Source organism: Schistosoma haematobium, chromosome 1 (assembly GCF_000699445.3).
Source record: "Schistosoma haematobium chromosome 1, whole genome shotgun sequence".
Lineage (NCBI taxonomy): Eukaryota > Metazoa > Platyhelminthes > Trematoda > Strigeidida > Schistosomatidae > Schistosoma > Schistosoma haematobium.
In genome coordinates, this window is record NC_067196.1 from 83,673,015 (window position 1) to 83,961,372 (window position 288,358).

At 34.6% G+C, this 288,358-nt stretch overlaps 3 protein-coding genes across 4 annotated transcripts; 1 reads left to right on the forward strand and 2 right to left on the reverse strand.

Annotated features, from left to right (window-relative positions):
• Positions 1-18,740: 18,740 nt before the first annotated feature.
• On the reverse strand, positions 18,741-86,355 carry MS3_00002301 (uncharacterized protein). 2 transcript variants are annotated; one of them, XM_051209879.1, is made up of 9 exons: positions 86,137-86,355; positions 70,543-70,834; positions 56,952-57,561; positions 44,504-44,607; positions 33,384-33,659; positions 30,140-30,547; positions 23,799-23,873; positions 21,458-21,517; positions 18,741-20,129 (listed from the first exon to the last, which is right to left on the reverse strand). In XM_051209879.1, the coding sequence occupies exons 2-9, from the start codon at positions 70,819-70,821 to the stop codon at positions 20,007-20,009; spliced, it is 1,935 nt and encodes a 644-aa protein (XP_051075350.1). In that variant the 5' UTR covers positions 70,822-70,834; positions 86,137-86,355; the 3' UTR covers positions 18,741-20,006. The 2 variants fall into 2 exon arrangements, with proteins under 2 accessions (XP_051075350.1, XP_051075351.1); XM_051209880.1 differs by lacking the exons at positions 44,504-44,607; positions 70,543-70,834; positions 86,137-86,355 and having other exon boundaries at positions 19,274-20,129; positions 56,952-58,014.
• A 21,545-nt stretch (positions 86,356-107,900) lies between these two features.
• On the forward strand, positions 107,901-166,232 carry RASA1 (Ras GTPase-activating protein 1). Its single transcript, XM_051209881.1, has 20 exons — positions 107,901-108,016; positions 109,225-109,395; positions 109,433-109,565; positions 115,855-115,931; positions 116,328-116,442; positions 118,266-118,347; positions 131,410-132,050; positions 135,256-135,364; positions 137,172-137,322; positions 139,986-140,215; positions 144,794-145,086; positions 148,397-148,530; positions 150,239-150,303; positions 153,895-154,136; positions 155,368-155,551; positions 155,988-156,353; positions 156,833-156,963; positions 158,187-158,465; positions 159,442-159,585; positions 163,480-166,232. The coding sequence occupies exons 1-20, from the start codon at positions 107,958-107,960 to the stop codon at positions 163,876-163,878; spliced, it is 4,005 nt and encodes a 1,334-aa protein (XP_051075352.1). The 5' UTR covers positions 107,901-107,957; the 3' UTR covers positions 163,879-166,232.
• Positions 166,233-236,224: 69,992 nt separating this feature from the next.
• MS3_00002304 (uncharacterized protein) lies at positions 236,225-248,173 on the reverse strand (the record flags this gene model as incomplete). The annotated part of the gene is made up of 2 exons (XM_012937334.1): positions 236,225-236,623; positions 246,860-248,173. 2 exons carry the CDS (start codon positions 248,171-248,173, stop codon positions 236,225-236,227), a joined length of 1,713 nt encoding a protein of 570 aa, XP_012792788.1.
• Positions 248,174-288,358: the final 40,185 nt, after the last annotated feature.

Here is a 288,358-nt window from a genome sequence, read left to right on the forward strand (position 1 = left end):
ATTACAAAAAATAAGGTATTTAACAAGAGAGTTCTGGAGATCTAACATCTCCAACATTGACTTGATCATTTATAGAAGATCAGAAGTGAAAGTTGTTTATCTACACAACATGAGAATTATTATTACATATCCCAGTTACCAAACTATCTTACTTTTCTTTTTTCGTTACATACTACTATCCTCTTCATTGTTCGAAAAACTTGTTCACTAATAGCTTATAAAAATCTATTCTTTTTTTAACTATGCAATTTATAGTTTATATGTGTCTTTATTTGTAAAACGATTTCATGTTTTTAATAAATATAGTGTGGTGTGTGCTACTGATGTCGACAGATATAAGTAGTATGTATCATCAACCGAAAGTGAAATCGCTGGAGGCAGAAAGTTAGAAAGATCGAAGAAATGAGGACGGAAACGGAGAATGATTGATGTGGAAACGAAAGAACAATGAAGTCTGGGATTATTGATTTGCATTTTGCAAATGAAGTATTTACTGTATGGTTCTCAGATTACAATAGGCTGTTCTATAATTTTGTGTTTAAATACAATCGATTTCCCCCACTTGTGTTCTCATTTACTACAATAGACTTTTGAAAAATTTCACTATAGATCGTAGAAATATACGAAATATAATTTTTGCTAAATCTCTTTACCAGATATTATACAATACAATGAAAACTCATAAATAAAGATTACTTTACTTACTTACTCCTGTTACTCCTAGTCCAGGAGCCGCCCACCAGCATTCTCCATCCAGTCCTGTCATGAACAATCCTTCCCAGCTCTTTCCAGTTGTTATTCATTCTTTTCATATCGGCTTCTATTTCCTGACGTAATGTGTTCTTTGGCATTCTTTTTTCGGCTGCCCTTCAGGATTCCAAGTTAGGGCTTGCCTCGTGATACAGTTTGATGATTTCCGTGATGCATGTCATATCCACTTCCAACGTCATTTCTTATTTGCTCTTCAGCTGGAAGTTGGTTTGTTCTGTCCCATTGTAGGCTGTTGCTGACGGTATTTGGCCAATGGATTTTGAGTATCTTGCGTAGACAACTATTTATAAATACTTGTACCTTCCTGATAAATGAATCTAATAGGAATGTCCAGTTTGAAATGTTAAACTATTTATAAACATTCTAAGTAGACAATAATAATAATGATAATTTCTCAGCATGGAAAGTTTTGTTTGAGTTTTAGTTAAACAGTAAATTAAACATTGAATAAGGTTTTAGTGAACGAGAATACAATTAAAGGCAATCAAAAATTACAGAACGTCTTAATAAAATCTCGGGAGCACACAGTAAATACTTTAATTGTAAAATGTCAATCAATCATCCTAGACTTCATTGTTCCTTCGTTTCCACATCAATCATTCTTTGTTCTCGTTCTCGTTTCTTCGATCTTTATAACCTTCTGCCTCCAGGCCTTTCACTTTCGATTGATAATACATAATACTTATATCTGTTGACATCAGTAGCATACACTACAAAGTGGTTGAGTAGTAGTACAATTTTGTTAAGTGTGAACATTCTAATATCATTACACTAATACTTCCTTCACATAGTATTGCCAAAATTCTAACTCCATGAATAATATGATTGATTCAAGAAAGAATTTATTTCTCCTTGATATATTGACTGTATGGTCATTCACTTAAAGTGTGAATAAGGAAAAAATTAGGATAAAAAAATACATCTTGATGCTGACTTCTCCACCATTTCATGATAGTAGGAATTTCCATTTGGATTAGTATACTAATAATATTAAAACTTTCAATTTCATTGTAATACAGATTGATTATCACAAGGCATTCACTTACTTGAAAGTGTACTTCGTTTAAGTAACTTTGCGAATTGTCAGAATGACGACATCTTTCATTGCTACATTTTTGATGATGTTATGTCCAATTTCAAACGAATTTAGAATTTTGTTGTTATTACCGGCTAACATATATAAACTCAAGTAAGAAGCGATAGATTCCTGAGTATTAAAGTTGGATAAATTTCTGGGAATAACAGAAGTTTCAATCGTTGAGATTGAAAGTCAACTGAAGCTAGACCACCATAGAAAACCTATTGTGGGATTCCTCAACAGTGTGCATTGACGATCCCGCCTCGTGAGATTCGAACTCAGGACCTATCAAACTCTCTCTCGAGCACCTGACCTCTAGACCACTGAGCCGACCGGCATCCAACGGTGTTAATAACTAACTTCAACCAATCCAGGAAATTTAGTGACAAAATAACAGTAGGCACGTTGGAAAATATACAAAAATGTTAGTAACCCAATTTTGAGAATAATAAATTCAGAATGGTATTTCGACAAAAGCTTTTAGTATATGTGTCACCAAAGACGTTATCATTCATATCGTACATCAAAATATTTGATTAACTACACTCAAATAGTCTGTTTTATTCACCACAGTCTCAATAAATAGCATACTTCAGCCGATATGCTTACTTACGGCTGTTAGCCCCAATCGAGTATAGACCGCTGACCAGCATTCTCCAAAACACTCTGTTCTGGGCCTTCTTTTATAGTTCTATCCAATTGTTGTTAATTCTTATCACGTTTATCTCCATTTCTCAAAGTAATGTGTTCTTCGGTCTTTCTCTTCTCCTTTAGCCTTCAGGATTCCATGTGAGAGCTTGTTTTTTGACACAGTTGGGCGCTTCCTCAATGAGTGTCCCATCCACTTCCAGCACTTCTTCCTGATTTCTTCCTGCTCTGGAATCCACTTTCTTCTCTCTCATAGTAGGTTGTTTTTGTTAGTGTCTGTTCAACGGATCTGAAGTATTTAGCGTAGACATCTGTTAATCAACACCTGTATCTTCTGGATGATGATTTTCGTAGTTCTCTATGTTTCTGCCCCATACAGTAGAACTGTGTTGACATTTGTATTGAAAATTGTGACTTTGGTGTTTGTTGAGAGTTGTTTTGAGTTCCAGATGTTCTTCGTATCTGCATCGGACCCACCGTGTTCATCAATGATGATGCCCAAATATGTAAAGGTTTTCACATTCTCTTAAGCTTCTCCGTCAATTGTGACTGGATTGGTTCATGTTGTGTTGTATCGGAGAATCTCGCTTTTCCTCTTGCTGTCGATACACTGGTCGTCTTCTCCTGCATTTGTTGTTGCGTGTGCGATAGAAAAGCCAGATCGTTTGCAAAGTCTAGATCGTTCAGCTACATCCTAACTGTTCACTGTGTCTTGTGCTTTCCCCCGAGTGTTGATGTTCTCATGGTCCAGTCGATGACTAGGAGAAAGAGAATGGGCGAAAGTAAAACTTCGGCCAATATACTTCTCATCAATCATTCTATTATAGTAAATTTTATTGGAAATTCCATCAAAGCATTTACATTTCAAAATGCTTCAGTTATTCGTCATTTAACACAAGTTTTATAAATATCATAGCCTCACTATAGCCTAAGGTTTAGAAGAAATCTCATTAGGAACAACCTAAAGAGATTAAAAAGAATGAGATATTTCGTCAGCCAATCAATAAGAAAATAGTCGAAATATGTTAGCCATATGATCAGTTCAACAGGTGTTAAAGATATGATGTATGTTAAGGCTAACACATGCAAATATTTCTCTATATACACAGGATAAGTGATTTTTTAATGAATACTTCATCCATTCATGTAACTGATTTCTTAAAGTAAAGCGAAAATATTTGGGTTATAAATTATGGTAAGGAATTAATATTAGGCTTTGGGATAAAGAAATTAGATTATGGTTATTATCATGAACTGAGATCATCTTCCACTTTGGAAGAAAAATGGTACACCAAATGATAACGTATGCACACTGCAGGATCCGCAAATACCAACACGTCATAGAGGACCAAAAGATGAAGCTACAAAGGACACTCATGTCAGAACATTTGGAAATCTTGACAACATCCATCGAGATATCATGCAAACGACACAGAGAACAAAGAAGAAACACCTTAAAGAAAAAGCCAATCAAGATCTTACAACCACCCATGGAGGAAAACACAAACAACTACGTGATCAACCTGTCAAAACAAGCACTAACAAATACGGAAGAACACCTACTTCTAAAGGAAGTAAACTACAATACAAGCGACGCCTCAAAGCTGGAATTCTTCGCAGCACTAGAGTCATCACTCAAAACTTCCGGAATCAGTGAAGAAACACAACAATAAATATGGCAAACTATAGTACTGCTAACTCAACAGGTGAAGGAAAACAACCAACTGACCCCACAAGAACTAAAAGCTTCGAAGAAACTCAGAACTAGAAAGGATATTGTCATAGTCCCAGAGGACAAAGGAAGCACCACAGTAAATATGTACAAAGAAGAATACGCCAAAAGGTCGAGAAACTACTTGAAGATAAGAGCACATAGAAACTGATGGATATAAATCCCATCGAAATATTAGACAAGCGAATCTCAAAGATCTCAAACAAGCTAGTCAAATCAGGAGAAATAACAGAACAAGACCAATAGAGAATGAAATCCAATGGACCAGTACTCCCTCGATTCTAAGGTAGACCAAAAATACGCAAACCAAACATTCCACTACGTCCAATTGTACAACTCCCCGGAATGCCAACGTACAATTTGTCAAAAGAAATTTCATGAATACTGAGACATCTAGTAGATTCAGCCAACCACTCCATCAAATCCCCCACACAATTCTTGGACCAAAATAAGGACATTCAAATCAACAACGACGAACTGATGATATCCTTCGATGTAGCAGCGTTATTCACTTCAATGAGCCAAGGTTAGCAAAAGAAAATAGATCCCTGCTCCTCATCAACGACACAAATCTCGCTAAGTACACGAAGCTTCGAATTCAAAGTCTACCAGAACTCATCGATGTATGCCTAACAACATATTTTCAATTCAACAAGAAAATCTACGAACAAACGAAAGGGACACCAATGGGATCACCAATATCAGGACTGATCGCAGAAGCAGTGATGCAAAGACTAGAAGCCACTGTATTACCAGTGATCAAGCCGAGAATTTGGATTGGCTATGTAGACGGCACATTCGTTGTCGTCAAAAAGAATGAGCTGGAAAACACTTACAAGTTGATCAACAACGTTTACGATGACATCAAGTTCCCAATGGAACAGGATAGCTCGGAATCAGTCAGACGATTTAGACTTCGTTGGTGACCTGGCCCTTCTATCCCATACACACGAACAAATGAAGACGAAGACAACTAGTGTAGCAGCAGCCTCTGCATCATTAGGTCTCAACATACACAAGAGAAAAATCAAGATCCTCAAATACAACACAAAGAACAACAACAAAAGCACACTTGATGCCGAAAATCTGAAAAATGTGGAATCATTCACATACCTGAGAAGCATCATCGATTACCAAGGAAGATCGAATGCAGACATAAAGGTGAGGATTGGCAGAGCAAGGATAGTATTCATACAATTGAAGAACAATCAATTCTGTTGTACGAAGAGGAAAATTCCACAACTATCACAACCATCATCAAAATAGTACAAGTATTTACAAATAGTTGTCTACGCGAGATATTCAGTATCCATTAACCAGATACCATCAGCAACAACCTACTGTGAGACAGAACAAACCAGCTTCCAACTGAAGAGGAGATTACGAAATGATGATGTAAGTTGATATGACTTACATTACGGAAATCATCAAACTGCATCACGAGGCAAGCCAAAACTTATAATCCTGAAGGGAAGCGGAAAAACGGAAGGCCAAAGAACAAACTGCGTCGAGAAATAGAAGTAGATATGAAAATGATTGATAACAACTGGAATGAATTGTAAAGGATTGTCCATGACAAGGGTGAATGGAGCGTGTTGCTGGACGGCCTGTGCTCCTCCACGAGGGCTAATAGGCGTAAGTAATATATATATGAAAATAGTCAATAATATGTTGATCTTCGTTAAGTAGACTCACCAAGTTAAATCATTGTGATGTAAACATTTTATTCTTTATAACATTCTCTTTGTAGAAGCGTCAGAACTTAACACAGAGAGTATAAGTTTTTTGAAATTTCTTGATCCTGTTTATCATAAAAAGGTAGATTTAAGATGGATTTATTGAAATCCAAATATTCCAGTTATACATGATTCATATCACAGGCTCGGATAGGTGTTCTGGACTTAACTGGCTGGGCTAGGCAGCAAGCAGGGCCAATCATAACTCTAGGCTGCTCGCACGTGTTTTACGCGTCCTTGGTCCGATCGATAATTCACTGCTTCTGATTGGCGGTTTTGGGCTATAACAACCTGCATTGTGGTGTAGGTTATACTGAATGTACAAACCTGCACTTGGTAAACGAATATGTGAGCACTATCCTAGTTAGTTATCCAGAAAAGAATGCAAATCTATCAACAGCTCAATCTTTGAACACATGATCAACTCTAGTTACATGCCATCACAAGAATAGTTGTTCATGATCACCTAGAAATTTCAAAGAACTGTCTCAAAAAAAAAGATTTAGATGATCAATTTATTCGGAGTTGAAGCTACAGGCATTCAAACCTGACCTCTGTGTACAAAAGAGTAATGTTCAATCCCCAATTCGTCTATAGTTTTAGCACCTCTTCCAATTTAATAAGTCGTTTGCGCTAATCATTGTCTTATTCTTTGTTTTCTACTCTAATGTAGCATAAATAATCGTTTTCTGATTCATTTTATATTGGTTGTTTGAATCATCCCATTGATGTTGACAACTGCAATTGATAAATCTCTTATTAGTATATAAACATCCTGTACGAACTGACTCAATATTTCCTTAAGTAACAAGTATTATAAGCATAGATGAATGGTGGCTAGCAGTGGAATACAGGACGCGAGTTTTGTCCTATTTGGGACTCGTCAGCTGGACACATCTGTATCCCAATGTTGATGTTCACTTTGAGACTCGGATCAAATGCCATTCCCTACAAACATCATCGCGTTATCCACTTGTTTTCGAATTTTTCTATCCTTATTATTATTACTTCTGAAACTATTACACAACTTAAGCTCTTTATAAATTTTGATAAACTTGTTAAATGATATAACATCTATTTGTATTCAATCGTTATATACTTTTACAAACCTTAATTACGTTGAAATATCACCCTTCTATTTATAGACTATTACATTCATTTTCACAAGACTTTTTATTCACTACTTAAATAAGCATAACTATCTTTGATAATTTTTTTCTAACATACCCCTATTTTATAATAAAAAAAGTTATATTGTCAATAAGAAAGCATTCCTTATTGTAACAATTTCATTCTTCTAATAGATAACTGATTATTTCATTGAAATTGTACTGGCAAAAAATATGAATTTACTACTTACATCAATATAAATACTACTACAAAAACCCTTTTTTTCTTTCATTCCTAATGTTTGTTTTTTAATGTAAATATTCGTTAATACTATGAGAAAAGATGGATAGTAGCTAGCAGTGGAATCTAGGACCTAGGTCCTATTTGAGATTCGTCAACAGGATGTACCTGCATCTCAGATTTAATATCCACTCTAGGGCTCGAGCCCAGTACCGTTCGCTTCAAACGTCATCGTGTTATCCACTTAGCTACTGAGACCTGATGACCACTTGCTTGTGCAATGGAGTGAAGTTTTAAATCCACTTGGTACTACGCGTTCTGGATTCCACTGCTAGACACTATCCATCTTTACTTATAATGCTTGTGAATTAAGGTAATATCGGAACAATACGCACAGAATGTACATATGTCAATAAAAAAAATTTCACTGATTGAAATCATGAGTCAATTGAAGCTAGACCACCATGGAAAACCTGAAAGCACTGCACGGCCATTTCATTCTAGTGTGGGACTGCTCAGCAGTGCGCATCCACGATCCTGCACCCCGCGAGAACCGAACCCAGGACCTAACGGCCTCGCGCAAGGCGTTTAACGAACTAGACTACTGAGCCGGCCGGCATCCAACGGTGTTAATGTCTAACCTCAACCAATCCACGATGTTGCGCCATCGTACACCATTGTCTTCAGTGAGTTGATTTCTCACAAGAGACCTAGTTGAGGAGTCTCGTACTAGTCCCGTACGGCCGTTCAGTGCTTCCAGGTTTTCCATGGTGGTCTAGCTTCAATTGACTCATGATTTCAATCTGTGAAATTTCCAAAATCTCCACAAAACCCCTTTTGATAAAAAAAGATTGTTTTTTTAAAAAAAATCTATAATAAATGTGATTTAATATTTTGAAAACAGTTAAAGGGTATATGAATAATTTTCACACATTTACATCAAATTAGTTTGGTTTATTTCAATTCGATGCATATATTCATTATGAATATTTATAATAGGGAAATTACTAAGAGCCAATAAACGTTATTCTTTCTGTTTGAAACTATTGAAAGGTTTAAGATAAAATGAAAAAAAATTTGGTAAATTTAGGTTTGAAGGGTAAACGATTTTGATGACCACTAGAGTATACTTACTTACTTACTTACTTACTTACTTACTTACTTACTTACTTACTTACTTACTTACTTACTTACTTACTTACTTACTTACTTACTTACTCACTCACTCACTCACTCACTCACTCACTACTCACTCACTCACTCACTCACTCACTCACTCACTCACTCACTCACTCACCTCACTCACTCACTCACTCACTACCACTCACTTACTTACTTACTTACTTACTTACTTACTTACTTACTTACTTACTTACTTACTTACTTAATTGCTTACTGACTTACTCATGCAGGAGCATAGGCCGTCCAGCAACACGCTCCATTCACCCTTGTCATGGACAATCCTTTACAATTCATTCCAGTTGTTATCAATCATTTTCATATCTACTTCTATTTCTCGACGCAGTTTGTTCTTTGGCCTTCCGTTTTTCCGCTTCCCTTCAGGATTATAAGTTTTGGCTTGCCTCGTGATGCAGTTTGATGATTTCCGTAATGTAAGTCATATCAACTTACATCATCATTTCGTAATCTCCTCTTCAGTTGGAAGCTGGTTTGTTCTGTCTCACAGTAGGTTGTTGCTGATGGTATCTGGTTAATGGATACTGAATATCTCGCGTAGACAACTATTTGTAAATACTTGTACTATTTTGATGATGGTTGTGATAGTTGTGGAATTTTCCTCTTCGTACAACAGAATTGATTGTTCTTCAATTGTATGAATACTATCCTTGCTCTGCCAATCCTCACCTTTATGTCTGCATTCGATCTTCCTTGGTAATCGATGATGCTTCTCAGGTATGTGAATGATTCCACATTTTTCAGATTTTCGGCATCAAGTGTGCTTTTGTTGTTGTTCTTTGTGTTGTATTTGAGGATCTTGATTTTTCTCTTGTGTATGTTGAGACCTAATGATGCAGAGGCTGCTGCTACACTAGTTGTCTTCGTCTTCATTTGTTCGTGTGTATGGGATAGAAGGGCCAGGTCACCAACGAAGTCTAAATCGTCTGACTGATTCCGAGCTATCCATGTTATTCCGTACTCTCCCTCATTTGACGAGGTCTTCATAATCCAATCAACCACCAAAAGAAAGATAAAGGGGGAGAGTTGGCAGCCTTGTCTGATTCCGGTCCTTACTTAGAATGCATCTGTCAGCTGTCCTCCATGCATGGCTTTGCACTGTAGTACGTCGTATGAATTCCGGATAATGTTGACAATCTTCTCAGGAACTCCATAGAATATATATATATATATATATATGCACTGACTTATGGATAGGCAGTAATGCCCACCTAGGTTTGCCCTATATAACATTATATCGGAAATATATATATAACCTAAATGTTAATGATTGTTCTAAGGCGAATAACTTTTATCACAGAAAATGATGTCTATACAAGTATTTTACCTTCATATATAAATATTCTACCGGATATTATGAATAAGAATTCATTTCATAACATATCAATATCATATTCTCTTCTATTATATTCTTATACATATTGTATAGTTGTTGTTATGAATAAGAAAAGTTTATTCTAAATAGACAGACCATTTTAATTATTACAATTATGTAATAGAAATGTTATTTAGTCATCATTTATTACAATATTCAAATTGAACTACTACTACTACTACTACTAATAATAATAATAATAATAATAATAATAATAATAATAATAATAATAATGGTTTCTTTTTATAGAAACCTATTGGTAGACTCACTTTAATCGACCTTATCATATAAATAGAATAAAGATGTTAGGGGGGAAAAAGATTTTTGTATTTTTATTGTACTCATCGAAATGTGTTTTTGGTTTGTTTGTTTGTTTTGTTGTTGATGTTTGCATTTATGACTCTTTTGAATTCTAATAGCTTACCATCTTCATTCATTCAGCTAGTATTAATATTAATATATTTCTTAATATTATTTTTATGCTAATATTGTTACTATTAAAATGTTAAATAAATGATTTTAAGATACTTTTAAGAACTAAAATTTCAGTTAACCCTTATTTCAATAATTGAGATCATAAGTTGAATTAAAGCTAGACCATCATGGAAAATTGCCTCAGAAGATAGTCAATATCATAAAGAATTCCTATGAGGGATTAAAATGGAAAATCATGCATGGGGACAGCTGACTAACTCGTTTCAAGTAAAGACCAATGTAAGGCAAGGTTGCTTACTCGCACCCTTTCTCTTTCTCCTGGTGATCGACTAGATCATGAAGAGGTCAACATCTGAGGAGAAGAATGGGATGCAATCGACAGCTAGGATACAGCCTGACTATCTAGACTTCACAGATAATCTGGCTATTCTATCGCGAACGCAACAACAAATGCAAGAGTAAACGACCAGTGTAGCAGCAGCCTCAGCAGCAGTAGGTCTCAACATTCACAAAATGGAAAGGCAAGAATCTCCGATACAACATAGCATGTACCAATCCAATCACAATTGACGGAGAAGATTTGGAAGATGTAAAAACCTTTACATATTTGGGCAGCATCATTGATGAACATGGTGGATCTGGTGCAGATGTGAAGCCGCGAATCTGCAAAGCAAGAGCAGCATATTTACAACTGAAGAACATCTGGAACTCAAAACAACTGTCAACCAACACCAAGGTCAGGATTTCCAATACAAATGTCAACATAGTTCTACTATATGGGGCGAAAACATGGAGAACAACGAAAGCCATCATCCAGAAGATACAAGTGTTTGTTAACAGTTGTCTACGCAAAATACTTCAGATCCGTTGAACAGACACTATCAACAACAACATACTATGAAAGAGAAGAAAGTGGATTCCAAAGAAGGAAGAAATCCTGAAGAAGTGTTGGAAGTGGATAGGACATACATTGAAGAAGCACTCAACTGTGTCACATGGCGAGTCCTCACTTGGAATCCTCAAGCTCAAAGGAGGAGAGGAACACCAAAGAACACATTACTTTGAGAAATGGAGATAGACGTGAGAAAAAGTAAACAAGAATTGGATGGAACTAGAAAGGAAGGCCCAGAACAGAGTGTGTTGGAGAATGCTGGTCGGCGGCCTATGCACCACTAGGAGTAAAAAGCGTAAGTAAGTAAGTACGTATTCATGGAAATTAGGAAGTACCGGACAGCCATTTCGTCCTACTGTAGGACTCCTCATGTAGTACGCTTCCAAGTTATCCATATTGGTCTAGCTTCAACTGACTTATCATCTCAACTATTGAAATTACTATAATATCTACAAAAACCCCTTGTGATATAAACTTAATTGTTGACTTAATTATTATTTTACTATAAACAGAAAAACTACTTAAAAATAATTATGCATAATTTTTTTATATTTGCATAATCCTTTTTTCGCTAATAGTTTGTAGGGATTTATTTCATTGAACTAAGACTCATGTCATTGAAATTACCTTCTATATGAATTACCATAAAGAACTAAGGAGCACTGAACAGACAATCTGTACAATTAAAGACTTTTATAAAAGAAAATACGTTTCATCCAGGTTCTGTATTTTTTTCCAAAGAGATATAATTTCAAGTTGATAGAAGAGATAATTAGTGTAGTTTCATGGAGTGAATTACGTATGGACTGAGTTTTTCAGTGATGTAAGACTATTGTTATTATTAATTTCAATGGACTTTAATTTGTTGAATTCTGACACTAAACTCTTTATTCAGCTTCAATTTGTCAATCATTGAATTCTGTATTTAGATGTAAGTGATAAAATTACAAATCATTTCGGAACTTATTGGTGAAATTTTCAAGTGTAATGGCAAATCATGCATTCCCTGTCTTTTTAAATTCCCCTATAGTCGACGAGTCCCAAACAGAACGTTACGTGCGTCCTGGATTCTGCAGGTAGCCACCATCCGTCTTTGCTTATGAAAAAATAAATCATTCTTATTTGTTTAACTACTCATGAGTAGCGTGAAACATATGTTTAATTTCTTCAGTGAATACAGAATTGGAATTAAATTTGGGATGAAATATTTTAATGCGAAACTATAGAAATAAATGATGGATAGTGGCTAGCAGTGGAATCCAAGATGCGCGTTTCGTCCACTGCTAGCCCATATACATCATTGCTTACAAAAAGCTTGTGAATTAAATCAATATCAAAGTACATATGCCAATAACAGACTGATCAGTTACAGTCTTAAACCTCAATGGGAAGATACAAGCCAAACAAAACTAAGTGAATATAAAAAGAAATGTTAGTTGATACTAATAACTCCAATCAAAAAATGTTGGACAGCGACCAAACAGTTTATTTTAGAATTTCAAATGTCACACAGTAATCATGTTCCTAAAAACTTTATTTACACAACAAACCGCCTGTTTGTACAGAACTGTTGTGTATTTTATAGAGATCATTGTAAATCATATTAACACATTCTGTAGAATAATTAAATTTAATTGAATATACGTAACTGAATATCACTGTACATTTTTGTTACCGTTAATTCAAGACTTTGTTGGTTCATAATAATAATAATCTACTCGTATTACTTCACTCGTTAAATATTGTACAGATGTTGTTTTCTATTTTTATGGTACGATGTGGTCTGTTTGGTTGGTATATTCCCCTACATCCCTAACAGTTACCCTTAATTATTGTCATTAATAATGTCATTATACTTCGAATATTGACATATTATAATTCGGTTTAACATTCTGTTCTCTATTATGCCTTCTTTGACGCTGCAAAAGTTTTTTTTATTATTCAGTGCTAATTACGCATTCTGCAAATATTTATATTTTGGAATGACGACTAATTATTTACTTACACCTGTTACCCCTCATGGAGGAGCATAGACCGCTCACCAGAATTCTCCATCCAAATATGTCCTCTCTTCTTCTTTACAGTTCTCTTTAGTTCCTATTCATCCTTTTGACGTCTGCTTCTGTTTCCCGACACATTATTTTCCTTGGTTTTCCACTTTTCCGTTTCCATTTATTCGTCAGTCTTCGTTTATCAATCACTCTGATAACCGTTATTAAACAAATCTCAACGGTGTATGAATTCAGAAGAAAACAAGAAGCACCGACTACAGTTTTTTTATTGGATAACACAGATAACAAAATTACAAACACACCGAGCAACTTTGTGCGCAAGCGAGCAAATTCAGAGGCGGATTCAGAGCCAAATCGAATCAATTAATAAGAATCAAGCACATATATATATGGGAAAGTGATTGATTCAGCGTGCGAATAACATTTAAGCTAGGGATATATATATGTGTAGGCTGTTACATACGATCAAGCATACATGCTTATACAGATAAGATAACAGCAATAATAATAATACAAAAAAATAGACAAATTGTTACTGTTTAAATAACACTATCTAGTAAATAAGTTAATAAAATGACTTGACAAAATTGACCGTAAGCGAAATTAATTGTAGGAGAGATGCTATTATACATATGTATATACAAAATTTTTGGGGGTCTCATCTTCAAATAATATTTAAATCAGCTAAAAGTAATGTTGAAATGAGTTTAACGATATTCTTTTTAACTATTTACATTTATAGATTGATGTTTCGAATGAACAGAGATACCGGAATCACTAATTAAGAATATATTCGAATTCTTTGAGTTATTTAACAATCTTGTAACCATATGTATGGTGTTTTCGAAGATTTTTGGATTACATTGAAGTCATGAACTGATCTAATTTAGGATATCGGCGAAAATTTGAAAGCGCTAGATAGCTGTTTGGTCTTAGCACGTGACTCCTCAGAATGTCCATTCATGTCCCCTATACGAGAATCGAACTCAAGACCTTCGGTCTCGTATGCAAATTTTTAAATTCCAAAACACTGATTCATCATCCCACTTGATCTTTTCCATTTTTCTGGATATCGTTTTTATGTAGATATTATTAATGTTTCTTGCTAAATCTATACAGTTAATTCTTCAAATATCTTCCATTTTATTGAATTTTTTTAACGATTATTTCTTTAGTTAATTTTCAACTATAGCTGTATGTGTTATTTATATCTTTTCCTTGTAAACATTTAGATCTATCCTATTCAGTAATATAAGTTGCACTCTTACCCTATTGGTAAATATATTTTACAAGTTATTTAAGGAAATGTTATGGTATTGAATTGATTCATTTCATTTTGTAAATCTAGTTCTTTATTATTATTATTATTATTATTATTAGTAGTAGTAGTAGTAGTAGTAGTAGTAATAGTAGTAGTGTTTTGTATGACCTGAAATGTAACATCTAAATACAAAACAAAGTAACATAACACTAGTAATTTGAAATCCGTAGAATTGTTCATTGTTGTTGTTTTTTGTTCGGTGAAAATACCTTCTAATATTGATGTATACGAAGGATTTGAACTCAATAAAGAAAATGTAAACAGAAAACTAAAATGTACATAGTAAACTACAGTAAAGCATGAACTTTACAATTTAAGTTAAAAGAGACATTTTGTATTCAATAGGAATGTTATTTTAATCTAATGAAATAGTTAATAATTAACTTTGTTTCCCGGTTATTTATTTACTCTGAAGAAGTGGCTGAAATTAAGTGACGAAACGTCAGAAATATAATTTTTCTACTTATTAGGATATAAATTTGTTTTGGATGCAAAGGTTAGGTTTTTGAACATGGATTGCGATGGCTTCAGCAACATGCAAAAGGCCATGTGGCAAATTCGGTGAAATATGATAGATAACCTTAAAAGCTTTATTCAGTTCAACTTGATGACCTGTGTCAACCAAGTAAGCAAGAATAAAACTCTTAATCACTCTTACCTGTCCTCTGCTCAACCACGACGGATGGTGCTCTGTTATACGATGATGAACTTGCTGAATTGTATGCCCTATATAACTGGCTTTAAAAAGAGGGTTACACAGAAAGTTTGCAACAGGACAATACATTCATTTCTAAAGTGCTGTATCAATCAGATACAAAAGGAACTTGATAAATATCCCGAATCATCGAGCTAGAATGGTTTGTTCGAATGACACTATAGTAGATGAATTGGTTAATATTCGTAACTTACTTAGTAAGAATGGGTACCCAATGAAATTCATCGACAAACACATGAAGGAGATGAAAAGAAGGACAAAGATGCCTACCATTCTTAAGAAAGTATTGTTCATAAAATTATAATTCATAAATGACACTACTGAAGAAATTGTGACGCAGAGACTAAGAAAAGCGGTACAAAAAACATTTAATGCAACCAGATTAAATGCTGTCTTCTACAATCGCCCCACAATAAGAACGGTCAATAAAGACAGATTACCTGAATTCGCCAAATCCATGTGTATTTATCGATTCAACTGCTCCTGTGGAGCCAGTTATATAGGAAGTACAATTCGGCAAGTTCGTCTTCATATTATTAGGATATAACAAAAAATCAATTTTTTATCCAATGCTTAATTTATTTGAAACTATCAAGTCTAATGTTGACATTAATATCTATGATGAAATCGTTGTTGTTATAGTACTAGGGTGAATAATTTTTTTTATCGATTTTTAACATTGATACACTTGATGAGATTGGATGATTAATATAAAAAAGAAATGATAGGTGAAACTATAATTTATGAACGTTCATTGAGCGATGCTAAAGTGACCTTGAGAGTGTTCACCTAATAACTAGAATAAAATGAGGGTTATAAATTAGTGTAAGGAATTTGAATTATGATTTACAATTGATAGTTAAGGTTAGGAATTAGATTAAGGGTTTTCATCACGAATTGACATCAGATATAATGCTAAAACACTAGTTAACAAAGTGGATGAATGAATTCCAAGTCAAAATTTAAGATCTGTTATCTTATACCTGATTAGTTCGTCCATAAATGATAGTTTTGCCAACTATATCATGTCATTAAATAACTCATTTTTTGATTCTTTTTAAATTGAACTCTTGCAAATCTGGATAATCCGAAACCTGAAGTATTAAATGTGAAAAAGGTTAGATAAGTGCTGAAAGCCAGGAAACACTGGACAGATGTTTCGTTTTAGTATGAGACTCCTCATCAGAAATAAAATCCCAAGAGTTCTGGTAAGAATATATGACCTGTGGAGTCTGATCATGTCGAATGTGACACAGTTATGCATTTCAGGCAAATGAAATTAGTCACCTTATATTGAGGTTGAATTTGTACACGACTGGATAAGTGAGTTTTTAAACCGAATACTTGGTAGGTATTTTCAATTTTTATTCTGACTGTGTTTTTAATTACCCTGTTAATAAAATAAATAAGATAATATTAAAGTGTACCGCTTTAATAACAGAATATGCATTTCCTTGAAACTGTTGTCTCTTAAAATATTTTATGAGGTGCTTATTTACAACGAAGCCTAAAAAAGTCATTTAATTGTCGCTAACAGATCCTCTATCATTGGTAACTGTAATGCTATCCGATATACTGTTTATATGTTCTTAACCCATCTAAATGAAATTCATTGAATAACATTAAAGTAACTGTGATAAAGATTTATTATTTACTCCCTTCATCGTGTTAGTGAAAAAATTCTAACCACATTTTCCTTTCTTTAAACCTGTCCCTAGTAGTTTATTTGAAAATTACTATTTTGATAGCAATGAACTGTAATAATCACGCTGTCATTTGTTCACATTCATGTTTGAAAGTGGTTAAAACCAAAGATTTATTTTCAAAAGGCCATATCTTTAGGTCTGCATTCCTACAGTTGAAGAAAATATGGAATATAAAACAACTATCAACCAATATCAAAGTCAGAATCTTCAACACGAACGTCAAAACAGTCAGTTCTATTGTATGGAGATGAAACTTCCAGAACTACCACAACCATCATCAAAATAGTACAAGTATTTATAAATAGTTGTCTACGCGAGATATTCAATATCCATTAGTCGGATACCACCAGCAACAGCCTACTGTGAGAGAGAACAAACCAACTTCCATCTGAGGTAATCAGGAGACGTTGGAAGCGGATTGGACATACATTATGAATATTATAGTAATTTAATAGTTGAATTCATGAGTCAATTAAGGCTAAACCACCATGAAAAACCTGAAAGCACATGATGCCTGTTTCGTCCTAGTATGAAACTCATCAGCAGTGCACATCTTTTTATTTTTTGGCCTCATTAGACTGCTCTTTCAGTAGTACAAATGTAATTCATTGATGATTCCCGTGATCAAGGATATATATTTATCATGAAATGGGATCAAGTGTACAGTCATCTACAATTATGGAACACTGGTCATATGTTCGGTCTTACTTGGAGACTTCATGTACGTGATAAATCACATACATTCAAAGACTAGAAAGAATAGTATATGTCCCAATTCCCGAGCACGTCTCTAATAACTTAAGACTGAGAGGCGCGACGGCTCTAAACAGTGTAATAGCTCGATATTTAGTTGACACCAGGCATACCACTGACATTCCACAAGCCTTCAAAAGTATTAGCAGACAAGAAAATGCAGAGTCTCTTCAGTTTGCTGAAACCATAGTAATAAAAATACTCAAAACTTGTTTATGTATCCAGAAGGAGTCAGTATTAAATGGACTTATTCCTACCTTGGTAAATTATTCTAGTCATTATCATTATTTTATTAGTGTTTATTTTGTTATATCGTCTTCGCTAAACTAATTCTTATTCCATGTTCACTAAAACCATCCTTTCACTCAAAAGTTTCAATTTACTTAAATCCCTTAACTTATGTAAAATTTTCAAATCCTGTTCAGTTATTATGTAACCCATTTTATCAATTTCTAATCCTAGTAATGTTATATAAACGCTTTACAACGTCTAAAATTATCTTATCTGTCTCTTGACCTCATTTAATTATTGCATCTCCTGTCCTGCTGTGTTTTTGAACTCCATCTCCAAATAACCTTCAACCAATATATATACATACATATAGTTATTATTGATAACTTTTGTCATTCTAATTCTTTTCGTCATCAATCTTAATTGTTTTACATTATAGCATGTCTTCCAATACATATATGATTGTAAGTAGCAGGTGAATAACCACGAAACATACCGTGAATTCATATTATTCTGAATTAATTATTGTTCTGGCTTTATCTAAATTACTTTTCAGAACTGTGAACTCATGAGCTACACTTACTTACTTACTTGCTTACTCACTTACTTACTTACTTACGCCTATTACTCCGAGTGGAGCATAGGCCGCCGACTAGCATTCTCCAACACACTCTGTCCGGGGCCTTCCTTTCTAATTCTATCCTATTTTTTGTTCATTTTTCTCATGTCTCTCTCCATTTCTCGGCATAATCATGAGCCACACTATACTCAGCTAAAAGCCTTCATTATACACGATAATTTTAGAACATTAAGAAAAATCATAGTGGAACGAGATAGTTATCCAATTACACATAAAACCTTCAGACTTTACAATCATCATCATTAATAATAATAAAAACCACATAATAATCTCCACAACCCCTATACTAGTAACCAACATGTGCTCACTAGTGACTAGCTTCCTGAGGGAATTCTCGGAGTTCTAGTTAGAAGCCGTGACCAGTGGAGCTAATCCGTGTCGGGTAGAGACAGTTATCTGCCTCAGTACAATAGAAGGCGGTCGCGCAATTTCGTGGATTGGTTGATGTTAGACACTATCACCATTAGATGCCGGCTCAGTGGTCCAGTAGGTTAAGCATTCGCACGCAAAATCGAAGGCCCTGGGTTCGAATCCCGGGATGCGTGGATGCGCGCTGATGAGGAGTCCCACAACACGACGAAACGGCCGTCCAGTGCTTCCAGGTTTCGAAAGGTGGTGGTCTAACATCAATCGGTTCATGATCTCAATCAAAAACCCACATAATTAATACAAACATCAATTAGTAAATCCAAATCATAGTTGTCTATTTACTTTTTCTTTCTGATTATAACATATTTCTAATGACACCAATAATAAGAGAGAGACACAGAGAGAGAGAGGGAGACGGTTAAACAGAGAGAAATAAAGATTAACAAACAAACAAAAAGGAACAACAATCATATTTGGAAAAGAAATGAAAGTATGCACAGTATACACGTACAACGTATTATAACAAGATTAACTAATTGATATTAACATAAATAAGAAGATTGCATATTACAATTAGACAACATATCATATAAAAAGAAAGATACTACTTTATTTCTATCCAGTTCACTTCAAATCATAATAATAATAATGTGTAAAGATAATTTGTAGACAGGGTATAAAGTTAATAATAATAAACATGTTGAGTAGAAATGCATCGCACACATACATCATTGTTAGTTACTATAATATCATTATCAGTAGTGTTAGTAGTAGTATTGAATGCCTAAATGATATTAAATAATGTTGCATAGAATAATCCGAACATATATATATAAATATGATTCTATTGGTTTTCAATGTATAATAATCCATAAACAAAAAAGAATTTCAGAAAAAAAAGAGGCACATTTTGATTAATACCAACAAGAAGAATCGTAATGTAAAAGAAAATGGTGGTTTGTTTTCGTTTTTCTTTTTCTTTTTCCTTTTTCATCTTTTTCTCATTTCACTAATAATTAAAACCTTATTTTTTTTAAATTGTCATTTAACGCCACGGTTCATATAATCGTATATCACCTTCTAATTGGGCAATTTGTAAATCTTTTTCTGCTATTTGTTTACGAAGACGTTGAATTTCTCTTCTTTGTTCAATAAATGCTTCACGTAACTAATAAGTAAAATGAATGATTAGAATATATAGAATAAAGAAATTATGGTATTTAAAAGATTTGATTGGATTTGTAATGTATCAAAATACAATAATTGAGATCATGAACTGATTGATGTTAGATCATCAGTGAAAACCTGAAAGCACTGAACGGCTGTTTCGTCCTGTTGCGGGACTCCTCAGCAGTGAGCATTCACGATCCCTCTCGCGGGATTCCAACCCAAGGCATTCAGTCTTGCGCACGAACGCCTAACATCTAGACCACTGAGTCAGCATCCAACGGTTTTAATGTCTAATCTCAACCAATTCACGAAATTGCGCGGCCACCTTCCATTGTACCTGTCTCTACTCGACACGGATTAGCTCCACTAGTTATGGCTTCTCACCAGTACTCCGAGAACTCCCTCAATCAAAAACTTAATAATCTCCACAACTCTATACTAAAGTACAATTATGTTTATAATAAATGATCGCTGGGATAAGTAGTGAGCAAATTAGTAAGTCTGTTTAAGTATGTTATAAAGATATTGTAAGAGTAAGAGTAATGATGAAAAGATTGATTCAACATAGAGCCTATACTTTAAACCATGTTTTATCATTATTATCTTCTATTGATGCTGTCTCAAATAATCTAGCTCTAAAGTTTGGTGTATGTGATGTTGAGCCATTTAGACTGTGATGTGTGCTGCGTATGTCGATATAAGTAGTATATAACGCTAGTCAGGAATAGAAGATCGAAGAGGTAAGAATGGGAACAGAAAGCAATTTGTATGGAAATGCAGGAACAATGAAGTTTGAGACAATTAATGAACATTTTGCAAATGAAGTATAGGAGTATGGTTTTTCTGCTTTTATCAATTAACTCTGCAATTTTATGTTAAATATAATCGGTTGTCTTCACCTATGTTCTCCTTCACTACAAGACTAGCGGTAACTTTGCAACTTGATCGGTAGAACTCAATGAAGACAAATAATTGATCAACTTAGTAATTCCTAACTTTTTATTGATTGATCATCGATTACTACTAGTGATTCAGTCGATCTATTTAGACCGTAGATATAGAGGACAATGGAATTTGTAAATCTTTCAGCAATATTCAAAAATCTTGCTAAATAATAATATTCCTAATTAGCTCTTTCAAATATAGAGCTCAAGAGCTGTACTAAAGTGATTGTAATATTTTCACCGTACAAACATTAACTGATTGGCTCCATACAATGTTATTGTTGGTTGTAAATTGTATTATGTCTAACCAAACATTCAATGTTACACATTATACATTAAAGTAGCTGAAATAATCTATTCAAATTTTCATATTAATTTATACCTTTTGATAATCCGTAGGTAGATGGCTTAATAGTTCAGACTTTTTCGGTGCACTAGTTACCTATGGAATAACAAAAAAAATAATTTGACCAAATAAATTACATTGTAAGTGTTATTCACATATTCTAACTACTTAATAATTCACTTATATGCAGTAATTTGAATATGATCTATGAGTGAACTTAAAGTATTTTGTGAAGAAATAAATAAGGGAAGAGCACTATAATTAGCAATTGGATACTGACATAATTTGTTGAATTTTTATAGTCTACTTCATGAACTTATCTGAATTAGATAATCATTGACAATCAGGAGGCATTGAGATGTTCTTATCCAAGTAAAAGATGTCTTATTGATGAACATCCACTATTCTACCACAGGGGATTGAAATTGTCTAACTAAAATCGGTCCCATTATACAAACTTTGCAAAGAATATTGTAAGTCGAACACATGTTTGTGTTAGAAATGCATATTATGAGATAAATGGTGTAGAAAATTACCTTAAATTTCATTTTACTAAATGTTGTTTACTTATGTGCACTTGTTCGAAATGACTTTAGATTATTGTCTTTTACTATGATTTATAAAGTTCGATGTTTCAGTTAATAGTTCATAAAAAAGAACTAGTTGATTTAAATAAGGCATTTGATAATAATAGAAATACAATTTTTCAATGGTTGAATTCATGAGTCGATATAAGCTAGACCACCATCGAAAGCCTACAAGCACTGGATGACCGTTTCGTTCTAGTATGAGACTCCACAGTGGTGCGTATCCACGATCTCGAACATAGGACTCTAAACTAGGAACTTCCTAGCAAACGCTTAGCCTCTAGACCACTGAGCCGTGACCTAAAGTTGTTAACGTCTAACTTTAATCGATCCACGATCTTCCACCACACTTCATCTATTGTTTGAGGTTGATAACTGTCTTCACTTGACACAGATTGGACTCCACTGGTCACGGCATCCCACTAGAACTCTAGGAAATCCATCTTGAAGCTAGTCACTAGTGAGCACATGATTGTTATCAGTATGGAGGATTTTTGGAGTTCGTAGTATTTTCAAGGTTGAATTCACTGGTCGATCTAAGCTAGATATCAGGTAGAGATTAAGCGTTTGCGCACGATACTGAAGGTCTTGTGTTCGAGTCCAGCATGAGGGATCGTGGGTGCGTATGCTGAAGATTCTTATACTAGAACGAAACGGGCGTTCAATGTTTCCAGATTTTCTCTGTTGGTCTAGCTTAGATTGACTTATGAATTTGACTATTAAAATTACTACAATCTCTGCAAACCCCCTATTTAGTTAAATATTAGTTAGTTTTATTTCAATTTTCAATTAACTATCCATTAGCATTACCAACTATTACAAATTGATTATCATATCAGTCATCATAATTAGAAAATATCTTCTTTCAGAAGGAAATAAAAGAAATCAAGTATTTGCACTAATTCATTGTTGATATCATGAAGAAGAAAAATAAGTCATAATTTATTCAATAGATTTAAAATCAATTTATTTTAATTGCCTAACAGAAGGATATCTATCAATTAAGGGACAAGTATACTGTGCGGCAGTTTGTTTTGTTCTTCTTTACAGCAGCAAAACGTGGTCATTAATAGTAGAAGATACTCGTATGCTACTAGTATTTAATCACAGATGTCTTAGAAATATTGCTGGCATCTGATGGGATCACCTAGTAAGTAAGGTTAGATACAGGGTATTAAGGAATGATGGCGAATCAGTTGATGTGGCTGTAAATCTTCATCGGCTGAGATGGTTGGGCCGCATGTTCGGTATGCCTGAACACCGATTACCACTATCCACAATGCTGACTAGTTTTGGAGATGGTTGGAAGAAAGTTAGGTACGGCCAAACCAAAACATGGCATCAGTGATTGAAGTCACTATCTTCTAGACTGAGCCATGTTGATAGATGCAGATTACTTTGTTGGGGTTCTCGTGACTATCGTGACCAACGGTTGGAGACTCTTGGTAACATTGCTCGGAATCGATCACGATGGCGTAGGTGTATACACTCTTTGTCTTCCCTTAAACTATGATATTAAGATCGCTTTATATCATTCTTTCTATGAACTAGTTCTTTTTTTTCCGTACTATGTCATTATATGCAATCTTTCTTTAATATATTACCACCACTGAATTAACTACTTCTATGAATTCGTTATTCATCTTGTTGTGGTAATGAGGTATGGCAACTTGGACCGATGCACATATATGCCCGGTCTTACGTTATAGCTGACTGATTGACTGACTAAGTAACTGAACAAAAATGTAATTTGTTTATACCTTATATTTATGTTTAAAAATTTAACTTACATTTGTAAAATCTGTTTGTTTATTTGAATCATTAGTTAATGGTTCAATTCTTCTGGTAAATGATCCAATGATTGGCTTAAAATATCAAAGGAAAATTATTAAAACAAAATAAATTATTAGTTCATTACAAAAATTCTATTATATTAATCATTAAAATTTATTTAATTTTCACTGATTGAAATCATGAGTCAATTGAAGCTAGATCACCATAGAAAACCTGGAAGCACTAGACGGCCGTTCCGTCCTAGAATGGGACTCCTCAGCAGCGCGCACCCACGATCCCACATCTCGCGAGATTCGAACCCAGGACCTGTCAGTCTCGCGCCAGGCGCTTAACCAACTAGACCACTGTGCTGGAGCGAGACTGATAGATCCTGAGTTTGAATCTCGCGGGGTGCGGAATTTATTGAATTATTCAATTATATAATGACAATAATCGATATTCATAGGATTAATAGAAATAATAATTAACGATTCATTTGTTTCAGAAGGAGTTTTGTTGAGATTGTAGTGATTTCAGTATTTGAGATCATAAGTTAATTGAAGCTCGATAACTATGGATAACCTGGAAGTAATGGACGGCCGTTTCGTTGTATTGTGGAACTCCTCATCTGTTATTGAGAAGACTGATCATGTACTTAATACTAGAAGTTATCCATGATAGATGTATATAATCTAATAGATAATTATATTTTGTATAAGGAATTGTATTACATTGAGGCAATCTATTACATTGTGTGTATCGTTTACAAGTAAATATATAAAAAAAATTTGTGAATGGGATAGATTTGTGCATATCCATTTTTCTCCATTAAACAGAACAAATTCCTATGCCATTTTTTTCTAGTTAGAAATGTGAATAAACTAGGAACAATCAACGTGGTAGAATAATAGGAAGTCAATTGTTTAGTGGATTTAATTGTTTATATTCTTTCAGTCATTAAAAATGTAGTATAAGTATACATAATTCATTTTTTGCATTGTTTGTTTGGATTTTCCCATTGTTATTTAGGACTACCATTGGTCAGTCACTTATTGACATATGTGTATACTGTGTGTATTGCCTCGATATTGCCACTTGCACAAGTAAGTGATTATCAGGACTCAGTGGTTAAGTGAATAACGCGATGGCATTTGAGGTGAACGGTAATGGATTCGAGTTCTAGAGTGAACATCAATTCTGAGATGCAAGTACATCCACTTGACGAGTCCCAAATACGATGAAACGCGAATCCTGGATTTCACTGCTAGCCACTATCCATTTTTGCTTAAAGATAGATGATGGCTAGCAACGAAATCCAGGACACGCGTTTTATCCTGTTTGAGACTCATCAACTGGATGTATCTGCATCTCAGAATTGATGTTCACCTCAGGACTTTATTCAGGAAAAAGTAGGGTTAAACATTCAAATGTAGAATCATAATGTAATACATGCCAAAGAATTAAACTGGTCATTTATTTATAGGTCGAGTGTATGAATATTCTAGAAGATAAAACTGAGAAAAGTATAGAAATAGGATTTTTCACAATTCCGGTCCAAGTAATGTCTATATTAATTGAATAAATCAGTCAGGTACAGATAAGAAACAACACATTCCGCGGGAAACCCATTGAAATTTAGTATACACTGATAACTTGCTTTACCTAGTATTAGATCATAAAATGTCAAGACTCTCAATTAACTGCATCTTTGAAATTATATCACTTTTGAAGTCATTAAGCTCTACTAGACACAGACATAAGTTGAAATTCGGTAATTCTTTCAAAGTCACTGATAAATAGTCATGAGATTATTACTTAGTCGTTAGATAATTAAATCATTATTAGACCTGAAGGTCTAAAAGTTAACAGTATTTATTGGTGTAGATTTATGAACCGAGACAAACTTCTTAATACTCATCTGGGAAAGACTTTCATCCACTAGGCAAAAGATGTGAATTATTATTCACTTAGTTCGATTTTAAGAGACTGAGTAGTTTATAATTAGCTCTCACACGATGGGATACAAGATCGAGTATACGAATCCCTAAGTAACAAGACAATCACATTAATTACTATTAATATATGTCAATTAACGTATGCAATTTTAATCACTACATATCCGTATTAACAAATAATTTGATTTAGTATTGAAAATCAAACATGATGCCTCATTATTTGCTAATGATAGTGAAAGGTTTTATCATTTTCAACAAAATAAACACATATTGCAATTTTAATAGTTGAGATCATTAGTTAATTGAAGCTAGACTACCATGGAAAACCTGGAAGCAATGGAGAGCCGTTTCATCCTATTGTGGAACTCCTCAGCAGTACGCACATATTTCGATCGGTACAAACTACTCACATTTAGTCTGAATTCTTTTTATCTAAACGTATGTCTTAATTGCTTTATGATAACAATATTACACATACTCCATTTGGATATAGAATAGTGAAAAAATATTCACTCGCCTTCACTGTTCATATTTTGAATAGTCTATATCATTACACGTTATACTGCAGAATTATGGTCTACTTCTTTAGTAATACATTTATCTTTGCTACTATGATAATAAGCTTAATCCCAAAATTGTAGATATGTCACAACGTGACTACCTAATCTATAAGATCTTACGTGGAAGTCACATCATAGTCTACACTGACTTTTCATATCATGATAATCAGAAATATAGCGTGTAATACTTCTGAAGAACATATTTTGTTCTAGGTAGAGAATAATATATTCAGCACAAAAACAAAAGATTACATGGGGCGATCATGCCTGTATGGCCGAACTCCGCCATACCGATCGATTATTGCCGTGTTCACTATTGCTGACCTTCTTTCCATGTTATATGTTAAATATGAATTTCCTCAGTTATCTCATATTCAGTTTCAAGGATTGTATGATTAGAACAAATACCACTACAATACTAACATATTTGGTTCATTATAGGTAGTAATACACAAACACTGAATAGTAAAATGTATGCCTATTACTTTAGTTAATTCATATATAATATCTGCTTTAATGGAGTGTTTACTAAAAAGCTTTCTTAAAAATGAAATAACGAATTTGTATTGCATTTTATTGTTTATTGAAAATCATTCCATTTGACCAAATTTACTTTCATCAACAAACATTAAAATATACATTTAGAAGTTGAATATTTTATGGGTTGAACAAAAGTAAATAACAGTTGGTGTTTATTTATTTTTCATGATAAACAAAAAGTAATAACAGCTGATAGAAGAGAAAAAGGAATTTCATTTTTGATTGAGATCGTGAACTGATTGATATTAAACCACTATTGAAAACCTGGAAGCACTGGACGGTCGTTTCGTCCTATTGTGGGACTCCTCAGCAGTGCGCGTCCACGATCCTGCTTGCACTTCTGAGGAGTCCCACAATAAAACGAAACGACTGTCCAGTGCTTTCAGGTTTCCAACGGTGGTCTAACATCAATCAGTTCATGATCTCAGTCTACAACTTTAGAATTGAGATTAATGCAATTAAATAATTCTTGAAAATTGCAAAGTGCTAGTCAATTGTTTTCTTCAGGTTTAATAAATTTTCTTACAGGGTACACTGAATAAATGTTATGAATAGAAGTTAAAATAAATCTCTTATACTTCGATTCTCTTTGAACTTTTGTTAACTCTTGACTATTAGCTAAAAAAAGTTACTGAAATCTGTTTTAGACTACTTAAATGTATTGATATACTACCGTGAAATAAATTGAATATTGTGTGTTGTCCAAAAACTTCCTAATAGAATTACAATTTGTAAAGACGACTCCGGGTGAACTGTAGGAAGCTCTAAGAAGCTCAGAAAGAGCCGAAGACATAACATCCAGATATCTTTTCGGAAGAACATTCCAAAATCTTGACGTGTAGCTTCCCGATTGGACAAAAACCACTGAACTTATATGAAGCTGTTACCAAGAAGGCACTGTGAATAATCTTTAAGCTTACTTGGTACACAGAAAGTGAAGTGTTTAGAAGTGGATTTTGTTCTTAAACCTTTCACATCACCCTTACAGTATCACTTTAATAAAATATATGAAGCAATCAACAGTTTGAACAACACTAAAGTGAGTCATTTACACTGAAAGAAGTGTCTAATAATAAATGTATTGCATATATTAGAGCTTATAAAATGATGAATTATATTCAACAGTCTGCTTCTTGAGTAAATGCAGCGCTGTGATGAAGCAAAGCTTTCATACCATATCCCGGGTCAGTGATATAGAGGGTACGCGTTGGCGCATGAAACCGAAGGTCCTGAGTTCGATCCCCGTGTGAGGACTCACAGATGCGTACTTCTGAAGAGTCCCGTACTAGAACGAAAGGGCTATCCAGTGCTTCTAGGTTTCCAATGTCGATATAACTTTTAAAATACACACAGGTGTTCTCTTTTGGATGACCTAAATTAATCCACTAATACCTCTTAAAATTATTTATAGTTGATTGATCACTGAGTTGCAATTTGACTACTAGTTTAGGTGACTCACCATCGTGTGCACAATCTTGAGACATAAGGTGATGGATGAATATATCTGGATGACATAGAATCGAATCCACCATAGAGTCCCAGTTCCCTCGAAAATACAAGTATATCTTGATGATGAGTGTCAAATGTTACGAAATCTAGGTTCAAGGTTTCTTGTCGACTTACTCCAAAAACCAATCAAATATTAAGTATTTCTTTTGAAGTAATAATGCTATCATGACGATGCTCCTTGTTAAATTATCATAGCAAAAGTATTTTAAGCATAATCTACAATCCCTACAGAAAATTTCATCACAAATTTTCCATATATGGATATTATAGTAATTTTTTTAATAGTTGAATTCATGAGTTCATTGAAGCTAGGTCATCATGGAAAACCTGAAAGCACTGAACGACGGTTTCGTCCTAGTGTAGGACTCCTCAGCAGTGAGTATCCATGATCCAGTTCCATGAGATTCGAACTCTGGAGGTATTGTTATTTGTTTTCAGAAGGGGTTTTATGGAGATTTTAGAAATTTCACTGGTTGAAATCATGAATCAATTGAAGCTAGACCACCATAGAAAACCTGCAAGCACTGGATGGCCGTTTCGTCCTAGTAGGGGACTCCTCAGCAGTGAGCATCCACGATCGAACACAGGACATATCAGTCTCGCGCAAGGCGCTTACCCAACTAGACCACTGAGCCGGCCGGCATTCAACAGTGTTAATGTCCAACTTCAACCAATCCACGAAGTTGCGCCACCGTATACCATTTCCTCCAGTGAGTTGATGTCTCACAACAGACCTGGTTGAACTCCACTGGTCACGGCTTCTCACCAGAACTCCAGGAGTATCTCTTGAAGTCAGTCACTAGTGAGCAGATGATTATTATCAGAAGGGGTTTTGTGGAGATTTTAGAAATTTCACTGGTTGAAATCATGAGTCAATTGAAGCTAGAACACCATGGAAAACCTGAAAGTACTGGACGGCCGTTTCGTTCTAGTATGGAGTTGGTTGAAGTTTGACATTAACACCGTTGGATTTCGGCTCAGTGATCTAGTTGGTTTGGCGCCTGGTGCGAGACCGATAGGTCCTGGGCTCGAATCCCGCGCGGTGCGGGGTCGTGGGTGCTCACTGCTGATGAGTCCCATATTATTTATTTAGTTATTTATTCAGTATCATAGTTTAGCACATGTCAATAACTGTGGATTTTTTTCTCTTGTAATTTCTACTATAAATTTATTTAAATCAATCAACTGATCCTTCTTATACGATTATTAACATACAAACATTTAGTCACATAATTATTGTCCCCAATTTATCTTATGAGATTAAAATGTACATACAATGTTAGTGTGTACTTCACAAATTATGTACAACGTACATAACATTCTACTGTTATTTACTGTTTTCACTACAACAACATCAAAAAAATACATGATTTGTAACTTTAAGTGGATAATGCATGGATTTACGAAGCTAAACAATTCTCTTACTAATTACTGTAATCGATTATTAGTCCCACATGTTTCTAGGACTATATATATATTCTTATTTTCAGACTAACCAATTGTGTATATATAACATAACAAGGGAATGTCTTTTTCTTTTTGCTTAATGTTTCCATCAGGATATCACAAGAATAATAACATAATGGCTACCTTTAAACTATTTTAGTTCCATGATATTATGATTTATGGATACATTAGAAAAAGAAAAAGAAAACACGATCACAACTGAACTATACAGTTGTAAATTTCTAAATATACTAAACAACTATTATCACATAATTGAACCAGTTTTAGTAAATAACAAAATATATATAGTAACTTAGAGTTAAGTAATGTCAATATCATTTAACTTACTTTATTACGTGCAATTCCATGAGGTGGAACAGGAGGAGCTGTAGTATTTTGTGAATTTGAAGCGACAGCTGCATTGAATTTTGCTTGAATAGGTGTATACTTTTGTGAATTACCATAATTAGCTGTTCTAAGCTGTGGTGCACTTGGTGTTCGTTGACTACTACCACATTGTCTAAGTATACCAGTTCGTGCAAATTGATTATCATTAGTTGAATTTACTTTACGTTGTTTTGATAATTGTGATTGTTGATTATTTTCTTTTTGAATGGAATGATTCCCTGTTGTTCCATTATTAAGACCAAGAGTAAATATATCTGTAGTTGATGTGGCAGCATTTGATTGTGTCATAGCTTCAACTTGACGTATAATTTCTCTAACTGACGGTAAAATGTGAGCTTCATTGTCTTCCTTTATTTTTATAATGAAATTAAAAGTTTTAAATATACTACTGATATGTATTCGATGTAAATACCTGTCATTTTTGCTCTGTTTAAAACAACAACGAGTATTTGACAAAAAACTAACTAAGCTATCGAGTAGTTAGGTTTCATTTCTAATTTAGGTTTCTAAAATCATTGAGTTTAAGGTGTAAGGGAAGTAATTTTATCACAAAAAATATCAATCTGAAGACTTATTTCCAGTATAAACTAATCAGGCGATACTGTAATTTGTGGATGCCCTTTGAGTAAGGCTAAAGTAACCCTGAGAATGTCCACCTACTAACTAGGACTATATGAAGGTTATAAGCCAGTGTAACGAATCAGAATTATAATTTACACTTGATGGTTAGCGTTAGGAATTAGACTTAGAGCTTTCATCACGAACTGACATAGGCTAAAATGCCGAAACACTATTTAGCCAAATGGATCAAGGAATTTCAATGACAAAATCCAAGACCTGTTATATCATATCTGATAGGTTCGTCCATAAATTATAGTCTCACCACTAATCAATACATCTAAATCCTCATATGATAAAATAAAAGACGAATATACAACATTTGTAACAGAACTTCAAATACTGTTTAAAACTGAGATTCAGAAAAATGTTGAAGTATATTTAAATCCTCATGATTAGTTCGATTATCAGTAACAACAAGTAAATCTCTTTAGGCAAAGTTAGATAAATATTGATAGAATTCATTTCGTTATTTCAGTCTCATTGACTAGATAATGAAAGTTCAGTAAATAGGACCTTAGTTGTATTTAACGATCCAGAATTTTGTATTACATCTAATCTAAAATAAACGTTAAATGAGTCCTCTAACAAGGAATCTAACATTATAAGATTGAATACTAATGAATAATATCGTGACCAATAGGTATTGACTGAGGCTATAGGCTTTTGATACAAAAATTTGACTTGAAGAAATCTAAAATAGATAGTTTGTCTTAATGTTCAGAAAGAACTAGAAGTGTAGTAAGAAACTTTCCACGTATTGTGATTTATTTGATAGTATTAAACAGATATTATTTGAAGCAATTAGTCCCTTTGATAAATTTCGATAGTGTAATATGAAGACGAAGATTATCAGATTATCTTATTTGCAAAAATGATGCCATTGACGATGTTAGGTTGCTAAATATAACATTATTGGAAAACAGCTATCTCCTTAAATTCACAAATAGATGTAAAGTTCATGGTACAGTGAGACCTACTATAGCCTTGACGGAAAAAATGTCTGTCTACATTACCTGACCATTTAAAGGTGATTCAAATAGCATTTTATTGAAATAAAGGCTTAAATCAGTTATTAGCAAGACATATTATGCAACAAATGTTATTATCATGGAAACATCAAGGTTCAAGCTCCATTGAAAACTTAAAAGACAGAAAAAATGATCGCGTCATATTCCACTGTGCTTATTAATTTTAGTGTGTGGTAACATGCATAGGGAGTAGTAATCGTGATCTCAGAATTGGGGTGTGTGAACATGTACGTAATTGGTTGCAGAAACAAATAGAATCGAATGACCCAATAAGAGTAGAGGATAAACATATATCATCTATTGCCAAACACATAATTGAAACAGGTCATAAGATTGATTTGAAGTCAGCTTTTGTGGCGTTGTACGAAAGTGTAAAAGGGCGTATACTAAGGTTTGCTGAAGCCTTAGCCATACGAAAATTCAAACCCCCTTAATGTATTCAAAGACATTTTATTTTTACCTTGAATCTATCCTGGTAATATTAGCTTATTATCCAAAGTGATGAAGTTTCAAATTGTTTTCACATTATTTTCTTTATTATCCTTGTCTCCTCTTACCCTCTATTTCTAGTCTAGTCGACCTTTTTATTTTTATATGTAAATGTTCTTAACAAGTACATAATGTGTGATCAGATTGTTCGAAATATATTGTGCTAATATGTATAAAATATTTCAACATTTGAGATCATGGGTCAATTGAAGCTGGACCACCATGGAAAACCTGGAAGCACTGAACAATGGTGAGTGTGTCGCTCAATTTCATGGATTAGTTGAAGTTAGACATTAACACCGTTGGATGCCGGCTCAGTGGTCTACTTTGTTAAGCCCCTGGCACGAGACTGACAGGTCCTGGGTTCGAATCTTGCGAGGGGCGGGATCGTGGATGCTCACTGCTGAGGAGTCCCACAATGGGACGAAACGGCCGTCCAGTGCTTCCAGGCTTCCCGTGGTGGTCTAGCTTCAGATGACTCATGATCTCAACTGTTGAAATTACTACAATCTCCGCAAAACCCCTTTCTGATAATATATAACATAGTTCTGATAATTTTTGTCTTTTTATTACACTATCGAGATATTACCTGGTTTTCTAATTTCGTTATAAAGGTTTAAAATTAAGCCGATAGGTACTAAACTGTATTTTCATTTTCTGCATAAACGTTAAAATAGAAATGTGAAAAAAGTGTGTAATACTTCTCTACGTGATAAATGATCGCATAACTGAAAGGATAATTAGTCATGAAACTAAATTATTGGACATACTGAAGATTTGTCACTCTACCAACGGTGAACGAAAGTGTAGTATATATATATTTGGTATTTTTAACCATTGGATTTTAAATATGTTATTGATAAGTAACTAAATAACTAAACGCTGGAAACCATGGCAACCTTATAGTTCTGTCTAGTTGTATCAATTACTGAATCCAATTGGTATTATGTAAATGACTGTTCATTATCATTCTGATTATCATAAATTTTAGAAAAAAAGTTGAAAAACTACAGTAACCTTTACAAAAAATTTAAACTTTTTATTACCTCTGGTGCATCAGAAGAAAACGAATTTACATTGTTATGTTCAACTCTAGAAGGTGAAGAACCACGTCGTTGTACATTTGTAACATTTAAATTAATTTTTTGTGATGTTGCTGTATATGAATTCTTCTCTCCTCCAGAACCTGGTATCAAATTATTTTCAGAAGCTCGAAAACATGTTACAGGACTGATGGTTGGACTTGGACCTGGACTAGGCTGTGCACTTCTGCTTCGAGCAGGGATTGTCACTGGGCCAGGGCGACTGCCTGATGTATATATCTATATAAAAAGAAAGAAAATCGTTCACAGATTATTTTATTGATAGAACACTAGAGATATGAAATAATAGATATGTTCATATTATAGGCCTTTCAATTTCTAACAATGATAACTAATCTTATCTTTTGTGATACTTTGTTAGAGTCTTGTCTAATTAAAAACTAGAGCATACCTTATACTCTATAAAGTTTCCTAAAGTATATTAAATGTATATACTGTGGACATGTACCATAGTAACCCTAATCCATGTAAATATTGAAAAATAGATCAGTTTTATAAAGTGCACAAAAATGAGTGTAGTGTTAAATTTCTTGAACCTATTTTTCAATCTGGGATCTGATAAGGTTCAAAAAACAAAAAAGGCTAAACCTAGTTGAAATAGTGAATTGAATATATTGAAATTTTATTGCTTTCAATACAATATTTTTGTTAATAAGAATCATAAAATTACAGCATACAGTAATATTATTAGATAATGATATAGGGCCAGTGAAATTCAACTGAGCCCTAGCCGAATTATCCGGCAGTTGGGTCATTGAATATCGAACAAATCATCGATCCTCGTCAAGGTCGAGGACGACCAACGCGCATCAGTTAATCGTACGCCATCGACTGGCCCATGCGGCAGTGATCTTACCTTCGCTTGTATCTACTTTAACTAATATATATCTCTGTAATAATGTCCTTTGTGTTGTACAGTCTTCAAAGCACCTATAGTACCTTGATACGTCAATGGGGTAATCCACGTAAGATGCTGACCGCAAAGTATGTCTTCGACGTTAGTTGGTTCGTCACACCATTCCCGTCTAACTCGAGTAGGCCTCTAGTCATTTCGACATAGATCATCTAGGCTGGTGATTTATAATGATATGGTCATATAGATATGAACCTTGGGGAGTATTACCAATTATTTAACGATGTCAACTATCATCTAACTGAGTAAATTTTGAAGGTTAGTTGATATTAGAAACAGTTTTTGTCATCAACTTAACATATTGATGAACTATTAGCAGTTGCTAAGACATTAAAAGGTAAAATAAAATAAGCCTATTATTATTTCTATACTTATTAACAACTCTTAGATAGTGTTTTTATATTCTGAAGGGAAATTGTTATTGATGGAGTTTAATTATATCTGACAAGAATCCCTTATCAGTCATCGAAAAAGTTAATCATCGTTAGTAAATTGACAAAAATAAAAAGTATGGATCACTGAATTTGAACTGATTGACAAAGTATGTTATTCTTGCATTGAGATCTGAAATTCTTGAACTGGCATTATAAAGTCAGGAAAAAAATTTAACAAGAATTATTCAATGTTTTCGGGTTTCACACTGTACTTTATTGTTACTATCTTATTGGCTGAATTACGAATCAACATCATAGGCCATTAGTCAGTGAGTTCGAGATTTTGTTACGCTACATTTTTATTTAATACTGATCCTTAGTTGAAGCATTATCATTAGACAATCTATTCGAGTGTTGAGCGATTCACAAAAATATTATTTGATTACTTTGTCAAAGTAACTTTATGTTACTCGAAAGTGTAATAATTTTCCGAAATATTAATTTATTGCATCTAGAAGTGTTACATCCTTGATCTGTCTACCCACTTTTGGTGCTGAGGATAACTTGTCTAATCCAGATTAAGACCTTCACGCAATAGGCTGACCGGCCTAGCCTTGAGGCTAGTACGCGTGAGTTAAAAGTGGAGTAAAGAGAAGAAAACTATTCTATCACTGGCTGACAAGCACGCGAGTGAGAGGAGACAATTCAACTGGAACACTAATCGATTTACTCTCAATTGAGATTTCCCGATTTCAGATCAGTGTAAAAGATACATGAATAAATAGATGACTATCCCGACCACAACGTACAATAATTAGGAAAATACAATTATGTCCAGAGCTGTGAATTAGAGTAGAAAATAGAGTACAAAATATTATGTTTAAATTACAATAGCTTTGGAACAAAAAGGGCTATGGTAGTGAACCATACATCAAACGAAAACCTATGATCTGTTGAATAGACTAGAGACAAAAATGAATGTTAAATTTTTAAAAGCTTTGAATTAACTGAAATAACGTCTCGAAAAACAGCTTCCGTAGTTTGTCAAGCATTTTTGTTTCTCTACTCACATCAACAAGCCAGGTTTTATCATCAATGAACAATGAGGATCCGATACAGACATAAAGGCAAGGATTGGTAATATAATGGAAACATTCCTACAGTTAAACAAGATATATGGAACTCAAAACAACTGTCTTCAAGCCAGCGCCAAAGTCATAATCTTCAATACGAACGTCAAGACAGTTCTATTACATAGAGCTGAAATTTGGAGAACCACTACAACCATCATCGAAAATGTACAAGTATTTATAAATAGTTGTCTACACAAGATATTCAATGTCCATTGACCGCATACCGTCAGCAACGACCTACTATGCGAGAGGAAAGACCAGCTGTCATCTGAAGAGGGAATCAGGAAAAGATGCTGGAAGTGGATGGGACACATATTTCGAAAATCATCAAACTGCATCACGGAGCAAGCACTAACTTGGAATCGTGAATAGAAACGGAAAAGTGGAAGACTAAGGAACACATTCCATCGGGAACTGGAAGTGGACATGAAAAGAATGAATAGCAACTGTAAAGGAGAGTGGAGGACAGAGTTAGATGGGGAATTCTTGTGAGTGACCTATGCTCGTTCACAAGGGGTAACAGACATAAATCAGTAAGTAGGAAGCTAGGTTTTACCTTTTGATATTTGCTGATTCAATATGGTACATTGTTCAGGGGGCAACGATCGTATTTATTGGCAATTCGTTTATCATTACTATAAATCCGTTTTGATTACTGTATACAAATCCCTTCGATCTTATTGTAGTAGGTGGCTACCTACTACAATGCTCCTTTCAACATTCTTCTGGTTTATTCACTTTTATTATGTTATAAACAATGAAATTAAATCAATTTCCAATTCTTTATATCTTTAATGATATTTATTGTGTAGGTTACATTTTGAATATTTATCTCAACTTCCACTAACTGGACAATTTATATCGACCACATAACAACAATAATAAAAAACCAAATATTTTTCCGTTCAAAGCTAAAGTAACGAACATACGCTTACTTTCTAACATTCTGCATACTTCTATTCATATGTAATTCACCAGCTGGTAACAGACATCGTTAGTAGCTTATAATCTTAAAAAAAACATCTTGTTCTTAAGATTTTTTTTCATAATAGCTAGTAAATTCCCTTTATTGTATTTGACGTTTCTATATCTGTATCAGAAGGGGTTTTGTGAATATTATAGTAATTTTTTAATGGTTGAGATCATGAGTCAATTGAAGCTAAACCACCATAGTAAACCTGCAAGCACAGGACGGCCGTTTCGACCTAGTATTGAGTGACACATCCACCATTATCTTCAGTGAGTTACTATATCTCGCAAGGCGGGATCTTGGATGCTCACTGCTTGTGAGTCCCACAACAGGACAAAACAGTCATCCAGTGCTTCCAGATTTTCTATGGTGGCCTAGCTTTAATTGATTTATGATTTCAACTATTAACGTTTCTATATCTGTTATATTCATAATGACAGCACATTCTACAGAAGCATTATTTGTCTATCTATATTTATGGTTTTCAACAAGTTGAAGTTATATTCTATGTTAACATTATACAAACAATGAAACTCTAACTGAAATGAAATAATTTTTCAATTATCTGTCAATTGAGATCGCTGGTTAAATACACATACAAGCACACGAAGGTATGTATTCCTTATACAATGTTAATTTACATCTTACAAATGTTATGTCAAAATGTTTACCGAACAGTAATATATTTTGCAAGCTTACTTGATGAATCATTGTCTTGTCGATTATTCATGAATTAATAATCAACTGACTAACACCTCCAGCTTTATTGTCTGTTTATTTTACTGACAATATAATACACTGTGTACTATATGACAGACAAAACAATGTACATGTATCTATATATAATGCATCATGGTCAGGGAAAGAGGAAATATACATGTCTGATTATTAATCTCATCAACATTAGTTATTTATTTTTGTTTATACTAAAGTAAAGCAAAGACCAAAGAGATTTGAAATATTATTGACGTATTTTAATGGGACTACGGTAGTAGCAGAATGGATGATAATAATCAATGTTTCTATGTTAATTATTTTGGGGAAATGTGATGTGTGATTTTCTCTTCTTATCATTATTTTTCTTTTATATACAGTGGATTGGTTGAAGCTAAACATTAACACCGTTAGATACCGGCTCAGTGGTCTAGTTGGTTGGGCGCCCGCGCGCAAAAGTGACAGATTCTAAGTTCAAATCTTGCGAGGGGCGGGATCGTGGATGCTCACTGCTGAGGAGTCCCACACTAGGTCGAAACGGCCTTCAGTACTTGCAGGTTTTCCATGGTGGTCTAGCTTCAATCGACTCATGATTTCAACTATTGATATACAGTAAAAATTAAATTTCGATAACATCATGAGAAGACAGTTCATTTGAATAATGTGATATATTTGGGCCATAATTTCGAACAATCTGGTCACACATATACTTGTCAGGGCGTTTTTATATGAAAATTAATAAAGGTCAATTAAATGAAAGTTCAAGTAAAAAGGTGACAATGGGGAGAGAAACAATTTTATATCGTATAGAAAGAATAAGAAATTATCACGTTATCCTAGGCCATAGAATGACTTAAGGATTACCAAAGTAAATTCAAGGTTACGACAAATTGTTTTTGTACACATAAAAAGGGGTTAAATTTACGAATAGCCAAAGCTTTGATAAACTTGAGAATTCGTCCTTGACAATTTCTATACAACGTTTTAAATTAAATTAAATGACAATTACCATTATAACTATATATTGTTTCATTTGATGTAGTGTAAGTAATGAAGATCAATGTATTGAACATTATGAGATGGTGGAGATTTGTAGCTCAAGTGGATGATTTTGATGAAGTTTTGTTCTCTGAGCTGGTTGATTTGGTCGTGGAACTTTCATCGTTCTTCTGGACGATGTCATATAGACAGGACAAGCTGTGAACCACGTATAGAGAAATTCAAACACTTCACTTCTACCTGAAGTTTATATTGATGATGTCGCTCAGAATAGCGATGAAAGCTTCACGACCAAATCATCCAGCCCAGAGAACAAAACTTTATCAAAAAATTGGACATTATACTGCAGAACTACTGAATCGTGTTCAAATATGACTATCGAAGATGATGATGATAATAATAATAATAATAATAATAATAATGTCAGAATTTTAAAGGTCAGTGAGAAAATTTTACTCATCGATAATGATTGAACTAGTTAATTATTTAATGATAGTAATAGCTACTATAGTCTGAACTGAGAGAGGTAGCCAATAATCAGGTTTTATTGAAATTCACTGAAACGATTGAATATTTTGACTGACAACCAAACAAAACAACTGATTACATTCATATATGACACTCAGTTTTACTTCTTGCAATGGAAAAATTGAGGTGATTTTTATCAGATGACAAATTAGTGACACGTTCTAGTAAGTGTAATATTCTAGTGTTAATAAGTTATAACTAGATAGGTTGTACATAATTAATGGGATTGTGAAATTCTGTTGACTGAGATTGTTTGAAAAGATGTCCAAAGAGTGGCAGTTTGATAAGGGAATTCTTAAAAAATAAGATGTTTTCATTTGATCTTTATTACATAATACCGCTTCCTATAATTATGTTCTTTCAAAAATAGGCGGGAATCAACTGAAAAATGAAGTTAATTATCCACATCTCAATATTTGCAGCTGATTTTAAGAATTTGTTCAGGCGAGTCTATAATTTATGGACGAACTAATTAGGTATAAGATAACAGGTCTTAGATTTTGGTGGGAAATTCACTCATTCATTTGGCTAAATAGAGTCTTGGCATTATATCTGGTGTCAGTTCGTGATGAAAACCCTAAATCTAATTTCTAACCTTAACCATCAACCGTAAATCATAATTCGAATTCCTCACGCTAATTTATAACCCTCACTTGATTCTAGTTATCAGGTGGATACTCTGAAGGTCAGCCTAGCGTCGCCCAAAGGTCGTCCATAAATTATAGTTTTACCATTTGTTCATATCTAAGTTCCTGTTACCAATTAAAATAAAATGTGTTCATGTAAAACACATATAAGATATAAGAGAAAATTATTGAAATCACTTCATTTATGTTACATAGGGTTTGTGAATATGTTTCCTGTCTTGATACACAAATGGTTAAAAAACATATCTCAGTTTGTTTTTTATTCATTTTCAACTGATAGCTTATTTACTATAGTCCACTATCGATGTTGTTTGTTTGCTTTCCACTCATCTCACTCCAGTGTATCTAAATCATTCATACTGGCGACATAATTGACATAATCCTAGTGTTATAAAATTAACTTATCTTTTTCAGGTAATAATTATCTCAGATGAATTACAATTTATTTCCATTGATAACCATAAACATTTAAGTTAATATCGGTTTCTATCACAATGTTATATCAACTGAAATAACATTTAAAAATAACGGGAGTACTGGACAACCGTTCTGTTTTATTTTGAAACTCCTTAAAATTGCCTACTCAAAACCATGCCAGAGATTAGAAACAAGACATTAAGATCTTACGGAAGGTGTGTTGCTGTAGGCCACTGACCTGAAATCCAATGATTTAGAGTGTTTAAATTACTGAAAAACTGAAGTTAGTAATTTACTGACAATATTTTATGGTTTGTAAACTGTATTTCATGAAATTATCAACCATTCTATATGGTAAAACCCTTTCCTACTTGTAATTATCTACCAATTACATTCCACCCACAAAAAAGCATGATTTTATTATTGTTATTATTATTATTATTGACATTGTGAGTAGTAGTAGTAGTAGTAATAGTATTAGTATTTCGGTATTATTATGAGCAACATACATAAAGAGAAAAGCAAGATTCTGCGATACAACACAACATGCAACAATCAAATCACACTTCACGGAGAAGATTTGGAAGATGTAAAAACCTTTACATATTTGGGTAGCATCATTGATGAACATGGTGGATCTGGTGCAGATATGAAGGCGCGAATCTGCAAAGCATGAGCACCATGTCTACAATTGAAGAACATCTGGAACTCAAAACAATTGGTAACCAACACTAAAGTCACAATTTTCAATACAAATGTCAACACAGTTCTACTATATGGCGTGGAAACTCGGAGAACAACAAAAGCCATTATCCAGAAGATACACATGTTTATTAACAGTTATCTACGCAAAATACTTCGGATTCGTTGGACAGACTCTACCAACAACAACAACCTACTATGAAAGAGAACAAACGAGAATCCAGAGGAGGAAGAAATCAAGAAGAAGTGTTGGAAGTGGATAGGATACACATTGAGGAAAGCACCCAATGTGTCACAAGGCAAGCCCTCACATGGAATCCTCAAGCTCAAAGGAGGAGAGGAAGACCAAATAACACACTACTCCGAGATAGACGTGAGAAGAATGAACAACAATTGGATAGAACTATAAAGGAAGGTCCAGAACAGAGTGGGTTGGAGAATGCTGGTCAGCTGCCAATGCTCGATTGGGAGTAACAGGCGTAAGTAAGTAAGTATTATAATGAGATGATTTTCTTCTTAGAATGACATATCTTTACATATTTGACCGAAGAAAAGTGCTCACTGATGCATAATAATCACATATTTCAATAACACTTAGACCAGCAATTGTGTTTTTATTATTTATGATCACATCAGCAAAGATTATCATAAGGAATAAGGAAAACTTACAGTCGTTTTAATGTCGGAACACGAAGTACCACATATTTAAGCTTGGGAATAGATTGCGCGATTCGTGTACTCACTGGTACCAGAACCATTACTGGCAGTTTATATACACTAAATCCAGTTAGGTTGGTCGACAGTCTAATCGCTAAATTATGCAACTCAACATAGATACATACATTTTCCACTTCTAGATGGTTATAGTTAGGCGATTGGCAAGTTTCAATCAGATTTTACTATTAACATTTAATCGGTTTGATTTTAGAAGTTCTAATTCTGATGGTATGTATCTGAATTAAACCAGTATAAATGTATTTGTCAACATACTCAGTTGTGTAGCGTTACTTTGTAAAGTGTACAAGAGTAACCTCATGGATTTCTTAATGTCTTAACTAGTAATGAATGTAAGGAGAATTAGTTAATATGAGTAATTCATTGTTTCTATTAACGAAATTTATTTATCTTTGATAGTGATGAAGTAAAGAACGAAATTAAATAAGTCAAATACGATAATGAAGTCTTGAATACGTATATTTTGTACAATCGTTATTCAAAATAGACAATCAGAGAATCGCATCGAAATAAACGAAACGAAACGACGCTCAGTAAAATGGGCATGCAAATCAACTCCCTTTAATTAAGCGTTAGTCAATAGTTATAGCCAAATCGATTCGAAGTAAAGCAAGGCAAAGGAAAGGCTAAGCAAGGCGAATCAAATAATTAACAAAATTAAAAATGTAGTTTAAGAGAAATTGAATAGATTGGTTTGTCCAGAAACTAGAATAACCTATGTGGGCTCGACATAGGTGCTTTATCACTAAAGTATGTGTTGCAATGTTATTGTCATTCTAACTAGGCATTCAAACAGTTGGAAGTATACATGTACTTAGAAGTCAGTAAGCAATAATCTAAATTATATCGAAATTTCATGACATTCTTCTCACTCCTTATATCTTTCGAACTATCTCTCATGATAAAATATCTTGTTTTATTATGTATCTACATGGTTATTATATTGAATTCCAATACCAGTTAACTATATTTAAACTAAAAATAACATAAAAGAAAGGAATAAATATATATTTAAGGTAGTACTAATTAATTTAAGGAGTGACATTTACAGAAAGATTCCAAACTACGTCATTGGTTACCTTACATATGGATCAATAACTTATGGATCACAACAATTATGTACACATAGATAAAACTAATTATGAAAGAGGAAAAAAATAAACAACTCGAGCCAATAGACAATAAACACAATGGGGAAAAAACAGCTGTGAAATTAGACCAAGATATGTAAAAAGAAAATATATCAGTTGACATGTTAGTAACAAATTCTTGAACCACATTTTTAGAAATTATTGTTCTAATTTCTAGTGTTTAGTACTATGGTATTAAATGGATGTTTAAAGAACTAGTTGAGAAAATCGAGATTTTGTTATGTGGATAATGAATATCCTATGAATTATTGATATTTACTGTTTAAACAATACGAAGACATTTCAGTGTAGAGATTTTTGTTCTGTTAATATAATTTACTAGAACTGGGCATTTGTATCTATGGTTACTTTTTTACATATGTTGTCCAACTTTCGTCCAATGAGTTTCACTGATCCCAAGCACCTCTAGGTTGTATTTCCTCATTTCTGCAGCGATTTGGAAGACTCTCCCGGTCTTCCACATTGTAAGAGTATTACATGTACCTAAATAAATGGTTGCTCTGGTTGTCAGAAGGGGCATCGGCCTCGTGACTTCCGAAGGGACTCGGCTTTCATCATGAGGCGTCATAGCTCTTCTAAATGAAGACCTTCTGACTCCCAGGGCAGAGTTTAAAAGGGTTGAATACTTTTTTTGTTAGCGTTTTTTTAGCGAGTTAGTTTTCTACGGGTTGGGTCGTTAACCCAATGCTCAACCCTCCTCCTTTATCCGGGCTTGGGACCGGCCGTAGCCCCCGGAGGGACTCCAGGTGGGCGCGGCTTCTATTGCTTATTTTTTACATATAGTGGTCCATAAATAAGGAATAGAATTATTACGTCATTTACAGGAGTACTTAAAGTAGAAATTTAAAGTTATGTAACAATTGAGGGGTAGTAAGAAACAAGGTTTTAAAGATTATCTATTTAAGAATTATAAGAAAGATATAATTTCACTGATTGAAATCATGAGTCAATTGAAGCTAGACTACCATGGAAAACCTGCAAGTACTGAAGGCCGTTTCGACCTAGTGTGGGACTCCTCAGCAGTGAGCATCCACGATCCCGCCCCTCGCAAGATTCGAACCCAGGACCTGTCAGTCTCGCGCCAGGCGCTCAACCAACTAGACCACTGAGCCGGTATCCAATGGTGTTAATGTCAAACTTCAACCAACCCATGAAGTTGATCGACACATCCACCATTGTCTTCAGTGAGTTGATATCTCACAGCAGACCTGATTGAACTCCACTGGTAACGGATTCTCACTAGAACTCCAGGAGTATCTCTTGAAGTAAATCACTAGTGAGCAGATGTCCAGTCTGATAAAATACACATTAGTGAACTCAACAATGAATTCAAGAGATGTATAACAATAAAATTAATTATTTACCTATGAGTTCTACATATTCCGTTCAAAACCTTTTTGTATTCTTTTTATCACAATAAAGAAATATGGATACTTTTAAGGTAGTGGTTTACCTGAATTTTATAAAGGATCTAAATTGAAAAATATTTGATCTAGACTAATTCAATTGATCTAAGTTTAGTGATATTTGGTACTTTCTGATAAGATCCATAGAATTCTGTTATTTTTTTGCCAGATATATAACATCAATCAATGTAAACTACGACATTTAGTCACTTACATAAGGTAATAAACTACAATTAATTAGATAGAATTAAATTGGATTTTAGGATCAGATAGCATAATAATGATTACATAATTAAATAATAAATTGTTGTTATGTGAATATGTTGACCAATTTCAATTTTTAAGGTAAACTGAATAAAATTGTTACTTCTTACTTGAGCTCCTTCTCTTGTTGTTGAATTAAGTGTAGTATCTGATGGAAAACGTTTCTGTGTTGCATTTCCATTATGAAGAGTTTGAATTTTACGAAAGCTTGGACCTAATGAAATTGTATAAAAATAAGAATAACTCTGTATTTTTCTCTTGTTATGAATATACTTTAGCTATAACAATTTATAAAACACACATAAATGAATAGAAGTTGTAAGTAAAGATTTAATTAGAACAACATATGTAAGCGAACAATTGTTTTCAGTTAGATCGTCATCAGGCTTTACTCTAATATACATGAATATTTATACGAAAATGTTAAACCAATCAAGGTAATTTGGGTCAATAATCACATTGAAATAGAAAAAGTCACCACACATAATAGGTAAAAGTACAAGTTGATAGTAGGAAGACCGGTGTACTGATAGTAGTAAGAATAATAAAATACGATAATAAAAGTTTTATCAGAAGCGGTTTTGTGGAGATTGTAGTAATTTCAATAGTTGAGATCATTAGTCATCTGAAGCTAAACCGCCATGGAAAACCTGCAAGCTCTGGAAGGCCGTTTAGTCATATTGTGGGACTCCCCAGCAGTAAGCATCCACGATCCCGCCCTCTGCGTGACTCGAACCCGAGACCTATCAGTCTCGCGTGCGAGCGCTTAAGCACTAGACCAATGGGCCGGTATCCAACGGTGTGAATGTTTAACTTCAACTAATTCACGAAACTGAGCGACACATCGTGGATGCGCACTGCTGAGGAGTCCTACGATAGGACGAAACGGCCGTTTTCCATGTTGGTCTAGCTTCAATTGACTCATGATCTCAAATATCAAAAAGCCTCATCAATAGTCAAACATTGGAAATAGAAGGTCAAACGTGGGTAGATAGATTTAGAATAGTCATCACAAAAAATTAAATCCTTTACGTAGTAAGAAGTTTGTAAATAATTAGATAGTGAAGAGTACAAAATGGAAAGAGGCGGAAAATTTTCTTTCTTTATAAAACAGATACATAAAAATGATTGAATACTTTGAAGCAATGGGTAATTAATAAATTTATAAAGTTAAATGAAAGGAAACCTAAGTATAAGTCGTCTTGGAGATTGTTATTAACCAACAGACATAATAACGTACACCGATCAGCATTAATTGACAAACTATTCCTACATCAGGAAAGTATTGCCCACTTTATCATTTAAAAAAGCTGATTCATAATCCCAAGGTTTATTGTTTGCAGTTTGATTCATTTAAAATATTAGATATAAGCATGAACAAACATATTAGTCGTAAATGTACCGTTGTGTGTGCTACTGATATCGATAGATATAAGTAGTATATATCATCAGTTGAAAATGAAATGTCTGGCGGTAGAAAGTTAAGAAGATCGAAGAAAAGAGAATGAGAACAGAGAATGATTGGTGTGGTAACGAAAGAACAATCGAGTATGAGACAATTGATCGAGATTTTGCAAATGAAGTCTTTATAGTATGGTTCTCAGATTTTACTAGAAGAGTCTGTAATTTTGTGTTTAAATACATTTAATTGTCCCTCCCTGTGTTCTCGTTCACTACGGTACCGTTTTTTAAGTCCTTGAAAAAATATGTTAGGAAATGTGATACTAAAATAAAACTTTAACCAAAATTATTCATACTTATAACTGATATGAAAGTCAGCACTCAGAGTTAGCTAAACACAAACTAAATATATTACTGAATAAATAAATTGTGACTAGAAGTTGAATCCACGACGTTCGTTTCGTTTTATTTGAGATTTTTCAACTGGATGTACCTTTAATATTTCAACAACTAAGGCGTTACTCACTGAGCTATTGAGTTCAGTAAGTCATTAACTATTTGACTGTTTATATTATTATTACTACTATTATTATTATTAAGAACGGGTAACTTAAAACCTTTATAATAATTGTGTAATTATATCATTGTCAGAATTAAACATATATCTGAAACCACCATCATGGACTAACTTAAGCTAGACAATCAGTAAGCACTAGACAACAGTCTCGTAACGATATGAGACTTCTCAGAAGCTAGATAGTGAAGTAAATCAAGTTCCGAGTCTGATGACCAATCATCGATAATATTCCTTTAGGATAATCTCAAATGATTCACTGACTGAAGTTGAAAATGTGAGTCATTAGATTTCAGCTAAATAACCTTAAGTTATTGCCTTTTTCATTGTCTTTCACTGAATCTCGCTATTCATGAGGGTAGTAAATTTATCTTCTCGATGGTTTTCAATACTGGACTCGCTAAGATATTCATGACTTTTCTTCCAATTCTAACTAAATTGTATTCAAAGTTGAATGGTGGCTAGCAGTTGAATCCAGGATGCGCATTTCATCCCATTTAGGACTCGTCAGCCGGATCTCCCTGCATCCCAGAGATTATTTTCACTCTAATAATGAACAAAAACACGAGTGGGTACAATCGAATGTACTAGACATGAAATTACAGAGCATGTCAATAAAATCTGAGAACCATATAGTGAATAGTTAATTTGCATTATATTAATCCATCATCTCAATCTTCACTGTTCGCTTTGCAAATATCAGTCCATTGTATCAGATCTCATTGTTCATGCATTTTCATACCAATTGTGTTCCATTCTCGTTCTTTCCTTCTCGATCTTCAACAGAAATACATTATATGTCTGACCACCGTTATATACTACTTATGTGGATATAAGTAACTCACATCACAATAATATCAACTATTAATTGCAACTAAAATAAATTACTTAACATTTCAAGTATATTGCACACAGACTAAATCTTATGAAGTTTCTCTTATACTATGTATTAGACCAAATTAAACTTTACTAAATCTTAGTAAATTCTAATTTGTCTATCAAATTCTTTTCACATGTAAAGCATAATGATAGAAAACATTGAAACTTAACTAATAAGATAATCCTGTCAAAGAATTTCTTTTTGGCGCCTATCAAAATGTTCTGCTTTATTTAAACACTGATTCATTTCAATGTAATAATAGTTTAGACAGTAGTATAAATGTAATTCTATAGAATAATATTTATTTCTGAATTATTCGTCTAAGTATTCTGTTGAAAATACCAAGATAAATTAACTGTAGACAAACTGATTGTTTTGATTACTAATAGACATATAGTGTATGGATTGTGACAAGGCTGAAACTATATTTAATATTACATCACAACGCTACAACTTCTTACATTAAATTCAATTTGAAATGGTGCGAATTATCTCGTTGTTGATTTGTTTTGTTTTTTTTTACTAAAATTTGATCAGTTTTGGTTATTATATGGGCGTTCTATTCTGATTCCTTAGAGATTAACCATTATAACACAGGTTGATATAGAATAGATGGAATTCGGTTAGCAGTGGTACTGAGTTCGAGTCCCGGAGTGATCATCAACTCTGAGATTCAAGTACCTCTAGTTAACGAGTTCCAAATAGGACAAAACGCATGTACTGGTTTTGACTGCTAGCCAAGTTTCATTTATTCCATATCAATTTCTTGTGCTAAAGCTTTTCTTCCAGATTTCTGAGCTTACTCTTTTCAGAAGGAACAATACATGATGCCAAATGGTTTGAGAATAATACAAAACTATATAAATTCCATATAAAAAGAGGCTACTCATTTTTATGGTATGGAAACATGAGTAAATGATGAATATCAAGACGTTGTCTCTAGTAGATGACTATAGAGTTAGAGAAAAATTATCAACAAATTTAGAAAGTATTTTGTAGTAAAATGTATTGATATATAATTACCATTTAAACAATTAAAACAAGAATTTCAAGAAGGAATCTCTGTTCAACGAAATTATTATCCAGCTGTACAATCATATATATATTCTCTATGAAGCAGCTTGGATAGCTGTTTTCACCTCAGGTTCTTCTAAGAAATACACGTTCTTCAACTCATTCTGTACTGAATAATTGATGTATTCGGTGACATAAAGAGAGAATAAGATTCCTCTTCTTTCTTAGTGGAACCCAGATATAGAAGTTGATTAGCTAGCTGTTACATGTTTGTTTTCAGTAAATAGACCTTTTCAAAGATTCATCACTCCTCCTTACCAGACACATCGAGAAAAAAGACTGAATGACCTATCTCATGTTTCAAAGTGTGATCTATATATTCTGTGATAATGCTAAGGGTTTGCTGCGTAACTCATTAACATTCCTGATGTTAGATTTATATCCTTATTAAATTACTATAATATCCATAACCCCCTCCTTTCTGATAATGATCATCAAATGCTCACTAGTGACTGGCTTCAAGTGGTATTTCCTGGAGTTCTAGTGAGAAGCAGTGACAAGTGAAGTTCAACCAGGTCTGTTGTGAGATAGTAACTCACTAAAGACAATGGTGGACAGTGGCACAATTTCGTGGATTAATTGAAGTTGGGTACCGGCTCAGCGATCTAAAGGTTAAGCTTTCTCGCAGGTTCGAGTCCCGTGTGCGAGATTGTAGATGCACACTACTGAGGAATTCCATACTGGAACGAAACGGCCGTCCAGTGCTTTCAGGTTTTTCATGGTAGTCTAGCTTTAATTGACTCATGAATTCAACTATTAAATATTTTTCACCTTAGTTTACCGTTTCTTTTTTTACACAGAATCTGTTTTGTTTCCATTCATTCCAGCTTCTAGAGAAACTGAAGGTAATAAAGTTTGAAAATGGTACAAGCCATAAATTCCAAAATTTGCAATTTACCATATTCTTGCAAAATATTTTGTTTTCAAAAAATCGATAAGGTTTTTTAATTTACAGCAATATTTTCATGGATTTACTAATATTACACATGTACATATTAGTTTCTGAATACCAGTTATTATTCTCTATTATTTACATTCATATTAATTAGGTAGGTTAAACATGTTTTGGTTCATCTTTTTATATCCAAAACTATTTCACTATTGCGTAATTATCTAATTGTACCTACAATTGTAGGTACAATTACGGGACTAACTTGTTGATGAGTGCCAAATGCCACAAATCTAGGTCCAGCATTTCCAGTCGACTATCTTCAGTCACCTGACAAATGGGTTGCTGCAAGAGTAGAATAAAAATCCTCTTTAACTTTTATGTTCCATTTATATTTACTTATAGAAATGTCTTATTCCAATTACTGAAATTAAAACATTATGGAACATAAAAGTTAAAGAGGATTTTTATTCTACTCTTGCAGCAACCCATTTGTCAGGTGACTGAAGATAGTCGATTGGAAATGCTGGACTTAGATTTGTGCTATTTGGCACTCATCAACAAGTTAGACCCGTAACCTCAAGAGGAATTGTGTTCAATGAAGAATTCTTTCCTTTTGTCATTCAATTTCTCAATTTGAGATGTTGCCAATGAGTTATTCTGGTCACGAATTGCCTCCTTCGTAGGACTGAAATAGTTACAAGTGAATGATTACTGGTTAGTGGTGAAAGAATACTGTTGATCAACTTACAGTGTGACTACTAGTCTAATCCACCACAGAAGTACATTTCCCCCTAATTTTAAAGGCAAAAATCGATGACGAATGCTAAATGATATGAAACCTAAGCCAAACAGGGTACCCTGTTGATTATCTTCAACTACCACATATCTCATTATAATATATGTGATGTCCAGTCACTAAGACTAGTAGTCGCACTGCGGCTTGATTGATAGGATTTGACCAGCTCTAAATGACCAGGAAAATAAGAAATAAGTCATTGCTCAGAGATAAATCAATTGTAAGTATTCCTTTTTTCAACTTTTAAAATGTCTATTGAATACAAAATAAACGTCCAATAAATTAGTATTCTTATTCAGCACAATTGTTTTCAGTAAAGTGTTGTGGAAATTGTTGAGTTTTAATTGAAACGATGAACCGACTAATGTCAGACCGCCATTGAAAGCCTGAAAGCTCTGAACAGCCGTCTTGTTCTAATACAGGACTCCTCAGCAGTGCTCATCCACGATCCCGTAGGAGGGACTGGAACCCAGAACCCTCGGTCTCTCTCGCAAACGCTTAAGCCCTAGACCATTGAACCAGCTGGCATCCAACGGTGTTAATGTCTAACTTCAACCGATCCATAATAGTACGCGACCATCTTCCACTGTCTTTGTTGAGTAATTGCTTCACACCTGATACGGATAAACTCCACTGGAGTCCCATATTAATATGAGACGACCCTCCCAGGTTTTCTATGGCGGTCTAACATTTATAGGCTAATGATCTCAAATAATATTTGTTCTGGTGAACACAAATAAAATATAATTCTGGAAATACTCACTGATCAGTAAGTAGTAAGACATTCCACATCTATTAATCCTTACTAATAATCAAATTCTAACGATCAATATGTAATGTGATTACTGGTCTAAGTGACTCGATATCACAGTCCACCATGAAGTTAGCTGGTCGGAAGAGATCAGCAACAAACTTAAAATCCAGGTTTTTAGTTGGTTAATATTCTTCAGTAAGGGTATGTTTACACTTTATTATTAAATGGTTTTCTCATTTGGGACTTACTTACTTACTTACGCCTGTTACTCCTAATGGAGCATAGGCCGCTGACCAGCATTCTCCAACCCACTCTGTCCTGGGCCTTCTTTTCTAGTTCCATCCAATTCTTGTTCATTTTTCTCATGTCTATCTCCATTTCTCGGCGTAACGTATTCTTTGGTCTTCCTCTTTTTCTTTGGCCTTCAGGATTCCATGTGAGGGCTTGTCTTGTGACGCAGTTGGGTGCTTTCCTCAATGTGTGTCCTATCCACTTCCAGCGCTTCTTCCTGATTTCTTCCTCCGCTGGGATCTGGTTTGTTCTCTCCCACAGTACGTTGTTGCTAATAGTTTCCGGCCAATGGATCTGAAGTATTTTGCGTAGACAATTGTTAATAAACACCTGTATTTTCTGGATGATGGCTTTCGTAGTTCTCCAGGTTTCCACTCCATACAATAGAACTGTCTTGACATTTGTATTGAGAATCCTGACCTTGGTGTTGGTTGACAGTTGCTTTGAGTTCCAGATGTTCCTCAGTTGTAAATATGCTGCTCTTGCTTTGCAGATTCGCGGCTTCACATCTGCATCAGATCCACCCTGTTCGTCAATGATGCTGCCCAAATACGTAAAGGTTTTTAAATCTTCCAATTCTTCTCCGTCAATTGTGATTGGATTGGTGCATTCTGTGTTGCATCGGAGAATCCTGCCTTTCCCTTTGTGTATATTGAGACCTCGTTTGGGACACTGATCCATAAATTCTTTGATTATATATTCACTTTTTCAAAGGCAGCCATTGTGCTTTACTTTAAATAACTAGTCCTAGCTAGTCTCTCATTACTTCCATGGATGTTACTGTTGCATACTTAAAAGTAATTAAATATATAATTATAACTGTAACAATCAGAAAGAACACCAGTCTTTGTTGGGATATCCTCAGATTTTTACTACATACAGTTCACTAAATCTAACAATTAACTAATGATGAAAACAGCTGACATGAATTTCTTAGGTATTGAACATTAAACGTAAGCATAATTTATTGAAAATTTGAGGTAGCATTCAAACTCCATTCTAGTTTTTCTATTATAATTTACACATAAACCATCAGTTAATTATCATTTCTTTTTTTCTAACAAAAATATCCGTTAGGCGAATGGTACTGGGTTTGAGTCCCAGAGTGAACATCAACTCTGAGATGCAGGTACATCCAGCTGACGAATCCCAAATAGGACGAAACGCGCGTCCTGGATTCCGCTGCTAGCCACTATCCATCATTGCTTACGTTAATCGAAGTGTTTATTATTTGAAACTAACATAATACAAGTATAACTTATAGTAAATTAATGTGTTTATTCATTTTCATAAAATACTTTTGCATTGGACGTTACTTACAAGATTATTTGTAAATAGTGTATAGAGGAAAACGATGTCGAAGTTGCTATAATTGTCAGATGTAGAGAACAGTTTCAGTGTATTAAAAGCACAGTATTTGAACAACACTTGAAGACCAGATGACAATACAGTTTAAATGGTAGAATACATCAACAACACAATGTACATCCCAACCTATTCATACGCTAGATTTATTCGATGTTAAAAGGGTAAATTATCTTGCAAATTTTTCACTTTCTTAAACAGATTAATCTACATGTTTGTACAAGTAACAATGTTATAAAATGAACTTTTTACAGAACATAACTTTCTATGATAATTTCGGTAAAATACTAAACATTAAAATTTCTAATAATTTTTTTTGGAGATATAAATATTTTATGATCAGGTGTGAAGGCGCGAATCGGCAAAGCAAAATCATACTATGGGAGAGAACAAACGAGAATCCAGAGGAGGAAGAAATCAGGGAGAATCGCTAAAAGTGGATAGAACACACATTGAGGAAAGCACTCAACTGTGTCACAAGGCGAGTCCTCACTTGGAATCTTCAAGGTCAAAGGAAGAGAGGAAGACCAAAGAACACGTTACTCTGAGAAATGGAGATAGACGTGAGAAGAATGAACAACAAGTGGATAGAACTAGAAAGAATGGCTGAGGATAGAGTGGGTTGGAGAATGTTGGTCGGCCGTCTATGCTGTATTGAGGGTAAAAGGCGTAAGTAAATTAGTAAGTAATATTTTATGAGGTACATGTAACTTGTATCAATATTTGTTTAGCACATATAAGTTAAATATATGTTCCAATACACAATCAAATTATTCACTTCTGAAACTAATTGTTTATAATGAGTGCTTGGTAAATTGAAATGGTGAAGTATAGTTACGGAGGGTGCATACAAGTAATTAAGTTGGTTTATTTACTTCCTACTTAGTAATGATGAAAGAAGTTTCGAACCATTGGTCTTTCGAACATTTTTGTCTCAGCACATTTGACTTTATTGTTTAATACTTTCGTCGAGCAATTGGATTTTCACAATAATACTTCTTACACAGTTTAACAAAAGTTAGTTGACCAGTCATACAGGAGTATAATTACTCTATCACTAAATATTAACTAAATGTCGGCGAGACTATCATTTACGGCTGAAGCAATCAGATTTATGATAACAGGTCTTGGATTTTTGGTCACAGTTCATTCATTCATTTTGCTAAATAACATTTTGGCATTATAGCTTAAGTCAGTTCTTGATAAAAATCCTAAATCTAACACCTAACCCTAAAGTAAGTGGAAATTCTCAAGGTCAATGTAGTATCATTCAAGTTATTATAGTCTCACCCTATAGATCTGATGATATTTCCCTTTAAAAATAAAAATACGTGTTAACTTCATGATTTATAAACCAACCGCATTAGTAATAAGTCATTACACTGTGCATGTATTCATATAATTAACGAACATAAACTTATCCGTTAGTGTCAAAGTATTTCTTATCTAATGGCAGTAGCTTTATTCTGTAATACAACCAAGCGTGACACGTTTAAAACTGATCTGATCTAATATGCACCATAGAGTCTATTTACTGCTGTGGTATTTGTATTAATAAAGGATGATTCATTCCATAATTTACTCCAATCGGTAATCCATTACAACTGGCTTGAATCTTATTCATGATAAAGTATATCAAAGGACATAAAACAAGTTTTAATAGGCTACAAATATAGTGCATGTTGATAGATATAAGTAGTATGTAGCACCTACCAGAGAAAGATTATGAAGATTGAATTAAAGAGAAGAGAGAGGAAGACAGAGAGAAACTGTAATAACAAGAGAATTGAAAGAAATCATGAAGCATATAAAGGATAACTGAAGAATGATGTGTAGATAATGTATTTAATGTATGCTTTTCATATTTTATAAATCCATCCGGAATTTTGCATCAAGTTAAATTGGTTTCCACCACTTGAATTCTCGTTCATTACATATATATATAATTGATCAAGCTTCTGTTTAAGATCATTAAGTTAGTAATTCAAATTAATCCATTACGATTCTATTTTCTTAGCATATACTGGTGATATATGAAATAACAAAGAAAAATGGAGTATTTTATCTTCATCTTTAGTTATTTAAGAATCATCTGAAAAAGTATGGTGTAAGATACAATTTCGTAACTTCTTTCCTAATTCTGTTGTAAGGTAATAGTGAACTGATACACTCATTAAACAAACTATAATATCCACAAAACCCATCTGATATTAATCAACATATGCTCACTAGTGACTGGCTTCAAGAGGTATATCCTGGAGTTCTAGTGAGAAGTAATGACCAGTGGAGTCCAACCAGGTCTGTTGTGAGATACTAACTCACTGAAGACAATGGTCGATGTGTCGCTCAACTTCGTGGATTAGCGGAAGTTAGACATTAAAACCGTTGGATGTCGGCCGGCTCAGTGGTCTAGTGGTTAATTGCTCGCGCGCGAAACCAGTGGTTCCTGGGTTCGAATCCCGCGGGGTGCGGGATCGTGGATGCGCACTGCTGAGGAGTCCCATACTAGGACGAAACGGCCGTCCAGTGCTTCCAGGTTTTCCATGGTGGTCTAGCTTCAATTGACTCATGATTTCAATCGGTGAACCATTCCAATCAAAAATAGACAAGAATGTAGAATGATACTTCAAACTGTATAGTTAAATGTACTTTATGAAGACAACTGAAACTATATAATGTATATTTGATTGTAAGTTGGACACCCGGTAAATTTAAAAGTAATAACTAATCAAAATCATAGGAATATATATAGGTTACGTTCTATTTCTGTTCAAATAGATTGCAAAGGAGACTCAGTAATGTGAACTTTACTTAATACTTATTAGTAGATAGGAATGATTTCAAGCAATGATTCAGTCAAATATATTCACCAATAAAGAAACCATCATGAAATTGTTGTTTTTATGTTATACTAAGTATTAGGCTAATTGAATTAACCGATGGATAGTAAATACAGTTAAATACTTACATAAAATTGATTATGATCTTTATTCCACATGGCTAATTTTGACTTCATTCATATACCATATTATAAATTAAATGATTACTTAATATATCCAGTTTCATAAAACTATGCAGCTTTTCGTAGTTTAGATAGTACTACATAACTTACTTACATACTCCTGTTACCCTCAATAGAGCATAGGCCGCCGACCAACATTCTCCAATCCACTCTGTCCTCAGCCATTCTTTCTAGTTCTATCCAATTTTTGTTCGTTCTTCTCATGTCTTTCTCCGTTTCTCGGAGTAACATGTTCTTTGGTTTTCCTCTCCTCTTTTAGCCTTGAGGATTCCAAGTGAGGACTCGCCTTGTGATACAGTTGAGTGCTTTCCTCAATGTGTGTCCCATCCACTTCCAACACATCTTCCTGATTTCTTCCACCTATGGATTCTCTCCCATAGTGGATTGTTATTGGTATTGTCTGTCCAACGGATCCGAAGTATTTTGCATAGCCAACTGTTAACAAACATGTGTATCTTCTGAATGATAACTTTAATAGTCATACTCCAGGCGGAGTTGATACCATATAACTAGTACTAATAAAAAACCTTGCTCGATGTGTTTAATCATATTTAAAATGAAACAGTTATCCGCTTACAGTTTCGAATAATTGTGAGTATACTGAGAATTAAAATGCAAATTACAAGATTCTAACAAAGTAGTTATGAATCCTTAAAGATTTGAATTTGAACATGTATAGCGTTGTGAATGAGTACCATCGAATATTTATTGACCAGATGATATTAGTTCAATATTAAATCTAGTTTTGACTATAACTAATCATTGATGTAACATCTTGAAAGGTTTTTTTTCAAAAGTTACTATGAATTTTATATTTAAATCTATTCATTTTGTTACGTGTAAAAGATAAATCATACAGCGTTTAATTATAATTTGGAACGTCTTAGAATTCGAATTACTCTTAAGGGAAAACGTTCAGTCCGTCAGTCAGTTAGTCACAACGTAGAACATCGTACGTACGTACGGGTTGCCACACCACATTAGCACAGAGATACAATTGTCGATTAAAATCCCATAGTGGTAGAGGTGTTAAGAGTATAAGCAGTAATCGGAAACATTAGGGTTTGAAGATGTTATTCAAGGAGTATAATCCAGTGAAATAAATTTGGAAAGAGAAAAAAAGTGACAGGGGGGATTCAAAAGATTAGAATTTGGGAGAACACAAAGAGTGGACGCACCTGCTCCATTGCAAACGATTTTAAGCCATGTCATTCAGGGTCTCTAACCATCGGTTGCTATCATCTCTCGATCCCCAACCAGGTAGTCTACACCTACCAACATGAATCAGACCACTTGTCAGTGACTTCATGGATTTGTGCCATGTTTTGGTCTGGCCGCCCTTAGCTTTCTTCCAACCTACTCCTACAACATAAAACATCGCACGTCGAGGCAGTCGGTGGTTGGGAAAACGTTAGTCGATGTTATATTCCTGAAGATCAAAACAATTAATTAATCGTGAATTCAAATTATTGACCACAATGTATATAATGAGTAAATAAATAATCTTACCTGATACATAATTATTCATATAGTCTTCATTTGTAATGTTACGTTGATTTGTATTATTACCAGTGTGCAACATGGCAGAACTCACTGAATTATATTTATTAACGTATGGATTATATGAAATATTATTAGTTGTATGATTACGATTTCTATAATCAAATTCTGGTATAATAGTTATTTGTTGACTTTCAGAACGTTTATATGGTGTTATTATAGAATCAAGACTAGTATCTTCACTATTTGTTGGTAAATTTAATTCAGATTGATATAACCATATAGTACGATTACTATTTTGAATATCAAGTGTATTTGTATTCGTTGGTGAAAATACAGTTGTATTATTATCTTCAACAGTTGATGTTGGACTTGGTTGACCACAAGATAAACTTCCACCAACTGAACGACTTTGTTCACGATATACACTTGTTGGTTTTAATAAATTTCCATCACGTAATAATAATGTAGATGAAATTGAATGAGATTTTGTATGTTGTATATCAGGATATTTAATTAAATTTGTATGTATACCATTTAATTTATCATCAGATGGAGATAATAATTGATGAATACCATTAGTAGAATTCTTTGATGAATTATTTGTATCATTGTAACTCTGATAAAAAATTTAGAAAAAAAATTTTTTTAATTATAGATTAATGAATAGTATAAAACTGACGAATGTTAATTAGTACCTGTATATATGTGTGTATGTAACATTGAATTGTTGCGTTCGAAACTATTGAAACACATTCTTTAAAAAAAAATTTTTTTAGTCTTAGCTACAATGTTTCATACTGGAAAACAAAAGAGCAGCAGCAACAACAACAAAAAAAGGAACTTTCTGATCAATATGGATGTGATCCAATTGAAAACATGTGCTGTTTCTCAATGAACTGATAAATAATCTCTATCAACTGTCAATGAAATCAGTAGTATATTGAATATTGAATAAATTTCAAATTAAATTAGTAGTTTAATTGTTTGTTTGTTTAAAGAAAAAAATTTGGCAACTTGTTTAATCTGTGTATAGTTACTAATTCCAATCTTGTCAGCACAATTAAATTATGATGACTGTTAAAACAAATACCATTCATATTAAAAATCCTATTGGATTTGTGTAAAAATAGAAAAAAAAATGTGAAAGAGTGGGCAAATATCATTGATGGTTATAAATGACCTTAATTTTTATGTGTACACTTCTATCATTATAGATTGTTATGTTTTAGATATTTTACCATTATATTTCAATGATCATTTTTCAAGTTGTTCATTTTGTTGTTGCACAATTATAAACACACAATAAAGATATTCACATTTTGTGTGTATGTGTGTGTTATGTGCAGGTGTAAACAACAATTCTTATGAAACAGGGATATTTATTTGCTATGACTACTACTTCTATGTCATGTGCACATATATATATATATGTACACATATTTATGCACATATATTTATGTGGGAATGAAAATACAACCCCTAAAATGGGGATATATATAATGCAATCAAAAATATTGATTGGGAATGAATGAACTGTAAAAAGATTATTATTATTATTATTAGCAGTAGTAATAATAGCAGTATTATACCGTTATCAATTGATGGGGAGATGTTGGTAGGTGGAAAAATAACCAACTTAGGTAGCACTTTTTAACAACATAAACTCTATAATACAAATCACAGCTATCATTATTGTCACTATTAATATTATTAGTATTAGTATTGATATTATTATGTTATATGATATTTGATAGCATTTTGTTTTTGACTTAAACGATTGGAAATAATTTATAATAGTTACTATTTACAGTTTATAGCATAGAAACAATTCAAACACAAGGAAATGAACTATTAAGCACTATTTACACTTATGAGAAAAAGAGTATAAGTTAATATTTTATTTTAATAATTGAATTCATGAGTTGATATAAGCTAGATCACTATTGAAAGCCTGGAAACATTGGAAAGCCGTTTCGTCTTAGCATGGAACTCAGTAGTGCGTATTGACGAGTCCGAACGTGAGACTCGAACCTAGGACCTTCGGTTTTGAGCGCGAACGCGTAAACTACAAATCACTGGGCAGACATTCTAACTTCAGTTGATCCATGATCTTGCTCAACTCTTCATCCATTTGTCTGAGGTGAATAACTGTCTCTGTCTACTAGTCATGGCTTTTCTTAGAACTCTAGGAAGTCCATCTTGAAGACATATAGATATATATATCATAAATAATTTGATATAATTAAAAGGAGTGTCGTAGATACTGATTTCTAATGATTAAAAGCCCATCGAGAGACTCGAAAGTCCTGAGTATGATCCATGGTGAGACCTCTTGTGAGTATTGCTGATGAGCTACAAACTGGAATACAACAACTATTCAGTCCTCTCTAATTTTCAGTGGTACGTTAACTGAGGTTGGTTTTAGTAGAACAATAGCGTAAGCTGTCAAATAAAAATTGTTTTTATGACGATTTTAAAGATTATCTACTAGTTTCTAGATTTGTTAAATTCAAGTCTCATAGGAACTTATTAATTCATCTATAGATCATGAACATTTGATATCCTAATTGACTAATAAATTACTATCCTGTATGGTAATACACTTAAGAAAATAAAATATCTTGTTTGGCTTTTGCCAACTTACGTTACCTATAGCGAAGGCGACATATCCGTCTATCAATTAAGGGACAAGCATACTGCGCGGAAGTCCATTCTGTTCTTATTTACGGTTGCGAGACGTGGCCATTAAGAGTAGAAGATATTCGTAAGCTATGTCGTAAGTAGATGTCTTAGAAATATTGCTCGCATCTGATGAGATCACCTAGTAAGTAAGGTTAGATGCAGGGTATTAAGGAATGATGGTAAATCAGTTGATGGGGTTGTAAATGTTCATCGACTGAGATGTTTGGGTCACCGATTACCACTATGCACAATGCTGACTAGTTTCGGGGATGGTTGGAAGAAAGTTAGGTACGGCCAAACCAAAACATGGCATCAGTGATTGAAGTCACTATCTTCTGGTCTGAGCCATGTTAGTAGATGCAGACTACTTGGTTGGGGTCCCCGTGATTATCGTAACCAATGATTGTAGACTCTTGGTGACATTGCTCAGAATCGATCACAACGGTGTAGGTGTATACACTCTTTGTCTTCCTTTAAACTATGAAATTAAAATCGCTTTATATCATTCTTTTTACGAACTAATTCTTTCTTCCTGTACTATGTTCTTATATACAATCTTTGTTTTATATATTATCACCATTGAATTAACTACTTCTATGAATTCGGTGTTCATCTTATTGTGGTAATGAAGTATGGCAACTTGGACCGATGCACATATGTGCCTGGTCCTACGTTGTAGCTGACTGACTGAAATAACTAGTATAATAACGTACATATAAAGCTTACATATGACTAAATTTTTATTAAAACCAAACTTCTCACCACAAATGAAGGTTAAGCACCATTTATATATTGTCTTTATTCTGTTTTAAACTGATAGAAGTATGAATTTTGTGCATAATAATCACAAATAATTTCATTTGTAATGGCTTAGTTTATACATAATATTTCATAAGTACACTAATTAGTATTTCATGTTATGCCTTGAGGATTGTTTTCATAGAATTTTGGTATATTAAATAGTGGAAAGAGATCGATATCACTTTTCCAGCAAACTATCAAGTCCATATAACTTATTTAATGGAAGTACCTTCTTCATAATTGATCTCTTGGATTAAGTCATTTATTGATCTAGTTGATATTGTGATGTGAGCTACGTATATCCAGTATATAACGATAGTCAGGAATAGAATGTATTTCAGTAGAAGATCGAGAAAGAAAGAACGGGAACAGAAAACAATTGGTATGAAAATCCAAGACCCATATCATTCATTCTCTAACCGTTGGTTATGGTAACCACACGGATCTCAATCAAACAGTCTACACCTATTAAATTGGCTCAGTTCAATTGTAAGTTATTCATGAACTAATACCATGTTTTGACTTGGCCGTCTCTAGCTTTCTTTCAGCCTACCACTACACCGGAAAACATCGACCTTCTAGGTAGGCGTTTAGGATGTGTAACACATGTCCCAACCATCTCAGTTGATGAAGATTTACTACCCCATCAATCGGTTCCCCATTTTCGCCTAGTACTCTTTTCCTAACTCAGGAATCGCTTACTCCATGATCTCGAAATACACGAGCAATGTTTCAAAGACACTTATGGTCGAATACCCGTAACCTAAGGATATTTTCTATTCTTAATGGTCATGTTTCATATCCATAAGGTAGAAGTGAGCAAACTGCTGCGCAGTAAACTGACCCTTTGGTTGGAAGATGGATATCTCGACTACACCACAGGAGGCGCAAATTGACAAAAACCAATGGGTTCTACTGAATCCGTGCCGAGATTTCGACAGACACCAGACCACCAGGACTGATGAGAATCCCAAGACAAGTGAGGTGATCGATCTGTTCAACTACCTCACTCCCTATCACTAATTCAGGCACCAACGCAAGTCAACTCTGAATCGACGTTTTGCTCTTTAAGGGAGAGAGCCGCGTCTCAACTATGCTTGCATTGTTGCTTAAGGTGGTCAGAAGACTCTACATTTTGTCGGTGCCTTCATCAAACGGAACTATATCATCTGCGTAAGTCAACAAGCAAATCTCGTGGTGGAAGATCAATCTCTGAAAAGTTGGACGGTAAAAGATTTATCTCTAAAAGCATGTCCATGATGAAGTTAAATAAAACTGGGGAAAGCGAACAACCCTGACAAATTCCACTTGAAGTAACCAATTCCTATGATAGTTCGCCATTAGCAATATTCGAGTAGAGAGCCTGTACAGAGTTAATCTACTTCTTTTGGACGCCTTTGAATGACATAAACTACCACAGAACCTCACGGTCAACGGAGTTGGACGTCTAGAAGTATGTCTGTTCCAGAATCTACAATAGGGTGAATATTTGATCTATGTATCCACTTCCAAGTCTCAAACCAACTTGGTTTAATCGGGCTCACTCTTCACGAACTCTAGTTAAACATCGAAGTATTATTGAGGTTAATATTTTGGACACTATATTAGTTAAACTAGTTCCTCTGTGATTCTCACAAGGGGATTTTTATATTTTCTTCCAGATTGAAACCAGTCAGAGGATTACGTTCAGTTCCCAGATTCTAGCTAAAATCTTAGTTGACCTAACTGCTAAAGCTGGACCATCAGGCCCTGCTGCTCTCCATCACTTTAGATTACTTTTAGCCTTTTCAATATCACCAAGAGTTTGCATTTCAAGTTACATGGAGATGATGGGTAAATGAGGTGTGTCTGAAGGCTAGTTGGACTGTTTTGCCCATTGGTTCAGTCTTCTGGATTGAGAGTGAGTGATATCTTCATCTGTTACCGAGATAGTTTCGCTAACACTTGGGTTCTTAATACACGTCTTCTTGATAAGTCTGAACAATTGTAGACCGTTAACTATCACTGCTGCCTTTTCCATTTTTCCCGATCCTCCTAACCACCACTGATCACAATCATTACGTAGGCTCTTTATAAATCCACTTTTAATCTTCCTCTGCTCCTCACCATATTCGGGATGAGTTTCCGAGCAACTATCAGTTCAGTAGGCACGGCCGAAACCCACCAATTTTTGTTAACCTTTTGGTTTAGGTTACTAACAGAGATTACTGCTGTTCTCGCAGCTTTTTGGATGCCATACAAAGCTGCCTCGAGGTAAATATCACTTTCACAGTTGACTATCTCTTTCTCTAGTTGTTCTTGAAAGATATTCACAACCTTCTGATTAATGCGTTAACCCTAAGGGTTTTTTGCTGTGGCTTTTCTACGTCCAGTAAAATGCAGACAAATACGTGCTCGAACTGGAGCATGATTCGAATCTAAACATGTGCCCCAGAATGACAGTCTTTAATCAAGCCCCTCTAACGATGAACGACGGCAATGTGATCTATTTGAGTTAATCGATGAGTCAGTTGTGAGGGTCTTCACGTCAGACGATGTTTTTCCTTACATTAACAGTTGATGTTTGACAGAAATAGACGGCTATCTGAGGATAACTGCAGCAGACGCTCTCCATTATCTGTTCACAACATAAGATCCGCCTACGTGCCTTTCGGTTTGGCTTAGTTGACTTATTTGGGTGTTAAAATCACATGCCACTATTACTACGTCAGAGCTTTTATCTTTTTGAAGGAGGTTGGACAGCTTCCCATATAGTTCATCTCTAACTTAAACTGAGCTGCAACTAGTAGGAACGTAAGTAAAGACAATGAAGAGATGACGGCGTGTTCCCCTATCTTTTTGAGATCTTATTGTCCTGTTTATTTACAAAGTGTACGAGTGGCTGTCTATTTAAATCCAGACCAATAGATCCTCTTCTACCTTTGAATTTAATGCTACATCTACACCAGCGAGGCCATAAAAAGTAGCAGTGTGATCACCAGGTGCACAAAGGGTGAGTCCTACCAGTCCTTTATATTGACAAGATGAAGTTAAGTGAATGACTGCATTTGGATCCTGTATGCACGTTTCAGAGACGCAGCATACACTGATAACTCGAGATTCTAGAGTACTAGCTAAAGAAGCATACTGTCCAACCTGACAAAAGATTCGAACATAAAAATTTCCAACGTGTAGTTTAGAGCGTGCTTTTTAGAGACCAGAATTAACATAACTTGAGCTTAAATCATTAGCATTGGTGGTACGTGGCGATATGGTTATATGAGAATGGTTATTCATGGGGATAAGAGAAATATTAAGTAGTGAGAGGGGATTTGATCGTGAACAGGATGATCTCGGATACCGTTAGAGGTGTCATAGCCATTAAGTTATTATCGATTTGAACTTTTATCAACTTCTAGTTCCGATTATCCCATAATCTTGATTTCACACTTGTACCTCCTAATTTTAATGAATTACCTGGTTGAGACTGAATGAATTCTAAATGTTTGTGAGTCGTCTGTTCACTTTTCATCCTGTTTGCCTTTCCCTGTTTTATCCTCTCAAGCATAATTTAGCCCACACTTGACCAGAACACAGTATACCTCTAGGTGAGACTCAAACATACTGAAGACTGAATGTTACACGGTATTTTGAACCAATACAGAAGTACTCTAAATCGTAAGTTATATTTATCCTTCTAGTAGACTAAATAAATAGACACTGTAACGGGAAGGTATTTCTTAATGATCTCTAAAGTTAACAATATTGATATTATTTATTAGGATCATCTTATTTTTGTATCCAGAGATCATATTACACTGATTGATTGGCAGACAGACTCTACATTCATTAGCAACTATTCTATAGAAACGTTCAGGTTCATTGAATAAATAAAAAAAGATCTTCAATTAGCTCGAAAAAAAACTAACAAGTTGTCTGTATGAAAAACTCTTGAAGATCTTGAAAAAAATAAAGATTATCCATTCACTAAGTTTAATATTTATCACCTCTTTTTGTTATTATCAAATCAAAAACTAACAAATTCTAGTAACCCATCATTTAATCAGATTTGTTTTTTTCTCCTTCACTTAGGGGTACATTGATTAACACTGTGTGTGATCTATCTATACAGGTTCTTAGGTTTCATGGAAATAAATATTCAATGTATAAAAAGAACAAACTAAAAATATGTCTGACGTACTAACTAGGCTTTTAGTAAAACAAAAAGATGTATATATTATAAGCAAAGATGGATGGTTGCTAGCAGTGGAATCCAGGGATCGCGTTTCGTCCCACTTGGGACTCGTCAGATGGGTGTGCCTGCATCTCTGAGTTGATGTTCACTCCAGGACTCGAACCCGGTATCATTCGCTTCAAACATCATCGCGTTATCCACTCAGCTACTGAGTCCTGGTAGCCACTCGCTTGTGCACTGGGGTGGATTTAGATTCACTTGGCATTGTTTTGCTTGTATCTTCCCATTGAGGTTTAAGACTGCGATTGATGGCGATTGGAGCGAATGGTACTGGGTTCGAGCCCCAGAGTGAACATCAACTCAGATGCAGGTACATCCAGCTGAGAAGTCCCAAATGGGACGAAACGCGATTCCTGGATTCCACTGCTAGCCAATATCTATCTTTGCTTATCAAAGCTTGTGAAATAAGGCAATATCGAGGGATACGCACAGTACGCACATATTCCAATAACAGACTGATCAATTGCAGTCCTAAACCTCAGTGGGAAGATAAAAGCAAACAATACCAAGTGAATGTATATATTAATTACAATTTAGAAATTCCCAAAAACTAGTTTATGCCATTTATCTATCTATCTATCTATCTATCTATCTATCTATATATATATATATATATATATATATATATATATATATATATATATATATATATATATATATATATATATGTAATAGGCTAAAATCCATTATTAGAACAATAAAAATTATAGATCAACGATATTAAACGATGAATATGAAATTGAGTGTTTTGTGTGTGTGTGTGTGTGTACGTGTATGTGTTGTGTGTTTTAGAACAAAGAATATATACAAAGTATATAACGGTGGTCAGGCATAGAATGTGTTTCTGTAGAAGATCGAGAAGGAAAGAACGGCAACGGGACGCAATCGGTATGAAAATGCAGGAACAATGAAATCTGAGACAATGGACTGATATTTGCAAAGGGAACAGTGAAGTTTGAGACGATGGATTGATATTTTGCAAATTAACTATTTACTATATGGTTCTCAGATTTTATTGAGGTGCTCTGTAATGTCGTGTCTAATATGTTTGATTGTCCCCACTTATGTTCTTGTTCACTACAGTTTCAGTGAACGACTTAACTGAATGTCTTAACAGGAATGGAATTCCGGATATTAAGCTTTAGACTTATCTTTCAATAACGTTTACAATATTGTTATAACTTGTAGGTTTGCACCCTAATGATATATGACGTCATGATACCGTCAATTAAAAAACAGTAACTTATCGACCGGACCAATGACGTATAAACCCGTACGAGAAGTCTCTAGTCTTCATCGATTCTTCTCCCTTCATAGCCCTGCCTGTTGAGTCCAGAATACAAATCTCAGCCTCTGCGATATGAATCATGTATTTCAAACATACTGGGATTATATACAAATCAAACAGACCACATTACGCCGTAAGATAGACAATAACATTTGTACAAGTTCTAGCCCAAAGTGACTGTGAATGTGGGAGACTATACTTGATAGACTGGTTATAACTTGAGAATGGTAAATCATATAATAATAGTCTATAAGTCGAAATAAAGCTTATAATAAGAGGAACACAAATATGAATAGTTTAGTTATTTAATAATTATACGATAAAAATGTACGTATAGTATTGGTTCATAAATGGATCCCAAAAGTTACCATTCATTATGCTGATTCGGACATAACAGGTAGGTAAGTTTATCAGTTGATCAATAGGTTTCAATCGGAACTTCATACTCAAATAGCATGATACTGATTGCCGCTCTGTAATTAAACCGTTTAATCCTAAGACTTTAATTTTCTCTCTCTGAGATGAATTGTAAATTTATTTCAAACTTATACTACAGCCCTTTTTTTCAATTTAAGTTATAGACTTCTGTACTATAGAGCAGAACACAGGCTCTCTAATAGAGTGATCATCATTTACATCCAGTGATGTAATTCAATGTGCAGAAACTCCTAGTTACAGCATCTATAACTCCTTGTCATTAGTGAGACAAACATATTCCAAATCATCTTTCTATATGAATTAATTTACTACTAAGTTATCTAGACTTTGGAATAGTTTACCGCGATCTGTCTGTGAGATAAAATCACTCCCATCCTTTGTTCGCTGTATGGATCCTTACTAATCCTCTGAAAATGCATTAAATGTTCTAGCACCTGTAAAAGTATCTTATTCTACAGGTGAGATCATAGGAACTTTAAATGTTTAGTTATTTTTATTACTGAATCCAATTGATAAACCTACCCACCAACTGTTACTTTACATTTAAACCGTCCCTGGAAACCTTAACTAATTTGAATAATGTCTAACATCAATAGTATATCACAAAATAACCTGACATATGTATTATGGTAGACTTGGCTAACCTATCGTAGTAATTATTACCTATTTTGTTCCATATTCTCTGCATCTATTTTATTTTCTCTAGTTGTAGATGATTATGATCAATTCGTTATGGCACAGGAAGTGATCTTGAATACATCGTTCATACATCAACTGGGTGTCAAATCAAAAATAGTTAAACGTTCTCTATGGATGCCTTTTATTGCTGTAATACATGTGAAAAAATATACTACCTAAACAATTTCTGAACTATAAAACTTAAAACAGTCTTACATCACATATCTGTTCCCTACACTTGATATAACTATCTATATCAAGCTGTTCATGACTGTAAACTGGCATGAATTCTGTAATTATGATTTTCAAAATGATATTATATTGTATATATATATATATATATATATATATATATATATATACATGAGTGGTTGGGCTGGATAATCCTTCTCTTTGTAAACTGTTGTCAGAAATGAAGTGCCAGCGACATACATATCAAACATTTTAAAAACAAATTTCTAAGTAATTATACACATGGTGTTTTCAGTAAACCAGTCTTTATACATACGGATACCATTGATAAGCCATTAAAAGCTGAGCTTCATTTCAAAGAAAGTTCAGAAACGAGGTAAGAACAAAACTTATAGGTGGCTATACAAAATAGATTGAACGTCTGTTATCGTATACATATGTAAGATGACGTGAAGAGTGATTCTGATGAAGTTGATTTATTCTCGGACTTTTTTAGAAAAGTGTATAAAACAGAGTATATACATTCTTGGCACAGGAACGATCAAATTTTGATAACCGTAATATGAACACTAGAGATTTAAACTCCTTAGACTATTAAATAAACTTGTCATACTAAAACCAGAGGTATTTGATAGTGTACATCACAAATAACGTTAAACGTCACATCTTTAAATATAACATATAACTTATTTGCAACACAGAGCATGTTCTCAGGAGACTGGAAGTACATTATTGGAACTCCTATCCTAAAGACGGTTACGTGTCGTAACCCCTTTAAGTTCAGTTGGCGTAGTTATCAAGATTTAAGATGAAAACAACATAGTTCTGAAACGAATCATTCGTTCCCTACTAAATTAGTACTGACAAAAGAAATCCGGGGCTCTTTGAAAGATCAAAAGAAACCAGTGGGTGTATACTATATTGACTTCACCAGTAAATCTAGCTCTCAGTTAAGTGAAGCGAAGTTAGAATCAGTGGAAATTTAGCTTTCTGGGATGAAGAATTCATACTTCGACTCAAATAGTGTACATGTTACCTTCAGTCATTTTTTCAGTAAGAGATTTAGTTTCAGCTACTTCTGTAGACCTATTCAGAAGGTAGAATAATCTAAAAGACCCTCTACCCAAAACCAAAACATGCAATAAATATTTTCTTTGTTATATAAGATAAAATTCCATTCGAACTGGGCGATCATTAATGTGGGAATAGGACTGAATATGGCGAACAAAGATCAAGTTTTCATGAAAATGGTTTTGTTTACCAATTTAAATAGAGCCAAAACAACAACTGAGGGTGAATAACGGCTTACAAGGTAAATAAAAAAAATTATATCCATTTTTAATTACTGTCAAATTGTTAGTAGTATACTGAACAGTGTCTAAATTTTTAGATGGACTGACAAAATAGTTGAAAATTGTTTCATGAATTCGACCAAGTATTCTCAGACGTTTGAACCTTCTTTACGCTTGTGAAAAAGATCAGTTTTTGTTAATGATTTGTGGTGATAAATAAGCGATATATTTTCCTTGATGATAACGTCTGATCTTCCGTAAATTATCCAGGTTTTAGCGGACTGGCCACCAATCAAAATGCTATCTGCTGGTTACTACAAAGCCACTGGTAAATTTCGCGGTGCAAAAGTTATCAGTCTATATCTCTAGGAAAGTTTCGTTCATTATGTTTTACTTTTCTGTATTATTTGTTACTTTTATGAATTAGACTGATGCACATTTTTTCAATGTTTTAGATTGAATATAACTAAGTGAATAAGTAGCGAAGAAGATAAATTTTGGTGGAGTTTTGTTCTCTGAGCTGGATGGTTTGGTCGTGGAGCTTTCGTTGTTCTTCTGAACGACATCATCAGCACAAACTCCACCATCTCAAGAAGATAAATTATTACCACTATGATCAGATTTTGGAATTCTAAGCTAATTAGCTACTCTGAAGATACCCTTTGTCTCCTCAAACTAGACATTCATTAGGAGTAAATAATTTAAAATATTTTTACACTCCAGTTTTGTCCAAACTTTAAGGACTGTAGATTTTCAAGAGCATAGAATGAGATTGCAAAATCAAACTTGAAATCAATCACTATATCAGATCTAACACCTAATATTAATTTAATTACTTAAAGGTGCTTTTGGATGCACATGAACCTTTGAAGTTTATCAATTTGATTACATGGTAGCTTAAATAAATTAACCATTAGCCATCTTTTGAATGTTATTTAGAATAATTTTAGTCTAACTACTTACAAGTAGATTCAAGTTTCATTCATAAATATTTTTAATATTTGTACCTACTTATTATTCTGAGTTTTTTATAATGACACCGATACGGACTGAAATAGGACTAAAATAAAAACTGAGACTTCATTTATAATGTTAGATTGACATACAGGAATTCAAACTGACTGGGTAACAGGTGAGAACATTTTTCAGTTTAGCTTTCATAAGTCATGTTACAGTGAAAAAAATCAAATCAACTTCTGTACTGTACACTGTGTAACATCCACAATGTTGACACATGTATTTTATTCTATAAAGTATATCTTATACTATTACCATCATAATGTTTTAATTTTGTGTACAGTTTTTGTTAAAGATCGATTTGCATTACGATCTTTCTAGAGTTATCTTGCACAGTTTGACAATAAATCCAAATTCCCCAAGCCCAAACTTCATCCTTTCTAAAAGTATCGGCTTAAACCGAATCTAATCGTTAAAATCAAGAAACTATGTGAATATATATATATATATATATTCATTGGTTTATAAGTTACACACATAGGTAAATTGGTTGCTATGTCACTTAAAACTAGTAAGAATCAAAAACTTATCTTGTTTAATGTTAAATTTGTCTCAACAAAGAAAGAACAACAAATAAACATTTATTTTGTGGATTATCTCCAATTACTTGCAAACTAATCTGTTTCCATCATATTTAACAAGTGAAACCAACATAACTAACAACTTCAATGTAATTAGTCAGTGAGTTCTATCAAAATTTAATATTCACTGCTCCATTATACATAACGTTTTAGGTGGATACTGTACCCGGTTACAGTAATTTGGATGGAACAGTTGTCCAATGCTTATTAGTTCTCATAATGATGTTGATTTAAGAAAAAAAATAATCTTGAATTGTAAATAATCACCTCCAGACAACCATTTAAAAACGAATATCCGGACAATTCTTTATTGTAGCAACTTAGTACAATATATGAAAATCTAATATTGAAATAAATTACAATTACAACTGTATAAATCTCTGTTATCACTTACATTTATAGATCCATTAGAAATATTTGATCCTATACTTTGTTGTGAATGAGAACGTTTTGTTGTATCCAGTTGAAAATAATGACTAGCAGGATGATAAGAACCTTTATTTGTTCCATTTCTTATTGTTGTCGATTTTGATAAAATTGTATAACGTCCAGTAGAATTATTTGGTTTATCTGTATATCCATTTGTTTGATGAATTCCACTGTGATTAATATGATTTAAATCACGATCATTCATAAAATCATTCACATGATTTGATTTAATCATGTTAGGCATAGTTTGGTAGTAGCTAGGGTTAAAAGCATAAAAAAAATAGAGGGAATATCATGAATGATGTATTCTATTTGGATGTAATTATAAATTAATGGTAAATGTCACAAATTGAAATCATGAGTCGATTGAAGCTAAACCACCATGGAAAACCTGGAAGCACTGAACGGCCATTTCGTCCTAGTATAGGACTCCTCAGCAGTGCGCATCCACGATCCCGCACCACGAGGGGTTCGAATAATCAAAAGAATTATGTTCAGTAAACTATACCAGTCAAAATTATGATTCAGTTTTAATTTATATTTATCAAACTATATTGCATTATTAACTCCGCCTATAGCTCTTCTAGAGTTCCCAAGCCCGGGTAAAGGAGGAGGATTGGGCATGGGGTTAGCGACCCCATCCCCTAGAGAACTAACTCGCTAAAAAACGCTAACCAGGAAAATAATATATTCCATTATTGACTTAATCTAAATAGGTAAGCAAATTTTCTTTATATATTCTAAATACCTTAAGTTATGTAGCTTTATTTAGTAATGGGGTAACCAGTGAGTAAGTTAAAATTATATTGAAGTGATGTTTCCATTCATGAGATTTTGATTCATTTATAAATTAGTTCGAAGAACGGTTAACTATTATGACAACCGGGTCAGTTGTGAAGTAGTAACCCACTGATGATAATAGTGGATGTGTCCTCAATTTCATGGATTAGTTGAATTTACACGTTTATGGCGCGGCCTGCCGGCTCAATGGTCTAGTTGGTTAAGCGCCTGGCGTGAGACTGATGGGTCTTGGGTTCGAATCCCACGGGGCGGAGTCGTGGGCGCGCACTGCTAAGGAGTCCCACAATGGGACTTAACGGCCGTCCAGTGCTTCCAGGTTTCCCATGGTGGTCTAGCTTCAACTGACTCATGATCACAACTGTTGAAATTACTACAATCTCCACAGAACCCCTTTTGATACTATTTACCTTATTAATTTATCCATGTTCATCAGCATAAATCAAAACTTTGAATATTGGTAACTCAAAAACGATGATCCAGAGGAATGGACAATAAATTGTGGATATGAAATGCCAAGGAGTTCCATATTAGGATTAAACGACCGTCTAGTGCTTCCAGATTTTCAATAGTGGTCTAACATCAATTGATTTATAATCTCAATCAAAAACAATCTCCACAACCCCACACTGATAATAAATAATTGTTTTCTCTTGGCTTAATAAATCTTAGTATTAGGGATTCACATCTATACATTGCATTTAACCCAGGATCTACAAGCTATGCAGTATAAATCCACTGAGAAAGATTTCATCGTCAGTGTTTTAAAGTAATACGAATTCATTATGTAATTTAGTGGTCATCCATTACCACTGACGCTAACTCTATCACGACTTCTGGAATAGTCTTCAAAGAATGATTCACTGATATCCATTTTTAATGAAGTATCATATAGTTCAATACTTGTCATTTGAAATAAACAAACAAATTTGGTGATCGAAACATGAACATCTATGTAGATCATTAAGTATGTCCCTTTTATTTTTCCTCTTAATCCGTCTATTTTACTGGTGAAGAAAAAGCCATAAAAACTTAAATTTTCACTAAAGTCAAATGTTGATTTCAATGATCATGTACGATACATTCAAAATCATACCTTTTCATTAAGTCAAAAAAAGTACACTAATGACAGACAATAATAGAGAAATACCAAATAGTAGAAACAATAACTAAGGATTTTTTTAATTCAGCCAATAAACTGCTGTCAGGTTTTTCAGTTAAATCCTTGAATTCGAAATGAAAGATCCCATTTTCAGAGTCTCGATATACGTAAAGGTCTACATTAACCTATCTTTATAGCTCATAAATCCAACAATTTTATGGGAATCATTGATGTTTTCAGCTCTAATATAATAAATACGACTCAAATGTATATACTAGCTCAAGTTAAATAGTGTGACAAGTTTAGAGTCTAGATAGAAGAAATAAAAGTAACAAACACAAACCTTTACCCTCTTGGACATTAGAGTATGAAAAAGGAATAATAGGAATCTTTTACTGTTAACGGGGCCTCGATTTGTGGTAGGAGCAGAAAAAAATGATCGCAGAGAAACAAAGGAAAATTCAAAGATCAAAAGTCATTGTTTTCACATATGAATCCTGTCAACGTTTGTAATATGATAGTTGACGGAACATTGAAAAAATTCGCTCCCAGGGTGCGAGATCGTGGATCACTGTGTTGAGAAGTCCTATCCTATGATATATATATCATGGGATAGGATGGGATGGTTAGAATTATAATTTATTAAAAAAAACAGTTTTCACCATTATTTTTACTTAAGTATTAAATTTCACTTCATAAGGTGAATTCAAACAAAGCATAACAAATGACGATTACTTAACATTTACATTCATTGTACAATGAATCATAGTTACTATTACACACCTGATTTTGCCTTGACCTTATCATTCTACATATATTAGGTACTGTTCACTGTGTTTAAAAATATCCGGTCAATGCGGTTTTATTGCCTGTTTATTTATTTATGAGGTATAAAATGTTTACTTTTGTTTGATGAATCATTACCAACTGTAAACATAGTGGTCATGTAAATGCCAATAGGAGAATAATTTTGACTTGGATAAAAGAAAATAGAAGCATCATCACTAACAACAGTTTGATGAGTGATTATTTCAAGTAAAAAAGGAAACAACAAAATACCAGTAGAAGAATTATTTTCTGAATATAAAACTTAGTAGTAGTAGTAGTAGTAGTAGTAGTAGTAGTAGTAGTAGTAGTAGTAGTAGTAGTAGTAGTAATGGTCAGTGTACATCTTATCACTTTATTCAGTGAATAACTTGTCTTATGTGTAAAAATAAAAAATGAATTGAAAAATTCACCCTAGTGCACAAGTCAACGGCCACCTTGAGTTTGTATCTTAGTGGACAACGCGATGACATTTTAAGCAATCATTACCAGGTTCGAATCACGTAGTGAACATCAATTCTGGGATACTAGGATGTTCACCTAATGAATCTGAAATAGGAGAAAACTCATAACCTAGATTACGTTGTTAGCTGCCATCTAACTCTGTTTATAAAGCTTGGGGCTAGATTAATGTGTAAAGTTGTTTATTTTTAAAGAAAACTCCTTCGGAGCGATGCGTTCAGAGTTGATTAGATGATCCTGTGTTGAACTGGTAACTTTTTAACAGTCTCCTTTTAAAAGCCGCGCCGGGTAATGTTCTGAGATGCTTTATGTGGCCAATTTAACCTGCCCCACACGATGCACATTGAGGTGACCCAAAGTGAAATTTTATCGTTAACACATCCATGAACGGTAGGCCGTCTTGAGAAAACAATGCAGAGCCTAGCTGAGTAAAAGGATTTATTCAGGGATTTGGAAACTCGCCTATTCAAGATTTTGGCAGCCGTGTTTTTCTTTTGAACTGTTGGTGCCTTTTAAGCATTTTGTCTAGGTGTTAAGTTCCTATCGATGAATCTAAGTGGATAACCCCCGCGTCTTATATTCCATCTATAGACTAACGCCTCTAGGTTTGATAGACGATGCCCTCCAACAGACACACATTACCTAGAGCTGGTGTAAGCTTCACTTCTGTTGGTCGGCTGACAAACATACTTTCTTCAACTCCCCAGTCTTGACCCGAAAGCGAAGACTGCAGACAAGCTCCCATTACTACACTGAAACCATTAAGCCCGTCAGCTATTGAGAACATTCATTAGCTTATATACATGACATACTGGACCACATCATACTATAAAATAGAAAAGCATACTTCTACACAAATAGGCTAAAAAGTGTCAGGGAGACCGCAAATTAGCTAAAGAATTACACTTTTGTCAGTATGGGGTTGTGGAGACTGTTAAGATTTTGATTGAGGTCGTGAATCGATTGATGAAAGACCAATCTTGAAAACCTGGATGGCTGTTTCTTCTCAGTATGGGACTCCTCAGCAGTGAGCATCTACAATCTCTCACACAGGATTTGAACTCAGGACCTTCGTGGGTGCGTATCGCTGAGGAGTCCCGAAATAGGACGAAACGGCTGTCCAGGTTTTCAATGGTGGTCTAACATCAATCGGTTCATGATTCCAATGGAAAAAAACAACTATTTAAAACAAGAATATGACATTTTCCTATTTCCAACCACTGGTATTTCTGCTCGTATATCAGTTAATTGGTTTTTACATTATTTAACCTAAAAATGATTCATATACAAAAACACAATTTATATTGTACTAGCATATCAACATCAGATATAATGTCATTCTTTACTAATTGTTGCTTGTGGCTAACAGATTTGAATAAATTAGAAAAAATATATATAATTGGTGGGTGTTTTATTCTTCTCCCAGGGATTATCATGTGTAAATATGTTTGCTTTTTTAGAACATTGCACAGATGAATCAAATGACAAACAAACAACTAAACAGACAGATAAAAATAAATGTCTCAGGAAAGATAATGAATAAAGAAGGGATTATTAGGTAGTTGGACTAATAATTCATAAATTTCATTGAATACCGACAATAAATTATGAAAAACTCAGCCTTGTAAGCAGAACGTTTAGTAATTCTAATGAACAATGGGTATGTTGTTTATATGAAAATCATAAGTTCAAATGGGTCTTGTGGATATTATAGTAATTTCAATGGTTGAGATCATGAGTCAGTTGAAGCTAGACCACCATGGAAAACCTGCAAGCACTAGAAAACCGTCTCGTCCTATTGTGGGACTCCTCAGCAGTGCGCATCCACGACTAATCTTCGAAATTGAGCGACACATCCACCATTGTCTCCAGTGAGTTACTATCTCACAGCAGACCTGGTTGAATTCCACTGGTCACTATTTCTCACTAGAACTCCAGGATATACCTCTTGAAGCCAGTCACTAGTGAGGAAGAAACGGCCTTTCAGTGCTTCCAGGTTTTCCATGGTGGTCTAGCTTCAACTCACTCATGATCTTAACCATTGAAATCATAAGTTACTAAACTTTTCATATCATTCAAATTTTCTTTTCAGTTACGTAATGATATTACCATTTTTTTACTTGGTGAGAATCAGGTTATACTTAGTTGAAATTTGGTTATTAGTATGCAACCACAGGTTAAAATTGGGATAAAGCACAAATAACTCAAATTCTTCTTTTTATTATTAGAATGGGGATTTGTAGAGATTGTATTAATTTTAACATTTGAATTCATGAGTTATTCTAAGCTGGACCATCATTGAAAAACTGGAAGCACTGGACGGATGTTTCGTTTTAATATGGGATTCATCCACAATCGCACACTAGGGTCTCGAACCCAGGACCTTATGTCTTGCGTTTTAGCCGCTAAGAATCAGTCAGTTGGCATTTCCAACTTTATTCCGTCCAACAAACCCAGTGATATTTTTGTATTTAGGAGTTTCATCCAAGTATAAATTAAGAATAACAAGTTGTTTTCTTACAGATCATTATTTTAGGTCATATATTAAATGGTCTCCGCTTCCTAAAGAAACTATTTGAGTGTATTTATATGGTGAATATCTAACGATATGAAATGTTTGTAAGTCGAAACTCTAGACGAAATTTAAAGCTCGGATGGGCATTCTAGTAAATTTCCTTTTTCTGAGATTGAGTAAGACTCTGACATTTTCCAGAACGAGGATTCAACCATCCAACTCAGAAAATAAAACGATACCAGAAATGTGTTAGTGGGTTTCGTATCTTTAACGAGCAAATAAGAGAAAAATTACTTCAGAATGAACTAGAAACCATACGGGTCCGAATGAACACACCGGAATGTTTTCATGAGAAAATATTTTTGATAGTAAGGAAACGAAGTCAGAACTAATACATCAGTGAACCAAACAGAATTTAAAGCCCAGTGATTTATGTTTGGCTCAAGTTTTACTCCTCCACCACATTATTCATTTCATTGGTTAAACTTTTTCAATAGTAAATATGGAGCAGTTTTATACCTTTTACTTTTAAGTAAATAATTGAACAGCTTCCGAAAATATGGACTGAGAACCTGTATCATCCGTACTCGTCAAATTATTTTTACATTTCGATTATCGTTTCAAGAAATGGTAATAAGGTCATTTACTTTGAATTATCGGGTGTAAATTTCAAAGTGGGCCATGGTATAACTCAAAACACTTACTATAGTCCAGTAACTAAGATTCTGGGTGTTTATTATTATCTCTTTGTCTTCTCCAAATATATCGAAACGTAATTTATAATAAATAATTAATTTTATTAAAAATACTGTTATCCTGTAGATTGTAATTATTTACTCTGAAATATACATATTTAGAGCAATAAAAGCCATATTAATGGTGATATAACCATTCCATGGTGGTCTAACCTCAATCGACTCATGAATTCAACTATCTAAATTAATATAATATCCACAAAACCCCTCTCTGGTAATAATCGTCATTATGCTCACTAGTGACGGTTTCCAAGAGGTAGTTCCTGGAGTTCTAGTGAGAAGCAGTGACGAGTGGAGATCAACCGGGTCGGTTGTGAGATAACAACTGATTGAAGACAACGGTGGACGGTGGATTGGTTGACGCGAGACATCAACACTTTTGGACGCCAGCTCAGTGGTCTAACGGTTAAGCTCTCGCGCGCGAGACTGATAGGTCCTGGGTTGGAATCTTGCGAGGCGGGATCGTGGATGCGCACTGGTGAGGAGTCCCACAATAGGACAAAACGGCCGTCCAGTGCTTCCAGATTTTCCATGATGGTCTAGCTTCAGTTAGCTCATGAATTAAACTATTAAAAATTACTACAATCTTCACAAAACCCCATTCTAAAAATAATAACTAATTAAGTCATTTCTCAAAAGAAATTTCGGTGAGACTATAATTTATGAACGACCTTTGAGCGACGCTAAAGTGACGCTGAAAGTGTCTACCTATTTACTAGGGTTAAATGAGGGTTATAAAGCAGTTTAAAGAATAAGGACTATGATTTACACTTGATGGTTAGGTTTCAGATTTAGGGTTTTCATCACGAACTGATATCAACTACAATGCCAAGACTTTATTTAGCCAAATGGGTGAATGAATTTCGCGTCAAAATCTCAGACCTATTATCATATATCTAATTAGTTCGTCCATAAATTATAGTCTCGCCGAAATTTCTTATGAGTTGAAGTTGAATAATACCAATAAACTATTCATATATTTTGATAGCCATGGTAACAAACATTTATGATTAACAACCGTACTACTTCATGAATTGAAACTTTCTTAAAGTATGTGTATAATGTATTCATAAATCGAATTAACTAAGGAGTCAATTGACAAATTTGAATATATTGAAAATAATATTCCGTCTCTATTAACTATGATAGCCTTGGTTAAACCTTTAGTGACTTTTCTTGCCCGATAATTTATTTACTATGATATAACAGTAGTAATACTGTCGAAAAAAACAATCGTTTATTTTTTAAAAAAAATTAACCAGTCTAAAATATTTATTCGAACAATACTTGATCACATGAGATGTACTGTTAAAGATCTGTCTAGATTTCGATCAAAATTGTTATTTATATTGATTGATGTATGGTGTACGGTAGCGCAACTTCGTGGATTGGTTGAAGTTAGACATTAACACCGTTCGATGCCGGCCGGCTCAGTGGTCCGATGGTTAGGCACTCGCGCGCGAGCCAGATAGGTCCTGGGTTCGAATCCCGCTGGGGGTGGGATCGTGGATGCGCACTGCTGAGGAGTCCCATACTATGATGAAACGGCCTTGCAGTGCTTCCAGATTTCCCAGGTACAATATTACGATTATAAAACTCTTAGTGAAATTGAATTAGTTCGTTTTATTAGTATGATCTTTATCTGTACTTGACGTGTATTCTCTTATTTTAGATTTATATTTAATTCTATCATATGTTGATCAGTATAAAAAGAATCCTGTTGAATTAGGTAACTTTGATATAATCTTCTTACTGTGTTCAGAAATCATCTGTTTGTTAAAATACTCATAAATTTAACTACAGGCTAGCTACTACTTGTCATAAGAATTATAGTACAAACGTTTTGACTGTAAACTTAATAACATTGGTATAAGTCAATATTAACAGTGGATTACTGTTTAATTCTGTTAAATACTATTCAAAAGTCCCTTATAGTTAACAGGAAAGTAAAATCTACACTCCAATATCGTATTAAACTTTGTGATTTGTAACTTGAAATGTCACATTTTGTCAAAATTCATTTTCATTTTTTAAATCCCTCTATCATTCAGAGTCATGTACATACTGTATACACTATAAGTTTCGTTTATTTCATTACTTGTTTCTAAGACATATAAATTCTCTTACAAAGTCTAGCCTTCTTTTTTCTTATATCTATGCGGTTTTCGTTATTGAATGATAGTGTGCTTTGTGCTACTGATGTTGACAGATATAAGTAGTATGTTTCATCAATCAAAAGTGAAATACCTGGCAGAAGAAGATTAAGAAGATCGAAGAAAAGGGTACGAGAATAGAGAATGATTGGTATGAAAATGAAAGAACAATGAAATCTGAGACGATTGATTGGCATTTTGCAAATGAAGTATTTATTTTGTATGGTTCTCAGATTTTAATAAGATATTCTGTAATGTATTAAAATACATCCGATTTTCCCTACTTGTGTTCTCGTTCACTACAATAGTTGTATGTTAGTCTGCCAATCACTTTCTCAAGTTAGGTTCACTCATTTATTTGTAATATCTTCTTGATAGTATTACTACACCAACTACAAATTACGACTAAATGAGTTACATGGGTTTAGTAATGAACAATGTTAACAATTATTATACGACATATTATATTATAAAGCATCATATTAGCCCAGCTTTAGTTGTTTAACAAAAGATGAGAGATTTTTTAGATTTATAATATATTCGAGAGGTAATTTCATTCAAAGTGAGTATCAGACATGTTCATAAATAAATCATTTTTTATAATTCCAAAAGATTTAATAAAAAACGACTCTATAACTGTTTATACTCTATTAAACTTGTCAAGTTTTATCAAAACACTAGAATATTTGGAACCTGAAATATAAATTAATCTTGATTGAGACCATAAATCGATCAATGTTAGACCGCCATTAAAAATCCGGAAACACAGGACAGTTGTTTCGTCATAGGACGGGATTTCTCAGCAATGTGCATCCAAGGACCCGCATGCGAGATTCAAACTCAGTATCTTCAGTTTCGCGCGCGAAAGCGAGGTTGAAATCCCGCGTACGCGATCGTGGATGTGCATTGCTGAGGAATCCCATACTAGGACGATATGGCCGTCCGGTTCTTCTAGGTTTTCATTGGTGGTCTAATATTGATCACTTCATGAGCTTAATGAGAACTCAACAATCTCCACAACCTTGTACTGATAAATCAATATAAAATGGGTTTCGAAAAAAGCCACGTATTTAGAAAAATTTAATTCGAATTCAAAAATCTGAAAAATTTAAGACTAATATATATATTGAATACTTTGATTCTAAATTAATGGAATATATTCACAATACAGTCACTGTGAGAGGTAGAAACATTCACGTAGCTGGTCAGAATCATCGATAGACAAGGGGGATTTGATACAGATGTAAATGCACGGATTACAAAAAAGGGCAGCACTCCCACAACTGAAAAATATCTAAAACTCAACACAACTTTCTGAAAGTGAATAGCGAAATCAGAACCTTCAATACGAACGTCGAGACAGTTGGTTATATTGTACGGAGATGAAACTTTAAGAACTACATCAATCATCATTAAAAGAGTACAGGTATCGATAAACAATTGTCTACACGAAATACTGAATGTACGTTGACCGGGTACCATCAGCAACAACATACTGTGAGAGAAAACAAACCAGCCTCCATTTGAAGAGGAAATTAGGAAAATACGTTGGAGGTGAGTGTGACTTACATTACGGAAATCATCAAACTGCATCGCGAAGCAAGCGCTAACTTGGAATCTTGAAGGGGAATGAAAAAGTGGAAGGCTGAAGAATACACTATTCTGGGAATTAGAAACAGACATAGAAAAAGGATGAATAGGAACTGGAAAGAATTGGAAAGCAGAGTGGAGGACAGTGGTAGATGGAGAATACTGGTGGACGACCTAACAAGTGATAGTAATTAAGTAAGTAAGTATTCACAATGACTTCGGCCACATGAGGAGATAATTAAATAAAAGAAATCTAAAGAATTTTATAAATCAATCAAACTGCTTTTATCAAGCACACAAATTCAATTTATATTGGAAGAGAATAAGTGAAAGAGATGATGACACAGTCAGTCAAGCTATGACTTAATCACTTGAAATACAAATAATTAAGTAAATTGTGAAATCTTTGAGATACAGATAATCGTTTGATAAGCTTTTATTAATGTTGTCTTTTTACATCCCTTAAGGTTTGCTTGAACAAAAGCAAATATAAGTTGAGATACTTGAAATGAAATTTATAAATGAATGATTTCCAGTGAACATATCAGAACGAGAGTACGTAAGTTATCTTGTCTACCTATGTTGAATTCCATCAAAACAACAATGTTTTTCAATATCTAACTAAATGCTGTTCATATGTGATTGATTTTTCTGAGTATTGAAATTAAAAGGGAAACCAAGGTATCAAAATCGAGACATATGCACATTATCTCTATTGGCAGATAATCGTTATTGGATTTTGAAGGATTATATTTCAAACACTATGAAAATATTCAGGGGAAAATGTCCTACTAGAAAACAGATGTTTAGTTACAATAATAAACAAAGTCAAACTATGAATGTGAAAAGACTAGCTTACTATATAAAGTTAAGAGCTTTACCATGCACTCATAGAAGCTGGGACATGTGTTACGTATGCCCAACCACCGACTGCCCCAACGAGCGATTTTCTGGTGTAGGAGTAGTTTGGAAGAAGGATAGGGGCGGCCAGACCAAAACACGGCACAGATCTATGAAGTCACCGACAAGTGGACTGAGCCATGTTGGTAGGTGTGGACTACCTCGTTGGGATCCGCGAGACGATAGCAACCGATGGTTAGGGACCTTGGATGACATGGCTAAAAATCGTTTGCAATGGTGCAGGTGCATCCATTCTTTGTTTTCTCCCAAATTCTAATCTTTTGAATTCTTCATGTTCCTTCTTTTTTTCTCTTTCCAAATTTATTTCACCGGATTATACTCCTTGAATAACATCTTCAAACCCTAATGTTTCCGATTGCTGCTTATACTTTTACTACCTCTACCACTATGGGATTTGAGTCGACAACTACATCTCTGTGCTAATGTGGAATGACAACTCGAACTGATGTACATACGTAAGAAGTTCTACGTTGTTGAATAATTGACTGACTGTTCAAACTTGGCTATCTTTATGACTAGACTGAAATATACTAGCTTGAAAACTTGTTCAGAGAACACTTATTACGCCGTTGTCTATTGATAGCACTGAGATCAAAGGTACATTTCACCACCCTCGGTGGATTTTTGCTGCCAAGAATAGTGTTACAAAAATACACAAATAACATAACAGAATTCTGTTTTGATATCTTCAAAACAGTTGTCGTTCGACTTTGAAGTTCCGTTTACAAGTCAACAAAATTGTTATCAATGAGAAATTTTTTTAATGGTATAGCCTGTAAGAAATTCTCAACCATTAATATACCTATGCTATCCTTTGGATTAACGATATCCGTACAAGCAAAATGTTTACACAGACTATTCATCACAAAATATGAAAATGATCGATTATTATTATTATTATTATTAAAATCGGATCATAATTTGGTTATCGATCATAATCATGTTCACTTTTCCATAAGATGAAATCTTATCAATCAAATTTTAACATTATTAGTACAATAGCATATAGTAATATGTTATGAACATGTTAGCATATACGTAGTGATTGATGTACATAGATTTTTTCACCTTATTTATAAAAAAACCAGACATTTAAATAAATTTGTAAAGTAAAAATGTATGTTAAAGTGCACTTGAACAGTTGTTCTCTATATAATTTTATCTTTCAAAATGCATTTTGTGAATCTGTGTAAAATATTGACCATATATATATATATATCAAGAAAGTTTTATTAAGTTATTGAATTGGTTGTAGTTTGACATTAACACTGTTGGACGCCAGCTCAGTGGTTTAAAGATTAAGCGTTCGCACGCGAGACTGTTAGGTTGTATGTTCGGATCTCGCGAGGCGGGATCGTGGATGCGCACTGCTAAGGAGTCCTATGCTAAGGTGAAACGGCTGTTCAGTGTTTCCAGACTTTCTATGGTGGTCTAGCTTCAATGGACTCATGAATGCAATTATTAAATTACTACAATCTCCACAAAACCCCTCTCTGATTACTGAATAGACACTGGATACTCTTTTATTAATAAAATAAATGTTTACTTTGTTGAAAAACCCTTGTAGTTTTGACACTTATAACAGTTCACGTGCAATTGAGTTTGTTCACATTTAATTTGGTTAAGCTCTTTTGTTAAATTATTTAACGGATAGAGTCATTCGTACAATAACAACTTTTCTATACCATTGTACCTTTATTATTGTTGCACTTGTATGAATATGTATGCTTGAGCATTGCTTACTGCCTATGCATATATTCATTCTGCTAGCCTTAATATTAGTCGCTTAATTGATTCATTCACTTCACTATGTATATGTATGTACATTTTAATCCTGTTCATTGACTCGCTGATTCGACTCGCACACTCACTCGCTTGCCCGTTTGCTTTTCGGCACTATTCTTTCATGCTTGCTTAGCGTACCTGTAATTTTGGTGATCTGTGCATGATTCAATAATAAACTTGATCAACACTTTGTATTCGACTTCTGGTTTATACACCGTTGGGGCATTATCTAATGACGGTTATCAGGATGAACTGTATGCGATGGTTAAGAATTATATTGAATACCGACCACAACAGTATTGGTAAGCCCGATGTGATTCAAACACGCAGCCTTCTGATTAATACACCGTTGGGGCATTTATCTAATGACGGTTATCAGGATGAACATGAATACGACGTTTAAAGATGATATTGAATACCGACCACAACACGCTTATTTTACATTAATTTAGATGTTGTTTTCCTCCTCAGTGATTCATTTAATCTCTAGATCATTTATTTTTTACTATCAAACTTAGTGGAATCTAATAAATCACTGAAAATAATGTTGCACATTCGTCTACTATTTCAATGTACATCCGTAATTCTTATCATTTATTCAAAATCTTCTCTTCCTGTGTATAAACTCCAAATGTGGAAAGATAAATTACAATTTGATGAAATCAATATTCATTACACAAATTCTTTACAAAGTATAAACATGTACATAAAATTAAATGTAACCAAATGGTATTTTATTAAATGACTCATTCAAAGAAGAATCTAGAAACTAAATATTTCTACCTACCCTAACCATATTGATTAAACGATATGTTAGTTACCAAGTTATTTATATATTTTTTCTTCTTCATCTTAGAAACATATTCATTTTTCGATGTTGTTAACAGCCTTAGAAAATAACTAGTTTTATCTTATATGAAATAAACTTGAAGCATTTCTCATAACTTGGTTCTTTGTTTAGTTGTTCAAGATTGTAAGTGTCAGGAATTTGGTTAGATAGTTTGTATTTCACGATACATTCATAAACAAAATGTTCATGAATGCATTTGTTTACGGGGAATTAAGTGCCTAGATCATTCATATTTACAAATGTCCTTTATAGCATCTTACAAGAAAAGCTGTTATTTAACATTTTCTGCTAGCCAACTGAAGTTAACTAGTTGGATTCAAAATTATAAAGATTGAACAAGATTGAGGAAAAAACAAAAGGTGACACTACAATTGCATCACCGTGATCAATGCTGAACCATGTTATCAATCGAAACACTTAAATACATAGTTATAGTCCAATGCATAATATGCTATCTGTCTAGACATTTAAAGCATTATTAACAACATATGCTTTCGTAATCATCTATCTGTATCATTCTTTGAGACATTCCTCATTAGGTTAGCCATTCTAATCGAAATAGAATTTTCTCGTGGAAGTACTGGCTTTATTGGAAAGGAAGTAACTTAAAATTAAAGATCTATAGATTTCCTCCTCTCTAGAAAGAATTGACTTATGGGTTAAATATTTGACAATTGTCATAAATAAATGTTATAAATATGGTTACAAGACAGCCATAGAAACCATCAATTATCGTAAATATAGATTACACCTTGATTAGTAAAAGCTTGAATTACCCACTGAACAAAATAAACAAATATTAATAGACAGTTAATGTATTCAATTTTTAACTTAAATTTAAGATTTCATTGTTATTTGATCGTAATATACCAAATCATTTACATGAGTTCCGTATAAATTTTCAAATGCTATTTTCAGTTGAACAGCCCTTAAACATTGTTATTCTATAAGCAAAGATGGACAGTGGCTAGTAATGGACACGCGTTTCGTCCTATTCGGGACTCGTCAATTGGATGTACCTGTATCCCAGAGTTGATGTTCACTCCGAGATTTGAATCGAGTACTGATCGCTCCAAACACTATCGTGTTATCTACTTAGCTACTAAGTCCTGATAGCTACCTGTTTGTGCAATATGGGAAAGTTTAAATTCACTTGGTGTTGTTTACTTGTACTTTCCCATTATTATTTAGGACTACAATTGATCAATCTTTTGTTTTACAGTTTGCGTGTTATGAATAACTCGTATAATCAAATTATTGTATGAAATATATTCTACACTAATGATGATTTAAACATCAGTTTAGATATTATCTTGCATGACAGTGATTGTATAACCATAACAATTCAATTTTCAATAAATAAGTTACAAATTTCGATAGAGCAATGAGAATGTGAAGTTGATCTAAAAGAAAATGTGATGTATTGTTCAAAATGTATGATGTAAATACATCACATTTTTCCTGAGATAAACTCCATCTTCTCATTGCTCTATCGAAATATGTATAATAGACTAAATACTTTAAATTAGATTAAACTATTGAATCCTACATCAGATGTATCAGTTCAAGTAATCAAGATGATATCAGTTATTGAATGAAAGAGAAATATATAACTGTCTGTAAGGACCTTAGTAACATTTTTGAAACAAGGAATTACCAAATGTAAATGTTTAATGAATCGTCAACAGAAAATGAAATATTTTGCTTGGTAGTTTTACTATAAATATTGAACACCTTCAAAAGTTATTTTTTAACAAATCAATCCCAAATGTAACCTTATCAAAATAATTATCCAACACTTACCGAAACGATTATAGTTTTGATGAATGAATCAAAGTAATTCGTATAATTCGTATACACAGAATAAATATGGAAATTCTTTGTTTAAATTGAATTCTATTTTGTTATATAATGATTAGGATGTGCTTCCAAAAACTTCCCTCCTATATATTACAATCAAATATTGTTTTATTATCCATTTTATAAATTTTGTAATATTATAAACATGGAATTACTTTATCATATTATTACTGTGTATATTATTTGTTGAGATTTCCTATTTCAGCCCTGCTTCATTTAGTAATAACTTTTGATTGGTTCACTTACATTTCTTCCTTATTCACTATAGAATTATACACATTTATTGTGTTATTATTGTGTGCTAATACAAATATGTCCAGTCATCCATTTGGTCATTAGACCAATATCCCATTCCTCTTTTTTTGTTGTTGTTTTGTTTTACAAAGTTCCGACCAAATCAATAAAAAGTAATCGATCATGTCTGTAAAAGTCTTTATTAATAAGTTCACTGAACTGGGAAATTGATGATGTTACTAACAACAATAACAACAACGACAGCAACAATAAAAATGAGAGTGAAATCATCGAAACAGTGGAATTTAAGAAAAGGGTAAGGTTGAAATTTCGTAATCTAGTTAAAAAGAATTTTGATATTTAAAAGACAGTTGTCTAGAATTCGTTGACAATAGTTAACTTCCAAGAAGATTATTTATTGTATTTTCTAAAGAAGAAAAAAAACAAACGATTATAATGTTGCATTCTACTTAGTAAAGTGATTTGCATATATTTAAATTAGGTAATTAGAATGAAAAATTTAGATAACAAACAATAATCTATTTTCTTATTCTAGACAATAATGAATCTGTGACAAAATATCAAAACCTTTGTTTGGTACCAAAATAACAAAAAATATAGAGCATCTGTTAACAATGTATATTGTCAATGGTTGAGATCATGAGTCAGTTGAATCCAGATCACTATGGAAAACCTGGAAGCACTGGACGGCTGTTTCATCCTATTGTGGGACTCCTCAGCAGTGCGTATATTTTAGTTAGTTTCGTTATATCATTTCCTTTACAACTATGAATTATGAAAATCTAAATGGAAAAGAAACAACAATGTTCAAGCATGAAAAGTGTTATAGTCTAATCTAATCTACTGGATTAACGATATATCTATTAATTCCGTCATAATTTCTGTTACATAATTGATAAACCATTCGAAATTCAAGTCAGATGAATAAGTATAAATGCCTTTATTAGTTAAAAGTATAAATCAAGTACATAGATAAGTAAAATGTAAAATCAAAATATACCACACTTTATAAACCTAATCATATTTGTAACTAGGAGATTTTTGAAATAAATTTATTATTAACTATGTTCCTACCTCTCTGGAAGGGAACAATACACAGTTTTTGCAGGAAAGTGTTCAAAGTCTCTACCGTTTCATGAAGGTGTACCACAAGGAGCCGTCTTTCATCTCTTTTTTTCTCTTTTTTTCTGCATGATATACCATCTTCTACAGAAAACATTTTTGTGAAATATGCGGATGATCTTACTGTATGTATGCCGATTCCTACCTCTTTACATCCCATAGAAATGAATGAGTTTTTGTTTCGTATTGAATGTTGGTCTATTGTTAATGATCTCATACTTAATCCGTCTAAATGTCAAGCTGTTAACTTTAGCATGAGACATGAATGGCATCTAAACAACACTTTGAGGTCCCATAATGCTTGTGCCATTAGAGACTCTTTGATAAACACAGTGTTGAAGGTCATTTATCTTGTTGTTACTTTTTCCTCTGGTAGAAGGGGACGTAATTACATTAAAATCCATGCACGCAAGCAAAAGTATAAAGATTATATATTACCTTACTCTGTGACGAACAGGCTGTTAGAGTCAACCTAGTCAATAACCTGTATTCTTAAACATGTCTGTAATTTGGGAAATTGTAAAGTTTCAGATTTTTTTATTTTTTAAATTTTTTCTCAATTTTTTCCTCCCTTTTTTATGTAAAAGAAACTTGTTGGGATACCTTGTGCTGAGAATTCTGTATTGTATCAAAATACAATATTGAATAAAGCCATTAATAATAATAATATAAGTTCTGAACGGCAAGAAATAATTTCAAAATTAGTTCATCACGTACTAAACAACATTTAGAAATGAATGGTAATGGTGTATAAAAGATATTTAATATTACTTACTTGCGCTTGTTACTGTAGAGGCTAGTATCCTCTATATCTGACTCCAATACATAGTATCCCGTTAACGGAGTATTTAAGGCAGGCTAAATCTCCTAGTAGAATTATGGATTTACTCGAGATTATTCAAAAGCCTGAACATCAGTTATAGAGATAGTTTATTGTTAAAGATTGGTAAAATCCGCAAGCGTACAGGAAGCAAGCACACAGGGAAACCAAGAGTGTGTGTGTGTGAGTGTTAAAAATCCATATATATTTATGAGTGTTAATCAAGTATGGATAAATTATTGATTGCTTGTGTATTACAACCAATGGGAGATTAGATTAAAAATTGACATGTGCTCAGTCAGACTCACACAGAAAATTAAATGGTGGATCAAGTGTCTAAATTACAGTGGGCAGTCAAATAATACAATAGTTGAATGGGTCTTCTACATTACCCCTCGTCTAGGAGCATAGGCCGCTCACCAGCTTTCTCCATCCAACCCTGTCCTGGGCAATCCTTTTCAGTTGCTATTCAATAATATAATGAATCATCAAAGTGATGGAGTTCCCATTGATACCCCAATGAATTGAATTTTGTTTGATATATTTATGGATAACCTAAATCAAGCAAAGGTGGAACACTATCTTCGTAAATCATTATTTTAATATAGATATACTGATGATAAATTTATTGTCTGTAACAGTGAAATATTCCACATATTTACTTGATCTTCTTAATTAAACACTTATCGACATGGAGTTAACTATTTAATATGGGAAGGAAGTAAAATTCCACTTCATTTATCTCAAAATTCAATGAACCCAAAAAAGATTGTAAAAGCACATCCATCATGAAAGCACATAGAGTAGCATTTATCTAAACTAGAACAGTTTTTACTTAGTATATCATAAAATGTGATCCAAAGAGATATTAAAAGATGAATTTGCAGTCATTAAAAAAGGGGTTATACAAAAATGTTAGTCTTCAGAAAGTCTTTGATAAGTATGTTAAACTGAACGAACACATCAAGTATGGTTCAGTTAATGAGAAAGTTGTCTTCTTTTATCTATGCTTGAAAGACAAAACTGTTGTGTTAAAAAAAATTATTGAAGAAATACTTCAATGAATATTTCTTATTCAGTAGCAAGGCTAATCAACACGTACGAAATGAATTGTTCCCTGAAATAAATAAAACTCGATAGATCCTCTTTTATTTAGTTCATTGAACACCATCAATCGATTTCCAATATATGTGGCCAAGGACATACATCGAATTTATATAGTCAGAAGGAAATTGTTGTCAATTTATCACTGCCTTGGTAAATTCACAATTCTGATTAAAGTCATGTTAACTTATTATTTGTACTTTGTTAAACAGTCATAGTTTAGCTGAGTGTTATTTAATCCACTTTACAATAAGTTTTCACATAATTCTTAAACCTATGCAAACTATTAAAATCCTCAACATTTATTAGACAATGCATTTATCTATGCTCGCGATTTTAGATGAAAAACAAAATTTAAGTTACTGGAAAAAAAAAGAATATGAAATAGTAATTTATTAAATTCACTTGGTGTTGTTTTACTTGTATCTTCCGATTGTTATTAAGGACTGCAATTGATTAGTCTCATGCTTTCACATGTTCATCCTGTGCGGATTGCCCCGATATAGCCTCCAGTCATAATCTTTTTAAGCAAAGATGGACAGTGGCTAGTAATGGACACGCGTTTCGTCCTATTCGGGACTCGTCAATTGGATGTACCTGTATCCCAGAGTTGATGTTCACTCCGAGATTTGAATCGAGTACTGATCGCTCCAAACACTATCGTGTTATCTACTTAGCTACTAAGTCCTGATAGCTACCTGTTTGTGCAATATGGGAAAGTTTAAATTCACTTGGTGTTGTTTACTTTTATCTTCCCATTATTATTTAGGACTACAATTGTTCAGTCTCTTTTTGGCATATGTGTATGCAGGCACATACAGTTGACGAGTGTCAAATAGGACGAAACGCGAGTCTTGGACCACACTGTTAGCTACTATCCATCTTTGCTTAAATAGTAAATTTCTATAACTTGTTCAACTTTTATTCAAATGTCAAGAAATATGCTTTCAAAACTTATCAACATATCAATCTGTTTATATCAATTTGTTTTGTATTTATGATTTTTGATAACCTGTTTACTTTACTGTTTGTTTATTCTGTATAATAAATATATTTCTGTTCAATTTTCTGATATCATATTAAACTTTTCAATCATTAAAACTGAATAGATTACATTTTGGGCATAACTTAAACAAAATCGACTTCATCAAATAGATGTAATCACTTAACTAGGCTATACTGATATCATGACATGTCATATGTCATATGTCCAGAGTTGAATACAAAAATTGATTCATATTAATTATTAGATTCATTGCTCTCTGTTTTGTATAGAGAAAGTTTTAACATAGTACTTAACTTTTAATTAAACTTTCCAAGATGATCTTATTTATAAATTATTAGATATAATCCATCATAAGAATCTATCATTCCTAAATCTGTTTCTCATTTCAAATATAATCAACCTTATAGGTTCGTATATATTATATCCAACAGGCTAAGTCTCTGAATATAGTTTGATTCGTTTCTATTTGAGTAATACAGAAACTAAATATGAGTTGGGTTACAATAGACTTCTACTAGGGGCGCATTTCTTTTTTAATTTCTTTATTGTCGAATAGGAGGTAAGACATAACTGAAGTTATATGAAAGTAACTAATGGAGATCTTATTTAAAAATTAAGTATTATTATAATGTTCACTACTGATGTCGACAGATATAAGTAGTATGTATCACCAGTCGAAAGTAAAATGTCTGGGGGAAAAACGTCAGGAAGATCGAATAAAAGCAAACGAGAACAAAGAATGATCGGTTATGAAAACGAAAGAACAATGAAGTCTGAGACGATTGATTAACATCTGCTAAATGAATAGTCAAGTTTGAGATAAATGATTAACATTTTACAAATGAAGTATTTACTGTATGATTCTCAGAGTTTACTAAGAGATTCTGTAATTTTGCATTCAAATTTATTCGATTGTCCCCACTTGTATTCTCATTCAGTACACTATTATCTACTTTTCTATGATGAATTTACTTTCTTTATCATGTTATAAATTTATACAAAGAAAAGGAATGAAATTACATTAAGCTATGCACAATTTAGTCTTATCATTTAGAAAGGCTTTTTATTATTAACACAGTAACATCAACATTTCCACATATATTCAATACATCATAGTAATTAAAGAACTATTCATATCATATCTATTATAACAGTATGCGTTTTCATAATGGGTATATAAGGTAAACAATTGTAATCCGCATTTTCACATGCAGTTTAAAAACATTTTCGACTCATTTATATTAAAGAATATACATTAATTTTAGCTGTTGTTAGCCAACTTCTTTCTTCTTATATATATTAAATATGGGATAATCTAGTTGGTTAAACTAATATATGTAATCGCTTAGCTTATATTTCTAAATATAAACCATTGATTTTGATTCTGCTAAATGTCAGTTGGTCTAAATCTAGTTCATATTTCGATTATGAGAAATTAGATGATTTTCGTTACACATAACTGTTAATCAATTTTTGTTTTTGGCGTTTTCTTCAAATAACAGGTAAGAATTAAATTTGATTGTCAAAGCATAATTTTATTGACTAAAGAGTGATCTTAAGAGTTGAATTCATGAGTCAGTTGAAGTTAGACCACCATGGAAAACCTGGAAGCACTGGATTAGTGATGTCTTATAGAAAGGTAATCAAATCTTCACTATGAGACCACCTACATTGTAGGACACAATTGAAATAAGATCATATTCTTGAGTTGTAAATCTTATCCACTATTTCAGTTAACTGTAGTTAAATAAAAATAGTGTATATAACATTGACTGACTTCTTGATCCTCTACTGTGTTCGTTATGTGGTTGTAAAATGAAAATGATCCCTGTTCATTTAACAATTAAAAGTAATAGAAATTTTTTAGAAATAATTGTCTTTTAATTTTGTATTTGTATAAGATATGTATTGTGATTCGATATTGTTTTGTTCATCAAGATGATATATATAGGAGTGCGTTTTTGGGCTTGTGATACCATAAGATCGGCCTTAGTGTAACTTAAGGATAGGTTCCCAAAGGAAGAACAACAAAATATTTTCTATGAGATTAACTGTGATGATTGTAATGCGCCTTATGTGGGAGAAGCATCCAGGGAATTGAATGTAAGGTTGAAGGAACACAAACAGTGTTTGAAAAACGTTCCCAAATCCTCGGTTGACCTAAAGAAACTTGGGAATAAGTCTGCGATAGCGTTACATGCTCTGGAAAGAAGGCACAAGATTAATTTTGAAGGAAACAAAATACTTCAGAAAGGTTTTAACACTCATAAAGAAAGATTGACAGCAGAAGCGCTGTATATATGGGTGAACAACAACAGCCTGGACCGAAAGGATGGTAATCAACTAGTGTCTACTTGGCAAATATTCGTTAACAAGTAATTGGACCCTTTCTTTATTCAACCTGTTTATTTCACAATTATCGTTATATTGACGGAAATTAGTGTGTTATTTTTAGCAATACAATTATGTATTTGATGATTCACATTTTACATGCACATTAATGATTCAGTAACCGTTTTTCAACCTTCAACTTGCACTTTTATTTTTTCCATCGTATAAAAATATTAACAGCTAATATCAATCATTAATAACTCAATCTTCCACATGCATAAACACATACACAATTCATCCAGTCATTTAACTCTATATCGTGAACTTTTAACATGATTCCCATGTAACTGACTCGTGTTATCTTATTTACAAAAATCAACAACCAAATGTGATTGCATTAACACAGTATAGATTTGATTTGTATGTTAGAACGCTATATATTTCTTCGACGATTACCCTGAAGAAGCCCAGACAAGTTTGCTGGACGAAATGTTGGAATTTTATATATATATATTGGTTTCTCATATACGATTTACATTCTTAATTTACTCTTAATCTATTAGTTACAGTCCTCCATATTTACAGTCACTTTTGGCTTGAACTTGTATGATAATTACTTTTTTTGATTTCAAGCTGTGATGCGGTCTGGTCTGCTTGTATATAAACCATGTATTTCTGAAACATACGATTCATAAAGCGGAGCCTGATATTTGTGTTCTAGATTTAACGGTCTGGGCGAGGCGAGGAGCTGAAATACAGAAAACCAATAAGGATTAAGTGTAGACTCATGGTTGTTAGTATTGTTTTGATTCATTTTTTGGTTTAGCACAGGAAGAAGGTTATAGAAGTCGATATTCTGATTGGCAGTTTTGTCACGAGATATTTGACGGGCCATAAGACATAACAACTATGCTTCATAATACATAAGCGATAGCTGATACATTTATGTGTTTAGACCAAAACGTCGTAGGGTTGACATTGGAAAGAGCCAGTCACAGTATATGTCACCTTTACGGTGAGGATTAGCAACTTTAATGATCGTAATACTATATTTTACATTTCTAAACACCACTCTTATTTAATTAAAAAAATGATATTTAATAAACAAATTTTTATGTATTGCACTACGATACATATGTGTTAGATTGCACACAGAAAATTACGTTAGTTTTACAAAAATTATCTGCATGAATATTTCGAAATATCGAATCGATCAGCCCTACCGAACCCATCGAACATACAATCATCAAAAGGATGAATAGGAACTGGAACCAATTGGAAAGGAGTGTTTAGGACGGAGTTCAATAAAGAATGCTGGTGGGCGACCTATGTTCTTTGATGAGGGGTAACAGGCGTAAGTAAGTGTCATTTACAAAACTTCTTGGTATCTATAACATGCATCTTTTCAAAACATATGGAAAAAAATATTCCGCATAGACTTATCGAATTACAGACCTTAAGTAACAAAGTCATTATATGTGAAAATTATATTTGAAATGATCTCAACGATTGAAATTCGGATAATTCCAACGTTTCGTCCATCTAACTTGCATGGACTTCTTCAGGATAATAATCAAAATCAAAATCATCAAATATAATTTTCACATATAATGACTTCTCTTTACTCGGCGCCCAATTTCTGTCAAACTATTCGTTCTAATTTTGACGAATATTCGTATAACTTAAGTAACGAAGTTTGAAGTTAATCATAAAGACATCAATCAATTAATGTTTTTTAATTTCTTATTAATTTTCAGTCATAAAGTGATATCATAATTTTAGTTTCATTGTTTTATTTTATTCTTTCCGAACTTTATTCTTCACATTTTGATCTTCACTGAAATTGTAATTATTATGTTAACTTCTTTTGTTTTTCATCCTGTAAAAGCCCCTTCAACTGCTATTCTAACGTGAAGTAAATTGTCTTCATTTGATGTTTATAGTTACTGGGTCCTGAATTATTGAAGACTGAATTAACTTACTTTTAACTAGGAACCTACTATACTTATACGATATATATTTTAAGAACAGTATTGTGAGAAACTATAAATTAAACTCATTTTAAATAAGTATTTCATTTTATAGTTGAATTCATGAGTCAAATGAAGCTAGACCACCATGGAAAACCTGGAAACACTGGACCGCTGTTTCGTCCTAATATGAGACTCCTCAATAGCGCGTATCTACCTGTTTATTTTTCTAATGAATGGCTTTTTTTACATATTTGATAAATTTTAAAAGATTAATTAATAATACTCTTTTCTAAGGAGAGATCTCAATCAATGAAGAATTGGTCATTGAAATGTTATATAACTATGAATTGTGTACAATAAATTGCCAAATATAGAAAAAGTAAAATAGAATAAATTCTGCATATATATATATATATGAAATAAATTTACTTCAACTAAACTAATGTGGTGCGTGCTACTTATATTAATATAAGTAGTATATGACGCGAGTCAGGAATGTAATGTCTGGCAGAAGATGATGGGGAAGATCAAGAAAGGAAGAGTGGAAATAGAAAGTAATTAGTATAGAAATGCAAGAACAATGAGGTTCCAGACAATTATTGAACATTTTGCAAATTAATTATTATAGTACGGTTTTTCTATTTTACCAAGTAACTCTGTAATTTTGTGCTAAGTGTGATTCGATTGATCTCACCCGTGTCCTGTTGACTTCACTAATATTTCTAATTTATAAAAGGTATATGATGATAACATACTTATGGATATTGAATAGATAATGAATAACAAACAACCATCAAGTTCCCTCTTATACCATTACAATGTTTTCATATTCTCTTTGGATTAAAAAATATTTTGAAAAAACCAACTAAAAGTACAAATGAATTCACGTGTGTTTTTATGAATGTCAAAATTTCATGTTTATGATTTTCTTGCTGATGTTGTCGACTTCATACGTCAAACTCTTATTGACCTTTTAAAAGTTTGTAATAAACGCTATTTATAGTAATATAATACAGACTAAATAAGATAATTAATTAACTATATAGGAATTCATCATTTAGATTATTTTTACATCATTGTTATTTCTTCTTTTCATAATAAAAATTGATATTGAATAATAAATTTCTATAAGAATCAAAACCTAAATGAAAGGATGTACGTAAATAAAAGTGTAAAAACGTAAACATACACCAAAATAAAACTAAATGTAGGTTAATCAAGTTGAAAATCTAAATAGTCACAACATCTATTTCTATTATCTTAAGGTCATCCTAGAAGTGGTTGTATTATTCCAACTAAGTAATAACATGAAAATGCATCAATAAGGACTTTCTATCTGTCTTCATTTCTTGGAGCACTAGAAGTGTTGGTTCATTTGTTCAACAATTTACCTCTTAAAAGTCTATTTTAACCCGATCCGTGGTGTAGATTTCTATGTTTAGTGTTAGGTTTTTGTTTTTACTCGGGATTTCAAGTAGATATACAGAGCTTGAAATACCTCAAGACTTTGTTATTCAGTTGTTTCGCTGAACTACTGTATTTTGATAGGATGCTTGGGATTTAAACTGACAAACTGCACCCTTAGTTGTTGTATGTTCTATTTTTGGGTTTAGCACTAAATGAAAACCTTAAGTTTCTTTGTGAACCAACAAGCAGTAATACTTAGCAAGATCAGCATTTGCTGAAATTCACGAGATGAAAAATTAACTACTATTAAGGATTGATGCTGCTGTTAAAATATAGTTTTTAACCAGTTAAATTTCAATGTGTCTCAACGCTTAGTTTGGTCAAAGCTGTCTCCTTACTACAGGTATCCATAGATTGTTTTATTCCTAAATGGGGCAAAATTCATTCATCCATTTGGCTAAATAATGTTTTGGCATTACCTCTGATGTCAATTAGTGATGAAAACACTAAATCTAATTCCTAACCTAAACTATCAACTGTAAATCATGTTTCTGATTCTTCACACTGCTTTATAGTACTCATTTACTTTTAGTCGGTAGGTGGACATTCTCAAGGTCACTTTAGCGTCACTCAAAGGTCGTCCATAAATTATAATCTCATCGGAAATTTTACTGCTCTGCCTACATACTTTGTGTACAGCCTACCAACGGGGCAGAAAATTGAATAAAAGGGTTCGGTAGTGAGATGTTTATATTTTGTTTTAACAGCTTTTTTGTGGGCAGTATGTGTATTTACACTTCTCCCGTTTAGTTGGAACTTTAAGTGTGACCAAATTTCTGCGCTAAACCTGAGGTTTTATCCATACCGAGTGAATATTAAAGGTGTATGACATTATGATTATTTTCGATATTAGTAAATTTGTCTTTTCTATCATAACAGATCTAATCCCGAAACTGTAGATTTGCCATGACGTGACTACCTAACCTATAAGATATTACGTGGAAGTTACATCATTATCTTCACTGACTTGTCGTATTATGACAATCAGCAATACGATGTGTAGCACTTCTGGAGAACACATTTGGGCTGGAGATAGAATCATATATTTTATTTGGATAGCAATAAGATACATATAATGACCACATTTGCAAGGCCGAGCCATTCAATGCTTAGCAATTGTTCCCGCTTTCTGTTGGGGTGATCCAGAAAACTCGCAAAAGACAAGAAAGGTTCAGGAAACACTAAGAAACATTTCATCCAATCAGCGTTTACTTGAAGTTTTAGCCAGAAACATCAAGAAAGTGAAAAGTCACATGTAGAGTTCCTGATTGGCTGATTACTGTACTGCTACTATGTTTGGTAGCATTCTAGAATCTTCAAGAAACCCAAGAACATCTAAAATATTATAAAAACCCTATATTTTCTGTACTAAAACGGACCTTTGGAGTAAAGTGCTTCTCTCATATTTTGCGCCTTTTCTCTCGTGTTCAGGTCGCTGGATAGTTCTACCTTGGGTGCTACGAGAATAGCTAAGGAACCGAATATAGCGTTCAACTAGCAAGACTTATCACTTTCACCATTATCAACCTCGAAGTGTTACATGTTGAATGTCAATCTTTAGAGCAACTATATGTAGAGCTTCGAGGATCGTGCGGTTAGGAGCCAATACCACTAAAGGTGTTTCAAACGACGTCGGCAATGCAAAGCATGCTGCCCTACAAAGTCTTTGCTGATTCTTTAAGCGACTGAGTTGCAAAACACAGTTAGATGCTATCAGATAAACAGCCAGCAGCAGGCGAGATGGAACGTCGTAGATGATTTGCTTAATAAGCAAAATAAAGTCAATGAGTGGCTTATTGTATCACCTGAAAAATCAAGGAGACCGAGTGAGACCTGGGCGTTCGATGCAAACTGGACTGTAGGAACGGGAATAGTTCAGGAAATATCGCAGAGTGGTCAGTAATTTTTCATAAGTTATGATAGTCTTCGGTAAATGAACTAATGGCTAGGTTTAAAGTCTGTATAAGCCACACTAAGTCCTTAATAGACCGGCCTCTCCAAGAGACAGTAGCAGGAATTAAAATTGACGAGCTTCATAGAATAGAACAAAAATAAGGTTCCGAATGAACATAAACAAGCCCTCTATTAAAAGTTACTCCGCTTCTTTTGACGAAAGTAATCTGATAGTGGAAAATCAATGAGAACTGATTGGATCCGGGACATATTTCAGTGAGGATCTCTGACTGGTTGATTGAGAGAGGGACACGTAAATAAGCTCTGTCGCAATGGTGAGAAAACCTTATGCTTAAGGATTCTCAAAGTGTAACATTTTGGAGCTGAACTATTCCCAAACCACTCTAAGTGGTACGAGAATGTTCTTCAAAGAATTTAATTAAGGATCTGAAAACCGTAGTGGGAAAAGAGGACCGTGATGGCTTTGCCATTTCAGAAACATGGTTAGCGTTAGAACCGCATGATGGTGAAATTCAGTTTCTTGGTTTCTCAGCTGCAGGGCTGATCGACCAAACTGTAGAAGTGGTGAGATTGTTCTGTACACGAAAGACACCGTTAACATACTAGCTGTTGAGACAGTGATGCTCGACTAAAGGACATGTGATCTGGAGCGCTGTCGGCTGAATTACGAACTGTGAGACATCGGGTTAATACTATACCGAAGTCCTGAATGTGTAGTAAATGATGTTCCTTTAAATAAACTTATATCTTAGTCAAACAGGCGTAAAAGCCTTATAATCGGTGACGTTAACGAACCTTTATAAGTTGGCGAAACCTATAAATAGGGTCATAGGAGACGTTACTTACTTACTTACTTACTTACTTACTTACTTACTTACTTACTTACTTACTTACTTACTTACTTACTTACTTACGCCTGTTACTCCTCGTGAAGGAGCATAAGCCGTTCACCAGCATTCTCCATCCAACCCTGTCCTGGGCAATCCTTTCTAGCTCCGTCCAGTTGTGATTCATCGTTTTCATATCTGCTTCTATTATCCGACGCAATGTGTTCTTTGGCCTTCCTCTTTTTCGCTTCCCTTCAGGATTCCAAGTTAGGGCTTGCCTCGTGATGCAGTATGACGATTTGCGTAATGTATGTCCTATCCATTTCCATCGTCTTTTCCTAATTTCTTCTTCAGCTGGGAGTTGGTTTGTTCTCTCCCACAGAAGGCTATTGCTGATGGTATCCGGCCAGTGGATGTTGAGTATCTTGCGTAGACAACTATTTATAAATACTTGTACTTTCTTGATTGTGGTTGTTGTAGTTCTGGAAGTTTCAGCTCCGTACAGTAGAGCTGACTCTCTTGATGTTCGTATTGAAGATTCTCACTTTGATATTGGTTGAAAGTTGTTTTGAGTTCCATATGTTCTTCAATTGTAGGAATGCGACCCTTGCTTTGCCGATCCTCGCCTTTACGTCTGCATCTGAACGTCAACATCTGCATGCTTCCTAGGTATGTGAAGGACTCTACATCTTCCAGAATTTCGCCATCAAGGGTGATTGGATTGCTGTTCTCCGCTTTGAATTTGAGGAACTTAGTTTTCCCTTTGTGTATGCTGAGGCCTACTGATGCAGAGACTGCTGCTACATTGGCTGTCTTCATCTGCATCTGTTCGTGTGTACGTGATAGGAGGGATAGGTCATCTGCGAAGTCCAAATCGTCTAATTGGTTCTGAGTTGTCCATTGTATTCCGTGTTTTCCTTCAGATGTCGAGGTCTTCATAATCCAGTCGACCACCAGAAGAAAGAGGAAGGGAGAGAGTAAACAGCCTTGTCTGACTCCAGTCCTTACTTGGAATGCATCTGTCAGCTGTCCTCCATGCACTACTTTGCACTGTAGTCCGTCTTATGAGTTCCGGATAATATTGACAATCTCCTCAGGAACTCCGTAGTGTCGAAGATGTTTCCATAATGTCCTCCTATCTACACTGTCGAATGCCTTTTCATAATCAATGAAGTTGATGTATAGTGATGAGTTCCACTCAACTGATTGTTCGACGATGATCCGTAGTGTTGCAATTTGGTCTGTGCACGACCGATCCTTACGGAATCCAGCTTGTTGATCTCGAAGTTGGGCGTCTACTGCATCCTTCATCCGGTTCAGCAACACTCTGTTGAAGACTTTCCCTGGTATTGACAGTAGTGTAATGCCTCTGTAGTTTTCACATTTGCTCAGATCTCCTTTCTTTGGAATCTTGACGAGGTGTCCTTCTTTCCAGTCCATCGGCATTTGTTCCTCCTCCCAAATCTTTTTGAATAGAAGATAAAGCATGCTTGTGGTTGCTTCGATGTCTGATTTCAGTGCTTCAGCTGGTATATTGTCGGGTCCTGCTGCTTTCCCGTTCTTGATTTGTCTGACAGCCATTCTAATTTCTTCCGTAGTTGGTGGGTTGACATCTATAGGAAGATCTATGTGTGCTGCTTCGATGTCCGGTGGATTCATTGGAGCCGGCCTATTCAGGAGTTCCTCGAAGTATTCTACCCATCTGTTACTCTGTTGTTGAATTTCGGTGATTGGCTTGCCTTCTTTGTCTTTGACCGGCCTCTCTGGTTTACTGTATTTCCCTGCTAGTTTCTTCGTTGTATCGTGAAGCTGTTTCATATTTCCTTCTCTAGCAGCTTTTTCTGCCGTCATTGCTAGTTCTTCAACGTATTTCTTCTTGTCGGCTCTAATGCTCCTCTTCACTTGCTTGTTTGCTTCTATGTATTCAGCTTGTGCTTGGACTTTCTCTGCTCGTGTTCGGCTGTTGTTTATTGCTGCCTTCTTGTTCTTCCTTTCTTTGATCTTGTCCAGTGTTTCTGTAGAGATCCATTCCTTATGATGGTATTTCTTTAGACCGAGAACCTCTTGACACGTTGAAGTTAATGCTTCCTTGATGCCTTTCCAGTTGTCCTCCATACTAGTTTCTTCTTCTTCTTTCAGTAGATCTTGTAAGGCTTGGAACCTGTTGTTGAGAGCTATCTTGAATTCATTGAGTTTGTCAGTATCTCGAAGGAAGGCTGTATTGAACCTTTGTAGTGCTGTTTGTCCAGTTGTTCAGTTCTTTTTTAGCTTCAGTTTTAAATTGGCTACAACTAGGTGGTGATCTGAAGCTATGTCAGCACCTCTCCTGGTTCTCACATCCTCCATTGTCCTTCGGAATTTTTTGTTGATGCAAATATGATCTATTTGGTTCTCTGTAGTGTGGTCCGGTGAGATCCATGTAGCCTTGTGTATACGCTTGTGTGGAAATATTGTGCCTCCTATGACCAATTTGTTGAATGCACATAGATTTGCAAATCTTTCTCCATTTTCGTTTCTTTCTCCCAGTCCATGTCGTCCCATAATATCTTCATATCCAGTGTTGTCTATTCCGACTTTGGCATTTAGATCTCCCATCAGAATAGTTAGGTCGTTTCTTGGGCATTTCTCAATGATTGACTGCAGCCGCTCGTAGAACTGATCTTTAATGTCGTCGTTGCTATCATTGGTGGGTGCATAACATTGGATAATATTCATTAAGATCCCCTCCTTCTTTGTTTTGAATGATGCTTTGATGATTCTGGATCCGTGAGACTCCCATCCTACAAGTGCATTTCGTGCTACTTTGGACAGCATAAGAGCGACTCCCTGAGTGTGTGGAGCATTGTCCTCCTCGTGACCGGAGTATAGCAGCATCTCTCCCGTAGCTAGCCTTTTCTGTCCAGCTTGGGTCCAGTGGGTTTCGCTGATTCCCAGTACTGCTAAGTTGTATCTCCTCATTTCCATTGATATTTGACTGGTCCTCCCGGTTTCCCACATTGTTCGAACGTTCCATGTACCTATAAAAATTTTTGCTCTGGTTGTTAGAAGGGGCATCGGCCTCGTGGCTTCCGAAGGAACTCGGCTTTCACCATGAAGCGTCATAATTCTTGTAAATGAAGACCTTCTAACTCCCAGGGCAGAGTTAAAATGGTTTGGATTATTTTTTCTGGTAAGCGTTTTTTTAGCGAGTTAGTTTTCTACGGGATGGGGACGCTAACCCCATGCCCAACCCTCCTCCTTTACCCGGGCTTGGGACCGGCAGTAACCCTATAAGAGCTACAGGCGGATTTCATAGGAGACGTTGTTTGATCATAAGTGGTTGAAAACCACCATCTCGCTAGCTTCATTCCAGCACATTAGAGCTTCCATCAAATATCACCTACAAACTCCTAGTCTGTCTTGGACTTAATCTTTATATATGGTGATGATTTCAGCAGATCAAGTCCCTCACGCTTATAGGAGGAAGTGATCATGTGCTCATCATATTCAAGTTCATGGCTTAGATGGCCTGTTGAGCAGTTGCGCTGGCCAGTTCCAACATATGGAACAGAAACATGAAGAAGATCAGCTCTGCAGCCTCGACTGAAAACTGGCAAACTGACTCATTTCCGGCAGTTGAAAAACCAAATAACTCAACCATTTATACCCAGGACAGTCTCAAAGAAGGTGAAGCACACCCATCTCTTGATAGACCGGAATATTCGACGTTTGCCAAGATAAAAGAAGAAATGTTGGAAGGTCGTCATCGGCAAACACGATAGAGAGCTAGAGGTCCGTCCGAAATAAGTGTGTGAGCATATTCTGGGTAGCTCAGCAAAAATATGAATAAGAGTTTATCTAATCTTTAATCAAGCGTCCGAAGAAACTGATTTCATACGAAAGTTACAGATCAAGAATGCATCGTTGAATTCTCAACCGAAAGGAGTGAAACTAGAACTATAGAGGAAGATCGTTACAAAGCAGAAGCCAAAGCAAAATACGCCGAGGCGGCTTTTACTCGGAGGCAGCTTCTAGATGAAGGGATAGAACCAAATGCAAAGCCACGAAATTGTCTGCTCACTATAGATTTTCATCAAGAGGGCACACTTAAGGTCAAGGTGCGTTATCTACTAAACGGAATCCAATTGTCGCTTCAGTAAATAAAATTGAAACAAAACAACTTCCATCAAACTGCAAGACTGTCAGCTTCACCAGTGTTGCAGTTAAAATACCGGAAAGGACATTCAGAAAGGCCGTGATGACATTCGTTGAAACTAACAACTTGTCAGACAGAAAATAACATGGTTCCATGAAGGGATTTTCTTGCACAATAAACCTCCTTATAGCAATAGAGCAATAGACAGAGGTTCTAGATGTAGAATCCAAACTAAGGTTTGGACCGAAGAATTACTGTCTAGGTAGTTTAGGTACACTATATCACCCAGTTATTCAACCAATAATTGTTAAATTAGTAATCAAATCAAGCGCGCCAAATAAATGTTATTCTATCCTTTCTGGATTTATCACATACAGATTCGTTCGAAAGATAATATTTGGTTGAGTTATAACACAGCGTTTCCATTTCTGGATAGGTGCTTCAATTCGCAATAAAAAATACACAATCCTAGTCAATGCAAGCAACACAATCAAGGGGGAACAAGCCAATATGGCTGCCTCAAAGACTAGGTACAAACTAAAACAACGTAAATGCAATTCGTGGAGAAACATGGAAACTCAGGGAAGGCGTACGTTAAATAAATACTCATAAAATACAAATGTTACCATCTCAAGTGGAATAAAAAGGACTGACAAATTGTACAACTGAAGGAATCAATAGGAATAAATCACAAATGTATACATGAAGGGATTTTCTAACACACCTTCAAAATGGATCTTACACTAGATATTGAAAACTAGTCGGTGTTATCTACGTAGATTTCAGCAGAGTATTTGATAAGGTGTCTGTAAAAGACTAGTCTTGAAGCTGAGAGATTTACGAATTGCCTGACCTCTCGTAAAATGAATTAAAGATTTCTTGGTAGATCGTGGCCAGAAAGTAAGAGTAAATTTTAAATGCTCCTCCGGGATATCAGTAAATATTGTGATACTGCAAAGCTCCTTCCTAGGTCCTTTACTTTTTATACTGTATGCAAACGAACTCTCATGTGCGGTTGCGTCCCCAGTGCTGATATAAACTGATGATGTATAAATCTGGCGAGAAGTAATAGTAGATAGAGATGCATGTGCACTTCAGGAGGACTTAGATGTTCTGATTACCTGGTCTGAGAAATGGCTGGTGCCTATCGACGCGTCCATGTGTGTCTACATGCACTTTAGGAATACAAAAGTAAACAGGTACAGTATAAGGGAAGAATCTGTTTCCGTAATCTGGTCTCAACAACCTGACAACTCGCGAAAAGTACAGAGGCAGTTTCCCGTGTAATTTCAGAAATCCTGGGCTTGCCATACAAAGAGCGGCTTGGAAAGCTAACTCTACTGCGGATAAATAGGTGATCTGATATTAATGTACAGAATACTTAGAAATGAATTTGAACATGATATATCATCTCTTTTTCTTCCTACCAGGTCGGTATAATTCAAAGAACATAACAAGCGAGTATGAAAGCCAAGACCGAACAAAATATCGGAAGCGTACTGGTTTTCATACCGTCACCAAATCTTGGAACATGTTACCTGGAGAAATAGCGTTCGCCTCCTCAATTGACGCATTCAAAAGAAGAATAAACACTCAGTGTTAACACAGGATTAACACAGGTAGTAGGTCTTCTGACTTTAATATTTGAAATAGATAGTGATATTTTTCCTCGCTGAGTGAATTTTATTGTTTTAATCGTTTATTACGTACCAAGACTACTGTTTACACGTTAATTGAATTAATTTCAGTTAAAGTATGCTCTAAGAATATCGTTTCTGTTCCCAAAGGACTTCGTCGTCGTAACTTTTAAATACTTTGCTTTCATAGTATTTGTTGACACTTTTGGTTCTAGCAATTTACTGTTTTCTGCACATTTTGGTCATCGGTTTCCTCGTCTTTAGGTATTACTGTGCTCCACAGACACAACCAGCTTACTAACTGGTTTCATAACCAGTAGAGCTGATAGAGTAAACCGTAGGGGAGGTGGGGTTATCCTGTACATGAAAAGTACCCTAACCATAAGATTAGCTGAGACAGTAGCACATGTTTCAGGGACATGTGAACTGGTGAGATGTAAGTTGAAATGCCGACGGCAAGATATTGAAGTAGTTGTAGTATATCGCAGTCAAGAATGTGTAGCAGATGATTTCCTCCTAAGTAAACCTAAGTCCTGGTGTAACAAGGGTAAAAGCCTTGTAGTAGGCGACTTTAATGCACCATATATAAACAGGGTTAACTTAGGAGTAGGGTCATCGATAACACCATTCGATTGCAGACTGTTAGAAACCTCGATTGGATTAGCATTATTCCAACACATTAGAGATCCCACAAGATACGACTCAAGAAACTCTTCTTCTCTTTTAGAATTAGTATTCACACACGGTGATGACGTCGGCCAAATTGCCATGCAGTCATATTGTTCAAATTCATGACTGAGCTTGACTGTCAAACAGTTGCGCCGGCCCGTCCTAACATATGGAAGGCAGATATGCAGGCAATCAACTCCGCAGCATCGGCTGAGAACTGAGAAATTGACTCAAAGGCATCAGTACAAGAGGCCTGGACTCTATTCAGGCAGTTATACAATCGGTTAACTCAACCATACATACCGTGGACTGTCCCAAAGAAAAAGAAGCACGGACATCTCAGGATAGGGCGAGATATTCGACACTTACTAAGACAAAAGAAGAAATGCTGCGATGTTGCCATCCGCCCTGGCACAGCAGGTACGATGGAAACAAGTGTATAACTAAAATTCGGGAAGCTCAAAGAAAATATGAAATGCAGCTGGCACAATCTGCACTTAAGCAGCCCAAGAGAATATTCTCGTACATAATCTACAGAACAAGGATGCATCATTGGATTCCCAATCTAATTAAAGTAGGAATCTGAAATGACAGAGGAAGATCAGGAAAAAGCAGAGGTTATGGCTGACTATTTTGGGGCAGTTTTCATTTGGGAACCTCCTCTAGAGAAAGAACTAGACACAAATACAGAGTCAACAAACCAGCTGCTCACCATGGACTTCGACCAAAACGATGTGCTTAAGGCTCTTAGCATCCTAAACATGGAGAAGTCAACAGGACCAGATGAACTACACCCCAAAATCTTGAGACATATGGCCCATTATATCGCGGCCCCACTGATTGTGATATTCAATATGTCACTTGACCAAGGAGTGCTACCTATGGACTGCAAGGATGCGATCGTCACTCCCATACACAAAACAGGTCCACGATAAGTCCCATCAAATTACAGACCTGTAAGCCTCACCAGTGTTGCAATTAAAATATTGGAAAGAATAATCAAACGGACCATAACGGCATACATGGGGACCAATAACTTGCTGAACATGGCACAACATGGTTTTAGAAAGGGTCTATCCTGTACAACGAACCCCCTTTTAGCTAGGGAGCTCTGGATTAATGCGCTAAACAACGGAAACTCGGTGGATGTTGTCTACATAGATTTCAGTAAGGCTTTTGACAAGGTGCCAACTAATAGACTGCTATTGAAGTTGGCAAACCTTGGTATTGCCGGACCTCTTTTAAAATGGATTAATGATTTCTCAGTAGGTCGTAGACAGAAAGTAAGAATAAATTCCAAGTGCTCCATCTGGATACCAGTACTTAGTGGAGTACCCCAAGGTTCCGTCCTAGGTTCTTTACTTTTTATAATGTATGTTAATGATCTTCCAAGTATAGTACAGTCTCCAACGTTATTATACGCTGACGATGTAAAAATCTGGCGAGTAACAGCTGAAGACAAAAACGCATGTGCTCTTCAGGCAGACTTAAACAACATGATAAACTGGTCGTGAGAGTGGATGATGCCCATCAACTCGGAAAAGTGTGTCCACGTGCACTATGGGGAATCAAAGGTTAACAGTTACAACATAGGGGATGTGCCATTACCAGTAGTCCGGTCTCATAAGGATCTAGGGGTGACAGTGAGTAATAATCCTAAGACGACGGCCCATTGCCGGGGGGTCGCAGTTAAGGGGTTTCGAACCCTCTGGGCTTTAAAAAGGACATTCACTAAGTTTGATACTACCATGTTCACCACATTATACACATCCTTAGTGAGAACTAAGTTAGAGAACTGTGTCCAGGCTGCAAGCCCCTGTTTAAAGGGTGACTCAGACATACTAGAAAAAGTACAGAGGGCACCTACGCGTGCAACTCCGGGACTCCGGGGTTCACCATACAAAGAGCGGCTTGAAAAGCTGGCCTCTTTACTCTGTCCTATCGTAGACTAAGGGGAGATCTAATTTTGATGTACAGAATACTGAGAAATGATTTCGGACGTAACTTATTCTCTCTCTTTCTTCCCAATAGATTGTGACACCTCAAAGGACATAGCAGGCGAGTAGAAAAGCCAAGAACGAACAAAATACCCGTGGCATACAAGTTTTCACACCGAGTCATCAATACTTGGAACCTGCTGCCTGAAGCAATGGTGTCCGCACCTTCATTTGACTCTTTCAAGAAAAGAATCAAGAGAAGACACTCACAGAAGCATACCGGAAAAGGAACAACATGGGCCGTAGGCCTTCTGTCCTTACTACACAAATCTGAATCTGAAGTGTAAATCTATTAAAAATATACAGATACTGAGCCTTATCGCTTCGAAAATAGATCTGAAATGTCTAAACGTTTGTTATTTTCTGGAAATGCAAAATCGTTAAGGCCAGGGTTTTTTTTACTAAAACGATACAAAATGGACTGGGTGTTTATTTTTATAGGGGAATCACCTTGGGGAACGAGTGGGAATTACGCTTTGAAGGTTAACCACTGTGCAATCATTCGCAATGCCGGAATCAACAGTTGGAGATACTTGTGTCATTACAGACTTACCATCTCTGGAACAGTGAGCTGACAAATGTTTGATCTGGTCTTTTTTTACCTCGAAAGTAATAAGAGTTGTTTACTTGCGAACTATGAAGCTAAATATTATCCGTGACACTACTGATTTCTAATTTAATTTTTAAATAAGATGCACTTATTTACCCTGTAAATTTTACGAACAGTACTTCTTTCGTCTTGTTCATTCAGCTGTGCTGACCACATAGATGGGAGGTTTCTTCTATAGAAATGCCTCGAGTTATGTTATTCATGCACCAAATAGATGTTTTGTTTAACCGAAGGTTAATAACATGAACGGTAACATAACGATCTACGGTTTTCTAGTTCCAAACAACCAGTAGCATCTTTAATGGTGGAAGTATATTTCCAGTGCTCAGTATTTCAAGTGATTTCGTTTAAAATAATGCCAAGCCATGGACTTCGAACTTTTTCTACCTGTTACTATAAAGTGGAGTCTCATTAGAAACTGACAGGTGATCACGAACAACCAATATGGTTTGCGAAGTCAAGCTCCCTTATACGAATAGAGCCTGAAAATGATACACTTATGTTCCCGTGATTGCTACGGTGATAGGTTGTTGTTATCCACCCAAAGTAGTTACTGCGGGGTTAGAACATCAATGTAGTACCAGAAAGGGTTAGTTAACTGCAATGAAATGCTGTAGCTCATTAGAACCAGTGGCTAGAAATATGTAGTACACGATCTTGTCGGCCAACATACCATAGGGTCTATAAATTCAAAGTTGAGCGCTTTACTCAGAGCAACATCATTAACAAGATTCTCTTAGTCTCTTAGTAAGGTTTTTTATAACTCAAGTTGTTTTTGCTTCGTTTGAGAAATTTGTTTGACTAGACTTGCTTTTTGTGAACTATCCAACTGAAACATTGTGGGATAAATTCACAGATCAGGAAGCAAAATAATTTGGTGGCTCTTGATTGTTTTACTTCCTGACTGTAATATATAATACGGCTTTCAAATCACTTGGTTTCATTCTAAAGGTTTTACGTATACGCAAACAGTGAAAGTGCTGGCCTAGTGTATTCTAGTCTGATATATAGGTTTTCTAACGCCTTAATCGCTCTCTAATAATATGTTCAAAGACGGTTGCCGTACTTATCAACGACGTTCTAGCGAGTTACACTACATAGATTTGTTATCGCACTAGATCTACACGTAGATTGATTGACCGCATTTTCGAGGTCTTGTTTTAGGTATTATCATGGCTACATTGATCGAGCTGAGGCGGAAAAGCGTTTGCAGAGTTTTGGGATAGCGAACAGTTATCTTCTTCGTCTCAGTCGTGCAGCACACGGCGGTGATACATGGGAGGATATTTACGTTCTCTCATACCTCTCTTCAACCTTTGCTTGTTTTCATTTCAGGTGAGCTTAAGTTACTAATAAGTCTGACTTTATTTAGACTTATTCCTCGTTTTAACTGTTTTCAAATTGGTGGGAGATTCTTCGATAGCTTAGACGGATGTTTGTCAAGGTATTACACTCGTGACATAATGACAGGAGAGCGACTTAAGCATCCCATCCCACCTACAAGCGTAAGTCTTTGTCCAAATCTGTTTTTTTATATAACATTTAGTATACTTTACTAGCAGATTATCATCGGAAGTTATGTATTATGATAGAGATGGTAAAGACAGAGATGCTTGGATAGTATCATGTTTGATTGCGGCTTCTGTTGCAACTAAATATCTAATCGAGCTAGGTTCAAAGTTAGCTACCATCCTACCGAAAAGTATAGATGAGCATTGGTTGCGATTGCATGACACCATGAAAATGGCGGGTACAGTCAGTTGTGGGTTCGCGAAACGTCCCGCTTATAGGCACTGAGTTTCTTCAGTCTTCTTACAACTCATTGAAGTTCGTCTGTCTACTCCAGGTGACCGCGAGTTTGACCACAACTGAAGACGGTTACGTAATGAAGTTGGGCAAAGCTTGCGTAAGGATCGAGAAACCTGGTGGTCGGAGTGTGCCAATATGTTGAAAAAACGGCTGCATCTGGTGACTGCCGGAAGTTCTTTCAACTCATCCGAGCCACAGGCAGCAAAATGTCTGGTGTGAGTGAAAAAATCGGTGAAGATGACGGGAGATCAATCACTAATATCTATTGACGTCTAGGAAGATGAGCAGGTTTTTTTGAGGAGCGGTTCAACTGATCTGCTGTTCTGGCAACATTAATCAGATTGTCGTGCCCTCCGTGGTCTTGTGACGACTGATCCACTTAACGAGGCAAAAATCGGCAGGGAGCTTCAACTCTTAAAGTGCTACAAACCATCAGACCCAAACGACTTTCATCCGGCCCTTTTTAAGGATGGTGGTGACTTTCTGATTAAGGAACTGTTTAAGTTGTTTACAAAGTTTTGGCAATTAGTGTTCGAAGATGATTGAATGAGTCGATAGTTGTCCCTATCTTTAAAAAAGGGTTCACGTCGTTCCTGTAACAACTATCGGGGGATAAGTCTACTTCCGATTGTGTCCAAACTATTGGCTTCCGTCATACTTCGTAGGTTGTTCAAAACTCGAGGAAGATTGACTCGCGAGGAGCAGGCTGGTTTTCGTTCTGGTCGAGGATGTATTGATCATTTCTTCACCATCATACTTATCAAAGGCCAACAATCGTAGTGTTTCTCGACATCAGGGCTGCCTTCGATTCGTTGGACAGGACTGTTCTCTGGGATTGTCTATTGAAGAAGGGTGTGTCTGAGTTTATTAACATCTTAGAAGCCCTTTATACGAGTGCCTCAGGCAGAATGAGGGTATGCAACCGTAGTGCTATGTTAATCCCATATAGCTCATTTAGCTTCTGGATAGGCCAATCTATTCATTCTTCTCGAGTCACGTTTTGACCCTGTTAATTATTCGCTTATCAGTCTTGAATGTAAGCGTATGTGTGTTCATTTCTTATATTACCCATCACATGTCTGTAACTTATTTTTATCTGACTATAAGTATCGATTAACGCTTGATTAAATTGAATTGGCTCACACGCCTCCACTGTACGTCGTTTCATTCGCTCTCTTCGCTCCGTCACTGATTGTCTGTTCAAATCAATGAGTAAACGAAATATACGTATTCAAAAATCCATTCTTGTATTTGACTTATTTGATTCCATTATTCACTAACGCGATTCAAGTCAATGATTATATACGAGGATTGGCGGCATACATATTTCGACAGCAATCATTCATACGATCTAATTGGAGTTGGATTCAGGGCCACAAAACAAGCACCCCTTTTTTATTGTTCAATTCAAGCAGTCGGGTTAGACAGGGTTGCCCAATCTCACCATTTCTCTTCGACTTTGCTATCGATAACGTTCTGAAAACAGCTCTGATGGATGTAGTTAATGGTGGTGTGGATCCGTTGCCTGGAGAAAGACTTCTAGACCTTGAGTATGAGGATGATATTGTTCTACTGTGTGATGATACCCAAGCAATGCAATCCACACTTGATCAGTTGGCAGTCAGTGTCCGTAAGTATTACATGTGCTTTGCACCTTCGAAGTGCAAAGTACTTCTGCAAGACTGGCGGGATCCTAATCCTGTACTCACCCTGGATGGTGAGCAGATAGAAATAGTCGAGAAGTTCGTGTATCTGGGTAGCTGAATAATTGCTGGTGGGGGTGTGAGTGATGAGATCAATGCACGTATAGTGAAAGTCAGAGCGGCTTATGCCAATCTGGGCCGTCTTTGGCGCCTTCGTGATGTTAGTCTGGCTGTAAAAGGTCGGGTCTACAACACGTCGGTGAGAGCAGTTTTGCTCTATGCTTGTGAAACCTGGCCTCTCCGAGTTGAGGATGTTAGAGGACTCTCTGTGTTCGATCATCGCTGTCTCCGAAGGATTGCTGACATCTAGTGGCAACACCATGTTCGTAATGCAGAGGTTCGGCATCGTGTGTTCGGGCACAGAGATGATAATGCAATTGGTGTCACTATCTTGAAACACTGACTTCAGTGGCTTGGACATGTTCTTCCAATGTCGTCCCAGAGAATTCTACGTCGTGCATCGTTTTCCGACGCTCGGACTGGTTGGAAAAAGCGGAGAGATGGTCAGTGTATGACGTGGTGTCGTGGTATGAAAGAAAGCTACAAAGGGCTGGCTTCTGTTGTTCCTTCACGACTCCCTGGTTGCGGTCCGAGAGATGAAGCGCATATATATATGGTGCCCTCTTGTACCAATATTTATGTGTTCAAATAAATAAAATAAATAAGTCCGAGAGATTGTGCAACACAGTGGCTAGAGACGTTATCAGATATGGCTCGGACGAGAAACCAGTGGCGATCCTGCTGTAACCTTTTACTTCATAAAAATGGACGTAACGTCTTTAAGTGGAAGAATTATTTCTGGATGTACATTTGCTAACTGAACTGCCTCCCCCATTATTATCATTTCACTATCATACACTAATTTCTGTTCATTATTGTTCTCCTTTTTCTTATACTCACTTTATATTTATCTCTTCACATCCTCATTCTTATTGCGTGGCGCATATATATTTGTTGCCTCTTTGTACAAATATTTGTGTTCAAATGAATAAATAGTTTGGGATTCGCCAACCACAACTAGTTAATTACTCAATGGCTAACTTTTTACTATACCTGGATATTGGTGGGTGAACTACTTATGTAATCTATGGGATAGATGGAATTTGACTAGCATTAGAACCTAAGATTCTCATTTCGTTCTATTTGGGACTCGTCAGTTGGATTCGTCTGTATGCTAACAACATTTCACCCCCTCTATATAGACTTGTGCCATAATGGATATATCAACGCTATCCACCTATGATGCGTATGTTCAAACTAAGACTGATCAAAATCAAGCAAAAATATTATCAAAGAGATATTACAAAGCATTACAAATCAAATCAACTAAATAACCGTCTACACGATGTCGAATATCGGAAACGTTTTGTGTAGCATATAACAATCAAGTCGTGAGATAAGTTTTTTTGTCTTGTCACCTCACTTTATTTATGATCTGTTTAGGCCTTCAAGTATAATCAATATTCCTCACAAACCTACTCAAAGGCGAGTAAATATGAAGAATACTTTGGAGTTGAAACCTCAGACATTCGCTATGCAGTTGGTTTTAGCTGGATAGTTGTCATCTTTAAGTTAAGATAGGACCCTCAATGAAGTGTATTTAAACAATATATTACACCATATTTGGAGTTCGTAAACACGACCGTTGTTGTTACCTTGACTTGGTGTCCGGCCTTGCCTATCATTATGAACCAATCGGGTTATATTGGCTGGAACAATCGTTCCTCAAGGTCTTACCATGCCAGGCAGGTTGGTTAAAGGACAGTAAGAATAAAAGCAGAAAACCCAAGGTCCAAAAAGGAAGTCGTACTGCTGACCGTTCAGCGGGGTGATGGCAGTAAGGTTTTTCTTTCAGATAACCAATATGACAGCGATGCCGCCTTTTCAGAAAGAAGGAGTGAAGTTAGAAAAGGTCGGCCCAAAGAATGCACACCTCGCCTTATGCCACGGATTTTCGTTTCCGTCTGTAAGGTCTTAATAAGTACGGAGCTGACACAAAAATGACCCACAAAATGGTCGTATGTGATTGGTCGCAAGCAGTTGTTTCTTGGGCTCTACGGTCGCGCTCTCAGGTCACTAGGACCAACTCTAACCCCATTTCCTTTTTAGGCCTCTCTAAGAGAATTCTTCCACAGTGTTGGCAACTGTGAAGTGATCACCGCTCTCATGCTTCCAATAGCACTCAAGGAATTCATGGACTATTGGGATGAATAAGAAATGACTACTTAACATAATTACATTTGAAGTGCACTAGTTAAATTTTTAGCATCACTTAACAGCATGAATCCAACAGAAATAAATTTTTTTAGTTCTTGAATTTTTCAATTCACACAGGTAATGGGAAGCTTTGTTATACGTACCAAGCTACAGTTTAGTGACAGTCAGAGACTTTAGTGACATATTTCAGGATCTATCCCGTTGGAACGGATCTATTCACTTAAATTGTCCTTGTAAACCTTCAACATACTTATAATTCTTTAGTTTCCATCCCCATTCTTCACTTCATTTTTCTTATACTTAATTTTCTACCGCATTATCAGTTATTATTTTCTTCTAGCTTCGTTAACCTTCTCAGCTTGCTGATATTAGGTATAAAAATCCGGACTAAAATATATTTGTTTCAAGTCTTGTATTGTTTATATGTCTATCTGAAGCGAATAAGTGATAATGTCGTTACACACTGGTCACTGAACTGAATTGAAATTATAAGCTATTGAATAAAGAAAATCAAGGGCTTGTTGACTGAGCTCGTATGATAAGCAAGCTGTGTTAAGTCAATATTTTTTTTAGAGAACGTGTCACAATAAAATGCTTTGGTATTTATATACATAATTTCGATAACTTTGAGGTTTTTGTATTTAAAAAAAGTTTGGAATAAGTCTTTAATCAATGTCTAATAAGAGCATCGAAGAGCAGCTCTAAATTTTACAAATCACACTCAATCATGAAAGTAAATGCTAAGTGACAATTACAGTTTGCATTTTATTCTTTATTTCATGAGACATTTAACTGTTATCAATCTTACAGCTATATTTAGTAAAACAGGAACAGAATGCTTAAATATCTCTCTTTTCAATTAGTTTTTCATCATGGCTTTACACTAATGTATATATATGAGTTGCAATCAAAATGACATCGGTCGACTAGTAGTGATACATAGTGATTGTACGATTTCATCAGTGATTATGAAAATAATGTTGAATGATTAAATAGGTAATTGGAAAAGAAGGATAATAATAAAAACAATTATTTGTGAAGATTGAAAACATTTAGTTCAACGTTTAGGAAATTTTATAATGTATAATACGGAAATTAACAAAATATTTTTTTTCGGAAAGTTAGTTTAATGATATTTCCGTAAAACTAAAGACACATACTAAAATTAAGTAAAAACACTAAGGTGGGAAAAAATCTGAAAGTGTTTTAAAATAGTGAAGTAAATCAGAGTTATCTTACAACATTCTCTTGTACGACCGATGATCAAGGTAGGGAGATATTTTTATTTATTTATTTTAACACAAGGAGGCACCAAATACATATGCGCCACACAAATCTCATCCGATATGTGTGAGTGCTGTGATACTGCCCGGGTGCCCAAACCAAAGTGGGTGGTTTTCTTAGGGGGCCATTCCCCGAGCCTTCGACCTGAAGGTCTGATCCACAAGGCAGTGGAGCAGCGTAAGGAGACGCAGTCCCATGGAAGCCGGTGACCATACGCCATTTGTTCCCGCAGGATACTGGAGCCCATGTGCACTATTGGTTTGGAATCCGGTTAAAGCGCCGGACATTCGCTTTTCGTCCTCTCATTTTCGTAAACAACACCCCCGACACGAGAAGGCAGTGAGTAGGACTTCCCTGGCAGAGGCTATATACGCGTGGCCATGTGAGAGCACTTCGAGAGGGAGAGCGGAATCTCCCCACTCTCGGCCGTACCAGGGCATTTGGGGGCAAGGTATGGAGATAGGTTGTATAAACTTCTGTTAGGTAGATAGGTTATATTTTTATTTGTAGATTTCGGCAAATTTAGCTAGAATAGAATTTTTAATCACCTTTGAATGTCCTTTTGTCAATCAAACCAAATGGTAGTACGATGGCTGATTTGCTGAATCGTATACTCCATATAACTGGCCCACAGAAGCGGTTGAATTGATGAATACACATCTGTATTTATTGTCTTATTATCATTTTTGGATTTATGTGCATGTTCAGTTTTAAATTTACTACCGTGATTCGTATTTTCACTGTGTATTTGTCAAATGTGTCTCTAAAAATTCAACTTCAGCTTCCAATTGAATATCATACTCAACGTTTACGGGCCGTACAAGATTTTGAACCAGAAAATGGATACGATCGTCTGGGGTAAGTAGGGTTTTCCAATGAAGAATATTTCCCAAAGCAGATAGATTTTTCGGTATTTTTTCCAGTGTTGTCCTAATTTCCTTATCGATTGCTTTTTATACAATAACACTGTCGTGATGTCTCAGTATTAAACTACTGAGTGTTAACACACGATTTTTGTTATTACTGAGCACATATATAATTTTTCCTGGTCCACCGGAAGTTTACATCTGTAAAAAGGATTAGACTCGTATCAACACTGTTCGTGATCAAAGTTCATATTGACGTGTGTCTATGTTTTTCCAAGATATTAGTGATCTATTGTGATTTGTGTAGTACAATACGTACACTTCCTCAAAGTATTGCTTTCTCATGATTGAGAGTTTGATTGATTGTTTCGATATTTATATCTTATAGATGTGTCGTTAATGATCGTTTCTTACTAATCTATGAAGATCCAAATTCCGATTGGATCCTTGCTACTTCTTTGAAATCTCGTCACTCAGGTTATTTACCGAAATCATGTGTTGAGGTAAGTTTTACTTTTATTTGATACCTTTTGTGGGATATTTAAATGCCAATAAATTTTTTAAATGGTTGTATACCTACTATTACGATCTTTTTATTCCTTGTGTTCAAAATAATATAGTCTTTAATACATAATGTAAAAACATATACAGTCAATCGGTCAGTCAAACATAACGTAGAATTTGGGACATGTATATATTGATTCTATTTTATTCATTTTTTTAGACACATAAACATTGGTACAAGTAGGCACCGAATATGTATGCGCCACACAAATAATCGAATCTGTGTGTTAGTTGGGATACTCCCTGGGTGCCCAAACCGAAGCAGGTGGTTTTCTTAGGCGGCCAACTACCGAGTCTTTGACCTCGAGGTCTAATCTATAAAGCAGTGGAGCGACGTTGGGGGGATGCGATCTCACGGCAGCCGGCGACTAGGAATAGGTTTATACGCCCTTTGTTCTCCTAGGGCCCTGTAGCCCACTGGTTTAGAGTCACGTTTTTTTTCAAGTAGGTGGATCCTCTGGACCTGCTAACCCTGTTTGAGCGCCGAACATTCGCTTTTCGCCCTCTCGACTTCGTTAACAACACCCGTGCCGCTAGAAAGCAGTGTGTGGGACTTCCTTGTTGGTGACTGTATACGCGAGGCCATGTGAGAGCGCTTCGAGGCGAAGTGGACTCTCCCTACCCTCGTCCGTACCAGGCTATTCGGGGGCCATATTTTGGTTAAAGTTGCCATGCCCCATTGTTAAACTGTAGTAGATGTATTAACAGGATTAGTAGTCACATAAGAGATTAGGCATCTATAATGCAATTCTAAAAAAGATGAATCAGTGAAATAATAGAAAAAAATTTACGAGGAATTAAGAAACTTCGAATCTAAAGGAAGACAAATATTAAGTGCACCCATACAGTATCGCGAACGATTTTGAGCCATTTCATTCACAGTCTCTAGTCATCGGTTACGATAATCAGGCTGACCCCAACCAGGTAGTCTGTACTTACCTACCGGGTTCAGTTCAACAGTCAATGTCTTCATAGACTAATGATATGTCTCGGTTTGTCAACCCCTACGTTTCTTCCAACCTCCACTTACATCAGCCATCAGTTTACGTTTCTCACTGTAACGATTTTATTAGTATAACTGGAAATGTAATAAAATATAACTGTATGGTACATCATTATGGTTTCACTATCGAGCAAAATAAAGGTAGACTCGGTATATTTAGCGAACAGTTACTAACCATAAATGGTTGGTGTTTTATTTATCTAAAGTTTAAGATTTCACCCTAATTCAAGCTTTCGAATTAAACATTTATGTATAAGATATCAAAAATTTTATCTGACTTGAGTGAGTGTAACCACAGAGTCTAACAAATAGTTCGAAACTGGTTTAATCCACTGTTTTTGTGTTCGATCTTTCAAGGTTACATTCCAAAGACACCTAGCTGATGTTACGATGTGCTCTAGCACTAAGTTATATATGAATTAGACGTGATTCAATTCAGATAATATGACACCATCAAAAGTATTCACCTGAGCTGGAAACCTTGGCCATTAATATTTATATATTTTTGAGTTAAGTTCTTTGAAACCTGTCTCCTTCATAAAGTAAGAGTGAAATCACAAAAAGATCTTCAGTTAAAAGCCTAATTAAGCAAATAAACTTGATATTATTATGATTGTATATTCAGATGAACCACCAGTAAATGGTTTCTGCATGTTTAAATCAAGTTAAAACGTATCATGCATCTTATTGAACTATTTCTAATATTTTTAAATACTATATTCAAGGTGTCTATTTAATACTAGGCTTTTAAATTTTTAGAAAGAATATCCAGAGATTATTGAACGTTTAGACTTCTTCCACCCTGATCCAACACCTCATCCTAAAGAGTTACTAAAGAAAGGTTAGATTACGTATGAAAATTGTTTTATTTTTCCTATATAGTCCTTCTTTTACTTCTGTTATCCTTTTAGTTTGTTGATTTGAGTATTTTTAATATTTGTAGCGAGTGTTTAACATCAGTAGTATTGAAAATCTATATTATGTATTTGCGTATATACACATATATATGCATGCATGAAAATTGTTGTCTATTTTTATAACACCGAACTAAGCACTACTTTTAATAAATAAATTTCGGTCTAATCACTCGTTTCTCATTGTGTACAGTGTAAAATTTATGGTAAATATAGATTACTCTAAATGCATCATTGAATTTTCACTTGAGTGCTTAGAAATATGATACATATCGTTAAATTTGAATTTGCCTAGATTTAGTCCAGTGTAAAGTTGTTCGTGCTCATAGCTAAATAAGTGTCAAATTAGAACAAAAATATTGTCCAGGGTTTTTCTTTTTCAAGAGCTTTTCATTTAACATTATTTCATTGTGTGAATTACTATTAAACCAAGCAAAAATACATCAGAAAAACTATTTCATTTTATAAGAGCTTTGATTAATCAAGGGATGAATAACAGTACATTTTTTTATCCAGTCAATTGCTGGCGCTTCGATGAACTTCATAGCTTCTGACTATTTAACATACATGCTAGAGTCGATGAAAAAAATCCAACTGATTTCTTTATTTTCTGTCCAGTTGTCTAAAAAAGGAGCCAACCTCATCATAAACTTAGTTCTTTTCATTTTTTCCTTAACAATTTAACTGATTTTTCATCACTATAATCCTGGCTGTGGTTTAGTGGTTAGGGTGTTCGACTTTCAACCACTAAGTTCCAGGCTTGAACTCTCCATCTACTTCAATTTAAGCAACCGGGTAGTATTGTAATGAACGACAACAAAGGTGGAGACAATTAGTGTATTTTGATGCAAAATTACACAGTATCTTGGTAAAATATGAGAACTATACATTAAATACTTCAGTTGCAAATTTACATCATTTGTCTTTCACTTTCTGTATGATTCTTCCTATTCAAAATTCCTTTCTAATTCCGTTCCTGTTCTCTTCAAGTCAACCTATATGGTCTTCTGCTGCCAGGTTTTCCACTTCCGATTGGTGTTACATACTACTTACGTCGACAGACATAAGTAGCATACGCCACAGTATCATTGGTCCTCACGCTTAAAGTTTGACTCATGCCTAAGTACCTAGTGAATAAGTTAATTTTCGAATAATCCCGGGATGAATTATTAGTGTACATTACCAATCAAAACCTCGAACTAAAGATAATCGTCTGTCCAGTGTTCCCAAATTTCTGACTTCACAATTGGTAGCACTGTATATGATGGTCAACCTTATAATCGTGTATTACATCTCAGTTGTTGCCACATTGACTGTCTTCATCTGTATTTTTTTTGTGTATTCGGTAGAAGATCTCGGTCATCTGCGAAGTCCAAATCGTCTAGCTGCATCCACCGTGTGTGCGTGTTGCTTTTCTTTGTCATCACACTTGCTTCAGTCAGTCAGTAACAACGTAGAACTTCGTACGTACGTACATCAGTTCGAGTTGCCACACCACATTAGCATAGAGATGCAGTTGTCGATTCAAATCCCGTAGTGGTAGAGATAGTAAACGTATAAGTAATAATCGGAAAGATTAGGGTTTGAGGATGTTATTGAAGGAGTATAATCCAGTGAAATAAATCTGAAAAGAGAAAAAAGAGACAAGGAAGACTCAAGAGATTAGAATTTGGGAGAACACAAAAAGTAAATGCACCTGCGCCATTGCAAACGATTTTGAGCCATGTCATTCAGGGTCTCTAACCATCGGTTGCTATCATCTCGTGGTCCCCAATCAGGTAGTCTACACCTACCAACATGACTCAGTCCACTTGTCAGTGACTTCATGGACTTGTGCCATGTTTTGGTTTGGCCGCCCCTAGCTTTCTCCCAACCTACTCCTATACCACTGAACATAGCACGTCGAGGCAGTCGGTCGTTGGGCATACGTAACACGTGTCCCAGCCATCTCAACTGATGAAGTTTCACTACGTCATCAATTGATTTGCCATCCTTACCTAGTACCCGTTTCCTAACAACTGCATTACTTACTCGATGGTCCCAGGATATACGAGCAATATTTCGAAGACACCTATGATCAAATACTAGTAACCTACGAATATCCTCCACTCTTACCGGCCATGTTTCACTGCCATAAAGTAGGACGGAACGAACTGCTGCACAGTAAACCCGTCCTTTGGTTGGTAGACGGATATCTCGCCTACGCCATAAATGACGCAAGTTGGTAAAAGCTAGTCGAGCCTTCTGTATCCGTGCTGAGATTTCGTCACACACCAGACCACAAGGGCTGATGAGACTTTCAAGATAAGTGAAGCGATCGACACGCTCACTTACTTCACTCCCTATCATTAGTTCGGGTGTCAATGCAACCCAATCCTGAAGTAACATTTTGCATTTCGAGGGGGAGAATCGCATCCCGAACATGGCTGCATTGTTCGGGATGCTTTCTTTGGTATCTTGATGGGATGTCCTTCTTTCCAGTCCATCAGCCTACGCTCCCACTGACTGCAGCTCAGATGATGTGAAAGATGAATTTTACAGAAAGGTTTCTGAACTTCTTCAGAAAGCTAAACGCTCAGACATAGTACTCGTAGCAGGTGACTTTAATACTCAGATAGGTAGCTTAAACCAAACAGAAAGGCATTTAGGTGGATATTTTAGCATTCCGGCACAGCGAACAGATAATGGTGACCGTCTGCTGCAACTGTGCTCAGACAATCGCTTATTTTTAGCAAACACAAATTTTAAGCATAAGGAGAGACATCGTCTAACATGGCGACCCCCTACACCAAACCAACGATGGACTCAAATAGATTATATTGCCATCAGTCATCGTTGGAGAGGGTCGGTAGAAGATTGTCGCTCATTCTGGAGTACCTGCTTGGACTCCGACCACGCCTTAATACGGGCACGCATCTGCTTGCGCCTCACTGGACGCAAAAAAACCTCAGTAAAAAGACCCATTAGAACTGAATTGAGCAGTGAGAAAACCAAAAGTAAGTTCCAGGAACAACTGAGTTCACACTTAGGTAGTTCTGAAAACGAGGCTGACCCAGATGTTGCTTGGAAAGATATTCAAGCAGCTGTGGAAACAGCAGTGACATCTATTAGCGACTTAAACCACAGAGTTACAAAGAACCAGTGGATTTCTTCAAAGTCTATCACACTGATGGATTCTCGCAAACTCGTCCCATCAGGTTCCGAACATGATGAAGAGCGACAACAAATCAGATCTAGGTTAAGAAAAAGTCTAAGAAACGACCGTGAGCAGTGGTGGGCAATGAAAGCAAAAGAGATGGAAAAGGCGGCGACTGTAGGGAACAGAAGACAGCTCTACAGACTAATAAAAGAAACTGGAATTAGTAAGTCAAGTGTAAGTGAGATTATTTCGGAAAAAGATGACACCCTCATCTGCTCCCAGTCCAGACGTTTAGAACGATGGGCGGAACATTTCAGAGAACAGTTCAACTGGCCTTGAGCTACTCTACAACTACCCTCCATTCCCAGACAATGTGAATGGAACATTGAAGTAGGTCCCCCAACTCTTGCTGAAGTTCAAAAGGCTATAGTTAATCTGAAGCGAGGAAGGGCAGCTGGTCCAGATGGACTGGCTCCAGAGGCCTTTAAGTATGGTGGTCCAATTTTAGCGATTAGGTTGACTGATATTTTAGCTAAGATCTGGGAATTGGACGTTATTCCATCTGACTGGTCACAATCACTTATCGTCCCAATATATAAGAAAGGGTGGTGGAGAAGATTTGTAGCTCAGGTGGATGATTTTGATGGAGTTTTGTTCTCTGAGCTGGATGGTTTGGTCGTGGAGCTTTCATCGTTCTTCTGAACGACATCATCAGCACAAACTTCAGATAGAAGTGAAGTGTTCGAATTTCTCCATATGTGTTTCACAGCTTGTTCTGTGCACCTCGATGTTGATTGGTTCTTGTTGACCTTAAATTTATCATTGTTTACTTCTTTGTTTTGGTTGTGTCTCCCATTGGTTTGATTTTTGTTCCCATATTTATGCATGGTTTTCCTGATTGGTTGATAAATTGGATTGATTTCAATATGTTTGTTGATTGCTGATTGACCTGAGTGCCAGGCTTCTAGAAATTCTCTGGTGTTTTTGGAGTTTCCTCTGTCTAAGATTTCTACATTTTCCCAATCGAATGAGTGTCCGTAGTTATCCACGTGTATTGAAATAAGTGAAGAAATATCATGGCGTTTGACTGCTAATTGATGTTCATGTAGGCGTAGGTGGAGGGGACGTCCGCTTTGTCCGATGTAGTGTTTGTCGCAGTTGGTACAGTTTATTTTGTAGATAATGTTTGATTTGTTCTCCTTTGTTATTTCATCTTTTGGTTTGCATAAGATTGATTGTAGTGATTTTGTTGGTTTGTGTGCCACACCTATCCCGAAGGTTTTCAGCAGTCTCGTTGCAGTTTCTGATATTCCTTGTATGTACGGTAGGGTGATCCTTTTATTGATTTTTGTGCCTGACTTGGGTTGTGATGCTGTGTGCCGTTGGTGCTTTTTGATAAAGTTGATTGGGTAGCCGTTCTTTTGAAATATGTCCTTCAGGTATTTCTCTTCATTTTTTCGTGCTGCCAGTGTGCTGCAGTGTGTCCTCGCCCTCTTGAACAATGTGTGTACGCAGTTGATTTTGTGAGCCCTTGGGTTGTTGCTGTTGTAGTTGAGAATTTGATCTGTATGGGTTGGTTTCCTATATACTTGAGTTTCCAGTTTTCCTGTATCAGTTCTAGTGATCAATATATCCAAAAATGCTAGTTGGTTGTTTGACTCCTGTTCCATTGTAAACTTGATGTCATTGAAAACGTTGTTGATCAGTTTGTATGTGTTTTCCAGTTCATCCTTTTTGGCTTGATCACTGGTAATATCGTGGCTTCTAGTCTTTGCATCACTGCTTCTGCGATCAGTCCTGATATTGGTGATCCCATTGGTGTCCCTTTTGTTTGTTTGTAGATTTTGTTGTTGAATTGAAAATATGTTGTTAGGCATAAATCGATGAGCTCCAGTAGACTTTGAATTTGAAGCGTCGTGTATTTGGTGAGATTTGTGTCGTTGTTGAGTAGTAGGGATATAGTTTCTTTTGCTAACTGTGGTTCAATTGAGGTGAACAGTGCAGTTACGTCGAAGGATATCATGAGTTCGTCGTTGTTGATTTGAATGTCCCTAATTTGGTCCAAGAATTGTGTTGGGGATTTGATGGAGTGTTTGGCTGAATCTACTAGATGTCTCAGTATTCGTGAAATTTCTTTTGACAAATTGTACGTTGGCGTTCCGGGGAGTGCTACTATTGGACGTAGTGGAATGTTCGGTTTGTGTATTTTGGGCCTGCCGTAGAATCGAGGGAGTACTGGTCCACTGGATTTCATTCTCCATTGGTCTTGTTTTGTTATTTCTCCTGCTTTGACTAGCTTGTTTAAAGTCTTTGAGATTTGGTTGTCTAATTTTTTGACGGGATTTGTGTCCATCAGTTTGTATGTGCTCTTATCTTCGAGTAGTTCTTCGGCTTTGTTGACGTATTCTTCTTTGTCCATGATTACTGTGGTGCGTCCTTTGTCCGCTGGTATTATGACAATATCCTTTCTATTTCTGAGTTCTTTCAAGGTCTTTTGTTCTTGTGGAGTTAGTTGGTTGTTTTCTTTCACCTGTTGAGTTATCGGTACTATAGTTTGCCTTATTTCCTGTTGTGTTTCTTCACTGATTCCGGAAGTTTTGAGTGATGACTCTAGTGCTGCGAAGAACTCCAGCTTTGAGGCGTCGCTTGTATTGTAGTTTAATCCTTTTTGGAGCAGGTGTTCTTCCGTATTTGTTAGTGGTTGTTTTGACAGATTGATCACGCAGTTGTTTGTGTTCTCTTCCATGGTTGGTTTAGAGATCTTGATTAGTTTTTCTTTAAGGTGTTTCTTCTTTGTTCTCTATGTCGTTTGCATGATATCTCGATGGCTGTTGTCACGATGTCTAAATGTTCTGACGTGAGCATCCTTTGTAGCTTTATCTTTTGGTCCTCTATGACGTGCTGGTATTTGCGGATCCTGTAGTGTGCATCCGTTATCATTAGGTGTACCATTTTTCTTCCACTTTGCTCAGCTATTCTCCATCCTAATGGGCAGTTGATTGGAGGTCTATATCTTACACTTGTTGGTAGAACATGCTGGCGAAGAACGTTCAGAAGAACGATGAAAGCTCCCCGACCAAACCATCCAGCTCAGAGAACAAAACTCCATCAAAATCATCCACGTGAGCTACAAATCTTCTCCACCATCTCAAAATCATATGAGCGTAATACGCTTCTCGTTGTTCGAAAATGGGAGAATTTCGCCAAAAGGCAGGCTTCCACTCGAGAACAACTATATTTTCTCCATGAGTGTCTTCGCCAGCATGTTCTACCAACAAGTGTAAGATATAGACCTCCAATCAACTGCCCATTAGGATGGAGAATAGCTGAGCAAAGTGGAAGAAAAATGGTACACCTAATGATAACGGATGCACACTACAGGATCCGCAAATACCAGCACGTCATAGAGGACCAAAAGATAAAGCTACAAAGGATGCTCACGTCAGAACATTTAGACATCGTGACAACAGCCATCGAGATATCATGCAAACGACATAGAGAACAAAGAAGAAACACCTTAAAGAAAAAACTAATCAAGATCTCTAAACCAACCATGGAAGAGAACACAAACAACTGCGTGATCAATCTGTCAAAACAACCACTAACAAATACGGAAGAACACCTGCTCCAAAAAGGATTAAACTACAATACAAGCGACGCCTCAAAGCTGGAGTTCTTCGCAGCACTAGAGTCATCACTCAAAACTTCCGGAATCAGTGAAGAAACACAACAGGAAATAAGGCAAACTATAGTACCGATAACTCAACAGGTGAAAGAAAACAACCAACTAACTCCACAAGAACAAAAGACCTTGAAAGAACTCAGAAATAGAAAGGATATTGTCATAATACCAGCGGACAAAGGACGCACCACAGTAATCATGGACAAAGAAGAATACGTCAACAAAGCCGAAGAACTACTCGAAGATAAGAGCACATACAAACTGATGGACACAAATCCCGTCAAAAAATTAGACAATCAAATCTCAAAGACTTTAAACAAGCTAGTCAAAGCAGGAGAAATAACAAAACAAGACCAATGGAGAATGAAATCCAGTGGACCAGTACTCCCTCGATTCTACGGCAGGCCCAAAATACACAAACCGAACATTCCACTACGTCCAATAGTAGCACTCCCCGGAACGCCAACATACAATTTGTCAAAAGAAATTTCACGAATACTGAGACATCTAGTAGATTCAGCCAAACACTCCATCAAATCCCCAACACAATTCTTGGACCAAATTAGGGACATTCAAATCAACAACGACGAACTCATGATATCCTTCGACGTAACTGCACTGTTCACCTCAATTGAACCACAGTTAGCAAAAGAAACTATATCCCTACTACTCAACAACGACACAAATCTCACCAAATACACGACGCTTCAAATTCAAAGTCTACTGGAGCTCATCGATTTATGCCTAACAACATATTTTCAATTCAACAACAAAATCTACAAACAAACAAAAGGGACACCAATGGGATCACCAATATCAGGACTGATCGCAGAAGCAGTGATGCAAAGACTAGAAGCCACGATATTACCAGTGATCAAGCCAAAAAGGATGAACTGGAAAACACATACAAACTGATCAACAACGTTTTCAATGACATCAAGTTCACAATGGAACAGGAGTCAAACAACCAACTAGCATTTTTGGATATATTGATCACTAGAACTGATACAGGAAAACTGGAAACTCAAGTATATAGGAAACCAACCCATACAGATCAAATTCTCAACTACAACAGCAACAACCCAAGGGCTCACAAAATCAACTGCGTACACACATTGTTCAAGAGGGCGAGGACACACTGCAGCACACTGGCAGCACGAAAAAATGAAGAGAAATACCTGAAGGACATATTTCAAAAGAACGGCTACCCAATCAACTTTATCAAAAAGCACCAACGGCACACAGCATCACAACCCAAGTCAGGCACAAAAATCAATAAAAGGATCACCCTACCGTACATACAAGGAATATCAGAAACTGCAACGAGACTGCTGAAAACCTTCGGGATAGGTGTGGCACACAAACCAACAAAATCACTACAATCAATCTTATGCAAACCAAAAGATGAAATAACAAAGGAGAACAAATCAAACATTATCTACAAAATAAACTGTACCAACTGCGACAAACACTACATCGGACAAAGCGGACGTCCCCTCCACCTACGCCTACATGAACATCAATTAGCAGTCAAACGCCATGATATTTCTTCACTTATTTCAATACACGTGGATAACTACGGACACTCATTCGATTGGGAAAATGTAGAAATCTTAGACAGAGGAAACTCCAAAAACACCAGAGAATTTCTAGAAGCCTGGCACTCAGGTCAATCAGCAATCAACAAACATATTGAAATCAATCCAATTTATCAACCAATCAGGAAAACCATGCATAAATATGGGAACAAAAATCAAACCAATGGGAGACACAACCAAAACAAAGAAGTAAACAATGATAAATTTAAGGTCAACAAGAACCAATCAACATCGAGGTGCACAGAACAAGCTGTGAAACACATATGGAGAAATTCGAACACTTCACTTCTATCTGAAGTTTGTGCTGATGATGTCGTTCAGAAGAACGATGAAAGCTCCACGACCAAACCATCCAGCTCAGAGAACAAAACTCCATCAAAATATAAGAAAGGGTCAAAATCATCCTGTGACAACCACAGAGGGATTAGTTTAACTAATATAATATCTAAAATACTAGCTTCGATAATTATCAGACGCCTAACTAAGACTCGTGAACTGCAAACACGAGAGAAGCAAGCTGGCTTTAGACCTGGTCGTGGCTGCATCGACCACATATTCACCATTCGTCAGATTCTAGAACACAGGCATATTTATCGGCGTCCGACAATGGTGGTCTTTCTCGACTTAAAAGCAACATTTGACTCTGTAGACCGCGAGATTCTGTGGCAGTGTCTGTCATTGAAAGGCGTACCCCAGAAGTACATAAACCTTGTAAAGGCTCTTTACTCGAACACTACTAGTCGAGTCAGAGCTTATGGCGAACTGTCATCTACTTTTTCAACCTCAAGTGGTGTCCGTCAAGGATGTCCACTTTCCCCATTTTTGTTTAACTTCATCATAGATCTACTGATGGAAATAACTTTCTCGTCGACTGAGTTTTCGGGTATTGATCTCCATCCAGGAGGTCCACTTATCGACTTAGAATACGCAGATGACATAGTCCTGTTTGGTGAAGACGCTGACAAAATGCAGAGTCTTTTGGTAGCACTAAGCAACAATGCCAGAATGTTTGGAATGCGCTTCTCTCCCTCTAAACCCAAGCTGCTGCTTCAGGACTGGTCTGCGTCAACACCTGAACTAAGGATAGGGAGTGAAGTAGTGGAACGCGTTGACAACTTCACTTATCTTGGAAGTCTGATCAGCCCTAATGGGCTGGTATCGGACGAAATCTCAGCACGGATTCGAAAAGCTCGTTTAGCTTTTGCCAACTTACGTCACCTGTGGCGAAGGCGAGATATCCGTCTATCAATAAAAGGACGAGTATACTGCGTGGCAGTCCGTTCTGTTTTAATTTACGGCAGCGAAACATGGCCTTTAAGAGTAGAAGACACTCGTAAGCTATTAGTATTTGACCACAGATGCCTTAGAAATATTGCTGGCGTCTGCTGGGATCACCGGGTAAGTAATAGTGAGGTTAGACGCAGGGTATTAGGAAATGATGGTAAATCAGTTGATGAGGTTATGAATCTTCATCGACTGAGATGGTTGGGCCACGTATTACGTATGCCTGAACACCGATTACCACGACGTGCAATGCTATCCGGTATTGGAGATGGTTGGAAGAAAGTTGGGGGCGGCCAAACCAAAACGTGGCATCAGTGCTTGAAGACACTAACTTCTAGTCTGAGCCATGTTAGAAGATGCAGACTACTTGTTTGGGGTCCGCGTGACTTTCGTAACCAATGGTTGGAGACTCTTGGTGACATGTCTCAGAATCGATCACAATGGCGTCGGTGTATACACTCCCTGTCTTCCCTTAAACTAAGAGATTAAAATCACTTCATATCTTTCTTTCTACGAACCAATTCTTTCTTCTTGTACTATATCTCTATATGCAATCTTCCTCTTATTTATTACCACCTTTGACCTAACCACTGCTATGAATCCGGTGTTCATCTTGTTGTGCTGATGCGGTATGGCAACCTGGACCGATGCACATATGTGCCTGGTCCTACGTTGTAGCTGACTGACTGACTGACCAGTCCATCGGCACTTGTCCTTCCCAAATCTTCCTGAATAGAACGTGAAGCATGTTTACAATTGCTTCTATGTCTGACTTCAGAGCTTTATCTGGTATATTGTCAGGTCCTGTTGCCTTCCCGCTCTTGATTTGTCTGATGGCCATCCTGATTTCTTTGACCGTTGGTAGAGTGACATATATAGGAAAACCTGTACGTGCTACCTCGATATCCGGTGGATCTTATGGAGCTGGTCTATTCTAGAATTCCTCGAAGTATTCTACCCATCTGTTCCTCTGTTCTTGAATCTCGGTGATTGTCTTGCCTTGTTTGTCCTTTTCCGGTCTCTCTGGTTTACTATATTTCCCTGATAGTTTCTTCATTGTGTCATATAGTTGTCTCATATTTCCTTCTGTTGTAGCTTTTTCCGCTGTCGTTGCTAGCTCTTCCACGTATTTCTGCTCGTCGGATCTAACACTCCTCTTCAGTTGCTTGTTTGCTTCAGTGTATTCAGCTTGTGCATTGACTTTCTCTGTCCTTGTTCGACTGTTATTGATTGTTGTCTTGTTCTTCCTTTCTTGAATATGCCATAGGTGTTGATAGAGATCCATTCCTTATGATGATGCTTCTTGAAACTCTGAACCTTCTGAAACGTTGAACTTAATGTTTCTTTTATCCCTTTCCAGTTGTTTTTCATGGTAGTTTCTTCTTCCTTGAGTAGATCTTGTAAGTCTTGAAACATGTTGTTGAGAGCTATCTTGAATTCGTTGAGTTTGTTAGTATCTCGTAGGAAGGCTTTATTGGACTTTTGTAATACTGTTTCTCCAGTTGTTCAGCGCTTCCTTTGTTTCAATTTCGTCTTGGGAAACAACAGGTAGTGATCTGAAGCTGTGTCTACTCCTCTCCTAGTTCTCACGCTTTTCATTGACCTGAGTTTTTTAGTGATGCAAATATGATCGATATGATTCCCTGTAGTGTGATCTGATGCGACCTATGTAGCTCTGTGTATTCGTCTGTGTGTGAATATTGTGTCTCCTATAACCAATTTATTAAATGCACATAAATTTGAAAATGTCACCATTCTCGTTCCTTTCTGCTAGTCCATGTCGTCCCATGATATCTTCATATCCAATGTTGTCCATTCCGACTTTGGTGTTTAAGTCTCCCATCAGGGATTGTCAGCTCGTTTCCTGAACACTTCACTACGATTGATTCCAGCCTCTCATAAAACTTATCTTTATTGTCGTCGTTGCTATCATTGTTGGACACACAGCACTGGATAACATTCGTTGTAATTCCCTCCTTGTTTGTTTTGAAGGATGTTTTGATGATTCTGGGTTCATGAGACTCCTATTCTATAAGTGTTCTACCTACTTATTTGTACAGCTTCAGAGCGATTCCCTGAGTGTGTGGAGCATTTTCTTCCTCGTGCTCGGAGTGCAGCATCATCTTTCCCGAATCTATCCTTTTTTGTCTAATTTGGTTCCAATGGGTTTCACTTATTCGAAGCACGACCATGTTGTATCTCCTCATTTCCGTAGCTATAAGATTGGTCCCCTCGGTTTCCCACATTGTCCGAACATTCCATATACTTATAATAATAATTGTTGTCGTTGTTAGAGGGAGCATCGGTCTCGTGACTTCCGAAGAATGTCGGCTCTCTCCATGAGGCTTCATAACTCTTCTGAATGAAAATCCTTCATCTCGCAGGAAAGAGTTTAAATGCTTTAATTTGCTCATTCTGGTTAGATTTTTTTAGCAAGGTTGTTTCTTACGAGTTGGGGTCGCTGACTCCACGTCCAACTCTCCCCTTTTACTCGGGGTTGGGACACTGGCAGTAACCCCAGAAGGGTACTAACGAAATTGCTCCGTATTACTTTATAACTATGAAACAACTTTTGAACATAGAGGGCAGAGTTCAATGTCTTCAAATCGTTGTTCTCACATCCTGTAACTTGCATTTATTTAGATTAGTTGTCTCATAACCATCAATGAATCTATGCGAAATATGAAATCCATATGATAACTTCGTTTAATATTCTTTCTACTGTTCTGGTTAATAACATCATATTTGTAAACGTCGAGTAGGAGAAAGTCGTCCAGGTAAGTGTATCTCATATATTGATTTATGGAGATCGACATTGAGCGTAAATCGGTGAAATAGTAAGCTGACATGTCCTCGAAATCGCTAAATAATCTCAACTTGTCTATATTCATAGATTTTACACAATATCAGTACTTCATATATACATTCTGGCATACAAAAACATAAAAAGTAATTGCCCATTCAAGAATGAGTACATTTGGTTGATAGAATTAAGAATGACGCTTAGTTATTAGACCTGTTCAAACAAGAATTATATGCACAGGGAATGCAAAATAAGAATTGCTAGTCTTAATTTATCATCATATAGGTATATTCACTAGTGGGAAAAAATTCTGGATGTTTTTAACTTTGGTTCCATTTAATTCTGTTTGGGCAGCCAGATGAATAGCACTGTAGTTTTATTTTGAGTCTTTTATGAAGGTGATATCTCTGTTTCTTGATTATGTAGTAACATTTTATCAGGACTAAACATCATAAATTTATGTACTACATTTTCTTTTGACAGCTGGTCCATTTAGCTATTTATTACGCCCTTGTGATTCACGTCCTGGCCTATATACATTACTCTTATACGATGGAGTACGTGTTCGTAAATGTCGACTTGAATTAATTGTTCAATCGGAGCTTATACCACAAGATGATGTTACACCGACCAAGAAAACCAATCATGATAGTAATTTTGATCATAGGAATAGTGAACTGTTAGATGAACATACAAATGAATTCAATAATGAATCATTATCATGTAGTAGTAATAATGAAGATGATAAATCAGATGAATTTAATAGAAAATCTAATAAAATATTTTTAACTAATAAAAATTTAGAAGATAATCATAGTACAAATGAATTTGTAAATTTTAATAGAAATTTTCAATCTCCTCTTTATCGTACAACTACTAAAATACTGTATAGCGGTACAACTTTTCCTAATGTTGAAGCTGTAATCACAGCTATTGAATCACATCATTGGGATCTTTATCATACTGAAGAATTGAACACTTTAAATATTTCCGATGATGGATGTAATTGTCCAATTAATGATGAGGTTAATGTAAATGCAACAAATGATATTTCATCAGTAGATAGTTCAAATATTAATACAACAGTTCAACATGTATTTAAACCTCTCTACAGGAAGCGTAAAGTAGGTTTTTATTATTATTAAATAAAATTATGCTGTATAATTGCTTAATATTCGATTTTTCTTATGGTGTTTAGGTTGTAGCGGCTTGACTTCGAGACAATTCGTTAGGCTTCGTTTATTGATCACTCTGATAACTGTTATTAAATAAATCCCAACGGTGTACGAATTTAGAAGGCAATACAAAGCGTCAACTCTAGTTTGTTATTTGATAGCACAGATAAAAAAGTTGCAAGCACATCGATCGGATTCGAGCATAAAGGCTGATGCGTACGAGCAAGCGAATATGGGGAAGTGGATGATCCATCGAGCGATATTTAAAGGATTAACATTTAAGTTAGAGTAAGAATTATGTGCGTAGGCTGCCACATGTGATGAAACGCACACGTTTATACAGCTATGATAGTGATCATAATATAATACAAAGAAATAAACAAATTGTTACCACCCAAATAACACTGCCTGTTAAATGAGTTAATTAAAGGGCTTGACAAAATTAACCGTAATCAAAATTAATTGTAGAGGTGTGTTGCTATAAGATGTTTATGTTGAAAGGGTTTTTAGTCATTTTTTTTTCTTTAGAAGTGTGATGTATGAAATACTTTAGTGTCTTTTAAAGTTAATGAATAATATTGTTAGGAGTCCATATATAAATTCCCTTAACAAAAGTTTCTAGAGGCCCATATAAACACACTAAACGTTTTATCCGATTATCACTGAATAGAAGCATTTCAGAAACATCCAGAATAAATGAAGGATTATGTTTCACTCTGTGATTGGTTAATTACCCTATTTAATGCGTTTTCGGGAGTTTTTAGAAAGTGAAAGTCGTATAAAAAGCTGTGAACACACTCGATTTTCTGTACCAATGTAACCCTGGAGTAAAACATATACTCATATTTCGCGCCTTATTTTTTGTTCGTGTTGGAGTTTAGTGATAGTCTGTTGTTATGGCAAACAGGCAGGAAGACCTGTAACGAGAGCTCAGATAGCAAACTTATCAAATATACACTTGTTGTCGCCCAAACCAAAACTAGGCATCAGTCCTCGAAGTCACTAACGTCTGGTCCGAGCCACGTTAGTAAATGCGAAATACTTGGTTGGGGTCCATGTGACTGTTGTGATCAATGGTTGGAGACTGCGTGACAAAGCTCAGAATCGATCACAATAGCGTAGATGTATACACTCTTTGTCTTCCCTTTAACTGTGAGATTAAAATTACTTTGTACATTTCTTTCTACGAACTAATTCTTTCTCGCTGTATCATTTCCTCATACGCAATCTTTTTTTTACAAATTACCATTAAAGTAACTGCATCTATGTATTTGGTGACCGTCTTGTCCTGCTTATGAGGCAACTTGGACCGATGCATATGTGTGCCTGATCTTACATTGTAGCTGACTGACTGTATTCAGAAAATATTGTGAATCTGGATCTCGTTCTGCGACAGTATGTCAATTGTCATAGAATACTGTCGAAATATTCTTCCTAATAAATTACCATCAGATTCTTGTTATAAGTCCAGACTAATGATTGATAGAGAATCCAAATGTATGTTTGTAGAACGTGTTAAGAATTTATTGAGAAGAATATTGTTTGTTTGTATTGTCTTAATTTAGTGTTCATTTTTCAAGGTATTTCTATACTTTATTCATGATAAGCGGTTGAAAAAAAATTGGCAGAAAACCACAGACCTGTGTTTTGTGCTATTCGCTACTCGTCAACAAGGCGTACCTGGAATTTTGAGTGGACCGATGCTTCATTCGGGATTAAAATCGGCGATACACAGTTTCACAGTTTGAGGCATTGTCATTGAGGGCTATGATTGACTTCCTGTAAAACTAAGATATATGCGATTGACTGGTCACTGAGTGAACAATCTTACGTTTGTCTAGGCCTTAGCGCTGAGTAAATCATATTGATCAAATGGCAATCCGGCCACTAGTCTAAATGGCTCGAAATCTCGTGCACTACATTTAGATGTCAGGCATTCGGACATCGTTGAGTAAATCACATTCTAATAGTGTGAACCAGCTAAATGATTCGTAAGTACGTTTTATTCTTGACAGGTCATATCCGTCTGTAAAACAACAAAATGTTTATAAATAAATAATGTACGAGTGCATAAGAAAATCATGTTAAGTACAACAAAGGGAAGTATATCATGTCAATGATTGTCGTCATCGAACCATTTTTGACAACTTTAGTAGTCCACACATATTTTACAAAATGATGTAGATCTCTAACATTTCACAGCTTTCCATTATCTTTCTTTAATTATCTTAAAAATTATCATGCTTATTCGCATTCACATATTATAATTATCTAGATGAACATAAAGTTATGTCGTCATATGGCTTTTAATGAGTAGTCATTCGATGAATTAAGTGGGATCAACAGTGTCTAACATAAACATTTCCGTATTATGGATAGGTCATCTGAGGGAATGATCAGTCTTCATGAAGTACAATAATTGTACCATAGTTTTAGCATGCCTACTAGCCATTTATGATGGATCTTAAATATCTGGTTTTATAATTATTAGTGAGATGATATTACCGTGTAGCGCACTACCAAGGAGCCCCATATTAGGAAGAATCAAATGTGAAGTATCTTCTCGTTTACAAAGGTTGTCTAACGAAGGTCATTCTGTGATGTAAGCTGTAAAATTCCACGGAGATTGTGTAAAAGCTACCAATCTAATTTTGTACATAATAGGAATGTAATGAAAACAAGCTATATAGTCTTTTAATTTGTAGAATTTGATTTTCATGTAAATACCTACGTTTAGGAATGAACAGGTTTTAAATTCTCTTCCATTAGCCTTAGTAGTAACAACCGTTGCCTATTGTTAAAAAGATAATTTTCTAACTTCATAGCTTGATAGATTATACTTTTAATGTATCGGCCGGTCTATTCGCGTCTCAATCAATAAATTGTTACAACTTTAATAATTTTGGCTGTAATCAATTTCATACTGAAAAAATATTCACTCTTTACATTTCATTGCTAAAAATGTCATGATAATGGAACATGCCAATTTGTGAAACACTTGAACAGGTCAGTGTTTCCACTAAAACCTGACAAGTTTGTCTTGCTGATCAATCAACATTGAGTAGTAGTATGAAATTTTAACTGTGTTACTCTTATTTTCGATATGTATATGTGGATCTAATTGTTACATTTCTTTGTTTTTATTAATTGAAAGCCTCAAGTACATCCTCCCTCGTCTACTATTTATATGGATATGTGTTATGCACGTCAACCACCAACATCTCATCAATCGGTAACTGAAATTCATGGGGAATTGTCTATTTGTAAGTTGATATTTTCTGTAGATATCATTTAAGTTTTATTGAATTATTCGAACAACCTACAAGTATTTGGATGAAACAGCTTAGAAAAGAATTATTAACACCCCGTTGTATCTGTTGAGTTTGGAACAACATGTAGTTCGTTTACTACCAATGTATTTAATTTATACCTAATGAAAGTACATTATCATTGACCAGTTAACGAAGACAAATCGGACACCCAATTCTAACGTTATTCATGAACCTTCTGAACTTATTATTTTTTTCATATATATTTATCTTATTTTCTTTCATATGGTCTAGTGAAATCCATGCAGCGTGTTTGCATTTATGGGAGGGAAGGAAATAATCCCACTTATAACCATATTGTTGAAAGTACACACATTTGCGAATCTCTCACAATTCTTATTTCTTTTCCCCACTTCATGCAACCTCATAATACTTCCGTACCTGGTGTTGTCCATCCCGAACTTCGTGTTTAGGTTCCACGTCAGGATTGTTAGATTTTGTTCTGTATAGTTCTCCGTGATGGATTACGACCTTTCATAAAACTGGTCTCTATTGCTTTCACATCAACTATTGGTGGGTGCGTAAAGCTAAATGACGTCCGTTATAATCCTTCCCTTCCTTATTTTGAAGAATTGTTTGATGATCCTGGATCCATGAGTTCCCCATCCCACAAATGTCTTTTGTACGTTGCTGGAAGAGCATCAGTGAAACTTCTTATATGTGTGAGTGGTTTTCTTCTTCATGACCTGAGTCCAACAACAACTCTTCCGAAACTAATCTTTCCTGTCCATTTTACGTCCTATAAATTTCACTTATTCCAGGAACTATCAGGTTATATCTTCCCTTTTTCACAGATGTTTGACTGGTTTTTCCAGCCTCTCACATTGTTAGGACATTCCATGTACCTATATTTATTGTTGCGTTGGCTGCTAAAATGAGTGTTGCCCTCGTTACTTTCGGAGAATCTTGGCTCTCACCATGAGGCATCATAACTCTTGCGTTTGGAGTTTTTTTCAACTTCCAGGCCAGAGTTGAGTTGGTTTTCCATAGTTAGCAACTCTCTAACTGATTTTGTTTTGACGATGTACGGTCGCTAACTCCACTACCTAGTCCTCCTTTTTCTGCTATTAGGACTAGCAGTAACTCCAGATATGTTGTAGGTGAAGTTAATTTAGTTGGTGAATAATACTAATGTTTTCATTTAATTTCACATAAATATGAACATTTTAATGTAGATGAAATAGTTAGCCGAGTAATTTAATGTTCAGTGCTGCTCAAAAATTTATTGATGTAAGAGTACTAATTCTTTGAATAAAAAAAACAAAACAACTTTGTAGAAATTGTCGAAATGCTCCGATACATATATTTTAGCTTTCCCTAGTAACAACTGTCCGACGTTAGTTGTAAATAGTTACCTTTATGATCACATGAAGTTTCTATTTTGTTTGTTTTTTACACTACTATCAAAACGTTTCGTATTTTAACATTCTGTATTACTTAAAAATGTATCACGGTTACGTAGATTTATATTGCAAATGCTTTACTCATTACTATATCAGCCTTATGGATTTCAACATGATGACGCAATAATTCTAGCGTAATCATTATTCTTAGAGTACATTAAAAAGCTTTTATTAAGTACTCATTGTTTCTAACACATTGTTTAACAGTTATTTTGTCTATTACATCTCTTATTCATTAAAAACATATTAAAATATCTAAATGTATCTAACATGTTCTTATATTTAATATTTGTTATTATTTTAATCTAAACTAAATCACCTTTTCAACTGGCTACTAGGGTTACAACAAAGAAAGAAATGGAAATTATGTTATGCACATTTAGATAGAAAACAAAGTATACTAACATTGGTTGATGGAGAAAAACGTAAACCTGAACGGTTCGATCTTTCTAAATGTGATTTCTTCCCTATCCATTATACAGTATATGAGTAAGTATTAAATTTTATCATTTCTATTTTCATCATTGACTTGATATCACAAACTGATATTGGTTACCTTAACACTGAAAACCTGTAAACACTGGGTGCCGCTTTCGTCCTAATATGGTACTTAGGAGTACGTATCCATAATCGTTCCACAGGGAATCAAACCCAAGACCTTTAGGCCTAGAGATGAACGCTAACCTCGAGACCGTTGAGTTCGCACATATTGATTTGGATTTCTAGCTTTAGTCAACTAAAGTCAGTTCGTGATATAAACTACAGAATTCAACTATCTTCACAAACGTTCTTACTAGTAGATCAATTTTCGTTGATAGCTTCATTGATGAAATAGTTAAAATCTAGTTATTTAAGTTTTTTAAGCTTCATTTCTTGTCACTAGTTTTATGTTGCATGATTGTCTAATTGTTTTCGTTATTTCAACTGGTCATTTTGTGGCCCGTTGATCTGACTCCATTTAGATCGTACGAATGTTTGTTATCACCTATCCTCGTATACAATCATCGACTTAAATCACGTTAGTCATTAACGGAATTTAGATAAGTCAATTAACGAGAATGGCCTTTGAATACATATATTTTGTAAATGAAGCGAATGGAATAGAGAGAAGAGAAACGACGCAGAGCGGAGATGGCTGGTAAACCGACTCATTAAACCAAGCGTTAATCAGTAATTATAGTTACACGAAAGTAAGTTACAGACATGTGATGAGTAATGCGATAAGAAATGCACACACACCTACGCGCTCATATAAAAACAGTCAAGATTGGTAAGCAAATAAATAAAAGGGTCAGAATGTGACTCAAGTAGAATTAATAGAATGGGCTGTCCGAAAGCTAGAATAAGGTATGTGGGCTTAACATAATAACCGACACTACAGTCAGTTAGATACGTGAAATATGTATCAACTATAATATTTTATTACTAAAATTAATGTACTGATGCAGTAAAATGTTGTAATGAGTAACCTACTATTTATCACTTAACAGTAAATACCTTTATTTCCGTTATATAGGTTAACTTGTGATTAGTATGCTTGATGTTAGTTACGTATTTAATACGCTTTGCACTATGTATTTTCTAAATGAATGAATTATCCTAAAAACACGTTTTTTCTTGAGTTCACTGTTTATATATGTGTGTGGTCGTTGATGCATTCGTAGAGGTTGCATCATGGATTTTTTTTCTGACAATAACTTTTATATGACACCCTTTTTTATTACTAAAAATAGGAAAATTCAACTTTCAAGTCATATTTTGTTCAACAGCTTATAAAATCCCTTCTCAACTCTGGAACTCGAACGAACAGAAAGCATGTGGTATTCGAACTTACAACTCAATGGTTGAGAACTGATTGTTCTAACTGTTTAGATGCTATGTTCACTTAACAATAATGTTTTAAGTGACCTCAGGTATTAGGAAGGAGATCGTGTTACTAGGTTTTGTACTAGCTGTTATTCGGCAACAAGATGAAAAGAAGTACAAGTAAATTTAACAATCGCATAATATAAGGTTAGGCTATATAAGTATCTAGCACACAAACACCTGAGCAGTATCACAGCCCACACACAAATCAAGTGACTTGTGTGGCGTATATCTATTTTGTGCCCCTTCATATCCATATTTATGTGTTCAAATAAATAAATAAACACAAGCAATGATTGCAGAGTGCAATCATGATTTTAAAGTAAACAGTTATAGTTGAGAACGGTCGTTATTCTGTCAATTATGTTTCATGATAAACACGTTTATTCGGAAGCTAATTAAAAATCAAACGATGAAGAGCGATTTTTATCATATTAAATTATTGCTGTTACTACAAATGGGTTTACGGAGAATTTTTTCAAATGTCATATTTTGCATCACAAACTAATCGTAGTCAAACAGTCAATGAAAACCAGGGATAAGTGGATAACTGTTTCACATAAATCGAAACAGCTAACAGATACTGTAAACCGTTTTTTCCTATATGCATATATATGTCTCCTTAAAGTTTGCTTCATAATCCAAAAATACTTGAGTGTATACTTCGTCCACTTACTATCTGCAGAGTGAATTTGGAAATCGGAATAATAGATCAATGTCATTTTTCTGTGGTATCTAATACCTTTTCGTACAGTTTAAAATGTTTCTTTTGCTAAAAGTTTTATCATGTAATTATTTATTAAAACAGTTTAATGTTCAGCATTGTGTAAGGATGTAAATTCGATAACTAATCTTTCTTGTTTCCTTTTTATCACGTTTTATTGTTCGTTTATATAAACGAGTCAAAAGTTTCTGTATTATGATAATTTATGAAGAAAAGCTTATCTACATTTAATTAATTACCATCGCTAATGATATTGATATAATAGTTTATGTAATAACCTATATTTGTAGTGTATTAAAAATCTAAGCTTCTTCTATGCTCACTTTCTAGGATTAATCGGTTATAAAGTCTACTGATAATGAGTTCCATCTTACACTAAATCATGTTTATGACCTTTTGACTAATGCCCCAAATAATTGACTATAAATATCGAGCATCTTAACGCTTATTGGTCTACACAGGTTCTATTATATTTATTGTCAATAGTTATGTAGCTCAAATCAATCCATGAAGTATATGTAAGTTCATTATTGTTTTCTTTTATATTTTGTTTGTTCTTCAGAAAGAATTTCTGCTTTGGTTTAGTTTTATATGGTGCTTCAGCGGGAGATCGAGAAGAATTTGTTTTACGTGTAGAAGCTCCATGTTCATCAAATAAATTTCATTCAAGTGCTATTAGTTCAACAATATCTAGTCGAATTAATTTATTCAGTAATTATGATTTAGATATTAATTCGTATTCCGGTCGTCCTGAAGAACCACCGTACACACTTCAAAACTTATCACACTCATGTAAGCTTTATATATGTATAATTTTTACATTTACTTACGCCTGTTACTCCTCGTGAAGGAGCATAGGCCGCTCACCAGTATTCTCCATCCAACCCTGTCCTGGGCAATCCTTTCTAGCTCCGTCCAGTTGTAATTCATCGTTTTCATATCTGCTTCTATTATCCGACGCAATGTGTTCTTTGGCCTTCCTCTTTTTCGCTTCCCTTCAGGATTCCAAGTTAGGGCTTGCCTCGTGATGCAGTTTGATGATTTGCGTAATGTATGTCCTATCCATTTCCATCGTCTTTTCCTAATTCCTTTTTCAGCTGGGAGTTGGTTTGTTCTCTCCCACAGAAGGCTATTGCTGATGGTATCCGGCCAATGGATGTTGAGTATCTTGCGTAGACAACTATTTATAAATACTCGTACCTTCTTGGTGATGGTGGTTGTTGTAGTTCTCCAAGTTTCAGCTCCGCACAGTAGAACTGCCTTGACGTTCGTATAGAAGATTCTCACTCTGATTTTAGATGACAGTTGTTTTGAGTTCCATATGTTCTTCAATTGTAGGAATGCGACCCTTGCTTTGCCGATCCTCGCCTTTACGTCTGCATCGGATCCTTCTTGTTCATCGATGATGCTTCCCAGGTATGTGAAGGACTCTACATCTTCCAGAGTTTCGCCATCAAGTGTGATTGGATTGCTGTTCTCCGCTTTGAATTTGAGGACCTTAGTTTTCCCTTTGTGTATGCTGAGGCCTACTGATGCAGAGACTGCTGCTACATTGGCTGTCTTCATCTGCATCTGTTCGTGTGTACGTGATAGGAGGGCTAGGTCATCTGCGAAGTCCAAATCGTCTAATTGGTTCTGAGCTGTCCATTGTATGCCGTGTTTTCCTTCAGATGTTGAGGTCTTCATTATCCAGTCGACCACCAGAAGAAAGAGGAAGGGAGAGAGTAAACAGCCTTGTCTGACTCCAGTCCTTACTTGGAATGCATCTGTCAGCTGTCCTCCATGCACTACTTTGCACTGTAGTCCGTCGTATGAGTTCCGGATAATATTGACAATCTCCTCAGGAACTCCGTAGTGTCGAAGATGTTTCCATAATGTCCTCTTATCTACACTGTCGAATGCCTTTTCATAATCAATGAAGTTGATGTATAGTGATGAGTTCCACTCAACTGATTGTTCGACGATGATCCGTAGTGTTGCAATTTGGTCTGTGCACGACCGATCCTTACGGAATCCAGCTTGTTGATCTCGAAGTTGGGCGTCTACTGCATCCTTCATCCGGTTCAGCAACACTCTGTTGAAGACTTTCCCTGGTATTGACAGTAGTGTAATGCCTCTGTAGTTTTCACATTTGCTCAGATCTCCTTTCTTTGGAATCTTGACGAGGTGTCCTTCTTTCCAGTCCATCGGCATTTGTTCCTCCTCCCAAATCTTTTTGAATAGAAGATAAAGCATGCTTGTGGTTGCTTCGATGTCTGATTTCAGTGCTTCAGCTGGTATATTGTCGGGTCCTGCTGCTTTCCCGTTCTTGATTTGTCTGACAGCCATTCTAATTTCTTCCGTAGTTGGTGGGTTGACATCTATAGGAAGATCTATGTGTGCTGCTTCGATGTCCGGTGGATTCATTGGAGCCGGCCTATTCAGGAGTTCCTCGAAGTATTCTACCCATCTGTTACTCTGTTGTTGAATTTCGGTGATTGGCTTGCCTTCTTTGTCTTTGACCGGCCTCTCTGGTTTACTGTATTTCCCTGCTAGTTTCTTCGTTGTATCGTGAAGCTGTTTCATATTTCCTTCTCTAGCAGCTTTTTCTGCCGTCATTGCTAGTTCTTCCACGTATTTCTTCTTGTTGGCTCTAATGCTCCTCTTCACTTGTTTGTTTGCTTCTATGTATTCAGCTTGTGCTTGGACTTTCTCTGCTCGTGTTCGGCTGTTGTTTATTGCTGCCTTCTTGTTCTTCCTTTCTTTGATCTTGTCCAGTGTTTCTGTAGAGATCCATTCCTTATGATGGTATTTCTTTAGACCGAGAACCTCTTGACACGTTGAAGTTAATGCTTCCTTGATGCCTTTCCAGTTGTCCTCCATACTAGTTTCTTATTCTTCTTTCAGTAGATCTTGTAAGGCTTGGAACCTGTTGTTGAGAGCTATCTTGAATTCATTGAGTTTGTCAGTATCTCGAAGGAAGGCTGTATTGAACCTTTGTAGTGCTGTTTGTCCAGTTGTTCAGTTCTTTTTTAGCTTCAGTTTTAAATTGGCTACAACTAGGTGGTGATCTGAAGCTATGTCAGCACCTCTCCTGGTTCTCACATCCTCCATTGTCCTTCGGAATTTTTTGTTGATGCAAATATGATCTATTTGGTTCTCTGTAGTGTGGTCCGGTGAGATCCATGTAGCCTTGTGTATACGCTTGTGTGGAAATATTGTGCCTCCTATGACCAATTTGTTGAATGCACATAGATTTGCAAATCTTTCTCCATTTTCGTTTCTTTCTCCCAGTCCATGTCGTCCCATGATATCTTCATATCCAGTGTTGTCTATTCCGACTTTGGCATTTAGATCTCCCATCAGAATAGTTAGGTCGTTTCTTGGGCATTTCTCAATGATTGACTGCAGCCGCTCGTAGAACTGATCTTTAATGTCGTCGTTGCTATCATTGGTGGGTGCATAACATTGGATAATATTCATTGTGATCCCCTCCTTCTTTGTTTTGAATGATGCTTTGATGATTCTGGATCCGTGAGACTCCCATCCTACAAGTGCATTTCGTGCTACTTTGGACAGCATAAGAGCGACTCCCTGAGTGTGTGGAGCATTGTCCTCCTCGTGACCGGAGTATAGCAGCATCTCTCCCGTAGCTAGCCTTTTCTGTCCAGCTTGGGTCCAGTGGGTTTCGCTGATTCCCAGTACTGCTAAGTTGTATCTCCTCATTTCCATTGATATTTGACTGGTCCTCCCGGTTTCCCACATTGTTCGAACGTTCCATGTACCTATAAAAATTTTTGCTCTGGTTGTTAGAAGGGGCATCGGCCTTGTGGCTTCCGAAGGAACTCGGCTTTCACCATGAAGCGTCATAATTCTTGTAAATGAAGACCTTCTAACTCCCAGGGCAGAGTTAAAATGGTTTGGATTATTTTTTCTGGTAAGCGTTTTTTTAGCGAGTTAGTTTTCTACGGGATGGGGACGCTAACCCCATGCTCAACCCTCCTCCTTTACCCGGGCTTGGGACCGGCAGTAACCCTATAAGAGCTACAGGCGGAGTTTATATGTATAATACCGTTGAAAATTGAGTAGTACTGAACATCTCTCTCATTCTTGTACGGGACCCTGTATACACCCATAACTGAAACGACGACCTCCAGTGACCCACATCTGAAATCATTGGTGACAACTGTCTCATCACTGACAAGTGTGATCTCAATCATCCAAGTCTTCTCACTGCCGCTGCAGTAATGAATTTCTTTAGAAGTTCAAAATTTGTACGAAGGATTCCAAAGACAATCATCCAAATGACTAGCCACTGGCTGTAAATCCAAGACATCTTGGGTTCAATCCTATATGAGGTCGTAAGTATGCACTGCTAAGGAGTCCTATACTAAGACAAAATAGCTTTATATTGCTTTCTTTTTTTTAGTAGTACTCTGTGATCAGTGATTTTTGTAAATTATTGGTTTTTCTCAAAGAAACCTTAACTCTTGAAACTATATCGGTGATGATCTAAATGATCGTCATTTACAAACAGATCATCTAGAGCAGTTAAAGTATATCACTTCAGTAGCGTAATTGCATCATATCCATTCAAGTCAAGCAGGGTAACGATGTATTTTCATGACAATTTTATCATCTTTGTAGCTTACTATCTTTAACATAATCAAGACTTGGTCAGGTATTTGTCACTTTTATCGGTAAAAAGTGTTCTTTACTGATTATCTTATTGTGACAGTATACCAACTGTTTGTCATCAATTCTAACCAAGTTTTATTCTAAAGTAGTTGGCTCATTTAGTTAAAACCATTTCACTGTCTTATTGAAAAAATAACTTTCAATTATATTCATATTTATATTGTTATTCAGTTGTTCATACGTGAATTACGAATCTTTTATATAACAAATAACCTCGCGCATGTTCCACCATGAGAGACATCACCTTACTGAATTTCCTCAGTAATCCTTAAGTGTGATATGAATGAACTTTTTATAGTGGCTGAATATACCATCTGGATTCGAACTTACAATCCTCTGGAATTCATTATATTTAATAAATAAAATCAAACTTAATAGGTCTCAATAAATCTTATCTCTTTAGAGGAAATGTCTCAGTGCTTTGAGCTTAGTTTATTCACTTTCATTCCTCTTGAGTTTAAAATAACTTGTCTATGTTGTAACTGTGATTATCGGCTGTTATTTGAAATGTTTTATTCATAGTAAATATTTAGGGTTTCAGATTTTAGTATCGTCCAAACTTGTTAATCTATAATCTGTAATGAATCCAAATTCTTTCATTTTTGTAATATGTATGAAGTTACAGATGAATGTATACCTGATAGGTTTAAACAAATTATACCTGATTTTTGTATTTTGAAAATATTTATTTAGGCTGTCGTTTTGCATGTGACTGGGCTGTTCGTTCAAATGTAACCTCTGTAGATAATAAATCTTTGTTGTCATCATCAACTAATCCGAACGTGACCAATTTATCAGAAAATAATAGTTATAATAATTATCTTGTTAATTGTGATTTACCACCGGCCACTTGGGAGATTGTATACCAAAGATGGGTGACGAGTTTGAAACGACATTGTCGTAATACAAAAGCCGATTCAGCAACTGAAGACAATGTATCACTTAGGCAAACGAACTTAAGATGTTATCGCAACCTTGAGATCAAGGTAATTTGTTTCCCCCTTTCTTATGAATAATCAATATCTATTCATTGTGCTTAGTATTTTTATTCATATGATAAATATGCATGATAAATAACTGTGCAGTTTTAGGTAATTTCCTTTCCTTTAAAATTAAGTAATTTTGTGGCATTTTGAAAGCAAAGTAGTATGATGTATGGTTATGGCTATGAATAATGCATTGATCAGTCCTGAGGAAAGATGACTTGGTGATTGAAGCTGTTGGTTTTCAGTCACTTACTTTTCTTCTCAAGCTCCTCTTAACCTACTTCAGTTCTGGATAACCAAATAGTTCCATGATTCATCTAAACACCTAAACAGTATGGTTGAAAGGCATGTTCAGGTATCTATGCTCAGTAAATTGGTTGTGTTCATTGTTGAATAGTTATTTAACTATAGATATTCAGGATATATTGATATAAATTTATGTTGGTCGCTGGCATGAAATCCATCAAAGCGATTAATATCGAAAGTTACTTGATCAGAGTCAGGTTATTTCGGTAGAAGTATACCATACTTACGGCTTTAAATGAACCAATCAGAATCAAGATGGTGCTTCGTAGATTTTTGCATGGAATTAAGAGCGTATTACAGGACAGCTGCCAGGTTCTCATTAACTAAGTGAAAATTGACAATACTTGGTTCTTAAAAAAACACTTGAAACTGATAAAACTAGCTACTAAGCAACCAAATAGGGATCACAAGAAATATCTGCTCTTGATGTATCGAAGTTCTTGGTTTCATTCAGTTCATAGTCAAAGCTGTTTGTATAACAACTTTCTTGCACTCTAACTTCTGACTCTATATCTAAGTTCTATGTTTCTTAAGTCTGTAAACAGAAGGGCGACAAAACATTATTGCATCATAACTTGTGTCACTTTATGATGAAAATCCTAATTCTAATTTGTAATCCTAATACGTAGCTCTAGTTTAACTCCTAATACATAACCCTAACTGTTTTCCGTTATAGCTTATGTCAATTGGGAGTGCAAACCTTATAGTATTATCACCCTAACTCAGAACACCAGCCCAACTCTTAATATTCTAATTTAACCTTTTCCCCTAACTATCATTAATAATTAAAAATGTAAGAAATAACTAATTATTAATTAATTAATTATTCACATCGGGATATAACAGGATCAAACAATAGTTTATTTAACGTCAATACTAGTAGTTCATACACGACAAAACCTAGAAGAGAAGTGAATAGTAGAAAGCAGTCCACGATATTGAATGGTATTTCATGGATTTGTCAAAACTGATTGTCTGTTCGTCATCACTCACCGGTCAATCATATCTTGCTTTCATTGCCCACATGTTGTTTTACACAAAAATAAACATAATCATATATGATATTTCATGCATTTGTTAGTTAAGTGGTTTTGTGCATTCTGCTTTGCCATAAATCGATGACAAACAGACCACTCTTTACGGAGAAAAAAGACAACTATTTTCTCTCCGTGATCCATTGTGTATTTCAAATAACTTTTAAGTGTGTTGGTACCCTAATTCATTTGTTCTAAATTAGTATTATAATAAACGAACACTCAAGTGGATAAAAACAATCTTTTTGTTCAATACATAATCACACAATGGTTTAGTAAAATGTGAAAATCATAAATCAAATACACCGTTTGCACATCTTCGAATTATCTCTTACAAGTTTCGTAGTTCCTTCATTCCTGTTGTTATCTTCATTGCTTTCAGTTTTCTCTCTCCTCTTCATTTCAATCTTCTCAACCTTCTGCTGCCAGGCATTCTACTTCTGGTTGATGTTACATACTACATACACCACAGTACTACATAACAGACACTTTTCAACCACTAAGATTTATAACCTGTCTATAAGAGCTAAATGTTCCCTGTCAAATCACTTTCCATGCATAAAACATTTCTTTTCATACTTGTTGCATACAATGATGCAATCTTCATAATGTAAATCACGCACTGATCTTAGCTAAACAGCTATTGGAAGACCGGAATGCGATTACCAAGTAAGTAATCATCACTTGCTTAGGACAATCAGTAACCATCAGACTGCGTTATTTACGCAATTATTTCCTAAATATGAAATTTCAGTTCTGTACAACATGTCAGTCACAGAAAGCAATACAATACCAGTCTTGTGAAACTTATTCGAAGTGTTTTCTATGTATCTAATGTCTAGAGCAGATTGCCAAACACTAGCTGGTGATTTTTTTCTGTTTAAAGATGTATCGTATTGTTAAGTCAAGTGCTATCATGTTTATTGGGGTTTGTAGTTGACCTGTGGTATTTGCTAATTAAGAAATGATTGAGCTATTCTGATATGAACGGTTCTATGACGGACTCGATAACGGCAAACGGTAGCCGATGATTTAGAAATTAGCCGCTAACACTGGAAAAAAACCAAGTATAGGAAAATCCTGATATTTAACCAGGAACAAATAGAAATAGTACAACTTAGCAAATATAGTAACAAAAGCATAACCTTCAAGCATATAGGAGATTAGCGAATTAAAAGTGATTCCGACCAGTCAGAAAAGGGTAAAGATTTTGAGAAAAATTTAATTCCAATAAGAACCTTACATGTCACCATTCCTAGCGTTCTGAACAAAAACTGAGTGACTCCGTGATTACTTTAGCATTTACACAATATTTAGTCAAAAATTTGTATACTTCACTTTGGAAATTTAACTATTTAGTCAGGATGAGCTGATATGTGACAAGATAGTTTAGGAAATAACATCACTATGTTCGATGGCCAAAACCAAATGGTAAAAAGGTGTAGACCTCGACTCCGTTTTGTTTGATAATGGATGTCTGTAGTCGTAGGTAAACTATTGCTCCAGAGAATGGAATTCCTTTTTTATAACTATTTTGTTTACGGTTATGAGCCTTTTACCTCTTTGTTCCTTATATCAAATATCTCGTATACATCTGTACAGTTGCTAAGAGTTTTCGAATGAAGACGAATCTATGTGGAAAAAGTCACTGTGTTTATGATTCCGAGTAAATTATTCGAATCTATTTATACAATAAAGTAAATTTAGCGTTAAAATGGAAAGGATAATCAAATTCTTTTGGTTCATAAATCATCTTGTTTAGTCAGTGGTCCATAAAGACACGTGGAGTGATCGTGTATTTAGTTGAATGCTAGACAACTTAATCTGTCCTCATTTAATTTAATTCTTTTCTCAGTGTTCTTATTTGCTACCTTTGACGTTCTCAATGAATAAATATTTACTTTATATTTCATTTATAAACTTTCAGTTTCTGTTTGTCTGCTTATTCGATTCCACCTTTGTTTTGTTAGTTCAATAATGCCAAATTAATGCCAACGTCATCATCGAAATCTCGCCGAGATGATTCAATTTACTCTGTAAATTTAGATGGATTTGAAATTGGACGTGCCTACTCCGGGTCTTCTGTCGTTTCTATTTTTTTAGAGTAAGTCATAAATTGTCTTTTCTACATTAATAAATGTTGATAAAATTATTAGTGTGTTTTAGAAAAGGTGGTTATCTAATGTGGTTTGTGGTGTTAATGGTAGTGTAGCTGCTCAATGCACTCGTGGTGTAAACAAAGTTAAGTATACAATCATATCGTGAATTCACATAGCAGGTTATTACAAGCCCTTATGTGGACTGATATAGAACGGAATACTGATATAACCGTTATATTGATCATTGTAATCTTATTGGTTATATCATATGTATTCATATACAATTACTTTCGTCTATGTAAATTTTCTACGAATTTGTTAGTATGTATCTGTTTTTCCACCTGTCTTATTCATTGTCCTGTTGAACTACATTTAAGCTCATTTAAAGGTTCGTATTCTGAGTTGACTTATTGCCGACCTCATTTTCACCCACAGTTTGTCCGCTCAGCTAAATTTCGCAACTAACTTTTACATAATACAGTTGTATAGATTGGGTTAGGGGAAGTACGATGGTACGAAATTAATAGGATCTATATATGATGCATCATCGTCACTATTATCAACAATTGGGTTAATAAGTAACTAAAATGTGGTTATTCGTACATAGTAATAGTAAGAGTAATTTTCAGCCAGAATCATGTCTTAGGATAATTTGTATCGGACTAATGTCTTTATACTGAGATGATGCAGCATATTTGTAGCTCAAGTTGCAGCATGTTGTAAGTATTGTGTCCTCTGAGCTGAACGTTGGATTTGCGCTGCCTAATCAAAAATGAACCTCCTTTCTGTTTTACACTTATCTATAATGCATTAGCGATAAATGTACTAACGTTTATATTTCCGATTATTTGTTTCGATTCTTTCTGTGATTGATTGTGTAAGCCTCTCTTACAAGTCACGTTGATTGTGATTTGGTTCATTTTATTGTGAACTTTCTAAAGTCCGAATAAAATATAACTGTTCAGTACATATCTGTTATGGTTGGTTTACTGTTTGTAAAAGCATGAATGAGAATTGTGGCAAAATGATATAAATTATTTATCATATTTTTCGTGTCGAAATTAAGCGTTATTTCTAAGTAATGACGAACTTGGTAATGGCCTGAATACCTATCATCTCCTACATGACGTATTTTATAAATTCATAAAAGAATTTTTACGATCTTTGTTATAGATCATGTTTGAAAAATATTTATTATGTGACGATGACAGTATGATAATTATTATTTGATTTATGTATCATGTCGTGAAGGTGTTTTTCTATTTGTTGTAACCAGTGGACGTTGAATGTGGTTGACCAGTAAACGATGACGAACAGACAGTCAGTTTTGACAAATCCATGAAATACCATTCAATATCGTGAACTGCTTTCTACTATTCACTTTTATTCTGGGTTTTACCGCATATGAACTACTTGTATTGGCGTTGAATAAACTATTGTCTGGCCCATTATCGGATTCTCAATTAATGGTCGTAAATTTTGTATCTGGATATAATGTGATCCAGTCAATATTCTAGCCTATGGAGTTGTAGTAATATCTTAATATCGTCTTATAGCATGAGGACATTTTACCATTAGAACAGATTTTTCATCATTCAAAAGTTTATTATTTGTGAGTTTCTCCAAATAGTTACATTACAGGAGAACATTCAAATCTCAAATACCATTTAATGAGGATTTTTTTAACCATTCTCATTCATTATTCTTTTCTAGTGAATTTCCGTTTGGTTTCAAAAAGATTGAAGTTTTTATGAAGGAAGATAAACGTAAACGTTCACGTAAGTTGACGTTTCTATTTAACAATAATGGTCACTTGAGATTGTCTTACTTGTTTACTTACTTATGCCTCTTACTATTCGTGGAGCATAAGCTACCGACCAGTATTATTCAACCAACTCTTTCCTGGGTTCTCCTTTCTAGTTGTCTCCAAGTGTCATTCATCCTTTTGATGTCTGCCTCCAGTTTCCAACTCAATATATATTTTGTTCTTAAGCTTTTAATTTGGCCTTCAGAATTCCAAGTTAGCATTTGCTTTGTGATGCAGATCGATGATTTCTTCACTGTATGTCCTATCCACTTCCAGGATCTTTTCTTAATTTCCTCTTCAGTTGGAATCTGGTTTGTTCTCTCCCATAGTAGGTTGTTGCTGATGGTATCCGACCAACGGATATTGAGTATGTTACGTAGACAATTGTTTACAAATAATTGTACATTTTTGGTGGTTGTTGTAGTTCTTCAAGTTTCAGCTCCATGCAGTGCAACTAAATGTCTTGACGTTCATATTGAAAATTCTGATTTTGATCTTGACTGACAGTTGTTTAGAGTCCCATATGTTCTTCAACGGTAGAAATGCTTCCCTTTCTTTGCTAATTTTCGCCCTTTATGTCTAGATCCGATCCTCTTCGTTCATTGTTGATGGTGACGAGGTACCTGATGATTTCCACCTCTTCCAGAGTTTCTCCATCAAGTGTGTTTTATTTATGGATCATGCCTTTTCTTCTGTACGTTGAGGTCTACTGATGCAGAGGCTGCTTCTATACTAGTTGTCTTCATCAGCATTTGTTGGTGTATGGGACAGAAGAGCTAGGTAATCTGTTAAGTCCGAATCGTCTAGTTGCACCCAATCTGTCTCTTGTATTCCGTGCATTCTGTGAGATGTTAAGGTCTTCATAATCCAGTCAACCACCCGAAAAAAGAGAAGGGATGAGAGTTAACATCCTTGTTTGGCACCGTTCTTCACTTGAATTGCATCTGTAAGATTTTTTTGGAGCAATATCATAGCCATAGAAAACCACATCAATTATTCCATTATTTTGTAATTTTAATTTCCTGTTTTTTTCGCACTAAAACTCATCATGGAAGTTATTCTAGGTTATAATCGCGTTCGAATATTTTATTTTTTTTGTGTGTGGCTCTTCTAGTGGGTTAGAAGCTTAGTTTTATTTTTAAGGTGAGTTTAACATCTATTTATATACTTGAATCAATCTCCTTTTGCCTTAATCAATTTTTGCTGAATATCTTCAAGACTGTTTCTATGCTTCGTATATGGACCGCTGTGACAACCATAATCCTCAACCGAGTCTGCTACTCTTACGTGTTGGTCGACTTGCCTATCGTGACAGCTCATCCGAGCCATATTGGTTGGAGCGTATTATCCTTTAGAGAATGGTTAAACTAAAAGTAGCCTTCACGCGGTGGGGGCCTTTTTTTACTAAATTGAGAGGATGGAAAGCAAATGTTGGGCGCTTTAATCGGGTTGGTGGATACGGAGAGTTCACCTAAGGGAGTTGGAAAACCCTGATTCCTAACCAATCGTGCACATGGGCTCCTGTATCCTGAGGGAACAAATAGAGTATGAACCTATTGTTGTTCGCCGGTTGCTATGAGACTGCACAAACCAAACATTCCACTACGTCCAATTGTAGCACTCCATGGAACGCCAACATACAATTTGTCAAAAGAAATTTCACGAATACTGAAACATTTAGTAGATTCATCCAACCACTCCATCAAATCCCACACACAATTCCTGGACCAAAATAAGGACATTCAAATCAACAACGACGAACTGATGATATCCTTCGATGTAACAGCGTTATTCACCTCAGTTGAATCAAGGTTACCAAGAGAAACTATATCCCTGCTTCTCACCAACGACACAAATCTCACTAAGTATGCGAAGCTTTAAATTCCAAGTCTACTTGAACTCATCGGTTTATGCCTAACAATATATTTTCAATTCAATAACAAAATCCACAAACAAACGAAAGGGACACCAATTGGATCACCAATATCAAGACTGATCGCAGAAACAGTGATGCAAACACTAGAAGCCGCGATATTACCAGTGATCAAGCCAAAAATTTGGATTCGCTATGTGGACGACACATTCGTCATCGTCAGAAAGAATGAGCTGGAAAACACTTACAAGTTGATCAACAACGTCTTCGATGACATCAAGTTCACAATGGAACAGGAGTCAAACAAGAAACTATCATTGTTGTATATCTTAATCACTAGAACCGACACAGGAAAACCTGGAAGCACTGGATGGCCGTTTCGTCCTATTGTGGTACTCCCTAGCAGTGCACATCCACGACCTCGTCCCCTGCGAGGTTCGGAACCAGGACCTTCTGGTTTCTCGCGCGACCACTTATCCACTAAACCACTGAGTCGGCATTAAGCGGTGGTAATGTCTAACTTCAACTAATCCACGAAATTGAGCGACACATCCACCATTGTATTCAGTGAGTTACCATCTCAAAACAGACCTGGTTGAACTCCAACGGTCACTACTTCTCACCAGCACTCCAGGATATACCACTTCCAATGGTCAATATCGTGGATGCGCACTGCTGAGAAGTCATACAAAAGGACGGAACGGCCGTCCATTGCTTCCATGTTTTCCATGGTGGTCTAGCTTCAACTGACTCATGATCTTAACCATTGAAATTACTATAATATCCACAAAACCTATGTGATATTAAATAAATAATAAATAAAAGCAGCAACTTAAGGCCCTAAGGCAATGTTGTACTTCTGATTGTAGAGAGGTGTGATTTCAGGAAGGTGTTTTCTCCGGAAGACTGGCATGTGCAGCAATCTCGCCTCACAACGGGAGGAATGAGTGAGAAAAGGTCGACCCTAAAGATGCCACACTCCCATGATAAAATCTGAGAATTATGCAGTAAATACTTCATTTGCAAAATATCAGTCAATTGTCTCAGACTTTATTGTTCATTCGTTCTCACACTAATTCTCTGTTTTCATTCTCTTTCCGTCTATCTTCTTAACCTTTGTCTCCATGTATTCCATTTTCGAATGATGATACATACTACTTATGTCTTCGCATCAGTAGCACACACCACAATTTGAATTCACGAAAGGTTACTCCTGGTTTCTAAAAACCACTCTCTTAACTACACGTTGGAGATTTGTATGATCAAACCTTTTGTTAGATTGGACAGCATGATTCTTTAGCTAGGACTCTATAATCTAACGTCATCGATCTATGTCGCGTCACGTAAACGCCCATATAGGATCCAGTTGTAGTCATTCATTTGACCTGACCTCGTCAATATAAAGAACCTGCACGATTCACCTTTCGTGCAACGGAATGCTTACTTCAAGGTTCGGATTACTGCAAGTACAAAGTTTATTATATAAACTGCCGAGGTATCCGTACTAACGCTTCCCGTCATCACAAGCCAAGAATATAGGTTTTAAACAACCATTTTCCTCGTCGGTATTTCGTGAAGACATTCATTCAAGTAATCCAATTCAGTTAGCTGTATCTCAGTTCTTAGAGTTTTCGACAATTTTTTGTAATAATTTTTTTCATAAATTCATATTTAATGTCTTTTTTCCAGTCGCTATCGATTTTGATATAGTCCAATACAATGCTACTTCAAATTTCGGTGGTTCTACGATTGCAGATCATGATAAACAAGTTTCTGCTAGTAATTCATCATCGGCATCTCTCTCATTATCGTCAACGTCCCCTCTCCATTATTCAATATGTGATACGCAAGAACGTAGCAATGGTCAAGTATCCATTATTTATAAAGAATTACACGTAATTCCTTTTCAATATTATGAAGGTTTTCGTCAGGTAATTACAGTTTTTGCAAATTTTATTGTTTCCATTTTGTCTTACCAAGTTTACTTAGTATATATATATATATATATATATATATATATATATATATAAACTTACGCCTGTTACCCCTCATGGAGGAAGCATAGGCCGCCCACCAGGATTCTCCATCGAACTCTGTTTTATGCAATCCTTTCCAGTTGCTATTCATCCTATTAATGTCTGCTTCCCATTCCCGGCACAATATGTTTCTTCCAATTTTCTGTTTCCCTTCACGATTCCAAATTAGCGTTTACCTCATGATGCAGCTTGATGATTTCCGCTTTGTATATCCTATCCATCTGGAACGGGGGAATCAGTTAGTTGCTATAAAATAACATCGACTAAAATGTCAATTTCAAGTTTGTTTTACTGTGGTGTTAAACTGTGCGCTTGTACCATACTGATAGTGAATTAATTCCGTCTTGAATAATTTTTTATATCCGCTGTGCTACTTTCAAACTTTTATTTGGATGAGTCATTTGGTCTGGGTATCACTTAAACTTGTGTACAGTATTGTCTTCAACATTCAAATGGTGTAACGCTTGGAACCCGTGAGGTTATAGCTAAAACGCTTGACTTCAACCGATAATTTGTAAGCTACATTTCTTCTTCCTCTATTTCAGTTTGGTAAGGTGAATTGTAACATTAGACAACCAAAGTTAAACAGGCTAACTCAAAGCCGTATACGTTACAGGCAGTATTCTTTACATCAAGATTTATCAAAACAGGGTTCCTCAGGCGGCTGTGGCGCATATATATATGGTACCCTCTTGTGCCAACAAATAAAATAAATAAAAAAGGCGACTGCTTGGTCCTAGTTTAGGATCTCATCAGTGACCATCCACAAACTTATCGGGTATCAAACCCAGGGCCTCCAGGTTCATCGGTAAACGCTTTTAACCTTTAGGATACTAAGTCAGTATTCAGTCATTTAGGTTTTTAAATGCAGTCAATTCGCGTTATTCGGTTCTGTCCTCAGTGGGGTCGTAAGTAGACATTACTGACTAGTCTGATACTAAAATGAAACAGTTGTCCAATGCTTTCAGTTTTTCGATGGTTGTCTAACCTAGGTCATTTCATGACATAGTATATAATGAAACTCAACATTCTTTGCCAACCTAGTGCACTTTAAAAACAATTGACTGACTTTGTCTTTTATGGTCCCATAATGGCTGTATGTTTTTCCCTTTGTATATTTTTACAGACAATAAGAAACTATATGAATTCTGAATTCATACCTCTTTGTATTCATGTTTGGAAATCATTTGCACACAATATGAACCAAATGAATTTTGTTACCAGTCTATTATTAACAACAATCGAATTGAATTGTCATTTAGAGTTGATTGTCAATTTACTACGAATTGAAGTAAATAATGATAAGCCAAGTATGTTTCTTTTGTTAGTTACTTCGTTTTATGTTATATATTACGTTTATAATATAATAGACATTTGTGATCTGATTTGTAAATAGATATCTTACTATCCCTCGCAACATGTAACCGAAAAATGTAAATGGTAGGACGAAATGCGCGTCCTGGATTCCACTGCTAGCCACCATTCATTCATTCATTTTACTAGCCTCATCTACATTCTCTAGTTTAATTGGTCAATTCCCTGTTAGGTGAGTTATATCTAGAAAAAGAAACCTATAATAACGTTGAGCAAAATTAGCTGTCATCTGTGACGAGTGTCATATAACCCATCTACTTCAAATAACAGATCATAAGATATGAGATAAATGTATTATCCGGAGTTTAAAAAACACCAGATATTTGATTTAATAGTAGTATTCCTTTATGTACTTGCAAATTTTATTTATAGGTGCTTCTTTTCGGGGCAGTTCATTGGGAGCACAAATACTAGATATCTATAGTACTACTGTGTGTTCAGCGTGGCGTAGTCAGTGTTTTCGACGTGTATGTGAAAAAGCTCTGGAAGGTCCACCGTCAATAAAATCTAATTATTCAACTACATCTTCAAACCCATCTCTTAATGTAAGTCAAATTAATAGTGCTAGCAATATAAAATCAACATTCAATCAACGTCCTTCTGTTGATAAAAGTTCTCATCATTGTACAAATTCTACCAATTCACATTATGCACTTACAACACGTCCATATTCATTATCAACTGGTGCCACTGGTTCAGTGAAATTCGACCAAATCTCATCTACTACATCTAATCAAGGTAAGTTACGTAATTTTCAAATTAATTATATAATTAATTTTAAGTAAATATATGTCACATTGACTTTGACACTATATAAAGCTTCGATTGCTTTCTGATTGGTCGAAACGGATCAGCATTTCAAGGTCATTCGGTAGTATTCTTTGGTTTGATCATCTTTTCCGTCAGTCAGTCAGTTACAACGTAGGACCTGGCACATACATGCATCGGTCCAAGTTGTCACACCTCATTAACGCAGCAAGATGAACACCAGATTCATAGAAGCGGTTAACTCGATAGTGTAATATATAAAGGAAACATTTTATGTAAGGACATTAGTTCGTAGGAAGAAAGGTATGAAATAATTTTAATCTCTTAGTTTAAGGGAAGAAAAAGAGTGTATACACCTACGCCATTGTGGTCGATTCTGAGCCATCTTTTCCGTATAATATTTACTAAAACAATCTTAGCATATATACATATTTATATATTTGATTCAGGTTCTCTTCAACATCATCATACACGTGAACAAGAGTGGCATCACCATTTACTCTCCATTGCTGTGGATGACTTGATTACGTATGTACGCACATTTCCTTTACAAATTCGTTGGATCTATTCAGAATTACAGGTATATTTGTATTGATTCATTCACTGTGGTCATACTATAGTAATTACTGTTAACACTTAGTTGTTGGAAATGATTACTTTATCTGAGTTTTTCCTTAAACCTGTTTAAATCGTCCAAAAATTTAAGGTTATTGATGTCTTGTTTTTTTTTAGTGATGTATCATCGTTTAAGTAAATTTATGAAGTCCAAAGTGATCAGCATTTATATTTGTGGTATATCCTGAAACTACCGTTTGGAAACGTTCTGGGAAATGTAGTTGTTTAGTAGTTTCTACAAGAAAATTACGTGATTTTAAGAGGATGGATTTACGAACTCACTATGCAAACATTTTACTATTAGGTTGATTGTAAAAAGTGGTTTCGTAAGCATATGCATAAAACGTGAATGACTTATCTTCTATTATGCGGGGTTTTCATTAAATTGGATATTGAGAGTGAAAATTAGCATCTCTAATTAAGACATTCTAATACATCTTGATACGCAATCAGTCTTGATCAACATAGGATCTGACATAAATTTTTATCACTATTAGGTGGCGATACATCATATTAGCACAGCTCGATGCAAATCGACAATAAGCATTGCAGACGAGTTGAAATATTAGTGGTAATAGTAGTCGTTATGGAAGACTAAGTATATATAATATTATGGTTCGAGAAGTAGGAATGATGTAAAAGAATAATATCGCGACTCCGCATGTTTTTTGGCAGAAGTCAGTGATAAACAATAAGTACCTTTGCTGTACTACAATATATCATAAGTCATATTACCTAAGATCTTTCTTATTTTTTTTTTTACCTTAGACAATCGTATAATGTAGTTTATTGTTACATATTGCCTGCCGGTATATCAAAATGATCATTTAACTACAAAAAGTCAATGTCATATTCCTAGATATTTCCATCCTTTTTTTGTACTTCTGTGGTATGATTATACACTTAATTAAATGTTTCAATTGTTTGGATTAAAGGCAAGACTTTACTAGTTGTATAATTTTTATCATTTTGAATTATTTTGTCTTTCATTGAAATCATGAACTGATATAAGTTAGACCACTTTTGGGAACCTGGAAGCACTGGATGGCTGTTTCAGGGTACTTCTTGTTCGTCAGTGGTGATCTAACTTAGATCGGCTCATGATTTCAATGGAATTCTACAGTCTTCGTTCATCCATACTGAGAACTACTTTTTTTGTTCTCCTTTTTTCCTAAATTTTTTTTACAGGCTTTATATTCACCTAATCATAGTAATGTTGTTGTGTGTAATCTAGTTTTTCTACGTGGTCTTTGTCCAGTGTTATATTCGCTTTCATCTTTGGGTAAAACAATTTGTTCAGAATCGCTCAATGGATCTATTCACGGTATTTTATCTGGTTTTCCTAATGATGTTTTCCATCCATCATATACAAATTCAATTACTAATTCTTCTTATCATTCATGGTCTTCTTTTCCTCAATTAAATTCTGGTGCGAATTCACCAACTGTTCCATCACATGCATCTGAAGTAAGTGTACAGTATTATTCTATTTGAGGTGTTCTCCTTTGTCGGACTTTGATTGAGATAATGCTAGTCCCATGTCGTCTATTTCGGCTTTTATAACATTGTGGGATTTTGAATGAAAATTTACTTTTGTTTAAGTTTCTTATTTGATTTATCTAACAATCATTCGTTTGTAAATTTTAATTTCTGTTTGTTCTTTTAGTTGAATTTTTATCACTCTCTCCATTTTCTTATTTACTAAATCTGAACCAATATTTATGTACCAATTTAAATATATATCGAGGTTTGATTTTTGGTTATTTATAATAGAAAACATTTAAACAAAGTTGTATGATGGTGGTTAAAGGTAATCAATAGGGAACCTTGAACCTAGGTTTCGTGCTATTCGGTACTTGTCAGTTAGATTTGTCCGTAACATGATCGATCGAATTTGGTCAGCACTATGAAGGACTTGACATACACAACATAAGTCGCTACTCACAGATTAGTCAGTGGTAAATACACTTCAATGATGTAAGAGGTTAGTTGCGGTGTGAATAGCTCAGTGGTAATCTGTCTGACCGTGAAGCTGAGTGGTACGGGATCACATCCACTAGGGGACATCTTTCTTCTCTAAATTACAAGCACACCTTGGTAATGAGTGGCAAATAGCACGAAACATAAATTAAACAGGGTTTTCTGTTGACTGTCCCCAACCCCCACCTTATATTTCAACATTGTGCACGTGATGTTGATTCCCGTAGACTAGTAGCCGCGTTGCGATTAGTCCAATGAAATTCGATCAGCAATAAGCAGTACTTGACATACATCCCATTAGTCACTAAACAAAATAATTTATTAGTATAGTTCATCTGTGAATAGTTTCGCTCTCACAACCTAGCCTTAATAAAAATTATATACATATGAGTATAATTTGTTTTCTTCATTACTACTTAATATAATATTTTTAAGTGATGATTATCGTATTAATTATTTGTAGGCATTTGCTTTAATAGCTAAAACATTATTAGCTCTTGTCGGTCTAAATGAAACACCGAAAACACAAGCTGATGGTTTTTTATCATTGGAACAATTTATGAGTTTACGAACAAGATTATTAAATGAATTTCGTATACCTATTACTGTAAGTTATTGTTCTATTTTGGAAATCTATGTTAATTTGAATAAACTACATTTTGTGTTTTAAGCATAGAATTTTTGAAAGTAATTGAAAACACAATTAGTTGCTATTGGTTTTTGTTTCCTTTGTTTTATTTGTACATTTAATGTAAATTAATGTTCACAAACGCCCTGGTACAGCCGTGAGTGGAGAGAGCCAGCTCTCCCTCTTAAAATGCTCTCACATAGCCACGTGCACACAACCATTACCATGGAAGTCCTACTCACTGCATTCTTGTTGTAAGGGTGTTGTTTAGGAAATTGAGAAGACGAAAAGCGAATGTCCGGCGCTTTAACCAGGACGGTGGACATGGAGAGTTCACCTTTGGGATCTGGAAAACCCTGATTCCTAACCAATGGTGCACATGGGCTCCGGTATCCTGAGGGAGAAAATAGAGTATGAATCTGTTATTGTTCGGTTGCCATGAGACTGCACCTTCTAACGTTGCTGTACTACCTTTTGGATCAGACCTTCAGACCAAAGACTCCGGTTGTGGTCGCTTCAGGAAATCACCTGTTTCGGTTTGGGCACCTGGGCAGCATCCCAGCCTTCACACAAATCGAATGATTTATGTGGTGCATATCTATTTGATGCCTCCTTGTACCGATGTTTAGGTGTTTAAATAAATAAATGTTATTTAATCAATCATTGAAAACCACCAAATATTAGTTGGCTCTTTTGTCCTGATATGGAACTTCTCATCAGTGACCATTCACAACCCTCATTAAGATCAGCTCGTAATGAAAAGTCAACAGTCTTTTTACGGTAAATTATCATTGTTCAAAAATGAACACTCATTCCTTGTTTTCTTTCATAATCTAAGTTCCGGAAAGCTGTTAAATTTTTTTTCTTTTCTATACCTAATGTTTCCTATTAATACTGTTGACATGGTTAATTTCACTACTCTGGAAATAACTATCTCACTGTGCCAATGTAGTATTCCAGCATGAAACAATGCATATATGTGTGTATTACTGTCTAACTGAAACAACAACCAATATTCAATTTTTGAATAATATTGTTTCTTACAGTTCTTCGATTGAAATCATGGTATATGTCAGTATATATTATGTGATTAATGATAATCTTCAGAATATCGTGTAATAACATTGCAGACGATCGGTCGTATTATAATGCCATATTTTTTCAACATTGTTCTTGGCTTAGCATTTGAATTAAAAGTAGTAATAATAAACAAGATCAGTTTAATGTGTGTCGAAGAGTTCTTGGGTAGATTGTTCATGTATGTTGGTACCACTGAGTAGCGAGCGATAGTTAGGTTACATATAGGGTTCTAGATAAAGATGGCGGATCGACTAATGTGGTCTAATGAAAACTAAGAGCAACCAAACCATGATATGTCTTCTCAGCTTGTGAAGTCATCGACTGTCAAATACAGTCTTACAGGTGTGTTCAAATTAACTGATGGCTTGCTCAATAATTCCAACCATTGGTTAGAGACGTGTAAATTGAGTCAAATGCAATCACAATTCGGCGATGGTATATCCACGTTTTATCTTCTCTTCGATTTTTTTGTTCTAAAATAATCTAATACTTTATTCTGTGAATTTGTTGTTTCATCTCGGAACGTATTGTTTTTCACGTAGTCCTTTCTTACTACCATCGACATCATGTCATTCAAGACTTATTTTAAAGGCAAACATTCTATATCATATCATATACCTCAATAACAGATTTTTGTGACATTTAATTCAACACTGTTCATTTTAATATATATTTGTATTCTGAAAATAATTACAGAATTCACTCCAGGTTACAAGCATGATCAATTTGATATAAATAGTAACATTAAATATAGAAAACAAACATAACATAAGATTGTTTTACGTTTACTAATTCAGCAATTGTTTAGGTAGTGCATGTATTACAGCAATCCAATACGTCAGTCGGAAACTTTTAATTTTTCTTAAGTGGACAGCCTGTTGATTAATGAATGGTGTATTTAAGGTCATTTCCTGTGCCAGATCGAATTAATGATAATTATCTACAACTAGAGAAAGTAAAACGAAAACAGAGAGCACGGAACAACAAAGCAATAATTACCAAAGTATGTCAGTCAGGTCTACTACAACACATGTATCATGTGACACAGTGATATACTGTTAATGTTAGATATTATTCAAATTAGTTAAGGTTGCTAGGGTCAGTGTTAACGTAAAGTGACAACAAGCAGGTGGTTTTACATAGGGAATTCACTGATTAGAATGGTATTGATTTTATCGTATGGATAGATTGTGGTAGATTATTCCAGAGTCTAGAAAATTTAGAGGTAAAGTAATTCGTATAGAGAGATAATTTAGAATGGTTTTGCTTCACTAGTAACAAAGAGTTACGGATGTCGTAGTGAGAAGTCTCTGCATATTGAACCAATTGATTGGATGTAAAAGATAGTTTATTAGGTATTTTGAAGAAAAAGATAAGATTTAGTTTGAGTGTGCTCTTCCGTAAAGGTTTGAGCCGAAGTTTATTACATCTCGAATTATAAGTCAAGGTACAATCGTCTCTGTACTGATTCCAGCCTTAATTTATCCTTTATACGCGCACTACTAAGAATAAACGTGCAGTATTGAAAGAGTGGTCGAACACAAACTTCGTACATTAAAATACATGACTAATTGTTATAAAGGTTCCGAGTTATGTGGCTTCTAAGACGTTGAGACTTAGAAGTCTGTTTCAATATCTGTTTTGTAAACGACAAGTCGTAGGAGCACCTGAGTCTACTACTGTATGTAACCTAGATAACACTTCACCATTTATGTTAAGAGTATATTTTGTGGAGACACTTATCCGATCCTTTCCAGTGAAACTTTAGAAGACCATAACCAAATACCTAGTTCTAATGTGAAGGCTCTTAAAAACACTGTTAAGATGACCAAGAATTTATGTATTCTGAAGAAATTATTCTTTTCTCGGCAGTAGTTCATATCCAGGAAACTCTTCAGATGTAACCAAGTTTTAATTGGCAATTCTCAAATGCATTTTTGTGAACAGTACAGATAAGATTGCGTTTGTGATTACCTAACCTTTTATTTTCAAACACAATGCGTCATAATCTATTCGTGAAATTGAAAGTAGAAATCTCACTTTTCAGTGAAGTTCTTTCGTTTTAAATTATTTGTGTATACATATACACTAGAGTCACTTTGTTCTACTTTGTGACCAGCATTGACAAGATGTTCTATTAGTTCAACTATTGATTATTTTAAATTTTTTCGCCTTATTATTAAGGTTAGATAAAGTACTTGTGAATAGAGAGGACATATTATTATAATTAATGTTAATTATCTACGTTATCCACCTACCATATATTATGATGCGATTATTGGCTTTCTAAGTGAAGTAACTTCATTGCTAAAGTTTACATTACAAACTAAGCTTAGTTAGACAACTATTGAAAAAAATAGTTTTGACTATTGTTTCTTGGAAATGTGCAAGTTTTCACCAATGTTTATCTGCAACTTACTCTGGTGAATATCATGTGCTCATTAGGTAAATAATTTCGAGACATGATTGCCTAAATCCTAGTAAGAAACTGTGACCAGTCCAATTCAACTATGTGATGTAACGGAGACAGTTTTTCTTTAATGATATTGATAGATGGTTGCTCTATATTGAGAATTGTTTGAGCTTAGAAATATAAACTAAATTGAATGACAACTTAACGTTTAAGCGCTCGCTATGATGATACAATAATATTTTGGGTCTAAGCCACTCTTTTTTATGATGGATGTTAACTATTCAACAGGTTTATATTGTCTTTATAAATGTCCACCTAAACTAACTTCATTTTGTACAATTAATAAATGTTTTTAATTTTTATCTATATTCATTTCACAGTCTCCATTGTCAACAAATGAAATCAAACAATTAGAACAGTTATATGAAACAGATGCACGTAAAGCCAGTTGTAAATCACTTAGTCGTGAATTAGCTCAATTAGCATATTATTTATTAGAAGCATATCATCCGAAACATCAGTCGACTACAATTTGTCGAACAAATAATAATTCCATCAATCACTTAAATGATACTACTACCAATAATAGTAGTAATAATAATAATAATGACATATCCAATTCTACAATGAATAACAATTCTACACCGATAAAAAATCATAATCATGAAAATAAAATTACAGATATTTATCCTGTTTCATTAGCACCGCATATTTATTCAGTTCTAATTGATCTAGCTGAGAAAACGCATCAATTTGTACTGGCTAATCGATTGACTTAGAATGATTATGATTATGATTATTTTCTTTTATGGTTATTCTATATTCTTTATGTTTAAAGAATTTCTACTTTGAATTATTATTCTATAATTTACAATTATATTCCAATAACAAATAATGATTTAAAGGTATCATTTCTTATTTTATTTGTATATTCCATTGATATAATAAAATGCATTCAATACATATAATGATGTGTTGATCATGTCATGTATTCAAGATACTTTTTGACTTTTATTACTGAGCGGAACAACTGTTGAAAATTAGTCATCTAATTATTGTAATATGTATAATTTACATTAACAATCTATTTAGTGGATGGATTATTTCACTTTAGTTGATGGTATATTATATAAATGTATTAAACATTTGATTATTATCTTCTCAGTCTACAAAGTCCTAACCCTTATCCAATGCTTTGTTGTATAATAATAATCAGTTTAATTCATATTTTCGTATATTTATATATACACTTGAGTTTGTACATTCAGTTAGTCTATTATGTTCTTCAACAATTTGTTCTCTATGCTTTAATTGAAAGTACTCTTTGTTATGTATGTACATACTTGTATTATCTATTTTTTTTCTCGCCGTTGTGTATGTTTATGTTTTTTTTTGATGGTTTTTTCTCTCTTTCGGTTTTCACCATATTCAACTACTCTTTAGTTTGTTTTTTAAACATTGTCTCTTTTTTTTTAACCTGTTTTCTTATTGTTTTAAATGTCTATTGTTACTCTTTAGTTGGTCTTTATCCATAAAATACTACGTTAATCTACTGTTTTTATAAGTTTACTTTAGTGAATTCACTTTTTCTCTCTTTCAAACAGTGTATGAATGTATGTGTACATAATTGTATGTATGTGTGTAGTGACTTGATTATCATATTATTCTTCATCATGATCATATCAATTCATTGATCATTCATATTAACTAATACAAATGTAACATTTCCAGAATACTTACTCTATTGTGCATACAGTTTAGTTTGATTAATTATAATAGTTGCAGTAATCTGATCTGTTACTATTTTACTGATGAATATGATTACTGTCTAATTCTCAGTTTTCTCTTTTTTGTCACTTCGACCTGTAAAATTTTCTTTATATATGCATATATCTGGATTTTGTTTGCTTTAGTAATTTCCCATTTCTTGAGAGCTTATAGCGAACTGTCATCAGAATTGATTACTTCAAGTGGTGTTCGTCAGGGCAGTCCACTCTCCATCCTTGTTTAACTTTGTTGTTGACGTGCTTTTAGAGATAACACTCTCCTCATCTAGATTTCCAGGGGTTGAGCTTATACCGGGAGATTCACTTTTTGATCTAGAATATGCCGATGACATAGTTTTATTTGGCGAAGACTCTGACAAAATGCAGAGTCTTATGACCACTCTAAGCAACGATGCTAGCATGTTCGGCATGCGATTTTCCCCCTCGAAATGCAAAATGTTGCTTCAGGATTGGGTTGCATTGACACCCGAACTAATGATAAGGAGTGAAGTAGCTGAGCGTGTTGACTGCTTCACTTATCTTGGAAGTCTCATCAGCCCTTGTGGTCTGGTGTGTGACGAAATCTCAGCACGGATACAGAAGGCTCGACTAGCTTTTACCAACTTGCGTCATTTATGGCGTAGGCGAGATATCCGTCTACCAACCAAAGGACGTGTTTACTGTGCAGCAGTTCGTTCCGTCCTACTTTATGGCAGTGAAACATGGCCGGTAAGAGTAGAGGATATTCGTAGGTTACTAGTATTTGATCATAGGTGTCTTCGAAATATTGCTCGTATATCGTGGGACCATCGAGTAAGTAATGCAGTTGTTAGGAAACGGTTGCTAGGTAAGGATGGCAAATCAATTGATGAAGTGGTGAAACGTCATCAGTTGAGATGGGTGGGACACGTGTTACGTATGCCCAACCACCGACTGCCCTAACGAGCGATGTTCAGTAGTATAGGAGTAGGTTGGAAGAAAGCTAGAGGCTGCTAGACTAAAATATGGCACAAATCTATGGAGCCACTGACAAGTGGACTGAGTCATGTTTGTAGATGTGGACTATCTGGTTGGAATCCGCGAGATGACCATTGCATCTCTATGCTAATGTGGTATGACAACTCGAACTTATGTACGTACGTACGAAGTTCTACGTTGTTACTGACTGACTGACCATTTCTTCCCATTAATAATATATATATATAATGTTTCACTTTTATTTTCATCTTGTTTTGTTATCGATGCATATATTACATAAGAGAGAGTTGAACAGGGAATGAAATAAAAGGATACCCAATACACCTTCACTGTCGCTGTATTTCACTGCTTTTTTATTTGCTTGTTTTTTTTTCTTGGTCAAAATAAATGATATAAAATGTTATTTGGTTCAATTTGTTCATTTCTCGGTTAGGCATAAACGATTACTATTTCAATGATATTAGTGTATAGATTGATGCGTTTATATACGTTAAATAAGTTTTCTGTTTTATAGACAGAATGATCTTTATATAATAAATATTTTACTATGTGAACGATATGATGATACATAAAATAAATTATGTGAAGTTGCAATTTCTCAACAGAGTGTTTTAATCATGAAACTTATATTCTTCTAAGACAATATAGTCAACACAAACTTCAGATGGAAGTAATTTATTAGAATTTATGTACATACGACCAACAACTTGTTCTGTCGACCTTGATTTCGAAGAACTGTTATTGAACCTTTTCTCAAAAACTTGCATTCAATGCTTGTCTATAACACTAATTCATAGTCGCGATTTCGCGCAACTTCAAGCAGTGGCCTCATTACGAAATGGCTCTTAATGAGAATGATTTTATTGAAGGACGTTTATCGATTTCCAAGTAAATAGAATGCCCATCAATCGATAGAATGTAATGACACGATATGACTGAATAGCCACTGTTAAAAACTCGAAATAATTAACCGAAACACTTGAACGGACCAAAAATAACAGGTTTTTCATCACTAACTAATGAACTAAGACGTGTCTGTAGGATTTATTACTTATCTAGAATATCGTTCATAGAATCCAAACGACTAGACAAACATAACATGTCACCACTCAGTGATCAGTGAATACAAATATCTCAGTCCTAGAGGATAACACGCTCAGTCCTAATAGATTAGACGCAATTTATCAGACTGCAGAACTGGGTGACACAGTTTCGAATCCTATAGGGAGCATCGTTTTGTTACTGGTTGGAAGTGCATCTTACTGATGAGTACCGTTTAACATGAAACTTATGTCCAGCATTTGATGTGAATTATTCTCATTCAATTGATTGCGTGTCATTTCAAATTAATGTGTGATTTGAATAACAGATTATCATACCACGAATTTAGTGAGTCCGAAGATCAGCCATCTTTGGGCATTCTACAAAGGCATCTGATATTTCTAGTTCGATCATTTAATCAGAGAAAAGGGAATTATATTCAGATACCATAAATAAGATGATATTGTTATATCCGGTGAAGATTAAACTACAGGTAAATTCCAAGGACTATTCATGGACTAATATTCTATAAATATTCTTATTGTATAACTACTCAACAATTACACTATGGATATTTATATTCCTTTTATAATAAGCTTTATTTTGATCTATAATTTATTATTGTACGATTTACGGTCCTTAAGTTATGTCCAGTTTATTAACTACTGCCTCCTTCATTCACAGCCACTTTTTGGGCTTATTTGTGTACAATATTATTTCCTATTTTATGGTACGTTGCGGTTTGTCTGATTGATATATAAACCAAGTATGTCTGAAATAAATGATCTGGTCTGATCTGCTCTGATTCGGAAGCTGGTATTGTGTTCTGGACTCAAGTGGAAGGGCTCGTAGGACATAGGACCAATAAGGACGCTAAACTGCCCACACCGGTTGAACGTCATTGGTTGGCCTAGTGTGAAGATTCGTATAAGTCGTATTCGGATTGGTAGATAAGTCGTGTGATCGAAAAGTCAGACATCCAAGGTCATAACAATTGGCGACGGGGATTTTGGCAAAAACAAAATAATTGGGAGACGCAAGGTCATAACAATTGGCGACGGGGTGGAGAAAAGTTTTGAACCCTCAACTTCAAGGTCATAACAGATATTCCGTAGTCATTGATGACCGTAAAATTCTATTCAGGCTCAACTGACCAATGAATTTAACTAGTTGTTATTTGGAAAGCCATGATTTTCCAAAAAAAATATATACACCATTATGTTTCATTCACCAGCTAATCTTCTTAGTGTTCATTATTCACCATACAAAACCGATAGTTTATGAGTAAGGAAATTGTTATATTAATCTATGAGTTATAATCATAAAAGTACCAATGTTTGCAATTTATTACTTAGTAAATGATAGTCATTTACAGATAAACTCTATTTGGTTATTCTAGTCATAGTTGTCAACGTAAATATAGTCTATTATATTAATGAGCTTAGCTTATAAGAAAATCGTTAATTCTCGGTAGGATAATTCGACATCACTGATAACGAATTCCTTTGATTTAGATAATTAAATGTTTTAGCATTTAAGCTAAGGGTAAAACTATTTTGTTTTATACTACTCACACAACATACTTTAACAAAAATAGTTGAAGGTATATGATAAAATATTGGCATTTGAGTTTCATGTTTTCACATGTTTATCAATATTTACGGGTGGATTAATTATTTCTAAAGCTCACAATGATCTTTTCATGTTTTTAAACTTCATGCACGCCCATATATAATAAGAGTAACAAGCCTAAACTCAAAGGTGCATGGGTAAGGAATATTAACAGCCAAGTTCACGAGTCGATCTAAGCTAGACTACCATTAAAAACCTAGATGGCCATCTCGTCTTGGTATGGGAGCCCTCAGCAATGCGCATCCATGATCCTTCAGGCGTGATTCGGACCCAGGATTTTTGGTTTCACGAGCGAATACTTAATTTCTAGACCACTGAGACGGCATCCAACGGTGTTATTGTCTAACTTCAATCGATTCATGTTAGACATTAAAACCATCGGAATTATACATATTTTTAATTTTTCATTATTTAGGGTACATATCCGTGAATTCGCCCAGCATCTGCTTCTCAATAATCAATATGTGTTCATTATCTAGCATTTCTACGTTCATTTACTGAGTGAATGCAGCATTTAAGTGCACAATGTTCACCGAAGATTTCATTTTAAGCTATAATGTTCACTTGCTTTTTTCATCCGACAAGTTCAGATGTACTACAATGTTGTGTTCACAGGATACATATGTAGATGGCTTCAGATAAACAATATGAAGTCCTCAGTGAAAATTACACTTTTATATGTTGGACTGACACACTAAACGAACGGACAAAATGCGCGATATCTCACCTTTATTGGACATTGATAAAGGATAGTAACCTCATACCGATTCGCTGTTTTTTTTAATCTTCATATGACAAGATAACTGTGTTTCAAAACCTAAATTTATTATCACATTATAATCAGTCTAGTACAAGAACAGTTTAAATAATTTGGTATCTGTAATGAAGGACAGATTTAGTTGGAGAATGCTGGTCGGCGGCCTATGCCCCACTGGGAATAACAGGCGTAATTAAGTAAATAAGTAATGAATATTTGTTTAATGATAGACTATTACTATTATTTTTGTATTAACGTCTGTTAAATAGTTATTTACAAATGCAAATATGAAATAAGTATTCGATAGACAGTTAGAATGATTCAAATTGTCTGTACTAACTACTTACAAATATGGGTTAGCTAACTGTGATTCATATATTTGTGAATACAGAAAGAAACGTCTATGCCGTGTATAATGAAAGTAATTTATGTCTACCATTCGTGTCAATACAGAGAATTCTCAATCTCGAGACAAATGTCAACTATTTTATCAGTTACTCTAAAGAGGACCTTTTTCTGTCTTTCGTTTACCATATGATTGATTAATGGTAAATTTTTCTTCATACGTTGGTGTATGATGATAAATAATCTCATACAAATATGCAGATGAAACGACCAGTTTGATGTTTTGATCATTAATAAAAAATTTTGTAAACTACCTTTCATATTAGTGTAGATTGAAGATTAATACTTACCTGTTCAAAATGTTTGTAAACATCAGACAGAAGAACAACTAAGTAATATCCCATTTCACGGTTTACAATTTCATTCAAAGTTAGAGACGGTACATTCAATAATATACGCGTATAATGACCTTAGGACTGAGATGCTCTCGACATAGAAAGTTGGTGTGAACTATGATAAAATTCTGTTATTGCGACAGCTATCTTCGGTGAATTGTCCATAGTTGTTCCAAGCATGATTTGAAACTTTAAAGAATTGCAAAAACTGAAACAGTAGGATAGGAGTTTCACTACAGGTTAGGGTAATAGAAATTCTTGCTGTCGTTCGATTCATATCCACAGACAAAGTTTAATAGAGAAATAAGTTTTCATCGTCGGTTTATCACGTTTAATCAAAATCAAGTACATCCAGAAGACTAATATCCAAATTAAGTTGAACCACAGTTGAGAAGAAAAATTATTCATTGTCTTCATTCAGCTCCTTACATTTCATTTAACTAAATATATCAATCGCCTATCTGGAACACATTTCCCGTTTTTCGTGACTACATCCATAACCACCTCGCTAGTCCTCGTCAAGTTATTCTCTTTCCTCTCATATCGCTTTTAATACAATAATAACCAGTGACTTCATTTTTAATAACATTGATTTCATTGAACGAAAAGGGATCAGGTAAACTTCAAAATGAGATGAATAAACTTGTTTAATTTTAAGAATAAAAGAAAACTGCCGATTTGATAATGATCTTCCGAAACGCTAATGGATAATGCTCGTATCCCTAACATGAGAGTCTGTGACACAGTACAAAGCGAGATGAACAATAGGTGTGTGTCTTTGAGATCATATGGATTGATTGTAGTGCAAACATGTAGTTAGTTTAGTGTCGGTTGTTTATTTACTCTGAAGAAGTGTCTTACTCTAAGCCACGAAATGTCAGAAATACAATTTTTCTACTTATTGAAATATAACAAAACATATAGTTAACTATCAGGTTCAGCCTTAGTATGAACGCCTATAATTTTTCATCAGGTCCTACAATTATATATCCAAATTAATTATTCCAAAAATTGGTCAAGTTTAAGAAAATGTATATCATTTAAAATTATAACATACCAATTAAGGATTGTTCGTCATATCAAATCAAACCAAATCGTTAATGTTAGGTGATTGATATGAAGTTTTAACTCGAATCAGTTTATGCATTAAATGATATTGTGATAGAGAAATGATCAGAATAAATATGGTTAACATGAGGTGAGTGAGAGAGGGAGAGAATAATGTAATTACAAATCAGAGATTACGTAATATGTCAGTCAGTCAATCAGCTACAACGTAGGACCAGGCACATATATGCATCGGTCCAAGTTGCCATACCTCATTAACACAACAAGATGGACACCGGATTCATAAAAGTAGTTAATTCAGAGGTGGCAATATATAAAAGAAAGATTGCAATAAGGATATAGTACAGGAAGAAAGAATTAGTTCGTAGAAAGAAAGATATGAAGCGATTTTAATCTCTTAGTTTAAGGGGAGACAGAGAGTGTATACACCGACGCCATTGTGATCGATTCACAGCCATGTCACCAAGAGTCTCCAACCATTGGTTACGAAAGTCACGCGGACCCCAACCAAGTAGTCTGCATCTCCTAACATGGCTCAGACTAGAAGTTAGTGACTTCATTCACTGATGCCATGTTTTGGTTTGGTCGCCCCTAACTTTCTTCCAACCATCTCCAACACCTGTTAGCATTGCACGTCGTGGTAATTGGTGTTAAGGCATACGTAATATGTAGGATAATATGAATTAGGTACGAATTAGTAGATAGTGGTAGATACTGAATAAATTTCTCAAAAAGATGTGCAGGTAATGAACAAGAGCGACTCATGAATTCAACTAGAATTTTTTTAGAAAATGTCACTAATAACTAAGTGATTTAAATGCAACAATTAAATAACTATACGGAATCCTAATTTCTAATTGTATAAACTAGAAAATATAGCAGTAGCTAAGTGACTAATTGAATATGTGAATGTGTATCTGAAAATCTAAGTTACTGGTGTAGTATATGAAACTATTCAGTCAAAATAGTACTCCTGACTTACTTATCTGATGACGAATGATTATAATATCATAAAAAGGAAGGTCATATTATAAATAATATTCATCTGAGATGATAACAAATGATGGTAATGCTATGACACATATTGGCTGAAATTTCAGTTGAAGGCTAGTAGAAGTCTAAAGGTCATCAGTTCATTTCAATGAATTCATCTGTGTTGACTAACTAAGCATCACATACCAATTCAAAGCAGTCGATTTCTAATGGCTCTCTAGTTAACGGCATTTGATATGAAAGTAACATTTTCTATAGCTTATTAAATTTTACCACATTTGATTGATTTTACCCTACTGCTGATAAAATGTGGTTTGGTATTAGAGTAAGCTAAAATTCAAGTTCAACTCTTACATTACAATTACTATGGGAACAAAATATTTTTGGTCAGTTAAACAATCGTAGCAACTCTTACCTTGTTCCTACAAAACTGAATGAAGAATCTAACACAATTTTACCAAACCTCCAGTGGTTTTGGTATAAAATGAATATTTTAAGCATAACCAATAGTAAAATATTGTCAATAAATGTGAGAGTGTGTACGACTACTCCATAACATTTGTGGGGTGAGGGTAGTGGGGGGAACTATTTTCTGAGAAAAACATTTTCAAGGTAAGTGGGATAATCTTAATGACCTCTGTTAGTTTATAACATGACTTCAGGGAGACAGTTGTTTGCGATTATGTAGGAGTGAATTAAACCATGATCCATTTCACATATACAGAACGATTTAGCAAATAAACCTCAAACAAAAATTGGCTTGATTTCGGTGCTATCCACTAGTACAAGCATATAAACGTCACTCCAATACATACGTGATAATAGCGTACTGATATTTACAAACATATCGTTCCTACTTACAAACTGTAAAAAAATCCGTTCTGGAGTCTGATCAATGTTGTTATGACGGAATATTGTCACTAATATAACAGACTACTTATAAGCAGTACAGAATCACAAAGCAAAATTATCTGAGGTTTAACGGTATTTAGTCTGGTGACTCCAGCATACTTTTTCTTGATATATATATTATGTCATATTGTGGTGTTTGAACGAACTAATGATAATTTTGTACTTGCTGATTGCATGATTTCGAATTCCAAATACAGTACATTCGTTTCTGATTGTGCCTTCTTAATTCAATTGCGTTATTTCTTGGACTCGTGCTATAATTCAAATAATTTGAAATATTATACGTATGCATTCCTTTTATCAACAAAAACTTATCCTTAAGCAAGTCATAAACACATCCATAACATTTTTGCACTGTTCATTCTATCAGTTTAGAATAAAGTGTATGTCACATTTTTTCATCACTGACCGTACGTACATACACACACATACAAATTTACATACATGTCGCATATAAATCATCTTGACCTGAATGATATGAAATTGACTTGTTCAGACCTGTTTTTGAATGATCGCACCTAATATTCTTGCTTTTTTTTCTCCCTTTTTACTATTTAAACTTGAGTTAATTTCAATCTGGTTATTTATTCTCTGAAGAAGTGACTTATACTGAATTACAAAACGTCAGCAAATCTAATTATTCTACGCATTGGGATATTACATATTATTTTTATTTACATTACTTACATTTTCTAAAGCACAGATGACATAAACATTGTGTAGAAAAAAATTTCCTACAATTTCTCTGAATAGTAAATATGAATAAAGCAAGCACAGTGAATATGGCAGAATAATGTAAATATCTATTTAATTCGTTAATTTTTTTCAGCTACTTACACCTTCAGTACAATAGTCATTTTTTTACAACCAAGTTATGTACTTTTTAACATATTATCAAAGATTTTGACAGTTGAAATTCAGTTGATTTAAGCTAGATCACCATTGAAAACCTGGAAAAGCTATAAACGTCCACATCATCCCTGGACGACGCCGCTCAGTATTGCACACCCAATATCCCGCACGCGAAACTTGGATACAAGACCCACAGTCTCACGCGCGAACACCTAACGTCCAGATCACTGGGTCAGTGCCGCTGATATTATTTTCTAACTCCAATCAATCCATGATATCGCACGACGATTTTCTATTGGTTTTCCGTGGATATCCATCTTTCGTCCGACACGTTTGCACTCCACTGGTCACGGCATCGCACTAGAACTCCAAGGATTACGTCTTGAATATAGTCAGTAGTTAGCAAATGATTGTTATCAGTATAGTGATTTGTAACGATTGCGATATTTTCACAGTCTAAATCATGAAACAAAAAGCAAATAATAAATATGAAAGAATCTTAGAAATGTTTTAAGTGGTTACATATTTCTATATTAACTGATATGAAAATTACAGAAGAAAAAACTTAAAACACATTGATACATTTTTTCAGAAAATGAAAATGAATTTCAAATTTGCCTGAGAAAACCAATAAAAAATAACAAAATAAAAGAAGTAAAACTTACAAAATGACGCAGAAATGGAGACAACGGAATTTCTAATTTAGGGTATACGATAAGATCCAATGCTATTAAACAGCATATCATAAGTTGATTGATAAATGAATAATGTAGTGATGTTAACGTTTAAAAATAAAACCGAAAGACCTGAAACGTAAGGTTTTGATCTTTGATGAATACGGTTGAGGATTGCCAAGTTTGAATGAAACAACTGTCAAAGTTATTTGCATTTTTCAGTGGTACCTTAATTGAACTAAATTTGAAATGATTACTTACTTACTTACGCCTGTTACTCCCAGTGGAGCATAGGCCACTGACCAGCATTCTCCAACACACTCTGTCCTGGGCCTTCTTTTCTAGTTCCATCCAATTCTTGTTCATTTTTCTCATGTCTATTCCCATTTCTCGGCGTAATGTGTTCTTTGGTCTTCCTCTTTTCCTTTCGCCTTGAGGATTCCAAGTGAGGGTTTGACTTGTGACACAGTTCGGTGCTTTACTCAATGTGTGTCTCATCAACTTCCAGCACTTCTTCCTCCACTGGAATATGGTTTGTTCTCTCCCATAGTAGGTTGTTGCTTATAGTGTCTGGCCAACAGATCCGAAGTATTTTGCCTAGACAACTGTTAATAAACACTTGTATCTTCTGAATGATGGCTTTCGTAGTTTTCAAGTTTCCACCCCAGACAGTAGAACTGTCTTGATATTTGTATTAAAAATTGTGACTTTGGTGTTTGTCGAGGGTTGTTTTGAGTTCCAGATGTTCTTTAATTGTAGATATGCTGCTCTTACTTTGCCGATCCGCGCCTTCAAATCTGTATCAGATCCACCATGTTCACCAATGATGCTGCCCAAATGTGTAAAGGTTTTAACATCTTGCAAATCTTCTCCGTGAAGTGTGATTCGATTGTTGCATGCTGTGTTGTATCGGAGAATATTGCTTTTGCTTTTGTGTACGTTGAGACCTACTGCTGCTTAGGCTGCTGCTACACTGGTCGTCCTTTCCTGCATTTGTTGTTGTGTGTGAAACATCGATCACAAAATAACCAACGATGAGTTAATTCAGTGTAGTTACAAATAGAAATTATTCTATATTTTCATGCAATGATTGTCTACTGATATAGGGTGTTGGTTTTTGTTAAGAAACTTATAGCTTGATACTGAATAGGCTTTTGGAAAAGTTTATTTTTGTCACATTGGGAGATCAGTTTTTCTAGCATTTAGTGGAATTTCAATCTATTTAGTCTTTTTGATAAAATTTTATGGAATAAAAGCAGTGTACAAAGAGTGCTGAGTAACTTCATTCAGTGTTGTTTTAATGGAATCTTCCTATTGTTATTTAGTGCTGCAATTGATCAGTCTCTTTTTGTAATATGTGCATTCTGTGCGGATTGCCTCGATATAGCCTCAAGTCACAAGTTCATTTTAAGCATAGATGGATAGTGGTTAGCAGTGGAATACAGAACGCGAGTTTCATCCTGTTTGAGACTCTTCAGCTGGATGTACATGTATGCATATATGCTAAAAAGAGACTTATCAACTGCAGTCCTAAACATCAATGGAAAGTTTCAAATAAAACAATATCAAGTGAATTAAACTTCATACCATTACAAAAGCATATGACTACCAGTGCTCAGTAGCTAAGTGGATAACTCGATGGTGTTTTAAGCGAACGGTAGTAGGTTCGAATCCTGGAGTGAACATCAACTCGGGGTTGCAGGTACGTCCGGCTGGCGAGTCCTAAAAAGAAAGAAACGCGCGTCCTGGGTCCCACTGCTAACCATTATTCATCTTTGTGTACAAATTGATAGTTTGATGACTGGTAGTACTTACTGTAATAAAGATTATAATAGCTAGTATATAATTTACATATTATTGATGTAAAGCAAGTTACAGCAGTTTAAACCGGTTATTGTTTCAAGTATGGAAACATATTTCACCGAGCAAAACGGAAAAACCTCAATTAGTTATGTGTGAAAATATTGTAATTACTAAAAAATATGTATTAATAGTTAGATATTTTAATGAGAGAAAACTGAGTTGATATATGATACCTAATCAGTGATAAAGGAAACAAATCTAAAGTTTTCAAAAATTTCTATACAAAGAAGGAATTAGAGCCAACAGCCATATATATACATATGCACATATCTTACTACGTAATATTTCGCTGACTAGTATTTTGAGAATCTCATGTTTTATCACGCTGTTGTTCCTATAACTACTACTACTACTACTACTACTACTACTACTACTACTACTACTACTACTACTACTACTACTACTACTACTACTACTACTACTACTACTGCTGCTGCTACTCTCTGCTCTACTGCTGCTGCTGCTGCTGCTGCTGCTGCTGCTGCTGCTGCTGCTGCTGCTGCTGCTGCTGCTGCTGCTGCTGCTGCTGCTGCTGCTGCTGCTGCTGCTGCTGCTGCTGCTGCTGCTGCTGCTGCTGCTGCTGCTGCTGCTGCTGCTGCTGCTGCTGCTGCTGCTGCTGCTGCTGCTGCTGCTGCTGCTGCTGCTGCTGCTGCTGCTGCTGCTGCTGCTGCTGCTGCTGCTGCTGCTGCTGCTGCTGCTCTCTGCTGCTGCTGCTGCTGCTGCTGCTGCTGCTGCTGCTGCTGCTGCTGCTGCTGCTGCTGCTGCTGCTGCTGCTGCTGCTGCTGCTGCTGCTGCTGCTGCTGCTGCTGCTGCTGCTGCTGCTGCTGCTGCTGCTGCTGCTGCTGCTGCTGCTGCTGCTGCTGCTGCTGCTGCTGCTGCTGCTGCTGCTGCTGCTGCTGCTGCTGCTGCTGCTGCTGCTGCTGCTGCTGCTGCTGCTGCTGCTGCTGCTGCTGCTGCTGCTGCTGCTGCTGCTGCTGCTGCTGCTGCTGCTGCTGCTGCTGCTGCTGCTGCTGCTGCTGCTGCTGCTGCTGCTGCTGCTGCTGCTGCTGCTGCTGCTGCTGCTGCTGCTGCTGCTGCTGCTGCTGCTGCTGCTGCTGCTGCTGCTGCTGCTGCTGCTGCTGCTGCTGCTGCTGCTGCTGCTGCTGCTGCTGCTGCTGCTGCTGCTGCTGCTGCTGCTGCTGCTGCTGCTGCTGCTGCTGCTGCTGCTGCTGCTGCTGCTGCTGCTGCTGCTGCTGCTGCTGCTGCTGCTGCTGCTGCTGCTGCTGCTGCTGCTGCTGCTGCTGCTGCTGCTGCTGCTGCTGCTGCTGCTGCTGCTGCTGCTGCTGCTGCTGCTGCTGCTGCTGCTGCTGCTGCTGCTGCTGCTGCTGCTGCTGCTGCTGCTGCTGCTGCTGCTGCTGCTGCTGCTGCTGCTGCTGCTGCTGCTGCTGCTGCTGCTGCTGCTGCTGCTGCTGCTGCTGCTGCTGCTGCTGCTGCTGCTGCTGCTGCTGCTGCTGCTGCTGCTGCTGCTGCTGCTGCTGCTGCTGCTGCTGCTGCTGCTGCTGCTGCTGCTGCTGCTGCTGCTGCTGCTGCTGCTGCTGCTGCTGCTGCTGCTGCTGCTGCTGCTGCTGCTGCTGCTGCTGCTGCTGCTGCTGCTGCTGCTGCTGCTGCTGCTGCTGCTGCTGCTGCTGCTGCTGCTGCTGCTGCTGCTGCTGCTGCTGCTGCTGCTGCTGCTGCTGCTGCTGCTGCTGCTGCTGCTGCTGCTGCTGCTGCTGCTGCTGCTGCTGCTGCTGCTGCTGCTGCTGCTGCTGCTGCTGCTGCTGCTGCTGCTGCTGCTGCTGCTGCTGCTGCTGCTGCTGCTGCTGCTGCTGCTGCTGCTGCTGCTGCTGCTGCTGCTGCTGCTGCTGCTGCTGCTGCTGCTGCTGCTGCTGCTGCTGCTGCTGCTGCTGCTGCTGCTGCTGCTGCTGCTGCTGCTGCTGCTGCTGCTGCTGCTGCTGCTGCTGCTGCTGCTGCTGCTGCTGCTGCTGCTGCTGCTGCTGCTGCTGCTGCTGCTGCTGCTGCTGCTGCTGCTGCTGCTGCTGCTGCTGCTGCTGCTGCTGCTGCTGCTGCTGCTGCTGCTGCTGCTGCTGCTGCTGCTGCTGCTGCTGCTGCTGCTGCTGCTGCTGCTGCTGCTGCTGCTGCTGCTGCTGCTGCTGCTGCTGCTGCTGCTGCTGCTGCTGCTGCTGCTGCTGCTGCTGCTGCTGCTGCTGCTGCTGCTGCTGCTGCTGCTGCTGCTGCTGCTGCTGCTGCTGCTGCTGCTGCTGCTGCTGCTGCTGCTGCTGCTGCTGCTGCTGCTGCTGCTGCTGCTGCTGCTGCTGCTACTACTACTCTACTACTACTACTACTACTACTACTACTACTACTACTACTACTACTACTACTACTACTACTACTACTACTACTACTACTACTACTACTACTACTACTACTACTACTACTACTACATCTGCAATTTTATTAATGATCTGTATGTCCCTCATACACTTGGTTTAACTCCACTGATTATGGGTTTTCACCAGAATTCTGGGGATTGAATCTTGGGTCCAGTTAAATGTCAGACAGTTATCCATCGCACGCAGTGGAAAATATTTACGCAGTATTGTGAACTGGCTTTGGTTAAACACTAACGCCATTGCTTTCCGACGCAGTAGCCCACAAGATAAGTGTTCACGCTCATGACCGTAGGTTCTGGATTCGACCCTCTGAGGCGGGGTTGTGACAGTACACTGCTGAACAGTCCCATACTAGGACGAAATAGATGCTCAATGCTTCCTGATTTCCAATCATGGTCTAGCTAAAATCAGTTCGTGATCTAAAATTTCAAAAATGATACAATAAGGCACAAAACTTTACACTGATTATCACGATTAGTTACGTCATTTATCTCGTTGCTATCATTTGCTCATGATGTATCTTGATTGGTGTGAAATATTTCATATATGCATATATATATTATTGTATGTTAAAGTTCAATGAAAACCAAATTGAAACTTTTATTGTATATTTAGAATGCGTTGTACTAATTTACAACACTGGAATTTTTATTACCTTAAAAATACACAAGGATCTAACAATCTTGAAACAATGATAAGGAATTATCATAATGATCACTACTGTATAGTACCATATTAAGATTTGCGAGCGATTCCGAATTATGTATTAGAAAATAAGATATTTTTATTGATCATTACAACTTTTATTGTCATCTAAGCTTAAAATAAAGTATTTTATCCAACCGATTGCTTACGCCTGTTACTAAACGTGAAGGAGAATAGGCCGCTCACCAGCACTCTCCATCCAACTCTATCCTGGGCTATTCTTTCCAGTTCTTTCCAGTTCCTATTCATCTTTTTCGCATCTGCTTCTATTTCCCGGCGTTATGTGTTCTTTAGCCTTCCTCTTTTTCGTTGCCCTTCACGATTCCAAGTTATGTCTTGCCTCGTGATGCAGTTTGGTGATTTCCTCAATGTATGTCCTATCCACTTTAAAAGTCTTTTCATAATTTCTTCTTCAAATGAAAACTGGTTTGTTTACTCCCACAGAAGACTGTTGCTGATCGTATCTGACCAATAGATGTTGAGCATCTTGTGTAGACAACTATTTATAAATATTTGAACCTTCTTGGTGATGGTTGTAATAGTTTTCCACTTTTCAGTTCCGTACAGTAGGACTGTTTTGACATTCGTATTGAAGATTTTCACTTTAATATTTGTTGACAGTTATTTCGAGTTTTATATATTCTTCAATTGTAGGAATGCGGCCCTTGATTTGCTAATCCTCGACTTTACATCTGTATCAGATCCTCCATGTTCATTAATGATCTTTACCAACCAATATGACAAATGTTTTGTTAACAATATCTTCATTCAATTCAATTATTTTCATATTTTGTTTGAATTAATATTCCTAATAGCTGAGAGTATAACAGAGACATTCTAATTAAACATATTGTAGGATATAAAGTTAATCAACTAAAACGTTACACATTTATTTAACAGTAATCTAGTCTGAAATTTTTGTAATATCGATTAGCGGTAACCCATATATATCAAATATTATTTGTCGAACGTGATTTCTTGGAAATTCTAGATGGGGGAAATACACACCAATTTTGTAAATTTCACCTCAATACATTATAAACGTACTATTTATAACTAGTCTATATTGTAAATTAATGAAATCTTATTTCAAAACCTCAGTAAATGTTTACAGATTATATTATTGACATAAAATTATCTTTGCATGCCTTTTTTCAGAAACTAGTAAGCTTTAATCTCTTAATAATGAAGAGATAGATGTTGTCGGAACTTATCGTCAGGAACTGATTTTATCTCATTTGATTCAAGTTTAGAACCATAGGAAATCACATTTGTTTTAGTCAAATTTTTAATCAGCTTATAAGAATACATATACATTGGTATTCAGGTCAATGTATTTGGTACAACATTTTTACCTATTGGGAACTATTCATTGACATTTAAAACAAAATTAAATTAATTCAATAATCTAACATACAAGATTTACAGTGATGTTACTGAAAGCTTAAATAGGTTATGAATTTGTTTTTTTTTAAAATCATTTACTGACACTTAAGTAGTCCTCGTGTATCTGACTCCAATTCAATCTTTTGTTGATTGTTATCGAAACATCAATGTAGCCGATTCTCGTATAGAATGATCAATTTAACTCACGTTAGTGAATAACGGAATAAAAACAAGTCAAATACGAGAACGGATTTTGAATATGAATACTTCATGCTATCGCTGATCCAGATGGACGATCAGAGAAACGAATTGGAGAAAACGAAGAAATAATTAGGCGAAACGAATCGGAGAAGACAAGTGAATGAACTCAATTTAATCAAGCGTTAATCGACATTCATAGTCAAACAAAAATAAGTTACAAACACAATGACTAAAGTAAGTAATTAGCACACATACGATCATAAAAAAACAGTCAGGGTTAATAAGCGTATGAGTGATAGGGTAAAAATGTGACATGAGAATTATGAATAGACTATTTTGTCCAGAAGCTAGAATAGCCAATGTAAGCCTGACATAGCACCAGTCCCACATGAAGAAGATATTATTGTGTAATGAAGTAACCGAAAACGGACTGATGTCCTGTCTCAAGGTGATGGTACTGTTAAATGCCTTTGATCCACTTGACTTTATAGATTTTTGAATATATTCTTTGAATCGAACGTAGGATCATTTTCTGTTTTAGCAATCTAACCTCTTTTCCAGATGCTTCGGTAATACATCATTCAACTTAGATCTTACCATAAATGGTAAGGTGTTGTCCAAGTTACATATAGTATTGGAGTTAGGACTTAGGTACTCCTAAAACTTTGCATTCATAGAACAGGTCTTCAAGCAGACCTCTATTGTCTTAGTGTTTTATGGGTTACATAATTCGTAACTCTTGTAACGACGAGCCACGTATCCTGATGTATAAAGTATGTGTTAAACCACCACTAAAATACTTCTTTATTCTTAGTAGTGTTAGCGTAAAGGATAAATTAGGGTTGTAATCCATTCAGAGATAATTTATATTTTGCATTCTAGGGACTAAATGTACCTCAAATTACAAGTACAGATGTAATAAACTTGGACTGGACTCTTTATGGAAGTGGAGACTCTAATTATTTTCTCGAAACTCCTTGACAAACTATTTTTTACATCCAGTGTTGTAATTCAATGTGCAGAAACTCCTAGTTACAGCATCTATAACTCCTTGTCATTAGTGAGACAAACATATTCTAAATCATCTATCTACATGAATTAATTTACCACTAAGCTTTCTAGACTCTGGAATAGTTTACCACAATCTATCCGTGAGATAAAATCACTCACGTCCTTTGTTCGCTGTATGGATGCTTACTTATCCTCCTTAAATGCATTAAATGTTCTAGTACCTGTAAGAGTATCTTATGTTGTATGAACTTAAAATGTTCAGTTATCACTATTATCATTATTATTATTACTACCTACGTACCAGCTGTTACTTTACTTTTAAACTGTCCCTGGACACCTTAATTAATATGAATAATATGTAACATCAATAGTGTATCATAAAATAAACTGACATATGTATTATGGTAAACCTGACTAACCTATTGTAATAATTATTGCCTTTTTTGTTCTGTGCTCCTTGATTCCGTTTTATTTTTTCTAGTTGCAGATAGTTATAACCAATTCGTTATAGCACAAGAAATGATCTTAAATTCACCATTCATTAATAGTTCCCAACTAATCCCTTACATTGCTGTAATACATATGAAAAATGTGCTATCTAAATTTTTTTCAAACTAGACAATTAAAAACAGTCTTATATCACGTATCTGTTTTCTACATTTAATATAACTGTCTATATCAAGCTGATCATGCCTGTAAACTGGCATAAATTTTGTAATTATTATTTTCAAAATAATATTATATTATTACTAACTTATACCTATTACCCCTTGTAGAGGAGCATAGACCACTCACCAACACTTAAGATTACTAGCTGTCTTAAAAACGAGTAAAAGAGTTAATTTAGATATAGGGTTGATAATCTCATTGAATAGAAAGAACCTTCTATAATATTTAATTGACAAAAAAATGATTTAATATATATTATATGTAATAAATATGATATGACTGATAAGTCCTGGGTTCGAATCTCACTTGGAGAGAGGGCGAGATCGTGGATGTGCACTACTGGGGAATGTCATACTAGGACGAAACGGCTGTCCAATGCTTCCAGGTTTTCCATGATGGTCTAACATCAATTGACTCATGATTTCAACTATTGAAATTACTAAACTCTCCACAAAACCCCTTCTAATAAATATATGTTCATTATTTATAACAATCGATTCATAGCAACAATTTATTTGATTTCATTATTAGTTTTTTAATGATTTACATTTTAATATTGTTCATTGTAATAACCATGATAGAAAAACAAACAAACAAACAAAAAATTATAATCAAATAAATCAATTTTATTTTTCTTATGATTAAAAACATTTAGTTGTTGTTGTTTTTGTTTTTCTCTTTTTTTTCTTCTATAAAATAAAAATGATTGATAAACAGATGTTATTATTATTATTATTTTTTTAATGAACAAAAGAAGAAGAATAAAAAAAAAGAAAATCATAATGAATTTGATTGTAATTTGCTTTATTGTTAATTAACTCGCTTTTCTTCTTTCTTTTTTTTCTTCTTCTTCTTACTCTTCTTGTTAAATAACTGATATTATTAACTTTACTTTATAGAAAATCGAAAGGATTCTTTTTAATTATAATGTACTATTGAAATATAAATTAATACAATAGAATAAATTCAAAAATGGATAATGGTTAGTATTGGAATCTAGAATATGCATTTCGTCAGTCGAATATCAGTGCATCTCAGAGTGATTATCAATTTTGGGATGCAGGGAAATTTGACTGAGATGTCTTAAATAGGACGAAATGTACGTCTTGGATTTCACTGCTAACCACTATTCATTTTTGCTTATAATGATTGTGAATTATGGCAATATCGAAGTAATAAGCAATATGCACATATGTCAATAAGAGACTTATCAATTGCAGTCGTAAACATTAATGAAGAGATACAAGCAAACAACACGAATTTGAATAAATTTTTACTTACTTACTTACTTACTCACTTACTTACTTACTTACTTCCAGTTATTATTTATCCTTTTCATATCTGCTTCTATTTCTGGACGTAATGTATTATTCAACCTTCCTCTTTTCCGCTTCCCTTTCAGGATTCCTTAAATAAGTTCAATATAGTAAAATTACATTTATTTAATGATAGTTAATGTTAATGTAAAATTATATAATGAATATTTTGGCATTAATTATTGTCCTATTACTAATCGATAGGATAGATACTAAAATAACGTTGTAATATGTTATTAATAGTGCATTTTACTTTGTCCATTCTTTAAGCTTATATGAATTGATTCCCAGTTTAGAGTAGTTTATGTACAGCTGCTTAAAGGATGAATTTAAGTGAAATAAAGGTAAATTTACAGGAAATGTGTCTTTAACTTACAAAGCATTTTTTTATCTTAATGGTTTCAAACAATCACTACGTCCAGTATTGTAATGTATGTAACTAATGACAGCCTACTAGCATTTAGTCTGGAATTTAGGCTATTATTTCAATCTGATGTATAAGTAGTGAAATGAGACAAGGATTTTGTAAGGTATTATGTTGTTAAACAATATGTTGACGCAACATTCAAACTGAGATTTTTGTTGTTTTTTAAACTTTTCCACCAGTTGCATTTAAAAATTATTTCCTGATGTAAATCGAATTGAATTACAGTTAATCCACTTTTATTATTGTCATTGCAGGAGCTCCATGAAAATTGTTGGATACTTCTGAGTTTGCAAACCAACCTAAATTAGATAACCATTAGAAATCGAAAGGCATTGAACAGATGTCGCATCCTACGACAACACTGGGGGTTGAACCTAGGACTTCAAAGTCTTACGGCCAGCCGCTGACCTTTAGATGTTTACAATGTGGAGCAAAACAGTTATTTATGGCCTCCTGGTTTTTCATGGTTGTCTAACCTATTTCTATGCGTGATCTCCATAAACTAGCTGGTAGCTGTTTGACTATATATATATATAACAAAAAACTTACAAACCGTGAAAATTATCATAACTTTGAACTGAAGGTGAAAACAGAATAACTGATAGGTGACTTGATACAAAGAAACCTTTGAGCATGAATGACACACAAAGATTTAGTTCACCTCTTATTTATTCCATAAACCTTTTTAATCAAATACACTCGTTTATGAATATATCTTACTGGAATTTCACATTTTAGTCCATAAATATCATACATAATAGAAAGTATGGTAGGGCAATATGGATTTTACACTGAATGAATCTAAGCGAATGCTGCTTGTTATAATCAAGAAATGTAACATTGAATAGATAAACAATTTCACCTATGATCTCTTACTGAAACAAATAACTTCAGTTACTATTTTAGAGTATATGAGTATTACATAATTTAAGAATATTCCATTTTAAACTAGAATCTAATTCGGATAGTGCAATAAGAAGACGAAGATTATCAGAACTATGTGATAGATTAGTGCAAAATATTCTCATTTAATTATTCAGAAAATTTTTATATAAACATGAAAGGCCGATTAGACAAAAGCCAATTTAAATTATCGATTGGATAATTTAGTAAAGATTAGGATTTAGTAGCTTAGTGGATAATAGATATAAGAAATATTGCCGAATTTGGCCTAGTAACAAAGTTAATTTCAGTATGTAATGGTAATAAGAGAATTAGCCTTTGAACAATCCATTATGTTAGTCGATCTATAGAATAATTTATCTTTGTTTATAATAAAAAAGACACTTGAAAAGTGTCATTACACGTATATGGAGTTATAAAATAACAGTTCTTTTCATTGAATGAGTTAAAGAGATAGAGATGAATTTCGCTAATAATAATATGAATCAGTTTTTATTATCACAAGGCAAGCCCTCACTTAGAATCCTCAAGACTAAAGGAGAAGAGGAAGACCGAAGAACATATTAAGGCCGAGAAATGGAAACAGACGTGAGAAAAATGAACAAAAATTGGATAGTACTAGAAAGGAAGGCCGAGTGGGATAGAGTGGGTTGGAGAATGCTAGTCAGCGGCCTACACTACACTGGGAGTAACAGGTGTAAATAAGTAAGTATTTTTTATTTGGTTTACAGTCTCACATAATGGGAGAATGCGACGAATAAACTTTCTCCATATCATTTCGCTGAAATAATTTATTTTCCCACTGCATATATGAGTGTTTATAACAACTAAGTATTATTGGGTTTGATGACTTAAAATACTGGAACTAGACGTACATATAACACATGATTTGATCTACCGTCTCAAACTGATTGACTGATTCTAGGAATAAACTATTGACTGTCTTGGTGTATCATAAGTAGGAAATTAACAGAGTCTTAATACAATGAAAGAGACCTGTTCCACTTCTTTTTTAATGACATGGCGGATCACTATTATTTTACTTAGAGAAGCATCGGTCGCTTAACAGTAAATGAAATTAACAATTCTCGAGAATTTTCTAGGAAGCTTTTAATAGCGAAAATCAGAATCGCTCATCATGACAATCTCAAACTGGTATATCTGAACGAAGAATAAATAGGTGGTAACTGCTAGAAATTATTTATGGATCATTGCATAATGCTTAAGTAAATAGATTTTATATATATAGGGTCGGTAGTTATGTTGAGCCCATACAGCTTATTCTAGCTTGCGAACAGTTTAATTTATTCATTCTTCTTGAGTCACATTTTAACCATGTTTATTATTCACTTGTCAAACGACTATTATTATGTAAGCGTACTTGTGTGCATTTCTTATCTTATTCATCACATGTCTGTAGCTTATTTTTGTTTGACTATAAATATCGATTCACGCTTGATTAAATTGTGTTGTCTCACTCACCTTCTCGATTGGGCGTCATTTTGTTTTGCCTCGCTCTCCGATCAAACATTGTACAAATATACGTATTCAAAACTTCATTATCGTATTTGACTTATTTAATCCCGTTATTCACCAACGCGATTCAAATCCATGGTTATACATGAGGATTGGCGATAACTATATTTCGATAGCGATCATTCGATAACGATCATTCGTCCGATCTAATTCTAGTCAGATAAAGAGCCACAATATATATATTCGTTTTATCACAAGCTTTCATTTTGCCCATTAACTACCGTTATACGATTCATTATTTTTAATTTATTTTCAATCTATTAGTTACTGTCTTTTATACTAACAGCCACTTTTAGCTTGATCTTGTACACTTATTGTTCTTCATTTTTAGCTGTGATGCAGTCTGCTATGCTTATATATACATATATCCTTGATAAAAGTATTAGGATTTGGTTTTTCGGTGCGTAATTTTTCCAAAATAATTCAAGAACGTTACGTGTATCGGCTGAGAAAACGCGGAAACTTGGTCTCAATTTCTCGTAAGTTTTTCTCTCTTCTTCATACTTTTATTCCTTCACAGTCACCAGCTTCCTCTTGTATCTTCTCCATTGACTTTTAATCCTGACTTGTTTATTTCTGTTTAGATGATCCTCCTGATTACATTTCATCTCAAGTGCAAGATTTCATGTTATCACGTTGAGCCTTCCCTTCTAAATTATAATTTTACTTACCTATCTCTATGATGAATATTCAAGCCCTTAATAATGAAACTATTATTAGTTTCATTAATTTTTGTATTGGCTCTTTGAATCGTTTCATTCATGTTTACGACTTCAGTTAATCGATTTCTTATTGACAATACAAAAAAATAAATTAAAATTCATCCCATTAAACCAGCTAATGGCTATTTGAAGTCAGTAGCTAAGTGGATAACTTGATAGAGTTTGAAGAGAACAGTACTGAGTTCAAGTTCTGGAGTGAACATTAACTCTGAGATTCAGGTACATCTAACTGATAAATCCAAAATAGGACGAAATGCTTATAAATAACGTTTTATTATTTTCGTTTATTCTACCTCACTGTTATCATGTCTACATATATATCTGTTTACGATTGTAAAGCTTTGAAAATGAATTCGTCAAAAAAGTAAACCTTTTCAGTAAATCAATCTATAAATTGTATTATAAATTACGGAAATCCGGATACAATATTTTTTTGGGGACTTAATTTCATACATCGATTCATCAATGCTTATTTAATACAATTAACTAACATTTACATTATAGGTTAAATTTAATTCTTTTTTTTTTATAAAACGTGATTTTATGAATGATTACCTATTATTTTATATCAAGTGGAAAACACCTACTTATAATAGGAATAACAGTAGTAATAGTTGTAGTAACAATAGTAGTAATAATAAAACACCCGGATTGTATGATCGGTCATTATGATAGTTTTTGGTATTTTTTTTCTTTCTTTGTTGTTACTAAATAAATGTTCAAATAATTATTTAATTTATATTCGGTTCACTAACCTTTTTGTTTTATTCAAATGAATAAATTACTTTACAGTCGAATTGAAATGTTATAGTAACAAGGTTAGATTTTAATAGATAAAAGAAAGAAAACACACACACACACAGAGAGAGAGAGGGAGAGGGAGATAATATAAGTGTAGAACATTCTTTTCAAATTGTACAATTATAAATCAAAAATTACTTGTCCTAATGAATGGTCAAGTTTAAGTCAATTAAAACTATTCCATAGAACTTTAAGACTGTTTGTAGAGTAAAATAATTTTTTTAAAAAATTGTTAGTATTGAAATATCAGTCAGCTATAACGTATGATCAGGCACATATATGCATCGGTTCAAGTTGTCATACACCATGAACATTGAATTCATAGAAGTACTTAATTCAATAGTGACTTTATATATAAAAAGAAAGATTGTGTAAATGGATATAGTACAGAAAGAAATATATAAAGTAACTTTAGTCTCATAGTTTAAGGGAAGAAGGAGAGTTCATACACCTACGCCAAATCGATCACAATGGCGTTTTGAAATGACTTGTAATCAGTGTTACTTTGAATAAATCCACACGTGAAATAAAATTGTAAGGTTACAATAATCAGTATAAATATAAAAAACATGGAGTGAGAAAAACAATAATTCAATAACAAATCAAATCAAATATTTGATCGAAGACAGTATGAAGTATATAATGAAGAATACAATGGACAGCTTAGAACCAATTAGACTATTTGGACTTCGCAGATCACCTAGCCCTCCTATCCAATACACATGAACAAATGCAGATAAAGACAGCCAGTGTAGCAGCAGTCTCTGCATCAGTAGGCCTCAAAATACACAAGGGAAAAACCAAGGTTCTCAAATACGACACGGAGAACAGCGATCCAATCATACTTGATGGCGAAACTCTGGAAGATGTAGAATCCTTCATACACCTTGGAAGCATCAACGATGAACAAGGTGGTTCAGATGCAGATGTAAAGTTGAGGATTGGCAAAGCAAGGGCCGCATTCCTACAATTGAAGAATATATGAAACTCGAAATAACTGTCAACAAATATCATAGTTAAAATTTTAAATACGAATGTCAAGATACTTCTACTGTACCGAACTGAAAATTGGAGAACTACAACAACCATCACCAAGAAGGTTCAAATATTTATAAATAGTTGTCTACACAAGATGCTCAACATCCATTGGTCGGATACAATCAGCAACAATCTTCTGTGCGAGAGAACAAACCAGTTTCCATTTGAAGAGGAAATTAGGAAAAGAAGTTTGAAGTGGATAGGACGTACATTGAAGAAATCACCATATTGTATGACGAGGCAAGCCGTAACTTGGAATCCTGAAAGTCAGCGAAAAAGTGGAAGGCCAAGGACTGGAAAGGATTTCTTTGGACAGGATTGGATGGAGAGTGGTGGTGAGCGGCCTATTCTCCTTCACAAGGAGTAACTGGCCTAAGTAAGTAAATAAGTAGTATGAGGTATATAATGGTCAGATCAAACGTTTGGGCTACTTATTTATCAAATGCACACATATTGCTATAAAAAATTTCTATTTAAATTTATTTGAACCGAATAATAATGAGACCATGCTTTCTGTTCACATACGGTATTATGATAGGTTTGCAATTTATGACGATGTTAAATATTTAGAATCTAAAATCGAAACACTGCTCTTAATAGCCTCTTCTGTTATTTATCTATCGTCTGAAAAAATAATGAGAAATGAACAAATTGACATCCATGAGTTCGATAGATGGAAAAAATAGTGGAGAGGATATATAGCTCATATGGATGGTTTTCGTGAGGTTTCGTTCTATGATCAGAATGGTTTGGTCATAGAGCTTTCATTGTTCTTCAGAACAACATCATCGATATCGATAGTCTGAAGAAGACCTAGGTTCGGTTGAAAATATTTGATGCAAACAGGAAGTTTTGAGAAGAAAATGAATCATCCAAACATACTTGTAAACAGTTATTTATGGAAAAACCGTGAATGACTAATCTTGGGTAGTTATCTGATTGGCCATAAAGTCACTGTCTGCCAAGTTAATCAGACTATTACAATTATTCATTTATTTTTTCTATTCGTTGTTTGACTTTTCCCATTGACGTTCAGGACTGCAATCTATCAGCCTCTTATTGACATATGTGAGTCCTGTAATTATTACTTTGATATTGCCTTAAGTCACAAGCATTATAATTAGAGATGTATGGTTGCTAGCAGTGGGAGATACAAACAACCAATACAAAAATGGATTAAACTTCACTCTATTACACAAGCTAATGCCTATATGGACTCATTAGTCGGGCAGATAACAGTATTGTGTTCGTTCTAGAGTGAACATCATTTCTGGGATGCAGGTGCGTCCAAATGGAACGAAACCCACGTCATGGATTCTACTGTTAGCCATCATCCAATTCTACTTATAACAACCATTCACTATTTGAGGTGTCATGATAATTTATCAGGTTGTATTCAACGGGTATAAACCAACCCCTTGCATATCAACAGATCTCCATATTAGCCATATTTCTTCTTCCCCTTAGTTTGCTTCTTGCTTTTCTTATGTATACTGAATACCAATGATCTAATTTATAAATACAGAGATACACACATTTGCAGTAAATCCGAGATTATTTCAATAACACACAATCAAATTTCAACTGTACTATTTGAAATTACGAATCTCACTTTCTACTTACCCACAATCATTCCATCAAATACACCAGGTGATGTTTAACACAGAATCACTTAGACCAAAATAATTCATATATGACATAGACATAACCAGATTTATTTTGATTGAATTAAATATATTGCTTTTTTTCTCTCATACTATTTAAACTTGTCTGAATTTGATTTGTTTGCGCCTAAGAGGTTGTTTACTTTAAGTCACGAAACTTTGGAAATTCGATGTTTTAACTATTTCTTCTTGGTACTGTGAATCTACAAAATGTCAAGTGTAATTGTCATAAAACTTATGTCATCAAACCAAATTATATCAACAGTTGTTAACAATCGACCAATAATAATACAATAATACTGAAAGCATACTGCTATTCATACTATATATCTCTGTTATCTCAACAGAATCTTAGATAATATACTATCAAGATCTTGGTTTGATTTATTTGCTTAAGAATATTTAAATGTTTTCTGTATTTTCTTAACTTATTAATGACTATGCATCTGTGATCATTAAACTAGAATATCACGTTATTCATCATTGCGAAATCAAGTTAGATTAGTTTAGTAATGTTATTTAGTAACTGTGGTGATAGAAACAATATGTACGTTTCATTCTATTTTAGACTAGTCAGATTGATATAGCTTGTAACAAATATCTGTTATCATAGGCTTCGTGATATGTTTTAACCTTTGAACTGATAAATTATTCACATCATCCCACTATCGTGTCACCCATATGTTTGTCATACCAATTACTTATGTATAGCCTTGAGCTTATTTTATACAAGTGTGGGTGCTTGCTAAAATATGTTTACATATTTTTTTTATCTCGTTCATGTTTAAAAAAACAGAGTTACCTAATACTCATGGAGCTGGTTATTTCTGCTACCCCAGCTCATGTGCATTTCACGTTTCTTATAGTTCGCCTACAATATCACATTCGACTTCTCATATCCATGTTCTTGATAATGGGATACATCGACAGAATATGTACGAAGTAATCTGAACATATGTTTTATTAATATCAACATCATTCAATATTATGGGATCAAATCACGAGTGATTGAAACCTGCACTGTACTTTTGATTTTCACATTGAGATTAGAACCAATATCTTTTACTCAAAACACAAACATATCCACTGCGCTACTGAATGCAGGTATTTACCAGCTTGTTCGTCAGGTATGAATTTTGTTTGTTATTATAGTCTAATTAACGTTTGAAACGAAAAATACTGAGTTTAAATCTCACTGGGAATATCAGTGATGGGATGCAGGTACATCCAACTGACGAATCATAAATAGAGTGAAGTATTCCACTGATAGCCACTGTAAAATATTAAAAAACATATGATCAAGTAGCAATATTGATACAATTCGATCAATATGCATAAATCCCTCCAGAGTATGATCATTTGAAGGCCTTGATATCAACAATCAAAAAATACAAACACTTGCAAATATAAATATATGTTGAATTTATTTTTAAGATATATCCATGTTTGAAATGATCTAATTATAATTCATTGAATATACATGAAAAGTATTAATCTGTCATATTAACGAATCAAACTATTTCAAATTAGTTGACTTACAGGATTAAATTAGGATTATTCTGTAACTAAATCCACGAATAGTTGAGGATTAATGTCAACAGATGGACTACAATTAATACTTAGTTCAACATTTTTCATGTCTGTATATACTTATATATGATTTTCGATGAGGTCAGTCAACATTTATATTTTTTCCTTGGATGTCTACTTGTAAGTAGATTATTAAAATCAGTTGGAGAAGATGATAGATAAACTATATCATAAAACATGTTTATTACTCTAATGATAGCATGACAGTTATGTAATACATAGATAATGTTATTATTGATTGTTTACTGATTTTCGATCACTCCTAGAATACTGCAAGTTTATTCTTAGTAATGCGCGCATAAAGGATAAATTAAGACTGGAATCAGTACAGAGACAATTTACACTTCGTATTGTTGGAGCTGAATATACCGTAACTTATAATTCTAGATGTAATAAACTTGGGCTAGACCCTTCATGGAAAAGGAGACTCAAACTAAATCTTCTCTTTTTCTTCAAACTACTTCATAAACTATCCTTTACATCCAATCTCACTACGACATCCGTAACTCCTTGTCACTAGTAAAACAAGCCATTCTAAATTGTCTCTCTGTCTGAATTACTTCACCTGTAAATTTTCTAGACTCTGGAATGACCTACCACAATCTATCCGTACGATAAAATCACTACCATTATTTGTTTGCTGCATTGATGCATACTGCTCCTCTGAAAATGGATTGAATGTTCTAGCACCTGTTAGTGTATCTTATTCAACAAGTGATATTATAGGAACTTTAAATGCTTAGCCATTCCTATTAGTGAATTCCCTATGTAAAACCACCTGCTTGTTGTCACTTTACGTTAACACTGTCCCAAGCAACCTTAACTAATTTGAATTATATCTAACATTAACAGTATATCACTGTGTCACATGATACATGTGTTGTAGTAGACCTGACTGACATACTTTGGTAATTATTGCTTTGTTGTTCCGTGCTCTCTGTTTTCGTTTTACTTTCTCTAGTTATAGATAATTATCATTAATTCGATCTGGCACAGGAAATGACCTTAAATACACCATTCATTAATCAACAGGCTGTCCACTTAAGAAAAATTAAATTTCCCGACTGACGTATTGGATTGCTGTAATACATGCACTACCTAAACAATTGCTGAATTAGTAAACGTAAAACAATCTTTTGGATATGAACATTAACTTTGAATTATTAATAAATATTTTAGCAAATGTGAAAACTACAGAGGCATCGCGCTATTTTCGGTACCAGGAAATGTTTTTAACAGAGTGTTGATACACCGGATGAAAGATTCAGTAGACGACCAACTTCGAGATCAACAATCTGGATTCCTTAAGGATCGGTCCTGCACAGACCAAATCACCATACTACAATCATCGATGAACAGTCAGTTGAATGGAAATCGCCACTACGTATCAACTTCATTGAGTATGAGAAGGTGTTTGGCAGTGTGGACAGGAGAACATCATGGAACCTCCTTCGACACTATGGTGGGAGTAGCTGGGAAGATCGTTAACATCATCTGGAATTCATACGACGGACTACAATGCAAAGTGGTGCATGTAGGACAGCTGACAGACACATTTCAAGTAATGACCGGAGTTAGACAAGGATGCCCACTCTCTCTCCTTATCTTTTTCTCGGTGGTTGATTGGACTGCGAAGACCTAAACATCTGATGGAAAGCATGGAATACAGTGGACAGCTTGCATACAACTAGACGATTTGGACTTTTCTGATGACCTGGCTCTTCTATCTCATACATTTCAACAAATGCTGGTCAAGAAAAACAGTGTAGCAAAGGCATCTCCATCAGAACGCCTCAACATAAACAAGATAATCAAATTCAACACAGAGAACCTTGATCCAATCAAACTTGATAGAGAAGCTCTGGGAAATGTGAAAACTTTCACGTACCTGGTCAGCATCATCGCTGAACAAGGATGATCTGATACAAACATGAAGGCATGGACCTGCAGAACAAAGACATCATTCCCACCACTGAAGAACATATGGACTCAAAATAACAGTCAATTAACATCAAATCCAGAATTTTAAATACGAACGTCAAGATAGCTCTAATGTACGGAACTGAAACTTGGAGAACTACTACGATCATCATTGAAAATGTTCATGTATTTCTAAACAATTACCTACACAAGATATTGAATGTCCGTTGAACGGATACCATCAGCAACAGCCTACTATGGAACAGGACAAACCAGGTTCTAACTGAAAAGGAAATCAGGAAAAGGCTTTGGAAGTGGTTAGGATACACATTGAGGAAATCATCAATCTGAATCACGAGGCAAGCACTAACCGGAATCCTGAAGGAAACCAGAAAAGAGGAAGGTTAAGAACACACTACGTCTGGAATCGGTGACAGATGTGAAAAGAACGAATAGCAACTGGAAAGGAGAGCGGAGGAAAGAGATGGATGGAGAATTCCGGTGAATGACCTATGCTCCTTGACGATGGGTAACATGCTTAAGTAAGTATTTTATTACCACTTTAAACTATAACAAATAATGCATTATTATTTAATCTGATTCGAAAAATGCTTTTTTTTTTAACAGTAATGCAACACTGACAAACTTTGATGATTCTCAATAATTTATGCTGTCATATGAGCTATTATTCAGTGCTGAAATTTATATGTGTTTGCATAGATGTTTTTCATTGCTATCACAATCGTTTATTATAGTTTATTTTTGTCATTCATTATAAGCAACTTCGTAAAGATGACTGCTTAAATGGATTACAAATATATATATATACATGTATATTGAGTTTTCCATAATTGAAACATGGACTAGATAATTGACTTCATTATAATTTACATTCATTTTTAAATACTGATTGTTTATTCAGTTCGATACAATGAAGTTGACAAGTAAACCAGTGAAATCCAACGAAATTCTTTGATAGGTAGTGTTCTATAGATTTGTAATTTTTGAATGATAGAATTCGGATATTTTACAAATCTATACTGATGAATATAGCACGAATGTGTTAGTTTAAGAAATTAGATTAAACCATGGATCGCACAGAACTACAATCCTCTGATATTACTTTTCTTTTTTTTAAACTTAATATAAACATCGATTTTAAGGTTGAAAGAGCTACAGACATCCTAAAACGAGAATTCTCAATTTAGAACAATACATATAAGTGAACAATATTGTTTGCGATTAGATCCTAATCAGGCTTTACTCTAATATACAGTAATATTTATATGCATATACGTAATTATTAAACTAATCAAGACAGTTTATGAGACAATGTTAACAGTAGAATAGATTACATAATTAAGTGAAAAGTACAAATTGGTAGTGTGATGACACGTTTACTAGTTGTGATAGAAATAATAAAGGGTAGAATCAATCCTACATAATGAGAAATAGGTTAGTAATTAGAAAAATATAGAAATTGAAATAACATTCATAAAAAGTATAAGAAGTGTTCAGATAATTGGACCATGAAATGTATATGTTAAGGAAAGGGTGGGAGGGGTGAAGAAAAATAAACGAAGAAAGAGTATGGAAAGTAATAATGAATAAAATCATTTAATAAGGTCAAGGGAGAAATAAGGGTGTTAGAAATTTCTTATGAACACAAAGACTTGGATTGTTAACTCGGTTTCTTATAGCTTCTACAATGTGTAAGAGACGAGATGGAACCCCCACAGCTATCTACTTACTCTAAACTCTTCCAAATAGATTTTTTACCCACAACAGATATGTTTCTGTTTCTATGATCCCCCTGAATACACTTCATCTGAATTTCAACATTTTATCTTATCACATTGAGACTTCCTTTCCCAATCACAATTTCCTTATCTATCTTCATGATGAGTATTGAAGGTCTCAACAACAAAATTATTAATAGTTTCTTTGGAAAACAACGTTTCAATACCTCTTTCTATTTAACCTCACTGTCATTATTTTTAACAGAATTTCGTTATCTTCATTATTGTAATTATCATCATCCTAAAAAATACGAATATCTATTTGCGATTGTACTTTTTTACTTACGCCTGTCACATCCAGTGGAGCATAGGCTACCGGCCAGTATTCTCCAACCCACTCTGTCCTAGGACTTCAGAATGATGATAAGTACAATAATAATGATAACAAAATTCTGTTAAAAATAGTGACAGTGAGGTTAAATAAAAAGAGGTATTGAAACGTTGTTTTCCAAAGAAACTAATAATAATTTTGTTGTTGAGACCTTCAATACTCATCATGAAGATAGATAAGGAAATTGTGATTGGGAAAGGAAGTCTCAATGTGATAAGATAAAGTGTTGAAATTCAGGGGGATCATAGAAACAGAAGTATAGAAGTTGTGGGTAAAAACCAAAAACTTCAAGTAAAAGTGAAGTATGCGAATTTTTCGACATATGATTCATATATTGTCCTATAGACCTCAATCTTGATTGGCTATTGTAGACCTTTAACCTGTTATTGTTTACTTATTTATTTTGATTATATCTATCATTGATTTGATTCTTCGTCCTATATTTGTCCATGATCGTCCTTCTGATTGTTTGATAGATTGGATCGATTTCAATGCGTTTATTGATTGCTGAATTACTTGAGTGCCAAGCTTTTAAAAATACTAAAATTTTAGGCATGGCCCATGACAGAGTGGGTTGGAGAATACTGGTCTGTGGCCTATGCTCTGTTGAAGGTAACAGGCGTAAGTAAGTAAGTAAGTAAGTAAGTAAGTACTGATTACAGTGCTATATTTCAACTATTTATTTCATAATAACTAATATCTCGATGTTCATTATTAAATATTGATCAGAATTACTAAACTAATAATAATCCCTTTGACGACATTACTCTCTATATCTTTTTATACATATAAAAGCGGCTTTCATTCTCTTAAGTTAAGAATAAAATTACTTGATATAAATATCAGTAGTATTTATTCAAATTCAGAAAAAAAGTCTAAATAAACAAAATCAGTTAAAATTAATTCAATTGTAATTAATTATCTTTTAAATATTTAAACAGGAAATAAACTAATCTTGTCAAGTAATAATAATAATAATATAATAGTAATTATAGAATTATACAAAGAAAATGCGGCTAATTTAAAAATAACTGGACATTTAATAATGTTATATGATTTGAATTATTCTTTCTGGTTCGTATTTTTTTTTAGCGAGTTATTTTTCTACGGGATGAGGTCACTAACCTCATGTCCAATCCTTCTCATTTACCCGAGCATGAGACCGGCAGTAACTTTAGAAGAGCTACAGGCAGAGTTAATCATGTTATATGAGAATATAGATTTATCTTTTTATATTCATTCATTCATTTATTGATTAATTAATTAATTAATTATGACAAACAAACGGTATTGATAATTATTATACAATGAAATGTTTAAAGAGATTGTTGTCATGTTAATTGAATCAATGGAAACAATGATAATAGTTCCATTCATATATATATATATATATATATATATATATATATATATATATATATATATATATATATATATATATATATATATAAAGTATAACTATTTATGGTTTTGAAATAATTTTTAATAAGCTTATGTGGTATGAAACAATTTAAGAATTCTGGGTTTTTATTTTGTTTGTCTTTGGGAAAAAAATCTTTTTTGTAATCATTCAAGCAAGAAATTTTACAAATATAAATTCAAGCTTAATAATTAGGTTATATTATTATGAGTAGTATATATGAATGACCTATAAATTATATTTATTTTATGGTTATCAGGACTCAGTAGCTGAGTGGATAACGCGATGACGTTTGAAGCCAGTGGTACTGCGTTCGAGTCCCAGAGTGAACATCAACTCTGAGATACAGCTACATTCAGCTGACGAGTCCCAAACAGGACGAAACACGCGTCTTGGATTCCACTGCTAGCCACTATCCATTATTGCTTACAAATAGCTTGTGAATTAAGGCAATATCGAGGCATACGCACAGTATGCACATATGCCAATAACAGACTGAGAAATCGCAGTTTTAAACCTCAATGGGAAGATACAAGCTAAACAATACCAAGTGAATTTATTTTATGGTTAGATATAAATATACCTGATTTTGTTATTTTGGTATATAAAATGATTATTGTTGGTAATTAGTTATTTTGCCAATCAATATCTATTTATATATAATAAGGGATTTGTGTCAGTAATTCAAATTATATGAGTGATGATTATTCGGTTACATTATTCAAAGATGAATATTTATGTATTCATAAGTTTATACAATTCTAGTACATTAGTTAGCCTAAAAGAGTGGGTTGACAAAGCAAGAGCCGCATTCCTAGAACTGAAGAATATATAAAACCCGAAACAACTTTCAAGCAATATCAAAGTGAGAATCTTCAATACGAACGTCAAGACACTTCTACTGTATGGAACTGAAAGGGGGAGAAATATTACAACCATCATCAAGAAGGTACAAGTATTTGTAAATAGTTGTGTACACAAGATACTCAACATCCATTGGTCGGATACAATCAGCAACAATCTTCTGTGCGAGAGAACAAGCGAGTTTCCATTTGAAGAGGAAATTAGGAAAAGATGTTTGAACTGGATAGGATATACATCGAAGAAATCACCATATTGCATGACGAGACAAGCCGTAACTTGGAATCGTGAAGGGCAGTGAAAAAGTGGAAGGTTAAAGAACAAATAACATCGAGAAATAGAAGCAGATGTGAAGAGGATGAATAAGAACTGGAAAGAACTGGAAAGGACCGCATTGGACAGGGTTGGGTGGAGAGTGCCGGTGGGCAGCCTATGCTCCCTCTCGAGGAGTAACAGGCGTAAGTAAGTAAGTACATTTGTATTTTTAATGAACTGATTTAGCTAATGTGAAGACGAAGCTTACCATACTTACCTACTCAGTTATTTATTTATTTACTTATTTACTTACTTAAGCCTGCTACCCCTCATGGAAGAGCATAGGCAACTCACCGGGATTCCACATTTCAAACTTTAAGCTTAGTCGATTAACTACAACTAATATACAGCTCTTATTGTACTTTTTATATTCATAAGTTTTAGAGTAATCAAATAGTTCTCAACCTCTTGTATTCCATTTAGTTAGACAGCAGTATCGATTTGCTATATTAAAAAAACTATGATACATGTGATCTGGACTCATATTTGAACATTAACAATTAATTTAAATATATGAATGCCGCGCACAAACAAACAGTCAATTGAATGAATTAATCCGAATGTTTTCAATTGTTCATAGTGCATATCAACAATGTAAATTTACAGTATTACGAATTTCATTACCAACATGCACCATGGACTTACGATATGCTTTACAGTTTCTGAATAGGTTCTGTATTAAATTGTAAAACATTTGAACTGATATTTTGATTTTTTTAGAAGATTTTACTAATCTGTTCGTATACATGAAAACAGAGAATCTACATTGAAATAATCGTTAATATAATTTGATCAAAATTTACAGTTTTTTGTAACATGTAATAAAACTTTTTCATTAATTTATAATCGTTTTTTCCCAGGTAAAAAGATGGTTTATAAGCAAAGATGGATAGTGGCTAGCAGTAAAATCCAGGACGTGAGTTTTACCCCATTTAGGACTCGTCAGATGGATGTACCTGCATCTCAGTGTTGATGCTCAACCTGGGACTCGAACACACTAGCGTCCGCTTTAAACACCATAGCGTTATCTACTTAGCTACTGAGTCGTGATAGTCACTTACTTTTGTAATGGGGTATAGTTTAAATTCCCTTGGTATTGTTTACTTGAATCTTGCTGTATTCCACTGCTAGCTACTATCCATCTTTGTTTATAATGCTTGTCTATCGAGGCAGCACTCACAGTATTCACATATCCAATAAGAGATTGAACAATTGCAGTCCTAAACATCATTGGGAAGATTCAAGTAAACAATACCAAATGAGTTTAAAAAGACAGTTTATTTGCATGAAGTATTTCCATATAGACGTTGGAAAACCGTTGAGAAATAAAGTCATAAAAGATTAGTTCAGTGAAGAAGTCTCTAATTTTGGAAAATCTCCCCTTTCTCAAAGTTATGCAATCACAAATATATACAACCGTTTTCTAATGGCGATTAACGACTGGAAATGTTAGTGTTACGAGATATTATCGTGAAATTTAGATAAATATTAATAAGCTTGAGAATTAATTACTCAATAAGGTACCGTAAGCTTTGAGACCGAGAGGAAAATATAGTCAAAAAGTACGGGAATAAGAAAACGGCCAGTTTTTGGTTAGAAGGTCAAGATAAAAAGATAAGGAATAACTACGGGAAACCAAAGTTCACAACTACAGTAGAAGAGGCAGTGTTGCATTCTTTTGTTGTCTGATCAGGTAAAGATATAGATGCCGAACATAACATACGAGTGGTAAAACGCATTATGAATGGGATAAAAGAGTGCGTTACTCATTGGTATAAACAAACATTTGTCCCACATATATATATGGGATGGAGAATAACTGAACAAAGTGGAAGAAAAATGGTACAACCATTGATAGCTGATGCACATTACAGGATACGTAAATACCAACATGTCATAAAGGACCAAAAGATGAAGCTATAAAAGATACTCACGTCAGAACATTTGGAACTCGTGACAAAAGCCATCGAGATATCATGCAATCAACACATAGAACAAAGAAGAATCACCCTAAAGAAAAAACTATTAAACATTCCAAAACCACCTATAGACGGAAACACAAACAACTACGTGATCAACTTGTCAAAGCAACCACTAACAAAAATAAAAGAACACCTAATGCGTAAGGGATTAAACTACAATGCAAGTGGCGCTTCAAAACTGGAATTCTTCACAGCACTAGAGTTATCACTCAAAACTTTCGGAATAAGTGAAGAAACGCAACAAGCAAACAATGACAGGTTAAAGGTCAGCAAGAACCAATCAAAATCGAGGTCTATAGGACAAGCTGCGAACCATATAAGGAGAAATTCGAACACTTCACTTCTACCTGATGTTTATGCTGATGATGTCGTTCAGAAGAACAACGAAAGCTTCACGACTAAACTATTCATCTCAGAGAACGAAATTCCATTAAAAACCACATTTGTGTATAAATATTAGAAACGATTACATAATATCATGTCCCTTACTGTTATATCCTAATTTTATGACAATAGCAAAGAATTTTTTTCGGTTAACGCATGTTTTGGAATGAGATTAGTTTATCAGATGGAATTTACTTTGGCTAGAAGTTTTTCTTTTATTACAAAGAGATTTAGTTGGAATTCTTAGGGATTTTGCAAAGGCAGTTGTTTCCTTTTATTATGGTAATAACTAACTAACAAAAAAATGTCAAATCTACAAACTTATCTGATTTTAATAGCTGAAGTTGTAAATACATTTGTTTATGCAATTGTGATAATCTGGTTAAAATGGAAAGGATTTTCTAAGCATTAAATCGATAGTAAAATTGCTTAGTATTTTCATTTTGTTATGACAACTATAAGATTATCGTTTAACACTTACGTAAGCAGAAAATGTTCAAAAAAAAACAAAAAAAATTAAGACTTCCACTGAGACCTAACGTTTGATGATCTGAAGCCAGTTTTCTATTAACAAGTAATCATATCAATAGAATAAGTATTAAACTGATGGTGTATTAACCTAACTGAGTTTATGTTGGTAAGTTTATCAGAATTGGAGATAAATTCTAGTCTGTTGAAATAATCCTATCAGATATTTTAAGTGATATGAAATATTCGCAAGTATATGAATTTGAAATTCTGAATAGTGGGTGTTGTTTTTGAAAATAATTCGATATAGAACGTGATTTCCAACTGAACAGTATCTTCAAATGCTTATAAATAATAACAATAATTGTCCACTTAAGAACAACTGTATTTTCTAAACGAGTATGTTCTACTAACAAATTATAATTGTACATATGAGTAGCTCAGAGATAGAATCTTGGGAAATTTAAGTTGATGAAGAATAAGTGGTTGTATTCAATCATGTAAGTGATGTGATGGGATGAAAAGGTAAAATTGCATTTTTAACTCATTGTGATTCTTGTTCATTTTTAATTATTAATATGATGATTAAACACAGTGTAGTTTTTATTTCTGTTTTCCAGTGGGATATTTTATAGGGTATATGATATGCAATATGTGATATGTTATAGTTCTGAGCATTTTTCATATATGTGACTTTTTCCTAACCCATATGGTATAATATCCTTTGTGTTAAATTAACGTGAACTATGTTTAGCATGGTATGCAGTATGTGATTTGTTATAGTCCTGAGCATTTTTCATATATGCGACTTTTCTAAATAATAATCGTCAAATGTGTGTACAAACTAATATATAAATTAGTGAATTTTTGACGAGACTTGTCGTCCTGTTTTCGGGTTGAACAACTCTTCAGTTGTACAAGCCTTCCGTGTTCTTACTTCAAGTTGTAGGAATTGGAGTGGTTCCTTGTTTCAAGAAAAAGTAATAACCAACGTAAGAAACCAAATATTTGATACTGAGTGACCATTTTAATGAATGGGAAATTCAATAAGTGTACAAATGTAAATCAAAAGATACTGACTGTGATGTCTCAGGTTGTCGTGTTGACTGTGAGACGTGAATGTCACAATTGGATCCACTGTGATTTAGTAGAACTACAACGAAATATAACAATTTCAGTAAATCTACAGCTTTTGGGAATAATTGTATTCAGTGATATTGTGGTGTGTACTACTGATGTCGATAGATATAAGTAGTATGTACCGTCAATCGAAGGTGAAATGCCAGGAGGCAGAAGGTTAAGAAGATCAAAGAAAAGAGAACAAGAACAAAGAATAATTTGTGTGGAAACGTAAGGACAATGAAGTCTGAAACGATTGATTGGCATTTTGCAAATTAAGTATTTACCATATGATTCTCAGATTTTACTAAGATGTTCTGTAGTTTTGTATTCAAATACATTCGATTGTCCCAACTTGTGTTCTCATTCACTACAACATAACTTTAAAATATTATATTGCAATCAACCATCAGGTTTATGCATTGTGATCTTTTAAGGTTAATAACAAACAATTCAGCTTAGGTTTTGTTGAATTTATAACTAATGAATACTTAATACATAATTTGTATAAAGTTATTCCTTGTTTTATTACTTCACTTGTTCTTCTCGCCCTTTTCATGCTACATAAAGGAACTAATTGTATCAATATATATAATACTAATACAACAGCGAAACATCGTACACGAGTAATTTCCACCTACTTACTGAGAACATTTGTTTTATCAAAAGTACACAAGAACTTTTCTTATCGATCTGAGAATAAAAAATTTCTATACTGTATTCTTATCTTCAATGTTAACAAAATTCCGTGTACAGTAGTTTGATTAATTATCAACTTTTAATTTATTACCTTTAATTCTCAGTTTTGTTGGATGAGTACAAAAATAAGTGAATGTCCTTATTTTCGTTTTTCCAATATGCATCGTTTAGGTATGTACGTGTAGTTTTTTAAATGCAGTTGACGTTAACGTGAAAGGAGAACATTTATATTTCAGAATGATTCAAGAAGCCGCTTCTTTGATACAGTCAAGGATCTGTGAGCTGTATATCTTGTGTAACATTTTTCAGTGACAGTTCTTGTAAGTTTATCACCTTTTATCTCGTAATGTTATAGAGATAAGTTCTAAATACATGAGAATGAAATTAGATTTTTATGACTGATTATTAATGACTTTTGTGATTTTTTATTTAATATATCACAACATTGGTAAGTACTTTCAAAGGGCTCTTTTTGAGCACATTTCTTTTCGAGCACAATATTGAACATACAAAAAGAATATATCACAACTAACAACACCATCTCAATAAATAACTAGTTTTATTTTAACAGCTGAATTCATGAGACGATTTAAGCTAGATTACCATTAAAAACCTGGAAGCACTAGAAAGCTATTTCGCCTTAGTATAGGACTCCTCGACAATGCACATTCACGATCCCGTCACAGGGCTCGAACCCAAGGTTCACAAGCTAACGCTTAATCTATTGTTAAATTCACCTGAAAATTTGTCATTTGTCTATTTTATACAACAATTCCACGAATAAGTATCCTAGAACTAATTATAATGGCTTCTCTTTAAGCAGACCCAGAGATTTTTATCTTGTTAAAACTAAATAACTTTATTTGATAACTTCTACCTTCATTCAAATGGTTATTTAGTTTCAGTTCATCTAACAAAATGATATTATACTATTCTACGTATTATTGATTTTATGTGTATAGATATTGAAGACATTTAATCTCATGTGAAGTTATGACAGGTTATATTATTACTTACTTACGCCGCTCACCAGCATTCTCCATCCAACCCTATCCAAAGCAATCCTTTCCAGCTCATTCCAGTTGTTATTCATCCTTTTCATATATGCTTCTATTTTCCAAAGTAATGTGTTCTTCGGCCTTACACTTTTCCGTTTCGCTTCAGGATTCTAAGTTAGGGCTTACCTAGTTTACAATATGAATTGACATTAATAATTTTCTAATCTATTTTCATATTAGATTTTATTTTTTATCTTTTAATTAACACGTACTACATAATCATAGTATTTTGGTTGAGTGATTTGCATATATATATATATATATATATATATATATATATATATATATCAACACAATTGGCTAATACATATTTAATATCAGAAGGGGTTTTATAAAGATTTTAGTAATTTCATTAGTTGAGATCGTGAGTCAATTGAGACTAAACAACCATGGAAAACATGGAAGCACCGGACAGCCGTCCCGTCCTATTGTGGGACTCTAAAGCAGTATGCATCCACGATCCCGCCCCCTGCGAGATTCATACCCAGGACATATCAGTCTCGCGCGAGCTCTTAACCATTAGACCACTGGGTCAGCCGGCATCCAACAGTGTTAATGCCTAACTTCAACTAATCCACGAAATTTAGCGATACATCCACCATTGTCTTCAGTGAGTTACTATCTCACAACAGACCTGGTTGAACTCCACTGGTCACTACTTCTCACTAAAACTCCAAGATATACCTTTTGAAGGTAGTCACTAGTGAGCATATGTTGATTAATATCAGATGGGTTTTGTGGATATTATAGTAATTTCAATGGTCAATTTTGTGGATTAGTTTAAGTTAGATATTAATACCATTGGATACCGGTAGGCTCAATGGTCTAGTGGTTAAGTGCTCGCGCGCGAAACCAGTAGGTCCTGGGTTCGAATCTCGCAGGGGCGAGGTCGTGGATGAGCGCTGCTGTAGAGTCCCGCAATAGGACGGGACGGCCGTCCAGTGCTTCCATGTTTTCCGTGGTTGTCTAGCTTCAATTGACTCATGATCTTAACCATTGAAATTACTATAATATCCACAAAACCCATCTGATTTATAATTAATTATTAATACTTAATTATTTGAAGAACAGTCAAACTACATAATTTGTAAGTAGTTTACAATACGGACTGGCATGAACTGGGCACGTGAATACTAGTCCACTAAAGACAGCTGTTTCATTGTATTATGACATATCTTAGCGGAAGGGTATTAATGGCTTTGTCAAATGTTGAATTAAGGAGTTTTAGATCTTATAAACGATATATCCTTGGGTTATGAATCGTACATGAGTTTAATTATACAGGGCCAGGAAAACTGTTCAATATTATACGATATTTAACGATTATCTAACCATAACCACTTCGTAACATATAACATTTCAAATCAGACAACCTTCAAAAATGTTTTGCCATTATTGTATAAATTCATGTTGGTCACTTAGTAACAGATAAAATAAATAAACAAATGTCTATTGCTAATAATTTTAGTACCCATTATTTTGATTACCAATATTATGTTTTGCAAGGTACAACATTACTTAAAGTGATTTCCTGTTTTGAAGTTTTCTTTTTATTTGTAGTGTCGGTTATTATGTTAAGTCCATAGAATTTATTCAAGCTTCTGGACAGGCCAATGTATCCTTTCTTCTTGAGTCCCGTTTTGACCTTATTAATTATTCACTTATCAATGTTCACTGTTCTTATATGAGTGTATGTGCGTACATCTTATCCTACTCATCACATATCTGTAGCTTATTTTGGGTGACTATAAATATTGATTAATGCTTGATTAAAGGGATTTGGCTCACCCTCCATCTTCGCCGCGCATCATTTCGCTTCGCTCTTTTCTCTTTGCTTCCTTCGTTGAGTCCCTCTAATTATCTGTCTAGTTCAATATGTATAAAATATACGTATTCAAAACTTCATTCTCGTATTTGACTTATTTAATTCCGTTATATATTAACGCGATTTCAGTCGATGATATTGTTCGAGAATTGACGATATATATGTCAATAGCGATGAAGAAACGATAAAATCGGAGTCAGATTCAGGGCCACTAAATATTCAGCCTAAGATTAAGTTATATAAGATGGTGGTTGGAAGAAGTCAACAGGAAACCCTGGACCTATGTTTCGTGCTACTTGGCACTTGTCAACAAGGTATTCCTGTAATCTTCAGGGAACTGATACTCCCTGATGGATTCGATCCCGTATCACCCAGCTTCACATTCAGAGACATTACCACTGAGGTATCCGGGTCGCGACTGACCTGTAGGACTGAGATGTATTTACAATTGATTGATCACTGTGTGGTGATCAATCAATTGTAATTAAGTTATATTCTAAGGATAATGATAAATTTCTACACTACAGCAATTAATATGTCTGCATTTTGGATATGTACAAATAAACGAAATGGGCAGTTTTCCATCTAAAAACATTTTTGTAATAATAATAATATTCTTTTTACAATATGAATTATTAAAATGTTTTTCTTAAAAATTTAGGTTTAAACTGTTATAACTTGTAGGTTTTTGCCGCTACCAATGTATAACGTTATGATACCGCCAACTAGAGAACAGTGATTTATCGACTGGACCAATGACGTGTAAAACAAATACGAGCAGTCGAGAGTCTTCATCGATTCTTCTTTCCGCTTAGCCCTGCCTGTTAAATTCAGAACACCAATATCAGCCTCCACGATATGAATCATACATTTCAAAAATACTGGGTTTATGTACAAACCAAACAGAACACATCGTACCATAAAATAGGAAATAACATTTGTACAAGATTTAGCTAAAAGTGGCTGTGAATATGGGAGACTGTAATTAATAAACTGGGAATAACTCAAGAATGGTAAATCGTAGAATAATAATTTATAAGTCAAAGTAAAACTTATGATGAGAGGAACACGAATATGAATAGTTTAGTTACTTAACAATTATACAATAAAAAATATACGTATAGTAATACCCCGGATATAGATCCCAACAGCTACCTTCCATTATTCTCATTGGGATATAGCATAATCATTAAAAAAATAATGTAGCCACTTTATTTTTTTAGAACAAAAAGTTTTGTTTTATTACTAGGTGTTTTTGAATTTTTACTTTGGAAAAAATGTAAATAGTTTGGTTGAATGATTTGTAGAAATTAGTTTACGTTATTTCATTTTTTATTTTAGAAAAACAAACAAACTTACATTTCAACATTAGTGAACCATTCAATATGTCAATTTTTGTTTTATACACTAGAATGAAATCATTAGAATCAGTTTCATTTATCACTATAGTGAGTTAGTTTATTTTAGTTGTAAATCAATAATCAATATTTAAGACTATAATCAATGTGTAATAAAAATAATATGTGATAACTATTACATAATTACCAATATACGGGTTGTGGAGATTATTGTGTTTTTTTGTTGTTGTTGAGATCATGAACCGGTTGATGTTAGATCACCGTTGGAAACCTGGAAGCACTGGGCGGCTGTTTCGTCCTATTGTGGGACTCATTAACAGTGTGCATCTACAATCCCGCTCATAGGATTCCAACCCATGACTTAAAAGTCTCGCGCGCGAACGATTAACCCACTAGACACACTGAGCTGGTATCCAATAATGTTAATGTCCAACATCAACTAATTCACGAAATTGGGCGACCGTCTTTCATTGTACAGAAGTAGATACATGTCGCTACCCGACATGGATTAACTCCACTGGTCATGGCCTCTCACTAGAACTCCGAGAATTCCCTTACGAAGCTAGTCACTAGTGAGCACATGTTAATTGCAAGTATAGGGCTTGTAGAGATTATTAAGTTTTTGATTGAGATCATGAACATAATTAAAGTTACTGATTATGATTTCCTATGAGAAACGTCGTCATTAGTGTTTATTATGTAGTTATAAGGAATGTGAGTTCACTTTGAAGGGGATTCTGAAATAAGACTATATAACTGCCTGTTACCTCATGATTTTCATTGGTTCTCTATCATATATCAGTTTATATGAATAATAATTTTTGTCTAAATGAACTTTCCTTGAATTTGCAAGATGAGTTTTCATCTTTATACAGAACTAAACCTGTATTTTGATGGAGTCTACCTGAAGTTTGTGCTGATGATGTCGTTCAGAAGAACGATGAAAGCTTTACAACCAAACCATCCAGTTCAGAGAACAAAACCCCATCAAAATCATCCAGCTGAGCTACAAATCTTCTCCGCCATCTCAAAACCTGTATTATATGGATTACTTAACAAAAAGCAGATTTTAAATTTGCGCATAACAGTTTGAAAATTAAGAATATCGAAACCGTTGTTTCATTTTAAAATGATACTCTTAAACAGTAGGCATACATGATTCTATTAGTTATTAAAGTCAGAGCCTTCAGATCACTCAACGAATACTTAACCTTAATCTGACTAGCAATACCCAAATTCTCAGAAAGGGGTTTTGTGAATATTATAGTGATTTGAGTACATGAGTTAATTGGAGCTAGACCACCATGAAAAACTTAGAAGCATTGGATAACTGTTTCGTCTCAGTGTGGAACTCCTCAGCAGTGTACATCCACAATCTCACCCCGTGAAATTCAAACACAGGACCTATCGGTCTCGTGTACGAACACTTAACCTCTAGACCACTGAGCCGGCATACAACAGTGTTAATGTCTAAATTCAGAAATAAGTTATATTTATTTACAGTATAAGAAAAATTGAATAGGCTTTATCAAATTAGGTTATAACCACATAACTTTGGTTAATAAACAGAATGAAGTTCAAATGGAACTTATCGTTATCGAAAAAAATTTACGGAATAATAAAATGCATGCATTTTATATCATTAGTTGTAACAAATATTATATCATAGCTCTTTTTGACAAAGTTAACTCAACATAGAAAAGAATGTAACAATTTGTTAACAACAGAATGAGATAGATTTATAGAAATATAAACGTGTATAGAGAGTGATCTTATGAAATAGTGATAGTTTTCCACATCTTATTCACCCAAAGTATCACCATCTTCTAATTATCAATACTCTAAATCTTAATTGTTAGGGATGTAGAGGAATATACCAATAATTATCATGTTAAGTCCAATGGTGTCCTTGGACTTTAAATGGACATTTCCTATTGGTCGATATTTGTTCACTTGTTAAATATTGTACAAAATGTTGTTTTCTATTTTATGGTACGATGTGGTATGCTTGATCGGTATATAAGCAGAGTGTGTTTGAAATATAACGATTCATATCTCAGAGGTTGTGACTTGTGTTCTGGACTCAACTGCCTGGGCTAAACAGGGAAGCGGGACCAATCAGGACACTAGGTCGTTCTTGAGTGTTTTACGTGACACTGATTCGATCTATAGGACACTGCTCTCTAATCTTTTCAGTCAAGGACGCAACAATTGGCATGGGGTAAAAATCAACCCAAGTTCAAGTCACAACATTAATGATAAAATGTTCATTAAAAATACATATTTTGAATATCTCGCTTTTTCAATGAAGTTTAAACAAAGGAATACCAAAAAATATTATTTTCAGCAGTTAAAATCATGAGTCAATTGAAGCTAGATCACGATGGAAAACCTGGAAGCACTAAACGGCTGTTTCGTCCTAGTATGGGACTCCTCAGCGGTGCGACTTTCCTGGAGTTCTAGTGAGAAGCCGTGACTCATGGTGAACGGTGGCGCAATTTTGTGGATTGGTTGGAGTTAGACATTAACACCGTTGGATGCCGGCCGGCTCAGTAGCCTAATAGTTAAGCACGCGAGACTGATATGTCCGGGGTTGAAATCTCTCCGGTGGTCGGGATCGTGGATGCGTACTACTGAAGAGTCCAACAATAGAACGGAACGGCCGTATATTGCTTGCAGGTTTTCCATGGTTGTCTAGTCTCAATTGACTCATGATCTCAACTATTGAAATTACTATAATATCCACAAAAACCCCTTCTGATACAAAGTAATTGTAATTCCATTTATAAACATTATTTTATAAATTTCCTATTAGATAATCTTCAACTTATAGGAATATTCAAGATTAGAACGAATAGTTTGGGAAATACTGGGCGCCGAGTATAGATAAGTCATTATATGTGAAAATTATATTTGAAATGATCTCCAACGTTTCGTCCAGCGAACTTGTTTGGACTTCTTCAGGGTAATGATCAAAATCAAAATCATCAGAGAAATATATCGCGTTGTAAAAATAAAATCAGATCAAATCTATACTGTGTTAATCCAATCATATTTGGATATTGATCTTAGTAAATAGCACGGCATGAGTTAGTTACATGGGAATCACGTGAAAAGTTCACTATGTGGAGTTAAATGACTGGATGAATTGTTTATGTGTGTATGCATGTGGAGGATTGAGCTACTAATGAATGATGTTAACTGTTAATATGTTTTTATATGGAGAAAAAAAATAAAAGCGCAAGTTGAAGGTTGAAAAGTTGTTTCTGAATCATTAATGTGCATGTAAAATGAGAATCATCAAATACATAACTGTACTGCTAAAAATAACTCACACTGATTTCCGTCAATATAACGATGCGTGTGAAATAAACAGGTTGAATAAAGAAAGGGTCCAATTACTGATTAACGTATATTATAGAATATTAAAGGTTCCCATTGTGAACATTAAAACAACGTACATTTGCCAAGTAGTTACTTGTTGAATACTATCTTTTCGGTTCAGGCTGTTCTTGTTCACCCATATATACAGCACTTGTGCTGTCAATCTTTCTTTATGAGTGTTAAAACCTTTCTGAAGTATTTTAGTCCCTTAAAAAATTAATCTTGTGTCCTGTTTCTAACGCTCGTAACCCTATCGCAGATTTATTCTCAAATTCGTTTAGGTCAACTGAGGATTTCTTTGATGATTTTGATTTTGATTATTACCCTGAAGAAGCTCGAACAAGTTTGCTGGACGAAACATTGGAATCATCTAAAATTTCAATCGCTGTGATTATTTCAAATATAATTTTCACATATGATAATTGCAAACTATTTTCATTCATCAAAGTTTTAACATAAATTAGGTCGGTATAATAAAAGGGAGTTAATAATTTATTATTCAATACTATAAACTTTGATAAATTTATTCATTTTTCTGCTATAAATCGTTTTGTATATCTGTTTATCTAAATTCGTTTTTTATACATTTTTGTATAAACAAATAGTAATACTAGTTGGCAGTTATATATTCATGCTACTAGTGGTTAAGTGTCAGTGCGAGAGATCGAAGGTCCTGACTATGAGTCTTGAGTTCAGTATCGTGAATGCGCACTACTGAAGAGTCCCATACTAGGATGGAATGATCATCCAGTGGTTCCTAGTTTTCGATGGTGATCTATGGAAGACTAATTCTCTGTTTCGCAATTTCCCCCTGATGATTATCAAATCATTTTAAAACCTATTTACTCAAAGTTAGCTGTACAGGATTTCGAAGCTACCCTTTAGTTCATTGAAATACTAAAGAACATTAACATTACATATAAACTGATGATTATACTTGATTCACCACCAACATTTATTGCAATCATACTTGAAGAAACCGTAATAAAAATATATGAATATAGTGAATTTTTTTCCTTGAGGAAGAATTTGTCAAACTAACTCTTATTACTAAGTACTAAAGATGTACGATTTCAGGCTAACCACACCCTACGTAGCCATATTGATGAAGTCACTATAGGTAACCTGCTGGAGCCACTAGTGAGAGATATATTCACCAAAGACCTAGAATAAATAAAATCGAATCTAATAATTGATATAAGAGATATTTGATGAATATGTTGACGATACATTTTTTTGTTTGTGTTAGTTATATATGCGTTTCCCAAACATTAAATCCTCTCAAAAAAGTGAATCCCGATGTACAGTTTAAAATAGAACATAGATACCAAAGTGAATTTCATTTACTTGATATTAGTATTCGCCTCAATTCGAATAGCCAAATAGAAGGTTCCATTGTTCGGAAAGACAGTAGAGGTGCGCTTTATTTACTCTACATTAGTGTTTAGTTGATAAGCGAAAACGTCTTTGTATAGAATACTATTCAATCGTATACTAACACTTCGATAGAAAAAGGAAAGACTGAAAGAAATGACCATATTTGGAAGTGTGTAATGGACAATATGTATTTACAAAGGCTTGTCAGCAAGTACGGGGAAACAAGAAGGTACATAGCAGAATGTGCTATGATAGAGAACAAGCCAACCTTTTTGTGTATCCGTTTCAAACGTGATAAAATAACTAGCATGAACGATTCTAAACTAAATGATAAACTTGAAAAGGATAAAATCAGCCTTATAAGCAGAGATGGATAGCAATGGGATCGGGGATGTACATTTCGTCCTAATTGGGACTTGTTAGGTAGATGTATCTGCATTCTAGTTGACAATTGCTCCGGTAATGAAAAGAAGTGCTATTCTTTTCAGACGCAATAGCATCGCCCAGTTGGCTGCTGAGTAGAGATAGCTACTGACTAGTGTAATGGGTAAAAGTTTAATTCACGTGCACGTGCCACTGATGTGTGGGACTGGAATCGATCAGTCTTTTCGTAGCATATTTGTATCCTGTACTCAGTAGCTAAGAGGATAACGTAATATAGTTTTAAGTGAATAGTACTGCGTTCAAGTTTGGGAATCGACATTAATACTGGAATGAAGGTGCATTCAGCTGAAAAGTTTCAAACACGACGAAACGTCCGTTCTGGATTCCACTTCTAGCTACAACCCACCTTTACTCACAACCCTTGTGACTTAATGGGAATACCAAGCAATTTCTCATAGGAGCAACATACACCAATAAGAGACTGATGAGTTATTATTTTAAACATCAATGCGAAGATTCAAAAAATCAATGCAAACGTACATATTCGTTCATTAGACTAGTCTCGTAGTGTTCAACAAAATTTTAACAAGACAAATTACCTGAACGAATTCCACTCAGTTGAATTTAACTAATTTACGTATTCGTGTGAAAGCACTTACACTAGAACATAAAGAAAGGTTCTCGTTCACATCTCAAAACACATCGCATAACAGTTGGAATTAAAGTGTTTACGGTAATCCGACTGTCGTCATTTGCTTGATAGTTGACATTATTTCCCTCTTTTAAACCCGCTGAAAATAACCAGCATTTGAAAAATTCGAGAGGTATTAACTTACTCTGAGACTGTTGATGGTGCAAAGTTGCGACCGAACGTGTGTAATTATAGGAATGAAGCTGAAAATTTCTCGCCGCCGTGACAACTCATAATTGAGGTTTACTCAGTTCGCTCTACTAATCTACTCATTTTTAAATACGTTATTAAGTAAAATTCGACATTAATTCTTTTTCTTGAAGACTGTCTCTATATTGTCATAATTTTTCTTTTAGAATTTTCACATCAGCTAACACATAAATCTTCATCCACTTTAAAATTCCAAAATTCCTACTTGTTCACTGTTAGTGATCCTTACACCTCGTGAAGAATCACAGAATACAATGGACAGATTGCATGCAACTAAACGACTCGGACTTCACAGATGACCTAGCCCTTCTATCTCAGCCACATTCACAAATGCGGATCATGATAAATAGTGTGGCAGCAGCCTTTCTATTAGGAGGCCCCAACATACACTAGGAAAAAAGCAACATCGTGAAATACAACACGGAGAATACCAACCCACTCACACTTGATGGAGAAACTTTAGAAGATAGAGAAAGTGTTACGTACCTGGTCAGCACCATCGATGAACGAGGTGGATTTGATGCAGACGTAAATGCACGGATTGACAAAGTAAGGACCATATTCCTACCGTTGAAGAAAATATGAAACTCAAAACACCCGTCTGCAATCTAACATCAAACTCTGAATCATCAATAAGAGCGTCAAGACAGTTAGCTCTTCTGTACGGAACTGAAACTTGACAAACTACCTCAACCAACATCAAAAATGTACAAGTATTTGTAAACAATTGTCTACGTAAGATACTGAATGTCCGTTGGTCGGATACCATCAACAACAGCTTTTTGTGGGAGATACCAAACCAGTTTCTGGCTGAAGAGGAAAATAGGAAGAGAGGTTAGAAGTGGATAGGATAAACATTGAGGAGATCATCAAATTGCATCATGAAGCAAGCACTAACTTGCAATACTGAAGTGGACCAATAAAAAGGAAGTCCAAAGAGTACACTACGTCTGGAATTGGAAAGAGACATGATGGGGTTGAATAGCAACTGGAAACAACTGCATAAGAGAGTGAAGGATGAAGTCGGTTAGAGAATGCTTTTGTGCGGTCTATGCTCCTCGACGAGGGGTAACAGGCGTAAGTTGGCAAGTAAGCGATTAAGGAATCAAGTATGTATTTGTTGTCATTGTTCTACTAATTTTCATTATAATGATTTTAAGTATGTACTTTGATTTTAAATAATTACTACTTTTATTTCTGAGTTGTAAGTAGCTGAAGAAAAACCATGATGTTAATGAATTCACCTCATTCTACTAGGTTTGTTGTTTTTACTCTAGTCAAAAATATTTGGGAGGAAGAGTTGCATGAAGTTATTAAAATATTCAAATATTCGTACATTTCTATACTAACTATTGTGAAAGTACACGCAGAAACAATTTTAAAACTTACGATAACAAGTTTCAGGAAATCGAGAAATACTGTCAGTATCCACTTTTCATCTGTTTGTCTGTCTGTTGAAATGAATCTAGAAATATGAACATCCAAAACACTTGTATTTAAATTATCAGATTTACAATGTTATTAACAAGATTTTTTCACAGATTATATACGATATAAGTAGGATTCATATTTTGTCCACATTACTAACGATTCTCTCAGAGTGAAGTCAGACTATGAGCATTAAGATTCGATTAGAATGCAAAACTTAAATTCAATGGTAAAATCTATAAATAATAGGATGAAGTAATTATGTAATACTCTGTTTGTCTACTACTAGTAGACTGTTTCTTAGTTAGTACACAAAACAATCAAATAAATGTGAATATTGATGACTTCCTACTGTATAAAATGTATACAAATCATATTTTTACCATTTGTAATAATAACAATGATTTGAATTATATTCTACTTATATTTAATAATTTGAATGGCTTTTATAGTTTCACAATGTCAGATATTGTAAACTCAGAACAAAGATGAATAGTGGCTAGCAATGGAATCTAGAACCGCGTGTTTCGTCCTAATTAGGACTCGTCAGCTATATGTACCTGTATCTCAGAGTTGATGTTCACTCTATGACTCAAACCCACTCAGTACCATTCACTTCAAACGCCATTGCGTTATCCACTCAGCCAATAGCAGATTGATCAATTGCAGTCTGAAACCTCAATGGGAAGATTCAAACAAAACAATACCAAATGAATTGAAAGTACAATTTTATGATGAACAAATACAAAAAAAGACCCTTTTAAAAATGGTTTCTTGTTTTGTTTTTCAATTTTCCATTAAAACTACAATATTATTCAACTGTAAATTTCACCAACATGATTTTTTTTTCTTCTTTTACTTCACTGTTTCCCTGAAAATGTCAGGAAATTTAGTTTGCAAATAAAAAGACCAAAAAAAAGAAGAAAAAATTGAAACAATAAAACTTAAATTTTATTTGTTAGTTTATTGTTTTAAAAATCTCATTTTGTACCAGTTGGTTAAATGTAAACACATAAAAATGGAAATAAATGGTGACCGTTTTCATGATAATACATATAAAAATATCGATAGTTGAAATCATGAGTCAATCGAGGCTAGTCAGCCATGGAAAACCTAGAAGCATTGGACGGCCGTTTCGTCCTAGTATGGGACTCCTCAACAGTGCGCATCCACGATCCCGCCCCCCGGAGAGATTCAAACCTAGGACCTATCAGTTGTTAATTTGTTTATCATGGATTGGTTGAAGTTAAACATTAACGCCGTTGGATATCGGCCGGCTCAGTGGTCTAATGTTTAAGCGCTCACATGCGAGACTGACATGTCCTAGGTTCGAATCTCGCTGGGGGGCGGAATGGTGGATGCGCACTGTTGAGGAGTCCCACAATAGGGCGAAACGGCTGTCTAGTGCTTCCATGTTTTCCATGGTTGTCTAGCTTCGACTGACTCATGATTTCAATTACTGAAATTACTAAAATCTCCACAAAGCACCTGATATAAAACTATCACAATTAATATATGGAAGGATGAATAATGGCTAGCAGTAGAATTTAGTACTCACGTTTTGTCCTATTTTTGGAACTTATCATTTGAAGTGAGTATTCATTCTGGGATTCAAACTTAGCATCGTAAGGCTTCAAACGCTATCACTTTATTCATTTAGCAATATCGAAGCTATCCGTATAGGATGAACATATATTAATAAGAGGTTAATCAATTAGCTATTAACATCAATGAGAAAATTTATTACAGTTAGTAAAAAAATACACTTAATGAAAACCAAGTAAAGCTTAAATTAGACGGTATTACATTAAATCATAATTAACCAGATGCAAATAGTATATACATTTCAATGTTAATGAGTGTGAGAAGAAGGTATTCAATAAAGTGGAGGAAGGGAGTTAAAAATAGAACCAGGGTTTTAAAGCATAAACGTAATTTATTAGAAATATTAATAAACATGATAATAAAATGAAGAAGGATCGTGGATATAATTTAAATGTGCATTATTGAAAACTAGGGAGTCAGTCAGTCGGTCAGTAACAACGTAGAACATCGTACGTACGTACATCAGTTCGAGTTGCCACACCACATTAGCACAGAGATGCAGTTGTCGACTCAAATCCCGTAGTGGTAGACGTAGCAAGAGTATAAGCAGAAATCGGGAAGACTAGGGTTTGAAGATGTTATTCAAGGAGTATAATCCAGTGAAATAAATCTGAAAAGAGAAAAAAAGGGACATGAAGAATTCAGAAGATTAGAATTTGGGAGAACACAAAGAGTGGATGCACCTGCTCCATTGCAAACGATTTTGAGCCATGTCATTCAGGGTCTCTAACCATCGGTTGCTATCATCTCGTGGTCCCCAACCAGGTAGTCTACACCTACCAACATGACTCAGTCCACTTGTCAGTGACTTCATGGACTTGTGCCATGTTTTGGTTTGGCCGCCCCTAGCTTTCTTCCAACCTACTCCTATACCACTGAACATAGCACGTCGAGGTAGTCGGTCGTTGGGCATACGCAACAAGTGTCTCAGACATCTCAACTAATGGATTTTCACTACTTCATCAATTGATTTGCCATCCTTACCTAGTACGCGGTCCCTAACAACTGAGTTACTTACTCGATGTTTCGAAGACACCTATGATCGAATACTAGTAACCTACGAATAACCTGGGAATATCTTCTACTCTTACCGGCCATGTCTCACTGCCATAAAGTAGGACGGAACGAACTGCTGTGCAGTAAACACGTCCTTTGGTTGATAGACGGATATCTCGCCTACGACATAAATGACGCAAGTTGGCAAAAGCTAGTCGAGCCTTCTGTATCCGTGCTGAGATTTCGTCACACACCAGACCACAAGGGCTGATGAGACTTCCAAGATAAGTGAAGCGGTCGACACACTCAACTACTTCACTCCCTATCACTAGTTCGGGTGTCGATGTAACCCAATCCTGAAGCAACATTTTGCATTTCGACGGAGAGAATCGCATCCCGAAAATGCTTGCATTGTTGCTTAGAGTGGTCAGAAGACTCTGCATCTTGTCAGCGTCTTCACCAAATAGAACTATGTCATCTGCATATTCTAAGTCAACAAGTGAACCTCCCAGTAGAAGTTCAACCCCTGGAAATTTAGATGAGGAAAGTGTTATCTCTAAAAGTACGTCGACCACAAAGTTGAACAAGGATGGAGAGAGTGGACAGCCCTGACGAACACTTCTTGAGGTAATCAATTCTGATGACAGTTCGCCATAAGCTTTCACTCGACCAGTTGTGTTCGAGTAGAGAGCCTTTATAAGGTTAATGTACTTCTTTGGTACTCCTTTCAGTGACAAATACTGCCATAGGACCTTACGATCAACAGAGTCGAATGCCGCCTTAAGGTCGAGAAATACTACGATTGTGGGGCGTCTGAATGTGTGTCTGTGTTCTAGAACCTGACGTAGTGCGAATGTCTGATCTATACAACCACGTCCAGGTCGAAAACCGGCCTGGTTTTCTCTAATCTGCTCTTCACGAGCTTTGATTAGGCGTCGAAGTATTATTGAGGCTAATATTTTAGACACTATATTTGTCAAACCGATTCCTCTGTGATTGTCACAAGAGGACTTTTGTCCTTTCTTATAGACTAGCACAATCAGTGATTCAGACCAGTCAGATAAGACTACGCCCAGTTCTCAAATTCTACCTAAGACCTCAGTCAATGTCACTGATATTACTGGACCACCATCCTTAAAAATTTCAGGAGTAAACCTGTCAGGGCCTGCTGCTCTCGCACGCTTCAGATTTCCTATAGCTTTTTCAACTTCGTAAAGAGATGGAGGACCTACATTAACTTGCCATTCAGGTTGACTAGAGATCGTGGGAAACCGAAGTGTGCCTGAAGGCCAGTTGAACTGATCCCTAAAGTGTTCTGCCCATCGATTCAATCTCCTGGATTGAGAATGAATAATATGTCCATCTTTCTCTGAGATTGTTTCGCTAACGGTCGGGATCCTAATTCCGGTTTCCTTAACGAGTCTGAACAATTGTCTGCTATTACGAGATGGTGGAGAAGATTTGTAGCTCAGGTGGATGATTTTGGTGGAGTTTTGTTCTCTGAGCTGGATGGTTTGGTCGTGGAGCTTTCATCGTCCTTCTGAACGACATCATCAGCACAAACTTCAAATAGAAGTGAAGTGTTTGAATTTCTTCATGTGTGTTTCAAAGCTTGTTCTGTGCACCTCGATGTTGATTGGTTCTTATTGACCTTAAATTCTTCATTGTTTACTTCTTTGTTTTGCTTGTGTCTCCCATTGTTTTGATTTTTGTTCTTGTGTTTGTGCATGATCTTTCTGATTGGTTGATAAATTGGATTGATTTCAATATGCTTGTTGATTGCTGATTGACCTGAGTGCCAGGCTTCCAAAAATTCTCTGGTGTTTTTGGAGTTTCCTCTGTCTAAGATTTCCACATTTTTCCAATCGAATGAATGTCCGCAGTTGTCCACGTGTATTGATATAAGTGAGGAGATATCAGGCCGTTTGACTGCTAATTGATGTTCATGTATGCGCAGGTGAAGGGGGCGCATGAAAGCTCCACGACCAAACCATCCAGCTCAGAGAACAAAACTCCACCAAAATGTCTGCAATTACCTATTGCCGCTGCCTTTTCCATCTCTCTTGCTTTCGCTACCCACCACTGTTCACGATCATTGCGTAGGCTTCTTTTCAGCTTGTGCTTAAGCTGACTCAGCTCTTCATTATGTTCAGAGCCAGGTGGAATGAGTTTCCGAGCATCTATCAGTGCGATAGATGCTGCTGAGATCCGGTGTTGCTCCCTAACCTTCTGGTTTACCTTACTAGCAGATATCACTGCTGTTTCCACAGCTTTTCGGATATCATTCCATGCTGCATCGGGGTGGGCATCACATACATGGCTGCCTAACTGTTTTCCTAGTTGTTCCTGAAATATACTCTTAGCTTGACTATCATTAAGTAGGCCACTAAGAGTTTTCCTTGCAGCGTCTTTCCTACGTCCAGTAAGACGCAAGCAAATACGCGCTTGCACTAGAGCATGATCTGAATCTAGGCATGTGCTCCAGAATGAGCGACAGTCTTCTATCGAGCCCCTCCATCGGTGACTGATAGCGATGTGATCTATTTGGGTCCAACGTTGGGACGAATTAGGGGGTCTCCATGTTAAAAGATGTTTTTCCTTATGCTTAAAGTTAGTATTTGCAAGGAACAGGCGGTTATCTGGGCATAGCTGCAACAGACGGTCGCCATTATCTGTTCTTTGAGCCACGACACCATAAGATCCACCTAGGTGTCTTTCCCTATAGCTTAGTTTACCTACTTGAGCATTAAAGTCACCGGCCACTATTACTACATCCGAGCGCTTAGCTTTTCGGAGAAGGTTCGAAAGCTTTCTGTAAAACTCATCTTTTACATCATCTGAGCTGCAGTCAGTGGGAGAATAGGCAGAGACGACGAAGAGGCAACGACGAGTGTCCCTATCTTTCCAGATTCTTACTGTTCCGTTCAGTCGGACAGCGCACAAACGACTGTCTACTGGGATCCACTCTAAGAGAGCTAGTTCTGCCCTAGGACTCAATGCTATACCTACGCCGGCGAGGCCACAGGAAGCAGAATCAGGGCTTCCAGATACACGAGGCGTAAATCGATTTGGTTCTTTATTTTGGCATGGTGAGGTCAAATGAATGACGCTACTCGGATCCTGTATGCGCGTTTCGGAGACGCAGCACACATCGATGGCGTGAGATTCTAAAGTTTTAGCTAAGGAAGCCTGCTGTCCTATTTAGCAAAGTGTTCGTACGTTAAAAGCTCCTATGTGTAGTTTAGAGCGTGGTTTCAGGAGACCAGGAATAGCGTTCCACGTACTCGAATCGTTTGCCCTAACGGTGGGAGGTGATAAAGAGACGTGAGGAGAGTTAGTCATGGAGATAAGAGAGGCATTAGGAGGTGTAGGAAGGATTTGAATGTGATCAACTTGGTCTCGTGTGCTGTTGCGGGTATGAGGGTTGATGTCACTTCCCGGCTGCCCACACCGTGGAAGGGTATTTCTTGAGGATCCTAAAAAGGAAATGGGATTAGTGTTGGTCTTGACGACCTGGGAGCGTGACCGCAGAGCCCAAGGGACAACTGCTTGAGATCGGTTGCGCACGGCTTTTTCATGGGAGGTTTTTAATGTGTTAGCTCCGTTCTTCAAGGGGCCTTACCGCCGGAGACGGAAATCCGTGAGGTAAGGTGAGGTGTGACATTTTTAGGGTCGACCTTTTCTAACCCCTTTCCTTCCTTGTTAGAAGGCAGCATAGCTGTAGATGCTGGTTGTTCGAGGGAAACACCTTACTGCTGTCACACCTCTCTACAAACAGCAGTACGACTTCGCACTCAGACCTTGAGTTGCTGCTTTTAGTCTTACCGTTCTCCAATCGACCTGCCTGGCATGGTAGAACCCGCAGGAACATATGTTCCAGCCAATATAGCTCGGTTGAGTCATCACGGTAGGCAAGCCCGACCACGGCGTCAAGGTAGCAGCTTCGGTCGGGAAACTAGGGAGTAATAGATAGTTGTTTTGTTTTAGTAGAGGACGAGTTTATCTTGCATAATACCAATATTACCATTATAGTACTGGAGGATACCATTATTTAATTGGCAGAAATATATTATTGGGGAAAGATTTAGCTAGATACAGGTTTTAGTGGAGTCCCTAATTTTGTCGTCAATTAGATCGAATGATGTGGTCGAAAGGGTTCTTCACTTTAGTGGCCCGTGGATTTGACTCCAATTAGATCGTATCATTGTTTTCTATCGCCTATCCTCGTATATAATCATCAACTTAAATCGCGTCAGTCAATAACGGAATTAAATAAGTCGAATAACGAGAATGGGATTTCGAATACATATATTTTGTAAATGAAGCGAATGGAATAGAGAGAAGAGATTTCATACACATAGTTCCCTTTATCATTTTGAAAAGAGCAAGAACAAACATTCTAGCAGAATAGTATGAATTCATTTTTATTTCGTTGGTTCTCGTCAGCTGCTTACAACCTATGATATTTAAAATCATAATCAATGGGTTTAAATTACTTACATAAAAGAGTTTGATTGGAAGTTATATTAAAGACATATTCATATAGTAATGCAAGGGTGTAAATAAATTTAATAGACTGAATATTGTAAATATATACCTTATGTGATGAAAGAACATTGTGAGAAGAGAAACGACGCAGAGTGGAGATGGCAGGTAAGCCCACTCACATTTTACCAAGCCCTAATCAATAGTTATAGTTACACAAAAGTAAGTTACAGACATCCGATGAGTAATGGGATAAGAAATGTACGCACACCTACGCGCTCATATAAAAACAGTCAAGATTGATATGCGAATAAATAACTAGGTGGGAATGTGACTCAAATAGAATGGATAGAATGGGCTGTCCGAAAGCTAGAATAAGGTATGTGGGCTTAACATAATAACCGACACTACAAGGTTAATTAGTCGTCAAAACGGAGCAGAATTTTATGAAAGGCATATTTCAAAGAATTAGTCTGTTTGATCAGTGGGAAAAACGGTTTATCAGGATTTCGTCCTAAAAAAATCAGATGATAAACACTGATCTACCTGTCTGTTAAAAATAGATTTAAAACTGCAAAAAAAACAACCTTTGTAATGTTGAACCGAAGTGGGCTGTAGAACGAATAATCAGATTTATCGAAGCCCTAATTGTGTGAATGTATAATACTTTTTTGTCATTGAAAGCTGTCTTGGCTTATATTAAACCTACCATGATGATAATAGCTCGAGTTTTATGAAGAATAAATGCATACATTGTTAATTCATATCAACGCGTAGTGAACCGAATTTGACGGCTTTCTCTCAATTATATCTAAACACCGGATACCAGAACGTTACGTAATATTGATCGCTTAGTCTACTTCCACCACACCAACTTGATAAGTAGAATTCAGTCAGCAAAATGGACTATGGAAACAAAACAATGTCTACTACTCAGAGATCAGCAGCTGTTTACCTTAGAGAGATCTGATGAACTTTGGTTTCGATTAAACTATAACAAGAGTACTTGTTACTGACAACTTTATTTGTTCATCATTGTATGAAATCTTGATTGAGTTTTAGTGGACCGAGATCTGACTGCAGTTAGATTGTGTGAATGATTGTTGTCAAAATATACATATCCTCAAACCTCGTATATGATTATCGACTTAACTCGCGTTAATGAATAACGGAATCAAATAAGTCAAATACGAGAAAAGATTTCGAATACATATATTTTTTACAATCATTGATCTGGATAGATAATCAGATGAATGAAGGGAATAGAAGAGAGTGAAGAGAAATGCCACATAATGGAGAAGGCATATGAGTCAACTCAATTTATTCAAGCGTTACTCGATAGTTATATTTATACAAAAATAAGCTACAGATATGTGATGAATGGAATAAGAAGTGTACACACATACGCTCATATAAAAACAGTGAAAGGTGGAAAGTGAATAATTAACAAGATCAAAACGGGACTCAAAAAGAAAGGATACCTTGGCCTGCCCAGAAGTTTGAACAAGTTATATGCTTACTTAATTACTTGCTTACTTACTTACTTACGCCTGTTACTGCTCGTGAGGGAGCATAGGCCGCTCACCAGCATTCTTCATCCAACGCTATCCTGAGCAATCCTTTCCAGCTCCTTCCAGTTCCTATTCATCCTTTCCATATCTTCTTCGACTTACCAACGTAATGTGTTCTTTGGCCTTCTTCTTTTTCGCTAACCTTCACGATTCCAAGTTACGGCTTGCCTCGTGATGCATTTTGACGATTTGCGTAATGCATGTCCTATCCATTTCCATCGTATTTTCCTAATTTCCTCTTCAGCTGGAAGCTGATTTGTTCTCTCACAGAGAAGGCTGTTGCTGATGCTATCCGGTCAATGGATGTTGAGTATCTTGCGTAGACAGTTATTTATAAATACTTGTACCTTCTTGATGATGGTTGTTGTTGTTCTCCAAGTTTCAGTTCCGTACAGAAGAACTAACTGTCTTGACATTCGTATTGAAGATTTTCACTTTGATATTGGTTGAAAGTTGAATAAGTTATATGGGATTAACATAATAACCGACACCACAAATAAAAAGAAAACTTCAAAACAGGAAATCACTTTAAGGAATGTAGTAACTTGTAGAACATAATAATAATAATAATATTGGTAATCAAAATAATGGGTACTAAGATTATTAGCAATAGACATTTGTTTATTTATTTTATCTGTTACTAAGTGACCAACATGAATTTATACAATAATGGCAAAACATATTTGAAGGTTGTCTGATTTGAAATGTTATATGTTACGAAGTGGTTATGGTTAGATAATCGTTAAATATCGCAACTGACACTACAGTATTTACTTACTTTCTTGATTACGCCGAAGTTCCTGTGTTCCAGTCTCACGTACAGGATTATCGACGAGCACTGCTAAGGAGTCACATACTAAAGCGAGACGGTGGTCTAATGCTTCTAGGTTGGTTGCTTTTAACCGCGTGTAAAATCTATAAAAACGCTATCTAGAAAAATCCATTCAAACCATCTAGAAAACCCCATCTAGAACCTTTCTAGGGTTACTGCTGGTTCCAAGCTCGAATTACGGAGAAACTTTGAGCATAGGGTTAGAAACCTTACCCCATAGAAAATAATCTTGCTAAAACAACGCTTAATAGAGAGATTTGCTTTTGTAAAGTGGAGAAATAACAGTAGATGAAACAGTATTTAAGCTGAAAATTCTATATAGTACTGAATATGTGGTATCGGATAAAGTCAATATTATTAAATTCACACCATTGCACAAATAAGTGGCTATCAGGACGCAGTAGCTAGGTGGATAACGTGATGGAGTTTCAAGAGAACGGTACTGGGTTCGAGTCTAAGAATGAACATCAACTCTGCGGTGCAGGCACATCCAGCTAACGAGTCCCACATAGGACGAAACGTGCGTCCTGGATTCCACTGCTAGTCACTATCTGTCTTTCCAATATTATTATTGTTATATAAACTGGTATATTAAAATATTCATAATTATTTATATTGATTTTTCACCAGGAAAATTGTATGACGACACAAAGAAGGTAGTATTTTCAAGTGCAAACATAACCGAATGTTAAGGAATTTAATTGTTTAGTGAGACTGTTAAAGTTTTTATCACATAATTGACATTTATCCAGTTCAGATAAGCAACAACTATACTTTAGCTGTTATCAATCTTCGTTTTCTCAATAGTTATGTTATTGGGACTAACAGTAGACATATATATGTACAAATGTACTCAGTAAAATGTATGTTGTACCGAGTTTAAAACTTGTTTGTCTATAAGTTTATTAATTACATTTTATTATACAATTTAATGGTTGTTTTTTTTTAAAAATTAACAACTGATATAACGTATGACGCCATTGAAAGGTACTGGACAGATTTTTCGTAGTCAATGAGGTGTCGTTTGTTTAACAGTTATTATTTCATTCCTAGGATATGTAAAGTATTTAAGCATAACCTCTTCCTATATTCACCTTGATTGACAATACTTTTTCCCTTTATATAAAATGTAATCAGTATAGCAAATTGGTAACTTAGTCCTTACATATCACATTTATTACTTAACAATAAAAAATAAACAAGAAAAAGCAATAGACTACAATTGATTGTCTCAAAATGTTTAATAAATTATGCATTACAGAATAATATGGTCATTATCTTGATTATTTTAACTAATTATTAGCTAATTAATTCAGTTTATTCATTGAGAAATGATTGTATTCTATGAAAGATTCATAATGAATAATTCAGTCAAATCAAAGTTGAGATTATAACTATGACTATAAAACATTTGAGTTAGAAGAATGGTTACACTCAATTCAAGTACATTAACTCAAAGTAAAATATATTATGCAAATTATTTTAAAGTTTTCATTGTGAATCTTATAATGATCAAGATTTGTAATGTAGAATATGTGGGCGAAATGATAGGTAAGTTTTGTTTTCCCACTAGTATTCAATACTTTTCAATGCTAGAGAGAATACTAAACAAGAAAAGAAAAAAACAACATCATTTTGATCTGATCTATCTGAAAGTTTAAGTTTTGTTTTGTTGTTGTTGTTAAATATCAGTATGAAGTGTACTTCAATCATAAGTTAAATATATTATTGGTTGACGAAATTGTTTACTGGCATTTTCAGTATATCAGAAGACTTTAAGCGTGATAATATTCAAAATATGACATAGACGGTAATCAGAAATATGACACATTCTGTTATATCCCGATGAGAATAATGAATGATAACTATTGGAATCTATATCCGGAGTATTACTATACGTATATTTTTTGTTGTATAATTGTTAAGTAACTAAACTATTCATATTCGTGTTCCTCTCATCATAAGTTTTACTTTGACTTATAAACTATTATTATACCATTTACCATTCTTGAGTTATTCCCAGTTTATTAATTACAGTCTCCCATATTCACAGCCACTTTTGGCTAGATCCTGTACAAATGTTATTTTCCATTTTATGATGTGATGTGTTCTGTTTGGTTTGTATATAAACCCAGTATATTTGAAATGTATGATTCATATCGTGGAGGCTGATATTGGTGTTCTGAATTTAACAGGCAGGGCTAAGCGGAAAGAAGAATCGATGAAGACTCTCGACTGCTCGTATTTGTTTTACACGTCATTGGTCCAGTCGATAAATCACTGTTCTCTAATTGGTGGTATCATAACGTCTTATAATAATAGGGTACAAGGTCTGAAGTTATAACATCGTCTTTTCCTAATTTCCTCTTCAGCTGGAAGCTGGTTTGTTCGCTTCCGCAGAAGGCTGTTGCTGATGGTATCCGGTCAATGGATATTGAGTATCTTGTACAGACAACCATTTATAAATACTTGCACCTTCTTGATGTTGATTGTTGTAGTTCTCCAAGTTTCGGTTTCGTACAGAAGATGTGTCTTACGTTCTTATTGAAGATTCTCACTTTGATATTGCTTGAATGTTGTTTTGAGTTGCATTTGTTCTTCAATTGTAGGAATTTGGCCATTACTTTGCCAATCCTCGCCCTTACGTCAACCATAAAAATAATGCTAAAAAACAACCAAATCTTACATTAAGGCATTTTTATTGAAAATGTACATATTATACAGTTTATCTAAACTTGTATAAATAAGAACGTTCTATAATTCTAGTGAATATAAATTTACTTCCTTACGCCCCTTACACCTTGTAGAGGAACATGGGATACCCAATAATATTCTTCAATCAACTCGATATTTTGTTATTCTTTCATGTTGTTGAAGCCTATTGCTGCAGATTCTGCTGATACATTCTCTATCTTCACCTGAATTTGTAGATGTGTATGAGATAGATTAGCAACAAAATATATTAAAATTACTCTATTCTTCAAATACTATTGTTCCTAACTTGAACTGTTAGTATAACATATCTATTAAAGATGTTTAGTCAAACATAATGTAAAAGTTCTATTCTTTTTATAACAAATCTATGTTTAGATTACTTATTAAAAGATTTCACATATCACTGTTAAACTTTGTAATTTTACTAATTACTCACTAATTACACCAATGTCTTTTATATAACCTTGTGAAATTCGACTATAATCATGTATATAAGATTGTTGTTGTTGTTATTAAGCTACATCTTAAATGTTATCTGAATAGCAACAACAGCAACAACAACAACAAAAAGCCTTACAAATCTGTAATGATTCTTTTTTGATATACCATTGTAAACTTCTATTAACCTAGATAATATTGCCAAGAGAATACTGTTGTCGGTTTATAAATAATAAATAGTTTTTTTGTTCATAACATTTTAAATTAACAATATAAGACATAGAATTTTATTAAGTACTGAATTAACATTAGTTATCTAAGGTACTGACATTCAATTTCCTAAAAATAGGATTATCATAATACTGTTTATATGAGTGTAAGAAAAAAATGTTTTAATATATTGAACGAAAAGTAAGGGGAACAAACAGGAATTCTCGTATTTATTATCATATAATATGCATCATATAAATTTATAGTTGAATTCATGAGTCAATTGAAGCCAGTCCACCATGGAAAACCTGAAAGCACTGGACAGCCGTTTCGTCCTAGTATGAGACTCCTCAACAATGCTCATTCACGATCCCGTCCTAGCGGGATTCGAACACAGGACCTGTCAGTGACCAGTGGAGTTCAACCGGGTCAGTCGTGAAATAGTAACTCACCAATGACAATGGTAGACTGTGGTGCAACATGGTGGATTGGTTGAAGTTAGACATTTACACCGCCGGATGCCGGTCTTAAAGTTAAGCGTTCGCACGTGAGATTGGTAGGTCCTGGGTTCGAATCTCGCAAGACGGGATCATGGATAAGCACTGCTGAGGAGTCTCATACTAGGTGGAAACGGCTGTCCAGTGCTTCCAGGTTTTCCATGATGATCTTGCTTCAATTGACTCATGAATTCAATCATATAATCACTAAACGTCTCCACTAAACCCCTTCTGATAATACATTATTATAATTAGTCATTTGATTTTGTTAATTTTTGTTAATTGTAAAATTTTTAAGTAGTGTATTTCAATTTAGCTGACTAAATTTCATTTTCCATTTGTGAACACATTTTAGAAACAATTAATCAAATGATATCAGAATTCAATGAGCATGATCCAGATTTTTGTAGCCTTAAATCGGACTCCATCTAGATCGTATGGATGATTGTTATCAAAATAAAGATATCGTCAATCCTCGTATATAATTATTGACTTAATTCGCGCTAGTGAACAATGGAATCAAATAAGTCAAACACGAGAATGGATTTTTAAAAACGTATATTTCGTACAATTGTTGAACGAAGCAAACGAAGCGAAGAAACAAAGTGAAGAAAGCAAAGAGATGAAAGCGAAGCGAAATGACGCACGATGGAGAAGGCATATGAACCAGTTCAATTTAATCAAGCGTGAATGGATATTTATAGTCAAACGAAAATAAGTTACAGATATGTGATGAATAGGATAAGGAGTGCGCATACATACTCTTACGTAAAATCATTCAAGTTTGACAAGTGAATAATTAACAAGGTTAAAAATGTGACTCAAGAAGAATGAATAAATTAACCTGTCCAGAAGCTAGAATAAGCTATAAGGGCTCAACATAGCAACCGACAATACAAGATTGACTGACTGGTGAAATTTGGCAATCCAAATATATATATATATATATACCTTATGATTTATGATTACGGAATTTTATTAAAATGTAGTGTGTTTTCTCTGTTTAGCTTTATGAACATAACTACCTATAAGCATTATCAAACGTAGATTGTTTTACTATTTAACTCAGTGATAAAATGCAAAGCGTTGTATAAATGTACTAACAAATAGAGCCTCTATAATCTTATTAAAGACGAATAGCGTCTTGAACATTTCCAGTATAGTATCTAACCGAAGAACAATTTGTGTCGTACAGTTAATTGTTTATTGATGGATTATTTATAAAAGAAAATAAACCTTATCATACTCTTTTCGAAATCATAATCATGATATCTTCTACATACCTTACTGCAATTCAATTTACAGAAACATTTATTTATAGCATCCGTAACTCTTTACAAGCTAAAACCTCTCATTTAGTGAATTACTTTGATCGTAAATTTTCGAAACTCTTGAATACGTTCCTACAATCTGTCCGTGAAATTAAATTCATAGTGATGTATACCTCTTCCCTGAAACTGCTGTGCACCATTCAGTATATCCAATTTCACAATTGAAGTGATAGAGATTTTAAATGTTTAATCGTTGTTATTACAGAGCCAAATCATTAAACTTCCCTTTCTGAAGATATCTTACATTTATACTGTTCTTGTTCATTTTAAATAATTTGAGTTATATCTATCCAAATCAGTAGATTGTAAAATAACTTAGCACTAATATATTGGATAAGCTATCACAGTAATTCTTATTGCTTCAGTTCTGTCTTCTCTGTTTCAACTATTTTTTTCGAGTTAAAGATGAATGAAATCACTCTGTTATGTAACTGGAAATGACCTTGGATGGATTATTCATGCAACAATAGCATGCCTTAGTCCGTACACAGATGCCTCACACTGTTGTAGTCCATTTAGTAAATCTACTTCCAAAATAACATATGAGCTATATTAGTTCAAACAATTTAAATTATGAATTTTTCCTTCACACAACATTGCTACCAGTATCAGCCGGATCATCCCTGTAAAATGGCATACAGTTTGTAATATTTCCAGAAAATTGTTTATTTATTCCCAGAGATTATATACATGAAATCATAATTTTTCAAGTGGGAACTAAAAAGTTCTTTAATTACATTGATCAATAATACTGATATTCTAAAAAGTGATTGATGATAGAGACTAAAGTCAATGAATCGCGATGAAATGAAGAAACTTTATTATAATCGCTTTGTCATCGATATTATTCACAGTTCCTAGACAGCTTTTATTTATTTTTGATCCACTATACAATTCAGGGTATAATATTATAATTTAGATTCCAAATTATTAAGTCTCAGATTGTTCTGTTGTTTAAAGCTATCAAGTAAACAGTTATTTTCATCTAAGCACTTGTCAACTAACCAATTGTTGCATAGCTTCCTTTCAGCAACTGATATTCACCTCTTGACAACATACAACTTTAAGGATTTTTTTAAAATTAGCGCCTTTCTGTCTTACCAAGGAACTAACTATAAATACTATTGTATAATTTAATTAAATGATATCGCTGAAAATATCTTTTTTTCCACCGAAATGCCTGTTTTCTTCTTAAATATCGAATAGCAGTCGACTGAATTAGTCACATAGATTGTATTTTCATATTCATTTATACCAAATAAATATGTGAAAAGTGTAATAAACTAATTTGGTTTTAACTAGCTATGTACTCTAAGCAACAATGCAAGCATGTTCAGGATGCGATTCTCTCCGTCGAAATGCAAAATGTTGCTTCAGGATTGGGTTGCATCGACACCCGAACTAATAATAGGGAGTGAAGTAGTTGAGTGTGTCGACCGCTTCACTTATCTTGGAAGTCTCACCAGCCCTTGTTGTCTTGTGTGTGACGAAATCTCAGCACGGATACAGAAGGCTCGACTAGCTTTTGCCAACTTGCGTCATTTATGGCGTAGGCGAGATATCCGTCTATCAACCAAAGGACGTGTTTACTGCACAGCAGTTCGTTCCGTCCTACTTTATGGCAGTGAAACATGGCCGGTAACAGTAGAGGATATCCGTAGGTTACTAGTATTCGATTATTGGTGTCTTCGAAACATTGCTCGTATATCCTGGGACTATCGAGTAAGTAACTCAGTTGTTAGGGACCGCGTACTAGGTAAGGATGGCAAATCAATTGATGAAGTAGTGAAAATCCATTAGTTGAGATGTCTGAGACACTTGTTGCGTATGCCCAACGACCGACTACCTCGACGTGCTATGTTCAGTGGTATAGGAGTAGGTTGGAAGAAAGCTAGGGGCGGCCAAACCAAAACATGGCACAAGTCCATGAAGTCACTGACAAGTGGACTGAGTCATGTTGGTAGGTGTAGACTACCTGGTTGGGGACCACGAGATGATAGCAACCGATGGTTAGAGATCCTGAATGACATGGCTCAAAATCGTTTGCAATGGCGCAGGTGCATTTACTTTTTGTGTTCTCCCAAATTCTAATCTCTTGAGTCTTCCTTGTCTCTTTTTTCTCTTTTCAGATTTATTTCACTGGATTATACTCCTTCAATAACATCCTCAAACCCTAATCTTTCCGATTATTACTTATACGTTTACTATCTCTACCACTACGGGATTTGAATCGACCACTGCATCTCTATGCTAATGTGGTGTGGAAAATCGAACTGATGTACGTACGTACGATGTTCTACGTTGTTACTGACTGACGGACTTTTTAAGTTGACATTTGGACAGGATTTAATTTAAAAAAGGCCATCGAAAAAGTTTTGTTACTAAAGTTTCCCAATTTAAAAATGTTTTGTCCTAAGTGTTGAAGCTTCAGTTAAAAATAAATACAACATGAATATTTCTTAGCTTCCGATTGTTTTTTCTTGATAACTTAATTCATCAAAAGAATTACAGAATAATTGTAAGAACACTTCATCAATACTTTAATAGAAAAAAATATTTTCTGTCCAATAGTATAATCTAACTGACAATCAATATCAAAGTGAGAATCTTCAATACGAATGTCAAGACAGTTAGTTCTTCTGTACGGAACTGAAACTTGGAGAACTGCAACAACCATCATCAAGAAGGTACAAGTATTTATAAGTGGCTGTCTTCACAAGATACCTAATATACATTGACCGGATACCATCAGCAACAGCCTATTGTGGAGGAGAACAAATCAGCTTCCAGATGAGGAAGAAATTAGGAAAAGATATTGGAAATGGATAGGACATACATTACGCAAATCATCAAACTGCATCACGAAGTACGTGCTAACTTGGAATCCTGAAGGGAATCAATAAAGTGGAAGGTCAAAGTACATACCGCGCCGAGGTTTGGAAACAAACATGAAAAAAATCTATAGCGACTGGAAAGAATTGCGCAGGATATAGTTGGGTGAAGAATGCTTGAAGGATGACACATGCTCATCGACGATGCGTAAATAAGTAAGTAGGTAATAATATGATCTAATTAGAGCGTGAGTAATATTTTCCAAGAATTTTCTGGTTGGTAATTTACCTACAATCTCATCTAACGAAATATATGTCATTAGAGTACATTTAATAAAGCGTAATATGATATCAGCAGTATAGCAATAGTATAAAACAACTGAAGAGTGATTATAGAAAGAAACCTCTCCCTCGAAATCGTTCCTCGAAGCATAATGTTATTCTCATACAGGGATTACCAGCTTTAATAATCAAAGGAAGAAACCCTAATATTTAACTTGTCTTCTTTAAGAAGACAACAGCACTGTATAAATATCACATGTCACATTGGTAGACAAATAGATCATGTAGACAAGGGTAGAATCTTTCTACTTCAATTTACGAACTCGTGTCTTTTTTATATATTCACTAGTAATTTCTAACATATTACGGTGAGACTATAATTTATGGACGACCTTTGAGTGACGCTGGACTGACGATGATAGGATCAAATGAGTATTATATACCTGTATGAGGACTTAGAATTCTGATTTGCAGTTGATAGTTAAGATTAGGAATTAAATTTAGGGTTTTCATCACGAACTAACATCAACTATAATGCTAAAACTCCATTTCGCCAAATCAATGAGTGAATTTCCCGATAATATCCGAAACCTGTTCTCTTATACCTGATTGATTCATTCAAAAACTATAGTCTCGCACCTATCTCAATAATTTTCCTATCGAACAAACTAGAAATGATATGAAATCAAATTATATAACACAGAAACTAATCATTTATTATTATTACGTTCATTAAACAAATCACATTCATATATCGTTTATCAATATATTCTGCACATATTCCATTTTGATTTGACTATAATTAACATAAATCATTCTACATTTTTTAGGCTCATTGGTTAAAAATATTACTATGGCTATTACTTTAAAATCTCACTACACTGATTTCAATCTCTTTCATATTTTTCAATTATGAGTAAACAAGTAAAAGTAAAACAACACCAAGTGAATTTAAACTTCACCCCATTGCACAAACAGGTAGCTATCAGCACTCAGTAGTTAGGTGGATAACTTGATGGCGTTGGAAGCGAATGGTACTTCGTTCGAGTCCCAGATTGAATATCAACTCTAAGACGCAGGTATATCCAGCTGACAAGTCTCAAATAGGACGAAACGCACGTCATGGATTCCACTGCTAGCTACTATTCATCTTTGCTTAAAAAGAAAAATAGTTGAAAATAATAATTTTTGTTGACGATTTATAGTGAATGAATGATTAGGCTTGAACAATTTGAAGTAATTCATAAATATCTGGAAAAAAAAGGTGAGGGAAGATTTTAACTCTTCTCTCAAATTGATTTACACAAATCTGATTCAAAGAAAGTAATCTTTAATACAAGAGTATAATTCACTGGATTTGATTTTGATTGGATAGAAATTCTTCGAATCATTTAACGGTCTTTAAAATCTCCGTCATAGGTCTCAAGTACCATTCAACTAATAATAACTTTATAAAGTACTTTCATACTAACCAGAATATTAGTAGATATATCAATATCATACACAATAAACCTTATGCATTAAAATGCTTAATCATTATGTCATTTATTACCATCTGTGATATATTCATCTTATGCATATTTTATTTTATCAATTCTTATCTTTTTTTTAATGTGATAATACACAACAACAAAGAAAATATGTAATTGAAGTATCAATATTAAAAATGTTGGATAGAATTCAATGAAACTATTCACATTTGAAACCTATTGAATGAACACAAAATTTAATTATTTAATTAAAGAAAATAAATAAGAAATACATTAATAAATGACAAGATATATGCAAATAGTCATAATAATAATAGTTGCTATGGCTATTATTATTATTATCTTGTTGTTGTTGTTGGTGATGGTGGTAGTGATTTTGTTTTACACACGTTCATATATACAAAGACGTTTTAGAAATAATCATGAATGAAACCATGAACATATAATGCACTTAATAAATGTATCAAAATGAAAGGAAATCAATATTTCATTTTGATCATGTAATAAGAATAAGTAGATTATCAGAACTTTGTGACTGGGTTAATATACCGTCACATAGTTCGGATCATTTTTATGTTTTTATTACATTATCGAAATTTATCAAAAGGGACTAATTAGTTTAAATGTTTCATTGCCAATGGATCATTTTAATCTTAACCGATTACATATATATCAACTGTCAGTCAATGAAATCAAGGAGCGAAGAAACACTAGTACCAGAATTCAGAATGCTTTAATCTTGTATCCAACAACAAAAAAAGAGGAAAAAGAAAATATAGAAAGAAGTTTGGGTTGAACCAACAAAAAAAAACATTTTTTTTCTTTTAAAAAATAATCATTTCTATGGTATTTTAATATTGCGTTAATTATAGTAAACAATTTGATTACATTCATATCAGACTATGATATTGTTTTATGGTTTGTACTGTGTTTGACAGTGATTTCTTTTGTCTTGAACTTTCTTGTAGACGTTTTTTTGTGATGTTTGTTTGTTTACTCTTTGAAGTCTGATTATTTTTCAAGTATATTCGATGTATAACATCAAGGAATTACAACATGAACATTTAAAATATTCAACACTTTTTATGTCCTTCATAGCATTATCTCTTGAGAATATTGATTTATTCATTGAAGTCTACTTTTTGATATATACTAGATGATTTAAATAAATTTGTATTACTTTGATTCTATAGATTGATCCATTTCAATTGATTTTTGATAATCAATCAATTTTTTTGATTGACGATATTGTGATGATGTATGAATTGTAAAATCCAGATCATCTTGTCTATCATGATTAGTTAATAAACGATTATGTGAACGACGAGTAATTGATGGTATATTATTATTATTATCACTTTCTTCATTTATACCAAGTTTCATTAATTTATGACAACGACAACCTAATTTATAAAATACATTTTTGCATAATTGATGTACACGTTGACGAAAATTACATCCAGTTGCATAATAAATGATAAAACTAAATGCATAATGTGATAATGCAATCTCATCACCAAATGCTTTAATTGTAATCATTTTGAAATATTGATTCCAAATAGGATCTTCTAAAGCCTAATTAAAACAAAATAGAAACAATGAAAATTGTATTTTCTAGTTATTTTAGTGTAAAGTATAATTTATACTGACACATTCAAATTGGCAATTAATATACCAATGATGAATGAATTCACTATAATCTATTTTTCATAGATTTGTGATTACAGTCTAAACGTTTCTATGTCAACAGAACACATCAGTTGAATAATATTAAAAATCAATACTTTTGTTGGTGATTTAGTACTTTCAAGGGGAAAAAAATACAAAAAAAGACATACCTTAAGATTTGGGTGACTACAATAATCAATAACTGTTGCAATTTCAAGCTGGAAAATCTAATTGAGTCCAATTAAAGTACAGGCCCCCAAATGCCCTGGTACGGCCGAGAGTGGGGAGAGTCCGCTCTCCCTCTCGAAATGCTCTCACATGGCCACGCGTCTATGGCCTCTGCCAGAGAAGTCCTACTCACTGCCTTCTCGTGGCGGGGGTGTTCTTTACGAAAATGAGAAGACGAAAAGCGAATGTCCAGCGCTTTAACCGGATTTCAAACCAATAGTGTACATGGGATCCAGTATCCTGCGGGAACAAATGACGTATGAACCAATCATTGGTCACCGGCTTCCATGGGACTACATCTCCTTATGATGCTCCACTGCCTTGTGGATCAGATCTTCAGGTCGAAGGCTCGGGGAGTGGCCTCCTAAGAAAACCACCTACTTCGGTTTGGGCACCCGGGTAGTATCACAGCCCTCACACATATCGAATGAGATTTGTGTGGCGCATATGTATTCAGTGCCTCTTTGTACCAATATCTATGTGTTAATATAAATAATAAATAATAAAAGTACAAGCCTTATTAAGGAGAGTTGGGTAGTGTCTAGTTTTAGTGTGGATATTAATACGAATTTAGGTGAATCTAGTTGATTAGTCACAAACTGGATGGAACCTGTATCCTGGATTCCACGGCTAGCAATTATCAAACTCTGCTTGAGATAGTCTGTAAATAAATGACAACATTGAAGTAATCTGCCATGGATAGATGTTTGATTAAAGTAGTTCATCGATTTTAGTCCTTAATATCAGTTAAAGGGAAGTTACAAGTGTTTATAATATCATAATTATATACTTCGCAACGCAAGTTACATCTAATTTCTCTTTAGCAAACAAAATATGTGAATACCGTTAAGTTCGACCCCAGACATGTTCAGTGACGAAGCTAATAGATAACTCAATTTTTTACCGATGATATTACTACTTAAAATAATCTAAAGATTACTACAGTCTTCAAGCTAAATGTTTTTCTCCCCAAAACAATCAGTGTTGTTTACAACATCGTCGTTTACCAAGTTAGGGTTGAGGTAATTTGTCTAATAAACTAACATTAAGTAAGATTTTTTATGAATTCACGAGGTCGATGCCCCTTCTAACAACCAGAACAACAATTAATATGGGTAAATGGAATGTCCGAACAACGTTGGAGATCTTAAGGACCAGTCAAATAGTTACGGAAATGAGAAGGTACAACTTGGTAGTGCTTGGCGTAAGTGAAATCCATTAGGAGCAAGTAAGACAGAAAAGATTAGACTCGCGAGAGATGCCGCTATACTCTAGTAACGAAGAAGAAAATATTTCGCACAGCCACAAAACGACTTGCTGATGCTGCCCAAAGAAGCGTGTAAACTACTTGTAGGATGAGAATCTCATGGACTCAGAATCATGAAAGCATCCGACAAAACAAGGAAAGAGGGTATTACAATGGGTGCTATTCGGTATTATGCTACTATCAAAAATAGCAAAAGAAGACATAAGAAACATTTTTAAGAGAGTCTGTAATCGATTGTAGAGAACTACCCATGAAAAGACCTGACAATCCTGATGGGAGGTCTAAACGTCAAAGTCGGGATGGAAAACAACGGTTGTGAAGATGTTATGAGACGACATAGGATGGATGGGAGAAACCAACTACAATGGTGTCAGCTTTGCAAATTGATGTGCATTCGGCAAACCAGTCATTGGCAGCGCAATACTCCCACACGAACGCATACACAAAGCTACATAGATCGCACTAGATCACATTACAGAGAATCACATAGATGACATTTGCATCATAAAAAAATTCGCAAGGTCACTGACAGGCTTGAGAAATAGGGGAGAAGCCTATATAGATTATGATCACAATCTACCTGGTGGTTGCCAAGATCAAACTGAAGCTAAAGAAGCCCCGAGCAAACAGGATTATAAAGGTTCAATATAGTCTTCCCTCAACATAGTGACAAACTCAACGAATTCAAGACAACTTTCAACAACAGGTTCTAAACCTTACAGGATTTATTGGAAGAAGAAACTGCTATCGAGGGCAACTGGAAACATATCAACGAAGCATTAACTCCAGCGTCTCAAGAGGTGCTGGACCTCAACTAGTATCATAAGGAATGAATCCTTATCAAAACCCTGTACAGGATTCCAGAAAGGGAGGACAAGACGACAGCAATTAACAACAGTCGAACAAAACAGAGCAGGTCAAGACACAAGCTGAATACATTGAAGCAAACAAGTAACTGAAGAGGAGTATTAAAGCCGACAAGCAGAAATACGAGCAAGAGCTAGCAACGACAGTGGAAAAAGCTACAACAGAAAGAAATATAAGACAACTATATGACACAACGAAGAACCTATCAGGGAAATATTGTAACACAGATAGAATGGTCAAGAATAAAGAAGGCAAGACAATTACTGAGATTTAGGAAGAATGGAACTGGAGAGAAGAACGCCTTGAAGTACTTTCAAATAGACCAACACCATTGAGCCCAGCGAACATCGAAGCAGCACATACGGACCCTACAATAGATGTCCCAAAGATGTTACCTCAGCAAAGATCGAAGAAACCAGCATTGTCATGAGATAAATCAAGAGTGCGAAAGCGATACGACCTGTCAATATACGAGCTGAAGCATTATTGTTAAACATAGAAATAACTGCAAGCATGCTTCACATTCTGTCCAGAAATATTTGTGAAGAAGAACAAGTGTCGCTGACAGACTGGAAAGACGGACACCTGATCAAAATACCAAAGAAAGGAGATCTGAGCAAATGTGAGAACTGCAGAGGCATCACACCACTGTCAGTACCAGGAAAAGTCATTTGCAGATTGTTACTGAACCCGATGAAAGACGCAGTGAACACCCAACTTCGAGATCAACGGACCGGATTCCTTGAGGATCGGTCATGCACGAATCATCGTTGAACAATCAATTGAATGGAACTCCTCACTATACATCAACTTTCTTGTCTATGAGAAGGCGGATAAGTGAATATTATGGAACCTCCTTGGACACTATGGTTTGAGTAGCTGAGAAGACAGTCAAAATCATACGGACTTCTCTTTCTTCTGGTGGTTTACTGGATAATGAAGAGAAGGATCAACGAATACATTGTGTGGGGAATCAGAGGTAGATATCAAAATAATAAATAGGAAATGGAAAGAATAGAGGAAGACACTGTTCAATGGAGAATCCCGGTTGGCAGCCTATGCTCACCCACTAAGTGTACAGGAGTAAGAGAGTAAATTAGTGGCTCTGAAATGCACTTTCTTAATGCATGGCAATAATCTTGCGGTTCATGAGATGATTTTTATTGGTTTATATTATACTGATTAATAGTGGAGTTCACTAAAAGCTGAAACTCATTTTTCATTATCTGTACTAAAACATTGTCTAATTGTGATACCAAAATTTATGATATTTCAATCAGCTTAGAAACGTTTTACATGTATTTACTTTCATCATTCTAAAGATAACGTGAACAAAGGTGTGAGCTGATCTTATTACGTTAGATTCTTATCAGTTGTTTCCAACCTGTCGTATTTAAAAATCATTAATACAAAATGAAACTCCGCCTGTAGCTCTTATAGGGTTGCTGCCGGTCCCAAGCCCGGGTAAAGGAGGAGGGTTGGGCATGGGGTTAGCGTCCCCATCCCGTAGAAAACTAACTCGCTAAAAAAACGCTTACCAGAAAAAATAATCCAAACCATTTTAACTCTGCCCTGGGAGTTAGAAGGTCTTCATTTAGAAGAATTATGACGCTTCATGGTGAAAGCCGAGTTCCTTCGGAAGCCACGAGGCCGATGCCCCTTCTAACAACCAGAGCAAAAATTTTTATAGGTACATGGAACGTTAGAACAATGTGGGAAACCGGGAAGACCAGCCAAATAGCAACGGAAATGAGGAGATACAACTTGGCAGTACTGGGAATCAGCGAAACCCACTGGACTCAAGCTGGACAGAAAAGGCTAGCTACGGGAGAGATGCTGCTATACTCCGGTCACGAAGAGGAAAATGCTCCACACACACAGGGAGTTGCTCTAATGCTGTCCAAAGTAGCACGAAATGCACTTGTAGGATGGGAATCCCACGGATCCAGAATCATCAAAGCATCATTCAAAACAAAGAAGGAGGGGATCTTAATGAATATTATCCAATGTTATGCACCCACCAATGATAGCAACGACGAAATTAAAGATCATTTCTACGAGCGGCTGCAGTCAATCATTGAGAAATGCCCAAGAAACGACCTAACTATTCTGATGGGAGATCTAAATGCCAAAGTCGGAATAGACAACACTGGATATGAAGATATTATGGGACGACATGGACTGGGAGAAAGAAACGAAAATGGAGAAAGATTTGCAAATCTATGTGCATTCAACAAATTGGTCATAGGAGGCACAATATTTCCATACAAGCGTATACACAAGGCTACATGGATCTCACCGGACCAAACTACGGAGAACCAAATAGATCATATTTGCATCAACAAAAAATTCCGAAGGACAATGGAGGATGTGAGAACCAGGAGAGGTGCTGACGTAGCTTCAGATCACTACCTAGTTGTAGCCAATTTAAAACTGAAGCTAAAAAAGAACTGAACAACTGGACAAACAGCACTACAAAGGTTCAATACAGCCTTCCTTCGAGATACTGACAAACTCAATGAATTCAAGATAGCTCTCAACAACAGGTTCCAAGCCTTACAAGATCTACTGAAAGAAGAAGAAGAAACTAGTATGGAGGACAACTGGAAAGGCATCAAGGAAGCATTAACTTCAACGTGTCAAGAGGTTCTCGGTCTAAAGAACTACCATCATAAGGAATGGATCTCTACAGAAACACTGGACAAGATCAAAGAAAGGAAGAACAAGAAGGCAGCAATAAACAACAGCCGAACACGAGCAGAGAAAGTCCAAGCACAAGCTGAATACATAGAAGCAAACAAACAAGTGAAGAGGAGCATTAGAGCCAACAAGAAGAAATACGTTGAAGAACTAGCAATGACGGCAGAAAAAGCTGCTAGAGAAGGAAATATGAAACAGCTTCACGATACAACGAAGAAACTAGCAGGGAAATACAGTAAACCAGAGAGGCCGGTCAAAGACAAAGAAGGCAAGCCAATCACCGAAATTCAACAACAGAGTAACAGATGGGTAGAATACTTCGAGGAACTCCTGAATAGGCCGGCTCCAATGAATCCACCGGACATCGAAGCAGCACACATAGATTTTCCTATAGATGTCAATCCACCAACGACGGAAGAAATCAGAGTGGCCGTCAGACAAATCAAGAACGGGAAAGCAGCAGGACCCGACAACATACCAGCTGAAGCACTGAAATCAGACATCGAAGCAACCACAAGCATGCTTTATCTTCTATTCAAAAAGATTTGGGAGGAGGAACAAATGCCGATGGACTGGAAAGAAGGACACCTCGTCAAGATTCCAAAGAAAGGAGATCTGAGCAAATGTGAAAACTACAGAGGCATTACACTACTGTCAATACCAGGGAAAGTCTTCAACAGAGTGTTGCTGAACCGGATGAAGGATGCAGTAGACGCCCAACTTCGAGATCAACAAGCTGGATTCCGTAAGGATCGGTCGTGCACAGACCAAATTGCAACACTACGGATCATCGTCGAACAATCAGTTGAGTGGAACTCATCACTATACATCAACTTCATTGATTATGAAAAGGCATTCGACAGTGTAGATAGGAGGACATTATGGAAACTTCTTCGACACTACGGAGTTCCTGAGGAGATTGTCAATATTATCCGGAACTCATAAGACGGACTACAGTGCAAAGTAGTGCATGGAGGACAGCTGACAGATGCATTCCAAGTAAGGACTGGAGTCAGACAAGGCTGTTTACTCTCTCCCTTCCTCTTTCTTCTGGTGGTCGACTGGATAATGAAGACCTCAACATCTGAAGGAAAACACGGCATACAATGGACAGCTCAGAACCAATTAGACGATTTGGACTTCGCAGATGACCTAGCCCTCCTATCACGTACACACGAACAGATGCAGATGAAGACAGCCAATGTAGCAGCAGTCTCTGCATCAGTAGGCCTCAGCATACACAAAGGGAAAACTAAGGTCCTCAAATTCAAAGCGGAGAACAGCAATCCAATCACACTTGATGGCGAAACTCTGGAAGATGTAGAGTCCTTCACATACCTGGGAAGCATCATCGATGAACAAGAAGGATCCGATGCAGACGTAAAGGCGAGGATCGGCAAAGCAAGGGTCGCATTCCTACAATTGAAGAACATATGGAACTCAAAACAACTGTCATCTAAAATCAGAGTGAGAATCTTCTATAGGAACGTCAAGGCAGTTCTACTGTGCGGAGCTGAAACTTGGAGAACTACAACAACCACCATCACCAAGAAGGTACGAGTATTTATAAATAGTTGTCTACGCAAGATACTCAACATCCATTGGTGAGATACCATCACCAACAGCCTTTTGTGGGCGAGAACATACCAGGTTCCAGCTGAAGAGGACATTAGGAAAAGACAATGGAAATGGATAGGACATACATTACGCAAATCACCGAACTGCATCACAAGGCAAGCCCTAACTTGGAATCGTGAAGGGAAGCGAAAAAGAGGAAGGCCAAAGAACACATTACGACGGGAAATAGAATCAGATATGAAAAGGATGAATAAGAACTGTAAGGAGCTGGAAGGGATTGCTCAGGACAGGGTTGGATGGAGGATGCTGGTGAGCGGCCTATGCTCCTTCACGAGGAGTAACAGGCGCAAGTAAGTAAGTAAGTAATACAAAATGAGTTGAAAATATTTCGATCAATGTCTTTTGTTGAATTCCGGTGTTAATATATATATCCGCATAGTGTAACAAAGATTTAGATAGATTTAAACAACTAAATAAAATTTCAAATGTACATAGCATGCAAAAACAAACAATATTCAACAATATTGGCATTACAAAAATGAAATCAAAGAGTTAGAATTCAGTAGATTGCTCAATAAGAAAAACCTAGCAATAAGTAAGAATAGAATTAGTAAAGCTTAGTTGGTTAAGAAATTAAAATTGCTAAATGAAATGAAAATTAATATTAAATCAGTTCTTTGACATCTGATAGCAACAGCAAACGTCAGAAGATTGGAGGCTGTTTGTTCATCGATTAATTTGCAAGATTCCAAGGTCTCAAACCGATATCTGGCGTTCAGGACATATCTAGTGACTAATTTATTCAAATTAATTCTTCTTCTTGATAGTAAGTGGCGAGACTCTAATTTATGGACGAGCCAATCAGAAGTGTTTGAGGGATTTCAAGATCACGGAGCCAATTTCAGTACCTGATGCTCACATACGATTGGATTACAGCGAACTTTAGAGAAGATGTGATTTTTGTGCGCTTACAACAGATTGGACGACTAAGAAGTTCCATTCTTTCTGACTGTGGTAATCAAATGACCACAGTACCTTGATGAGATTGTCTTTCAATGTTATTTATGTTGGAGGAAGAAGTCTGCTAGATACCGATTGAGACTAAGACAAATCATGATAATTGTTGCTATGAAAATGACAAGTTTACACGAGTCACTTGGAGGAGTTGTGAGAATCGTTAAAATAGACGAAACAGTAGTCCGGAAGCGAAAATGTAACAGATGATGTAGTATTAAGGAAGACTGGGTAAATAGCACTTCCATAAATATACCTCACAGGTACTTGGAATTTACGACAGATCAACCCAAAAGGGACACTTCAAAGGGTCAGAAGCACTAGGATTCCAGAACCTATGAACCCCTTTCAAACCTTATAAAGTTTTTGAACCACGTAAAAGACGTATATCCACTTTAATTCTTTAGTTTTTTACAATAGATTTTTACTCTGTACTAACTGTTTTCTGATTGGTTAATATTTATCAAGGCCACTTAAGATTCATTCAAAGGTCGTCCATAAATGAGAGTCTCGCCGTTTCGTTTCAGGTTAAGCTCTGCCTACATTAGTGTTAGACCTTCTACCTTTTCTTTCTTCAAAATCAACATCTTTAAAGTTATGATGAATAAAAATATACCTTATAACCGACAATACCACAAATAAATTGTTATATCCCGACGAGAATAATAAATGGTAACTTTTGGGATTTATTTATGGACTAATACTATACATACGTTTTTATTGTTTAATTGTTTAATAGCCAAACTATCTGTATTCATATCCATCTTATTATTATTATATAATTTACTTTTCTTAAGTTATGCCTAGTTTATTAATTAGTCTCCCACAATCATAGCCACTTTTTGTCTTGATATTGTACAAATGTTATTTTTTATGCTACGATGTGATCTGTTTGGTTTATATATAAACCCAGTATATTTGAAATATATGATCCATATCACGTATTCTGAGATTTGTGTTCTGGATGTAACAGGCAGTGAAAAGGACTAATAGAAGCTCCAGACTATTAGTCCAGGTGTATACATCATTAGTTGGTCATAAAAGTCTGTGTATCTAAATTTGGCAAATCGTATTCACGGAATCGTATAAATTAAGAACATAACAGTTTGCTTTAATCATTTTCCCACTTATGAATAAATTTTTAAGAATAAGAGTTGTCTTTAAGACAGATTTCAAAATTTATTTGTTGTTCTTCCTGTCTGTTTATGTTATAAATATATAATCAGAGAGGGGTTTTGTGGTGCCGATTGGCCTAACTTCGTGGATTGGTTGAAGTCAGACATTAACACTGTTGGATTTCGGCTCAGTGGCCTAAAGGTTAAGCGTCCGCGCACGAGGCTGATAAGTCCTGGGTTTCAATCTCGCGAAGCAGGATCGTGGATGCGCATTGCTGAGAAGACCTACAATGTGTCGAAACGGCCATCCATTGCTTCAAGGTTTTCCATGGTTGTCTAGCTTCAACTGACTCATGAATTCAATTATTATATATATATATATATATATATATATATATATATATATAACATCGCCTGGAGCCCGCCTGGGGCTACTGCTGATCCCAAGCCCAGATAAAGGAGGAGGGTTGGGGATGAGGTTAACGACTCCATCCCGTAGGAAACTAACTCGCTATAAAAACACCATACATATATCCATTTCTACATGATGAAATAACATTTTGCTAATCATTTCTTATAATTGGTTAGCCAAAACAAAAACTTAAAATTAACTAAAACAAAAATTATTAATTTCGTAGGCTCTTGTCAACTGCTTGCTGCCTGTAATATTCAAAATTATAATTACATAATGGATTTAAATCACTTACATGAAAGAGTTTGGTTGGAAATTATGTCTTGCAAGGGTGTAAATAAAATTAATAGACCGAATATTGTAAATATATACCTTTTATGAAAAACCATTCTACAACATTGATTGTGACAACAGTTCAAACAGCTAGAAACAAGTGATTATATAATGAGAAGGGGTTTTGTGAAGATTTCAGAAATTTCTATGACTAAAATCATGAGTCAGTTGAAACTAAACAATCATGGAAAATTTGGATGCACTAGATGGCCGTTTCGCCCTATTGTGGGACAGTGCTCATCCACGATCCCGCATCGTGAGATCCGAACCCAGGACCTGTCAGTCTCGCGTGCCAGCACTTATCCATTACACCACTGAGCCAGCCGGCATTCAACGATGTTAATGTCTAACTTCAACCAATCTAAGAAATCGCACAATAAATAAATATTGATAAGAATATAGTGAGTAGAGCTCAGTTGACAAAATAAGATTATTAATATGGAAGATAATTGAATTAAAACTCACTAATGTAATACATGCGAGGAAGAGGTTAAAGAAAAAGAAATAGTATTTGTCACCAAGGCAACAACCTATGAAATGAAACTGAATTCATGTTATTCTGCTAGAATCTTTGTTCTTTCTCTTTTCAAAATGATAAAAATATCAATGATAATTATTCAATAACTTACTTCTTTTTCTGTTGCATTCATATTAGGCTCTTCTTGTGTTTGATGAATTAAATAAACAAGACCACCAAGTAATGTTGTTAAAATTGTATAAAAACTAACTGTTAAAAGCATTAATGTTGTTGATTTAAAACTTGGACTAGTACGTTTATTATGTGAAATTTTATATGAATCATTATAATTTATATGAATTAATTCATTATTATTATTACGATTAGAAATTATTGATTTTTCATTGATTATTGATTTATTATGATTGATTGAATTGATTGAATTATATTGTGGAATAAAATTTAATGAATTTTCATTTGATATTAATGAAGTTTTATTAATTTTTTTATTTGATTTTATTGAATTTGATGATAGTTGCTTAGTGAAAATATTTTTAAAATATAATTTAATTTTATTCCCATGGTGATTATTATTATTATGAGTAGTAGTAGTAGTAGTATATGAAGGTTTTGGTGAATTTTTATTATTTATTATATTTGATTGAGATGTTGAACAATATGATGATGATGATAAATGATTTGACATAATAGCTAATTGTTTATTAGCATGATGAACTTTAGCTAATTCTTTAATGACTAAACAATTAAATAATAATACTAATAATGGTACAACACCAGCAAATACACCTTCTAAACATGATAAATATACACTTATAATTAATGGATTAATATGTCGTTTACTACATGTATTTGTTTCTGTTATAAATATATATGCATAACCAGAACAAACTATGATTGTACTAATGATAATAATGATACATATATAAATTGCTCTTTTTGAACTACATATTCTATCAATATAAAATGGTTTACATATAGCTAACCAACGTTCAATAGTAAAAGCAAGTACAAATAATGGTGATGCATATTGTACAGCTGGTGATAAAATATTTTGTATTTCACATGAACCAGGTAATAAATATTCACGTATTTGCCATACACGTGATAAATCTCTATTTAATGCAAATATTAATACAATTATATCATTTAATGATAATGCAGCTAAATAAACAGCAGCAGAATTTTCTTTGATCATTTTTTTATTAGACCATATAATTAATGAGATAAAATTACCAGGAAAACCTAATATATAATAAATGATTGTTACATAACGATCAACAAATAATGCTGTAGGAACAAAATGTTTAGCAAAATCAATCCATGTTGTATAAATTTCTAATAACATTTGATCGGATATTGATTTATTATTATTATGATTATTATTATCGATTAAATTATCAATAGAATAATTAGTATTAGTATCATTGATATTGATTGTAATTGAATTAGTTAATTGAATAATCATTAATAATATCAATATGAATAATATTGTTTTGGATAGTAACTGATTAGACGTCATTAGAAATTTGAATTATTATGGATAGTAACTGGAAAAAGAAAATGAGCGACAACAAAAAAAAGTCTTTTTTGAAATATTGATGTATTGACAATGTAATAAGATGATGAATTGACAAGATGATAACTCCTATTTAAACATTAAAAATATAAAATATAAAGTTCAGTAAAGGAGTCTCTTTTCTCAGTCTAGTTCTATAAGAGTGAGAGAAAAGTAATTACGAGTTCTATACTTGAACATCTAATCGATTGTAATCATTCTACGGATACACAGCTTAATTTTAAGGTTGTATATATGATTCGGAGGAAGAAATCAGGAAGAAGCGCCGGGAGTGGATAGGACACACATTGAGGAAAGTACCTAACTGCGTCACAAGACAAGCCCTCATATGGAATCCTCAAAGCCAAAGGAAAAGAGGAAGACCTAAGAACACATTCTTTTGAGAAATGGAGATAGACATGAGAAAAATGAACAAGAATTGGATGGAACTAGAAAAGAAGGCCCAGGACAGAGTGTGTTGGAGAATGCTCGTCAGCGGCCTGTGCTCCATTGGGAGTAACAGGCGTAAGTAAGTAATATATGATACGGTCAAATTTACCTAGCCTTCTTCGTATTCAACTTCTGAAATTAGCCGAGGCTCTTACCATCCATGAGCTCAAACTATAACTATGCGTAAAAAGGAAGTACGTCCTAATGTTATCGTTACCTTGGTCTTAATTAATAATATTATTATTACTTCATCCCCATTTACTTATGTCTTATATTCTCATTATTTTATTCAAATGCTCATCATATCACTTGACTTATTTTCACACATCTATGACCTTTAATTATTGTAACAAAAACATTTTAATCATCTTATTACATTCACTGAATCTATTGTTATTATTCGTATCACGTAATCTAGTATTACAATCTTTCTATTACGTCATCTTGATTATTTGTGTCCACATTTCCTAAGGGAATTATTACTTTAACAAAAAAAATTCCAATAGTTAAAATCACAAGTCAATTGAAACTAGACCAACATGGAGAACCTAGAAGAACTGGACGACCGTTTCGTCCTAGTATGGGACTGCTCAGCAGTGCATATCCATAACCCTGCCCCCAAGAGTCGAACCCAGGACTTATCAGTCTCGCGAGCGAGTGCTTAACCATATATAAACGATTCTACAGCTTGATAATAAAAGGTGATATATTCCAGCGAATGAAGACGAAATGAATACATTTAAACTTTTCGTCTTAAATTTAAAAATTGTTTCAGTTAATTCATTTGGTGTAGTTTTTAGTTTAGAAATCACTTTTCAGTTGATAGTTGTTAAACAGTTTAATAATAATAAAAGAAAATTTGTTATACCACACATTGTTATATTATGGTGTAAAGGCAACTTTCAATGAAGCGCCCACTACTTTAGCTGCAGATTCATTTCATAAAACGTATTCTTTCTATCTTCCCTAAAGTTTTGTTTGATCTCGATAACCAGTTGTGGAATAATTGAAAAAGTATTATGAAAACTGTATTCGGACAATTTTAGTATCATTGAAGTTTGGCAGCTTAGTATAATTTTACAGCTTATATGAAGTGATTAGAAAGATTTTATTATATAACAACTGCTTCGTTGAATCTGAATCCACAGATTAGTTGACATGTATTTTAAGTGGGATAAATATGCAACGCTGAAATGTACCTTAACTTTAATAATATGTATTACCTCAAACATATACGTTACGTCCCAAGTAGACTCTAGGAGATGATTTATTTGTCTAAGCTGAATACCCGTTTAATTTGATATCAAAGATATGCTAAGGACCTACATAATGTGAGGTTTATAATTGAAACATTTTTTCATTGTGACTATTATTGAAACCGTCCTCTGTTGTAATTGATAAAAGAGTTTAGGATTACTACATGTGGTGCTAGAATCCATTAGTTAACAACGAAATCTAAATGAATAAGTTACTATCAGTTTGTCTTAATCCAGTGATCTCTAGAAAGGCAGTTTACTCAGTTCTAAGTCAAGTATTTTGTATGAGTTCTAGTGTCATTACTTAGCTTTCTAAATTAAGGTACTTAAAAAACGGATTGCATCAGTGATTATTCGAATAGAACCTGATGTGGTAATCTTTAAAGCGTTACTTCACTCCACCCCGAATGAGTCAATAACAAAAAGGTAAATGAATGTAATGTCACATCATTTAAACTGGTCACCCCCTTATAAATTGGTCTATAAGTACTATGGTCTAAATGAACATGACATTAGTCCTACTAGAAGTCAATTGTGGCTCGATTGACTTGATAATGACCTTTTAGACTGCGACGTCGGATGATACGTGTCTTATTGCAATCCTACCAAATTTCAATTACTCTTTCATAGCAATTCACAATTACAACGACACTGCAGTCCGAACGTCCTACGAACATTAAAACCACTGAGTAGCGTCTCACTAGTCTAGAGGTTAAGCGATCGCATGAGACCGAAGGTCTCAGGTTCGAGTCCCACATCACTGATAGTATATATTCACTGCTGAGGAGCCCTATAATACGACTAAACGGCCACCAAGTGCTTTCAGGATTTTAATGATGATCTAGCTTTTATATCGATCCATGATTTCAATAAAATGTAACAATTTCCACAACCCCCTATTAAAAATATGACCTAACTATTTATATTGATATAAATAATCGATTTATTATGGTCTATAAACGGCCGTCCAGTGCTTCCAGGTTTTCAATGGTGGTCTAACATCAGTCGGTTCATGATCACCACAACCCCTAAACTGATAATTACCATGTGTTCCCTAGTGACTAGCTTCGTGAGAAAATTCTCAGAGTTCTGTTTAGAAGCCGTGAAAAGTGGAGCTAATCCGTGTCGTGTAGAAACAAGTGTCTACCTCAGTACAGTGGAAGATGGTCGCGCGATTTCGTGGATTGGTTGATGTTAGACACTATCACCATTGAATGCCGGCTCAGTGGTCCAGTAGGTTAAACGTTCGCGTGCGAGACTGAAGGCCCTGTGTTTGAATCCCGCGAGCGGGATCGTGGATGTGCACTGCTGAGGAGTCCCACAATAAGACGAAACGGCCGTCCAGTGCTTCCAGGTTTCCAACGGTGATCTGACATCAATCGGTTCATGATCTCAATCAAAAAAAGTAGATAAATTGAACTTCTGTTGTTTAGAAAAAAAAATGTATTTCAATAAGAATAAACAAATCACATCAAACAACTCGTTATGACAAAAACAAATAGGCTTAGATTTGTTTATACTTAATAATTATTTGATCCAGTTTGACTGTGTTCTGTTGTCCAAAAGTTAAACAATTTATTTTCTATTTTGTTTTAACTATAAGCTATCAGATATTCATACCATAGTAGGAAATTTAACAGAATGACTGAAAATTGATAAACGTTTAACTAGATTTAATAATATTGTATTTGACTAGGTGGATTATCATTGTATGTTTGTTTGCTTGTTTTCTTTCTTCGATTACAAAACTGATAACCTTGTCAAGAAAGACAATGAGAACTTCATGGTTAAACTATTCTGCTCATAGAAGAAACATTCTAAATAAAAAATGAGAATCTATAGCTTTAAAACAATTTTAAGTCAATATTTATCAAGCAATTCATCATGTAATACATACAATTGATGTTTATCTGCTCTAAATTCAACTACTTACATTATTTTAATAGTTGAGATCATAAGTCATTTCAAGCTAGACCATCATGAAAAACCTGGAAGCGCTGAACAACCGTTTCGTCCTACTGTGAGACTCTTCAGCAGTGCATATCCACGATCCCACGTCGCGAGATTTGAACTCGGGACCTACCGGTCTCATGCGCGAGGAGTCTTACAATAATACGAAATGGCCGTCCAGTACTTTCAGGTTTTCTATGGGTTTCCATGAACTCATTATCACAACTATTAAAATTACTAATAATATCCGCAAAAACCCCTTCTGATTAGTTTTTAAGTAGTTAGTGCATAAAAAAATGGAGTCATATTTTTCGAACAAAACTAGTTGGTTAACTTGAAACATTTATAAACATCAAGTAGTTTTCATTCATATGAGCTGCTTATCCTTGTTATTCACTCTTCTGTAGATTGGCAAAGGTTAATTGATAATAATCGACCTTGAGTACATTTTAAGTATGAAGGTAACTAAATTTAATTATTTGGTAACCAAGAGAAATCCATCTTACGCTACAAGATTATTCTTAAGCTAGAATACTTGTCGGAAAATTTTTTTAAGAATTTTCCAGTAAGATTAAGTGAACTTAAGATGATTAAGAAGTTTTGTATTAATAAATTACATAAGAAGTTACTTAATATTTAGTTGCGTTGACTGGTTTACCCGGTATTTATCTACGAAAAGTGTAACCTATCAAATTCTTGATTCTTTCATTCCTTTTTTGGGATGATAGGTCTATCCTATCAAAAAGTATGAAACTAAAACGAAACATTTCCTTATCCACTTTTAAGGTTCATTTACTGAAAAAAGCCCTGTTTAATTGTGTAAGATCATCGAGAAACATTAATATTAATTAATTTATCTAAAATAAGTCGTTTCAAATTATAGCACGTTAATTTAGGATTGTTTGTAATATAGAATGAAATAAAATGAATAAAACGGATGATGGGATGTGCAAGATCTTGGATCAATTGAAGTTAAATATTAAAACCGTTGGATGTCAGCTCAATGATCTAGAGGTTAAGCGTTAGTGCTTGAGATCGAAGGTCTTGGGTTCGATTAACGCGAGGGGGATCGTGGACAGGCATTGCTGATACATCCTATACTAGGACGAAGCAGCCGTCCAATTCTTTCAGCTTTTAAATGGTGGTTTAGCTTGGATTGACTTATGAATTTATATGTTAAAATACTACATTCTCCACAAATCCCCATTCTGATAAAATAGAATCGTTAATGTTGGAATGACTAATATGAAATGTTGACTTGATAAAGTTTATACTTTAAATGAAATTGGGCTATAAGTGATCAGAATTAATATAGTTAACATGAGGTGAGAGAGATAATACTGTAGTTAAAAATCAGAAATCACGTAAAATGTGGAATAATACGAATTAGTTACGAATGAGTAAATAGGGCTTGATGCTGAATAAATTCCTAAAAATGGTTGACGTGTTTTAGTAATAATGATAACAATAATGATGATAATCATAATGTATGATTACGTAGATTCAAGGAGGAACTGGTGGTTAGCTAATTAGGTCGGATGTTGGTCAAAGTAAAAAGAGGGGTTGAACACATTTCTTCTGGACGAGAAACTCTGACTTTTGATATAAATAGTTATTGTTTCAGCCGTTTGAAGGATTCTTAGTCCAACAGGCTGAAGTAGATTTCTTTTAACAAATATATCATTGCAAGTGATTGCTACATGTTGATTGTATCTTCCATCTGTATTAAATGAACTAAAATTGAGCTGTTAATACTTTTAACTACATAGTTGCTTAACCACACTTAGAGGTGCTCGCAAGCACGAAAATATAAATTCTTAGAACACTTTCCAATATAACTTGCTTTACAAAAGCAGTTGAATTGACTGATACAGAAAGAAGTACCTAGTCTAAGTAATTTATCATTTAATCTCAGAGTGACAATCGGACGTGTAGGAAACAATATTTGTAGTTAACCTGAATTAAAGATTCTTTGGGTTGTTCTGCGCAACTGTGATAGTATCATCATTCCTAAATTCTAGACATATATGCAGAGACTTTTTCTCACAATCAACCTTCATCTATGCTTTCTTTTCTTGGCTAAATGTTTATTTACAAACTCCACAGGATGTTCATCTTCCTTCAGAGTAGTACGTGATGCCTTTGTCACCTCTTCAACCGCATCTATGGAGCAAATGGTCTTGGTCTCTTTAATGGAATGTCTAGATCAGGTTCCTTTTATATTGTAGAGGAAGAAAACTAAGAAATTTTTTATAGTGCCCAGCCCAGGTAGTTTTCTTGTTCATGTTTCTTCTTGGTCACTCATCTATTCTCCTTCTAAGCGTAACATCTCGAAAAGATATTCTGCCTCTATTTTCTTACTTACATGTGTATTCAGTCAGTCATCTACAATGGCAGGACACAGTGAAATTCAGTGAAAATTATCAAATAACAGGACAGTCAGCCAATCAGTCAGCTACAATGTAGGACCAGGCACATATATGCATCGATCCAAGTTGGTATACCTCATTAGCACAAGAAGATGTGCACCAAATTCATAGAAGTACTTAAATCAATGTTGGTAATATATAAAAGAAAGCTTGCCTATGAGAATATAATACAGGAAGATAGAAAGATACGAAGCGATTTAAGGGAAGATAGTGTGAATACACCAACGTCATTGTGATTAATTCCCAGCCATGTCACCAAGAGTCTCCAACCATTGGTTACAATAGTCACGCGGACTCCAACCAAGTAGTCTGCATTTGCCCACATGGCTCAGACTACAAGTTAGTGTTTTCAAGGACTGATGCGACGTTTCGATTTGGTCACCAACCATCCCTGACACTAGTCAACATTGCAAGATGAACTTCATTAGGTCACTTGAATGTTTCTATCAGGTATGATCGTTACAAAAGGATGCATCAACAATAAAATGAAAACTTGTCAATATTCTGTGCCAGATTTTGGATTAATAATTTGAAACTTGAAAAAAGACCATATGTCTGAAGTTTCATAATATGATGAGAATTATTCAGCAATAAATTAATCTCAGGTTTTCTTTATACAATTTTACGCTTGATGAGAAATTACTTATTTATTTATTTGAACAGATAAATATTGGTATCAGGGGGTACTAGATATATCTGCGCCACACAATAACAATGGTAATGGGAAGAGAGAATGAATGTAAGGTGCGTATAAGAAAAAAAGAGTGAGAGAACAATAACGACCACAGATTAGTATATGGTAACAATAATAATAATAATAATAATAATAATAATAATAATAATGATAATAGGGGGAAACAGAAAGGTACAACCAGAATGGATTCTTTCAGTTAAGGAAGTTATAACCAATTTTTTATGAAGAAAGTAAAAAAACGTTAGAGCAAGATCGCCACTGACTTCTATTCTGAGCCATATGTGACAACGTCCCTAACCAATGGATGAGAAATTAACATCTGCATCAATTGTTATGATAAAACACTGAAACTTTTCAACACTATAGGAATTATCATTAAAATAGTATTGGAATATTGCTATATATATATATAAAAGTTAGTAACCAACCATTCAATATCATTCATAGTTACTATTATCTCAAAATTAAACAACAACAAAAACAGGCTTAATCTATTTTAAACCGGAAGCTTTAATAAAATCATTGAATCTAATATGAATATTACCATGATAAACAATTGACTGATGCATTAAAGTCTATTCTTCGAACTCAATTTCAGACAATCACTGGTTTTATTTTCTATTTTTGTTTGTTTTCATTCATAATCGATGGGATTGTTACCATAATGATAAATATATATATTTTTTCTTTTTTTTATCATCTGTCAAAATATTTTGTTTATTTTTTATCTAAAAATTATTAAAATATTTTTTTAAGAGGAGGAAAATCGGAACGTTCTAGTTATTCTATTCTTATATTTGTACCTTATAAGTTATTATAGGTAATAATCAAGATGGGTAACATATTGTAAAATGTAACAAGATATCAAAAGAAAAAGAAAAAGAGAATTAAAAGGTATCAGATGTGTTTTGTGGATATGATAGTAATTTCAATGGTTAAGATCATGAGACAGTTATAGCTAGACCACCATGGAAAACCTAGAAGCACTGGACGGCCGTTTCATCCTATTGTGGAACTCCTCATCAGTGCTCATCCACGACCCCGCATAGCGGCGAGATTCGAACCCAGGACCTACTGGTTCCGCGCGTGAGCACTTAACCACTAGACCACTGAGCCGGCCGACATCCAACGGTGTTAATGTCTAACTTCAACTAATACATGAAATTGAGCGACACATCCACCATTGTTTTCAGTGAGTTACTATCTCACAACAAACCTGATTGAACTCCACTGGTCACTAAAAAGTAATTAAACAATAGTCTCGAACTTAAGTTTTGCCTATGTTAATACTTTTCAACAGGATGTATTTACTATTTCGTGTGTGTGTGTAGGGAGGGGAGTGGGGAGGGAACTTGAACTTCCTGTTGGATTAAAACCTGTGTCATTTAATATTCTAGTGAAGAAAAAAAATTGAAAAAAATAAAAGAGTCACACATTTTGCTGTGATAACATATTGTAATATTGAAGATTGTATCATTTTTATAGTTAAAAATGATTTTATAACTGAAACATTTGATCTGATCAAAGGTAAAGCGTATTATTAACAATTTTCTATCACAAATATTCAGTAGAAATTCACTCAGTCAGTCAGTCAGTCAGTCATGCAGTTACAACGTAGAACTAGGCACATACATGCATCGGTCCAAGTTGCCATACCTCATTAGCACAGCAAGACGAACACGGGATTCATAGAAGCAGTGAAGTAAATAGTGTAATATATAAATGAAAGATTTTATGTCAGAATATAGTACAGAAAGAAAGATATGAAATAATTTTAGTCTCATAGTTTAAGGGAAGACAGAGAGTGTATACACCTACGCCATTGTGATCGATTCTGAGCCATGTCACTCAGAGTCTCCAACCATTGGTTACGATAGTCACATGGACCCTAACCAAGTAGTCTGCATCTACGAACATGGCTAAGACTAGAATTTAATGACTTCAAGCACTGATTCACTCGATGCTGTTTTACTAATATCTTCCTATCGTTATTTAGAACTGTCTTAAGTCCCAAGATTTTTAGGCAAAGATGGGTAGTGGCTAGCAGTGTGATCCAGAAATGCGCGTTTCGTCTTATTTGCAACTCGTCAGCTAAATAAATTTGTGATTTTAATTCTTTTCTCACCAAATTACAACCTATTTATCAACTGATATTATAGTAATTTTAATAGTTGGCATCATGAGTCAATTGAAGCTAGACCACCAAGGAGAACTTGGAAGCACCAGACGGCCGTTGCATCCGATTATGGAACTCTTCAACAATACACTGAAGTCCTGGGTTCAAATCTCACGAAGTGGGATCGTGGATGCACACTATTGAGGAGTCCCAAAATAGAACGAAACGGCCATCCAGTGATTCCTATTTTTCTATATTGGTCTAGCTTCAATTGACTCATGATGACAACGACCAAAATTATTATTACTAATAAATACCAATGAAAAGTATAACAGTAATTATTTATATCAAAGTTATAAAACAAAAAATAATATTTTTTTCTAAATTATTTATTATTGAAATATTGAATAAATTATATAAAAAGGAACCCAAATTTATAGATAGTTGAAATAGTTGTATAACATCTATATATATGTGACAGACGGCATGCTTAAATATCTGGGCTACCTATTCCTGCCATTTGGATATTTTAACAAGTTATATGTTTTCTTGTTTGTTTTAACATATCATTATGCCAATTGATCGCATAACCTATTCAGGTGCGTTTGTCAAAAGTTCACGACATTTCGATGTACAAATTACAAAACAACCCAATCAGAGACATCGTGGTTACTGGTAATATCCATCGAAAAGAATATAGACTAATCAGATGTTGATTCTTGAACTGCGAACATCTAACTGGAGACCACTCAATATTTATCGCAAGGGTCGATTAAGAAATAAGGAAATTTGTTGGAATACTTTGTGCTGAGAATTCTATATTGTACGAAACATATAACATTGAATAAAGCCAATAATAATAATATCTCTATATGATTCTTATTATTGTGTCAACTCAATAAAGAATCATTCAAAGAACAGTTTATATATATTCATTGTTATAATCAGAATTATTTTTCATTTTCTATAATATTTAGGAGATGGAGCCAGATAACAAATCCCCATATATTATATATATATATATATATATATATATTCATTGAAATTAATATAGAATTATTCTCTTGAATGAAACATTTTCCGTTTATTCTAAGCTGTCGTAAAGTTAAAGCTATTCAACTAATGAATCATGAAATATACATGGAAGTTCATCTCTATATTCAATGAAATGATCTTATTTCATTTAAATCTAAGTTATTAGTTGGGTGAATAGTTCTAGGCATATTTTATGTTTGGTAAGTTCATTCGGTAAATCAAAAAGATCTATACTTAGTGTAGAATAGTTAATTTTGTAATAGATCCTTCGTGATGACATGAACAATGCTGGTTTTCTTTTTTTTTTTCTTATTCACTTCATATGATTTTATTCGTTTGTTCTATTAGAAAACTAATCAACGATATATGCGACATTAGATACTAATATATGTATTGTTTGTGCATATATTATCATTTCATATGTATAGTTATATGTATATAAGTATGTATATATACAAATTTACTTTCAAGCTAATCATTTGTATAGTAGCAATTAATCATACAATAGAAAGGAAATGAAATTCTTTAAAAACAGGATTATTATTTAAACTTTTAACCAAAGAATAAAATACAGAAACTTTGGTAAACTTCACTATTCAGTATGATTTAACTAACAAAATAATTCCTTTATCTATTCATAAGCTTCCCATCAATTAACACATCACTACATTCATTCAAATTATCACAATGAATCATAATAGAAAGATTCAATTATACATGATAAATGTCAGAATAGTAGAGTTGATGTGAAACATTAAAGAGAAAGAATTCCATTGATACGTTGAAAAGAAACAACACAAAATATAATTCAAGAAGAAATCAATACGTAGAATGTAAACTAAATCATAAGATTACAAATTGAAGTTTACTAATTTGATGTGTGTGATATTCAAATTGGTTTGTCTATATATTGATGAGAATTTCATCGTTGGATATTTAAATATGTAATAAAAATAACACTGACCTAATCACACATGATAGGGAAATATTGGAAGAAGTTGAAACTTTCATGTACCTAAGCAGAACCATCGATGAACAAGGAGGATGTGATACAGATATGAAAGCGAGGATTGGAAGGACAAGGGCCACATTCTTATAGTTGAAGAACACATGGAACTCAAAACAATTGTCAACAAATATCAAATTTAGAATTTTCAATAGGAACATTATGACAGTTAATTCTACTGTACGGAGTTGAAACTTTGCAGAACTACCACAACAATCATCAAAAAAGTACAGGTATTTTTAAAAAATTGTCTATACAAAATACTCAATATCCGTTGGTCGGATACCATTAGCGTCAGCCCACTATGGGAGAAGACGAACCAGCTTCCATTTGAAGGGAAAATTAGGGAACGACATTGAAGTTGCACGCTTGATAGTATATAGATTGCGGAAATCATCAGAATACATGACGAGGCAGACTGTAATTTTGAATGGTGAACGGAAACTTTTGAGGGGGAAATCAAAGAATACATTGTGTCGGGAGTTAGATGTAGGCATAAAAGGGATGAATAACAACAAGAAACAACCGGAAAGGAGAGAGGTGGACAGAGTTATTTGGAAATTCTTGTAGGCTTCTCATGCTCTTCCACGAGGTGTAACTGCCATAAGTAATGTAAATAAAGTTTTATTTTATCTCTTAGATTATTATAACTGTTGTAGAATAATTGCTTAAACATAGACGTTGTGGATTTTAAAGAACTTTCATTCTATCCTAATATGAATAGTCAGTCAGTCAGCTACAACGTAGGACCAGGCACATATGTGCATCGGTCCAGGTTGCCATACCGCATCAGCACAACAAGATGAACACCGGATTCATAGCAGTGGTTATGTCAAAGGTGGTAATATATAAGAGAATGATTGCATATAGAGATATAATACAAGAAGAAAGAATTGGTTCGTAGAAAGAAAGATATGAAGCGATTTTAATCTCTTAGTTTGAGGGAAGACAATAGGCATTTGATGAAATAGAATGATGAAAATATAAGTACTGATATAATCAAGTATTGTTTTACAATATTACTTGCTTACTTACGCCTCGTGGAGGAGCATACGCCGTGTTTTACAACATAATTTATAATATAACGTTTCAACGACACATGTTTTATAATTTGTCTCAATAAACTTGTATTCTTTTTAAAACGACAAATACATTTTAATTCCAACAATTAACTTACAATGATAAACATGTTTCTGGACGGTTATTAAATATTAATCTAAGCAATAAATATTAATAACAGATAGAACATTAAAGTAGTCCTTGGCTATTCGAAAAGTTCATAAAGACATTTTTCGGCAGAATTATATGTTAAGTATACAAATAAGGAAAACAAAATTAGTTGTAATCAAGTCCTTGTTCAAAGATTTATTGATTATTAATATCAGAAAGGGATTTTTGTGGATATTATAGTGACTGACTTTAAAAGGTATTTCCTGGAGTTCTAATGAGAAGCAGTGACCAGTGGAGTTCAGCCAGGTTTGTTGTGAGATAGTAACTCACTGATGACAATGTTGGATGTGTCGCTCGATTTCATGTATTAGTTGAAGTTAGACATTAACACCGTTGGATGCCGGCTCAACAGTTTATAGGACAAGCGTTCTCGCGTGAGACCGATAGGTCCTGGGTTTGAATCCCGCTGTGCGGGATCGTGGATACGCATATCTGTAGAGTCTCACAATAAGACGAAACAATTGTCCACTGCTTTCAAGTTTTCCATAGTTGTCCAGCTTCAGTTGACTCATGATCATGAGTAAAGTAAACCTTGAAAACGAATTAATTATCTTATTTTAAGGAAGATCTAAAAATGTGATCTTGGCATAAAAATAAGATCTTGAAGACGATTAATTATCACTAACGAAATAAGTACTAACATAGTGATTTTAAATGTAAACATACGATTTCATCCATGTATTTGGTAAAAATAATTTCAAATTAGTCAATCTAGAAACCGTATTACATTTCTCGTACCAATTACACTTTGCATTTTTGTTCGAGTTTGTTCTAATGATAAGTCGAATCGTTTAAAAAGCTTACAAACACAACCGATAAAATATCGTTTTATAATTTTCCTCGTTAGAAAAAACAAATTTCAGTAATCTAACCCTACAAGTTTCAGTCAAGATAACACGAATAATTCAGTAATTTATATATATTTTTTAAAATAGTTGAATTCATGAGTCGATCTAATCTAGACGACTATTGAAAACCTGGAAGAACAGGAGAATCATTTCGTTCTGTTATGGGACTCCTCAGCAGTATGTATCCACAATCCCACATGTGAAACTTTAAGCCAGAATCTTCAGTTTCACGCACGAACACTTAACCTCTAGATCATTGAGCTGGCATCCAAAGATGTAAATATCTAGATAATATGGAGAATTATAATTATATACAGATAGCGTACGAGTGATGAGATGTATTTATGTACTTATGACTTCTCATCACATAAGAATATTAATCGTTGTGTGGTAAATGACCGATTCAATTTTCGTATACCAGCTAGAAATGAATTAATTTCATAAGATTTGTTCTAGTTGTGACTCATTTTGAAGTACTTGTCTGTCACCATTGATTGATCACTGGGAGGCGATCAATGTCATGCGTGTCTATTCCTTATTAGTACAGATCGAATGCTATCGATCATGTTGCAATGTGACCACCAGCTGGGTGACACGAGATCGAATCCGCCAGGAAGCATCAGTTCCCTCAAGATAACAAGTACACCTTGCTGACGAGTGCGAAGTAGCACGAAACCTGGGTCCAGGGTTTCCTATCGACTACCTCCAACCACCATCTAGTACTTGTCTCTTTCTCAGTTGTGATGGTAAAACTGCAATTCATTCCTACCATTGATCGCTGTAGACATCAGTGTTATCCTTTGAGTTACTGCATAGAAATAATCACATAATATACGTCCAAAATACAACCACTAACAACATTCTGTATTTTACTCAAAGAAAAAATCTTAAAGACAACTGGAACTTTATAAATAGTGTACTGAATACCAACAATGTGAAACTTTCATTCCACATAAATAATGTTAATTCATTCGTAAATTAAGACAGTTCACAGACTAGGTGGCTATACAGTCAAATTGTATCAAATATATAATCATCCTATTTATTAATGTTATTCATTCTTTTTATTAACTAAATAACTTGAAAGTTATGCTTCATGCTATCATGATTATAATCAATCCTATTCAATATATAATACCATTTTATCAAGTCTATTTACGAAATATTCTCAATCATTCGATTTTGATTTAAGATTTATTCAGTGAACTGAAACAACCGTATTGTATGATATACATTAATGAGATGAAATAAATTAAAGATATAACACAATATCCATGGAACATTTCATAAGTATCAAAACCTTTGTTCACTCCTAAATCAACTTAAATCTAATTATGTTATTGTTATGCATTACTTCATATATATATATATATATATATATATATATATATATATATATATATATATATATATATTCCATTATTATAAATTCATAACATAATAATAATTAGTTGGGTCAGATTATTGAAAACACTATTTTTTTCCTTGAATATACTGATGGTAAACTATTTTTATTTATGAAGTTCTAAGCACAAAAGTTCTGGGTTATACTACTTATATAAATCAGTTAAAGGATACAGATGCTGAACTAGATTTGATAAGCAATAAATCGATTTCTTTTTTACATTTGCAAAGTAAACTGGTTTTCGATTTATTAAATTGTAAACACTCATATATTGAATATCACCTTGAAACCCACCTAATATATATACATGAATATTTCAAAAGATCAACCAGTAAAAAGTAATACAATGGAATAGTCGTCTATTATGTTCGTGTATAATAGGAATTTGTTAAGTCATATATAGTCTAGTACTTAGTTTTATAATTTAGTAAATAATAAATGAAGCAAATTGTGGTGGTTGGTGTTCAATTTAATCCTTAAACTTCGTATTTAGTCCATCCTCATACACGTCACTAGATAACGCCACAACGATGTATTAATCAGAAGGAGATTACGAAATGTTAATTACGTTTATCATTGCACCATACGCGGGATTACCAAAATTACAGGTACTCTAAGTAAGCATGAAAGAGTAGTGCCAAAAAGCAAGCAGGCAAATGAGTCAGTGTACGAGTCGAATGAGCGATTGAGTGAGTAGGATTAAAATGTATATACATATACATAGTGAAATGAATAAATCATCGAATCAATTAAGCAACTAATGGTAAGGCTATCAGAATGAATATATGCGTAGGCAGTAAGCAATGCTCAAGTATACATATTCATACAAGTACAACAAAAACAAAGGTATAATGGTATAGATAAGTTGTTATTGTACGAATGACTATCCGTTAAGTTAACAAATGAGCTTAACCAAATTAAATGTGAACAAACTCAATTACACTTGAGCTGTTATAAAATAATTTATCATCATCTACTGAAAAGTTTTTCAATAATCAATTATGTCGACATTTAAATTCTGTATACATTTTAACTGGTTTACTTTAAAGGAAGGTGTTAGTATACTCATAATAATTATTAAGGTGTGAGCTACTTATATCCACATAAGTAGTATATTATAGTGGCTGTGCTTCGTTAAGCAATCACCGTCGTAACCGTTATTACATGAACTTCAACGGTGTTTGAAATCAGAAGGCAAATAGAAGCAGTGACTACAGTTTATTAACAGATACCTCGGACCACAAATGGGAGAGGTGAACGAGTGATTCAGCGAGTCGAGAGTGAATAGGTCTAAATGTATATATATTATATATATATATGGAAATGAGTGGATCATCGAATCAATTAAGCAGTTAATATTAAAGCTATCAGAATGAATATATACGTAGGCAGTTAACAATGCTCAAGCATACATATTCATACAAGTGCAACAATAATAAAGATACAATGATATAGATAAGTTGTTATTGTACGAATGACTCTATCCATTAATCAGTTAACAAAAGGGACTAATCAAAGTAAATGTGGATAAAATCAATTGCACGTGAGTTGCTATAATATAACGATGGTCAGACACAAAATTTATTTCAGTGGAAGATCAAGAGGAAAAGAACGGGAACAAAAAGTAATTAGTATGAAAATGCATAAACAATGAAATCTGAGACGATGGAACTGATATTTGCAAAAGGAACAATCAAGTTTAAGATCATTGATCAATATGTTGCAAATCAACTATTTGCTGTATGATTGTCAGATTCTAATGGTATGTTCCATAATCTTATGCTCAGGTACATTTCAGTTGTAATCACAATTGATTGATCACTGGGTAGCGATCAATGTCATGCGTATCTAGTTCTTATTAGTACAGATCGAATGCTATCGATCATATTGCAATGTGACCACCAGGGAGCGCCAGGGAGCACCAGTTCCCTCAAGATTACAGGTACAACTTGCTGACGAGTGCGAAGTAGCACGAAACCTGGGTCCAGGGTTTCCTGTCGACTACTTCCAACCACCATCTAATCACATTTCAGTTGTCTCCATTTTTGTTCTTGTTCATTACAATATCATCAATCACATAAGAAACGAAATCTTGACAATACACTTTTCCTCTTTAGAAAAATAAATTTAACTGATAAAAATAATTACAATTATAGGAAGTATTTTATGTCTATCTTTGTCTATCTTAGATCGTTCATTTAAAGATAATAAATTTAAAAAAACTATTAAGATTTTAAACCGATCTCATAACAATCAGGATGTAATAATTGTGTTGTTGTCGTTGTTTCTTTCTTTCTTTCTTTCAAGGTGAATTCAATTTGTACACTCGTTTCTTCATGAACATATCCTGTTCTTATTGTGTAATTCATTAAAAGAAAACTAATAATTCTCTGTCATATGTGTTTTTTTCTTTTTTCTAAAGTCTTCTTTTTGAAATGTATCCTCTTTTTGTTTTCTATCCTAAACGAATATGATTATACCCTGTCAGTATACTTTCAACATTATGGACAAATGAATATTGGCAACAATAAAGTTTCATTTTATTAGTAAATAGGACAACTATTCTATGGATACTGAATTGTTATTTTTATTTTTATTTTTTAAAATAAACGTTCTCAAGTGAACTTTTGGTCATGCACAATTTTATTTTATTCTGTTGAATAAGTAGAATGAATTAGATTTTTTTAAAATTTAGTATTAATAGTGTTTATCGGTGAGACTATTGATAAGTCTTGCAAATTGAACGCTATATTCGTTTCCTAAGCTATTCTGTAACTCTCAAGCTAGAACTATACAGCGACCTGAACAACGAGAGAGAAGACGCAAATTATGTGAGCACTTTACTCCGAGATTCATTTTAACACAGAAAATATAGAGTTTTTATAATATTTTTTAAATGTCCTTGGGCTGCTGGAAGATTCTGGATTGCTACTAAACATAGTAGCAGTACAACAATCAGCCCATCAGAACCTCTACATGTGAGGTTTCACTTCCTTGATGTTTTTGGCTAAAACTTTAATTGAACGCTGATTAGATGAAACGTTTCTTAGTGTTTCCTGATCCTTGCTTGTTTTTTGCAAGAAGTTTTTGGATCACATCAACAACTACAATATATGGATGATTTTTGAGTGGCATCAATGTGATCATGAAAGTGTCTACCTAATATATATACATATATATTTGAGTTAGAAATCAGTTTGAAGAATAAGGATTGTGGTTTAGTTGATGGTTAGAGTTAAGAATTAGATTTATGGTTTTTTTTACATTACGAACTGATATTAGCTAAAATGCCAAAACACTATTTTGGATACATGGGTTAGTGAATTTCGCGCCAAAATTTAAGACTTTTTATTCTAAATCTGATTGGTTCGTCCACAAATCATAGTTTCGCCGTGTTACCTATCCTATTTTTTTATAAAGTTTATTCAACTATTGAATTATATTTTTGATGGAGTTTTGTTCTCTGAGCTGGATGTTTTGGTCGTGTTTGATCTGTATGGGTCAGTTTTCTATGCACTTGAGTTTCCAGTTTTCCTGTGTCGGTTCTAGTGATTAATATATGCAACAATGATAGTTTGTTGTTTGACTCCTGTTCCATTGTGAAATTGATGTCATCGAAAACGTTGTTGATCAGCTTGTAAGAGTTTTCCAGCTCATTCGTTCTGACGATGACGAATGTGTCGTCTACGTAGCGAGTCCAAATTTTTGTCTTGATCACTGGTAATATCGCGACTTCTAATGTTTGCATCACTGCTTCTGCGATCAGTCCTGATATTGGTGATCCCATTGGTGTCCCTTTCATTTGTTTGTAGATTTTATCGTTGGAATGAAAATATGTTGTTAGGCATAAACCGATGAGTTCAAGTAGACTTGGAATTTAAAGCTTCGTATACTTAGTGAGATTTGTGTCGTTGGTGAGAAGCAGGGATATAGTTTCTCTTGGTAACCTTGATTCAACTGAGGTGAATAACGCTGTTACATCGAAGGATATCATCAGTTCGTCGTTGTTGATTTGAATGTCCTTATTTTGGTCCAGGAATTGTGTGTGGGATTTGATGGAGTGGTTGGCTGAATCTACTAAATGTTTCAGTATTCGTGAAATTTCTTTTGACAAATTGTATCTTGGTGTTCCAGGGAGTGCTACAATTGGACGTAGTGGAATGTTTGGTATGTGTATTTTTGGACAAAGTGATTTTTATATTGGTTGGAAGACAATTTATGAAAAATATACTACTTATGACTTATATAATTTATTCTTTTTTAATTATAAAGTATGGAAGAGTTAATTTAACTGATTAAGAATAAAGTATTTTCAATTTACATGTAAAGAAATTGATATAACGCATAGTGGAGGTAAATGTAAATCAGTTGATCAGATTGTAGAAGTATCTTTGCAAGATTGTTTTCAACTATATAAACTTAGCTAAATATTGAATAGATAATTAAATTTGACAGGAAGTCATAGACAAACTCAAATTGAATTTCACTGTGTCCTGTCATCAGAGGGATCATCCTTCAGTTATTCAGACTGTGAATGATCTTTTTTAGGACTGAGATGTTTCTACTAGTTTATTATTGACTAGTTTACTTAAGCTATATTTACTCATCAGTTAGCTTGTCAACGTTCCTTGATATCATGAACATCATAATTACGGTTATTTCATTTTTATGCCTAGTCTTTGAGTTCCTTGACTTTCTTATTTGTATGATTTTAATCTAAAATCACAGTTCAACGATCAGAGTCTTGGCAAAAACATATGTCGTTGGTAGTCCGCAAAAAATGATTTGAATTCTTACTTATTATTTACAGTAACGATCAGTTCAACTGTATATATGATCATTTCAACATCACTATTGCGTAAGCGTTATTATCAAGAAACACATAGATGACAATAACCGATAAAGACTGTAATCTGAAACTGTTCAAGGAAGTTTGTCTTCTGAATTAGATTACAACGAAGTTTTATATATATATATATATATATATATATATATATATATAGTCATTGAAACTTTGTATAACCTGTCAAATAGTTAACACTGTCTTATACAGTTATCAAGAAGCGGTATTTCAAAAGTTTTTTTAAATATCAGATAATTCTTCGTTTAAATAAAGAATTTCGGCCAAAACCATGAACTGTATTTATAGATAAACAAGAATTTATCATGGATATAAATATTAATTCTAAAATGTTTATGATTGTAATGTACTTGAAGGTATTCAATAGAGATTAGTTCAGATCATTATATGTTGTCTACATTGAAGAGCATATGGAACTCAAAACAACTTTCAACCAATATCAAAATCAGAATCTTCAGTACCAACATCAAGGCAGTTCTTCTGTACGGAGCTGAAACTTGGAGAACTACAACCACCACCATCAAGAAGGTACAAATATTTATAAATAGCTGTCTACGCAAGATACTCAACATCCATTGGCCGGATACCATCAGCAAGAGCCTTCTGTGGGAGCGAACAAACCAGCTTCCAGCTGAAGAATACACTAGGAAAAGACGACGGAAATGGATAGAACATACATTACGCAAACCATCACACTGCATCACGAGGCAAGCCTTAACATGGAATCGTGAAGGGAAGCGGAAAAGTGGAAGGCCAAGGAACACATTACGTCGGGAAATAGAAGCAGATATGAAAATGATGAATAACAACTGGGAGGAGCTTGAGAGTGCTGACCAGGAAAGGGTTGGATGGAGAATGCTGGTGAGCGGCCTATGCTTCTTCACGAGGAGTAACAGGTGTAAGTAAGTAAGTAAGTAAAGTTTCATTTAGTTTTTGATTCTCTTTAGGTTTCTACTACATTGTGATAAATTATGAATGTTCGGTATAGTGAAAGGCTCGAATGACTAAAACAAAGAATAGTAATATGATAGATTGGTTGATAAATGATTAGTAACTGTTTATCAAGTACAGAAATAATATACAAACTATCACCCTGGTTCTCCTAATACATTATTATAATAGTTATCAGATGTCAATAATTTTCTTCGTTACAATGGCTTTACGATTTGCTGATGTTCACATACGATACTGTAAGCAACTGAAAATTAGAAACTTAATTCATGAAAAAATGTTAAACTAGAATCCTACTAACATATTCTATTAGATGTAATGAAAGAATTGCTCATGGAACACTTTTTGTCAAATCCGCAGTTTACATTGCCATTAAATATCAGTTAGACAAATATTTAAATTAAAGGATTGTTCAACTAGAGTTAAGGACCAATGTAGTCTACAATCTTAACAAACTATGAAACATAAAGCAATTTTTTTCTGTATAGAACTTTCAATATAAATGGCGAAATATATAAAATTCACATGGTATTGCTTGTTTGAATCTTCCTATTGATGTTTAGGACTGCAATTGATCAGTCTCTTATTGGAATATGTGCATCCTGTGCGTATTGCCTCGATATAGCATTAATTCATCAGCATTATATGCAAAGATGGATAGTGGCTAGCAGTGGTATTCCGAACGCGCGTTTCATTCTATTTGGAACTCGTCAAGTAAGTGACTATCAGGATTCAGTAGCTAAGTTGATAATGTGATGGCATTTGAAGCGAACGGTACTGAGTTCGAGTACCTGAGTGGAAATCAACTCTAAGATGCAGGTACATCCAGGTGACGAGTCCGAAATAAGACTATCTACCTTTGGTTAAACATGTTTTTCAGTAAGCTTTTGATATAGACATTTACTCAATTAATAATCGTCACCTTGGTATTATAAAGTGTTTAGAAGACTAATATGTTTTGCGAAAGTGTCATCACATGAAGATAGTCTTCAACATTACTACTGTATAAGTCATGGTAATTTGTTAATATTTTAAGTACTTTTGTGCTGTATCGAATATACTATTTTTGAAATAATTTCACACCCAAACATATCTGCATCGCCCAAAAAATTGCCTAACACACAAAAAGCAGTTCATATCATCAGCAAATCATATTAGTCCGATATGTCTTCTAATGGGAGACTACTTGTTGTATCTGGTCGCTGCTGATTATTATGTCAGGATCATTTGTTACTTATACTTGTAAAACGTGGAACCAACGCTATTCCCACGACGCGAAAGTGAGAACACGACGACGACAAAGACCCTAATCGAAAATACATCGATTTATACATTGATTGTACACTCAGTTTAACTAATTGTTAGGATTAAATCATATACATGTGAAAATTACAGTTACAGTGTGTTATGCTGAGCATAGTCCACGTTAATACAATACACGAATATCTTATGTTATACAGAATAAAATGTCATACGGAAAACAAAACAAATACTATACCTAGTAATCATCACACTGAATTACAACGGAATTAATGTTGAACAAAAATCATAATGAGTAAATCAGTCTAATTTCTACTTTTTATCCCGTCATGTCAAGTCACAACCCGCACCACAACACAATCTGCTTCATTCAACAACATCTCGCTTACAAATCAAAATATTCAAACATCAAACACAACTGCAGACGATAATCAGCTGACCACAACCTTCCAACACAAAGTCAAATACACAAACACATACACTCATGCACAAAAATATCACCTCTCACAACTACACTATACCAAGTCAAGGCGATGCTTCTCATCAATATAGTTCGTAACTGACATGCAGTTAATTTGAGAGGTACTTATTTAGTGAACTCTAGTCTTGTCCACTGCGATTTAAGCATCTACAACATAATATACACACAACACAAAACACTCAACAATAATGAACATCACATTTCTTCCCCTTCACACACACATACATTCTGATCTCCAATCAATGCACAATAACACGTTGAAATAAACTCAGCCACACCATCAACACTAACTACACACCGACCAAAATACAACACGACGCTAGAACATTTCATCTGGTCTAACTCATGCTCCCTTTTTATGCTTTGTTTAGACTACTTGTTTCGAGTTCGCGTGATCATAGTAACTAATTCATATACACATTTTCAATTATTTAAATAATTGAGTGTTGAAGGTAAATAATAACTATACTCGATTTCTGATAAAGTGATTACATTTCATTGTTCTTAAGTAACTGTCTTAGTGACTGAATAAACAGTGCCTATAAACGATAGGACAGATCAGCTATCGTCAAAATGTTAACCTGAATTTGTAGTTATAGCTTTAATTTATGAAATAACTCTATACATAATTCAATTTAATCTTCGAATTAATAAGTGAATTCCATGGAAATTATGTCTGAACACGTCCGTTATAATTATACTTAAGATTTGACCGATATATTACAGTAGCTAAGATTAGGGTCCAGAAAAAATAAATATTAATTTATGTCAGCGTGTAAACAATTCATGCATTATATTTCTGAAATAAACTTGTTCACTTCATTCGTTATCTAGGATGAAATAATTAGGTGAATACTACTAGATAAGCAAGTTTAACAGAATTCTAGGTTATGTAATTATCGAATCATATGAAGTAGAATATGATTCGAGAAATCTTGATGGTACATAATATTACAAGGATCTTCATCAAGTGAAGCGGTTGCAATATGTATTAGATATGCCCAATCATTGCCTAACTCAAAATATTGTACAGGTTGTCATGACAATAGGTTGGAAGGGAGCTAGGCACTACAAAACAGAGACTTGATACCAGTTCATGAATTCATTGACTGTTATACTGGTTGAAGATGTTGAGTGACATGATTTTTTGAATCGGCGATACTTGCACAGATTTCTTCACTCTTTTGTCTATTAAACCGGAAACAAATTCTTTCTTCTCGAGCCGTATTTTTTTACCTGCTCGTTTTTACTGTCACTACTGTTACTACTTCTATTACCACCATAACGTAGGTATTATTCTTGATGACTTCAACAAGCATTTCATGAATAAAACAATTAGGCACCACACAAACTTAATAATCATAAATATTCTTACATACGTTTTAAAATTAATTATCCTTTATATGTGTTTTATAATCATATCGAAAATGTAAATGATATCTTATCAGATACTAACCATCCCCTTCACTCTGATCTTTCTTTTTGTATATCGTCTGGTAGAACGAGACGTAATTACATTAAAATCCATGCACGCAAGAAAAAGTATAAAAAGTCCTATAATACCTTACTCTGTGACAAACAGGATGTTCGAGTTAACCAAGTCAATAACCTGTATTCTTAAACATGTCTCTAATTTGAAATGTTGTACAGTTTCAGGTTTTTTACGACTTTTTCCTCTCTTCTTTTGTTTTTTTTTGTTTTTATAAAAGAAACTTGTTGAAATGCTTCGTGCTGAGAATTCTATATTGTACCATTAATGATGATAATAAGTATACGGTTATCTGACTAAAATAATTGAAACATTTTGTCCTTACGATAAAATTAACCAAAATCGTATTATTAAGAGATTCAACCGTGAAATAAAGTTAGCTTATTAGTCTATCAGAAATATATCCAACTTGAAAATTAAAGAAATTACCATGAAAGACGAATATAACCTATTGATGTTTACCATAAACACTGTGATCACAGACTTATGTACATCACAAAAGAGTAGCGTGAAAATTTAATTAAGATCAAGATAAGATTAATGTAGAATTATAAGTAAAGATAGATAGTGGTTAGCATTGAAATTCAAGACGTGAGTTTTATCGTATTTGGGACTCGTCAGCTGGATGTACCTGCACCTGAGTTGATGTTCACTCTGGGACTCGAACCCAGAACCATTGGCTTCAAACGTTATCACCTTATCCACTTAGCTACTAAGTCCTGATAACCACTTGCTTGTGCAATGGGGTGAAGTTGAAATTCATTTGATATTGTTTATTTGAATCTTCTCAAATCGAGGCAATCCGCACAAGATACACATATGCTATTAAGAGACTGATCAATTGCTGTCCTAAACATCAATGGTAAGATTCAAATAAAAAATACCAAGTGAATTATATAGAATTAGTTTGAAAGTATTTTGTTAGTATTGTTGTAAATGGTTATTAGTTACTGAAAAGAAATTGTAATGAGCAGAGTAATACGTATGAATTTGACAAAAAGAAAATTTCCTGTCATTACTTAAGTTTGAACCGGAGTGAGACAGGAAGCTCTAAACCAGTGTCACTTAAAAAACATCAATATTGAATAAATCTTGTGTAGTAAGTAGGGTATTTAAGATGTCGTGAAATAAAGACTAGCAAAGGTGATAGTGAAAATGAAATGAATCCTTTAACATATATTTACTTTCAGTTGTTACTAAAAATCAATATTTCATACATATTTACTTATTTCCTGCCATTCTAAATTGTCCCACTTATGTTAAAGCTATATGACATGTGTTGTGAATTCGACATTTGATCTAATTCAAATATCAGTATAGCGTTGTGCAGATCATTGCATTTTGATTGAGATCATGAATAGATCAATGTTAGACCACCATTGAAAACCTGGATTTGCCAGACAATCATTTCATCCAAGTATGGGACTCTTCAGCAGTGCGAAACCATGATCTCGCACACGGGAATCGAACCCACGACCTTCGACCTCGCGCGTGAACGCTTATCCTTAAAGCCATTGAGTCGCCATCCAACGGTGTTAATGTCGAACTTCGATTAACCCACGATAGTGGATACGCACTGCTAAGAAGTACCATACTAGGACGAGACGGCCATTCAGTTATTTCAGATTCTCAATGGTGGTGTAACATTGATCCATTCATGAACTTTATTCAAATATGTAATTTCACGTTTACCTGAACTACATATAATTCACTCATAATTGGAGATTAAAATATCGTGCCACTGAAAAGCACTTAATTATTGATCAAAATTAAGCTGTACACACTATACTTCTTTAGCTGTGGTAGTGAGATATTTCAAAGCGGTAATATTTCACAGTTTTCAGTTATGAACATATCACACAACTATGAAATTGTTTGACCATATTAAGATGACGAAACAACGAATGTCCAAGTTTCAATCATTCGATATAATTAATTGACAAAATGTGTACAACAATTTTTTTTACTTCATTTGGCATTGTTTCTTTGAATCTTCCCATTGATGTTTAGGACTGCAATTGATCAGTCACTTTTTGACATATTTGCATACTGTGCGTATTGACCCGATATTGCCCTATAACGTACATTTTGACATCAATTTTCGTTTTCTAGAAACGTATCTTCTCGTGTTTTTTAATTTTTTCTGCTGAAATTTTCAATATTGCTAACATTCAGTCACTTTAACGTTTTATAATTCTTTCATGCCTGCTATTCACTAATATGTAAATAAACTATCCACATCATAATCAGTATTATTTCTAGGTTGTAAGTAGTTGATCATGATTCCCAAAATAAATAAATTCACCTTATTCTATTAGGCCTGATCACTGGGTGGTGATCAATATCATGTAAATAAGGTCTTTTTTAGTGCAGATCGAATACTATCCACCAAGTTGTAATGTGGCTACTAATCTAAGTGACTCGACATTGCGTGCACTATGTTGAGATAAAATAGTGGTTGAAGGTACTCAACAGGAAGCTCTGGACCCAAGTTTCGTGATCTTTGGCACTCGTCAACAAGGTGTACCTTTAATCTTGTGTGAAATGATACTCTCTGGTAACGTCTCTGACTGTGAATCTGGGTAACACGGGAGCGTCAGTTCCCACACGAATACAGGTACACCTTGCTGACGAGTGCCAACTAGCACGAAACCTAGATTCAAGGTTTCCTGTTGACTACATCCAACTACCATCTTAATTTTTTTTTCATGTTACAAACAATAATTTCCGTTAACGAAATTACTTAAATACATTTTTTAGTCCAAATTTCATAATTTTTTTCAAATGTGTCTTGTTTTATAATATACATTATTTACAATAATTATATGGACAGAATAACAGGCTTATAATAGATGAATTGTGAAGTGTTTTTCAGCATCTCGACAATAAGATTGATAGGTTGAATGGGATTGTTAAAAACGATAAAATTTTTATAACTTAATAGTTGAGATCATGAGTCAATTGAAGTTAGTCCAACATGGGAAACCTGGAAGCAGTAGACGGCCATTTCGTCTCGTTGTGAGACTTCTCAGTAGTGCGCATCCACGATCCCGCTCCTCTGGATTCGAACGCAGGACTTATACTTCATGAGCTATTCAACGTTCATAATCAAGATTTTTTCCAGATGCCTAAGACCGTGCTTTTCTTTCGTATGAATATGAATACTATCTATTAGACATTAAATTGAGACCTGTAATGACTAAAATATTTAAATATTAGCGAATTAGGTAAACAGGACGCTGTTATTATAAGGTTTAATATAATAACGCACATTACAATCCAATGGATAGAATTTGATCAACAATAATACAAATAATTAAACGAGGTTTCATATATTTTAATCAATGGGTCTATTGTTTGAGCTACATCCAATTTACTTTAGTTTAAGAAACCTGATAGCAACGTTAACCTCGACATTAATAAAACAAATGAGTTACGTAAACATTGTATATTATTGCCAATAAGTGATTAGAGTGTGTACAAACATTATTCGTGGATAGGTTGTAGTTAGACACTAACACCGTTGGATATCGGCCGACTCAGTGGTCTAGAGGTTAAGCGTTCACGCGCGAGATTGATAGGTCTTGGGTTCGAATCCTGCGAGGCGGAATCTTGGATGCGTACTGCTGAGTAGTCCCATAGTAGGACGAAATGGCCATCCAGTGATCCCAGGTCTTACATGGTGGTCTAGCTTCAATTGATTCATGAGTTCAACTATTAACTTACTATAATATCCACAAAATCCCTCTCTGATTGCAAACATTATTATTGAAAGATAAACGACAAAGTAAATGCCTGAAAGTAACTTTTGGTGTTTGTAACTTTCACATGCTATTAAACGTATTAGCATGAAATGAAATCTATAATCCAATAACTTTTATGTATTTTTTTCAAAAAAACACACCATAAACTCACTGGCTTAGGAATTAAAACAGGATAATTTTGAACAAACAATGGTGTTTATAACTAGACTTTTTCACAAGCTTTACAGTATTATTTAGTTATATTAGTTTATATGTATGAAAAACATTTATAAACCAATTTTTCAGTGGTAAGAACGTTTAACAAACAGTGAATTACAGTAATTAAAGCTTTGTCATTTTTGTGAGGATGGTCCACGGGTGCGTCGAGGAAGCTTTAAGAAGCTCAGAAAGAGCCGAAGATATTCCAACCAATCATCTTTTGGAAGATCATTCCAGAATTTCTACTTGTAGCTTCCCTATTAGACATATTCCAATAACCCCATGTGTGCGGATTAGATGACTATTATGATGATTTCATTTTTATTAGAAACTATAAATACTTGTCAGTTTTGTACCATAAATGATACTGTTTGGAATAGCATTCCTTTCACTAGTCTTTTGTCTTCTCATTTGGGAGTCGTGAGGGTTCTAGCGTTCGAATGCTCAAGTTATACGCGGCATATTAAGAGTCTAAGCTTTAGATATAACAATTGTGTAATGGATATTCATTATATTCATTATAGAATAATTAAAATTATATTGGTAAAATAACCAAATATTGAAAGAACTTAGATAAAAATAGGTATTAGAATTTGCATCAGTAAGTTATGTGAATAACTGATGTCTTGGTATAATAACAGTAAAGAAAAGCGATAAAATTTAATGAAACTTGACTCAGTCTGTGGTGTGTGCTACTTATATTGACATAAGTAGTAGATGATGTTAGTCGTGAACAGAATGTCTGGCAGCAGAGAGATAAGAGGATTGAACAGTAAGGAATGGAAACAGAATGCAATTTGTATGAAAATGCAAGAACAATGAAGTCTGAGTCATTATGAGACAGTTGATGGACATTTTGTAAAATACGTATTTACTATTTATTTGTTAGATTTTATTGAGATACTCTGTAATTTTGTGCTTAAATACATTCGATTGTCCCCACCCGTGTTCTGTTCACTACAAGTCTATTGTTAAAGACTTCCTTAAACGTAGACAGGATAATTTATTATTTATTTATTTAAAGACAAATATTGGTATAAAGGGGAAACAAATATATATGCGCCACACAAAACAATGAGAATGGGAAGAGAATAAAAAGAAGGTAAGGAGCGTAAAAGAGAAAAAAAGAAGAACAATAACGACCAGATTAGTGTAAGGTAGTGTAATAATAATAATAATGGGGCAAACGGAAAGGTACAACCAGAAGAAATATTTCAGTTAAGGAAGATACAACCACTTTTTATAAAGAAAGTAAAAAAGGTTACAGCAGGATCGCCCCAATTATTTTGAATGCAATCATTATGGTTCTTATCATGAACTTATTTAGAATACGCTTTGTGTAAGAGTTAAGTTTGAAATTAACTGAAAGGATTTGATCATATAGGAATAATTTAATTCTTGAAATCTATATAGCATATGACAAAATATAACTAAGAGAAATGTGGAGTGTGTTGTTCAACAATATGTTTGTTTGTTTGTACTCCTGATGTAGGTAACTTGAGATTAGTAGCTGAATATATTTCACTATATCTCGTATGTGTAATCTAACTAATCAAATGAAGTATGTCTTCATTTTTTGTCCAAAACAAAAGTGAACATATTGAATATCTTTAAAGTAAAATTACTCACGACCTAAGATGCTAAAGGAAACCAGTGAAAATCTGAACCTATTCTACTATGTATGTAATGGTGCCCCCTACTCGATGGGTTTGAAAGTATGATTCAATAAATCACAATGTAGATTCTTATTTATAAAACATTTATCAATAGAATGAATGTCTTTATTCTCATTTTGCATGAAACCACTTATGTTTATAGTACAATGAACCTTTAATTAAACCATTGTGTTATATCAAAAGTTCTTTAGTTGATATTAAAATTTAATACAAATCTACTTCATAAACAAGTAACTGATGACAAATTTAGTTGCTATAGAAACAATTTACTGTGGAAATTAAGTATGAAATTTGGATCATAATATATAATCAAATAAAGTATTTGTTTTCTGAACAGAGCTATTCATTAGATGGTAGTTGGAGAAAAACCATGGATCCGGGTTTCGTGCTACTTCGCACTCGTCAACAACGTGTACCTGTAATCTTGAGGGAACTGGTGCTCCCTGGCGGATCCGATCTCGTGTCACCCAGCTTCACAGTCAGGGACGTTACCACTGAGCTATCCGAGCCACAACTAACCTCCTGTAGGACTGAGATGTAATCACAATTGATTGATCAATGGGTGGCGATTAATGTCATGCGTGTCTAGTAATTATTAGTGCAGATAGAATGCTATCGACCATCTTGCAATGTAGTCACCAGTCTAGGTGATTAGACATTGCGGGCACTACTTTCAACTACCTCCAACTACCATCTAATTTCAATATATAGTGCCCGCAGTGTCGAGTCACCCAGACTGGTGGCCACATTGCAACATGATCGATAGCATTCGATCTGCACTAATAATTACTAGACACGCATGAGATTGATCGCCATCTAGTGATCAATCAATTGTGAGAGCTATTCATTAAAATCATATTCCTATATTCTGTAGTATATTTTTATTGAACTGATATATTCAAAAAGATATGAATCTTATCCATGCACGTTATCTGTCCAAAGATTTTTGACAAATCTTATTTCGTATATAAGATTACCTGATTTCTCTTCTGATAATTACTGATGAGAGAAGATTTCTAAGTATGACTTTCATTTAATTATAGTTCTGACAGTTTGACAAACATACACTTTTTTGAGAGTTTATAAGTGATGAGAATAGCATGGAGTTTGATGAACGTTACTATTGTTGAGAGAAGTACTAAGACTGTTGTAAAGTCATGTTATTCTATAATAGAATGTTCTTTATTAAGCCTATGCAATAGAATACATGAATTCTTCACAAGAAACTTAAATTTTGAAAAGTTAACATATAAACTGTTTTAACAATAATTTATGAACTATACAAGACTGAAGCGGAAATGTCTAATCAGTAGACATGAATAGATAATTTGACTATATGGAGTTGTGGAGACTGATTAATTTCATTGAAATCATGATACGACCAGAGTTAAAACCTTAGAAGCACTGTATAACCGTTCCGTCCAAGTATAGTATTCTTTAGTTATGTGCATTCATTACCCTGTATCCCGGGGGATGGAATCCAGCACCTTGGGTTTCCGGGTACGAAAGCTTAACCATATTCTATGATGATCGTCGAATATTATGATACGTTAAATGAGGTTAGAAAATGTTAAGCTTGAATAACTCGAGTTCAGTTACTGATGTGATGAAGTTTACTAAGATGAAAGGGATTCTAAATGTTGGAGGGTTTTTATTGGTTGATTAATCAAAGTAAGTTTATAATGTGAAACAGTTTATTCTGTGAAGTATTCACTGAACCTTATATAAATTTATTCTAGCTTATCTAGTAGGTTGTAAAATGATATCGTTTGAAGAAACGCCCAATAAATAAAACGGTTTAAAGAAAATATATGATTTATAAAATTAAAATGGAATTTTATTTCCATGCAGATGGACAATGGTAGAATAATCATTTTAGAAAAAGAACGATGCAAAATCCAGGGAAATTGTAGTTTTCCTTACTTTTAAACTACCTAATGAGTTATTCTTATTCCAAATTAGAAAATAATAATAATCATAACATCGACGGAAATTTCATAAGGTAACTGTCATCTTTTTTTAAGCAAAGATGGATAGTGGCTAGAAGTGGGATCCAGGATGCGCGTTTCATCTTCTTTCGTACCGATCGGCTGGATATACCTGCGTCTCAGAGTTGATGTTCACTCCAGGACTCGAACCCAGCTTCAAACACCATCACGTTGTCCACTTAGCTACTGAATAATCAACTCTGGGATGCAGGTATATCCAGCTGACGAGTTCCAAATAAGACGAAACGCGCGTTCTGGATACCACTGTTAGCCACTATCCATCTTTGCTTTAAAAAAAGCTTGTGAATTAGGACTATTATCGAGGCAATCCGCACAGGATGCATATATGCCAATAAGAGACATCAATTGCAGTTCTAAATAGCAATCAGAAGATACAAGAAAAACAACACCAAATGAATGTAACTGTCTTCTGTTCAATATATTTTCAAAATTAAACTGATTGCGCTATTGTACTATACTAAAAACTAACTAGTGCTTAAAAAGTAAGATTGCTCGATTTTGACTCAATAAGTATGCATCCTACTGCTTAGGGCAATATATTGAAGATATAAAACTTTGTGTTATTCCACCTTAATGTTCTATCGTTCTTCAATGGATATCAATATATATATCATTAGTTATACAATGTTTTTTTACGCACACAACACCTCGCTGAATTTAAGGTTTCTTCAAAAGGAAATTATGATTTCAACTCTACTTTGTGACCTAGTAACCTAAACCGCATATATATATATATATATATATATATATATATAAGGGTATACAAATTCACAGATTGCTGTCAGTCATTTACATTACGGAAAGTCCCTTGCGAATTGAGCATAAAAAAAATCATGTTTCGTTTTTTAGCTTTAAATAAACTCTAGCCCACTATTGAAGAGTTTCTAAATATATAATGGTTTTTTGTATTGTTACAAATGAGAGCGTATGTGCCTCTTAACTTTTATTTGCAACAATTGAGGTGAAATTTCGAAGTAAGAAACAAACACATCATAGTTACACTAATATATAAATAATGTTATACAATCGCTGTAGTCAATCACTTAGATAAAAAAAGGTGATATAACGATAGAATCAACAAAACTTGCCGCATAAAGCAACAAAATATTTGGGAGTTTACACCAAATGGAAGCGACTTCCAACCATAAAAAGAAACTACATTAAAAAAACAAATCACTGGCGTATCGAAGTTAAGATAACACACTGATTAACACTTTATTGTTAAATAAGGTGGGATAGCTTACACTAAATGGAGTACGATCATGTTAAGTCGTTTAACCTAGATACTGAATGTCAATATGACTGAATGAATGCAACCATCATAAAGGATTGAACAAATATGGCAAATAGTCAATAATATGTTAGTTACGTAAGAATTAACAGACAAATGTTGAGTATGTGTAAAAACAAAAAAGTGGATAAAATCATAAAATTGTTTGAGCATTTTTTTTGTAGTAAAGGGTTAAATCATAGTTCAGCTAAAAACCGACTCCAGTACCGATAGCAAAAGTAAGGTTAGAAAACGTGAATTCCGTTAGATTCCGAAATGTGCAACAGACAAACTTATAAACCATGAGCTAAATCTTTTAGAATATGGTGAATAAACTTAAAACTTTTATTCAAGTCAGCTTGATGACCTGCGTTCACAAAGTAAGCGAGAATAGAACTTTTATTAACTCTTACCTATCCTTTGCTTAACCAAGATGGATGGTATTCTGCTATGCGATGACGGACATGCAGAAATGTACCCCCTATATAACTGGCTCCACAGGAACAGTTAAATTGATAAATATATATGCATGTAACAAAATCAGTCTTTATTAATGGTTTTTATTATTGAGCGATCGTGGAAAACCTCATTCAATCTGGCTGCAATAAATGTTTTTTTACACCGCCTTGCTTAACCTTGGAGCTAAGAATTTTTTCCGTAGCATTACTTAAGAATTGTAATTTCATAAACAGTACTTTATTTGAAAAAGTAGGCACATTTGGACTTCAGATGGTGGTTGGAGGTAGTCGACAGGAAACCATGGACCAGGGTTTCGTGCTACTCGGCACTCGTCAACAACGTGTACCTGTAATCTTGAGGGAACCAGTGCTCCCTAGCGGATTCGATCTCGTGTCACCCAGCTTCACAGTCAGGGACGTTACCACTGAGCCATCCGAGCCTCGACCGATCTCCTGTAGGACTGAGATGTAATCACAATTGATTGATCACTGGGCGGCGATCAATGTCATGCTTGTCTAATCCTTATTAGTGCAGATCGAATGCTATCGATCATGTTGCAATGTGGCCACCAGTGTAGGTGACTCACACACCCATTTGGACTTCATTTCATTTCATTCATGTGTTTGTTGGTAAATTTCATTAGATATCCATTCCTACTAAGCAGGTTATGAATACGAATCAATTCATCTACATTCGTGTTATCAGAGAAAGTCATTTCAGCTCTATGGGTCAAGTTCTTTATTAAGTTTCTTTTATATCTAATTGGTAAAACACTATAAAAATGAGTATATTGTCCAAATGCAGACTTTCTATGTATTTCTCTTATTAGTGTTCCATCTATTCTTTTCGTTAGTTGCATATCTACAAATGATATGCCATTATTCTGTTGGATTAATGTTATTAAATATATTCAGTAAATTATTATTTTCATATTTTTTTCTAATAACATAAAAGCATCATCTATATAGCGACGATAAGATGTTAGATGTTAGACCTGGAAAGCATACTATCAAATCTATAAAAAGATTAATAATGTAATAATCGATTACATAACAGTACTTGATAAATTTAGAAATGAGATGTTAATGATGCTCTGATAGTGATAAAATTATGTTGTGCACACTATAAGAGAATAATTAACTAGGAAATAGGTTGGAGATTATGGTTTTGCAAAATCCTGTAGTTACAAACATGATAGAGGAAGAGGTGAAATACAGTTCGAACTTCTCAGTAAATCTGGCAACATTTTCAGTAATTCAAGGAAGAGTATAACACATTATCTTTGTTTTATGGAGTGACTTTTGTTCAAAAAGTATTTTATTAGTGAACTAATTTGTAAATTTATTGTTGCCTTTTCTCAGTCATTGTGTGTTCACGAAACCTCTTAAATACATGGCATAATGAATGACGATAGAAATAAATGAATTAGACAGACAAGCGAGCAAATACACATCAATATACTATATAGAGACATGATGGAACATTATTGTAAAAAATAGAGATTGTTCAGCTTAGGGAATAAATTGAATGAATATAGATCTATTAACTAAAGATCTATTTTGTATCAGTATGGAGATTTGTGAAGATTGTATTACTTTAATAGTTGAATTCACGAGTCAATTTAAGCTGAATCACCATTAAAAATCTGGAAGCACACGATGGCTGTCTGGTCCTGTTATGGGACCCCCTAACAGTGCTTGCCTACAAATCCCCATTCTGATAGCAATGTGCTCATTAGTGAACAACTTGAAGATGAAGTTTCTTAAGTTCTAGTGAGAAGTAGTGACCAGTGGAGTACAATCTGTGTCGAGTGTAAGACAGTTATCCAATTCAGTTTATAGGTCAAGGTTTATGCAAGATCACGAATCAATTGAAGGTAAACATCAGCACCGTTGGATGCCAGCTCAGGGGTCTTGAGTCAAAGCTGTCGCGCGCGAGACCAAAGGCTCCAGGTTGCATTGTTGCGTGCATTATTTAGTGTACAGTTTTATTCATTAAAATATTAACTGAAAAATCTAGAGTAACATTAAACTGTTGCAGTTATTTATGAAACTTAGAAATAAGTTCCATGTTTTTACATTTTGAAGTGATGAAGTTTTATTACGGATAAGAATTCACAAATGAATGGTAAATATCTGTCCAGTGCTTCTTAGTTTATAATGGTGATAGTCGTGCTTAGTTCTTAATTAACATTTAATCATGAAATGTTTGTGTCAAACATCACTATTGATTATGAATACAGTAATTATGGTGCTGTGATATCTCAGAGAATTTAAGTGGTTACTTACATGAACTTGAAAGTTTCATATCAATAGTTGAGATCATGAGTCAATTGAAACTAGACTACCATGGAAAACCTGGAAGCACTGGACAGTTGTTTCGTCCTATTTTGGGACTCCTCATCAGTACTCATCGACGACCCCGCCCTCCGCGAGATTCGAACCCAGAACCTATTGGTCTCGCGCGCGAGCACTTAACCACTAGACCACTGATCCGGCATGCCACGCCATTGATGTTTAACTTCAACTAATCCAGTTAGCATACAGATAAGCTGGATCAAAATTCCATAATTCGAAATTGTGAAGAAGCTAAATTGCTTAAATAAATTAATTATAACAGTTGAATTCATGGGTCAATCTAAGCTAAACTACCATTGAAAACGTGGAAGCACTGGACGGCTATTTCGTTCTAGTGCTTCCAGGTTTTTAATGGTAGTCTAGCTTACATCAACTCATGAGTTGTACTGTTAAAATTACTACAATCTCGACAAATGTTCATTCTGATAATAAATTAATTGATAATTTTTTGTAGATTTGATAAGGTTTGAACAGAGTTTTTAAATTATTTAGTGATAAATTGGCATTTAATATTCCCTCACTTTTCATGTTTTCCATAACAGAAAATTTACGAAGATACTCTAAAAATGTTCAGAAGCCTAGAACATATTACTTGTCAGATGATTAATGACTATTCCACTAAATCATCAACAAATGAAATTCATTAGCTTGACATATAGTTAATGTTTCGTTTGTTGATTTTTTTTTCAAAAGAAAGTTAGATCAACTAAGAGATCACCATTACCAAGACTAACATAAGCCACCTAACCTCCATGTTCTTTGCAAATTGAAACAAACTATATACAGAATGAAATGAACAAACTGATATCTTTATATAACCATTTCACTTTTCAAAATAACACTTAAAATAACTTTTCAATTATTCATTTCGTATTTTAACTTAAGAACACATTGAAACACTTGACAAAATATTTCTAAGCATTCATAAAAAAAAGTACACAACACTTAAATATTAATTTCACTGGTTGGAATCATCAGTCAATTGAAGTTAGACCACCATTGATAACCTGGAAGCATCGGACGGCCGTTTCGTCCTAATATGGGACCCCTCAACAGTGCGCATCCACAATCCTGCCCCCCGCGAGATTCAAACCCAGGACCTATCAGTTTCGCGCCAAGCGCCTAACCAACTACACCGCTGAGCCGGCATCCGACAGTGTTAATGTCTAACTTCAACTTAACTAGTAATTAGCTACATTAAATTTTTTTGTTTTCAATACATCAATTAAGTTCATTGAATTAAAAAATATTTTCATTTATGATTGATTACATAACACTTACCTATTTATATATATTCCAATTTGTTGATAAATAAAACATGAGTTTTTGTTGTGTTTTTCTTAATTGTTGTTTTTTTAGAAATTTCACAATGAGTATTAGAATATAAATAATAATTTTTGCCAGGAAACTAAAAAAGAAAATAGTAAACTAATTGTTGAATGGATTCAAGATTATATGTAGACATATATATACATATATTCCCTATAAATGTTGTTTATTCACATTAGTATGATTCTAGTTTTCATTCAGTTCATTAATAATTCTTTTTTCTTCTTTCTTTTCTCCTCTTTTTTCTTTTCTTTTTGTTTTTCTTTTATTGTTATTTTTGTTTCAAGTAATTCAATTCACATTTTAAATAAATGAAATAAACAAGGTGCATTCAATCAATGTAGATATAGAATCATAATTATTATTACATAAATTTCTTAATAAGTTAATAAATTAATAATCGGTGCAATCATTCAATAGGTTACTCTTCTTTTCTTCTGATTGGTTAGTTTATGAACCAATCATCTTTTAATAAATAAATTTAATAAATATTGTAATAGATGAATAAATCAATGTGAATTATGATTAGAAAATTAAAAGGAATGATTGGTTATTGAAATAAAAAAAGTGAATAAAAATTTTGAAAAAATTTTGAAGATCTCGATATTGAGATGGTAGTAAACAATGACAAGTTTAAAGTTAACAAGAACCAATCAATATCGAATTCCTCAGTACAAGCTGTGAACCACATGTAGAAAAATTCAAACACTTCACTTCTACCGGAAGTTTATATTGATGATGTCGTTTCGAAGAGCGTTGAAAGCTTCACGACCATATCATCTAGCTCAGAGAACAAAACTCCGTCAAAAATAATCTCGATATTTCACAAGTATTATTAGATAAGGTCTTCGATTGAATATTAGTGGGATTCAAAATAGAGTTGTACAACGGGAATCTGTGATGGTTTTAATTTTTCCACTACTAGTCATTGTTGAACATTGCTTACAGGAAAACGCCATTAAGTTTTAAGACTTTTTAGTATGAGTTTGGAGGTAAATTATTTCTTTTTATTCATCAACATAATTCAGAATCTAATGTACAAAACAAGTTTACCATAAAATAACAATTTAGACTAGGCTTGCATTTTTTTCTTCTAGTTTAACAGTAAAGAAATCTATGAATACATTATTTTGACTGAAAAATATCTTCTACTATGCTATCAACTTTATTGACATTTGATACTCTTTTCGTTCTATATATATATATATATATATATATATATATATATATATATATATACCAAAAATACTCTAAAGAAAAATTATCTATGAAAAGAATAGTTGTTCTTCATATTGGCTTTACACTCGACTTAGTTTATACATTGTCTTTCCATTCATCAGCACAATTATTCTTCTTAAGTCAACATAAATCTCCCGTTAATAAATGGGATACATATATTTCATTGAAAGAGATCCAAATAAATCAGAAACTACACAATGTTTCCTATTGTCATATTAAAAAGATACTTATGATACGTTTAGCAAGAAATGAAACAAATAATCGCTGAATTATAATATAGTGATAACTCGTCTAAAGATAGAAAAATATGTTATTACTCATATCTTGTTAATAGTTTTTGTTTGTGACTGCATTTGTTAAAATGAAGTAATGATAACAATAGAACGTCTAACACGAAGTGTGCAAGTGGATAATAAACAATTGGTGAACCATTTTTACACATCCTTGGTGTAAAGCAGATGATGTAAATGCAATAACTAAAAATTAATCAATAAAATGTATTGCATCTAGTAAATAGGAGAATTGTTCAATCACATATATGTGAAAATATACTCACTACTAAAGAAAATACATAAATAACTCTATCGAAATAAGAGAAGACTGAGTTTTTAAATGAAACATAAACAGTAATAAATAAAATACTTCACAATTGGTTGATCACTGGGTGGCGATCAATGTCATGCGTGTCTAGTCCTTATTAGTGCAGATAGAATGCTATCGACCATCTTGCAATGTAGCCACCAGTCTAGGTGATTAGACATTGCGGGCACTACTTTCAACTACCTCCAACTACCATCCAATCTCAATATATAGTGCCCGCAGTGTCGAGTCACCCAGACTGGTGGCCACATTGCAACATGATCGATAGCATTCGATCTGCACTAATAATTACTAGACACGCATGAGATTGATCGCCATCTAGTGATCAATCAATTGTGAGAGCTATTCATTAAAATCATATTCCTATATTCTGTAGTATATTTTTATTGAACTAATATATTCAAAAGGTTTGAATAATTTTTTCTGGTCGGTCGAGGCTCGGATAGCTCAGTGTTGACGTCTCTGACTGTGAAGCTGAGTGACACGAGATCGAATCCGCTAGGGAGCACTGGTTCCCTCAAGATTACAGGTACACGTTGTTGACGAGTGCCGAGTAGCACGAAACCTGGGTCCATGGTTTCCTGTTGACTACCCCCGACCACCCTCTTAAATAAAATATTTCCATACAGAAAAAGAGGAGTCAAGCCAACAATCATGGTCTTTAGGTCTAGAACATGTTTTCAGTGCTTTTATTACTTCCTTGGTCTTAAAAGATCTTATTAGCTAATCTTATAATACTTTGTACCCGTTGTTTGTTTCTGTTTGCCTCTTTCGTATCTCTTCATATATATATATATATATATATATATGTATTTGTCGTTACGCAACTGTTTCATGAATATTATTTTAAGGAGCTTTTTTTGTTTTGGTTTTTTTAATATTTTTTTTGTCGAAATAATGATTCGATATTGTCACGCTATTCCTGGTTCTTATAATTACTACCATATTTGTTATTGTATTATTATATTGCGCTTTCTTACTTATTTCCATTAGTTATATAAACTGTAAAGTTCTTTTCATGGACAAACAAATTCCTTTCGTCCGTTTAATACATTTAATGTATACAAATGAATATTAAAGTATAGACTAATGAAAATGTAATTGGAATAACTTATGTTAAGTTATATATTTTGTTTTAAATTACGCTATGGAAATCCTGAATGTTTCAAACTAGAGGTTTTTATTTAAAGAATTAAAAACAATTGAATATAATATTGATCGATTTAGGACATCAAATGGTGATACATCCATAAATCACAGAGAACCTGACTATTGATTTCATTTAATTTTTGTAATTATTTACTAATATTAATCAATAGAACGATAGAGAAATCAACCGTAAACTTTTGAGTTCTTATGATGAATACTATATGTTACAGTTAAAATATTTTTACTAAATACAACTCCAATTATTGTTTCATGCTTCACAAGTTTGTGTCAGTTGAGATAACATTTTTATATATCGGAATAATATTTCTAAAGTAATCCGAGTGTTATAGTGTTTTCGAACATACACAGAAAGTTGTAAATATACAATGTTCAATTAGTCAGGAGTTGTAAAGAATTTCGAATTGAACTCTAGCCATCTAACTGAATGGTAAATTGGTCGCCTTACAAATAAAAATTTCTTAATCTAGTTGTTTTTATTTTATCATGATTTTCGACTCTCTGTGCAGTATCTGATATATTTTAATTTCTATTTTTTTTTAGATCTTAACGAACAATATTTCATG

Bases quoted from the DNA above. Each gene is read 5' to 3' on its own strand.
- MS3_00002301 (XM_051209879.1), bottom strand. From the start codon at position 70,821: ATGCCTAACATGATTAAATCAAATCATGTGAATGATTTTATGAATGAT. The intron at 44,608-56,951 runs GTAAGATTATTT...CAATTTCATTAG, and splicing joins TATGAATAATTATGTATCAG to GTCCAAGCTTTCGTAAAATT. The intron at 30,548-33,383 runs GTAATAAAAAGT...ATAAAAATAAAG, and splicing joins TTTCTTCTGATGCACCAGAG to GAAGACAATGAAGCTCACAT.
- RASA1 (XM_051209881.1), top strand. From the start codon at position 107,958: ATGCCGGAATCAACAGTTGGAGATACTTGTGTCATTACAGACTTACCA. The intron at 118,348-131,409 runs GTTAGATTACGT...TTCTTTTGACAG, and splicing joins TAAAGAGTTACTAAAGAAAG to CTGGTCCATTTAGCTATTTA. The intron at 155,552-155,987 runs GTATGTTTCTTT...TTTTATTTATAG, and splicing joins AGTAAATAATGATAAGCCAA to GTGCTTCTTTTCGGGGCAGT.